The sequence below is a fragment of the Sminthopsis crassicaudata genome, chromosome 6, assembly GCF_048593235.1.
Source record: "Sminthopsis crassicaudata isolate SCR6 chromosome 6, ASM4859323v1, whole genome shotgun sequence".
Taxonomy (NCBI): Eukaryota; Metazoa; Chordata; class Mammalia; order Dasyuromorphia; family Dasyuridae; genus Sminthopsis; species Sminthopsis crassicaudata.
Genome location: NC_133622.1, coordinates 53,607,368 through 53,828,843, shown reverse-complemented (window position 1 = coordinate 53,828,843; position 221,476 = coordinate 53,607,368). Strand labels below are relative to the sequence as shown.

General features: G+C 34.0%; 3 protein-coding genes, 1 long non-coding RNA gene and 1 pseudogene across 4 annotated transcripts; 4 read left to right on the top strand and 1 right to left on the bottom strand.

Moving 5' to 3' along the window:
- Window positions 1–25,313: 25,313 nt before the first annotated feature.
- On the top strand, window positions 25,314–39,376 carry LOC141547263 (transmembrane protease serine 11B-like). The gene is made up of 9 exons (XM_074275745.1): window positions 25,314–25,377; window positions 26,021–26,136; window positions 26,235–26,302; window positions 30,091–30,251; window positions 31,247–31,285; window positions 33,527–33,716; window positions 37,081–37,340; window positions 38,499–38,641; window positions 39,139–39,376. Exons 1-9 carry the CDS (start codon window positions 25,314–25,316, stop codon window positions 39,298–39,300), a joined length of 1,203 nt encoding a protein of 400 aa, XP_074131846.1. The 3' UTR covers window positions 39,301–39,376.
- A 27,105-nt stretch (window positions 39,377–66,481) lies between these two features.
- Window positions 66,482–106,191, top strand: LOC141545569 (transmembrane protease serine 11B-like protein). Its single transcript, XM_074272685.1, has 10 exons — window positions 66,482–66,751; window positions 82,155–82,273; window positions 94,436–94,554; window positions 94,656–94,723; window positions 96,833–96,993; window positions 98,452–98,490; window positions 98,713–98,887; window positions 101,213–101,472; window positions 102,578–102,720; window positions 103,964–106,191. Exons 1-10 carry the CDS (start codon window positions 66,741–66,743, stop codon window positions 104,123–104,125), a joined length of 1,257 nt encoding a protein of 418 aa, XP_074128786.1. The 5' UTR covers window positions 66,482–66,740; the 3' UTR covers window positions 104,126–106,191.
- On the bottom strand, window positions 85,838–203,518 carry LOC141545570 (uncharacterized). Its single transcript, XR_012483069.1, has 3 exons — window positions 203,341–203,518; window positions 148,711–148,797; window positions 85,838–87,426 (listed from the first exon to the last, which is right to left on the bottom strand). It is a non-coding gene; the product is annotated as an uncharacterized LOC141545570 (long non-coding RNA).
- LOC141545568 (transmembrane protease serine 11F-like) lies at window positions 148,293–219,039 on the top strand. The gene is made up of 10 exons (XM_074272683.1): window positions 148,293–148,433; window positions 189,750–189,904; window positions 198,182–198,300; window positions 205,131–205,198; window positions 206,315–206,478; window positions 208,684–208,722; window positions 210,400–210,601; window positions 213,888–214,147; window positions 214,671–214,813; window positions 215,315–219,039. The coding sequence occupies exons 1-10, from the start codon at window positions 148,423–148,425 to the stop codon at window positions 215,474–215,476; spliced, it is 1,323 nt and encodes a 440-aa protein (XP_074128784.1). The 5' UTR covers window positions 148,293–148,422; the 3' UTR covers window positions 215,477–219,039.
- On the top strand, window positions 160,822–160,939 carry LOC141548112 (U6atac minor spliceosomal RNA; annotated as a pseudogene).
- Window positions 219,040–221,476: the final 2,437 nt, after the last annotated feature.

Here is a 221,476-nt window from a genome sequence, read left to right as displayed (position 1 = left end):
TCTTAACTTATAATTGGATCTAGAGGATAAAAACATGAGGGATTTTGCTAGAAACAATTTTAAAAGTTGGCAGTAGCAAATGGAGGAGCATGAGCTGCATAAAAATGAAAACAAGTGGATGAAGTCAACAATAAAGAATGAAGAGGCCTGTATATAAATTACACTTGTTTTTGTGAGATATCACCTTAGACTGAGGCAGATTAGTCATTCTGTGGCTTTCAAGAGGGTAATTTGAGGGACAAAGAAGACCATTTAAAAAATCTCCAACTCTGAGTTTTGGTGGAAATCTGGAATTCCCTAACTTATTTGTATTTAAGTTCTCTCTGTTTTGGGGGACACTTTTAAAAATAAGAAGATAATTACCATGACTTTAATGAAACAAGTAGATTGTGAATCTCAATTTAGAAAGATCTGGGTCCAATCATCACTCTGTTAAGATATTAGGGGACACACTGTTTTCCAGAGCTAAAACCCAGCAATTAGTCTGTGCCCTGGACTTGGCATAATAGTACTTTTCACTCATCTTCTGGATGATCTCTCCCTCTGGCAAAATAGTATAATTATTGTATGATTAAAAATTTTGTATTTATTAAAATTTTAATTTATGGGGAAAATCTAAACATTTCTACAAAGTATAATAATAAAAATTGCAAATGAAACTGCAAATCTATTGTGTACAACTTGCTTTTCTTTTTAATCATATAATAAAGTTATGTATTTTTTCTTCCCTCACCTCTTCCTATCCTAGAGATAGTGACAATTAGACACAAATATGTGTGTATGTATATATATATGTTAGACTATTCTAGACATACTTCTATTTGTCTCTGGATGCAGATAAAGAACAACTTAAATAATTGGATGATTATCCAGTACTCATAACTTAGGCAAAATAATATTAAAATATAATAAAATAAATATAATAATAAATATAATAAAATAAAAACATAACTATAATAAAAATTACAATATACCAAAATTAATTATGTATCAAATTATACTAATAAAATGACTGATCAAATGATAGAACTTGATAAATTAATAACAAAATATTTTTTTTTAGAAATGAAAGAAATAGAATATCAAGGGAAATAATGGAAAGAAGTAAGATCAAAAGGAGAATAGCATTTCCAGACTTTGTATTATAAAGCAGTAATCATCAAAACCATTTGCTACAAATTAAGGAATAGATATATTAATGCAACATATTGGAAAAGGAGATTCAGAAACAACAGAACTCAACAACCCCGTGTATGATACATTTAATAGAGAAAAATTTCTATTTGATTTTTTAAAAACTGCTAGAAAGCCTGGAAAACAGCACAGCAGTAATTAGGTATAAACCAACATTTTACACCATTCTTCATAACACATTCTAAATGCAGAAACTTTTTAATTTTTAATTTCAAGTAATCAGAATTATCCATGTTATCTTTTGTAATTGTCCTTTCTTCACTTCAGTATTTATTGGGAAAAGTTCTAATGTATCTCATAGTATAGCATACTTGCTTTTTGATTTTCCATAGATGTTTTTATGATATAAAAAATCCCCTCTATACCTATACTTTGTATGGTTTTTAACATAGTGTTGTACTTTGTCAAAGAATTTTCTGCATCTATTGTGATGATCATGTGGTTTCGATTGTTTTAATTTTTAATATTAATAATTACGCTGACTGTTTCCCTAACATTGAACCATCCATATTGAATGTTTTCTTATGTAAATCTGTTGTCTAAAAAACTTTTCCTTATAATTTTTGAATCAATGTTCATTAATAAAATTGGCCTATAGTTTTCTTTCTGTGTCTGATATTTTCTTTGTTTAGATATTAATCTATTCTTTCTCCTAAAATATTCTGTTGGGTGCTTCCATTGTATCTTAATATTTAGACTATATCTTATTACTTTATGCAGTCTTTTGATTTATATGTTTATTTGACATCACAATTCAAAGAGGGGAAGACATTCACTTTTCTACTGGTCTAAAAATTTCTATGTGGGTAAATATAGATTAAACTAATATGGAGTTAGGAAGAAGGCAAGCAGCCCAGTATTGGAGACTGACAAATCACTACTATAGCAAATCATCTATACTAACTGGAGATGCCCTTAAAGACATTTGTTGCTCCATTAAGAGTGCAATTTGTACAAACAAAACAAATGTAGCCAAGATCAGAAGGAAAGCAGAAAATTATGGGAAATTTTTTATAGACAGTTTCTCACATAAAATTTGCATGGAATAATGAAAAGCAAATAAGCAGAAGCAAGGGAATGTGTACAGTTATACAATATTGTTTTAAGAACAACTTTGAGTGAATAATTCATTTTGACAATAATATGTACATTAACCATGAAGGACATATGAAGAAAGACATTACCAGCATCCAGAGAAAGAACTGACAAGCAGAATTATGTACAGAATAATTTTATACATACACACATACACCTATTTGGGACTTACTGTAGTAATCTCTCAGATGGGAGAGAGGAAGGGCAAGGAAAAAAGGAAAAAAAATTACACGATAATGTCAGTATATATTTAAGAGAAACAGCAAGTTGTACATCATAGATTTCTTGTTTTAAGTATTCTCATGGTTTTTATTAATTATTCTATGTTATAGAAATGCTTGTTTCATTACATAAATTAAAAATAAAATAAATTAACAAAAAGACTATAAAGACATAGGATACTTGATTGGCCCAGTGTAGGGCAGGAATCTGCAACTTACTGCACATCCTTGATGTCAGATGGAGTTCACAACTTATCTCATAATGTAGGAAGCTGAGACTGGGAAGTAAATTATGTTGAATGTTGGGATTACTTCAAGGTAAGGGAATGAGGCTTTGGAGCTGCCAATTTTATGTTCTTTATTATATCTCTCTAAATCTTTTTCATGTAGCCATTTCCATCACTTTGTAATTAAAACTGAGTACTGAACACAATTCATTAATCTAAAAGAATCTGAGGAGGGCAGGTTGCTATTGCATGTACTTGTCAAGTTAATTATCTTTTTAAAGGAAAAAAGAGAAATAGGGCTATAGAAGAATGATTTCAGTCCTTGGAAAAACCCAGAGAGGCTAATTAATATAAAGATATGACAAAAAAGGAGATTAGGTTGAAAAAATGAATTTTTAAGAAGGAAATAAAAAGACTGAAGACTATTAGGAATTAGAGTATAAGTCTGATCTGTATATGAGAAATGCAGTCTCAACATATAAAAGGAAATTACTTGTATTTTAAAGTTAGATACTATATATGTGGCCATTTGCAAAACCTTTTTTTTTATTATGCCATTATTTTCCAATAGACTTCTCCTCTGATACCCCTTGCATTGACTTTGGTTTTATAACAAAGGAAAATAATCAGAACCAATGGACAAAATGTATCTGTCTCTGTTTTATACACATTTTCCACGCAGAAGAATAAGATGTATTTCATCATTTCATTTTTAAGGCTAAGAATACTCATTGAAATTAATAATTTGGCTACTTTTTACAGTTGTTTTCATTCACATACATTATGAATTGCATGCTGCCAGGGATGTATTACTTTCCTAATTCTGTTTACAATATGGGATCTAATTTCAGCTTTTAAAAATTTTATTTATTCTAAAACAATGACTCTCTAATCATGATTTGGTGATAACCCAGATTATCTCAAGGAGTATTTCTAACTTAAAAATTAGGATAATAGGTAGAGGATTGAATGGGAACCCAGAGGCCATCTATTCCAATTATTTAATTTTACATATTCAAAATAAAATTAATTTTAATTATTTTGGTAAGTTACATATGTACAGGATGCTAAGAACAAAACAGAGTAAAAGGCTGTATTTCTGCAATACACACTATCTAGGCAAAAACACGATTCAATGAATTGCTCAGTTGTTTTTTATAGTATTTGCCATCATGGAGATACAGATTGAATAAATAATTTCTTTTCCCCATGTTTAGTATTTAAAGACAATCTCTGAAGTAAAATGAAAATGTAATTTCTAAAATTTAATTGAAGAGTCTAGAATATAGAATCAGATTTCTCTTTCTAATATAGCATCACCTACATTGTCAAGAAAACCTACCCTATTTTAAGTTCAGTCCATTTATTTTTTCAATTTTTAAAAAAATTCTCTTCCATGGAGATAAAGAACAACTGCTTAGTAGTCCCCTTAGCTTTTTTTTTTTTTTTCTTTATAAACTTGGACATAGAAATTGAGTAATCACTTAGCCTTCTTTTTTAGACTAAGCAGACAGTTGCCAAAAGTACAACATATTCTGCTCCCTTCTCTGATTCTTCTCTAGATCTTTTCTAGTTGCTCTAACACTCTTTTAAAAATATTCCAATTAAACACCAAGCTCTAGTAATGGACCAGATGAAGTGGGAGGCTAGTGGAAGATTGCTTTCTGCTCTCTTCATCTTAAACTAAATTTTTTTTTTTAAAGGTTGGACTAGATTTGTGAATTCAATGATAGCATGTAATGTCAATAAGAAAAATCTCTCTACCAATATAACTCTCCTTTAACTGATATTCTAATCACGTTTGGGGAAATTTGCTGACTTGTTCAGAGTAATGCAGCTAACGTATATTAGATGAAGGCCTGAACTTTCTTCTGGACTTTTCAGGTTCCCTACCCACTATAGCACATTGCTACTCTTTAAGAGCAGTCCGATATTTTATTATTGTTGTTTTATTCACAAGACAATTTAGGTTGTGATTAACTGTAAGTTGTGAGTTTTTCTGTTATATTCAAGTAGAATTTTCCCACATTTTATTTATTTATTTATTTTATTTATTTTATTGACTTTTGTCCCCAAGTCTATTATCTTGTATGTCTTTCATGCTTTTAGCAGATATTTATTGTTCTTTTTATCTGCCAGGCACTTTTATATAATTCCTCAGACATGACTTTAGACAAACAAACCTCCCTAAGCCTCATTTTCCCCATCTGAGGATAATAAAAACACCTGTCTTCCAGAATATTTGTGAGGATAAAATGAAATGACATTTTTAAAGCACTTTGTATACCTTAAAGTGCTACATAAATCCTACTAATCATTATTATATAACTATTCTGCCAATTTACCAAGATTATTTTGAATTTTTATTCCTATTTGCAAGATGACAGTAGCTTCACTTAATTTAATTCTAGCAGGAAATTTAACAAGCATAGAGTCCCACTCATTTTGTTTAGATCCCCAGTAAAGATGGATAACACCTATCTTAGGACGGAATTCTTTATAACTGCATACCATATATCCTTTTAGATTTATCTCATACCATAAAATATTTCTTTTTCATGTGGCTTTTGGATCCCTAACAATATTAGAATCAATTGCATATCTAGTTTGTTGATGAGGATATCATGCTAGACAGTTTTAAAAGTGTTATTGAAATATTAAAATAAATTCTATCATTTTGTTTCCTTTTGTTGGAGCTAACTGACATTATAATTATGTTTCTGCAATCATGGACAAGTGTCTAGGTTATTATAATTCTGCTCAGGATGCTTCTTTCTTGGGGGTTTGCTTCACTGAAGAAACCAAATTACAAATCAGTGATTTGCTTAGTGAATTTAGAATCAGATTCAAAGGTATTGGGTATCATCCAGGGGTTTTTCTATCAATCAATAACTTGGTAAATTACCTTCTTTTTCTCCATGAACCTTCTTCAAGGATTCTAGCCCACACTGATTCTCTTTTATTCAAATTTATATAATATTCATGATCTGGACTTCTGTTAGAATTTTTATGTGGGATCAGGGGCTAAGAATGAGCATTTGGAGTTCCATTCCCATTTTTATAGTATCCTTATAATTAAGCCTAATGGGACCAAGTAGATTCTATCCAAAATAAAGTAACCTAATTTTTTGGTTTCTGGATGAGATTTAGAAGGGTTGTAACTTTAAAGGACATAATAGCATATATCACCAAACAATCAACTAAGCCTTTTTTAAATAACTGAGAAAATACAACATCCATTGCAGTCCTAATCCAATTCCTTATCATAATACAGAAGTGATTTTCAATTATCCGATGTCATATAGATAGAACATGAGCTCTGGCAAATCCAGTGAGGCTGGAAAGGCTTCAAATTGTGCCCCTGGAGAAACTCTGTGTTTAACCCAGAATTATCCTAGAAGATGAGAAAAGCTATCTTGAGGTGATGAGGTCTTCTTGGCAACATCAACATATAAAGATTATGTACAATAAAGGAAGTTTACAATCTGTGTTGATAAATGAAACTAGATACAAGGGACAAAATTTGAGAAAGTTATTGATTTCTCTGTTGAGAAAAAAAGTGATACATATATATATGTATATGTATATTACATAAAATGAGCTAATTCTAATACAAATGTTGGAACATTTCTCTTTGCTTAATTTTATAAAATTAAAATTTTTGCTGTTTTATTTTATAACATTTTTAATTTCTTCATGTATTTCACTTCCTTCTGCCCACAAAGTTATCTATTATAACAAAGAATAATAAAAGAAGGAAAGAAAGTTCCTTCTGTTTAAATTTGAATGCTATCTAGAAACTACTAGTGTTTCTGGGGTTTTAGAAAAGTTCCAGACCAAAATAATTTTCAATAATAACCTGTTAGTTTATAACTATTTTATTTATATATAACAGGGATTTTTTTTTTATCTCTCAGGAGAGCATATTACTTAAAAGTTTTTCTTTTTTGTATTTTTAAATATGTACTTATAATCTTTTGTGCTTGATTTATTTTCTAAGATGGAAGAAACAAGCAATTTGCTTCCTATTCATGATTACAAATTATAAACTGAGTACCTTTCCTGGAGAGGATTCCTTTACCTGCTTTTGATAGATTCACTAGATATGTGCTTTGTTGTAAAGATTTTGAGAGAATCCAGCCCCCTCTTTCATGTCATGAGGAATCTGCTCTAGGAGGAACCCACTTTGGGTGAGCGGACAGCTAGATCCCTTTGTGGGAGAAGATACCCAGTAAGATGGATCATATATGTTATTATTGACTTTCCAATTAAGCTACACATTCCTTGAGAAAGAATTTTTTTCTTCCCTGGGCCTCATACAATATTGGCCACTTACTTGTTTGCTGCTTGACCTGAATTAAAGACTTAGAACTGGTCATCTCAAATTAAAGCACTCACTCACTCCCTACCTATGTGCTGGAGAACACTGACAAACTTCACTAATCTTTTTTTCTGTATATCTCCCATTGATTATCTTCATTGTATGTCTGTAATTTCTGCTATATCAATTTTCTTCATGTCAACAAATGAACTTTGATAAAAAGATAGTTTTTAGGTTTACAAGGCTCTTCTAGTGACCCAGTTCATCTCAGATCACTCCAGTAACGAAACTCTTTTTTATGTTGCTAACTGGCCTCTCTGTATGGTCCCGCTTTTTCTTCTTTTGTGTCTGCACATGTCTGCAAAATTGTAACTATCTGCCTTTTGTCCTTTTGCAGGCTCCATTGTTTTTAAACTGTACACCTTTGTAAATTAAAACTGCATGTCTTGGTAACCACATGCCTCTGTATGGATTGTAACTGTATACTTTGTTAAAACTATCTGGGTCCATTTTTATTTTTGTTATCATTTTGGTTTTTATCTTTGTAAATATATAAAATGTCTATGTTGTAAGCCAGATTCTGTTACCTTAAATGATTTAAAATGCAGCCATCCAGGAAAAAAAAAAGCTTTTAAAAATTTTGAAAAAAACAGAGAAAAAAGAATATAAAACAAAATAAAGCATCATTGTCATGTGCCCAGAAGAGCATCAGGGAGGATTCAAAATATATAACAGTAAATTACCAAATCAAGAAAGTATATATATTAGTAGAAGAAATTATATTATTTTTTCTTTACTTCCTTGTAAATTGTTTGGTTCTCTGCTGGGCACCTTATTTACTTTCATCCCTTCTATCCCTCAAGCAAGCTACAGTTAAGAAAAGATATATTTATATATACATATGTAGATGTATACATATATATAGGTTTTCAAAACTACTAGTTCCTCTCCCTCCTCTAATGCCTGTCTTTTTTTCCTCGGTACCTAATTTGTATAACATGACTACAATTTTTACCTTAACTATACAAATCTTTCCTTTGAGCTATTGCATTTTTTTTTTTTTTTTTGGCCGAGGAAATTGTGGTTAAGTGACTTGCCCAGGGTCACACAGCTAGGAAGTATTAGGTGTCTGAGACCAGATTTGAACTCAGGTCCTCAGAGCAGGATTGATGCTCTATCCACTGTGCCACTTAGCTGCCCCTGAGCTACTCCATTGTTGATGTGAATCTTAAAGATAAAGTATATATTTCCCATGTAAAAAAAAAAAACATAAACAATTTGTCCAAGTTTAAACAGTTTGCTCATGCTGAGTTCTTTAAAATTAATCTTTGATATTAGCTTTTATGTGTTGAATTTTCTTTTAAGTTTGGGTTTGATTGATAGAAAGTTGGGAAAATCTGCAAGTTCATTGAAGGTCCATTTTTTGTCATTCAAAATTATAGATAATTTTTCTGGATATAATATTTTTGGCCACAGGCCTAATTCTTTTGATTGTTGATAGATACATTCCAGTTAGGTCTTTTATTGTAGCTACTGCTAAGTCTTTTATAATTCTAATTGTAGCTCCAGTATATTTGAGTTGTTTTTTTCTTGTTTCTTGTAAAACTTTCGCTTTGATCTGGCAGTTTCAAAATTTGGTAATAATATTCCTGTGTGTTTTCCACAAAGGATTTCTTTGAATGGTGATTAGTGATTTTTTTCTATTTGTATTTTCTTCTTTTGTTCTATTATTCCAAGACAATTTTCTGGGATTATTTCCTGCATTATGGTATCAAGGTTCTCTTTTTGGTCACAACTTTCTAGCAGTCCAATTATTCTTATATTTTCTTTTGATCTGTTCTCCAGATTTGTCATTTTTATGTATGTTTCACATTCTGTTCTATTTTCTCATTCTTTATAGTCTGTTTTGTTATTTCTTGATCTCTCATAGCTTCATTGGCTTCCCCTTGCCCAATTCTATATTCAAAGAATTATTTTCATCTTTGAGACTTTGTACCTACTTTTTCTATTTTTTTTTTTCATAATCTTGTTTTTCTTGGATAGTTTTTATTTTTATTTTAGTTTTTCCTCAATGTCTTTCATTTGATTTTCAAATTCTTTTTTGAATTCTTGTATAAATTTTCTCTGGGTAGAGAGCCATTTCGTGATACTCTTTGGGGTAGGAACTTTTTTTCCTTTAGTGTCCTCCCTTAAAGATGAATCTCAGTCTTCCCTGTTCCTATAATATGGTTTAATGATGGAGTTCTTTCTTCTTTGCTGATTCATTTTTTAAATAAGAGGTATTAGTGTAAATACCTCTAATTATGGAATGGGGGGATGATACCTCAAGCTTCCCTTCAGCTCTCCATTCTATCTCGGAATCCCAAACAAAGAGCTCCATCCTCCTGCAAATGCCCACAGCCAGCAGTGTCCCTACCCTGCTGCTTCTGCACTCACTGGATAGCTGGTTCCTTCTAGCCCAGGGCCACATCTCAGCAGCACAGCTGATCCTGTTGTTCCTAATCAGTCAAGGCTCATATCCTCTTCCCAGACTCAAACTCCAATTCAACAAGCAGCCTGGGGAGGTGAAAGTCTCTGTGATTCCTGTAGGGGCTCCAACCACACCTAGCTAGCCCTAGGCATTTGCTTGATGTTTCTGCAGAGCTAGCCTGGAGGTGTTTAGAGTTCAGAAAGCTTAACTTCCAGTCCCAGGGTCTTTCTTCAGATCTTATTGGGTTCTATCAGGAGGACCCCAGTACTGCCCCAAGTCTTCTTGAATTTTCTCTGATCTGTAGTGATTTGGAACACTCTTTCATATGAGTGGATATAGTTTCAATTTCATTATCTGAGAATTGTCTGTTCATATCCTTTGACCATTTATCAATTAGAGAATGATTTGATTTCTTATAAATTAGGATCAATTCTCTATATATTTTGGAAATGAGACCTTTATCAGAAACTTTAACTATAAAAATATTTTCCCAATTTGTTACTTCCCTTCTAATCTTGTTTGAATTAGTATTGTTTGTACAGAAACTTTTTAGTTTGATGTAATCAAAATCTTCTATTTTGTGATCAATAATGATCTCTAGTTCTTCTCTAGTCATAAATTCCTTCCTCCTGCACAGGTCTGAGAGGTAGACTATCCTCTGTTCCTCTAATCTATTTATGATCTCATTCTTTATGCCTAAATCATGGACCCATTTTGATCTTATCTTGGTATATGGTGTTAAGTGTGGGTCCATATCTAATTTCTGGCATACTAATTTCCAGTTTTCCCAACAGTTTTTTTCAAATAATGAATTTTTATCCCTAATGTTGGTATCTTTGGGTTTATCAAACACTAGATTGCTATAGTTGTACCCTTTTTTGTCCTTTGTACCTAATCTGTTCCATTGATCCGCCGGTCTATTTCTTAGCCAATACCAAATGGTTTTGGTGACTGCTGCTATATAATATAGTCTTAGATCAGGTATACCTAGACCACCTTCATCTGACTTTTTTTTTTCATTAATTCCCTTGAAATTCTCGACCTTTTATTTTTCCATATGAACTTTGTTGTTATTTTTTCTAGGTCACTAAAATAGTTTCTTGGGAGTCTGATTGGTATAGCACTAAATAAATAGATTAATTTGGGGAGTATTGTCATCTTTATTATATTCGCTCAGCCTATCCACAAGCACTGGATGTCTTTCCAATTATTTAAATCTGACTTTATTTTTGTGGCAAGTGTTTCATAATTTTGCTCATATAATTCCTGACTTTTCTTTGGTAGATGGATTCCCAAATATTTTATATTCTCAACATTTGTTTGGAATGGAATTTCTCTTTGTATCTCTTGTTGTTGCATTTTGTTGGTGATGTATAAAAATGCTGAGGATTTATGTGGATTTATTTTGTATCCAGCAACTTTGCTAAAGTTGTGAATTATTTCTAATAATTTTTTATTAGAATCTCTGGGGTTTTCCAAGTATACCATCATATCATCTGCAAAGAGTGACAGTTTGATTTCCTCATTATCTACTCTTATTCCTTTAATCTCTTTCTTGACTCTTATTGCCGAGGCTAACATTTCTAATACAATATTGAACAGTAATGGTGATAGTGGGCCTTGTTTTACTCCTGATCTTACTGGGAAAGGTTCCAATTTATCTCCATTGCATATTATGCTTACTGACGATTGTAAATATATACTCCTGATTATTCTAAGGAATAGTCAATTTATTCCTATACTCTCAAGCGTTTTTGGTAGGAATGGATGTTGGATTTTATCAAATGCTTTTTCTGCATCTATTGAGATGATCATATGGTTTTTATTAATTTGATTATTAATATGGTCAATTATACTAATAGTTTTCCTAACATTAAACCAGCCCTGCGTTCCTGGTATAAATCCTACTTGATCATAGTGTATTATCCTGGGGATGATTTTCTGAAGTCTTTTTGCTAATATCTTATTTAAGATTTTAGCATCAATATTCATTAAGGAAATTGGTCTATAGTTTTCTTTCTCAATTTTCGATCGACCTGGTTTAGGTATCAGTACCATGTCTGTGTCATAAAAGGAGTTTGGCAGGACTCCTTCATCCCCTATTTTTTCAAATAGTTTATATAACATTGGGGTTAATTGTTCTTTAAATGTTTGGTAGAATTCACATGTAAATCCATCTGGTCTTGGGGATTTTTTCCTGGGGAGTTGATTAATAACTTGTTCTATTTCTTTTTCTGAAATGGGACTATTTAAGCAATTTATCTCCTCCTCTGTTAATCTAGGAAGCCTATATTTTTGGAGGAAGTCATCCATTTCACTTAAGTTATCAAATTTATTGGCATAAAGTTGGGCAAAATAACTCCTTATTATTTCTCTAATTTCCTCTTCATTGGTGGAAAGATCCCCCTTTTCATTTGTGAAAGTCCAGCAGAAGGACTGAAACTATGAAAAGGTGTACTTGAATCAAACAATCAAGCACTTAAGGCTAATTACCTATTTGCTATGAGACAATGACTCTATAAGGATATGTTTGGAAAAATGGCTCTTCTCCCTGTTTGGTGCTGGCTCAATGTTTGGGGTTCAAATAATTGTAGGCAAGGATTAGAGGGTGAGACAGGTCAGTCACTTGGCAGCAAGATGAAGAGGGGAAAAAGTGGATATTCTGGACACCAGAATTGAGAAGAGATCTTTGGCAAAACTCCTGGCAGTTTGCCTTCTTCTTTCACTCCTCTCTCTAAAGACCAAGGACTTTACTTATCCTGACTCTGACTGATCCTGAGGCCTCCAGGGAGCTAGTTTGGACTTCACATTTTGGCACCCAACATGGACTAATGACCCTAATTTCACTGAAGAAGTCCCTGTGACCAGGAAATAGGGTGAGTATTTTAATAAACAAACAGGGAATTTACTTTGTTGAGAGCTAAACTAGTAATTCTCATTTTCTAGCTGAAATGGGGCAGATATTAGGAAAAGTTTCTCCCCACCCCCATCCCAACTTCACCCCCAAACCCTCCCTGAGGGAGATGTACAGGAAGCATACTAAGACTGATAGACAGGGTTTAATTGTGACTTGGGAGCAGATTGATGGACTTGTGGATACATTAGAATGTATGTCTCCTTGGTTCTTCAAGGAAGAAGAAATAGAGGCAAGTAATTGGAAACTAGTAGGAGATCTACTATGTGAATGTTACAATGATAATGATCCTGATTTAATTTCTAAGGAAAAATTCTATATATACAACATAATGCAATTGGCCTTAAAGAATCCTGTAAGTTATAGGAAAAAAAAGAAAAGTTTTAAGAACAGCCAGATGAGGAAGTGTGAGGAAAAAGAAGAGACTGGAGAGAGTGATGGAAATATTGCCAGAGGGCTAGGGGAACTTAAAGAATGTGATTCTCACTCTCACAGCCCAGTTTCAACTCCACCTACACCAGAGCAGGTCCTTGACTCTCTCTCATCAACTTCACCTTTGTGGGTGGAGGGAGGAGGAGGAGTGGAAGGGGCAGTGATACCACTAGCACCTCCCCCCCCCCCAGCAATCACCCCCTCCTATGACTAGATTGCAAAAGGCAATACTTTAAGCCACAGAAGAAGGGCAGGATTTAGCTGATTTGAGAATAGAAATATATCCTGTGATTCAACAATTTAACTCTTCAGGTCAAGAAAGTAGAAGATACATTCCTTTTGAACTAGAAATACTCAAAGACCTAAAAAAGGCTTGCACTGTTTATGGGGCTACATCAGCTTAAGATGTTATTACATAATTTGGCTTATGAAATCTTAACCCGTAGGGACTGGAAATCTATAGCAAGGACATGCTTAGAACCTGGACAAAACTTGTTGTGGCTTTCTGAATATAGTGAGCACTGTAGGATACAAGCCCAATGAAATAGTCAAAGTGGAATTAATTCTCCAATCACCTATGACCAACTAACAGGTGTAGGTTCTTATGCAGACATTTCAGTACAGATTAATTACCCCATAGCAGCATATGAGCAAATTGCTCCTGCAGCTGCTATCAAAGCATGGAGTTTTATTCCAGGTAAACAGGATAATGGAGAGGCCTTCACAAAAATAGCACAAGGGCCAAATAAACCCTTTGCTGATTTTGTGGGATATTTGCAGACAGCTGTCATATGAACTATTAGTGCAATGCAACAACAGAAATTATGATAAGGCAACTTGCTAAAGAAAATGCTAATGAGGTTTGTAGAAGGATTATATTAGGACTACGCAAGGATGCTCCTTTAGAGGAGATCATAAGATGCTGTGTCACAATGGGCACAAATACATTTTATAGCCAGGCTATGGTGCAGACTTCCCAAGATCCCAATATGGCTTCCCAACAGGGTCCCTTTTGGCAAGAGACTTCCAGAGAGACTCTCAATGCTTTCAATGTGGTAAATCTGAAAGCTCAATGTTGGCACAGAGACAGAGTGAGAAAACAGGGTGGGAGAACAAGACCCAAAACCCCATGTCTAAAATGCAACAGAGACTTCCATTGGGTATCAGAATGTTGACTGATTCAGGGAGACGGGATGAGGGGCCCAGCCCCAGAGGCAAAAAATACTCCAGAGAGCCTTTAGAAGTTCAATATCCAGACATGACCAATCATCCAGGAAGCAATCTGATAGGAGAAAGGGACTACAATTAGGGAGGATAGAGTTGTATGCAGTTGGGACAACTGTACCCCTGGAGAGGTGAAATCTGTTCCTCTCCAGCCTATGGATCCCTTGCCTCCAGGCACAGTAGGCTTGACCATTTCACCTCCTGAGAGTACTTCAAAACAGTGTCCATCCATATACTGATGTGGGAAACTGGGGAATGTGTAGCTAATATCCCAGTCACTAATACAGGTAGACAATGTATGACTTATCAACCAGGAGAAGTAGTAGCATCAGGTTTACTGATACAGACTCCTAATAGTCAATCTGGTAATAGTCGCCCAGATTTTGACTCCAAGCAACAAAATCCAGGAATATATTGGACAGCAGCTGTGACAGTTGACCCACCTATGCTCACTATCTATATAAATGGCATACCATTAGAAGGATTAATAGATCCAGGTGCATATAGAGCAGTCATTAGAGGTGCCAGCTGGCCCAGTCACTGGCCAAAGATTAAGGCAGACACCTGCATATCTGGCATAGGAGGATCAATAGCAGCTGAAGTTAGTGCTACCCCTTTGAGATGAACTTTTGAAGGTGAAACAGGAGTTTTTACTCCTTTTATAGATGAAAAAATCCCCATCAATCTGTGGGGAAGAGACATCTACAACAATTAGAATTACAAATGAGTTGGACTTCAAAACCCTCAGGAATCATTGGATTCCCTAACACATAATAAGACTGTTGCAGGACTTCAAAAACTTGTGTGTGTCCCTGACATGTGAAGCAATGGTCAATCTCTTGGCTGCTGAAGGAGGTGTATGTGTGACTGATGTTTATATACCCTTCTTCTAGGACTTCTGGAAATCTTTTACAATACTATGTTGATTCATATTGTTTGTTATATCACTACTTGCATGTACAATTCATGTTTGTTACATTATATCGAGCCTGCACCGACTGTGAGGAGAGTCATCATTGCTAGCCTGTGCTTTATTGCTATGTGCTTGTGTAATACTCCCATGCTGATGGGTTTGTGCATACCTGTTTCTAGTAAGACCCTTCAGCCCAGAAAACTGCTAACAATATCTAGCTTGACTCCCTTCTCTTTGGTATTTTTCACCTCCCTTTCTGAGAAGTCAGGGGGTGTGTGATAATCTTCTTTTTAGTGTTTTCACCTCCTTTCCTGAAAGTCAGGGAGGGTGTGATCATCTCCTTTTCAGTGTTTTCACCTCCTTTCCTGAAAAGTGGATGTGTGTGTGTGAACATCTCATCTCCTTTTCGGTGTTTTCACCTCTCTTCCTGAAAGTCAGGGAGAGTGTGATTATTTCCTTTTCAGTATTTTCACCTCCTTTCCTGAAAAGTGGGGGTGTGTGTGATCATCTCCTTTTCAGTGTTTTCACCTCCCTTACTGAAAGTCGGGGTGTGTGTGTGATCATCTTCTTTTTAGTGTTTTCACCTCCCTTCCTGAGAAGTCGGGGGGGGGGGATGTGATCATCTCCTTTTCAGTGTTTTCACCTCCTTTCCTGAGAAGTCAGGGAGGGTGTGTTCATCTCCTTTTCGGTGTTTTCACCTCCTTTCCTGTGATGTCAGGGAGGGTGTGATCATCTCCTTTTCAGTGTTTTCACCTCTTTTCCTGAGAAGTCAGGGAGAGCATGATAACCTCCTTTTTGGTGTTTTCACCTCCCTTAGAAGTCAGGGAGGGCATAACCACCATGTTCTAAAACAAAAGAAAGGGGGAGATGTCTAGGGCTGAAACTATGAAAAGATGTACCTGAATCAGACAGCAGAGCTCTTAAGGCTAATTACCTATTCGATATGAGACAACTATTAGCACATGTTTGGATAAATGGCCCTTCTCACCATAGGTGCTGGCTCAATGTTTGGGATTAAGATCATTGTACACAAGGATTAGAGGGTGGGGTGAGAGAGGTGAGACTTCACTAGGCAGCAGGATGAGAAAGAGAAAGGTGGAGATTCTGGACTCCAGAATCAGGAAGAGATCTTTGGCAAAACTCCTGGCTGTTTGCCTGCTTCTCCCCCTAAAGACCAAGGACTTTTATTTATCCTGACTCTGGCTGATCTTGAGGCCTCCAGGGAGCTAGCTAGGCTTCACACACATACACACATAAACATAAACACTCATACTTTTGAACAGTGCAGATGGCTTGATATAATATATTAGGCTACTTATTCTTGAAGTTGGAAAAATATGGATTTGAACTGCAACTCATTAGCTAAGTGATACCAAGCAAGTGGCTTCATTTCTTTGTGCCTCAGTTTCATCATTTGTAAAATGAAAAGTTAGACTCAGTGATTTTTAAGGTCCTTTTTCGTTCTATACCTATGATCCTATTACCATTTTGTACTAATTATCTGCTGTCCTTAGCTTTTGGGATTCAAAATGCTTTTGGTTCCCCAACATTGATCTATTTCATATAAAAGGAAATTAAGTTGACCTGAAACAATGCTTTTTTTCTTTTAATGAGGAGAATACTAATCATAGTTTTAAAAAAAGACACTGTTCAGGTCACCAACTCAAGCTCTTCTAACTGGTTAAGGTTGGCTTTAGTCAAGAAGGTGTCATGATAGGACTGGTTAAAAACTGACTCAGAATCCTGATTCATTGATCTACAGTGATGTATTTAGGGTGTACCTCCGTGGTAAAGAATTCAAGTTAGGGCTATTGTTTCTATTGTATTTTCCTAAATAACCAACTTAAGGACAATTATTCATTTCAAGTTAACGCCTTTAAAAAAAACCCAACAAAAAACTATAGTAAAACTGTTGTCATTAACACTTGCTAGACAAGTTTTATCTTGAGTGTCCTAAGTATTTTCACCCTGCCTACAAAACCTCAGGTATCATAATTGGTAGTATATTAAACTGCAAACCTCTCATCAGGACAAAGGTGGTACAGAGAAGTCCCCTTTATTTCAATCATCACCATCATCTTGGCCATCAATACATGATGTATAAGTAAGTGGAGATGTGCTTGTTGATATTGGAAAATGACTTTCAGACAAAAAACAGAATATGTGACTAGGGGAGAGTGCCTTATTCATTTTCTGTTTGGGAGAATTAGGTATCTGTAGTGTGTTTTTTATGAGAGATTTAGAAATATTTCAGAAAAAAATAGAATTAAGTACCATCTAATATATTGGGAAAGGAAAAACATTATAAATTGGCTCTCTTAGAGGGGGAATGAGTGAAATGGAGAAAACTTTTTTTTTGTTGTTTTAGAATTATGAAATGTATAGATTACTGTTATTATATAGGGGTGATCTTTATCTGTAAAATGAGGGGATGGATTAGATGGTCCCTTTTAACCCTAATCTATGATGTTATAATGATTATTGAAATCTCTTTTCTTTTATATTTTCTTTGGAAAATGTAAAAAAAGAATGAATCTGAAATCAGAATAATCTTACCAGATTTTTTAATGTGTTTGACTATATTCTAAAATAATAGCCCTTCACCAGTAGGATGGTATAGTCTCATTCTCTCTGTCTCTCTCTCCCTTTCTCTTCCCTTATTAATTTCTTCCTTCCTTCCCTCTTTCCCTTTCTTCTTTTCCCTCCCTCCCTCTGTCTCTCCCTTCCTTCCTTCCCTCTATGCCTTCCTTCCTTCCTTCCCTCTTTCCCTCCCTTCCTTCTTTCTCTCCCTTCCTTTCTTCCTTCCCTCTTTCCCTCCCTTCCTTCCTTCCTTCCTTCCTTCCTTCCTTCCTTCCTTCCTTCCTTCCTTCCTTCCTTCCTTCCTTCCTTCCTTCCTTCCTTCCTTCCTTCCTTCCTTCCTTCCTTCCTTCCTTCCTTCCTTCCTTCCTTCCTTCCTTCCTTCCTTCCTTCCTTCCTTCCTTCCTTCCTTCCTTCCTTCCTTCCTTCCTTCCTTCCTTCCTTCCTTCCTTCCTTCCTTCCTTCCTTCCTTCCTCCTTCCTTCCTTCCTTCCTTCCTTCCTTCCTTCCTTCCTTCCTTCCTTCCTTCCTTCCTTCCTTCCTTCCTTCCTTCCTTCCTTCCTTCCTTCCTTCCTTCCTTCCCTCCTTCTCTTCCTTTCTTTCTCCTCTCCTTCTACTCTATTCTCTTGAAGAGAGGTAAGTGATAGTTATACTCAACTCTGCTTAGAAGACATCTGTAGTATGATGTTCTGGGTACCTTTTTAGGAAAGATACTAAGATAAAGAGTATACAACAAGGAGGGAAGCAGAATATTAAAAGACTCAGGGACTATACTATATGAGAATCACTTAAGGAACTTGGGAATTTTCTACTTGGAGAAGTTCTAGGGGTGTACCGTGAAAGCTATATTTAGTTTCTTGTAAAGCTATAATATAGGCATGGCATTAGACCTGCTTGTTTGATTCCAGAGGGCAGAAGAGCAAAAATGCCATGAAAATAGTCACTGGTTATATTGGATTGAGAAGTGTCAGTGTCTCCTGGAAATGCTAACTCCCTTCAAGACTCAGATCAAATGTTACCTCCAAGAAACCTCTTCTTATTTCCTTAGTTCTAATGGCTATCTTACTCTTGAAATTACTTTCTATTTATTTTGCATTTACTTACATAAGTATGTATTTTCCCTCTTGTAAGTTCCTACAAGTTTTTTGAGGTCAAAGACTGTTCTACTATTGTCATTATAATTTCAGTGTCTAGCATATTTTCTAATATGTCTTAGATGCTAAGAAATGCTTGTTGATTGAATGCTACAATTGATTAAAATGACCAACTGCTGAAGTGGTAAAAAGAAAGTGTCATTTATAAATTAGTTTCAGGCATGGAATCTGAAGATGACATAATGAGTCTCTGGTCTAAAAAGCATAGGGTGGGGAGTGGGGGGAGAACAAGGGGGAAGAGGATAGGAATAGGGGTTAAAGAGGTAGGGGGGAGGAGATCATCAATATTATACCATTATTTTATTAAGCTATGGTTAATGTTATTCACAACAACAAAGAATCCCTATTCTTAAAGTCTCTTAGATTCTGAATTGAAATTAATTATATTTTATTTAAATACCTACTACATATTTAAATTAAAGAATTAATTATTAACTAGTCACTTTAAAATGACTTTTCCTATTGAACTGATTGATTTTTTTTGTCCACAAATCTTTGCTGAATTAAATTCACTTTAATTCTGAAATATTAATTTATATCTTTTGAAATATCTGACCCAAGGTTAACCTAATGAATAAAAGAGTGAACTGTCTCTTTTGAGGTGATGCTATCACTGGTAATCTATGAATATTACCATCATTATTCTTGGTTTTTCAAAATTAGCCAGTATGTTAACACATAAAAATGATTTGGAACATAGCATCAACTAATTCTCTCCTGATTAAATGTTGTAAATCAATCCATAGAAACTAGAGGTCCTGTTCATTACAAAAAGGATTTATTAGGACATTTTTAAAAAGTACAAAAGCCAAATCGAGATTTTCTTTTAAAAGATGTATAATTATTACTCTGTGAGTCATGGCAATTATCCTAGTCTATCTTTAGGAAGAGGGGATCCTCTTGATTGTTTCTGACAGAGAGAGAGAGGAATGGAAATTCTTTGGGGTAATCATGGTTTCAGTTGGCTTTCAGGGCATAAGTATGGTATAAGCTGTCAAGCTACATGGACTTACAGTTGTGTGATCTGTACTAGAAATAGTTCATTTGAACCATTATTTATTCACCCATCAGCATTTATAATGTCATTGGAATCAATCTCAAGTGACTCCTGAAGGTTATCTGAGCCTCCATACATAAAAGAATCATGACTGACCACAGAGGGAGGGTAAGAAATGAAGTAAAGAAATGTCTTTGTATAACCCCTGAATCCCTATTTTAACTATCTGGTGCTTTCATGATGGAAGATAGCTGGGGGCTTTTTCTTCCTTTCTACAATACATATTAAGTAACCAGGGTATACTAGAGAAGGAAATGGTGTCTTTGGTAATATCTTTGCCAAGAAGACTCCATGGGAAATATTGATGTGGTCCACAGGGTCATGAAGAATTGGGCACAATTGAGCAACAACCAGTACATAAGGATTTCTAATGATTAATTACTTGGAAAATCAGTAACTAATTTGAACTGCCACCCACACAGGATACTGTCTCCAAGCAAAGAAGCATTACACTTAACAAGTATTAATAGGGCCATTAGTCCTTATTACTTAAATTGATCATTTTGTTTTACTAGATCCATTATCTTATCTGTATGAGTAGATGTTCCACTGGTGGAGATCATCCCTATTCCATACTTTCCTATCCAGTACAGTTACCATGCCTTTCTACAAATCTATCATAGAGAATCTGTTAGAAACCTTTGACAGACTCTTTTGCTATTTCATGGACATCAGTACTTAGATTATCCTTCTATATTTTCTTCACTCTCACTAAATGACTAGTCCTGTTCTTTTTATGGGTATGGATATCCTTAGGGTCTTTCAAGCTGCTTCTCACACATGAAATTATAAAATGCCACAGATTTTTGCATCCACCATGCCTCTTTCCCTTGCTCTTTTTTTGGGTAAAATCCTGGTGTTCCATAATTCTCTATCATCTAGTCATTTAATAAATGTTTGTTGAGTTGGTCTGAATAGTACTGATTTCATTAAGTAGATTTAGTTCTGGGTCATGATGCAATTAAGAGGTAGTGTGCTATAGAGGGGAGATAACTTTGAAGTTAGGAAGGGCTAGGGTCAAATCTATCTCTAATACATTGTGGTTGTGTGACATTGGGCAAATCACTGATTTTCAGTTCTCAAGGAAACTCTGTAAGACCAAATTGAATTGATGGAGAGAGGTTTCTCATAAAAAGTTCCTCATACCAGTCAAATCCCAGTGATTCCATTAGTCACTCTGTGGGGACTTATTAAGTGCTTAGCACAATAACATTTGCAAATGTACTTTGACATCCCTTTTCTAGTTGGACTCTGTTAGCAAAACTTTCCTGACAATGGTGAACACTGAGCCACTTCTAAAATATGTCATCAACTCACCAAAGAAAAAAAAAAAAAAAAACAAAACATTGCACCAATATAAGTAAGACTTTCTGCTCTGCTGCTGATTTCCAAATAAAACCAGATGAATTATCAAATGAAACCTATTCTTGGAATATCATGTCTCTTTGAGAATCAAGAAGGCTTTGAGGAAATGTTAATTACCAAATGGTCAGAGGAGAGAAAATCAAAGCTTTTTTAAGAACAGAGACTAAAGACTTCCATAAAGATATGGAGAAAAACACTATTGTGGGTCATGGTAAAGACTGAGAGCCAAAAAAAGAATATATTTATTATAGTTGGATGATTCCTAAAGGCATAGAAAGACCATTAGTGAAGTACTCCTTTTTTTAATAGTAAAATCAAAGTTGGCAAACCCCTTTGTAGAATGTAGGCTTTCTATTGTTTCATGTTTTCTTTGTGATAATGGAGATGAATTTACAAGTAATATTACTACTACTCCAGTATTTTTGCCAAGAAAACCCCAAATCAGGAGTTTGGACATGAGTTGGAGTGGACATGATCAAAATGACTGAACATATTTTGTTGGATGATGTAAAGGATCATGAAACCATAAATCTAGAATTGGAAAGGACTTTGAAGGGGGAGTCCAATCCCCTCACTTCACAGATGAGAATACTGAGGCACATAATGGCTAAATGATTTGATCACAGTCACACAGCTAATAAACATTGAAACAGGATGTAAATTCACATATTACTGACTCCAAGTCCAGTACTCTAGTTACCCAGCTAGGGAAATAAAATGGGAATAGGTTTACTATTCCTCTGATTTGTTTTCTTTCTCCTTCACAGTGCAGGCAGAGCTTCCCCAAGAATATCCCTACCATTATGGATGATTGCCCTTATCACATTTGGAATTCTGGTGATTTTGACATTAACCATTGGTCTCCTTGTTCATTTTTTTGGAACTGGTCAGTGTTGTTTATGTTTTGACTTTTTCAGTTTATGACAATTTCATTTTCTCTTAATTGTTATATATTTATGAACAGTTAGTTATGTTTTGGAAAAACTTTTATTGTGTACAATATTTATTTTATAACATTATGTTCACCATTGAAATAACAATAGCCAGGGTTGGAAATATTAATTGACACAGTTTTCTGCCTTATGTTATAAAACACTATCCTTAACATAGTTGCATACCTATGTGGTTGTATGTGGGTGTGGAAAAATAAGAGTGTTTGGGATGAATAGAATGATCAAGATTATAATGAGAACATTAAATAGTCACTAGTGGTCCTGCATAGCTGGCTGTAGTCAAACTGCTTTGTATACCCTTTATTTAATATGATAGGAAACCAGCCTATTTTCTGCACCCTTATATCTCAGACTTATTATTCCTAACTGTGGAATTGCTGAGTTGAAGGTCCCAATAGCAATGCATCATCCAGAAAATGGTTTTTCTAATAACAGATAACCAAAATGAGCACATGACAACATTCTTGCTTCTTAACTACTACTTCTTAACCTAAAGAGAGGACTCCAAAGATGAGAATTTCAGTTGCTGTGACGATATGCATAGACGGAGATGAGGAAGAGGATATTTTGGTGGGGGAGCAGACCTTTCAATATGACCTCGTATAGCTTAGTGCCTACGTTGCTCATATATAGGATCAACTTTGTACAGCTTAAATCAGTTGAATTGAGTTAGTTATAAAGGGAAAATAGTCCCAAGGCTTTCTTATTCTGCTAATTATCTTCATTATCTGTTTAAAAAAAGAAATTTGTTTCATGATATTTCTGCCTGTGAACCAATATAGTAGGGCACTTGGACCTGGGAATGTGTTGGGATGATCACTTCGAAGTACCCAGGAATTAGCCCCAGTGGTCAAATAAACCTACTTTCAATTCTTTACTTCATTCTTGAATTTGTTCCTCAGGTCTGATAAAATGACTAGTTACCCATGATTATTAAATAGATTTTTGTTGGGTCTTAAAAGTTAGTATTTTATTTTCCCCAGTTAAATAGAAAAACAATTTTTAACATTCATTTTTAAAACTTTGAGTTACAGATTCTTTGCATCTTCCTTCTCATCCCACCTCACTGAGATTGCAAACAATTTAATATAGATTATGCATGTATAGTTATGAAAAACTTTTCCATGATAGTCATGTGTATTCTTAAAGCGTCACCTGAGGCATTGTGAGATGAAGTGAGGTGTCTGTGGCCACATTACCAATGATTGCCAGTAAGGACTTGAACCTGGGTATCCAAAGTGGTGACTTTCTGTCTTCTCTCTCTCTCTTTCTCTTTCTTTCTCTCTCTTTCTCTCTCTCTCTCTCTCTCTCTCTCTCTCTCTCTTTCTCTCTCATTAAAGAATATGTTGATATATGTTTAATAACCAGCTCTCTGAAAATACACAGCATTTTTTGTTAAACCTGCATTATCAAATTTTACCATTACTTTCTTAAGTTTAGACAATAAACAAAGCAAGAAATCAAGATTTGTAGCTTTTTCCAATGTGTGTGGTGTAAATGCTCATGCCAAAAATTTCACATTTGGCTCTTTGGAACCAATATGAGTTGACTCCAGAGCACAACTCTGAATAGGATCATAGTTTTAGAACTGTAGTACCTTCAAGGTCATCCACCCAACTCCTTTATTTTAAAGATTATGAAACTAAGGTTCAGAGAAGTTATATGACTTTTCCAAGGTCACCCAGGTCTCTGACTTCAACTTCACCATTCTTTCTACTGCACTAGATATAGGGATATATGTATTATGCAGTGTAACTGGAGGGTTACTAAAAGACATATCACCTCTATTAAGTGAATTCCAAGAATTTAATCACAATTATCACAATTTGAAAATCTTAGGATTAATAAATAGGCAAAAAGTCAAGCCATAATTTCCTGAAGGCCACCTTTAAAATGCCCCACACTTAGATCCATGGCTTATGTGAACAAATATAATTTTTGCAGATGAGGAAACATACCTAGAATACTTAAGTAACTTAAAATTCTTGAAAATAGCAAATAGTGGAGCCAAGATTCAAATTAAGGTGCCTCAATTCCCAATCCAGTACTCTTTTTTGTAATATTAGGCTGCCTCATTATGCCAAGGGAACACTACATCTGTTTTGCATTATTACAATAATCTTTCCCCAAAACTATCACCTTATTTCATTCATATAATTTCCCTCTTCACACTGCTTAATAGATGTTCTCTGATCTTGTCCCACACCCTCTGTCTTGAGATATTCATACTTAGAATGTATTTTTTTCTTCATGTCTATCTATAGAAAACCCCCACCTCCCCATTCAAAGGCCAATTCAGGTACTATCATGAAGCTCAGACTAATCCTTTTCCCTGCAGAAAATAATTTTATTTTTCTCAAAATTTCTTTGAGTATTTGGCCTACTTCTCTCCTATGTCCCATCACATTCTCCCTTGTCCTAGTCTTCAGGCTTTCAGCTTTGAAAGAGAAGATCTACCTTTCCTAGTTTTTCAGATTCTTGAAGGGAGAGAAAGACTTTAGAAAGAAGTTGACATGCAGAAAAACTGGCAGTCCTTGTCATATTCCTATTCCCACCTTGCTACACTAGAGACTTGGGGAATTTCACCTTGGTAAGATCTGAGACACTTTCTCAGTTGAACTGAATTATTTCATTCCCAAAGTGAGAGCTTATTTACTTTGTGTATTGTCTGGTACATAGTCATATACATATATGTGTATATATGTTTATGTATGTTTATATTTCTTTGATTTCTGTTTGCTATCAGTTTGGATAAAGAGTTTTTTTTAATTATTATTATTTACTATGTGCATTCATTGTGGAAGTGGAATCTGGTAGAAAGGTCAAGCCTTGGATATACATCCAAGCATGAGATCCTCCTTTCCTATTAATGGATAATAATGAGAAATATAACTTGAACATAAAAAAATCTCCCCTGGTTTAGCAATAGCTAAGGAAACAGAGGGATTTAATTCTATATGTATACCTCCTCTCTCTGAAGAGGTCAGAATGTCCACTTTCTGGATCAGATGTCCTGCTTCCTTTACTGGCAGGAATCCGTCTCACTTAAAATCAGGATAGGAAAAGGATACTCTAGAAATACGTGTTCTTCCCCCACTGTGAACCATACTGAGATAGACCCATAAAAACACATATAAACTAGATGGACAAAGCAAAAACAGCACTCACAGCATCCTCCTTACATGAATATGAATAAAATGGTTGAACTAGATAGTGTACTTCAGTACTATGGCCGTGAGAATCAATTTACAGTAGAGCTTGGTAACAGTCTGTCAACAGTCTGTTGAAGGTAATAAAGCATAGTATAAAGCTTCTGAACAAAGAGGAGCAGGAAAAATGCTTCTGGGGCATTGAACACTATACATAGGGGTGCTGGTGTTGTATCACACTAGAAAAATAAGGACTCTACCCCAAAGAAGAGAAGGATGCAAGAAAAGAATTACTCATATGTCCTTGCTTACACAATAGTATCAAGTCAGAAGATCACTAGGCTAGGAGAATTTGCATAAGTAAGTAACCTTAATGAAGTGGCCCACATAAATTAATTTCCATTTTGTTCTTTCCTCAAAAATTACTCTAGGGGAAAATGACTAAAATCAGCTTTCTATTTTACTTGTCTAAAAAAAAAAAAGATTTCTAAGTGGGGACATTTTTATCTGGAGTCAGAAGATCTAGTTTAAAATATGGACTTTGCCATTTATTATCTGTGAGATTTTGTTTATCTAGTTCTCTGGGTCTCAATTTTCTAATATGAAAAGTGAGGGACTTGAACAAGATGACCCCAAAGTTTCCTTCTAAGTGCTAAATTTATGATTCTAGGGATTATTGTTTGAAGCAATGGGTCTGGATTTTCAGGATATCCTTTTCAGCTGTATGTTTCTCTAAAAAATTCTTTTTCTCTCAGAAAGGACCCACTATTATCAAGGTACCTTTTTTGTCTCTGGTATTTCTGAGAGTTATGACTGTAGCAAAAGAACTTCACAGGACGGCAAAGCTCTGAGTGAAAAAATACAGAATCTGGTAAGTCAGAACTGGTGTATTCTTATTTCAATCTACATTCCTGGACATTTGAGCATATTAAAACAATTTGCTTATTATCTTGTTTTTTCTTTTAACAGATGGTGGATACATTTTATAATTCTAGGATATCCAAACAGTATCTTAACTTAGAAGTCATCAGTCTATCGTAAGTTATTTCTTTCAATAACTAGAAACATGAATTCTTTGAGTTAAAAGAGACCATTTCCAGTAAGTGGTCATGTAGTTTGAAATGGTGGTAGACTCACTACGTACAAAACAAGAAGCTAACACTTTACAATAATCCCTATACTTCAAGTTCCTTTAGGAAAAAAATCAAGCAATTCTCTTCAGAAATATTGTGTAACCAGGCCTTTTTTAATATAGGAAAGCATTAAATAAGTAAATGGTAGAGGTTTACAAATAAATTAAACAATTAATGTCTTCTCTTAAAAAGATGCTAGAGTTGGAACAGAATAGTAAATAGAGACGGGATTGAAATTGGGAAGATATGATATTAATATTTAGCTATATGAACCTGAGCAAGTCATTTCACTGCTCTGTGCCTTAACCAACTCCCTAGCCTAATAATGACTTGGAGCATCTTTTCATATGGCTAGAAATAGTTTCAATTTCTTCGTCTGAGAATTGTCTGTTCTTATCCTTTGACCATTTATCAATTGGATAATGGCTTGATTTCTTATAAATATATATTTTGGAAATGAGGCCTTTATCATAACCTTTGACTGTAAAAATGTTTTCCCAATTTATTGCTTCCCTTCTAATCTTATTTGCATTAGTTTTGTTTGTACAAAATCTTTTCAATTTGATATAATAATAAAAGTTTTCTATTTTGTGATCAATAATGATCTCTAGTTCTTCTTTGGTCATAAATTCTTTCCTTCTGAGAGGTAAACTATCCTATGTTCTTCTATTTTTTTATAATCTCATTCTTTATGCCTAGGTCATGAACCCATTTTGACCTTATCTTGGTACATAATTTGTGTGTAAAGTGTTTTGTAGTTTTGCTCATATAGTTTCTGATTTTCACTTGGCAGATAGATTCCTATTATTTTATACTATCAGTAGTTACTTTAAATGGAATTTCTCTTTGTATCTCTAACTGTTGGATTTTGTTAGTGATATATAAGAATGCTGATGGTTTATGTAGATTTATTTTGTATCCTGCAACTTTGCTAAAGGCGTGGATTATTTCTAATAGCTTTTTAGTAGAATCTCTGGGGTCCTCTAAGTATAGCATCATATCATCAGCAAAGAGTGATAATTTGGTTTCCTCATTACCTACTCTAATTCTTTTAATCTCTTTCTCAACTCTCATTGTCAAAGCTAGCATTTCTAATACAATATTGAATAGTAATGGTGAGTGTGGGCAACCTTGTTTCACTCCTGATCTTATTGGGAATGGTTCCAGTTTATTCCCATTGCATATGATGCTTACTGATGATTTTAAATAGATGCTACTGATTATTTTAAAGGAAAAGTCCATTTATTCTTATACTCTCAAGTGTTTTTAATAGGAATGGATATTGGATTTTATCAAATGCTTTTTCTGCATCTATTTAGATGATCATATGGTTTTTGTTAATTTGGTTATTAATATGATCAATTATACTGATAGTTTTCCTAATATTGAACCAGCCCTGCATTCCTGGTATAAATTCTACTTGATCATGGTATATTATCCTGGGGATGATTTTCTGGTTTTTTGCTAATATATTATTTAAGATTTTAGCATCAATATTCATTAGGGAGATTGGTCTATAGTTTTCTTTCTCAGTTTTCAACCCAGCGGGTTGAGGTATCAGTACCATGTCTGTGTCATAAAAGGAGTTTGGTAGGACTCCTTCATTCCCTATTTTTTCAAATCGTTTATATAACATTGGGGCTAATTGTTCTTTAAATGTTTGATAGAATTCACATGTAAATCCATCTGGTCCTGGGGATTTTTTCTTAGGGAGTTGATTAATAGCTTGTTCTATTTCTTTTTCTGAAATGGGACTATTTAAGCAATTTACTTCCTCCTCTGTTAATCTGGGAAGACTATATATCCATTTCACTTAGGTTATCAAATTTATTGGCATAAAGTTGGGCAAAGTAACTTCTTATTTCTCTAATTTCCTCTTCATTGGTGGAAAGTTCTCCCTTTTCATTTTTAAGACTAATAATTTGATTTTCCTCTTTCCTTTTTAAAATCAGATTTACCAAAGGTTTATCTATTTTTATTGTTTTTTTTCATAAAACCAACTCTTAGTTTTATTTATTAGTTCAATTGTTTTTTACTTTCAATATTATTAATTTCTCTTTTTAATTTTAGAATTTCAAGTTTAGTATTTGATTGGGGGTTTTTAATTTGGTCTTTTCCTAGCTTTTTAAGTTGCAAGCCCAATTCATTGATCTTCTCTTTCTCTATTTTATTCAAGTAAGCCTCTAAAAATATAAAATTTCCCCTTATTACTACTTTGGCTGCATCTCACAAATTTTGGTATGATGTCTCATCATTGTCATTATCTTGAGTAAAATTATTAATTGTGTCTATAATTTGCTGTTTTACCCAATCATTCTTTAAATTTAGTTTCCAATTACTTTTTAGTCTATTTACCCTTAACTTTTTGTTGAATGTAGTTTTATTGCATTGTGATCTGAAAAGAAAGCATTTACTATTTCTGTCTTTCTGCATTTAATTTTGAGGTCTTTATGTCCTAATATATGGTCAATTTTTGTATAGGTTCCATGAAATGCTGAGAAGAAAGTATACTCCTTTTTGTTACCATTCAGTTTTCTCCAAGATCTATCATACCTAATTTTTCTAATATTTTATTTACCTCTTTAATTTCTTTCTTATTTGTTTTGTGGTTTGATTTATCTAATTCTGAGAATGCAAGGTTAAGAGACCTCCCACTATTATAGTTTTGCTGTCTATTTCTTTTTGCAACTCTCTTAACTTCTCCTTTAGGAAGTTAGATGCTATACCACTTGGTGTACATATGTTTAGTATTGATATTGCTTCATTGTCTATGCTACCCTTTAGCAAGATATAGTTTCCTTCCTTATCTCTTTTAGTTAGATCAATTTTTGCTTTTGCTTGATCTTGAGGTTTTTAAAAAAATAATAAACCAGAGTTGTCACTGTTAAAAATTATTTTAATCAATGCCATAAATGGACATGTGGATTAGGCAGGATAGCTACTGACCTCTTTTGCATATCCTTGATATTGTTGTTTGGTTGTTTTTCACTCTTTGTGACCCCATTTGAGATATTTTTGGCAAAGATACTGGAACGGTTTGCCATTTCCTTCTCCAGTTCATTTTACAGATGAGAACACTGAGACAAATATAGGTAAGTGACTTGCCCAGGATCATATTGGTAAGTATATGAGATTAAATTTCAATTCACAAAGATGTCTTCCTGATTTCAGGACCAGTTCTCTATCTACTGGCTTCATCTTTGATGGTTACTTGGAATACAGCAACAAAATTAGCTTTTATTATTAGACATTTCAACCTTTCTGACATGTTTAAAGTCAGGAGAAAAACCATCGTTAAGACTGTTCACTTGTATTCTGCTCACTTGAGGTTTTAATGCTAATCCTAGCATCACTGTTCATTGATTTTGCAGCCCGTTGTCTGGCCTGCTAATGTTAATGTTCATCTATTTGTGATATTAATTTTTGACTCTAGCTCTAGACCTTATATCTTTCTACATACCAGATTCCTCAGGTCCTTAGAGACTTGGCAAAACCAACTGTACATGGATAAAACTAACAAGCATGGACAGAGTAAACTTTTTTTTGGTTATGAATCTAGGCTCGACAAAAGATTTAATGATTTAAATAAGGAAAATTGTATAAATGCATAGAGCTAAGAGATCCTGAGGTATCTGAACAAAGAATGAGAAGGTGGTATTAACAACATATTGACCTATTCCTATTGTTTTTAGTGCTGATACCAATGGTGTGGTGGCTAAAATTTGGCTGGCATTTAAGTTTATTCTTGCTAAGAGGGCTGACATGAAGAGAAAAATTGAAAGTATCTTACATCAGATGCTAAAGGACAACAAAAAATCCTTGGCTACAGACCCTTCTTCTCTTAAGATTATTGGTATTTTCATTTATTTAATAATAATGATAGTGATGATGATGATAATTATAGTAATAGTAATACTAACTAGCACTTATGTAAAACATTTAGAATTGCAAAACACTTCATGTGACATTTAATTTACCATAATTTCCTAAAGCTTAATTTTCCAAGGTCATTGGAAGCAATGATAATTTAAGAAAAAGTGAAATAAAACAAAACCTTTGCTACAAGTGAAATCCTTTCCTAATTCTCAAATTATCTGCAATAAGGGATTAAAAAAGAAATAAAATCTGCATCTCACTTTTCAGTCACACTCATAAGATTGTAACTATAGAGGTGGGAGGGATCTCAGAGGCTTTGACTTTGAACATTTCATCAAATCAGCTCACATATTATAAAACTGATTAGTTTGATTTGTCTTATCTTATTGGTAGCATGGTGGAATGACTAATTAATGGACATTTTATTTATTCATCATTATATAATAGAATAGAACACTATTATGAAATCAAATAGAAGAGACCCCAGCTAATACATTCAATTGAATAATTAGAGTGAATAATGTCTACATATAATTGATCTCCAAAAATAAGTTAAAATCTTTATCAGAGACATAAATAGGGATTCTGTCATCTGGGGAAAATCCAATTGAGTAAAGAATTTAAGGAGATAATGGGATAAGGAGCGGAGAGTTCACATAGTCCTAGGACAGAAAGACTGACCATGAGTACCATCATACTGAGAGATAGACTAGTCTATTTTTTTCTTCCTTAGTTTTGGTGTGGCCTTAAATTGTCCTGGCCCATATTTTCCTCAACTCCCTAAAAATGAAAGGCTAACAGAAGATTTGCAAGGTTTGAGGACCCTGGTCTCCAGACCTTTGTGGGAAAAATATATTCTATCGGAGGAAGTCAAAGCTTACTACATCATCCTACTTATGGCTCTGTTCCTTATCAAACTTTCAACTCTTGGGAAATAACTAATTTTGTGTTTTATCTTTTCTCTTATTTCAGAAATCAGTAAAGAAGATGCTGATGAACTTTTTTTCAGCTGTAAGTTTAAAAACATTACAATGGAAAAATATTTTATGTTTAAAAATATATACCCAGAGATATATTCAACTCAACATCTACCATCCCTTTAAAATCTTAAATTATATCACATGTTAAAATATGTAGTAATGTTTTCCGTAGTAGATGCACCAAAAGCATTTGTATAAAGGATGAAAGGGGGACTTTTCCCCTTAAAACACTCCATTAACAGACAAACCATTGGTTGAGTGGGAAGAGATTGATAATAGAGTTGGGAAGTTGTGAAATTGTGGGGACTGTATCAGGGAGTCAGTCATCAAGTAGTGAGATTTGTAAGATTAACAAGAGCCCAAGTTTGATAAATGACAATAATTTCTACTGGAACTAGTCAATAAACTTCCATAATTTTTTCTAGCAATGCCCAGTACCCTGAGAATGGAGAGCAAGGTGGAGGAAATAGATGTTCATAAATAATAATCATGAAATTATAGTTGAAAAGTCATGTTATAAAGGCAAAATTTTTGCCCAACCTATTACTGGATTTAAAAAGAATTAGGAATTTATGGCTAGATATCATGGGTTTGGGTTTTTAATACATAATATTTTTAGAAGACTCATAGCTTTTTATAGCTCATTCACATAAACCGTTGATTCTGAGGTTAAAAATCCCAGAGGGGAAATCAGTTAAAAATCCTAATATTTTATATTTTTAGCATTTCTGTTAACAAATACTTAACAGTATTTGCTAAGAGAACAGCACTTTTCTTATATCAGAGTGTACTATTGTTTGAAGAAATTAAATATTTTCTACTTGAATGGGTTAGTATTTATGTTTCTCTAGGCCCAAAACACCTTTCTTTTTCACTAAAGTTTCTCAGACATCCTTAAGAGCAGTCCAGCAATTATATCACCAAATTTATCCAAAAGCTCCCTCAGTGTCCTGATTGTAGTCCACCCAGGTCAGGAATTTCCTAACCTCACTGAGAGGAGATACAGATTTTCCTTACAACCTTCTCATATACTTCGGTTTTCATTTTTGCTAGCCAGCTTGTTTTATTATTTCCTGTCTAAAGATAATTTTTGGTAGAAAAAATGGAGCAAATTAGCCATTAGATTGTCTTTCCTTCTCTCTGTCATCTGTTTTCATTTAGCCATTTACTTTTAAGCCAAGGCTCTAGGTTTAACTCGATCTTCCTCTTGCCCTCAATATATGGTTTTAAAAGTTAGTTTTATCCTCATTAATATTTATCTCAAGACAGTAAATATTGGGCTTTAGCCTTCCTTATGATATTCTTTGGATGAGTCTTCAGCTACCTTCCCTTACTTCCACTTCTCATATGTGTCCTTTGTAAGTCTGAAGTGGTTGATGAGTTAGTTTACTGTGCAGACACACTGGTGTCTTTATCCAACTCTATGCAATGCACTTTGCAAACCTTAACATGAGATACACACGTTTTATATACATAGATACATATGTTAGTATTATTATTAATCAGAATGAATGACAATTGCATACTGGGGTTATATAATAGATAGAAGCAATGTGAAACGTGCTAGTCAAAAGAGCTAATAGAATCCCAGACTACATTAATAGAAATATATTGTCCTTGTTTAAACAAAGATTCCATTGTCTCATTGTACTCTTTCCTGGTCATATGACTTCTAAAATATTGTGTTCAGTTCTGAGTGCCACTTTAATGGATGCCATTATAAATAACTGGAGTGTCTCAGTTTTTATCATGAGAATTTCATTCTTGAGAGTCTTTCATATCTGATGATCCAAGCTTCTTTTTAGAATCTCAGGCTATGGGAGTGTACTTTTTGAAATCTCTTCTCCTCAAGTTTATGTTACATTTCAAAATATGCCTGACTTTCATTTCCTTATTTATCATAAACTCTCAGATGACACATTATTACTTCCCAAGGTTTCCATCCACATGGAGTGTTCCCACCAATTACAGTTGTGAGTCTGGTCAAACCTCGATGAATTCCCTGTTAGCTGATTCTGATAAAGGAAGAGGAAAAAAAGAGTTTGGGAGGTTAATGGTCACCAAACAGAATATGAAAATTCTCTTAAATAGGAAAACAAAATAGAATGGAAGACAGGAATCTCTGAAGAAAATACTACTTTCTGTACAATTTTGACAGCCCTGTTCACATTTACATTTAGTATACTCTTCTAATCATTAAAAACAGTGTTTTATTGCCATAATCGAACATTCTTATTCTCAGTATTCATAAACTAACAGCTCTTTCTGACAGGTTGTGGGAGACGACTAAAACTGTTTTTAGAGGACCCAATCATGGAAAATAACAGAATTGTAGGAGGAAAACCTTCCAAGGAAGGAGAATGGCCATGGCAAGCCAGTCTAAAACTGAATGGTGTGCACTACTGTGGGGCTTCTCTGATCAGCAAAAGATGGCTGGTATCTGCAGCTCATTGTTTTATAAGGTAAGTCCATCAGTTGAAGTAAAGAGCAAGGAGCGAGGTAGTCTGGTACAAGTTAAAGAGTATTGGACGTCAAGTCATGACACTTGGTTTCAAGTTGTGACTCATCATTTACTAGCTTTTTGAAGCAAATTATTTACTATCTCAGTCCCAATTTATCTAGCTATAAAATGAAGATATAAGGACTTGCCTAGCACCCCACAGAATTATTAGACAAAAATACTTTTTAAAATGTTACATAAATGTGACCTTTTAGCATTATTGCTACAAAGTTATGAATAGCTAGCTGGTACAGTGGATCAGCTCTGCAGTTGGGGGACTCGAATTCAAATCTGGCCTCAGATACTTATTAGGTATGTGACCCTGGGCAAGCCACTTAACTCTATTTATCTCAGTTCCTCTTCTGTAAAAGAAGTTGGAGAAGAAAAAGTCAGACCACTCCAGTATCTTTGCTAAGAAAACTCCAAATAGTGTCACAAAAAGTCAGACAGAACTAAAAAAAATGATAATGAAAGCAAGGTGCATATCTGAACAATGCTTACTTCTGTCAATCAACAAATACTTATTAAGACATTACTACATGCCATACACTTGGTTATGCTCTGAGGGTGCCAAAAAACCCCCAAAAACTAGAAACAGTCTATGTCTTCAAAAAGCTTACATTCTGATGGGGTAGACAACTTTCTTGAAATGAGAACAGCTAAGGATATATACAGAATGGCCTTTGGAACTTAAAGCAGATGTTGGAAGGTCTGCAGAATCAGATGAAATTCAGGGTTATACCTCCAGGTATAGCCTTGTTATTAGGAAGAACTGAGTTCAAGCCACTCCTTCGGAATACAATGATATATGACTCTGGAAAAATTACTTAATATCTCATTGACCCAATCAACATTTTAAAACTACATGGCAGAATGGCCAGTAATCTTCATGGATAGGGGAAGTTTCCTCATTGGAAACTCTATATAGAAATGAAATCTCATGTCTAGTCCCCCAAAATGAGGGAAATAATAGATTTAGAACTGGAAGATCATTATAGCTCAACCTCCTGATTTTACAAATGAGTTGAGAATCCAAGAGATGGTTTGAATTGTCCAAGGCTTGTATGGCTAATTGGTGGTAAATAGAATTTGATTACAGGACCCCTTGATTTTTAAGTGAAGTTCTGTATCTTTAGAACAAAGGAGACAGTTGAGTCTCTCAAGTAAATGGCAAAGAAAAACCTAATTCAAGCCCTATCAATTAGTTTTTTTCTAGGGACAACATAGCCAATGTAGGTAATTATTATAATTAGTATTTCCTATATGATATTATATTTCTTGGTTTCACCTTTATAAGTGCCACTAATATAATGACTGCCACAACCACTAGGATGGAGGTAGAGTCTGTTACATCTAGAAATCTCTCAGTCCCTTTTATACTACAATGTTCTTGTTTCTATCTACTCTCTTCTACTCTTCTAGTGCAGATGACCCTATTAAATGGGGCCACTACTTCCTCAATGCAGCAATTTGTGTACACAGAATTCATTTCTGAAAATGTATGTTAGCTTGTAGCCTCAATGATCCACTTCCCTTGACTGCCAGTGAGACATGGCTCATAATGATACATAAACTATTAAGGGTGAGTCCTTCTCTGGTTCAGTCTAGCTCAGTTCTAAACTCAGATCAGCAGAAGAACAACATTCATAACTTCAGATATAACATAGTTCCTTTAGGAATGATGAACTTTTTAACATGGCTTCTGAATTTCTTATAAAACTGAGGCAAATCTAGGAGGCTCTTTATTCTTATGTATTCCACTGTAAAGCTAAGACTACCATGTTCTAGAGCAGTGGTGTCAAATTCAAATAGAAATGGGGTGAGGGTACTAATTCATAATCCAATGAGCTTTTCAGGCTGCACATTACTTAGTTTTAAAATGTATAATTATCTAAGATTTACTATATATTGTTTTATCTTTCCCATTTACATTTTAATCTGTTTTAGACCATTCTTGATAGTGTTGCTGGCTATAGGGGCCCCATGTTTGACACCTCTGTTCTAGAGTATGAAAACCAAATTCAGTTCTATAGGGGAAATATGAAAAGATAGGATTGTAGCAAATAAGCAAGAAATACCTATTATGTGTAAAATATTTTGCTTGATGCTGTAGAAGATACAGAGCCATATAAAACAAAAATCACATTTTAGGAAGAACACTGATAAGCAAGTAATAGATGCCTTAAAGTATTTTTCTAAAGCTCATTAATTATAAGAAAGATTAGACTTGTTCTCCTTGAATCTAAAGCAAAACTAGGAGCAATGGCTTAATTTTTAAAAATCAATAGACTTAGTCCTATAGAGGGAGAAAGTTCCTAACAATAAAAACTATTATAGGATCTTAGTTTCAGCATGGAAATAATCTTTGAGATTTTCTAGTCTGATGCCCAGAGAAGCTATGTGGTCATGCAGTCAGCAAGTGTTATGGCCAGTATTTGAACAGAAAAATGAAATGGGATGCTTCAGAAGGTAGTAAATTCTCTATCATTGATGGTCTTTAACAAAGGCTAGAGGACTTCTAGTTTTAAAGTACAGAGCAATATGAAATAGTGGATTTTAAATGCTGGATACATGTACTTAAATCCTGCCTCAGACGTTAGAGTTGTGATCATAAGCAAATCATAGCTCATCAGAGCTTCTTTCTGCTTCTCTAAGGTAGGAAAACAAACTACTTTCCCTAATTAACTAAAATAATTATTGTATAGAAAGTATTAAATAAATTTAATTGGTACTTTTAATCTAGTCAATTCAAGTTCAGGTTTCTTTGAGGTTTCTTCTAACTGAGATTTTATGATATTGCATATGATCCTGCCTTCCAAGGATTTGTTGTCCTACTTAAAGATCTTATATTAAGAGAACAAAGGTAATAAAATAATAGGACTTGTATAAAATTAATGGCATGAACAATAAATATTGTAGTAGTTCAGAAGAAAAAAAGATCACTTCCACTTGGGAAAGCCAAAATTTTTTTCACTAAAGAGATGAGATTTCAAGAGGAGATAGGGAAAAACATTGGAAATGAAGGAAATTCTAAAAAGATAAAACATACTTTGGAAAGGCAAATCTCTTTGGGAAGTTGGACTATAAGGGGGAAGATGTAAAATAATTGGGATAATGAACACACCAGTTTGGTAGGGGTTGTCATTGGAATGAAGTTTTTGCATGGCATTGGAAGATAGACCTGGAAAGGCAGACTTAGGTAAACTGTTGTGAAAAGAGGACATGATAAAAAAATCTAAAAAATCTTAATGTTATTAAATAATAAACCCTGGGTATAACATTTTGACATGGATGCTGAAGATATCCAAATTAAATTTTGTCCTTAGATCTAAAGACCCTAAAACATGGACTGTCACTTTTGGAAATGTAGTAAATCAGCCCTATATGAAACAAAATGTTAAAACCATCATTATTCATGAAGATTATCGATCTGCTTCTTTGTGGAATGATATTGCTTTAGTGCAGCTTGTTAAAGAAGTCAAATTCACAAGCAGTGTTCATTCCATTTGTCTTCCTGAAGCCACACAGGATTTTTCAGCAGGTGACATGGCGGTTGTTACAGGATGGGGAAGACTTTCCATGCAAGGTAAGTTCTTCAGTAAAAACTAAATAGCTTAATGGAAGGTGCACAAGTTACAAAGAAGACTCTATTGAATGTTGTGCAAGATGAGTCAAAAACATCTCCTATCTTCCAATTCCTGGTGCTGGACAGTTCCAAATACTACTCAGTGAGTCAGTACAGAGGGGTTAGTACTTAAGGAACCTAACTGTTGGCACAATCTGGAAATCTGAGCAGATGCTCTGTGAGTGTGGGAAGTAACTCTGGTTGAAGTATAACCTGTCTCTACTGAAGTTACCATCAGTCAACATATTTAAACAAAAAATGGAATTTCAATAGTAGTATTTGGAAATTGGCCCTTCTAACATTGTGAGATCAGATAGCGCTGGAAGAAAAGAAATCAGCCAGTCAATAAGCTTTTATTAGATATCTAACAATGTGCCAAGAATAGTTTAAGTTATGGGGATACCAAAAAGGATAAAAATATAGTTCTTGCTTTCAAGGATTTACAGCGTAATCTAAAGAAGTAAAATTTTTGTCCAATAAAGAAGCACAACTGAAGGAAAGAGAATGGTATCTGATATTACTAGATATTTTCCACTTATATTTGTTTCCCTTATCTTGGGAATGTACCTTTCTCTTAGTCTTATGAGTTGTACTATTTAACTATATTAACTTTAAGCATGTAGTTTACTACTGGAGAGGAGTCAGAGAAAATATGCCTTCAGTTCAACAAAAACTTTGTGAAAATCACTCATTTGCCCTAAATATTATATCTACACCCCCATCCTCAACTCCCAGATCCTTCTCTACCAAATTTTATTTCTTTAAAAAACCCATAAGAAAACTCATAAGTTTGTTAGTTGGATAGTAAGGTAAGTGCCCTTGACACAAACTGAGCCTGAAACATCTGTAAGGTCTAGAGACATTGATAGACATTTGGAATATAGTTAATTTCTGACCCCAAAATACAAGCAGTGAGACAAAAGCCTAGCAGGGAAGTGTTGTAAAGATAATTCATTATTCCATTTCTTGATGTTTCTTCTTAAGGGATATTGGTGACCATTCAATATTTAAATCATCCCAGAAGTAGGGAAATAAAATTATAAGTAAGGAAATAAAACTGTATATCCTCCTGGGTCTCATTTAGAATAGCTTATTAATAACATATTTTGTTATTTCTAGGACCACTTCCAGTGATACTTCAACAAGCCAAAGTGGAAATCATTGATTCAGATACTTGCAATCGTCCACAGATATATGCTGGTCTGATTAAAGATTTCATGTTATGTGCAGGATATTTGAGTGGAAAAGCTGATGCCTGTAAGGTAAGTCAGAAATGCAAAAGCAACCAAAAAAGACAACCTTTATCCCCAAGAAAATTATATTCTAATGCTTGAAGATAACATGTGAAGGGAAAGCTGAAACTAAGGATGGGGGAAAGCAGAGAGACAAGGGGAGGGTGCTTACAGGTAAACATGAAAGCTCTCAAGGAGATAGAAAAGTCTGAAGAGTAAATTGATGTATGAATGCTGTCATATTGCTTGAACATCCAGCCAAATGGCAATTCCGTGGAAATGAAGTATAAAAAGAAATTCCTTGGCATCTATTCATCTATTAATAAGTATTTATCAAATTCTTACAGTGTATCAATGGTTATGGATACACAAAGGGCAGGACTACAAAAACTGTCCCTATCTTCAAGGAGCTAACATTCTAATGGGTAAAATTATGTGTAAATATGGACGCATATAAGAATCAGAGTAAAAGAAAAGCATAATAACAATAAGAATGACATGATAAACATTTTCTTTTCTTTCTTTAGAATGATTCTGGTGGACCATTAGTTTCACTTAGTTCTAGTGGTGTCTGGTACCTCATTGGAATAGTGAGCTGGGGAGATGGATGTGGTAAAGTGAACAAACCAGGTGTCTATACCAAAGTGACTTTCTATCGTGACTGGATTGCTAAAAAAACTGGAATCTAAAGAAGCAATTTATGACATGTAACAAATATTGATCAAGAATTAATGTTTAAAATGTATTGCTTTTCACATTCTGAATAATGACCAAAATATTATCTAAAAAGCATGCTTAGAAAATTGCTTATTCATATATTATATTTTTCTTTGAATAAAAACAATCCCTTTATTTTACTCCAAAATGAAACTGAAGCAAAGAAAAAATGGCAAATATTGGTGAATATTTTGTCTATATTTTGTGAATTTTTCTGATGTTATGTATTCTGATTCAAAGCGAATGTTCCTCACAATTGTATTTCTTTTTTTTTTTTTTATTTTACACAGATCAAACACTTACAACTGGCTCAAATCGATTATTTTATTATCAATATAGAAAAAAAGCAAAACATTATTTGAATGTGTCTGAAGCTCTGTGATTCCTAGTATCACAAAGTAGATACTTTTAATGAGTCAACAAATAGTTTTAAAGTACCTACTAAGTACTAGGCACTGAAGAGGAATCAGAAAATATACCTTCAGTTCAACTAACTAGACACTGCTAAGCACTGAAGATATAAAGAAATTTTAAAAAATTCCCTATTCTCAAGGATCTCACTATTTTATGGGAGAGATGCCCATTACAAATAAAACATAGGATAAATTGAAGATAAATTTAGAGGGAAGGTATTAATATTAAGGGAGATTGGGTCAATCTTTTTGAAGAGGTAGAAGTTTAGATGGCATTTGAAGAAAATCCAGGTAGAGCAGGAGATGGAGGTGAGGAAGTAGAGAATTCCAAGCATGGGAGATGGCCAATGAAAATGAAAGTTTTGAAAATGAAAGAAATCTAGATGCAATGTCTTGAAGGAATAGATGAAACTTTTATTAATTCTTTACTATACACAAAGCATTGAACTAAGTTCTGGGAATCGAAACAGAAAAATAAGACAATTTATACTTTTAAGGAACTTACATTACAATGCGTGAGACAATAAATATGAAACGTTTCACCTCTAAGTCAGATACAAAGTGATCCTTAGGGTGCAGTAGCACTGTCAGAAATTAATATGACTTTATCAGAGAAAATAACATGAAAGAAAAGGCATTACAATCTGCTTTGCTATTGCAACCTAATGTGTTATTTCTGGGGCCAATATTAGTATATAAATTCTTTATATTCTCCTAATTATGTGATCTTTTCTAAAGTTCCATATGGTTTTAAAATTCTATCATTACCTAATTAAGATAATGATGGCTATTGGGAAATATGGAATGATAAAATTCGAAGGAATCTTAGAAATTATCAACTTAAATTTTCATATTGAGGAATCTAAGTCACAAAAATTATTAAATCTTCCTTATCTCCTGGCCAGTTAAAAAGAGAGATGAGATTAAAATTTATGTCTTCTAGCTTTCAGATTGACGTTCTTCTCCATCCCACTAACAACTAGAGTGATTGTTTTTCTTGAAAATAATTTTTTATATTTATTTCTATGCTCCATTCATGTATTAATAACTCTCCTCATAAAACTATTTTAAAAAACAAAGCAAAATTAATCAGTTAAGCAAACAATCATTTAAGCAAAATTAATCAGCACAGCAATCACATGTGATGACATGTATAATATTATTCATCTATAATTCCCTACCCTTCCATTGAAAGGTAGGAAATCTATTTTGTCATTCATCCTTTGGCACTAAGATTGGTCATTGCATTTAATATAACTTGGTATGACTGGTATATAATCCTATATTATTATTATCATTATTTTGTATCAATTTCCTTTAATTCCTCATATTTTTTTTTAAATAGCACAATTGAATTTTTAAACATTTGTATACCATGATCTGTTCAGGATTTAGGATTCAGATATTTTTCAGTTGTGTCCAATTCTTTGTGATTCCATTTGTTATTTTTGGGGTTTTGTTTTTGTTTTTTCAAGGATGCTGCAGTGGTTTGCCATTTCTTTCTCCAGTATATTTCAAAGATTAAGAAAATAATACAAATGGATTAAGTGATTTGTCCAAGGTCACACAGCTAATATGTGTCTGAAGTGAGATTTGAATTCAAGAAAGTAAGTCTTTCTGATTCACTGTCCCACCTAACTATCCCAATTTGTTCAACTATTCCCTAATTGATTGGCACTATTTTGTTTCCAGTTCAATGTCAATTTCCCTTAGTGGTATAGATCTCATCCCACCTATGTCTGCTCATCCTATATTTTGTTCCTATCCTCCCATAAATCTTTTACCTAATAGGCCAAGGGCTTTTCTCTGAGACTCTGAATATTGAATGAATATTAGTGGAGTATGACTCAGTGTTTGAATTTATCCCTCACTCTTGCCACATGATGACCAGGCTGCTTTGTTCTCTAGCTATAAGTGTCCCTGAAGGTATCCTTTATGTCTCCTCTTCTGTAAATTGTGCAATATGCTACATCCCATACTTCTCCATACACTTCTCCATTGCTTTTTGACTCTTTTTGCTACCCAGCAACATTAAGAGAATAAATGATGTTTAAAAAGTAAGCCTATATATAAAAAATAAAGTATTGTGATTCCAAGATCATCTCTAACACAAAAGCCTGTGACTTTAAAGTCATATTCTTTCAGTGATGCTATGTGTGATTCTAAATCATATAACACCATTTTGACTTCAGAAGAATTAAAAAAATTCAGGCAACTTGAGTTCTGTTACTTTCTAGTGCTATCATTGGTTACATTATTGTAGTTTTGTACAGGTTGTAAATTGTTGCATTTCTTCTTTTGAAAAATTTTCAGAAGTGATTTCAAAAAATTTGTCTACTTACAAAAGCAAAATTTGTAGAGAAATTTTTCCAGTATGAACTTGGGCCAGGATTTTGGCTTTATCACAATCATGATCAGCCTATAGTTTCCTCCACAGTAATACAAAATACAGTCCATTTAGAGATCACTTATCCAGTTAACAGTAATTGTAAAAGTCATAAGGTTTATCAGTTTACAATGAAAGTTTCCTAGTTCAATATCCATTTCATTAACATTAATAGCAACACCAACACTAACCCCAGATATTTGTTGTGTACATCAAATTTCCAAAACACATTCACAATTTTATCGCAATTGATTCTCTAAACAAGCCTTTGAAGTAAATAGGGATAATATCCGGATCATACAAATGAAGAAACGATGACTTATTTGACTTACCAAAATTTGCAAATGTGGGAAGTAAGTAGAGAACCATTCTGTATGATGCTCTTGACATGGGTTCAAATCTTCCTCTGACACATACTAGTTGTGTGATCATGGCCAAATTATTTAAACTCTCAGTGTCTCTAACAACTCTCTAAAACTATAGATTATATTACAAATAAGTTGCATCAACGAGGAGAGATGCCACACTGGTTTGAAATCACAGTTGGAACAATATACAAATTATAATGAAACACAACATTATTATATTATATAATATTATGTTGTTATATCATATCATAATATCATATTAAATAATATAATGTATTATATTATATTGCATTGTGTTATAATATTTTAAACTTTAATGACACTTTCATAGCTTTATCCTTTCACATTGGATACTCAAGAATGATTTTCTATTTAAAAACTACCTTGATCAAGGTTTCTATTTTCTTTTTCTGTGCTTCCCTTCCATACTTCTCATATTTTACTCTTCCGGATTCTATGCACCTCCTATGTCATGTATTTCTGGTGTTGGGGATTCAAGTTAATAACATAAAATGATTTTTAAAAGGAAAAGATGCAAAAGACTAAGAAGTGACAATTTACGAGGGAGAAATAGCCAGACAAATTTGGACCCTGACAAGGACTTTTCATAGTCCTAAACATATAATGCACACTCAACAAAGATGTGATTGATTAAAGAAAAAAATTCAGAAAGGCAATATAAAAAGGAATATATTAAAACATATAAAAATAATGTTCAGTCAGATATTAATAAAACTTGTAAAGGATAAGGAAAAAATTTAATATCAAAGTCCAAAAATTATCACGAATTAATGCCATTCATGAAATTGTTGGTTCATACAATTATAGGAGCTGATAAAGAACATTGGGTGACACATGTGCAAAAATGTTTGTAGCAGCCCTTTTTGTAGTGTGAGGAACTAGAAACTGAGTGGATCCCCTTCAGATGGGGAATGTCTGAATAAGTTGTAGTTATATAAATGTTATGGAATATTACTGTTCTGTAAGAAATGATCAGCAGGATGATTTCTGAGAGGCCTGGAGAGAATTACAGGAATTGATGCCGAATGAAGTAAGCAAAACCAGGAGATCATTGTACACAGCAACAAGATTATGAGATGATCAGCTCTGATGGATGTGCCTCTTTTCAACAATGAGGTGATTCAGGCTAATTTAAATAGACTTGTGATGGAGAGAGCCATCTGCACCAGAGAGGATTACAGGGACTGAATGTGGACCACAATATGGATTTTCATCTTTTTGTTGTTATTTGCTTGATTTATTTTCTTTCTAATTGTTCATCTTTTTTATCTGATTTTTCTTGTTCAGCATGATAAATGTGGAAACAAGTATAGAAGAATTGCAAATGCTTAACCTATATTGGATTACTTGCTATCCAGGGAAAAAGGTGGGGGAATATAGGGAGAAAAAATTGGAATACAAGGTTTTGCAAGAGCAAATGTTGAAAACTATCTTTGCATATATTTTGAAAATAAAAGTTATTATTAAAAAATTACTGAGTGAGTATAAGATCAAAGGAATAAAAAAGACTAGCTGTTACTTTTCCTCAAATCTCACTCCTCAAAACAGTATTCTTTCCTTCATCCTTACACGTTTTGTTGTTATTCAATCCTTTTCATTCTGTCTGATTCTTCATGTCCCCATTTAAAGTTTACTTGGCAGAGATATTGGAATGGTTTACCACTTCCTTCCCCACCTCATTTTACAGATGAGGAAATTGAGGAAAACAGCAAGTAAGTATCTGAGGCCATATTTGAACTCATAAAGGATGAATCCTCCTGACTTCAGTCTTCATACTCCATCTGCTGTACCACCTAGCTTTCATAGTTCATATGCCCTTTCATAGTTTCATAGCCCTTATTTAAGACTATAGTTCTTGAACTGATAATCTTAAATAAAGGCTAAAGAGTTAAATGTTTGATTACTCTTTTTAAAAGTTGTCTCTATATTAGCAGTTGATGATCAGGTAATATATCAGCAGATATGAACAGAGTCACTTCCTTAGTTTATGATAGACAGGAAAAAAATAATATTTTCTTCAAGAAGATTTTAAATAACATTTGTAGGACTCATCAATAAAGAAAAGATATCTCAAATATAATCTCAGTTAACATTGCTCACATAAACAAACATAACACTAACTCCTTCCTTCTGGATCACTTGCCAAAGTCCTACAAAAAGATACAGGCAGATACTGAGTATAGGAAGAAATTGGATCAGAGTACTCTGATGTAGCCTTGTCAAAGAGAAGGACTATTTTTTCTTCCAAGACTGGAGCAAAGGGCAGAGAATGGTGGAGGAGGATTATATTGGGTTATAGAAGTAGAGTGAAAAGAGAGTACTTGAAGAATGGCCTCAAATTTCTCAGTAAAATATGATCCAATTTTTTTTTTCTGTTAACAAAGATGTAGGAGTTAGATAAGAAGATTAAAGGAAGGGAAGGCTTAGAACAAAGCCTCTGGGGATGTGGAATAGTGAGTTGATCAAGAAATAGTAAAAGGATTAACCTGCACCAGTGAATGAATGCTTATGTTGCTTAGAGTGGTAGGGAAGATGTATTCAAGGAGGAGGAGAGAGGGACAGAATCTTGGGTTACAATTTGGGAAGGAATGGAAGGACAGAGGAGCAAAGGTAAATGAAACATAAAGTTGAACCAATTAGCTTCTTTAAAATTATTTATTTATTTGACTCAAATAAAAACAGAAAAAAAATCCATGTATACAGCAATATAAAAGATTCAAAATAAGAAACAATAAACTTCCATTTAAAAAAACCTATATAATAAATACTATAGATTGTATTCAGAGTTGTCCATCTTTGCTTTCTTATAGATTTCCTTTTGTCCTCTGCTGTTCACTTTTTACTTTGTTTTCCTCCCTTCCTCCTCCCTCCACTTCTTTCAAGAAAGCTACAGATATACCTACACATTTGTACATGTATATACATATATTTACATATATACATGTATATACATACAGCACATACATATACATAAATATCTGTAATCATGCACATTTATACACATATACATTTATGTAAAGCTGTACTATGTTTTTTTTGGCCTGTGTTTGAAGATAGATAACATATTTCATAAGTCCAAGTCTTTACATATTTTTTCTAAATCCATCAATTCATCATTTCCTATAGCATAGCAATATTCCAACCTTATAATATCTAGTTTAAATAGATATAAAATTGCTTTTATTTTAAAATAATATTGATTAATATGGTTGATATATAGCATAGTTTCCTTGTTTTTTCTCTTTTGATTAAATCTCTTAGCTCTAACTTTGTCCAACATATTACTGTTCCTGCTTTTTTTCAAATAAATTCTGTTTGATCATTAATATTATGTTTATTTCCTATCCCTACTCCTCTACTTTATTTGTTCTACCTTCCCAACCTACTCTCCTTCCAAGATTCCTCTTTATCCTCTCCCCCTATCTTTTTCCTCCCTCTTTATCCCATTCCTAGTAATCTACACACCTTTCTATCTCCTTACCTTGTCATATTCCATCCCCCTCTTATTTATTTTAAAAATTTAGAAGACCTGCAATCTTTCAATGCAATGGCTATTAGGTGTTGTGTCATTCTATTTGTGGCTCCACCTTATAGGAATTGTTTTTTTCCCCTTGTTCCTCATAATATTGTCTCCTTGATGTGGGGATTTCAGAATTTGGCTGTGATATCTTTGTAGGTTTTCTTCATGTGAGCTCTTTCAGATGGTGATCAGTGGATTTCTTCTCTTATCCCTACACTTCAGGACAACTTGCTTTAATTATTTCATGAATAGTTGTATCAAGATTTTTTTTTATTGCACCTTTCAGATAGTCCAGGTATTGTGATGTTCTCTCTTCTTGATCTACCCTCCAGATTTGTTGTTTTCTTATGAGATGCCTCATATTATCTTTTATTTTTTCATTCTTTATATTTTATTATTTCTTGATATCTTATAACTTTGCTGGTTTCTTTTGGCCCAATTCTGCTTTTCAAAGAATCATTTTCTTCCTTAAGATTCTGTATCTCATAATCTTGTTTTCCCCAGATTTTCCTCCTCCTCCTCTTCCTTCTTTTTCCCTTCTTTCTTGTTCTTGTTTTTATTGTTGTTCTTGATCTTGTTCTTGTGGTTGTTCTTGCTCTTGTTCTTGTTCTCATTCTTATTCTTGTTCTTGTTCTTCTTGTTCCTGTTCTTGTTGTTGTTCTTCTTCTGTTTTTGCTCAATTTCTCTAATTTAATTTTTAAAGTCTTTTTTTGCATTCTTTTATGAATTCTTTTTGCCCAGATGACCATTTAACATTATTCTTTGAGGTAGGAGAGATGTTTTTAACTTCAGTATCTTCCCCTAAAGATGTATACCTAGTTCCCCTATTTTCATAATAACTTTCTATGGTTGGGTTCTTTTCCTTTGCTTCTTTTTAAAAATTGTAGCAGATTGTTGAAGTAATCACCTCTAATCCTGGAGGATGGGGAATGATGCATCTTGCCTCAGATGCTCCTTTTGTTCTCCCTTCTATGCTAGAACTCCAACCAAAGAATTATAAGTGTAAGTGCCCATAGTCAACGAGCATTCCTTCCCCTCTGTTTCTACACTTAGCCAGTGTACTGATTCCTTCTGACTTACAGCAGTGTCTCAGTAGCACAGCTGGACCTGGCTTCCCTTTTCAGCAGAGGTTCCCTCAAACTTTTCCGGCTCAGATACCTGACTCTCCATGCTGTCTTGGAAGTAAAAATTCCTTTAGCCAGGGCAAAGGCTTTCCCAATTTAGTCAGTCAGCCACAGGTTCTTTTACTGTTTATAGAATTATCCTTATCACTTCACAGGGGTCAAATCTCAGTCCTGACATTTTTCTTCAGATGTCTGGTTTTCCCAGGCAGATCCCTGTGCTGGCTCAATTCTTGTTTGTTTTTACCACTCTAAATTTCCCCTGAGGTGCAATTTTGTCTTGTTTGTGGGGGAGATCTGGAGAGCCTGGGATTTTCTGACCTATTCCACCATCTTTCCAAAATTCTCTTGAACTGATTAATTTTAAGCTCAAGATTACAAAAACAGTCAATACAGATTTATTAAAAACCTACTATTTTCCAAGTGCTGTGTTAACTGTTGGGGATACAAAGAAATCAAACTAGAGTAAGCTGATGGATCATGAAACAGGGAGAGATAATGACTGAAAGTTGCAATAGGAATGGTAAGTAGGCTTTCAGGACTAAGGCAAGCCCAGCCCAAATGAACCAACTCAAAGCCTTAACCTACAAGCCAGCAGGGTTTAGTTTATTCAACTGGACAAAGTGGGGCTGGGATTATTCAGAATGAGGCACCATATCTCAAAAGTAAAGTTCTGAAGTTCTGGGAAGTGGCTTGTTCTGACAAAGTATTATGTCTTTATATCCCCTTCATCTTGCGTTATTAATGAGAATTAATAATTAATTCTTCATGAGAATTCCTAAATTTTTGATGGGTTCATCTGTACATCTTAAATCATTGGACATCAGATCTCACAGAGTTGACAATTTCAGGGCTTAGTGGAGTGAGCTGCTCTTAAAGAGCAGGCATCTACTGTTTATAAACACCAGGCAAGGATTTCTAGTGGTTGGGTTTATATCTTCAAGCCCCAACAGACTCACTTAAAGGAAGATTGGAGAGTAACTAAGTGCAGTGGATAAACTTCTGAAGGCAGGAAGACTCATTTTTCCGAGTTCAAATTGGTCTCAGACACTATGTGACATTAGACAAATCACTCAACCTTGTTTGCTTCAGTTTCTTCATCTATAAAAGGAGATGGAGAAAGAAATGGCAAAGAACTCTATTATCTTTGCCAAGAAACTCGCAAATAAGATCAGGAGTAGTCTGACATGACTGAAAACGACTAAACAACAATCAATGTAACTTGGAATACTTTTCCTGGCAATAGGAAGACCTGCATTCATATCCTCAGATTCTTAACTAACTGTGTGTCCTGAAGTAAGAGGAAGGGGATAAGTTTTCTTTAACTATATGACAGATACTGGACAGATACTTTTTATATTACAAATATTATATTATCTTCATAACAACCTTGAAAAGTGGGTGCTATTATTATTGACATTTTAGAGTTGAGGAAACTAGGGCAGCATTTAACTGACTAGTCCAGGGTCAAACATAATAATAATTGCTAGCATTTATATAATATCTACTCTATGTTCAGCTCTTTTTGAATATTTCTTTGGATCCTTATTAAAAAACTCTAAGAGTAAGGTGATATTATTATCCTCATCGTACAGTTGAGGAAATTGAAACAAGTTAAATTACTTGTCCAAGTTCACATCTGAGATCAGGTTTGAACTTAGTTCTTTCTGATTCTAGGACCAGTGTTCTATCTATTGTATCATCTAATTGACTTCTAATTGCCCTGGGCAAGATAATTAACCATTTTCTGCCTCAGTTTCCTCAACTTTACAATGGGAATAATAATAACACTTACTTCCCAGTGTGATTGTGAAGTTAATATGAGATATTTGTTAATTATTATACAAATCTTAAAATGTTATATAGATAGTATTATTATTACTCATGAAGCAGAACCTATAGAAAGGTACATTCACTAAATGTAGTAAGGTTATTATGAATCTTTCTGTCTGATATTCCATGACTGACTGAAGGTAGGGAACACTTATACTATTGACCTGTTAGCTTTGCTTCTGCCGAGGAACACGAGAAATTCCAAGCTAGTATGATGCATTCTAGACAAAGAATTCATTTCTTTAAAGTTCTAGTTAAGGGGGAAAATAGAAGCTGAAGAAAAAAAATCTCTCTTGGATTATACGCAAATATCCCTATATAACTTTTAGAGTATCATCAAAGTTTAATTCTGAGAATGAGTCAGTAGATATTATCATTAAGAGGAGACTCATCAATATTTTTTGCATTATGGATAAATAAATATTCATTTGAGTTCTCTATTCCTACCATTTTTATTACTCCAGATTCCAAATCCTACAAATTGGGGATCAAGTTTTCTTTGTACAATCCTCTTTTTGAATGCTTTCCCAAAACAATCCTGAGAAGTAGGTACTATTATTATCTTAGTTTTATAGTTTAGTAAATTGAGGCAGACAAATTAAGTGATTTACTCAGAGTTATACAACTAGTCAGTCTCTAAGACTGGATTTGAATACAGGTCTAGTAGTTTATCTACTGTACCACCTAGCTTCTACTGATACTGTAAGTATATTGTACTGCATTATATTATGTTGTTATATTGTATTGTACTGTATTGTATCGTATAGAGAAACTATATAACATTTTGGTTGCCCAGTCAAATTATTGGATGAGAAGTGAAGAAAGCTCACCCAGAACTTTTCAGTTTCACTTCTGAATTGACTTATGGGAACATGGAGCTTTTTGGTGATTGAAATAAACTCCTTATCTTATTGCCATCTACTCCTTTGCAGATTTTGTTATGTGGGATCTCTTAGAGTATTTGAAAGCAATTCAATTCAGGATAGCATCCTGGGGTGTGAGTGATAGGAGTTTAAAAATTGTAGACAATAACTCACATAGTTATTTGCACCGAGACAAACTGAATGGCACCAAGGAAAGCAGAATTAAAAAATATAGAGCTTTATAAGAAACAATTAGCAGAATGATATCAGAGAGGCCTGAAGAGACTTATATGAACTGATGCTAAATGAAATGAGCAGAACCAGGAGGTCACTGTACATGACAACGGCAAGATTATATGACGATCAATTCTGATGGACGTGGCTCTTTCCAACAATGAGGTGATTCAGATTAGTTCCAATGATCTTGTGATAAAGAGAATCATTTACACCCAGAGAGAGAAGTGTGGTTCACAACATAACATTTTCACTCTTTTTGTTGTTGTTCACTTAGATTTTGTTTTCTTACTCATTTTCTTTCCTTTTTGATCTGATTTTTCTTATGCAGCAAGATTATTGTATAAATATGTTTACATACATTGTTAACATATATTTTAACATGTATAACATAAATTGCAAAGGTCAATGTTGAAAAATTATCCATCTATATCTTTTGAAAATAAAAAGCTTTAATAAAAATTGATTCTCCCATTTAAAAAAAAATAAAGAGTTTAAAGTACTTAAGACTTAATTGACTATGGTTGTCTGGGCAAGGTTGGCTGTGGTTGCCACATAAAATAAATTAAGACAATCTTGCGACTATAAGAAAGATCTGATAAACCCTCCCCTGCCACAGCATAGCTACAGAACAAAAATTGGTAATAGTGAAGAAAAATAATAGAAGGGAAATGTGTTCCAACAGAGAGCACCAGAGAGCAGCATCAAACTGGTCAGCAAAGAAAACCAGCCAAGAGCAATATGATAACATCATCAGAAGCTAGAAGTGGCAATATTAGGGTATAGGTTGTCTTGGACAAGAATGTTCTTTTACTACACATGTATATACTATCATGTGTTTTCCTGGGTAGGTCACAAGTGTCTCTTCTATCAGAAAACTATCTTGAATGGAAATTTTCAATTTATAAAGATCAGTCAGGGAATATATTATTATGTTAATTTTTAGATTAAGAAATTAGGATTTGTTATTTTTCTGAGTTCATCTAATTTGTTAGTAAAAGGCCTGGGACAAAAATCTACACATCAAACTCCTTTTCTGGTGTATTTTCCACAATTTCATCTAGAAAGTACAAAGTTAGGAGTGGAATCTGGGGAGTAGTGAATACATATATAGCTTAGATAGTTCTAGTAAAACGAAGCTCTTAGGAGGAACTAATCAATTAGAAATAGGTGCAGTATTAAATCAAATAAATTAATAAATAATTTAATTAATTAATAAAATTATTAAATTAAATAAAAAACTATTTATTATACACCTACCACATGCCAGGGATGTGCTAATTGTTGGGAAAACAAAGAAAAGCAAAATAATTCTTACTCCCAAAGACTAATTCTAGACAATGAAACCATATTTACACATGTAATTAGATACAAAATATGTTCAAAGCAAATGCAAAGTGATTTTTAGGGAGAGATATGAGGCTCCAGAAACTGGGACAATCAGTAAAAACATCATAAAGAGGTGCCTTTGAGCAGAATTTTGAAGGAAGCTAAGGATTTTAATAGGTGGTATCTCCTATGTCTAAAATGTATTCCCTTCTCACCTCAACCCATTAGTGCAGGAGATGAAATGTGGAATGAGGGAATGGCAAAGAGTCAGTTTGGCTGGGCTATAGAGTGCATGAAAGAGATAAAGAAATATGAGACACTTGAGGGAAGGTTTAAGTGAGATATTATAATGGAACCTTTGTAACATACAGAGGGTAGTGCAAGGACCCAGAATACTTGAAGCAATTGGAAAAGAGTAAGAGAGGGGAAAATAAAATAAAATATACTGCTACTACTAATAATAACAATAAAGAAAGAAACAAAGATAAACTTTGTCTCCTTTGAAATTTTTTTCTGGAGCTCTAATGGTTTCAGAAAATTCTGTTCCCTGCTACTTTTGTCATATATGTCCATTAGATTTCAATACCTGCTTTAAAAGTATTTAGGACATATTTAGTTCTGGCATATGGTATGTCATACAACTGTTTGGATTAATTAAATGTGGGAGCATGGTATTAATGCAATAAGGCTATTGTTGTGAAATCTTTGAATTTAGATTCAAGAAAAACCAATTCCATGTTTATCAATTTCATTTATAGCTCTTAGCCACTTCCAAAATTTATGCTTTCACATGGGAGAGTAGGTGAGAGGATGTAGATGACTCAGGAAAAAAAAACCTATGATTGGAAGAACAACATCTTTCTGAGAATAGGTCAAAATGTCCATGGATGATTATATTTTTAGATATATCATATGATACTTTCCAGGTAGTTAGACAATAACTGCCCAGGTTATCTACAATAGCTTTCAGAAATCCAAGATACTTCCATGTTTCACTGTTAAAATGTCAGCATTTTTATCAGCAGAATTTTAGACTATATAATGATTGGCTACTATGGAATTCCCTTCTGAATGAAAGTCATTTTGTCTCTATAAACAGTTATATGAGTTAAGAGCTAGCTTAGCATCTTTAGAATGCCTGAGAGATTCCTTAAATTGCTCAAATGTGAGATGGTCACCTCAGATAACTAACTGCATCTTCTAATCTATCAAGTTGGCTTCTGTCTCTTTGATCTTATATGTTCTTCTGCTACTACTCTTATGCTTATACTTATTTATATTTATATTTATACTATTCTTATTTATGGAACTATTTCCAAATAATCCCATAAGTAACTATTTCTACAATTATCAATAATCTCTTAATGTTAAATTTGATAATTTATCCTGAGTTTCTATCCTGTAACATCTTTGTAGCTTTCCCAGTTCACCTTCCATTCACCAAAATGATTTTCCTAAAATTAGAGATGATCATAAAACACCAGTCAATAAACGCAAGTAGCCCTCTGTTAGCCTCTGAATAAAACAGAAAATCCTGTTTGGAATTTAATGGCTTTCACAACTTGGTCCCTTCTTCACTTTTCAGTCGTCTTACATCTTCTCCAAGCATTTGGTAGAATCTAGCTACCTTGGTCTACTACTTATTCCTCATACAATACATTCTGTCCACTGACCAGACCTTGTCTATCCCCCATGATCTGGAATTATTTTTCTTCTCTTATCTGACTCCAACCTTATTCTGACTTCCTTTAAGACTCAATTCAAATCCCAATTTCCACATGAAGCCTTTAATGATTCCCTTTTTTCAGCTAGTTCTTCCCTCTGAGAATATCTTCCATTTATATTGACTATAATTTGTATGCACACAATGATGTTTGTATTTTCTCTTCCAAGAGAGTGCGATATCTTTGAGAAGAGGGGGCTTTCTTTCTAACTGAAAGATTAAAATAGTACCTGGCACATGGTAAGAGCTTAACAAATGTTTGCTGATTGCCTGATGGACCACATATTGATCATGCCCTCCATTGGGGTACTTTCTCTTTTCTTGGCTTCCATGACAATCCTCTTTCTTTGTTCTCTTCCTAGTTGCCTTCTCATTGTTCTCCTTTGTTGGATCATCATTATTCTCCAGTTTGATTTTTGCAGATGTTCTCCAAAACCCTACATTCTCTACTTTGATGTTTTTGGTTTTCATGGATTGCAGTATTATTCAGATGATTCCCAAATCTCTATTTAACTTGAAACTCTCTTCTGAATTCTTCTCTCACATTGGAAATTGTCTATTGGATATTTCCTGGCTGTTATATTAGCATTTCAAAAAGAACGTGATTAAAGCAAAAATTGCTAACTTTTCCTCTAATTTCATTCCTTCTCAAACTTTTCTATTTTTTGTGGATAGTTCAACATTTATTCAGTTAGTCTTTACTTTAAGTCATCTTTGTCTCTCCCTTCTTTATTGCTTAGCCCAAATAAAATCAGTTGCCAAATCTTATTGTTTTTACCATCACGTTTCTCATACATAATCCCATATCACTACTTATATAATTCTCACCTAGTTAATTTCTTTAATCATTTCTCACCTGAACCTTTACAATAGCTTTCAAATTGATCTCCCCACATTCAAGGCTTTTCATTTTTGTCCTCTACAATTGCCATCTTTCTAAGCTGATCATGTCATCTGCTTGCTCAAAAACCTTCCAGGGTTTCCCATTTCCTGTAGAATAGAACACAAACTCCTCTGTTTTAATTCTTTCCACAATCATATTACTATTCACCTTTCTCATCCTATATAATTTTACTCTTTCATAATCTTAATGTCAGGCAAATGGGACGATTGCAGATTTAAAGAACTATAAAATTTCAGAATTGAAAAGGATCTCATTGGCCTTAAAATATAGTTGAAAAAGACTTCCTACCACAACATATATAACAAGGGGTCATCTGTTTTAAAGCCTTAACCTACATAAATGGATTGAGCCCTGTTCAGACTATTAGGCTCTTCTTAGACAGAATACAATACTGTAGGTCAGTAATCCATTGGCTCAACCCTGTGTCAATTTTTTTAGTTTTGCTTTGATCTTGAACTCAGGACCTAACAACTGAATCCTTTCATTATTCCTTGTGATCAAGCACTTTAAACTCTGTCTCCAGTAATTGTTTCTGTTAAATGATTCACATGTTTGAGTTCTGAGAAAGATTGTTTAGCTCTTCTAGTAGTGGTGTTCTAACTTGCTTTCTTCCAGGAATCAGAATGCTATCCCTGAATTCTAGTCCCTGATCAACTACACAGCTGACTCTCTTCTGCATATCCCCTAATACCAGATCTCCCTGATGCCATGTTTCTCTATTTGCATTCACCCCCACCTCCCCCTTATCTGATGCTTGGATTTCTCATGATCATTTGTTCTTTCACTGGCTAATCTTTGACATATGCCTTCCACTCCTGGACTGAATCTGAACTATATTATTTGTTATTCTTTTCTCTACAATTAATTTTTCTCTCTTAAACATCCATCTGGTTAATTTTAATAAATCAACAGATTGAGAATTGGAAAAGAATTAATCCCCCCTTTTAAATAAGCCTATAACAAACTCAAATGTCCACATAATCATAATTTAATTATGTATTTTATGAACTTATTCCTAATATTTGAGTTAACTTGTTACTTTCTGATTCAGAGTGGGTCCACCTTTCCTGAAGTATTCAAACTATTCAAGCAAATCAATGTGTGTGTGTGTGTGTGTGTGTGTGTGTTTAGTATGGGCACTATGTTTTTTGATGCTTAGCACTTGGGGATTTCTTTTGCAGAAGGCATAAATATCTCCAGACCTTGTTTTTTCATTTCACATTTGGAATTTTACATTACTTAATCCACGTTTTTCAAACATCTTTATAATGTCTCTTTGCTAAACATTGATCCTATATCAAGTATTTATTAGGTGTACAATGAGGTTCCTACTTTTGTAGGGCTTTTGTTCCCTATGTACCAGAAAAAGAACACCAAGTCTAATCCCTTTGCATGCAATATATTCAGTCTGGTTTCTTTTCTGAAAATTATACCTAGTTCTTGTCTCAGAGCCCACTAGTTTGCATCTTTAATACAGGCCATTTGCCTTTCTTATTCATTTTCCTGCTTTGTGCGGTGCCTAATTTTGTGGGGTTTTAATGCACTTTTCTTCAGACTCCCTTTGCTGAGTGAAGTGGAAACACTGATTTATTTACCAGCCATGTAATGTTGAAGAAGTTACTTCAGCTCTTTGTCCCTCAGTTTCCTCATCTTATTGGACCATATAGTTTCTAAATTCTCTCTGAAAACCTGAAGTTTTAGGACCGGACTTCATTGGTAGTCTGATTGAAAGAAAAAAAAAAGTTCAGTAAATTTTCAAATGAAATTGGATAAAATGAAGATTTCTTATGTTCTGGAATACAAGACTTAATAAATAAGTCATTGTCAGAGGATTTATGGTTCTCATATTAATTAATATGAAAGATATGTAATGATTATACTAGATATATTTGTTGGAACTCCCATATTTTGTAAGAGATTCCAGCTTCTGAGTGAAAACTATTGCATTAGAAAGTGATAAATCAATATCTCTTGACATACTAACAATGAACCAAGTGGAAGCTACTGAACTTTTGTTACCATCATACTAACTCTGGTTTTATATCCCATTGAATATTCACAAGGCTCAATAACCTTTAAGATTTAAGAAGCATTCTCACAGGATTCAAGGGCATCTCGATTGTCCCTAAAATACCTGCTCTAGTACGCCTGCTGTGGGAACTCTTTCAATACCTTAGAATGTTTGTATTATGATCCATCCCACTTGTGGCTTTTTCTTAATGTATGTAAGTTCTACTCTTTATCCAAGAGAAGCCTTCCCTAGGGATATTTTGGAAATTGTAAACCTGCCTTCCTCACTCTGAAATTAATTAAACTGCTATTTGATTTCCGACACAGCTATCTCTAGCCTGCTTTATTTGTTTGGCTCCAGCCATTTCCAGGTTAGAGACTAGGCCAGTCGTGGTTATATTTAAAATTCTTTTGACCTTAACTGGTGGTAGGGGGAGTGGTTAGGGGTAAAGTTGGGGGATATAGAGGTGAGGCTTTGAGCTCTCCAAAACTGGTGGAAATGGACTAAAGTATCATTGGAATTTTCTCTGGATTCTGACCCCAGCTTATCTAGTGATTTCATTGCCCCCATTCCTGCTCAATCCCCAAACTCATCCTTTGATTGAGCTCACCTTTCTTTGTAGGGAAGGCTTGATCACATCTATGGTTTCAAATGCTGGCAGCATGAACAACTCTAGGCTATTGCTAACGAGTATCCCAATTCCAGATAGGATCCCATGGACTTATTGGGATTCATACAGTAGCTGTATCTGTATCAACTCATGGTTGCCTTAGGAGGGAAAGAGGAGATTAAAAATTGATGTAAAAAAATTGGCTGGAAAGAATGGGAGGATTTCATGATAGTTTAGGACAAGGAAAGCTGAGGTGAGGATCCTTTAAGATCTTTAAGTTTACATTTCCTGAGGAAAAGTATAAGGAGAAAAAAGATTTTATTGAGGTAGATAGCAATTAAGAAGAAGGATGGAATAGCCAGTAGGCAAGTTTCATTAGATAGGATAGCGCATGTAGTAAACCAGGGTGTGATGGATTGAAAAGCCAAACAGAAATTTATATTTGATTGCAGAGAAAATAGAAACTACTAGAATTTTTTAAATAGGGAAATGACATGGTAGACATACACTTTAGGAACATTATTTTGGCATCTGAGTGGATGATGAATGGGAATAGGTGAAAACTTGAGACAGGAAACAGATGTGAGGCAATAAGGGTCTGCACTAAGGTAGAGTGTGTGTGAATAGAAAGAAGGGGGGATGTAAGAGATGCAAAAGAAAAAATGATAAGACTTGGCAACAATTTGGATATGTAGGGTGAGTGAGAGTGAGAAGTTGGGGATGATACCCATATTTTTATCTTGGGTGACTGGGATGATGATGATGCCTTTAATGGTAATAAGAAAGTTTGGAAGAGGAAAGGATTAAATTGAGAAATAAAAATGAAGTCGCTCTAGTTCCCTGAGCAGGAGGATGACTGAAAGGATCTATTTCGAAAGAACTGCTTAGAACATACACTCCTTTGAACAAACAATTCATTGAGATGAGGAAATGTTTCATTTTCTCTTTACATACTTAAGGCTTAGGACAGTATCTTCAATATCATAAGCATTTGGTACATACCTAATGATTGAGTTGATAGGGAGTGAAAGTGGGTGAAGAGTAGTTTTAAACAGATGAATGGACTAGAAAGCTATCAACCACTTTTATTTTTTGTTCTTGTGGCTATGGTATTCCAGTAGCAGCCATAGCTAATAATAATAATAATTAGCAGCTTACAGTTTAAATGTATTTTCAATATATTATTCTAGGATTTTAACAATAACTCTTTGAGAAAAATCATGAATATTATTATTCCAATTTTGTAGATGAGGAATTTTAGACTCTTGATAGTTTTAACTTGCCTATGGCTACTCTGATTAATAAATATCTGAACTTGGATTTGAATCCAACTCCAGTGTCAATAAAATCCATTTTTGGTACAGTGACAAGAGTGTTGGACTTGAAGTCAAGAGAAATCTTTGTTCATATAATATATTTATTAGTTGTGTGACCCGACTAAATTATTTAAGACCTCTGAGTCTCAGTTTCTTCCTCTATAAAAATAAGATAAATAATATAATACCAACTTTATTTGACTTATAAGTTAAATCCTTCACAGGATTTAAAGTACTATATAAATTTAAGTTTTTTATATATATACATATATATATATGTATATATATATATATATCACAACTGATTTTTATTACTTCAACGAAATTATAGGATGGTAAAAACTGCATCGAGTAAGGCAATTAAAGGCACATGCAATAAAAACAATAAGCTAATTTTGTTCAAATGAAAGGCTAAAGAAAGTCTCTGTCTAGCTACTAAAAGCATTCCAAAATTAATCTCATTTCTTCCTTTCCTCAGTCCTCAGTAAATTATCATTCTTTCTAATTCCATTTGATACAAATTTAGCTTTCAATTTAGTTAGAAAAGTTCATTTTTACACAATGTTGGAGCCAAAAGGAACCTTAGATACCATCTAGACCAATTCCTAAATTTTGCAGATAAGGAAATTAAGGTCCAGAGACTGGAAGTGACTCACTAATGGTTGCATAGGCAATGAGCAGCAGAATCAAAATTCAAACCCAGGTCTCTTGACCTCAGGTCCAGAGTTCTTCCACTAAACTGTACATTTATCATACCCTTGCTATATGATTAGTATTCTTGGGAATATAGAACAGTATAAGTCAGAAACCTGAGTTCTCTGGGAATTTACAATATCACTGGGGAGGAGGGAATAACTAAAAAGTACTTAAAAGCTGAGTATAATTAAATGCAATAGGATCAGTGAAGAAGAGCAAGCAATTGAAATGGATAGAATTCTGGGAAGATTTGTGAAGGAACTGGCCATTCAGTTGACCCCTGAAGAATAGGCTAGCATTTAGATGAATGAATAAATCAAGACACATATACTGAGCATCTACTACATGTTAAGCACTCTGCTAAGTTCCTGTCTTCATGGAGGGCCCAAGCTTACATTGTCTTCTGGGTAAAATGAGGAATAGTGGTCAGGGAGGTGGAAGAAACAAACATATTCAGGTTGGGAGTTTTAAACTGAGTTTCAGGGTTTGATCTCTTTAGTTTGAAGAAGCAACAGCAAGGTGAAAGTTGGCTGAAATGAAGAAGGATGGTCTCAAAATAGAAGTTTTAGTAATCAATGGTTTAGTAATGGGAACAAAGATATAAAGGTAGGGAACAGCTCACTCTGTGTATAGGTGAAAAAAAAATCTAAAACTGACCAGGCTAAAATAGAGATATAATATTGTGAAATAGACTAAGTAGTCAGAGTGACCAGATTGGGAAGAGTCTTTGATATCAGGCAAAGGAGTCTGGCCTTTTTTTTCATAAGCATTGGGGAACTATTTTTAAACAGGAGATTTATAGGATAAAATGTATATGTCCAGGAAGATGAATCTGATGGCAGTGTGTGCAGGGAACAGAAACCAATTAAAGACCAATTTTCATAATCCAGATATAAACTGAAGAAGTCCTGGAGTAGCAGTGATAATGAGGAAATGACAGATACAAGAAACATTTTAAAGGCAACAACAGAATATATGAGTAATTGGGTATATGTTGCTAAGGAGGAGGAAGGGTCAAATTGACTCAGAGTTTGAACTTTTCTGGTCATCAGAGCAAACAACAGATCACTTGTCTCTGAATTAATTCCTCCTGCCAATGTGGGCTTCTCTGCTCCACTTCACCTTCCTAGTTCTTTAAATAGCAAGTCTATTCTATTCTCCAGCCATTATGAACCTCAATAAATTGGCTCCATTAGTCAAAAATCTCAACTTTAAATATGATTTTATGAGCTTGTAATGTGTTCTCTCTCACTTGATGATACCTTGATCTACCTCTTTCTTCTGACCACCATCTCCCTTAACCTGCCCTCCCTTTTTCAGCCCCTCCCCTTTCTTATTCCTTTCTCCTTCTCCTTCTGCCCTTCCTTCTATTAACCTCCCCCTTTCCTTTCTCCTTTTCCTTCCTACTAAACTATATATAGGGTGAGATACATTTCTATGTATGTTATTCCCTCTTCAAAACAACTTCAATGAAATAAGGTTCAAACAATGCTTATTCCCTCAACTATAATAGGTCTTTAGTGCATCTTTATGTGACATTATTTACCCCCATTTTACCTCCCTTTTCCTCTTCTCCTGGGACAATACCTTTTTTACCTCTAAATTTCTTTTTTATATCATCACATTAAAGTCAACTTATATCCTCAGGTCCTTCTGGCTTCAGGGTCAGTACTCTAACTACTTTGCCATTTAGCTGTCCCTAAAGACACAGTTCTCAAGAGTTACCTGTATCATTTTCTCATGTAGGGATCCATACATTTTAACCTTTAAAAGAGTTTTTTTTCCTTCCAATTACCTTTTTATGCTTCTCCTGAATCTTGTATTTGAAGACTAAATTTTCAATTCAGCTCTGATCTTTTCATCAGAAAAGATTGAAAATTCCTCATTTCATCAAATGTCCATCTTTTTCCTTGAAAAATAATGCTTAATTTTGCTTGGTAATTGATTCTTGGTTGTAGTCCAAGCTCCTTTACCTTCTGGAATATTATATTCCAGGCCCTTCAGTCCTTTAATATGAAAGCTGGTAGGTCTTGGATAATCCTAATTATGACTTCTTGATATTTGATTTTTTTCACTTTCTGGCTGCTTATAGTATTTTTCTTCTTTATCTGATAATTCTGGAATTTAGCTACAATATTCTTTGGAGTTTTCATTTTGGTGTTTCTTTCAGGAAGTGATTGATGTATTATTTCAATGAATATTTTACCCTCTGTTTCTAGGATATCAGGGCAGTTTTCCTTGATGATTTTTTCAAAGATGTTATCCAAGCTCTTTTTTCATAATAATTTTCAGGTAGTTCAATAATTATTAGATTGTTTCTCTTGGATCTATTTTCCAGGTCTATTGTTTTTTCAATCATGTATTTTACATTTTCTTCTATTTTTTATTTTTTTAAATTTTGTTTGATTGATTCTTAATACCTTGAGTCATTCACTTCCATTTGTCCAGTTCTAATTTTTAGTGTATTATTTTCTTCAGTTAGCTTTTCTACCTCCTTTGCATTTGGCTAATTGTACTTTTAGAGGAGTTGTTTCATTCAGTAGATGTTTTCCATTTTTCCAATTCTGTTTTTCAAGGAGTTGTTTTCTTTTTCATAAGAAATTGACATATCAATTTCTGTGCTTCCGTTTCTAAGGTGTTGGCTTTCCCCCTCCAAAATTTTCATAACTCTCCTGCATAAATCTCATTACTTTCCCCCATTTTTTCTACTTCTCTTTCAAGATCTTATCCAAGAGAGTTTTCTGAACTGAAGATAAGTTTATATCCCCCTTTGAGGCTTTTCCTGAACAAATTTTGCATTTGTTATCCTCTTCTTGGTTTGATTCTGATCTTCCCTGTCTCCATAGTAGATTTCTATAGTCAGAGCTCTTTTTGCTTTCTTGTTCATTTTTAAAAGTTGAGCTCTACTCCTAGAGCATGAGGAAAATTGTCCTAAGCTTCCTCTGCAGGGTGACAGAGACTTGTCACTGACTGCCCCGGGGCTGGTGGTACTGCAGGCTTTCCCACTGCTCTGGGTGGGCCCAGTTTATTATGATGGGGTCGGGGGCTCACAATTTACTTTCTATAATTGCATTGGAGGTCTCCCAGATGGTCTGCTAATCTACTGGCCTTCTGAACCAGGAAAGTGTAGCCAATGCCGTTATATTTTGGCTAAGAGCCTTTCACTAGATTCCCTGTGTTGGGCCTCCCCATGGTAGGTCTCCTTGCACCTCACTTGAGCTGGAACACATTTTCCTTGTCTAATTGAGAAGTCCTTCCAAGATATCTTAAATTGAAAAATTATTATAGTTTGAATATTTATGAATTCTGTCATTACAAAATCCATTCAGAGGCTTGATCTAGCATTGATTCTGAGGCATATAGGAGAGCTCAAGCAATGGTCTATCTGCTCTCTGCCATTTTAGCTCTGCTCTGCCTCCAGCTATTTCTTTTCTTTCTTTTTTTAATTTTATAATTATAACATTTTTTGACAGTACATATGCATGCGTAATTTTTTACATTACCCCTTGCACTCCCTTCTGTTCCGAATTTTATCCTCTTTCCCTCCACCCCCTCCCCTAGATGGCAAGCATTCCCATACATATTAAATATTTATAGTATATCCTAGATACAATATATGTGTGCAGAACTGAATTTTTTGTTGTTGTTGTGGTTGCAAAGGAAGAATTGGATTCAGAAGGTAAAAATAACCCTTCTAGCTATTTCTTAAAGAAATTTCTACTGTTCAATCTAGGTTGTTGAGGCATTTTGTCTTTATGCATGATTGTTGTTGCTCTTGTTTATCTGTTATAATCTAATTCAACCACTACCTGATGATTAACACAGACACACAGGATCACAAATGCTGCCATAGTCACATATCCTTATCACAAACAATGAAAAGTAATCTCACAAATAGAAGATTTTATGGGAAGTGTTTTTTTATGTTTATCTTTGAGGCTAATACAATAGGAATAATTTAGAAATGGCTTGGACTAGATGGGTATCTATAGCTTGGAGACGAAGATTCAAACTTACAAGAAAAAACAATGAACAGTCAATTAGATATAATGATATGGAGGATCAAAGGGAAGTAATTTTTGAAATCATTTCAAGTTTTTAAGTCTGAAAACAAATGAAATTGTAGTTCCTGATGGTAATGAAGAATGTTTTTTTTAAATTTTTTTTTTTTGAGGCAGCCCTTGAGTTCCTTAATTTCAAATGGTGTTACATTCAAATACAGACATTCCATATTTGTCTGGAAAGTTGAGGTGTGGCTTTGGAAGTCATCCATCAACAGCTGGGGGTTGTAACAATGTAGAAAGAGTCTTGGTTTTGGTATCAGAGGATCTGTCTTTGAATCCTGGTTTTGTTAATTTGACTCTTGAAATCCTGATCACCTGAGTAATAAGACAAGTTGTTCTCCTTCTCTTGTTTTCAATTCCAGATAAGATGGTCTCGAAGATCCCTTCTAATTTTGAATCTGTTCTCACAAAATTGGCTATTTTCATGTAATGGATACAGAGGGTGAGAAAACAAAGTCTGAAGCCTGAGTCAAAAAGTGGGGAAGAAAAGAGAAGTTGGTGAGAGAAATCATTTGGATTAATGGAAGAAAATATGGTATCTTAACATCATAAAACCAGGAAGGAATAATATAAAATCATGAAAGAATAACAGAGAAAATGGGAGAGAGTTCCAAATGCATTTGAATAGCCAGGAAGAATAAGATTTGAGAAAAGAAAATTCGACCTGGTAAGAGGAAAATGACTATTGAACTTGAAGTTCAGTGCCAGTAGGAGGAAAAAGAAGGAAGTCAAATTAAAGGGAGTAAAGAATTGTGTAATATGGTGCTAATTTAATGGTAATTTACAGATTTCTGACCCTGCCTAAATTAGGGTAAACTTCAAGTTGCTGTCTTTCCTACAAATTCTATCTCTGCCTAATCCCAGTGCCCCAGTATTGTAAAGTGAAATGTCATTGGTTAAGAAAGGGTGTTTTATATTCATCACTTAAGTGCCATTGAACAGCATTATAAGCAATCATAAAATCATGGTGACTGGGTCCATGACAGATAGATCCTAATTCCTAATGGGTCCTCACTGCTTTTCTTAAAATTATTTTCTAACCTCTTCTCCATAGGTGTTTTCATATCTTCTCATCCTAAGCCACCTCTTGGGCAGCTAGGTGACACAGTGAATAGAGTGCTGGGTCTGGAGTCAGAAAGACTCATTTCCCAGAGTTCAAATATGGTTTTAGAATATATCTAAAGCTGTGTGATTGTGGGCAAGCCATTTGACCTTGTTTGCCTCAGTTTGCTCATTTGTAAAAGGAGATAGAGAAGGAAATGGCAAACCATATCTCAGCCAAGAAAACTTCAAATAGGGTCATGAAGACTCAGAAATGCCTGAAATGACTCAACAATAGCAAATTCTATCTCTTCCCCCATCTTCTCACTTGAGTATCATGCCTCACACTTCACAGGAAAAAAAATGGAGGATTTTCACAACAAACTCCATTTTCTCATCATTTCACATTCCTCTGATGGCAGCCATTTCTTTTTTCCAATCTATGATTATAAGATAGCCTTTCTGCTCATCAATGACAACTTCTTTCTTCTTTGATGTCCAATTTCTCCCTTCTTTTTTGCTCTTGTGAGCAATCAGGACAGTTATTTCTGTTTTTTGTTTCTTGAGGCAATTGGGAGTAAGTGACTTGCCAGGGACCCACAGCTAGAAAGTGTATAAGGTCAGATTTGAACTCAGGTCCTCTTAACATCAGGGCTGGTACTCTATATACTACACCAACTAGCTGCCCCAAGACAGTTATTTCCATTGGGATAACCCTCTATTTTATAATTTCCATGTTTTCTGCCTTCTTATGATATCTGTTCTATTATTCTTTTTCCTTCCTTCATATTACCATTGAAAAATTTCCTCATGTTCTTGGAATTCTGATCTCTTCTCTCATTCCCATTCTTTCACTATTCTTTGTTGTTTTTTCCCTAATTTCTGGCAACCTAATATGGCTAGATTTGGAACAGGTTTTTTTAAATTATGGAATTATTTATTTATCTATCATTCTAATGACAACAGATGGATTCTAGTACATATAACTGGGGAAGCAGGAGGAAGAAATATCCTCTTATACATATTCATGACTCAGTAGTAGAGGTTTGGAAATAGGGAAGACCCTTCTATCTGAAGTGATCTGATATAGTTTCCCAAGTTATTTTACACCTCCTACATATGTTTTTTCTCCTCCCATTAGCATGTGAGCTCCTGGAGACTCTCTTGATTCTATATGAGATAACAAGGTAGAAAGAACACTGGACCTACAATCAAGAAGAAATGAGTTTAAACCTTAAATCAGACATTTACTAGCTATGTGACCTCAAACAAGTCACTTAATTCTATTTATGTCAGTTTTCTCAACTATAAAATTTAGATAACAATAGCACCAGCCTCCCAGTATTGTTATAATGATATAATGAGAAATTTGTAAAGCACTTGGCACAATACCTGAAGCATAGTAGGCTCTTAATAAATACTTGCTTATATGTATATAACTATCTTCCTTTTTTCTTCTTTCTTCATTTTCTCATCTTTCCCTCTCTCATTTCTTTCTTCTATCCTTCCATCCTTCCTTCTTCTTTCTGCTCTTCTTACCTTTTTTCACCCTTCCCTCTCTTTGTTTCCTCCCCCATTTCTTCCCTTCCTTTCTTCCTTATTTCTTCCCTCCCTCCCTCTTCCTTCCTTCCTTCCTTCCTTCCTTCCTTCCTTCCTTCCTTCCTTCCTTCCTTCCTTCCTTCTTTCCTTCCTTCCTTCCTTCCTTCCTTCCTTCCTTCCTTCCTTCCTTCCTTCCTTCCTTCCTTCCTTCCTTCCTTCCTTCCTTCCTTCCTTCCTTCCTTCCTTCTTTCTTTCCTTTCTTCCTTCCTTCCTTCCTTTTCTCCCCTCTTATTTCCCCACTTTCAATTTCTTTGAACCTAAAAAAGTAAAAGAATAGTTAGTTGGAATGGGCAGCAGAGCAAAATTATCTGACTCCTTAAGGTGCCATAAGGTGTCATAAGGTGAACAATAGTTCACAAAGTACTTTCCTTATAAATGATCTTGTAAGGTCAGTGTTGTAAATATAGTAATCCTCATTTTTTATAAAGAAAAAAATCTGAGTCATGACTATTTTATATTCACAGTACTAGGACATGTCAGAAGTAAAAATGAAATCCCACCCATTCCAGGAGGAACACTGGATTCTCAATCTTCAACTTTGTCATCATTCTTACATCAAACCTTCCTTGTTTCCCCAACTCCCAGTAGGGAAGATGTGAACATTGTCAAAGACGTAAAAAGAGGAACTATGTAAACTGAGAATTCCAGACATCAGAGAGAATAGATATGCTTGCTAATTATCCAGATCTCTGTTGTCAGTAAGACTAAACACCCCCGTAAGCAATTGTTTTTCAATGTCCCACATCACATAGAAAAATTTCATTTGCTCTACTCTGTAGCAATACTTGAAGTCACCACCCATTTTTCCAACTAACTTAAAAAAGCTCCAGTTTTGGTTAACTTGTATTACTGGATAGACCTGAGATTTCTTGTGCTCTAATCTATGAAACTCAGTTCTAAATACAACTACTGAGAGAATCTTAGAGCTTTTTATTTTCAGATTAATGTGGAAATCATCTGTCAAAGAGTTCTAGAATTGGTTACAATTTGTTTCAGCTAAGGAGGAGTTGTACCTTATAAGAGAATGGGTTAAAACCTGAGTCAGAATTCTGATTCACCAATCTGTGGTGGTTCATTTTGGGTGTACCTCTAAGGTGCCCAATCCAAGTTTGGGCTTTTGTTTTTTCCTAAATAAACAACTCAAGGAAATTTTTTCATTCCTTCCTTGATACCAGAGAGAATAACTGCTGTCATCCACACCTGTCAGACAAGTTCCATCTTAATTGCTCTTTGCATTTTCTCACAACCCATAAAACCCTAACTCTCCCTCTAGTTAATACATTAGCCTGTGAACCACTGATCAAGGGAACATCGACACAGAAGGTCCTCTTATCTCTATTATCACCAGCATCATCAGTACATGATGTATAGGTAAGTGATTTGCCTCCCTTCTATATGACACAAGTAGGATTAAGATGAATATCTCCCTTCCCCACTTCCCAGACTGGTACAATAAACCAATTTAGTATCAATTAGTAGCTTTCTCACACTATTTAGGATTTTCCATCTTGATAATATCATGTATCATCTGGTTCCCCTAGAACCTGTAGCTTTTGATATGGTGATCTGCAGGCTATCACAGAAAATGAAAATTACTTAGTCAGGGAAATGGGAGCAAACTGATATATCATGAATGTAAATGTCATTAATTTGTGACTGTTGGTGGAAACAGAGAAAACTTTCTTTTCTTGCAATTTAACTTATATAATACTTACAATTTCCTACCATTTAAAAATGTTCTACTGGCAGAATATTTTCATTTTCATACTTTGAGTTTCCCATTTCTGTTTGCCACTGTTTCTATTATCCTTGTCTTTTCCTATAGGTTAACAAAGTGTACAAATGAGAGTAGCATTTAGGACTATAATCTTTTGTGAAAGAGGGGAGTGGAGGGAAAGGAAAAAAATTGAGGTTGTCCCTCCTTGGAAATTTGCAAGCAGAGCCTGGACTACCATTTTTCCAGTGTATTATAGGGGTCTTCCTTCCTCTGTATAAATTGAATTAGGCAGCTTCTAGAGTCCCTTCTAACTCCCAAATCCTGTGATGCTGTGGAAGAAACCTATAATTTCACTAACAATAAAGAACTCTTGGTATGTAAATCAGTAATTCTCTTGTTATTAATAGCCTTTGGAAGTTTCCTAGAAGCAATTAGAAGTCAGTGACATGCCCAGGATGACAGGTTTAATATATCAGAGGCAGGGATTAAACCCAAGCCTTCCTGACTCCAAAACAGGCTCTCTCTCCCTCTCTCCCCTTTCCTCCACCCCTCTTTCTCTCTGTATATATAAATATAAGTTTATATATATATAATGCAACATTGCCTTTCTTAGCATCACTGATTTATGAGTTTTTTATGTTATCTTAAATATAACAATAGTTTCCTCTCTCAATAAGTTTCCAGCATTACACAGAACGAATTATAACTGAATTAACTATAGTGAAACAAATTTAAGATTTGTTTACAAGTGAGTTGATTTTGTAATGCTATGCTTTATTTTAGGTTTTTTTTGGGGGGGAGGACTTTAGACCCATGATTTCACTGGTACAGCAAGCTCTTGGTGAGAAAACTACCTCTATCAAAGGAATTAGGCAACGATTTTGAAACTTGTAGGAACATCAGGAAAAGATTCATGGAGTAGGTGGGTCTTGAGCTTCATCTTGAAGGAAGAAAAGGAGTCCAAGAGGTAGATGTGAGGAGAAAGTGCATTTTAGGCAGGACAGAGAGCCAGCTGCAAAGGAATGAAGAAGGAAGAGTGCAATTATAAGGATTAGAGGGAGGTTGGTTTGGTTGAATTATAATTTGGTAGCGGGGGAATGTATTAAAGCTAGAAAGATAGTTTGGGAATAGGTTAAAAGGCTTAAAAGTCCAAACACAGAAGTTATGTTTTTTTTTATCCTAAATACAATAGGGAGCTACTAGAATTTATTGAAAGGGAAACTAGATAGCACAGTGGGTAGACTGCAGAGACTGGAGTCAGGAAGATATGTCTTCTTGAGTTCAAATCTGATTTCAGACACTTACTGGGTATATGACTCTGGACAAGCAATTTAATTCTGCTTCAATTTCCTCAACTACAAAATGAGTTGGAGAAGGAAATAGCAAACCCTTCTTGTAACTCTGCCAAGAAAACCAGAAATGGAGTTATGAAGAGGTAGGTTTGACTGGAAATGACTCAAGAACAACAATGGTATTCATTGAATAGAGAAATAACACAATAAGATCTTTGCTTAAGTAATATCACCTTTTTAGCTACATAGGAGATGGACTCAAGGTGGGAGAGGCTTCAGTGAGGGGAACTTCTTAGAAAACAATTGAAATTATCTTGGAAAGAGTTAATGAGAAGCTGGATGATAATATTGCCTGTGTGAAGAGGTGAGAAACTAAAAATAAATGGAAAGATATGTCATTGGATATGACTCCTGGAGACTCAGAAAAAGTAATACCCTAAATAGGGAAATTTTGAGGAGATTTAGGATTTTTTTGGGAAAGATAAAGACTTCCATTTGCGATATGTCTAATTTAAGATGCCTCTAGAATATTCCAAAGTGGAAATAAAATCAGAATTAGAAAAAAAAGATTTGAGATTTGAGAGTTAGTATTAGGATTAGAATTGGAATTAGGGATAGAAACCAAATTAGGTTTGAAATTGGAATTAGAGTTAGAACTGACCAATAGGTAGTTGTTAATGTAGGACTGAAATGAAGGGAGAAACAAACTTAGATGTATACAACTAAGAGATATCTCTGGAAACTAAAAATCAGATCCACAAGGACTGCTAAGATCCCTGAGAGAGAAAACAGCAAAAGAAGACAAAAGATTCTAGGAGAGAGATTTGGAAAATACTCATCATTAGGAGAGAGACAAATGTGGTGAGCTGGTAAAGGAGACTGGGAAGTAAATTTTGGACAGATAGAAAAACAATCAAAATTGATATGAAATCCAGAAAAGAGAGCATTGAGGAGGAAAATGCACATGTCAAATACAGCAAGTAGATTGAGAAGTATTATGGCAGACATGGAGAATAGGACAACGTACAAGGAATGGATTTGTGACTTCATTGACATAGGGAACTCCTAAATATAGAAACTCCCTCCATAACTGCAGGTTGACACTTTCTTTGTAAGAACTGCTACCAATGAAAATTGTCATTTTCTCTGCAACTCAGAACTTTAGAGAGTTGTCAGACCACTGAGAGGACAAATGCTTTGTACAAAGTCATATAATCAATATATGTAAAAAGTATGACTTGAATCCAGATGTTTCTTATCTAGCATATCTATGCCTTTATCTAGCCACTCCTCCACAACTGGGGGTGGTGGTGGTGGTGTAAATGAAACAATAGCAACAACAAAAACAAAAACAAAGGCAGTTTCTGCCAGTCAGTACATTTGGGAATAGTATATAGGTGGCTAGAGAATGGAATTATGTCCTGTGAAGTCACAAAGATAGTGAGTGAAAAAATGGAGCAAATTCATAGCACATCCTTTCTAGCAGCTATAGTAGTGTTGATAGTAGTATGGTATACTATTCTATTGTATAGTAGTTCTCAGAGTAATAGGTAGAAGGGGGAGGGAAGAGCATGCACAGGGTGACAGAATAGAACATGGCCAAAATGAAGAAGAAAACATAAGGTCCAGGGAGTACTTGGTTGAGTGACTTGTTTCTTTCAAATGTACACATTTTAGAAGTTGAAGCAATATCAACAGCAGTAGAAGCAGGGCAGAAAATGGTCGTGGTAATAAGGACATGTGGTGCAGGGAATGCAAAGCAGAGGAGGAATCAGTAGATAAGGAAAGGCAGAAGATTAGAGAGAGATAGAAGGAAGGTATGCTGAAGAGTGTTTGACGTTCATTTAAAGACGAGTCCTTTAATTTAATTGGAACATTATTGTAGACTAGAGATTGCATATGTAGAAGTTATGTTTAGCCTAGGCTCATTCTCACACTGTGCTTACTGAGGGAGAGATGGATATGTTCTTCCTTTGGCTGAACCAAATCCACAAAAATTTGTTGTAAAGGGAGAGACAGACAGAGACTCAGATTGAGACAGAGAGGCAGACATACACACACAGACAGAGAGAGACAGAGAGTGACACACACAGAGATAGAAACAGACAAAGAGACAAAGAAACAGAGAGAGACACACACACATACACACAGAAAGAGAAACTGTGACAGACACACAGAGACAGAAAGAAACATGAGACAGTCAGAGAGATGTAGACATAGAGACACACAGAGAGAAATAGATACACTAAAACACAGAAAGACCGAGATTTTCTTTGGTTTTTGGAGGCCAGACTTCTTTGTAGGTAGAGAACATTATAAGATATCCTTTCAAAAAATCTCCCTCTCCTCAGAATGTAATAGCACCTGAGCTTCCCCTAACAGTGATTCATTCCTTTGGATTATGGTATTTTTCTAGGTGTTTCTTATTAAAATGCACAGCACCCCTGGGAGAATGTTAATAATTATTAGTACTTAACATTTTCAAGAAGAATGGAAATGCCAGATTATCTAGCAGGGACACATGAGAAATACTTTTTGATTAGGGAACATAGACACAGCCATAATTGGGAATTCTATTCATAAGTGGAATTGCATTTAAGGCAAATTCAGTTTAGTTGTTGGAGAAAATAAGAAACCCAGACAGAGATGTCTGGTGGCTGGTGATTAGATGCATTATTATTGAGCATTCTGTGTGGCACAAATCTCTAAGCTAGGTGAGGTACTCTAGGTCTTTCCATTTTGAGTACAGTAATAGCACTGTAGCCAGGTGGGCTTGGAAACGGGCACAATAGTGATGTGATCCTCAAAGTGTGGCATGTTGGAGGGAGTATATTTCTTCTCTCATTGTCTGTTGATACTCCTGTCCTTCCCAGGGGTGATTTCTAAGAAAGAAAGGTATACCCCAGATTTCCATTTCTGAAAGGATGGAAACACAGACTATTCCCCCTTTTTGGTGCTCTGGGTCATATCCCCAGTGGATCCTTGCTAGTTTCAGCTCTGGGACCCAGAACAAAGAAGAAAGGTTCCCTATGGTCCCATAGGTATGGCCAAGGGTCATATGAGGGTTCTAGGTGACTGAAGAGACTGATGACTGAAAGAAGAGAGAGGAACATGGAAATTAAGAGGAGAAATACACTCAAGATCCACTGTATGCTTCACAATTTTGTCTCAGCTGGCCCTTTATGTTGGGATGGGTGTTAAGGGACAGGCCAATTCTCCGAGAGCCTCCACAACTGTGGATCATAACATCTGAAGGAGCTGCAAAGCAGCCTTTGCTGACACAGGTGTTGTGGACTGGGAATGAAATAAATTGGAGGCAGAGGGAAGAGGAGAGAGGTCAGACAATGCAAGGACCTCTCAGTCAGAGAGGTCAGAGAAAAGCAACTGCCTCTCAGGCTCCTTGTATCATCCTCTCACAAGAGGAGATCCATTCTAGGTTGGATCTCCAGCAGCCACTGTGTATTCCAACAGCTTTCCTGTGTATTCCAACAGCTCTCCCACGTATTCCAACAGATGGAGAAAATCTGTTGAGAAGCTATAATTGAAAATATTTTGTTAGGAAGTTCATTCCCTTCTGATGCTCTTTGGGATAGGGTGCTGCTGGGTTTTTTGGATGTTGTTCTACTCAAGTAGTTTTGGAAGTGGATTTCAAATTGACTTGTGTTATGAATTTCCAAACACAGGTTCCTAGCTATGTGATTCTCAACAAATGGAATCTATTTTACATTTATGACAATATACAGAGAGTCTGGTGTGGTAGATACACAGATGAAGTTAGAATCAAGAATTTAATTAAAGAGACATTCATTAAGTTCCTTCTATGTACAAGGTCTGCCTTAGATACTTTAGACAATAAAGAAAATAGTCTATGACCTTGTATAGTATAATACAGGAACGATACAATATTTATACAGATGAAGCAGAATGATACAATGTAAAGAATAAGAGTTAAATAATGAGTTATTATCCTATCTACCAAGATAAAATCAAATTGGATAAATGATTTAGAAATAAAGTGTTATTAGGAGTAAATCAGAGAAACATAAAAATTGTATCTGTCAAATTTATGACTGAGAAAGAGAAGAAATTACACGAAAAAATAGCTAGTTTTGATTAAATAAAGTTAAAATGCTTTCACACAAGAAATGCTAATATAGTTACAACAACCTTATGAGAGTCAGGGGAATATGTTTATTCATCAACCGTTGTAGGATTTATATGAAATATATACAAAATGTAGGGGGTAAGGAGAGAGGAAAACCATAACTACTGGAGGAATTTTAAAAAGCTTCTCCAGGCCAGTAACATAATTTCCAGAATAAGGAAGATTAAGGTTCTTCCATAATTTCCCCTATTCAGAATAAATCTGGAGTATTATTTTAGTTGTGGGCACCATATTTTAGGAAGGAAATTGATATGATGGAGAATGTACAGAGAAGGATAATTAGGATAGTGAAGATCTTTGAATTGATTCCATATGAGGGTAGGTTAAAGTAGGGCTTCTTAAACTTTTCCTACTTCTAACCCCTTTCTACCCAAGAAATTTTTCTGTGACCCTGGGAATATAGGTATGTAAAATAAGTATATAAATCAAACATTTCTGATAATAAATCATGATTTTGTGAGCCACGCATTCATTTATGAAACCCTATATGGGGTCACAATCCACAGATTCTCAGGTTTAAAAAAGTGGGGGTGGTTATCCTAGGGAAGAAAAAACTTTAACTGTGTTAAAGTGTAGTTTGTTATGTAGAAAGAAGGATTTAAATTGTTCTGCTTGGTTGCATGGGGTAGAACTAGGAACAATAGATAGAAATTACCTAAAGGAAAAGTTCAATGTGAGAAAAAATTTTCTTATCAATTAGAAGTATTCATGAGTGGAATGGACTGCCTTGGAAGACATTGAGTAGATCCCACCACATAACAAGTCATCATACATGATGAAAGACTGAAATAGTTCATATCAGTGTTCTTATGCAAAGATGGGCATTCTAATAATGCATTATTGGTGGAGCTATAAATCGATACAATTTTTGTGAAAAGCAATTTTAATTATGAAAACAAAGTGACTAAAAGTCTTCAACAGAGAAAACCTACTACTAGTTATGTACTCCAAGGAGGTATTTATATTCATAGCAGAGTTTTTTCAGGAAACAAAGTGCTTCCCAATGGATAGAGAATGGCTAAAGAAATTATCATAAGTAAATAAGCCAGTATTGTAAGAAATGACAAACATGATTAAAGGGAAGCATGGGAAAACTTACATGAATTGATTCAAAAAGTGAAGTAAGCAGAGCTGAGAAAACAATATAGACAATGATGTAAATTAAATTTATGTAAATTAAAAACAAACAAACAGAAAACAATGGAAAGTGATTCCTGTGAAATGAGAAAGTTTGATCCCCAAAAAGCACTATCCTTTGCAGAGGTGACCAGTGAGGTTGGCACAATTGTGAAACATAGTGTTTGGGTTTTTTTCCCCCAAGAAGATTAGATTTACTGAACATATTTCTCTTTTTAAAAAATTGTCACAAGAAATGACTCTTTGGAAGAATGAAAGGAGAAAAATATAGGGTAAAACCTAAGTGAAGTGAAAATAAACTCTATCAATGAAAATGTCAAAGGAGAGGTAATTAGGCAAATATTTAATGGCCAGTTGTCAGATCTATGGTTGATGAGATTCTTATTCAGGTTTAAGCTAAACTCCATGCTTTTATAGTTCCTCCCAACTTTGTATCTGTGAACATTTTGCTTCTTACTGTCACTCCTACCTCCTAATTTAAGAATAAAGCAAGTTAAATTTTAAAATACATATCAGATAAAGTTATGTGAATAAATTCCCCCAAAAAAGGATGTCTGAAGAGATGTAGAGAATAAAATAAGATGGAAATGTGAGTACTTACTAATTGGCCACTGAAAGCAGACAAGTGAATCCAGGAAAGAAGTTTAAGATTAAGTTAAAAAGCCAATGGCTAGGAGAATTTAGGTACTCATCCCTGTGAATGTGAACAATACTTTGAACTTGAGAGGGAATAAAGGAGTGATGATACTAATAAGCCGGATGATGGTGACAGTAATAAGAGGGAGAAAAAGCAATGATAAAATAACATTCAGGAGAAAGGATGAAATCTAATAAATAAATTGCAATTAAATAGAAAAAATATTTCAATTAAAAACAAGCTGAAATCTCCAAAGAACTAAAAACTAGTATAGACATGATGTCTAACTCAGTAAGTACATGACAACACATCAGATTTCAGCCACTTAATATCTATCTGGAGGCTCATTTTACTCACCTAAAATGCGAGGACTAGAAAATATAATCTTTTAAGTCTCATATTCTGCCATTCTAGGGTTATAAAAAGAGAAAATACAGCTTCAGTGAAGTTATCTGGATTCATAATGAACCTGATTCATAAATAATGGAACTGGAAGGATACATTCAAAGACCAACTATTTCAAATCCCTTATTTTACAGATAGAGAAAACTAAAAAAGCCCAAGAAGCTGAGATTAGTTCTGTGTCTTCAGCTGCCTCCTTGACATTTCCATTTGCAGATCACCTTGAGTTCAATATGTCCAAACTGATTACTGAGTCCAAAATAGACTCATGCTCTTAATTTGCTTAATTCCGCTGAGCACCATCATTCTCAGTCATGAAAAAGCAAAACATAAATATGCCCAACATTAAGCAACAATAGCAATTTATTGCTATTTGTTATATACAATCACATTATATATTATATATAATTGCTAATTATTATTATCATTATTTTTTTTTCCTGAGCTGGGGTTAAGTGACTTGCCCAGGGTCACACAGCTAGGAAGTGTTAAGTGTCTGAGACCAGATTTGAACTCAGGTCCTCCTGAATTCAAGGCTGGTGTTCTATCCACTGCGCCACCTAGCTGCTCCCTATAATTGCTAATTATTAAACTTAGTCTTGTTGATTCTATTGTTATTCCGGTCTCTTTCAATTCTGATACCAATATTTTAGGTTAGGCTCTTCTGATGTGATTCCTATCATTCATTGGTTTCCTCTTTGGATTGCTACTCAAGGGGGTCTGCCATTCTAATATGTCATTAAAGTCACATTCATCTTTTCTCTTTCCTTGCATTTCTCTCCTACTTGCATACCTTCAAAGATTCCCCTTGAAGTATAAAGACAAACTTTATCTTCTTGCCATTGAAAGCTCTGCAGAAATTCTATTCATTTTGCCCTTCTCCCAGTTCTCTACATGACTTTTCCCTCCACTTCAGTTAAACTAATCTTCTTATCCCCACTCTCTCCTCTACCCATACTCCATACATATTCATTCCTACTTCCATTCTTTCTCTCTAGCTTTTCTCCGGATTTTTGTCTCATTCCCTCTCCACCTATCTAAAATCCTACTGTTATATTGGGGGCCAACTCAAGTCATATCACTCCCCTTGAAGCCTTCCTTGACTTCTCTAGCCTATACAAAGTCATTAGAAATCCAAATATTATTTGTAGAATGTAATCAGTTTAATATAATTTAATATAATATATTACATTATGTATAAATGCTATATTTATTATTTAAATAAATTATTTAACATAAAAGCAAAATTAAATAAATAATTAAAAATTATTTTTGGTAATAGAAATCTATATTTATATCTCTCTGACCTATAATTTCCTATCACATTTATTGTCTGCAGAATAGTCCTGATTTTGTACTTATTCACATATTATTTTGAAATTTCAGGTTTTTAAATATTTTTTCTGCTTCTTTCATATCTTTGGCAGTAGTAATAGAGTGTTGGGCATGGAGCAGATATTGGAAAAATATTTGCCAAATTGAGAAAGATTCCTCAGAGATGTTCATTGCATTCCTTTCATACATTTAGGGGACCTGCATCATAAGCTTGAGAGATAAGATGAATATTACTGAAGTCACTAGGGGCTAAAAGAAAATGCTGTCAAAAAAAGTTTTGTTTAGATTTTCCCAGTTAAAGAGACAGACAGGAGTGGCTGAGCAGTGATCATCTAAGTCATCTCTGTACCATACAAAATTCATTCTCTGTTAGAGTATAATATATATTAGGCTTAAAGTATAGAATTCACACTTCAGATAGGATGTTTTGTATTTTTATCATCAGGGACTCACACAGTATATATTAAACATTTAATAAATGCTTGTTCATTCATTATTTAACTGAATGCTCCCATGGGTAGTCAAGGAATAGCTGGTCCTTACCCTTGTCTTTATCCATTAATTTGCTATTGGAGTATTCTGTCTAAAAAGTGAAATTTATATTTCATTCATTCAAAGATCTGGGATTTTGTCAATATGCATATTGCTCACTGCAGATCATAGATGATCTTTAAGAACTGTTATGATCAAAATATTTATTATCCTCTGGTCAAGCGGATGATTGCCACTTGTTGGGTCTCCCCTAAATTATTTAGGCTGATCTTGGGATCAACATTAGTCATTCAACTGATAAATATTAAGTACTTACTATGTATAGAGCACAATTAAAAGATGAGGACATGAAGAAAAACAAAAATGATTCTTGCCCTCAAGAAGATAATATTCTAATAGACAAGACAATGTGCTAATAGCTATGTATATACAAGATAAAGATTGCAAATGGGAAGAAATACAAAAGAGGAAATCTTTGGAAAGGAGAGTGAGTGACACTGGGAAAGACCTCCTGAATTTGAGTTTAGTGGAATTTGAGTTTAGCCTGGACATAATCCAGATTAGCTATGAGGTATAGTAGCAAGGCCTTCTGAAACTGAGTCATCACTATGCCATGGGGAAGGATTAAAGGGGGATATCAACAGATTTAAATGAAGTTTTCAATATCATGGAAAAACCCAACTAAAATGCTCTATAGAGATTGGTGAAGTTCTTAATTTTATACATGTGGAAACTGAAGGCTAGAGAGATTAGTGGTATAATTAGAAGTAGATTATAGAACTTCCAAATCCCAGTCATTAATAATCTGCCTACCACATAATGACTAAACAATCATAGACATAGAACGGGAAAGGACCTGAGGTTTCATCTAACCAAGCCCAAATGTCACACATATAATAAGCATTCTATTTGAATTCAGATCCTATGACTTTATAGCCAGTGTTTTTGTTTCTTTTCTTTTCTTTTCTTTTTTCTCTTGTACCATGATCATTGTACCTTTTAAAAAAATCTTTTGAAGCATCGGCATAGAGGAATACTGGAATCTTAGACTCTCCTTCTCTGATTCTGTTAAATGTACTTAACCATATTTCTAACATGCCTGATGGAAATCTGTCCCATTGGTTAAAAGGATCTCTAATGAAAGGACATCACCCACCCACCATTTTATGCAGTTTATGGATGTAGAAAATTAAGGACCACAGGGTTGTAAGATACAAAACACCAGTGTTTACTATTGCCACTATTACTAGCAGTGTGACAGTGAGCATGTCATTCAATCTCACAGGCCCCAAATATTTCTCCTTTGTAAAATGAGAAGATTGGATTAGAAAAATCTTGAAGGTAACCTCCAAACAAGGGCTAAATTAACTTTCATTTGGTATGTTATGATAGGGATTTCTTTCAGATATGAATTAAACTAGATGATCTCTGAAGTCAACTTCTGTGATCTTGCTATTCTGCTGCTTTCCTTTCTATAATTTGCATATCTCCCTTTTCATCTCAAAACTTGTATAATTCACAACTAAAAGACTTAATGTCTCCTGAGGTGGGGGAGAAATAATGAGCTTATTCATTCAATGTTTGTTTATTCTTAAAGTTAATTATTTCTTTGCCATTTGCCTTGATCAGAAGATTGCATTACCATATTAAACTATTTGATGACTTTATTGTATTCTTGAGAAATATAAACTATGAAATTCAAAAATGCTAATGATACAAAGATGGCTGCCATTTTCATTCCAGAAAATCTGCATTTTTACTTGAATTTTACTTGAATCCACAATTAACTTTATATCTATATAAGTTTTGCTCCTATAAAGATGGGGTTTTCCCCAAAGTCTTAATGCTATTTTAGATATAAAAGATTAAAAGTGCACTGAGACTTTTGAGACATTATGTGTTGTATGCCTCTATATAAACACATATGGTTGGATACATGTGTACATGTATATACCTTGAATTATTACAATGAAAATATGATACATACTCTTTATCACTATGGGTTTAATTCTCTTTCTGGTGTGAGGAGTTCAGGCTTGTTTAAAGCTGTTTCAAGACTTATGCTGTTTATTTCCAGAAGGAAATAATTGAGCAGAAGTCATAGGGAAATGGACTTTAATTTAATATAAGAAAGAACTTAATAAGTACAGATTTAAAACCTTTTAACATAGGTTGTATCCAATTCAATCCACTCCAACAACTATTGATTAATCACTCTCTATGTGCCAGACACTTTTAGAGAGACAAAAACAAAATGGCCTGTGCCTTTAAAGAGTTTATATTGTTTATGATGATAACTTGTCAAAAAATTTTATTTGCAATTGATTTTATAACCCATGTACTAAAAAGCATAAGTTACAACACTTCTAAGTAATAAAAGAAATGCTAAATTTCTGTATGGGGTTAAATTGGACTACATTTTGGGGGGTAATAATGTTATCTCCAGCAACTACAAACAGAGGTATTCTGAAAGTAAAAGCAGAATGTTCAGCTTTGTGCAGGAAGAAATTCATTAGAGTGATTATAAAAGGCAATTCTTTCTTCATCTTCAATCCTGAGAGAGTCTGTATTGGAGGAGGGAGGAGACAATATTTGGATTGGAATTCAGTAACTATTCATTACATGTTTGATGCTGATTACAGTGACAAAGTCAGGTTATCAAGAATCAAGGGTTGTAAAAATAAGACAATAACAACCTTTGTGGTCCAAAAAAGCCTGAATAGCATTCTTATCCTTGACCGGTTTATAATGATTTTGATTCTTAATTACATTAAACAAAATTAGACAACACACAAATAAAAAGGCAAGTGACACTTCCTTGTAGCTGAAAGAAGAAATACATTTTAATTTACTATACTTCGGTATGGAAATTTGTCAGCTTCCTTTTCACTATGTATCAAACTTGTCTACTTGTATTATAAAGAAATATAGTATGCAGATAAGATCCTAGGGCTTGTTAGAACAGGAAGTGCAGGAAAAGGATTAAGTTTATTTCTTCTTCTTCTTCTTCTTCTTCTTCTTCTTCTTCTTTCTTCTTCTTTCTTCTTCTTTCTTCTTCTTCTTCTTCTTTCTTCTTCTTTCTTCTTCTTCTTCTTCTTCTTCTTCTTCTTCTTCTTTCTTCTTCTTCTTCTTCTTCTTTCTTCTTCTTCTTCTTCTTCTTTTAAAAATAAGCATGTCTTAAACAATATAACCTATTTAATATTTTTAAGATATAAAAAGTTTCAGAGAGTTATTAGATATTCAGAGATATTAAAAAAAAGATTTAGTCTAGATGACCCCTTTCATTCATCAATCTCCTTCTACTATCTCCACTTTCTCTTCCGTACACTCCACAAATTAATCTTCCTCTAAAATTTATTGCAAAATACTGGGTGGGGGAAAAGAGTCAGAATGCCTCTCCCAGGCACATCCTCCTGCTGGCAGCACATAGAGTTAAATAAAAAGAATCTTGTCACTTTTACCTTGGCTGAGCTCCATTCACTCAATAATTATGTTAATCCTGACAGCGTTTAGTTCTTGAACAATGAATTTTTGAAAAATCTGACTTTAATAACAGATGTGGGTTTCTGCTTGAGCAACTCCCCTTTCCAGGTGCTAATGAAGTTGTATTTTCTTGCTTATGAAAAGCAGATCAAGCAAAACAATGAAAAACAGAATGTAAGGAACAGTTCTCATTGATATCATTTAAATGTTTCAGGTGAGATTTTCTTCCGTTACTGTTGTTCGGTTGTTTTTAAGACATGTCAAGCTCTCTGTGATCCCATTTGGGGTCTTCTTGGCAAGATACTGGAATGGTTTGCTATTTCCTTCTCCAGCAGACCGAAGGCAAACAAGTTGAATGATGTGCCCAGGGTCCCAGAGCTGGAAGTGTTTGAGGATGGACTTGAACTTAAGGATATGAATCTCCCTGAATCCAGGCTTGGCATTCTATTTAGCATATGATCTAGCTACCCATTATTGTTTTTTTACCCCCTATATATCTTCATAGAGCATTTAAGTGGTACAATGGTAGACTGACAGGCTTTGAGTTGCAAAACTCTTTTTTGTGAGGGGAATCAATCAGAGTAATGGTTTTCATCTTGACCTTGTGTGTAGGTGGGGGGAGGGACTATTTGAGTCCATGCTTGATTATATCACTAAGGCATTATTTTGGTGGAAAAATGGATAGGCTCTCTCTCTATTATCATTTTGAAAAGCTATTTTCATTTAATGAAAAAAGCTATTTCATATATAGCTCAACTCAATTTTAATCCTCATCATAAATACAACAGTAATATATATTTACATAGTGTTTTAGGATTTATACGGTGTTTTTTCCCACATCTATATAAGTTCTATATATTATCATCACCACTTTATACATGGAAAAACTAAGTGTTAGAGATATAGAGCTAATATATGGTAGAATTAAGACTCAAATTCAGATATTTTGACGTAAAGAGCAGTGATCTTTTCACTTTGCTACTGATGTTTTCAGGTACATGCATAAAATTTTCAGTGTTAACAGTTATACTTCAGAAATTGGCAAATGTTAGAAATAATATAGATTAGTCTTAAAATTTGTTGTGCATACTTTTTTTTTTTCTTGTGCCACTTGTTAAACAGGTATTAGCAGCATACTCTTGGTCTTCCTGCAGCACGGTCTGGAATAAGCAGTTGTACGACATTAGAATTTCACTGCTTTGACTGTGTGTTAATAATGTTACTAGATAATACTTTTTATCCTTAGAGGGGTACACTGATCAGGAACTTCCATGTATAATTTTTCAAAGACTTAGAGAAACATTAAAGATAAGTTGGTAACAAGAGATGGCTACAGGATAAAGTAGAATAAGAAAGATAACAGAACAAAGATCCAACAAGAAACATCGAAGCTGTTCCACTCCATATCTTATAGTGTCTTGCTACAGAATAATGCAAATTCAGTTAAAGAGTAGGAAACTCATAATGGCTGATGGCCCACTAAAATGTTGTAGCAGTGCTTCAGGTTAGGAGAATCAACAAAGTATAGCATGTTAATATACTGAATAACTTCACAAAGTTATCAGTCTGATAGTTAAGACTAAGAAATCTGTATGATAAAAGGCAGAATAATCTAATCATAATACTGACATGAATATTGGAAGATCTGGATTTAAGCCCCAGCATTGATACTTATTAGCTTTGTGATCTTGGACAAGTCATTATTTTCAATTCTAAGATGAGGACAACCATTCTTTGATCATTAGTTTAAATCTGGCCTCAGATACTTACCAGATTTGTGAACTGAACCTGGACAAGCCACTTAATCCTCTGGGTGCCTCAGTTTTCTCAACTATAAAAGCAAAATAATAATAGTACCTATCTTCCAGGGCCGTTGTGAAGATCAAATGTGGTTATATTTATAAATGCATTCAGCACAGGGCCTGGCACACAGAAGACATTTGCTAAATGCTTATTCATTGTCCTTTTCTCTACTTTGGGGAACATACCATGTAATTTCTCCAAGACTTCACTGATGTTAAAAATTTTAGATCTTCTGGGCTGAAGAAAACAGAAGTAAGGTTGGACTGGAATTACTATTATTTTCTAATATATTTCTTTTTTTTCCTTTCCAGACCAGTTGCAGCTTTCCAGAGAGCATCTCTGCCATTATGGATGATTGCCCTTATTGCGTTTGGCGTGGTGGCAGTCTTGGGAGTTACAATTGGTCTCCTTGTTCATTTTCTAGCAGTTGGTCAGTGTTGACAAAATTATTATTTTTTTCTTTGCCATAAACTTGAAAACTAAATGTAAATGCTTATGGGTGGTTTATCTACATTCAAAATAATTTCTTTAAGGTTGTTAATTTCCTTTAAATTTGTTTTTAAAAACCTGCTGTGCCGGCAAGCAACAGGCAAGAAGCATTTATTTATGTATTTACCATGTCCCAAGCATTATGCTAAGCTAAATACAAGAAAGAAGACAGTCTCTTTCCTCAACAAGCTTACATTCTAATAGGAGAAGACAATACACAAAAGAGAGCAAAAAAGGGATGGAAGGAAGACAGTGGAGAAGTATTTTAATAGAAAAATAATATCTTGGTATCATTATTATATGTTATATATACTATTACACACATATGTATATATGCATATGCTAGATGCAGGGGTTCTAAAACTATGGCCTATGGGCCAGATGCTGTCCACTGAGGACATTTATGCAGCCCGCTGGGTTATGGCAAATGGGCTGAGGGGCAAAGACAGAGTATGAACTTTTGTTTTTACTATAGTCCGGCCCTCCAACAGTCTGAGGGACAGTGAACTGGCCCGCTATTTAAAAAGTTTGAGGACCACTGTGCTAGAGTATATATAATATATATTATAGTAGAAATATATAGTGTATAGCATATTTTATGGTATATATATATATATATATATATATATATATATATATATATATATATATATATATATATATATATATATAATTATTGTATAGTATACATTATAAAAATAGTTTCAACATCAAGGAATCCATGAAAAAAGTGTCTGGGAACCCAAGAGGTCACAGATTACACAGACTGAGATCCATTAATGTAATTTAATTTCACATTTGACAGTCAAGGAAACTAAAGGCCAGAGTGAAGAAGCCATTTATATAAGATTACAGATGCAATAAATAGCTGAGCCATGAATTGAACCCAACTCTCTTGGTGGAGTTGTTTATATTTGACTGATTTTTGGTTGTTATAATGGCTTAGTAGATGAGTAGGTAGTTTAAAAGTCACACAATTTAAAAGAGATATACAACTCAGTAGGAGCACATTTTGTGATATAGACTTTATATTTATTATTGTTGTTGTTATTCAGTTGTTTTTCAGTTGTATCCAATTCTTTATGACTTCAACTGGGGTTTTCTTGGGAAAGAAACTGGAGTGATTTGCCATTTCATTCTCTGTCATTTTTACAGATGAGTAACTGAGGCAAACAGAATTAAGTGACTAGGATAGGATCAGATACCTAGAAAGTATCTGAGGCCAGATTTGAATTTAAGAAGATGAATTTTCCTGACTCTGTACTGCTACTCTATCTACTGTACCACCTGGCTACTCATATTTATTATTATATCATGTTAATTATAGATATGCAAATAATAATATTATTTAGCAAACAAAAATAGAAAGTTAAAATGTTTGGTATGCTATGCAACATGTAAAACTCAAATTAAACAATGGAATTTCCCAAAAACAAATGTCTATACTAGATAGCCTGTGGTAGGACTGGGGAAGTAGTCTTTCACTATACTCCTAAATTAATACATTAGTCTGAAAACAGAATGGCAATTATTCATATAAAAGTAGACTAGAGAGAGGAACTAGGAAAACAGTGCATTAAAAAAAAACTTATAGTATTTATTTTTCTTTGGGAGGTAGATGAAGATACATAGTCATTTGGAGTATGTTTGTAAGTATAACTTCCTCACACAGACTCTAAAAGTAAGAGACTCAGACTTCCAAGACCAGCTAGTTTATCTCATAACTGACCAAGAATCACCTCTACAACATACTGGAGACATTGTCATCTGGTCTTTGAAGACATACTCCTAATAGGAAGATGCTAATGACAGAAACATCCCATTCAACTTTTGCACAGCTTGAACCATTAGAAAGTTTTTCCTTACATCATACATAAATCTATTTCTTTGGAATTTCCCCCATTTGTTTCTGTCTGCCAGGGCCAAACAATATAAATCCATACATTCTACAGCCTTTCAAATGCTTAAGAAATCTATCGCATTTCTCCCTAGAACTTCTTTTCTTCAGGCTAAACATTATCGTCTCCTTCAACTTATATGACATCATCATGTAATACTCCTTCAACCTCTCAGGATCCTTCATCCAGTTTATTCTTTGCTTTGTGTGCTCTCTTTATATTATCAATGTCCTTTCTAAAAAATGTCTCCTAGGTCACACAAAACATACAGGTCACACAATACAGAAGTAACCCGAGAGAGATTAGTACAACAGAACTAGCAACTCATTAATCCCAGACAATATGTGTTTTTCAATAGAGGATAAGAACATATTATCTTTTTTTGGCTTCCATGTCATACCGTTGACTCATATTGAACAGTAAACTAAAACAGATGAACTGATATCTATATATATCTTCACATTTGGATTTGAACCTGATATTTTGAATCTAAATTTAAGAACTTAACTTTATCCTTATTCAATTTAATTTTTATAGAAATTTTATAGTCTAACATTTCTGCCAATACCTTTTTATATCCTGATAGTTATCTGAACTGATGTCTCCACCTAGTTTTGCATCTTATGCTATCAATTTCTTTATCCAAGTCAATAATTAAAATGTCTAATGCCAAAAATTCCTGGACTATTCCACTTGAGCTCTCTATCCATGCTGAAAACAAATCATTAATGACTATCCTTTGAGTCCAGAAATTCAATCACATTTTAATCTACCTAAGAATACAACCTTCTATCATCTGATTATCTATCTTTTCTGCAAGATATGAGAAGCTGTTTTGCTAAAATCTAGACAAATTTATATATAACATTTCCTTGTATTAACAGGGAAGTCTATTAAGACAGTTGAAAAATGTAAATAAGACTAGTCTAGCATTGTCTGATATTGATGAAGTCATATTGACTCTCTTTGATCATCATTTAATTTTCTTTTTCTTGAATTTTAATTGTGAATATATTTTGTTTTTACACCACTTATTTCTGAATATATGTCTGATGCCCTTGCATAATCAATGAACCGATCCTTATAATACAGAATTTTTCTAAAAAAGAAAAAATGTTTTTCATCATAATTAATCATCACATCATCTGACAGCAATTTAATCTGACTATATGCAGTGTGGAGCAGTCTCCTCACCTCTTTCAATTTCTTCTTTCTTCTTTGTGACTAATATTGGTCACTATATAACATTCAGCTTCATTTTTTTCTTCTTACACTTGAGTTATTGTGATCACTGTGTACATTGTTTTAGTGGTTTTGCTTACTTGACAAGGCATCAATTTATATGTTTTTCCATGATTCCCTAAATACTTTTTATCATTTGGTTTTATGTTATAGTAATATTCTATTACATGAATGTACCACAACTTGTTTAAACATTCTCTAATAAGCATTCATTTTGTTTCTGGTTCTTTGCTACCTCAAAGTATACATTTAACATTTTTTTAAAACAGAGTTTTAAATTTTATTTTAATTTTTTGTAAAGCTTTTTATTTTAAAAATGTATGCAGAGTTTTCAACATTTACCCTTGCAAAACCTTGTGCTCCAAATGTTTTTTTTTCTCTCTCTCTTCCCCCCTCATTCTCTCCCCTAGACAGCAAATAATCCAATGTTAAATATGTACAATCCTTCTATACAAATTTCCATAATTATCATGCTATACAAGAAAAATCAAATCAAAAAGGAAAAAAATGGGAAAGAGAACAAAATGTAGAAGACAACAAAGAAGTGAAAACATTATGTTGTGATCCATACTTATTCTCCATAGTCATCTGTCTGGGTGCAGATGGGCTCTCTCCATCACAAGACCATTGGAATTGGCCAGAATGACCTCACTGTTGAAAAGAGTCACTTCCATCAGAATTGATCACTGTATAATCTTCTTGTGTTTGCGTACAGTTTTCTCCTGATTCTATTTATTTCACTTAGCATGAGTTCATGTAAGTCTCTCGAGACCTTTCTGAAATCATCCTGCTGATCATTTCTTATAGAACAATAATATCCCATTATACTCACCATAAATTATTTAGCCATTTTCCAATTGATTGGCATCCACTCAGTTTCTAGTTTCTTGCCACTAGAAAAGGGCTGCTCAAATATTTTTGCACACATGGGTCCTTTTCCATTTTTTTATGATCTCTTTTTTATTTTTGTTTTTTTTCCTCTGATGCTGGGGTTAAGTGACTTGCCCAGCATCATACAACTAGGAAGTGTTAAGTGTCTGAGACCACATTTGAACTGGGTCTTCCTGAACTCAAGGCTGGTGCTCTATCCACTATGCCACCTAGCTGTCCTTAGTTGTTTTTCCAATGTGGTATTTTACATTTTATTCTATTTAAAATTTGTTTTCCTTTGTTTTGTTTGACTAATTCTTGATGCCTTATTGAGTCATTCACTTTCTTTTGTCCAATTCTAATTTTTAGTGAATTATTTTCTTTTTTTTAAATTTTATATATATATATATATGCATCATTTCCATTTTGATAAATTTATTTTTGGTCTTTGGTGTTTCTTTTTTCCAAGTTTTTGGCTCTTTCTCCCAACCTTTCATACTTTCTTGCATAGAACTCATTTCTTTTTTTTCCCATTTTTCTTCTTTTTCTCCTTTAAAATCCTTTTATACTCTTTCAAGAGAGTCTTTTGAGCTGGAGATCAGTTTATATGCCCATTTTAAGATTCACCTGAAGGCACTTTGCCTTTGTTGTTCTCTTTTGAGTTTATGTTCTGATCTTTACTATCTCTGCAGTAGCCTTCTATAGTCAGAGCTCTTTTTGCTTTTTTGCTCATTTAAAAAAATTAAGCTCTGCTCTTAGGGCACAAGAAAAACTGGCTTTTTTTTCAAAGAGCTTCTCATTGACTGTTCTGGTCTAGGGTTGGGGATGGAACTGGTGGTGCTGCAGGCTTTCCCAATGAGCTGGGTGAGCCTGGCTAAGTCTTGCTTGTTATGATAGGGCTCAGGGGCTCACAATTAGTTTTCTGTAGTTGCATTGATGGTCTCACAGTATGCTGATTCATTGCTCTTCTGAACCAGGTCAGAGTAACCAACACTGCTGTATTTTGGCTAAGAGCCTTCTGCTAGATTCCCTGTGCCAGGCCTTCACATTCTCATAATCAGGTCCTTGGGTAGCACCTGCAGAGCTAAGCAAGAGAAACAAAGATGTATAAGGAAAGACAGATAAAGATCCAACATGGAAGAAGGTGGAAAGTATTTGGGCCTAAATGGAGTGAATAAATATGCCTATATTTTTCGCCTAGCCAAATATCAGAGTAGCTCTAGATACAAAGAATACACAGAAAAATCACAGAAGATAAGATTTGAGAGAGGTGTCAGCAGTAGAAGATTATATAAAAGTAACTTGAAAATTCTAAAACAAGGAGGCAAATTTGCCCTCACAGGTATCACAGAGGTTTAGTGGGAAGTGACTTAAGACTTAAATTTAGTTTTAGATCACTATGAAGAGGAAGGCGGAAGAGAAGCAGGAAAAGGAGGAGAATGAGGAGGAAGAAAAAGGGGAGGAAAAGGAGGAGAAGGAGAAGGAAATAAAAGGAGGAGGGGAGGAGGAAAAGGAGAAGGATGAGAAGAAGGAGGAGGGCAAGAAGGAGCTAACTAAATTATAGAATGTTAGAATACATGGGAGAGCTGTTGGAATACATGGGAGCCACCTGACAGTGGCTGCTGGAGTTCCAACCCAGAATGGATCTCCTCTTATGAGAGGATGATACAAGGAGACTGAGAGGCAGTTGCTGTTCTCTGAATTCCCTACTGAAAGGCTGTTGCATTTTCTGACCTCTCTCCTCTTCCCTCTGCCTCCAATTTACCTCATTTCAAGTCTGCAACACCTATGTTAGCAAAGGCTGCCTTGCAGCTCCTTCAGATGTTATGATTCACCGCTATGGAGGCTCTTGGAGAACTGACCTGTGCCTTAACAATAGAAGACCCTTGTAATTGTTGATTTCTGCAGCCCAGGGAGAGTGGAAACTATTATGGGTAGAACTGGAGGGCAGGGTTGTTTTTGTTTGTTTGTTTGTTTGTTTTTTTTTTTAAGCGATCTAGCTTTTTAAAAAATATAAATTATCTTGTATGTGCTATATAAATGTAATTAACTATTTGGAAGTGAGAGTGCTGTAATGAAAAATGTTGTAGACGTAGATTCAGAAGAGACATGGGTTTGAATACCATTTCTGACACTAGCCATGTGAACAAGGGATTTAACCGTTCTGAGTTTTTGTTGCCTCATCTGTAAAATGAGGCTAAGAATACTCAGTCCTATTTACATGACAAGGGGAGAAAAGTATTGATAAATATTAAATAGCTCTATAAACCTGAGTTATGGTGTGTTAATTGGCTTGAAATAATTTATGCTGCCTCAAGTGAGTTCCATTAGTTAAATGAGTTGTAGTTAAGTAATGCCACACCTCTATTTAATGTTGGAATTATTCATCTGAAGTCAGTTTGAAAGAATTACTGGCTCTAGGAGGTTACTGAGCAGGAGTCATTGGATGGTTGCTGTTTGACTCTAGCTTGAGTGAATGCTGTGATGATGCTTGGCAGAAATGAGATGTAATAATTCTACTGGCTATAGCCACACCCAGGGCATTGTTCCCAAACCTTTTTTCTGAACTTGCTCTTCCAGGTTTGGCATAGAGATTAATCCTATACAAAGACCAGTTATTTACTCACACCTGATCCTTGAAATAGTTTTGGTACAACCCCTTCTGAGTTGTGATTCATTCTACAAAGAATCCCACAGAAAAAAAAAAATGTAATGAATACACCAACAAACTTCTGAAAGCACATTGAAAAATGTAATTAAGAGTAAGGAATCAAAACCTTGCTCTCAGATATAGAAAAATATAGCATATATTTCACAAAACTGAATAATTAATTAAATGTTTCCTGAGTCCACTGTTCCAATATATATCTATGAATGAAGAGAGGGAAATACATGTAATAGATATGGAATGTAGAGTTTAAAAGACTGGGTGACTGATTGGATATGAGGTGGTGAGAGAGAAAAATTGAGGATTACTTAATAAGTTGAGATCACAAACTTGAGTGACTGGAAGAATGATGATTCCCTTAAATGAAACAATGGAATTTAGAGGAGGGGTGGATTTAGAGATAAAATATAAAGAATCTGCTTGGAATATGGCTGCCCAAGTGACATGTCAAAGAAGCAATTGGTGAAGCTGATCTAGGAGAAAAATAAGAGGTAGATATGTAGGTTTGGGAGTCATCTGCATAGAGCTGATCAATTCTCCAAGAGAATGCAGAGAGAAGAGAAAATATAGAACATGTGAGCGAATAATTATAAGAGAGTATACACACATGCACACATAATAGAAATAATTATAAATATAGATATATAATTATAGATACATAAAATATAGATACAAATATGTACATATAGAAGTATTTAATAGCGACATAATTTTTGTATAACCTAGGTAATCAAATCCTGTGGGAGTTGGAAAAGTAGTGTGGTTATTTGGGGCTAGGACTAATATAGCTGTCCAAAGATTCAGGTTCAGCAGTTAACGTATTCATGTATCATAAAATATAACAAAAATGTAAGGATAAGGGAATAAAAGAATCAACTAAAAAGATATTAACAATAAAAATCAGCTACTCCTTGATCACCATAGTCATTATGACAGGTAATAAATATACTGCATAAAAAAGATAATTCATTCCTTCGAGGGCAATAGGAACTGAGATAAAACTTCTGAATTCCCATTTGGTTAACTTTTTTATTTTCAGGAAGCAAGGAAGCCAATGCCATTCTTGCTCCTTTCAAGGACTAGCTTATCCTACATACTGCCAGAACTGTAACCTGCCATTATTATGGACACTGAGTAGAATCTCTTAAGTATTGTAGCCAGGAGAAGTCTGCATGAAAATACTACTTCTTTCATTGAGTAAGCTTCTGACCAAGAGTAACTCAGTAATTTACTCAGAGCATTTTAAAAGAGATACTATAAGATAATGCACATAAAGCATTTTATAAATATAAGGTTCTGTATAAGTGTTAGCCATTATTATTCACATTCATAAAATATCATCATTGATTAGGGTCCTCAGAGATCATTGTATTCATCTTCTTCCTGACCAAAACCCTGTCTTCGAGATATTCAACAAATGACCTAAGGCAGCATATTTTTGGATATCTCTAATTGTTAGAAAACTTTCCTTACCATCAAGTCTAAATTTGTCTCCATACATCTTCTAACTCTTGCTCCTATTTTTGCTCCTTGAGGCCATGTGGAACAAGTCTAAACTACCATCCACATGATAGTCCCTCAATATAATGTCTCTACCTCTTCCCCCAAGGACTTCTATTTAACATTTTAAATATCCTTCACTTTCATCAACCTATTTTCATGCAGTATGATCTCAAGGCAATTTGCCATCTTAATTGTCCTGCTCTGGACACTTTTCAGCTTATCAATATTTTTCCTAAATGTGATGTTAAGAACTGAATACAATACACATGATTTATCTCGAGAAGATTGCAGTAGGACTATAACTTCACTAGTTTTACTAAGTGTACCTCATCAAATTCAGTCTAAGGTCATGAAAATATGTATTTTATCAATATGTCACAATAAAAACACTATCATGTATTAGCTCTCATGTATTTGGAATCAGAAAAACCTGGGTTCAAATTTGGTTTCTAATTTTTTTTTTATTATTTCTATGATCACAGAGAAGTCATTTAGTTATCTCAGAACCTTCAGCGATTCTCTCATACTTATCTACAGAATTATAATAATATGGGAGCACATTGATTTTCACATTGTTAACATATTAAATGGGTAGTTCACTAAACTTTGAGATCCTTTTTGCCTTGTTATACTTGAGAAGACTCATTTTCTGAACTCAATTGTAAGATTATATTTATTCATATTACATTTCTCTAACTTCCCAAATCTTCATTTCTTTTCTTAATCCCCAGACTTCTCTTTGGGAGCAGTGATGTAAACACCACTTGTTCCCCTAAATTCTCCAAATTATTACTCAGGAAGTCATAATCTTTAGCAATCCTTCTTAGATTTTTTTTTCTGCTAGTATCATTTTTGTACATATAAATCACCCGAAGTGCTTACTAATCATTCAATTTGACAAGTCTCAGGAGGATCTTTGTCACATCTTAAACATACCCCCTGAAGATTGTTATCTCTTTTTTGTTGCTATCAAGTTGACAAATAGCTATTTTGATATCATTAAGGAGGAAGTCACTAATGACTGCTACTTGTGTTTTATTTTCTATGATATTTCCTGAATAATCTTTTACTTGTCATTCACCTGTGAACCTAATGTCATCATTTTCTGAAAGACAAACAGCTGCTTCTCCTTAGAGAGTCCAACTCCTTCCTCTTTGAGAATCATAACTCTTCCTTAGAAAGATTTTCCCTGATAACCTGAATAGTGGAGAAATCAAGTCCCTTAATTTTTCTTTTGAAGGTAGTATATATAACTATATAAGCTATATGGTATATGCTATATACTTTATGCTGTATATATAACTGTGTGTATTTAAAAAGTACATGCTATATATTGTGTATATATAACTGTATACTGTATCTGTATATAATTATATAACATATACAGTATATACACTGAATATATAGACAGAAAGCATTTGTCATAACAAAATTACAAGTGTCACATACTTTATGGTGATCATTGAAAACTTTTCCCTGCTAAAAATAAGATCTGGCTTTTGTCATTCTTATTAGTAATAACTTTGGAAAAGTACCATTTCAAGTTCTTTGGGAGGATCTTTAATTCTGGAATCAACACTCTCACCTCATTAGCACCTTCATCTCTGGAACTACTGTTCTGGAGACCCCTGTTCTCATTACTGACTGCCCCCACCTGACCCACTATTTCAGGCAGAGTTTTCATAATTCATTCACTCTCTATTCTTCTCACCTAAAGTCTTTTTTTCACTCACTATCTTCTCAGTAGAATTTTATCCTTTCACCCTCTAATTCTGGAACCACATTGGAACCTAGTATCATTGTTTATCCATTTAGTACCTTATGGCTTTACTTACCAGTTCTGCAGCTTTGTTTTCCCCTATCTTAAATTGTTAGTTTTGCAATCAGAAGATCAAGGTCTTCCTTCCAACAGTCACTAGCTCTGCAACTTCTCTGAGTTTCAGTTACCTCATTTGTAAAATTAAATGATTGTACAAAATTACCTCTAAAACCTTTTCTATCTTGAGGTGTGTGGTCCTAAATTAATATTTCTCTTTATGTGCAAGAATGGCTTCATTTTTGTCTTTTTATCCCCAAATACAATGCCTCACATGAAGCAGGTTCTTTTTGAATTTATAGTCTGTCCTAAAAATTTGATTCTTCAAACTCTCAGTTTTCAACACTCTATGTAAATCCTCTGCCATTGTTTATGTAACCTGTTGTTTATTATAATGCACATTCATAGCATCATTACACTATCTCATATTCAAATCGATGTCACAATAATCTCTGAAACAGCTCTTCCTTCTCTTAATTCTTTTATTCTTTAATTACTTTATTAAAGTCCCATACTGAATTTTGCCCCTAGTTATACTTAAACTGCCTTCTAATTGTTTTTACCTTTGTTATCCTCATTTCCTAAATCAGCTTTCTTAAGGCAAAAACTATGTCTAACAATTCTCATGTATTTCTTCAGTGTTTTAAGATAACAATAATTGAAATTTATAAAATGCTTTAAAATTTTCAAAACATTTTTATTTCATCATATTTTGGGTTCCCCCAATAATCTTATCTTTATAATATAATAATTATCACAGATATTACAAATTATAATTTACAAACAAAAAAACAAAAATAATTGCTCAATATTACACAAAAATGAGATGGAATTCAAACCCAAGCTTTTCTTACTTCTTTACTCCACTAGGAAAGGTGATTTCTTTTGGAATAAAAATAATTTTAGTTGCCCCACAGGTACTCAATATTGCTTGATTCTAGTAGAAAGTTTATCTAAGGTATATATCACTTCTGTAAAATATAGATAACAACAAAACCTTCATGGGTTGTTATGAGAATCAGCTGAGCTAATACACATAAACATTTTGAAAGTATAAAAGTATTATATAAAGGTGAGTTATTAATATGTAGACAACACATAGGTAATATGTAGATAACAATGAACATTTAGGGAGGTAGTGCAATGGATAGCCTCCTGGACTTGGAATCAGGAAGACCTGAGTTCAAATCCAGCCTCAAACACTTAAAGATGTATGATCCTGGGCAAGTCATTTAACTCTGTTTATCTCAGGTTTCTGAAATGTAATATGAATTGGAGGCAGAAATGCCAAACCCTCCAGTAAAAACCCGAAACAGGGTCTTGAAGCATTGGACCCAATTGCGAGGACTAAATAACAATAAATTTCTTTTAATCTTTATTCTTTAAATTTTTATCCAATTTACCCATATTGGATTCCTCGTTCTACTTCACTTGGGGCCAAGGAAAATATTCCATCCTGCTTGTTTGGTGTTATGACTTAGTCTATAGTCATATGTGTTTATTTGTTCACCTTTAATTTCAGTCAGTCAACATGTACTTTTTAAGCACTTACTACTTGCCTGCTGGGTGCTGGGCTAAGTTCTTGGAATATAATTAAAAAGAAAAAGGCAGTCCCCACTCAAAAGAAAGTTATATTTTCACGGGGAAGATGATACATGAAAAGAAATTGAAAAGGAATTAGCTGAGGGAGAGGGAATGGGGGAAGAGCATAGTAAAAAAAAAAAAGTCTTATAAGCAGTCTGAAGAGGAATGAAGGTCATGTTGTTCTGGGGATTCTAAGAGGAACCACCCAATCAGAGGGAGAGGACAGAGAGATGGAAGGTACTTCTAAGATATTCATCACAAGGACTGAATGAGGTCCAGGATGAAGAGATTTCTAGAGCATAGTAGAGCCATTAACTAAATTGAATATCTTGGAGACACACACATTATATACATATGTACTTAAATACACACACACACACATATATATACACATACATTTATATTACATATATATAATATACACGTTTTTTGTTTTTTTTGTTGTTTTTTTTTTCTTGGTGGGTTCTGGACCTGGGCTTCCTTCCTGTTAAACAGTCCCATTATCATTTCTTTCTCTTATAGAAAATAAAACCTACTACTATCAAGGGAATTTTAAAGTAAAAGGTATTCCATATAATAGTAATTATGAAAAAGAGACTTCTGAAGAAACTGAAGCTCTGAGCAAAATGATTGAGACTCGGGTAAGTGAGGGCTTGCTTTTACTCACCTCATTATAAATTCTCCTGAAATATGAACATGAAATTGGAGTTGACTTATTAATTTGTCTTTTTCTTTTTAATAGATGATTGATGCATTTCAAGCTTCTAGCATACACAATCATTATATCAACTCGCAAGTCACCAAACTGTCGTAAGTAAAGTTTTATTCAGGAACAAATAGCCTGAAAAGTGATTAGCTCATCATACAAGTCCTTGTATTGCAAGATCATTCTGTAGGAAAATGTTATCTACATTTTACAGTTAATATTCAATAAGAGGCTAATAATGTCTGGCATTAGCCTAAGTGGCTGTCTAATGTCTAGTGTCATTACTTGAAATAAGAATACCCTTCTTGGGAAATGTGAATAATTGAATGCTCAATTGTCAAATGATAAATTGGGAAATACATATCATAAATGGGTGTTCACAGCATAAATGACTCACATAATCACAAATACTTATTTTTTGATCTCTGGCTTTGATATAATATATAGAGCAACTAGATTGCTAGTGGACAGAGTTCTATACTTGGAATCAGAACACCTGGGCAAAAAAATCTTTCCTCTGACACTAGCTGGGTGGTCCTAGGCAAGTCATTGAACCTCTTAGCCTCAGTATCCTTATGTTGTAAAATTAGGATGACGGCATCGATCTTATAAAGTTGGTGAGGGGATTAAATGAAATGTTATTTGTAAAACTCTTTGGAAACCTTAAAATGCCTTAAATGTGTTAGTTATTTTGATTTTTTAGTTTGATATAAGTTGATTTTTAATTATCCATATTTTATTTTATCCTTTGAATGTTTAAGATTTCTATTAAGCACCTTGGAGAAGATTACTACTTCCTCTCACTAGGATTGTTTCAGAATAGAGGAGAAACACTTGCATTTTCAAGATGCTGTGTATCTTTTACAACAAAGTAAAAAAAAAATGCAATTCTGGCCTACATGACCATGCTGATTGCATGATCCTTAGCAAGTCACTAACTTTTGTATGCTATGGGGATATGTTGTGACATTGTGTCCCCCCATCCTTTCTCTGCCCAACATTTCAGGCAGCTACTAGAACAGCATTAGAATGAACACTGCTCTGTTACATGGAAGTCTCACCTGAGTCTCTGGCCCCTCTTTCAGCTTTGTAACTGAAGTAAAACGGACCAGCTTTAAACAAACGCTAGTCCAAAAGGTCTGGTTTTCCTTGATTTGATTTGTTACCTATAGGCAATCTTAGAATTGTGGAGAGTCTAATGATCTCAGTAATTTTATTGGCAATAGAGATCATCTTCATTTCCTTTCCCTTTCTTTCTCTCTTCCCTCCTCCCCCCCAGTAAATCCACAATACTGCGTCCAGGCTTATTTGCTAAATCCTCTGCTAAAAGGGATCTTTCCTACTTTTGAATTCCCAGAGAACTTTACTCACAAATCTCATCCATTCATCCATCAAATCACTGTTGAATTCTTGTCATGTGTAAGGTACTACACTTAGCTTTTTGGGTGATGTAAAGATGAATACTAATATATCATATCCTCCCTTGTATTATAATTATTTGCAGACATGTTTGATTTCTCCTGATTGACTGAGGGTAGGCTGTATTTATTTATTCTATGCCTTCCATGACACCTAGTCCAATGTTTTTTTTTTTTTCCTTGGGTGTCTAATAAATCTTTGTTGAATGAATAGATGTATAGTTGATCTCAGTTTGTACCTAGATCACATCTTTTCTTATATTCCTCTAATCTATATCCATCAACCTTAGAATATTAATAAATCTAAGTGGTTTTTTGCCATTGACTAATGGATATAAATATAAATACATATGTGTGCATATATATACACATATATACATATGTATGTACATATATATCCATAATATCTCTGTATGAACATCTCATAGATTTGAGGGATTGAATCATCTACTCATATAATTTTAGCATGAGAATGGATCTCAAGGTCATTTGATTTAGTCCTTATCAAAATCTCACATTCTATTTGCATTATTACAGATATTATATCCATAAGAGTCAGTCTACAGACTCAGCTTATAAGCATCTTCAGTGATGGGAAATTCATTGTATTGCTTCCTGAGGCATCCTATTTCATTTTCAGATAGTGCTAATTATCAGAACTTTGTCTTTATTTTGAGCTAAAATTGCTTACCTCCAGAAACATTTTCTGCATCAATTAAGGAGCATCAGAGAAGAGATCATGCAGTGGAAACTGCCTCTGTCAACCTATTGAATAATTTGTATTTTTTTCCCCAGCCCAAGCTCTGATGGTGTGACAGTAGATATTTGGCTCATGTTTAAGTTTCCCCTGGGAAAGAAAGCTAATATAAGAAGAAAAATTGGAAGTATCTTATATCACATGCTAAAGAATAACACTGCATCCTTAACTTCAGATTCCTCTTCCCTTAGGCTTACAGGCAAGTGTCTTATCTGTCATTCATTTATATAAATCATTGTCTCTGTGCTTCATTTTACTGATAGGATTCCAACCACCATTATTTTGACCCTAAACTTGGCAATACAAATAAGGTCACTGCTCTATCATTGTACAGCAAAAATTAGGATGAATCACTAACACCCCCCCCCCCTTATACTCATTACCTGGATCACCCTCCCCTCTGCTATCTCTCCTCCAGCTCATGACATTGCTCCAAAGAGGGTATTAACCTCATTACTATGTGAGATAATACCTGAAATCTCCCACATCACCTCTTAGCATAATACATATATATATATATATAATTAGCATTATAGATGCCCAATGAATATTGCCTAAATAAATAAATGCATGAATAATCTTGATGTATTTCTTGCACTTGACTAATGTGCCTTTTATATACTATATTCTCAGTCAATTTAGAACAGATAGAGGAATCTTTTAGCCCCTCTTTTTTTCTGCAATTTTGGCAGGGGTCTCAGGAAGTCTCAGGTATACATTATCACAGCTCACTTCAGTAAGAAGGTAGAATAGTGTCACCTAATTAGCTGGAGCACTAGACTTGGAGTCAGAAAGACACAAATCCAAATTCTCCATCAGGCAAGTCACCTGGGCAAGTCACTTAATCTCTTTTAGCTTCAAATTTTTTTTAATCTGCAAAATGGGGCTAATAATAGCATCTACCTCACATGACAGTTGTGAGGATCAAATGTGATCATTAATTTACAGGGCTTTGTACATTCTAAAGCAACAAACAAATGTTAACTTTTATAGTGATAGTAGTACCATGTAGGAAACTTAGGAACAAGGTTCCATTCTTGATAATTTATACAAGAAATATAAATGAAAATATGAATTTAAGATATATTCATATTGCCCATTAACTTTGGGAGGCAGTGCTATGCTTAATCTGATTCAGTTCAATTCAACAATTTTATGCTATAATTTTATACTATACTATATCTTGTGATGCAAACCCAAATCAAAGAAGCAAAATTTTACTTTTTCTCAAATAACTTACAATCTGCTTGAGGTTATATAATTTGTACAGTTAAGGAAAAAATAATTTGAAAAGAGAAAGTCCATTAACATCTAAGGGATCAGGAAAGCTTTTGGTAGGAGGTGACACTGAGATGAAACTTGAAGGAAACTAAAGATTCTATGAGATGGGCCTAAGGAGGAAGTGTTTTCCAATCATTGGGGACAGCCTATGAAAAGACACAAAATATATATACTAACTCAAATCCCTGTCATTTTAAAGAATTCTCATTCTCCTGAACTGATGCTCTCTTCTGATATGCCTTAGAATTCGGTGCCACTTAAGTGATCCTTGACCCTGATATACCCCATGTCATGGACACAATGATTTTAGAGAAACTGAAGTCAGCAGAAGTATTTACCTTGTATTAAACTTACCCTATATTTGTTTCTATTTCAGAAATCAGTAAAGTCCATGCTGAAAATACAATCAATAAATGTAAGTTGAGAAAATTTAAAATAATAATAATAATAATAATACATACTAGTGCTTTGGAATTACAGAGCAAAGAAGAAAGTTCCTATTGAAAAGAGTATAATCATTTCCTAAAACCTCCTGAGAGAATATGAATTATTTCACTAGTGGCTCTGTAGCATAATTAAAAAAGCTTTTATATTGCTGCTTTTAAGCAATTTTAAACCAGTTGATTCTTTCTGACAGGCTGTGGCAGGAGAGCAAAAATGTCCTCTGCATATGACAGAATTAAAGGAGGATCTGCAGCTCAGGAAGGGGAATGGCCATGGCAAGCTAGCCTCAAGTACAATGATAAACACTATTGCGGGGCAACTTTGATTAGCAACAGATGGCTGGTGACTGCAGCTCATTGCTTTAAAGTGTAAGTAATATATACCAAGCTAAAGTCAAAATAGGTACATGGCTTTGACATAAAAGCTGTTACCATAAACATATTAAGAGAGGATGGACTAGATGACCTTTCAAACTTATGATAAGGGAAGAATTTAGGACCAAATAAGATATGGAGAGCATTAGAAAATATAAAATGGATAATTTTGATTGTGCAAAATCTAAAAAGTTTTTGCACAAACAAAACCAATGTTGATTGGAAGGAAATTGGGAAAATGAGTTAAAATTTTTTTCAGCAAGTATCTGATACCAGTCTCATTTTAAAAATATATACACAACTAAGACAAATTTATAAGAATTTAAGTCATTTCCTAATTGACAAATGGTCAAAGTATATGAATAGGCAGTTTTCAGGCATCAAAACTATTCATAGCCATAGGAAAAAATGCTCTAAATCATTGAAACCCAAAGACTTCTCTTACATCACATAGCACATTAAAACAACTCTGCAGTAATATCTCATACCCATCAGATTGGCTATTCTGACGAAAAAGAAAAAATGACACATGTTGGAAGAGATGTGAGAAAACTGGGATAGGTGGAGTGATGACATTCTGGATAACAATTTGAAACTATGCCCAAAGGACTATAAAACTGCATACTTTTTGATCCAGCAATACCACTAGTATGTCTTTATTCCAGAGATAAAAGTAGAAAGCAAAAAGAATTATTTGTACAAAAATATTTATAGTAGCTCTTTTTGTGGTGGCTAAGAATTAGAAATTGAGGGGATGTACATCATCGGGGAATGGTAGAACAAGTAATAGTATATGGCTATAATGGAATATTATTTTTCTATAAAAATTACAAGCAGGATGATTTCTGGAAAAACTTGGGAAAATTTTCATGAATTGATACAAAGTGAAAATGATATGAACCAGGAGAACATTGTATACACTAACAGCAATGTTGTATGATGAACAACTCTGAATGACTTTGGTATTCTCAGCAATACAATAATTCAAGGCAATCCAAAGAACTCATGTTGAAAAATGTTATCTACAGCCAGAGAAAGAATTGATATCATCTAAATACAGACCGAAAAATACGATTTCCCTCTTCCTTCCTTCCTTCCTTCCTTCCTTCCTTCCTTCCTTCCTTCCTTCCTTCCTTCCTTCCTTCTTTCCTTCCTTCCTTCCTTCCTTCCTTCCTTCCTTCCTTCCTTCCTTCCTTCCTTCCTTCCTTCCTTCCTTCCTCTCTGTCTCCTCTCCCTCTGCCTCCCTCCCTCTCACTCACAAAATGAGATATGGAAATGTTTTACATTATTACACAAGTATCATAAAATTGCTTACTGTAGGGGGAGGGAAGGAAGGCAGAATTTGGAATTCACAACTTAAAAAAAATCCAATGAATGTTAAAAATTACTTTTACATGTAATTAGGGGAAAATAAAATAATATTAAAAAGAACCAAGAGTAAAGTGTGATAGGTTAGAAATCCTGGCTGTGGAGTAACTCAATGCCCCCTGAGGCACGAGTGGTTATAAACATGCACTAGCTATGTGATCCTGGGGAAATCACTTACCCCTATCTGCCTGAGTTTCCTTAATTGTAAAATGTGGATAATAACAGCCCCTATTTCACAATGTTTTGTGAAGCTCAAATGACATAATATTTACAAAGTATAAGGGACACTGCCTGGCACATATAAGGCATTATATAAATACTTACAGCTTTCCTCCCTCCCTCCAACCCAACTCTGGTGATGACTAAAGTTAAATGTATGAGGATGGCTTGGGGACAAGTGAAATTCATTGTAACTAGACAAGAGTGTTAAGCAATAGAGACATTTCAATTTTTTAATTTGTGACCATAAAACATGAAGGAAAAGTCCAATAAAACTCTCCTTTGTGGTAAGAATAGATGTGATCCTACAGAAAAATCTTCATTATAGTTAACCTTAGAAGAGCTGTAAAACAAAGAAAAAGTCATTTGTGATACTAGTCAGGATTTATGGATTCTAAACTGGTTTTGCTATGTGATCTAAGAGAAGTCTTTGGGTCTCAATTCATATGTATACTGAAGGAGTTGGATTTAACAATCTTTATGATTTCCCTAAGCTACCAAAAGCTACAATTCTTCTTAGTGCTTGGGGCTAATTTATAAGGATGATGATAAATTTGTGATGCAGTTTATACAAGGTTCTCTCTCCTACCATGAGATATCTGAGAGACAAAAACCTTTGAAAATCGGTAGTGTGTTCTGTCCCAAGCCAATCTATTGTTGTTGTGTATCATTACTTAAGGCCATTGCATCCTATGAATCAAAGACTAAAGATAACCAGTTTTGTTTCTTTAGGCACAAAAATATATCAGACTGGACTGTCAGCTTTGGAACTGTGGTAAAACCTCCCTACATGAAGAACAGAATAAAAGATTTTATTGTTCATGAAAACTACAACCCACGTGCCCATCATGATGACATTGCTGTTGTGCTCCTTGCTGAACCAGTCCATTTCACAAACAATGTGCACAGGGTTTGTCTTCCAGAAGCTACCCAGAGCTTTCCACCAGGTTCTGATGTTGTTGTGACAGGATGGGGAGCTCTTTCAAAAGATGGTATATGTTCCAATAATAATTTGTGTTTTCATATCTGGGATAAAATTCAATTTAATTGAATTTAACAAACATTTATATTGTTCATATAGTCAACATACTTTCCTTTTAGGGATACACAGATAAATAGCAACACAGCCCCTATTTTCAAGACACTTAGGAACTGACAGGGGAAAACCTCTGGGCCCAGCACCATGTGAGAAAACCAAAGTTCTTTACTATGCTCCAATCCCCAGGGAAGGACAATCTCAGAGCATCTCTAGTTGACTGATGTAGATAATGTTGTTCCTAAGAAATCCAAATGGTCCTGAAATCTTCCAGGTCAACAATCTAGAAACTGAATCACTATTCTGCAGTCTGATTAAGGTGGGCTCGAGTCTAGTTAAATTTCCTTCTCTATCTCCCTCCCTAATAATTAATCATGATTTCTCTCTGTGTGTCTGTCTCTTCCTCCTCTCCTTCCCCTTCCGTACCGCTCTCCTTCTCTCTCTCTCTCTCTCTCTCTCTCTCTCTCTCTCTCTCTCTCTCTCTCTCTCTCTCTCTCTCTCTCTCGCTTATATACATATCCTTACAAGAATGTATTCTACATATACACACACACCCCTCCTCACTCCCATGGTTGAAGGGACCATGACACCTTTGTCTTTTTATCTATATCTTATCATAATGTCTTATATACTAGACACTATATATCTATAAAATTCAGACTCTATTCCTGGAAGTTTTTTCCTAGATCTGAAGTTCTAAATGACTAGATTGTTAGGACTGGAAGCGATATTAAAGATTATCTGTTTTAATTTTTTTCATTTTATAGATAAGGAAACTGAGACTCAGAGAAGTAAAAAAGGATTTTCAGATCTGGTTAATGAGAAAGCTAGGGCTTGAACCCAGGCTTCCTCACAGCTAGTTTATAATTCATTCCACAGTACTCAAAGTTCCTGAATGGTGACCTCTGAAAGTGAAGAGACTTATGCCTTCCCAATAATAATCAGTGATTTTGTGTTGTTTTTATTTTTATTTTTTCCCTTCTCTCAGCTAACAGGGATCTCTCTTCTCAATTATGATTATTATTTAAGAAATCTCATTTCCTAATTATTATTTCTTTTAGGTGAATTTCCAAAATTACTTCAAAAAGCACCAGTGAAAATTATTGACACAGGGATTTGCAATAGTAAGGATTCCTATGATGGTCTTATATCTGACACAATGTTATGTGCAGGTTACATAGAAGGACATATTGATGCTTGTCAGGTAAGTCAATACCAAGAAGAGAAATATTTTTGCAAAGGCAGTTTCTATAAAGAATTTCACTTAGATGCTTATGGGAAGCATTGACAAAAATATCATTTTAATCCATATGAATTTGCATTTCCATATATAAATATTTATATTTATTGAGAGTAATCTATGTTATAGTAGATAGCTCTTATAGTCAGGAAGACCTGCATTCAGTTACTGTCTGCATAATCTTGGGAAATCACTTAATTCCTTAATCTTAATCTACACATGAAGAAATTTGGTTTTCTCACCTATAAAATGAGTGGGGAAAATAGTATGTTCCTCCCATAATTGCTGTGAGCATCAAAATGAGTTAGTATTTATGAAGTGTTTTATAAAACTTAAAAGTGTTATATAAAAGCTAGTTATTTCTACTATTATGACTGACATATATGTATATATACACACATATTTATGTATGAATATATGCATATCATATATATATATCTACACATATACACACTTTATGTAGATATAAATATCTATATATCTATATGAAACTGGTGATGTGGAAACTCTCTTTATCACATCAATAAATTGATAAATCATAATTTTAGAAAATTGCCAGTAGTCGCAAGAGATTAAGTGATTTTATGGGCAGGACTTGAAACAAGTTTTTTATGACTCCAAAGCTGGTCTTCTATTCTTTATGCCATCATCATTTTTCTTATGTTTAAATTATGTTTCATCGTTCAGTCACATCCAACTCTTTGTGCTTCCATGGATTTGTCCATGAAATTTTCTTGGCAAAGATAAAGGAGTGGTTTGCCATTTCCTTCTCTGGGGCAATCCCATTTGACGAGGAGCCAGGCAAATAGGAGTTATGTGACTTGCTCCAGAGGTAAAATTTGAATTCAGACCTTCATGACTTCAGGTCAAGTATTCTTTCCACTATGGCAACCTAGGTATCCCCATTGTATTTAAATAGCAATCTCTAAATCAGCAAAGAACCAAATAAGTAAATAAAATTTTACTTCTTATCTTCCCATTTCAATCTCCCCATTGCTTGATCCAATTATTTCAGTCAGCAACAGATAAGGTGGAGAGTGAGGAGGAAGGAGACTGGCCTTGCCATCAAATATCACAAGTCCTAAGGGGTTCCTAATATCACAAGGGATTCCAGAAGCTTGGGAGTTCAGGGACCCTTGGGAGGTTTTATTTAAGGGAAGTTTTAAAAGTAAATGTTATGATGACAAATATATCTTCCTGTCTTTAGGGTGATTCTGGTGGGCCACTGGTTCATCCTAATTCTCGAAAAATCTGGTTCCTTGTTGGAATAGTGAGCTGGGGAGATGACTGTGGCAAAAAGAATAAACCAGGTGTCTACACTCGGGTGACCTCCTATCGTTCATGGATTGCTTCCAAGACTGGTATTTGAGAAAAGCATTTTGTAAAGATAGTTTCAGATCATACACGTATTTTAAAGTGTCTTCGGCTAATGAATATTCAAACAAAAAGTTTACATGAAGATCTGTCTACAGTACTGCTTCCTCAAACAAAGTACTTTATCTGGATTTCTCCTTTGCTCCCATCACTCCGTATAGTTTGTACTATATTTACCTGGGAACTTGTTTTATACCTCCAGCAGAATGAAAACTCAGAAGAGGAGGGACTATGCTATACTTTAAAAAAAATCTTTTTATTCTCGGTGTCTACCATGTGATAGACACTTAAATTGTTAGTTTAATCATGTCATACTTAAATATTCTAACTGCCCATTCATTAAAGTGTCATATAGGATTTAATTCTGGAAGAGAGCTCAGAAACAATTTAATACAATCCTTTTATTTTAATGAGGAGGGAACTCAACCCAGGAAGGCTAATTGACTTGCCAAAGTTACATAGGTAATAAATATATATTTTTAAAAAATCACTAGAAATCTGAGTGAGGAAAAGGGGAATATTTAATGTCAACACTTAAAATTTTATTTTAAATGCCAGGAAAAAGTCTTTATGTTTCTCTCTCTCATGATCCCACCAACATGGAACATTAGAATATTTGTCCATTATAATAAGGTATTTTTTTTTTAATCATACATGATCAACATGGTCCTTAGGACTATAACAGGACTTCAAACAGATCTCTGATGTTTTCTTAAATCCTTTGCACTTGAATAGACATCAGGATTTGGCGATGCATTTGATATTAACCAATCAGCTCTTAGAAATTTATTTAAGTTTGTTATTGTCCATTAAAACTTAATCGTTTTAGCTTACACTACTGTAAAAGATTGCCACCAAAGCCTTAATGAGGTTGGACTGCATATACAGTATTTGCTTTCCTGTTATTGCCTTAATTTGTGAGAAAGCATGTGCTTTCAGCACTATGAGGGCTGGCTTCTAATTTGTACTTTTATTTATACTGGAGCAGAGAACAATGATTTTTATCATTGTATAATCAACAGCTGCCTATTATGCAGTACTTTATGCTTTACAAAATATAGACATGACTTCACAAGCACCATGTGGGTGAGGTAAGCTGGACAGGTTTTGTGTCTATTGTATTAGGTGAGGAACTCAGACCAAGAGAATAAATAATTTTCTCCCAATCACATAGCTGGTTAGTGGCAGACCCAGGGCTTGAACTGGGTTTTGATTTCAGATTTATTAGTTTTTTTTCCTTATAATACATTATGACTTTCTACTTCTACAAATCAAGAGTAAAGAAAGTCATGTAGATTAAGTATAGAAAAAAATCATCAGTGAAGCTATAGATTTTGGAGAAAAATGTAAATAGTATTAACTTTCTTTAAGAAGAAAATGTATACCTGGGCTCAGGAGAACTTGATTTCAAATCTATCCTCAGACACTTAAAGACTATGTGAAACTAAACAAATAATTTAACCCCAATTGCCTCAAAAGAAGGAGAAGACAGTGACGATGATGACGATGATGATGATGATAAAGAAAGGAGAAGAAGGAGGAGAAGGAAGAGGAGGAGGAGGAAGAAAAAAAAGAAGAAATATGTTTAGATATACAATGATCTAAGATAATTCTAAAGGACCTATGAGGGAAATGCTATCCACCTCTAGAGAAAGTAGTGGAATCTGAATACAGATTACAAACATTTAAAAAACTTTATTGTTTTTGGGTTTGCATTTTTTATAAACATGGCTAATATGGAAATGTTCTACATGACTACACATATTTTATCTATATCAAAAGTACTTTTTTTCTCAAGGAGGGGGAAAGGAAGGAAGAGGATTCATAATTCAAAATTTAAAAAAAAGAATATTTTTTTTTGTTTCAATGTAATTGAGAAAGAAAATAAAATTAAATGCAAATGTAAAAAAAATAAAAATCACAAACTATCTAGGCATGTGCTCTTGCAAGAGAAAGACAGGAAGGTGGGAACGAGAAAAATAAATATATAAACTAGAAGCCTTATAGCATATGGTTCAAATTATGTCTAATATTCTGTGATTAAAATGTATTCAAAAGCAACCTGCTTGCTTTTTGGTCAAGGTCACTATTTTGTGCTGGTGGTGGTTGTTCTATGATAACCTTTCTTTTAAATTAAGCGGCACTATTTAAAATACATTTGCTAACTTATTTTATTCAATCTCAGATGTGTTCCTCTCTCTCATGGAAGCAGACATTAAGTCCTTGGTTGTGATCTGCAGTTTGCAAAACTCTAAGTGATTTGATATACTAATGTTCATTATTGTTATAAGTTACTTGTGAAAATTTCTTTAGTATTCACACATGGAATTTCATAGGATCATAGATTGAGAGCTAGACAAATCCTTAGAGCATATTCATTTTAAGCTTCCTGGTTTGCTACTTGAGTTTCAGAGAAGTGACTTGCTCAAGTCACACAGCATAGTCACACAAATGCGTAGAAGGCAAGATTTGAATCAGGGTCTTCTAACTCTAAGGTGAATGTCCTACTATTACACCATTCCAAATGTAAGTTCTTCCTTAAAGTCTTTAAGCTGTTTTTGATGTTCTGTAGTACTGATTAATGGGTGATCAGGCTTCAGAGCACACACAGGGGACACTTTCAGCTAATTCCACTGGTACACTGGGTCCCTAGAGCTACTACTACTACGGGAGCTTTTCAATGTTCCAGAGATGCTGCTAAAGGTCTGTGCATTTTTTTCTGAGTAGCAGCTCTAGTGTCCATTCTGAGATCCTCATCCCTAATACAAATTGCCAGCAATTTCAACTTCAATATAAACTTCCATTTAAAAAACTGGATGGATATCTCTGATAAGCAATGAAGATCAATTAACTTTGAGAAAGGATATTTACTTAGAAGACATAGCAAGAACAGAGGTTAAAAATGCACCCGCCAGAACTGGGGCAACATTCTCTCTACTTACCACTTTAAGAACATATAAATTCATACATGATAAAATTCAAAGGAAACACAAAGTGTTTTATGGATGTGTAAATTTTTAGCAGCTTTCCCACATCCCATTGTTCCAAAAATAATAAGAATCAGAAGATTAAAGATAATAATACCTCTGTCTTCATAGATTAAGTGAATTGGTTGCAATTGCTAAGTCCAGGCTTAGCCAGCTATGCCTTGAAACTCACAAACATAAAATCAGTCCATGAATGAATAAAAGAGTATTTATTAGGCATCAACTATGTATCATGCATAGGTGCTGGAAATACAAAAAGAAGGAAGATAGCTTACTTTGTAAAATGAGAGGGAATTTATATAGATGAATTCTGGCCAGGAAGGGATATTCTGGTTGGAGATTTACAAAAATGCTAAATAGAATCAAAGGAAAGGAGCTATGGCAGTATTAATTTAATTATGAATCAAGAACTAGAAACAGGCAGGGTGGGCAGAGGATACCTGCCCAAAGTTGTCTGGGGATCAAAGAGAAGCATGGATGGCCCAAGACTTAAATGTAATAAATGAGGCAAAATAACTATTAATGGGGAGAGTGGAGACAGGCAGGGAATAATAGGGATGTGGGATAAAAAGATGAAGTCCTTCAGACTGTCCTCCTGATTCTTTAGAACTTTCTCTACAATGACCAATGATCTTCAACTTGAAAGCACTCCCTTCTCCCCTTGAAAACTCATGATCAGCTGATTCCTCCCAGAACCTTTTTTTAAGGAGGAGGCCCAAGTCAGCCATGTCTCCATTTCTTTCCAGGCTGCATTCTTGACTTCCCCAGATTTTATCTATAATGTTCCCATAGACTTCCAAGACAAAGAAAAGCAGCATTTCCTAGATTACCTCCTCTTTCTCTTCGCCTTGACTGATTCTAGTTTTGTGATTTATTTTCTTTTTCAAGAATATATCAAGTGCTTATTTTAAACTAATTTTATTAGAGAAGAAACATGGAGCAGTGGCTAGAGAAAAAGATTTATAGCTAAAAAAATCTAAGTTCCAGTCCCACCTCTGACACATCTTAGCTGTGTGACCCTGGACAAGTCACAATCTCTCAGGAATATAAAAATACTCTTTAAAAGTTGAAGAGAAGGGGCTGACTTGCATTGGTAGTGGAAGTTTCCTCATCTGGGAGTTTATATACCCATTAAATTACAGGTTCTGTACCCATCTTTGTCTCTTTCATTTTTGTTAACATGATTGATGGTGGACATTGCTATACACTGTGATTTCCATAAGCTCCATATCCTTGAAGAGATCCTTGAAGTGATCACCCTGGCTGGTATTCAGTATGAATTGTATTTTCCATGTGCATTAACATTCTTAATTACCTGCTGACTTTTTTTCTTTAGGACTAAGTCTATTTTTTTTCAAGTCCTTTTTCAAGTCAGAGAATTCCAAATCTTTCAGTAAAATAGACTTTTTAACATTAACTTATAGATCTATAAGTCTTCATGTTTTCTAACAACTTGTCTTCCAATCTATATTTTATTATCATAAAGCATGAGTCCTTAACCTTTTTATAAATTTTAGGGGATCTCTGAACTTGAATGAGAATAAAATCTTTATTTTCACTAACCTTTGGTTTCCTTTGTTATCACATACATTGTACTTTAAACAAGTGAAAACATCATTTTGAGAAAGGGTCCATTAGACACCCACACACAAAAATAAGAAACTTTGTAATAGAGGGTTACTTAAGTCTCAGAGACATCAAATTACTTCTCCAAGATATTAGAGCTACAAAGTTGATACTTTCTAGTCTCCAAATTCCTTTCTCTATCCAACATGACACATTGTTTTATCAACCAAATAAGCAAATTTTGCTACATAGTTCTCCCCTAACCCTCTTTCAGGGTATTCTGGGATCTGCAGAATTTCTAGGATTAAAAGCCAAAGAGAAGAGACTTTAATTCATTAAGTACTTTATTATGTCAGATATTCTCCTCTGTGGACACTTAGACTTGTGGATGCTATTCATTAAACTGACCAAGTAAATTGTTGTTAGCTGTTCCCACTTCTAAGCTTTCTGGACAACACTTTCTGCCCAGCCTCTGAGCAACTTCCTGGATTAAAGCAAATAATTATGTTAATGAATACACCCCCCCCCCACACACACACACACACACACACATTTATTTATTTATTTTTTCTAAATAGATTTTGGCTCCCTGTTTTTGTTTTGTCTTTGTTGCTCTGGCATTGTTTCCTATTTTTTCATAAGCTCATCCTGAAATTTGGCTCATTTTTAGCCCAGCAGAGGGCGTAGCAACCTAAACAAATGACAATCTTTCAATAACTTTGTGTCTGCTTTTAACTACTCATTTTGAAATTTGTTCAATTGTTTTGCTAGTAATAAATGGGGCAAACCAAGGAAAAGAGAGAAAAAATTAAAATGGCAAAATTTAGTTCGAATTGTCTCTCAGACAAGATCATATACTGTTATACAGCCATTATTTAAATACATGTAACTATCAACTAGAGTCAGTTTTCAACTACTGGATATAATTTCCTAATAGGACCTTTTGGAGATCTTTTGGAAAATAGTAAAAGCAAATGATCATAGATAATAACTAAGTCTTTCACACAAATTGTTTTGAAAAATTATTAGTCCTGTAATAATTCTCTGGAGGTCATAAAACTGGCATTGACTGTCCATATAGTTTGCTGCTTTTTTTTTTTTTTTTTTTTTGGTAGAGACTGATAACATTTATGTTCCACAAACGCTGGTATTTAGGGATGGACTAGGAATAACATGTTTCTGCTGTTTCAAAGTTGCAGCTACCTCAGTATGATGTCCTAGTTTTTTTCTAAAATGAAAATATTTTACTTATTATGAAAATATTATTTGATATAACTGTTTAAAAACAGCTTTGTTTTGGTTATTACATTTAAAACTTTCTCTAATTAAAAGATTAAAAAAACATGAGGCAAACTGTTTAAGAGATCTTTCCTAATTTGAGAGGCAGTGGAGTAGAGATCTTACTCTTAGGCGACTGACTTTAGTCATGAAGTATCAGCAGGGATAAATCTTTTTGTGATTTACTACCTGAGTGGATCCAGTTGAATAGGATGGATAGCATAAGATAGAAAATAGATCTGTAACATTTTTTTATTTTTTTATTTTTTATTCATTTTTCCAAATTATCCTCTCCCTCCCTCCACTCCCTCCCCCCCCCCCCCCATGGCAGGTAATCCCATACATTTTACATGTGTTACAATATAACCTAGATACAATATATGTGTGTAAATACCATTTTCTTGTTGCACATTAAGTATTAGCTTCCGAAGGTATAAGTAACCTGGGTAGCTAGACAGTAGTGCTAACAATTTACATTCGCTTCCCAGTGTTCCTTCTCTGGGTATAGTTATTTCTGTCCATCATTTAGATCTGTAACATTACTGGTGTAGATAGGACTTCTTAAACTTTTTCCTCACATGATTCGTTTTTGTCCAGGAAATTTTTATGTGGTCCTGGGTAGGTAATAGTTATACAAATTAAATATTTATTGATAATAAATCATAAAGGAATTTATTTTAAAACAATTCTTTGGTATGCTCATCACTTTACCACTTATGAAAAATGAAAGCAAATTTGCAAAATAATGAGATGGATATGGTTATTTCTATATAAAGAATTAAATCTTGATGGAATATTTGATACCTTTTCCTGTTGCCAAATTTTTTGTGACCCCTTTATTCAGGTGTGCAACCCATTTGGGGTTGTGACCCACAGTTTAAGAAGCTTTGGTGTAAGAAATTGTCTTGTTGAAGAATTTTGTGTACTAGTACAGGTACCTTTTCTGCAAATAACATTTTTATGGAGTTATCTAGAATAATGACTGGACAAGTGACTTGGCCAGGGCCATACAACCAGAATATATTAGAGATGGAACTGGAATCCAGATTTTCCTGGATCCAAGGTTTGAGTTACATTCTACTTTACTCTGCTGCCTCTTCCTTTCCTATTACTAATTCTCAATGTCTACATCTAAAATAGGTTTGAACTAGAAAGCATTTGGAGTCTTTGGTAGCTCAAAATTGATGGTTTTATTATGTACTAATTAAGCATTTACTAAAAAGAGGACAAGTATACAAAATGACTAGCTTTATGGTATAGTAAGATGTTGAAAGAGAAATTCCCTTCAAAATAACTATGGAATGTATAAAATATGTGAGAATTCACTTATCAACACACATATAAATGAAAATTAGAAAACCCTTTACAGAAACAAAACACTTACAGATTTAAGACAGTCAAATAATTGGAGAGCTATTCATTGCTTATAGTTAGGCTATAAACATACAGAAATACAAAAGTGACAATATCATCTTAATTCACTTATAAAATCATGTCATACCAAACTTTAGAATGATGAAATTCATCTGGAGGATTTAAAAAGTCAAGAATCCTAAAGGAATTTAAAAAAATAGTACCTCTTCTCATCCACTTAATTGAAACATTTGCTTCATATAATACATTGAAAAAAATTAGGGCACTTGCTAGGAGTTCACTTTTTTCTCCTCCTTATTTTGTACCATTTATGTGCCAACCCTGACTATCTCTCTCCTCACTACCTGTTTCACATAGAAATGACTTTTTGCTCCTTCCCAAGGAAAATCCCTCTACATACCCAAGGGATCCCAATTTATTTTATCACTTGCAGCTCTATCATCCTTATTTTCTCAATCTCTCATCAACTATAGATTTCTTTCTTGCTGCCTACAAACATGCCCATGATTCCTTTATACTCAAAAAACTTTCACTTTATCCATCCATCCCTGCTAGGTAGCTCTCAACCCACATCTCTTCTCTTTAAAAGCTAAATGCTTTAAGAAAGATGTTAATCAGTGATTCCACTTCCTTTTCTCTCCTGGAATCTGATCTTCAGATTTTTTTTCTCAATTCCCTCAAAATTAAATAAAGTTTTCTAACAAGATAAAAATTGAATTCAACCCAAATTGAATTGCCTTCCCTCTGATGATCATCTCCAGTTTACTCTGTATATAGCTCGTTTGTAGTGCATAGTTGTTAGTGTGTCTCCCTTCTTAGACTATAAACTTTGAAAATAGAGATTGTTTATTTTGACCTTTCTTTGTATTCCTAGCACTTAGCTAAGGCTAGGGCTGGATAAATAGTAAAACAAGGCAGAGCAAGTAGGAGACAAAGAAAGAATGAATAGATATAGTTAACATGACAGCAAGAGTTTCAATCGGAGATGATAAAACAGGGGTTAGGTTATCAACAACAGCAAGTCATACACAATAAATAGATTTTTAGTTTCATGTGTAATCATTTTTTAAAAATTCTACTCTGTTATGGAAATGTTTATTTCACAAATTAAAAATAAGATAAATAAAATATTTTAAAACAATCAAACAAGAGCCATCAATTAAAATGGAAACAATACAACATTAGGTAATATGATTTCTAATTGGATGAAAGTTTAGGCACTTTCCAAGTTGGGAGAGGAGAGCCAATAGATGAAATTCCCTGAATTTAGAAAAAAAAGATTCCCCACTCTCTCTAGGGGTCTCTAAACAAACAAAGGATCAGACAAACAATAATTGATCAATATGAATCTGGTTTTCAGATAAGACATATGTATTGCTTGAAATGTTTAATTGTGAGAAAAATTATTGCATCAATCTTTAGGTCTGACTGAAACTTTATCCAGCATAACTTATCTAAGTCCTTAGTTAAGAATTTCTAAACAGCAGATAGAGATGGTCCAATTTCCCAGCCATACAGATCTGGGTTCAAACAATTCAGTAAGTTTTTCTCTCAATTCCCCCCAAATTAAATAAAGTTTTCTCACAAGAGAGAAACTGGATTCAACCCAAAATTGAATAGAAAGGGAAATGAGCTAGTGCCAGAACTGAATCACAAATTGGTCAGTGTGATCACTGAATTCCCACAATTAACCATTTCTGTTCTAGTCCACTCAATTTCCTCATTTGTTAGAATGTTAGAATGTCCAGGACATCATTTTTTTTTTTTTTGGCCTTTATTCTCAAAAGGGAGCATAATATCAGGGAGGTGATACCATGACATTCAAGTGAATTGGATTTAAGTGAGGGAGGGTTGTGCAAGGTCATCTTCCTCACTTTCTCCTCTAGAGCCATCTCTGTCCAGTGGCCAAATGTAGATCAGAATGGCTGGAGATGTTCCTGGATGCATGCATTGGGAAACCTTGGCTTTTTTAAGCTAAAATCTTTAACAAGTCTCAGTTTAACTGAAGGAATGTCCAATCAATGATTAAGGTTAGGTAAGAAGTGAGGGTAGCAAATGGCCTCTTTTACCTAGTTAAAAAAAATCAGTGTAGGAGAGATAGATCCTTAGGGTTTCTGGTCCAAACAGAAATAGTCAAATAATAACAAGTAGGGCTAGGCCTGGAACCTATTGTTGGTCAGTCAATGAGAGGCATGATATAGGATCACTTCCCTGATGTCATGATCCTCTTCAAGAACAAAGGACAAACAACAACAACAAAACCAGAGTGATTTGAGTTTAAGACATGATTATTAAAATAATAATAAATAAATATTTTAAAAATTAATAATCAGTAAGAACTACATGGAATAATGTGAATATAATTTTATGAGCCAAGATAAAAAAATTCATTAGGGTTTGAATTATAGAGTAATGGAAAGAAAGTTGGTCTTGGGCAAGTCAAAGTTTCAGATAAATAATAACTGATCAGTATGAAGCTGGTTTTCAGATAAGACATATGTATTGCTTGAAATGTATAATTGTGAGGAAATCAAGTTTCAGAGAGGGTGCCAAGCTGAATAGATGGGAGTTTCTCAGCTACCTTTTATCAATCAATAAAATCCAGGGCCAGTAGCTATCTCTATCCTGTATGCTTACTCCAAATAAGTTAAACCTCTAACCAATTATATATTTATTTTAAAATTTTTATTATGAACTGACTAAATATCAGATAAAATGGGCATTTCCATATATTTGATAGAATAGAAAAAGATGATTATACGTGAAACTATATTTCCACTTTGTATATTTTGCTTTTATTTTAAAGTATATAATAGTTCCAACCTATTAGTTTCAAAGCTATCTTGTCTGTGTTTCTTTTTGGCCTTCCTTCCATTTTCTCCTCTGCATTAAAACAATGATTCAATGACCTTCCCTTCTTCCCTTTTTCTTTTCCTCCCTCTGTTCCCCCTTTCCCTTTCCCTACCTTTCCTCCTTTCTCTCTTCATTCTTTCCTTCCTTTCCCTCTTTCCTTATTTTTTTGGGGATACCCTATCACTCTCCCCTTTAACCCCATTCTTCTCCATCCCCTAACTGAAAAAAAAAAAAAGAAAAACAAAGACTTTATGTTAAATATTCATAGTTAAGCAAAGTAAATTCCCACACTGGCTATATCTGAAAATGTCTGTCACATTCTCCATATTGAGTCTCTCTTTTCTCTATCAAGAGATAGATGTCATGTACATTTTTAGGCTTTTGGAATTATACTTGTTCATTGCATTAATTAGACTTCTGAAGTCATTGATGGCTGTTTTTAAATAAAAAAATAACATCCTTACCTATTATTTAAAGCTAAGCCATCTTCTTTGCTTCTTGAGCACTATCAATTTCTTTGGAACTATTGCCTGCAGCATTTAGATCTTGTTTTATGTCCCAATAAGTGTTAGAACATACACTGGCCATCAAACTCTGGACAATTTATTTAGCTTCTTATTGCTCCAGGGCAATGTTTTCAACCTTTTAGTCAGCTTCCTTTTAAACCCTTAACAATTATTGAGCATCATTGGGCTTATATCCCAAGGATAAAGAGCGGAAAGGGACCTGTATGTGCCAAAATGTTTGTGGCAGCTCTTTTCGTAATGGCTAGAAACTGGAAGATGAATGGATGCCCATCAATTGGAGAATGGTTGGGTAAATTATGGTATATGAAGGTTATGGAATATTATTGTTCTGTAAGAAATGACCAGCAGGAGGAATACAGAGAGGCTTGGAGAGACTTACATCAACTGATGCTGAGTGAAATGAGCAGAACCAGAAGATCACTGTACACTTCAATGCTGTATGAAGATGTATTCTGATGGAAGTGGAAATCTTCAACATAAAGAAGATCCAACTCACTTCCAGTTGATCAATGATGGACAGAAATAACTACACCCAGAGAAGGAACACTGGGAAGTGAATGTAAATTGTTAGCACTACTGTCTATCTACCCAGGTTACTTATACCTTCGGAATCTAATACTTAATGTGCAACAAGAAAATGGGATTTACACACATATATTGTATCTAGGTTATATTGTAACACATGTAAAATATATGGGATTGCCTGTCATCAAGGGGAGGGAGTAGAGGGAGGGAGGGGATAATTTGGAAAAATGAATACAAGGGATAATGCTATAAAAAAATTACTCGTGCATATATACTGTCAAAAATTTATAAATAAAAATTAAAAAAAATTATTGAGCATCTCCAAAGAGCTTTTGTTTATGGGAGTTATCTCTTGTTATTTGCTACATTATACATTAAAACATCTAGTATTATAATGAAAATAGTTCTGACATCATAAAAGTCTGTCAGAAATCCCCATGAGTCTTCAATTGTATTTTGTAAATTATTGTTCTAGGGAGCTTTCAAAACTTTAAGTTCCAAATTAGGTGCCAACCTGCATTGGTAGAATTTTCTTACCTGAGAGTTCTCTATGCCAAGGAAATCACAGGTCGAGGCTCTGTCTCTCTCCTTTGACCTTACCCCAAACAAGTTACACCTCCAACCTGTTATTTAACATTTAACAATGTTCATGACTCCTCAAACTCCTACTCACTCACCATCAATATATTTTGAACTCCCACTATTCTCAGCCATAGTAAGATAAAGACAATGTATTATGTAACTCCTTGGAAGCCTCAAAATAGGAGGCCTTCATGTACATTAAGCAACTAGATTGCTGAAGGGCATACTAAACACTAGGTGACTCATCTTATCTACCCCCTGTACAACTTAAGATCAGGAGACATCTCAACATGCTTGATTATCAAAATCACAATATTTGACTCTTGATTGTGTGTTGTAGGTAAACCACATTCTTCATCCTGCTATCATAGGATCATAAGATCCTGTGTGTTAGTCAGGCTTTTGACACGCAGGACTGATACTAAGAAGAAAAACTCAGATGAGTTCAAAAGACAAATGTAAATTAATAGATTTCACCCTATTGTGTTTTACTCAGACAGGTCTAAGAAAATATGGATTTTCCCTGTTGTCAGATGGATGATATGGATCCAGATAATTCTCTTTGATCAAAACTGAGTGATCAGAATCACTTACTCCAGATCCTCATTAGAAAAGGTTCACCTGTTAATATAATATTCATTCTCACATTGTTAACCAATCAGAGTTGACTTCCACTCTTGGGAACACCCATTCTTCCCAGGGTATATAAGCGCTAAGTGGGTTCTACGAGAGGTCTTTGGTCTAAGAGAGGTGAGTAAAGGATCATCCTTTTAATAACCCTATGCTAGCATTATTAATAAAATGATTAATTACCTAAGAACTATGTCCCCTGAACTTTTTATATGTCATACGCATATGGAACTAAAGCCTAGAGATGTTATATAACTTGAATAAAGTCACACATATAGTAATAGAAACAGAATTCAACCCATTTCTGCTGATTCCAAATCCCTTATTCCTTCCATTGCACTGCCCTGCCACCTCACCTTTAGAATGACTGTCTTTAATTGTGCTACATAAATGTCCATCGTAGAATTTTCCAGATTAGAAATGGCTTCTCCTCAGACTATACATGGACATCCCCCTCAGTTTATTGGTAGGGCTGTAAGAGGGTGGGAAATATTCTAGATCCCCTCTCTTTACCTGCATCTGGCTGGTGTCCTTAACTAATGTTATCAATTATGCTCTATTTACCTTATTGGGAAAGCACATCATTATAAACCCAAATAACAATAAATAAATACACATTTACACGTGGGATAACCTGTTCATCCATCTTTTCACCTGTTGCCAAATCAGAATTATTTCTGTATCTCCACCCCTAAAAACATATGACTTCACCTCTAGCCATTCAGGTAAGATCTTTCTGTACTTGAATAAGAACTCTCTCCGCTGTTTTCCCCAAAGTGTTAAAGTGAGAGGCAGGATGCCTGCTGCAAACTACTTCCCACCAGCAGTAACACCTTTCCTACCCTGTTAAAGTCATTTCTCTGTGTTTGCTGACTCTGACAAGTGAATCTCAGGGTTTCCCTTCATACAACCTAAGGCAGCTTCCACAAAGATGAAAACTCTCTAAAATTATAGGAAGGGGAATCATGTCACTACCCCCTTATGGAAACAGGAAAGGGGAAACACAAGATTCTTTTCCCTTCCTTTTCCTTCCCTTCCTTTCCTTTTCTCTTCCCCCTTCCCTTTTCTTCCCCTTTCCCTCTTTTGTTCCCTTCCTTTTCTTTCCCTCCCTCTTCCTTGTCCTTCCCTTCTCCCTTTCCTCCTCCCTTCCCTCCCTTCCCTTCTTCCTTCTTCTCTTCCCTCTCCCTTTATTCCTTCCCTTCCTTCCCATTCCCTCCTCTCCTCTCCCCATTCCTTTCCTTCCTTTCTCTTCCCTTTGTTCCCTCCTTCCCTTTTCCCCTTCTTTTACTTCTTCCTCCCCTTCCTTTCTCTTTCTCTCCTCTCCTCTCCTCTCCTCTTCCTTTCTTTCTTCCCTCTAATCAAAGCCTCCTCCTCATTTATTCAGAAAGAAACAGAATCAGGAAAGAATTGGCCCAGTCAAAGGTATCATTGGATATTAACATAACCAGAGGAAACAAAAGCATTCCTGAATCCCTGCCATTTAGTTATCCTCTCATCCAACATATATTTACTTTAAAGAAGAATTTATTATTCCCAAGAAAACATTAAGCTACTGGATGCCCAGAGCTATTCCTACCCCAAATTTATATCCTTAATACTTAGCACAGTATTGTATAATGGAAAGAATTACCAATTTAGAATTAGTATTCCTAGTTTTAGATCCTGGCTCAGTCACTTAGCAAGGAAGAAGGAAATAAGCATTTATTAAATGCTTACTATGTGCCAGATGCTTTACAAAAAAATCTATCATTTGATCCTCACAATATCCTTGCAAAATAGGTGCTAATTGTTGTATTAAGGAAATGGAGGCAGGTAGAGTTAAAATCACTTGCTTAGGGTCACACTGTTATGACATATCTTAGACTGGATTAGAACTTAGGTTTTCCTGATCCCAGGCCCTATGCTCAAACACCTGCATCACCTGCAACTTTTGGCACTTCTGGCTCTTATATTTACTAACCTGTGTACCTTCTCTGGTGGTTTCCACCACCTATAAAATTTCTAAAATGATGGGACGATGACTTTGAAGAACCTTTCATACTACGCATGGGTAATTCTTCAGCACTGATTATTGCAAAACCTTTTGTTCCAATTTTTCCCCTCCTTCCCCCCACCCCTCCTCCCGATGGCAGTGTGTGGAGTAAGATATGGTGAAGAATTTACAGATTAAGCACATATTGATCAGAGACTGTCAGCTAATGTAAATCAGGCCTATAGGCCCCAGTCATGTGAAGGCCTAGGCTGCATTCCATTGTCCAAATAGGGCATTAAGTGACCAGAGGTTGTATATCACCTTGTCTGCTGCATTCCACTGACAAAATAGGGGAGTGCAGACTTGTATGACCAATCACAACATGTGGAAGGTGGGATTTTGGAGGTTCTTTATCTGAAATATATAAAAGTTGTGAACATTTTCAAGGGAGTGGCTCTCTCCTGTTGTGAATTTGGCTCACAGACCAGGATGGGGTCCGCTTCTCGAGATTCTAATAAATAATTCTGCTTTTCTATGAGTGATCTCTGAGCAGTCATTTTTGGATAGGATTTTCTAACCCTCACAGCAGGTTGACCAATACATGTTAAATATGTTAAAGAACATATTAAATACAATATATGTATATGTATACATAGTTATTTTGCTGCACAAGAAGAATCGGACTTTGAAATAATGTACAATTAACCTGTGAAGGAAATCAAAAATGCAGGTGGACAAAAATACAGGGATTGGGAATGCTATGTAGTGATTCACACTCATTTCCCAGAATTCTTTTGCTGGGTGTATCTGGTTCTCTTCATTATTGAACAGATAGAACTAATTTGGTTCATCTCATTCTTGAAGAGAGGCACGTCTATCAGAATTGATCATCATGTTGTTGTTGAAGTGTATAATGATCTGGCCCTGCTCATTTCACTCAGCATCAGTTCATGTAAGTCTCTTCAGGCCTTTCTGAAATCATCCTGTTGGTCATTTCTTACAGAACAATAATACTCCATAACATTCATATACCACTATTTATTCAGTCATTCTCCAATTAATGGGTATCCACTCAGTTTCCAGTTTCTGGCCACTATAAAGAGGGCTGCCACAAACATTCTTAGTGCAAGGCTTTTTAAACTTTTTCCATCCATGACTCCTTTTCACCGAAGAAATTTTTATGTGACTCCAGCTATGTAAATATATAAAATAGGTATACATATTAAACATTTACTGATAAATAATAATTTCATGATCACATATTCTATTTTGGGACATCCCATATGGGATCATATGCCACAGTTTAAGAAGTTGGGCTATAGAAGTTGCTGAAAAATGTTTGTTAAATTTACAAATTTGAAAGTTTTTTAAACTTTTTTTTCTGTAAATACGTGTGCAGTGACAAATGCTGTTGACTCCTGATATAGAATCTAAGATTTAGAGCTTGAAGAGAACTCTGAGGTCCTTCATTATCCATTCTATAATCCAATTTCCCTATTTACATATTAAGAAACTGAGGCACAAAGAAGTGAAATAATTTGATTAATTTCTTACAGATAGTCTATTGCAGAACCAGGTCTCATTAGAACCTGACTAAAACTTGATAGAACCTGAACCCTCACTCCAAATTTAGTGTTCTTTGTACTGTATCACAATGCCTCCCATTAAAAATTGTCACCATTTTATATGTTAAGCTTCTTCCAAAGAAAGCAATGAAAGTACCATGAGTTTTCCATTTGGAGAAGTTTAAAAGAAATTGGAAGAGAGGAAACTGATATGTACACGGTCAAATATTGAAACATGTATGCTCCCACAAACTTCCTTCTCTATTTTGTTTACTAACTTCATGAGATTCTTCTTAGCTTCTTTTATTAGCATGGCTAATTAAGGATCACAAGGTAACTGCAAGATAAATGTCCAATCATGAAAGGTTTAATAGTTCACCTTTAACTATGGTAAATACCTTGTTCAGGGGGGAAAAAAAAGCAAACAAACAAAAAAACCCTTTAAGATTGCTGTAAACACTTTGATAATATAGTTAAAAGGTATCTAGTTCCCAAGCCTGGGAGTCAAAAATTTCATGTCCTGCTCCAAATCTAACCCTCTTTTGACTATATTACCTGAAATAATCTGTCATAGCTTGCAATTTAATCTTTGGAGAGGCAAAAATATCTTAATTTGGGAAAGCTCCACCCTTGTATTGTTAATGCAAAAACGTGTGTTTTTACAGAACAAGGTTCATACATCCCAAACAACTATCCCCTCTAGCTAGTTCATGGTCAATTAGAAGACAGAACAATCTCAAAGGGAAGATTTAAAACAAAAAAGAGATATATCATTATAACTTTTATCAACAAAAACTTTGAAAATCTCAACTCAGAAATTAAAAACCAAGGAACAGAAATAGCATCCCAAAAAGATAGTATGAAAGTGAGGAAACCTAATCTTTCTCATCTTTCTCAAAATTAGCTGTTCTTGCTCTAAAATGGTTTCTTCTTATCTTGGAACTTCTTTCCTTTTATGAAACTACTGTGAGTGATAACTCCAGTGCTAGAAACTACCATTTCCCATCCAAATCAACATATACTTCCTTGTCCATTATGTGATAACTCCAGGGCTAAAAACTTCATTTCCCATCCAAATCAACATATACTTTCTTGTCCATTATACCAAAAGTAGAAAACAAATCAGATGTACTTGAATGAGACCCAACCTGACTCCCAGTCTGCATTTCTGATCATCAATCCTGTTATTCTTAGTGTAGCATAGGCATACTATCTGTAGGGTTTTCTTGGTAAAGATACTGGGATGAAAATACATAGAGAATTGACTCAAATTTATAAGAAATTAAGCTATTCTCCAATTGTCCAAATTCTCCAATGATAAATTGATAAAATCAAATTGATAAATATGAACAATTTTTGGATGAAGAAATTGAAACCATTTCTAGTCATATGAAAAGGTGTTCCAAATCACTATTGATCAGAGAATGAAGATACCGAGTGGCTTGGCATTTCTTTCTCTAATAGATTAAGGCAAATAAATAGAGGATGATTTATTTAGAGTCGCATATCTAGTAAATGTGAGGCTGGATTTGAACTCAAGGCTCAGTGGCATTGAGCCCCCTAACTGCTTCCAGTTGTAAATATAATAAATTTAGGAGGAGTGATAAGAATCCACATAAATCCTCAGCATTTTTATACATTACTAACACAATCCAACAGCAAGAGATACAAAGAGACATTCCATTCAAAATAACTGTCGATAGTATAAAATATTTGGGAATCTATCTACCAAAGGAAAGTCAGGAATTATATGAGCAAAATTACAAAACACTTGCCACAAAAATAAAGTCAGATTTAAATAATTGTAAAAACATTGAGTGCTCTTGGATATAGCGAATATAATAAAGATGACAATACTCCCTAAACTAATCTATTTATTTAGTGCTATACCAATCAAACTCCCAAGAAACTATTTTAATGACCTAGAAAAAATAACAACAAAATTCATATGGAAGAACAAAAGGTCGAAAATTTCAAGGAAATTAATGAAAAAAAAAATCAAATGAAGGTGGCCTAGCTATACCTGATCTAAAACTATATTATAAAGCAGCAGTCACCAAAACTATTTGGTATTGGCTAAGAAACAGATTAGTTGATCAGTGGAATAGGTTAGGTTCACAAGACAAAATAGTCAATAACTATAGCAATCTAGTGTTTGACAAACTCAAAGATCCCAACTTTTGGGATAAGGATTCATTATTTGACAAAAACTGCTGGAAAACTGGAAATTAGTATGGCAGAAATTAGGCATGGACCCATATTTAACATCATATACCAACGTAAGATCAAAATGGGACCATGACTTAGGCATAAAGAACGAGATTATAAATAAATTATAGGAACATAGGATAGTTTGCCTTTCAGACTTGTGGAGGAGGAAGGAATTTGTGACCAAAGAAGAATTGGAGATCATTATTGATCACAAAATAGAAAATTTTGATTGCATTAAATTAAAAAGCTTTTGTACAAACAAAACTAATGCAAACAAGATTAGAAGGGAAGTAATAAATTGGGAAAACATTTTTACAGTTAAAGGTTCTGATAAAGGCCTCATTTCCAAAATATACAGAGAATTAACTTTAATTTATAAGAAATCAAGCCATTCTCCAATTGATAAATGGTCAAAGGATATGAACAGACAATTTTCAGATGATGAAATTGAAACTATTTCCACTCATATGAAAGTGTTCCAAATCACTATTGATCAGAGAAATGCAAATAAAGACAACTCTGAGATACCACCATACACCTGTCATATTGGCTAAAATGACAGGAAAAAATAATGATGAATTTTGTAGGGGATGTGGGAAAACTGGGACACTGATGCATTGTTGGTGGAGTTGTGAACAAATCCAACCATTCTGGAGAGCAATTTGGAACTATGCCCCAAAAGTTATGAAACTGCGCCACACCTTTTAATCCAGCAGTGCTACTACTGAGCTTATATCCCAAAGAAATACTAAAGAAGGGAAAGGGACCTGTATGTGCCAAAATGTTTGTGCTAGCCCTTTTTGCAGTGGCTAGAAACTGGAAAATGAATGGATGCCCATCAGTTGGAGAATGGTTGGGTAAATTGTGGTATATGAATGTTATGGAATATTATTGTTCTGTAAGAAATGACCAAAGGATGAATACAGAGAAGCTTGGAAAGACTTATATGAACTAATGCTGAATAAAATGAGCAGAACCAGAAGATCATTATACACTTCAACAACAATACTGTATGAGGATGTATTCTGATGGAAGTGGATATCTTCAACAAAGAGAAGATTTAACTCAGATCCAATTGACCAATGATGAACAGAATCAGCTACACCCAGAGAAGGAACACTGGGAAATGAGTATAAACTGTTTGCATTTTTGTTTTTCTTCCCAGATTATTTTTAACCTTCTGAATCCAATTCTTCCTGTGCAACAAGAAATTCAGTTCTGCACATATATATTGTATCTAGATTATACTATAACATACCTAACATATATAAGACTGCTTGCCATCCAGGGGAAGGGGTGAAAGGAAGGAAGGGAAAAATCAGAACAGAAGTGAGTGCAAGGGATAATATTGTAAAAAATTACCCATGTATATGTACTGTCAAAAAAGTTATAATTATAAAATAAAAAAAATTAATAAAAAGTTCTAACAATCATTTGAAAGAAAAAAGAGAAAGATATATAAAATTAAATTGTGTTGTTTTTAACTATGGATATTTTGTGTTTTCAATTGTCATAAATGGATTTATTTATTTAGAAAATATCTCTAGGAAAGCTAAATAAGAAGAATAAAGGGGCTACAGAGAGTTGTATATTCTCATGCATATTAAGATGGGTCAGTTTATAATATTGAATACAATTAAAACCAAGGACAAGTTGGTAATTTCCTAGACTTATTTCTATGCTAACTGGAAATTTGCAAAAAGGGAGGAAGAGATCACTCACTCACCTTGAATAGCTTAACATAATGCTTGTGTGTTGTTCAATTGCATTGCACTTTTAAATAGCTGGAAGTTAAATACACACACACACACATATATATACATATACATATATATATATATGTATATATATACATATATACATATATATATGTAGATTCATAGATACATAGAAATAAAGTATTTATTGCATGCTTATGATGTACCAGGCAATAAGATAGTTCTTACCTTTAATTCTAATTAAAAAATCCATTAAGAATAATGGCGAGACTTCCTGGAGCATCCCTATATTGAAGTTTTAATGGGATTGGAACCTATACCAAGGGGAAACCTTCTTTTACTTAGTATAAGGAATACTTTTTTTTAAATAATTTTTTTAACAAGTTCTATAGGGTTTGGTGAAAAGGAAATGATTTTAAAATCGTAATAGCATTATAAGTTATGGGTAGATTATATCTATGTGTGTATTTATAAATAGTTTATTATAACAGTTAACATTTTTGTCAGTCATCTTTAGGGTTAATCCTCATTAAAAATCTTGATAAAAACAACACAAATAGGTAAAATATAAAGGAGAGATGAAAGGAGAGATGAGGAGGTAGGTACCTGCATGGGAACAAGGCTACTAATGAATGTCAGGATGTCCAGAGAGGAAGTTGAACTAGGAGTGAAGTAAGCATGATTGGATCCCTCATAAATTGGTGATCTTGGTTAGAGACTCATTATTCAGAATTCTAGCATTTAGAGTAAGCTTTGGGAGGAGAGGATAACAGGAGAAGAAAAGAGCTCTCATCTCTGGATGTTAGACCAAGCTGAAGCAAGTGAAAAGAGAAATATGGGACTTCTGACTTCTTTTGGAGAGATTTCAGTGGAGGGAGTAAGACATAGAGAGTCAGCCTTCTTTTGTCCAGATGCAGGCCTATGGAAAGGCAACCTGTGCCCAATAAACTCTGGCTTGTATCCCTATGATGATGCTATAACCCTCTCTTTCCCCTAGAATGAGGTGAGGGAATTGAAGTGGAAGGCTAGGAACTGGATAGGCAGGGGAAGGCACAGCCGTATTCTTAAAATGAGTGTACCTATGGTATAAAATGTGGCTAGTTAGGTGAGGTGGGTTGTCCAAGAGTGCCAAGGGACCTGGGTAATCACATTATGTATGGAGCAGCCTCATCATAAAATGGTAAAATACCCTGAAGCTTGAGATATCAGCCAAAACATCTTTAATGCAAACTTTGTTACACCTGGAACTGTGAGTCAGTGGTACAGTTTATATATCAGGAGTGAATTACTCACATCAAATTACAACTCACTCCTGATATAAAAGCAATTCTCTTTATTTCCTACATAAAATCCTCAGATATTTGAGGGCTCTCCTCTAAATCTTTTTCTATCCCATTTCTTTTTTGAAATGTACTTTTTCAAGTCAGGTGGCTAATTCAACATTTTCTAATCCATAAGTTACATAGTGGTTGAATTTTCCTATGGTCAATCCAAGGTCAAGCCAACTTTTAATTTTAAATTTTGGAGATTTTGGAGATTTTTATATCATCTTTATTTCCAACTAGAGCCCCTAATGCGGATAGTTACTGCTTATAAGTCTAAAAGAGTGGGGGCAAAGCAGTTTCATAAAACCATGGAATACATCAATTGAATATTACAATATATGCAATATTCCATATTCATAAACTTCCATCTGTTTTAACCACAAGGATTCTCCTATGGAAAGGTATCAAGAAGATCCTTATGTTCATTGTCTGAGATACAACACATTTAGTTACTTGAAAGCAAGAGACAAATTGAAGGCAAGTCCTCAGTGCCATTAGATTCAAATCTCTTTATTACTTCTATTTGACCTTGTGGAGATCAGAAATATACTTCCTTATTACCATTGATACCCTTCCCTTATTTTGATTACCATATCTTCCTAGTTGGAAATTCAAGGATGAATGTTTTTTATTACCTAATTTCTCTTTTATGCATAGCATTTGTTGCTCTGTGGTTCACCTTAGAGATTTGGGGTGTGTCATGTATGACCTATGTTAAATTTCTTGCCTTCTTAGTAGGGGTGAGTTAGGTGAGAAGGAGGAAGAAGAGAATTTGAAACTGAAAAGTTTTAAAAACAAATGTTAAAAACTGTTTTTCCATGTAAATTGGGGGAAAACAAAATACTAAATAAATAAAAAAAAAGATTTGGGGTGTGTCTGAAATAGTTATCTAGTGAATCAACATGAGAATTGCTTATGTATTCTATAGTCATTCTGACTAGGTAATGAAGTATATATCTAATTTCACCATGAAATGCCCATTTAGAAGAGACAATTATAAGTCAGCTAATCCTAGCTAAAATCCTAACCAGGGAAAAAAAGGGTATCATCAGCACTAATTATTTTTGGGTCATTTCTAGGCCAATTTATACAAGGATTGAATCAAATATAACAGCTCATCACTGTCTCTTGTCGCCTGAAGTCAAAGTTTAAAGATACACCCAATGTATGAGATGAACTGGAATTGAGTCGAACTTAGTTGATTATCCTTTTTTTTTTCTTTCTTTCTTTCTTTCTTTCTTTCTTTCTTTCTTTCTTTCTTTCTTTCTTTCTTTCTTTCTTTCTTTCTTTCTTTCTTTCTTTCTTTCTTTCTTTCTTTCTTTCTTTCTTTCTTTCTTTCTTTCTTTCTTTCTTTTCTTTCTTTCTTTCTTTTCTTTCTTTCTTTTCTTTCTTTCTTTCTTTTCTTTCTTTCTTTTCTTTCTTTCTTTCTTTCTTTCTTTCTTTCTTTTCTTTCTTTCTTTCTTTCTTTCTTTCTTTCTTTCTTTCTTTCTTTCTTTTCTTTCTTTCTTTCTTTTCTTTCTTTCTTTCTTTTCTTTCTTTCTTTTCTTTCTTTCTTTCTTTCTTTCTTTCTTTCTTTCTTTTCTTTCTTTCTTTCTTTTCTTTCTTTCTTTCCTTTCTTTCTTTCTTTCTTTCTTTCTTTCTTTCTTTCTTTCTTTCTTTCTTTCTTTCTTTCTTTCTTTCTTTCTTTCTTTCTTTCTTTCTTTCTTTCTTTCTTTCTTTCTTTCTTTCTTTCTTTCTTTCTTTCTTTCTTTCTTTCTTTCTTTCTTTCTTTCTTCTTTTTTTTTTTTTCTGAGGCTGGGGTTAAGTGACTTGCCCAGAGTCACACAGCTAGGAAGTGTTAAGTGTCTGAGACCAGATTTGAACTCGGGTCCTCCTGAATTCAGGGCTGGTGCTCTATCCACTGTGCCACTATTAAAAGAATGGCACTGACTTAGGGGAAAAATCTGAAAATTTTAGGAGCTGATAATGTTATTTTATGATTGCTAACTTTCCAATAAAATCCTCAAGCTAATATTCCTGTCTGTGATATCACAGAATAAGTTATATTTGAACATGGGAGTCAAATTAAAAGAAGAGGAAATGAAATATCTCAATGATTCTCACTGTTAGAAGTAGGAAAGAGGAACCACATATTATTTTTATTCAATAAAGAAGAGAACCAAGTTTAAGGGACATAAGTATAAACAATATCATTTTGCAAAGTATTCAGTTTAATTCTGCCAGTGTTTATTAAGGTTCTTCTATACATATCTTTCATTGTGTTGTGTACTCTGGGGTGAATTAAGAGATTTTTAAGTTAGTATACAAAGAGCTGAAGGAATTTCTAATTTAATTGATTATGTTTCAACTTCTCTCAAGGCAGAAAAACATAATTGCAGAAATCCAGAATTGTCTAGGATTCCAGAATTAATTTCTGAGCCAAAATAAATAAGAAAGCATCTTCTTATCATTGAATTATGCACTACTACAAAATAAAGGCTGAGGAATTAATAATATGTTTTTAAAAGTATAGTCCTTTCCTGAAGGATGTAGGTTCAAGTTTCTTTTCTATCTGAAGTGGTTTCTGGATTCTTTTGACCTCTTCTTTCTTTTGCTTATGACTTTACATGACGTCATTTTAAAGAAGTTTTTAGAAGAGTGATAAACAGAATCAAAGTCTTTCATTATGCAGTTTTTTTCAGTGTCATAACTTATGTGTAAGGTCAGGTCAGAGCTATTATAATTGCACACAGTGTGTTTTTGTAATCTTTATTTTTCTTCTGTTGTGGAGTTGATTTTAACCTTTGGTGTAACTAGTTAATGGTATAACTATACTTAGCTCATATGAAAGAACTCCTACAACAGTAACCAGTTATTTTCTGTCTGGAGAGACTCCATTTGATTTGTAGGGATATTGCTTGGTGTTTGTCATATAAAGGGTTTTTGACCCTTTTGTAAAGTAAAAATTCTAAATATATTTTATACACTACTACAAAATAAAGGCTGAGGAATTAATAATATGTTTTAAAAAATATAGTCTTTCCCCGAAGGATGTAGATTCTAGTTTCTTTTCTATCTGAAGTGGTTTTTGGATTCTCCTCTGTAATTTATTGCAATTGAATTTATAGTCTAAAATCATAAAATAAGGACAAACATTACACCTATATATTAAGTTGATATTGTATTGGTTGAATTAAGTTTTAGAATAAGGGTAGGAGTTTTGTTATTTAGATCAATCTACTCAAAAGAGATCAGCTTAACAATTCACACATGAAATAACAAATGGATAAGATGGCTATTTCCTATCTTTATGGCACCCAATTGGTTCAGCAGTCCAATAAATTAATTCATTAGTACAGATTCAGTTGCTTTGTTCAAATATGTGTTGAGAGGAGCTGAATCTCTCCTCCCCTTAGCAAGATTTGAATTGTCTTGGGTATTTTTAATGAGGCTCTTCAGATGAACATTGATGCTCACTTGATTATGAAGTTTATATGCTTGATGTGTCCCATGGTCTTGGCTTTTAAAAGAGAGGTTAGCTGTATGTGCAAGAATGTTTGTGGCAACCCTCTTTGTGGTGGCCAGAAACTGGAAACTACGTGGATGCCCATCAATTGGAGATTGGCTGAATAAATTGTGGTATATGAATAATATGGAATATTATTGTTCTCTATGAAATGACCAACAGGATGATTTCAGAAAGGTCTGAACACATGAACTAATGCTCAGTGAAATGAGCAGGACCAGGAGATCATTATACACTTCAACAACAATACTGTATGATGATCAATTCTGATGAACGTGGCCCTCTTCAACAATGAGATGAACCAAATCAATTCCAATAGAGCAGTAATGAACTGAACCAGATACACTCAGTGAAAGAACTCTGGGAGATGACTATGAACCACTGCATGGAATTCCCACTCCCTCTATTTTTGTCCGCCTGCATTTTGGATTTCCTTCACAGGCTAAATGTACACTATTTCAAAGTCCGATTCTTTTTGTTCAACAAAACATATATTGTATTTAATTTATACTCTAACATATTTAACATGTATTGGTCAACCTGCCATCTGGGGGGGGGGAGGAAGGAGGGGAAAAATTGGAACAAATGGTTTGGCAATTGTCAATGTTGTCAAATTACCCATGCATATATCTGGTAAATAAAAACTATTAGATATGAAAAAAAAGAGAGGTCAGGCAGAGTAAGAGCTGTCCAATATTCAGATATTATTTTGATTGCCTGGAGAGAAAGTTTCATATAACCATAGGTTATTCCTTTTTTCTCTCTAACCATGTGCATCAAAGAAATGATGCCATACCTAAACAAAGAGCAATGGAGAATTGGAGACACACAATAAAACTTTGAACAAAACTGGCCTGGTTATACAGCCATGTAGGTGAGCAAGAGTCATTGCTAAATGGATGTGTCTCCTGGCACTCTATCCATTGTTAATCCAGCTAGCATAAGATGGGGGATAAATCAGAACAAAAGGGGAAAAAAAGATCTTTCATTAGGAGGTGACTGCATAAAAGTGATAAACAAATTTCCTACCCAAAGAAACTGGGATTAGTACTTGTTCTTTTCCCAGAAGCAGTGGGAAGAAGGAAGTAACTTTCTTTAACCTTAGAAATATGAGGAATGATTCAGAAGAAATGGGATATTGATTTGGTTACTCGATTCTGGAATGTTAACTTGTTTAATTTTTCAAGTGTCTTATTCTTCATGACCCCTTCTGGTGTTTTCAGGAAAATGTACTGGAGTGGTGTGTCATTTTCTTCTCTAGCTCATTTTACATCAGAGGAAATGAGGCAAATAAGGTTAAATGACTGGTCTAGGGTCACACAACTAATAAGTGTCAGAAATTGATTTGAATTCATGAAGATGAATGAGTCTTTCTGAATCCAAATCCAATTCTCCATCCACTGTGCATGCTATTTTAACCTATATTTTTCCTGATTCAAGAATCTTGTAAATATTACCTGAAATTTTCTTGGGGCAAAGTAATGATGTCAGAGGGCAGTTTCTTAGCAAAATTAAGGGCTTGGATCCAATCAGGGATTCTCAAAAGGTGTGTGTCCTAGCAATGTGCTGGTCTTGTCTAGGTGCATTTATTAATCACAAGCTATATCTTGAGTGATTTACAAACATTTATTTACTTGATAATGTGGTGAATCAATAATTGTATGGAACTTAAAACTTCCAATTTGCATGCAACTCTCCTAAAGTATGCTGTTATTCCTCATGAAACTCTAACACAATATCTTGTCAGGAGCATAAAACTCTTTGATAACCTTTGCATTAGATGGCTTTTGAGGTCCTTTCCAACTCTCCTTTCCAGGTCCTCTACAGTTTTGTCTAACTATAGTTAGTCTTATACCTCCATCAGATGGCTGGAAGAAATTCTACTTTATTGAGGAAGTGAGTTAATAATATTGTAATCCTTAGATTTTTTTTTTTTTTGCCTTCAAGTTGTTTTCACAAGAATTTAATAGAAAACTGAATTTGATTGTCTCCTTTCTTGTTCCTTAATGTAAAAATAGAACAGTGTACAGAAAACATGTCTATATTGTAGCCAGATTTCTGATTGACTGAAAGTAAGCACATATTGAATTGAAAGCTGGGTTAGCAAAAATAAAAGGCTCAGTTTGAATATATTGTAATGCAGCATGCAACTAAAGATATAAGTTAGTCAAAGGAGCAGCTAATTTCTCCTAGATAGGCAAGATGTATAAATTTACTGAGTTTTATTGAAGGGTGTTCTGAGTGTTGTTAAGACTTGCTTCAGATAGATGTAGATGGACTAGCTACTCATTGACTGACTCAGAGTGAAGACTGTGATGAGGAGAATCATCAATGGAGTGAGGAAGGTTTGGGGATAGGGACTGGATATGTAATTTCACTGGTATAGGGAACACTAAGATGAGGAAACTTCATCTACCAATGCACATTCTCTACAATTTATAGTCTGAAGAATCAGTTAAAAACATTAAGAAATCATGTGACTTCCTTAGGATCACAAAGGCAGTATGTCCAAGATGAGACTTTAGCCTAAATGTTTAGCTTCAAGGCACACTGTCTAACCATTTTGCTTCCCCTCTGGAGACAGTAAGTCTGGATAAAAAGTCAAATCCTACTTCTGGCATGTACCAACTGAGTGTCATTGGGCAAATCAGTAATCTCCATAACCTCCCCTTCCTTACAGTAACAGGGTGATAATAACAGGAGTTACTCCATTATTTCTGTGAGGATCAAATGTGATAATAAGTATGTAGCACTTTGTGAACCTTAAAATACTACATAAACATAAGCTATTATTGTTATTAAAATATCTTGAAAGCTATAAAATACTACACTCACATAAGCTGGTGTTACGAATACAAAGGTTGTAAGGGCAGGAATGCATGGTGAATATCTCCATGTCTGTCCTTCCCCAGATATGTTCTTAAAGCTTAGCTAAACTAAATTAATATAGCCCAGGATTTTAGTAGGCGAGGGAATGATGAGAACTGAAAGAATAAATAAAAAGTGGTACCAATATTTATCTTCAATGACAGAAATATTCAATTGTGCAACATGTAAGAGACATGCAGTCTGTTTCCTAGAGTGGGAAATAAATAAAAAGATATTACAAACTGTCCCCCAGTTAGTGGTAGAAATGTAGGACTTTTGAGGTGAGAATGGGAGAAATTTCATGCTTAGAGGATGGTCTGTCCAAAGGGACGGAGGTGGGAAGTAGAATGGAAGTAGGATCATTTGTCTGACATTAGAGAGTACTAAGGAAAATGATAAATAATCTACATGGAAAAAGAATGTTGGAACTAGTTTGTGAAGGATTTAAAATGTCAAATAAAAATGTTTGCATTTTATCCTCAAGGCAATTGTTGTTGAGTCATCTTCTACTCTTTGTGACCCCAATGGGGGTTTTCTTGGCAAAGATACTGGAGTGATTTGCCATTTCCTTGTCTAGTAATTTTACAGATAAGGAAACCAAGGCAATCAAAGTTAAGTGATTTGCTGAGAGTCACAGCTAGTGTCTGAGACCAAATGTGATAAGGGGCTTCCTGACTTCAGGTGAGCACTCTATCTGCTCCTTCCATCTAGCTACCTCCTAGATGCTATAGGGAATCACTGAAGATTCTGGAGAAAGGGAATGACATGATCAACCCTGCCCTTTAGAAACATCAGTCTGACAACTGTGGGGAGAACAACTTGGAAAGAGTAACAGGAAATCAATTAGGAGACTCACATAGTCTAGGCAAAGATATCTAAGATAATGACCACAGAATCTAAGATATGTGATGGAAGTAGAACTAACAATACTTAGCCACTGATTAGATTGAGGAGAAAAGGAGTAAAAGTGAAGAGTTGAAAATGTCTCCCAGATTGCAAATCTGTGTGTTTAGAAAAATGTTGGGGTAGCTAGTTGGTGTAGTGGATAGAGCACCAGCCCTGAAGTCAGGAGGACCTGAATTCAAATCTGACCTCAGACGCTTAACATTTTCTGGTTGTGTGACCCTGGGCAAGATATTTAATCCCAATACCTCAGAAAAAAAAAAGTTGGGGCTCTCAAGGAAATAGGGAAATTTAAAAGTGGGATGGACTTAGGAGGAAGGAGAATGAATTACTTTGAACATGTTTAGTTTTCAACCCCATGGAATGTTTATTTGAATACATAATAGGTAATTGTTGAGGATGAATTGGTAATCAGTGGAGAAATGAATACTGGGTAAGTAAATTTGAGTTATCTGCTTAGAGATAATTCAGCACCTCAGTGAAAAGAGGAGAGGCATGTGGTTGGAGTCCTGGGATGTAACTATACTAAATGGGTGGGACACGGATGATGAACTGACAAAGAAGCCTGAGAAAGAAGGGTCAGACAGTATCACGAAGACCCAGAAAAAAATTATATAGAAGAAATTAACAGTAGAAGGTTAACAGCATAAAATATTGTCAAGAGCTCAAGAAGAATGAGGATTACTAAGAAAGGACCCTCTTTAGTAATAAAGAGATCACAGAGGAAGATGAAAGCAAAAAAGTTTAAATTAAGTAATGAAATCACAAGCAGATTATTAGAAGTTAAGAAGTGAGAAGTGAGAATGCGAAAGGAAACTTTCAATCACCTTTCCTAGACTTTTGCCTCATATAATTGACTTAAGTTTTTTTTTTTAAAGGATCTTTTAGTTTATAAAGATGAAGAAAAAAGATAGAATATTACCAAAGTATACAAAACAATGGCCATGTTTCAGGCGAAGATCAGTTGATTTTGCATGACTATAGCAAGACTCTTGCCTGCAACGATTAAGAGAGAAATCTCCTTCTGTGGTTGTCATAGGACAACATACTTCAAGATGGACAATGGAGACATCTTTGATGTCCTGGAAGAAAATCTACTGCCATGTCAGTATCATGTCATGGTAAATTCAACAATTTCAGATTCCTTTAACAAGGATGAAAACAGCATCAATGTCAGCTATGATACAAGATGGCAAACTTTTTCACTTGAATAGATTATAATCCAAGACAAAAATGAAGAAAGTATTGATGGGTAACTTTTTGCTCATGGGCAACTGTGCACTCAGTTCAGCCTTGGAGGCTGAGATGCTATAGAATATGGAGGAATACTCTGCTGTTTCTATTAATTTTGGCCCAATAATTAACACCTCTTAAAATAGAGGTTCTCTATTAGCTAGCACCACATTATCCATACAACTAATGGCTTCAATAAATGGAGAAATTTTGAATGTTATGGATGAGTTCATTTACCGTTTGCAGTATATTTTCCAGGGATGTCAACACATTGCCAGAGTTAGGTCAGTATTTAGGAGACTACAAAAGAAAGTGTGGAAGAAAAGTATTATGCTGCAATCCAACTAAAGGTCTACAAAGTCATTATGCTAACTTCATTATTGCATGCCTATGACATTTGGACAATATATTAGAGCCATTCCAGGACTGAAGCACTTTCATTTGAATTGTCTTTAGGAAATTTCTGAAGTTCACTTCACAAGATAAGATCCCAAACATTGAAATCCTTTCATGAGCTGAACTGCTAAGCATTTAAACCCCATTACAAAGAGTACAATTCTGATGGGCTGGCTATATTGTTTGATGTCTAAATGTACATTTGTTTAAGAGAATAAAAGACATTTTCAAGATGTCTCTGAAGAACTTTAGTATCAATTGTGAGACATGAGAGGCATTGATACAGGACTCTGTCCTGCCTGGTGTGCCTAAAATCAAAGAAGGAGTTGGGAGCAAAGCAGAATTACAGTAGCATAAAGGCAACTCAACATTGGTAAATGTAGAAACATCTCCATCCCAAATGTTCAAATGGATTGTTTATGCCCGACCTGTGGTAGAGCCTTCTGAACTTGTATTGGACTGATGATCAGCCACAGTTGAACACATCATATCCTGACTCCAACATTGTGATGTCATTGGTCTTCTTGGAGTACAAAAGATAAACAACATACAAAATTAGAGCATTGGCTAAATATCATTTGCTTTTGTTGTCTCCATTTTCTTATCACCATTTCACTGGACTATTTCAGAAGTTTTAGAAAAACTAAGTGCAAAAGGTTGTCACTAAAAGATTATCAGCTTGGAGAGAAGTTCTTAGTGAAGTGCCTCAGGGATTTATCTTGTCCCTATGTTGTTCAATATTTTTACTGATGACTTAAAGGCAGAAGTTAAATACTTAACAAATTGGAAGATGACACAAAGGTGGGAGTTATAATTAATAAGTTAGAAGCAGAATCAGTATCCCAAAACCTTTGACAGATTAGAATAATGGTTTGAATCTACTCTGAACTAATACAATAAGATTTTATCAAAGTGAATGTACTTGGATCAAAGAACAAATTGTACAGAACAAAGGAGGTATAACTAGACAACTATAAAAAATAACATTTAGGGTTTTTAGTAGACAGCAAGATCAATACAAATACATAGTGCGACATGATAACCAAAAAGTAATTTGACTCACTTTACATCAAAGGAGTTGTTTTTCCAAGTTTCATTCATCAGTGAGCCAATATAGGAAGCTCTTCATTGAAATTGATATACCAGGTTTTGTCCTAATTTTCACTCTTGGTTTACTGAATTCCCTTTTGTAATTGTTTTTACCTTCCTTTTGAAATCGCTCCTTCACTTACCTCTCAAAGTTATAGAATTCAGAATGATAAGTGAAATTAAATAGGTCATCTAGCCCCATCTCTTCACTTTTCAAATGAAGAAAATGAGCTAAAGAGATTCACTGGTAGCGGAAGACTATGCACATGGCTAGAAAGCATTTAAATGAGAAGTTGACTTCAGGTACCTAGACTTCAAAACTAGTTTTGTTATTATTGTGTAGTGGTTTTCAGTCATGTCTGACTCTTCATGACTCCATCTGGGGTTTTCTTGGCTAGGACACTTGGAGTGCTTTGCTATTTCCTTCTCCAGCTCATTTTACAGATGAGGAAACAGGTAAACAAGGTTAAGTAACTTGTTCAGGTCACAAAACTGATAAAGATCTGAGAACAGATTTGAATTCATATCTTCTTTACTCTAGGTCAAGTTCTTTATCTATTGCACTGCATGGCTGCCTCAAATCTAGAGCTCTAACACTGTTTTTCACTGAAGTTGTTAGGTTCAAGGTTATACTTGGAGCTCTCTATAGTAGAGACAGAGAAAGAAGAGAGAAAGAGAGATGGGGAGAAAGACAGACAGAGAGACAAAGAGAGAGACACAGAGACACAGAGAGACAGACACACACAGACAGAGAGGGAGACAGAGAGACAGAGAGAGAGACACAGAGACACAGAGAGACAGACACACACAGACAGAGAGGGAGACAGAGAGACAGAGAAAGAGACAGAGACAGAGGCACACACACACACACACACAGAGAAACAGACAGAGACAGAGAAAGAGACAGAGACAGACAGACAAAGAAAGAAAGAAACACACAGAGACAGAGAGGGACAGAGAAACAGAGAAGACAGAGAGAGAGAGAGAGAGACAGAGAGAGAGAGAGAGAGAGAGAGAGAGAGAGAGAGAGAGAGAGAGAGAGAGAGACAGAGAGAGAGAGAGAGAGAGAGAGAGAGAGAGAGAGAGAGAGAGAGAGAGAGAGAGAGAGACAAACACAGAGAAACAAAAAGACAGAGACAGAGATAGAAAGATAGAAGCAAGGACACAGAGAGAGATAGTCAGAGAATGAGAAAGAGAAAACAGAAATGAAAACTGTAGTAATAATCAGTGAATTCAGGTAAATTAAAATCAAAATCATGTTTTTTGGTCATATTTAATTAAATGAAAACTTTTTCAGTGTGAACCTTTTTCTTGAACTTGATTTTGTTGTTATTCAGTCATGTCTGATTCTTTCTGACCTTGTGGATCAATTGTCCATGGTGTTTTCTTGACAAAGATATTGAAGTGCTTTTCTTCTCTAGTTAAATGCAGTGAGGGGTTAACAACTAGTAAATATCTGAGGTTAAATTTGAACTCTGCTTTTTCTGACTCTAGGCCCAATGTTCTAATCTACCTCTCTTCTCTTTTCTTGCTTTATGGATATGACCATTTCCATCTCTTTTTCTGATCCTAGGAAACTAATTGTATATTCTTCACCTCTGTGACAAGATAGATTTTAGGGGCAACTGATTCAATTCTTTATTTTAAAAACATTTAATCAAGATATATGTGCATTTTGATATGCTGGTCAGAATTTTGCAATAAAATTAACTATAAAAACTATAAATTTTTATTGAATTGAACTGAATTTCTTTTGACTCAAGAAGTAACTGGTAGGATAGAGATGTTCTTTTGGTCTCTGTCCTAAAAAAAGTAATAGATAAGTAAGCATAATTTGTAATATTTGACATGTCATTAAAATGCAAACCTCTCATCTGACTATCAATTAAACTCTAACTATAGCCCTTGTGAGGAAATCCTGACCAGCCCACATTGCATCAAGATGGGTTTCATTCATGTGTGCCTGGCACACTTCAAATACTGTGCTCATATGTTGAAAAGGTAGTTCCTCCAGTGATAAGCACTATAGTTATGCATAGATAGTATGAAGATAGCAGTGATGCTATAAGGGACTCCCTGGCAAAGAATGAAGCTCAGACAACTTACAAATATTAATTTTAACACAAAAGATGACAATTTATAGACTATAGGATTATAGAATGCTAGTCTAGAGAGTATTCTATAGATGCTCTAGATCTAGAGAAAAATGCCAATGAAAACAAAAATAGCGATTGAAAAAATAGGGGAAAACCCAGGATAGCAAAATGTTAGGGAAGCTTAAGAAAAAGTTAAGAAGGAGATGAAGGTCATGGATAGTAAAAAAAAAAAGTAGAATAAGAATGCATAAAAAATAGGTAATGGAGAAACATTTTTTTAGTAGAATAAGGGGAATATAAGTTATATTGCAGACTATTAAGAGGCAGAATTGATAAACCGGAAAAGGAAGCAATGAATACAGATTTTCCATTTTGGAAATTTAGCAATGAAAATAATAGAAATAGGATAGCAACCAGAAGAGACAACAGACTTAAGGAAATCTTTATATTTTGTCTGATTTTTAAGATGGGGAGACCTAAAGCAAAGGGATAATTCATTTAGAGAGGGGGAAATTGGTAGAAAATTGGTAAAAAGAAAGAAAGAAAGAAAGAGAGAAAGAGACAAAGAAAGAAAAGAGAAAGAAAGAAAGAAAGAGAGAGAGAAAGAAAGAGAAAAAAGAAAGAAAGAAAGAAAGAAAGGAAGGAAGGAAGGAAGGAAGGAAGGAAGGAAGAAAGAAAGAAAGAAAGAAAGTTAGGTCTGACTTGATTGAAAGGGTTATTGAACACAGATTAAAACCCAATTGTTTCTCTCTAGTTTAAAGGACTATTCTCATAGAGAGAAAAGTACTTTCATTTCTTGTGTTGTATAGAATATTTTTGTTACATTAAATTACATTATAAATGGCATACATAGGATGCTGGATTCAAAAGGAAGGGTAGGGTCTTGAAGAGTTATTTGCTTTCACAAATGAGCATCTGAAAAAAAAATCATTAGGCAAGTCAGGTTCATCAAATGATATGAGGAAGAAAGCAAAATAGGGTTATCACATTATCACATTCTTGCTACATTCAGGAAGCCCTGTTGCCTTGAATAATGTCAAAATATATCAGTAAGATAGACCCTGAGTCACTCATGCTAGACAGAAACAGATTAAGATTCCTGTGACTCAGATGATGTACAGGTGAGAGCGGCCTTGGGCCCAGGATGCACTGCACTGGGAGTGGTTCTTTTTTGAACAATCAACAGAATTGGAGGAAACATTTGTTGGTGGAGAATTCTTCTGTGGGTAACTTGACTCACACTGTGGGTAGTCCATCAAGAATTAATACTTTTGTTCTGGCAGTAATACATTTTCAGCTGCAGTTCTACTGAATCACCTGAGATATGCAAATTCTTCTTTTGAATACTAATGAAGGGAAAATTACACCTCATACTCTATTGTCCTTGACATTTTAAAATTTTCTAAAGTGTTCCTTTTCTCAACAACAGAGGCTTGTTCTGAAGGAACAATGGGAAATGGCACCTGATATAGAATTAGCATTGTAACTAGGAATCTTTGAGCAGCCAAAACTAGATCAAATGAAGATTTCTAAATGAAAATTCCAATCGTTCCTGTTAAGTAATAAGCTACACTAGCTAATTAAAAAGTAGAAAATGCAGAAAAAATTTATAGCAAGTTTCTCTGATAAAGTCCTCATTTCTCAAACATAAAGGAAATGAACTATTTTTTTAAAAGATATTTCCAAAATTGATAAATGATTAAAATATATGAACAGGTAGCTTTCAGAAGATTAAGTCAAAGCTATATATAGTCATATTAAAAAACTCTAAATTACTACTGATCAGAGAAATGTAAATTAAATTCTGAGGCCTCACTTCATCAGAAATGATAATACTGGAGGAGATGTGGGAAAATAGGGACATCAGTACACTGCTGGTGAAATTTTGAATTGGTCCAACCATTCTGGAGAAAAAATTATTACACTCAAAGAGCTCTAAAACTGTGCTTACTCTTTTACCCAGAAATACCATTACTAGTTCTGTATTCCAAAGAGATCAAGAGAAAAGGAAAAAGGAATCATGCATACAAAAATATTTTCAGCAGCTTTTTTTTTATGGTGGCAAAGAATTGGCAATTGAGAGGATGCCCATCAATGGCTAAACAAGTTGTACATACATGATTATGTTTAGCTGCTAAGTGGCATACTGGATAGGGTGTCAGACCTGGAAGACTTCACATCTGGCCTCAGACACTTATTAACTGGATGATTTTGATCACGACTCTTAACCCTGCTTGTCCAAGTTGAGCTGGAGAAGAAAATGACAAATCAGTCCAGTATCTGCCAAGAAAATCCCAGATGGGTTGTGAAGAGTCTGACACAACTGAAAAAAATCACTGAACAACAAGAAAATATGGTTATGATGGAACAGTGTTGTATTGTACAAAATGACAAATGGATATTCAGAAAACTTGGGGAGGCTTTATGGAGTGATGCAGAATGAAGTGAGGAGAATATTGCACATAATGATAACAATATTATAATGATCAATTGTGAAAGACAGAGTTACTCTTATTAAGGCAATGATCAAGAGAACTCCAAAGAACTTAGGAAAACGCTTTCTACCTTCAGAGAGAGAGAGAGAACTGACAAAATCTGAATGCAAATTGAAGTATAATTTTTTCACTTTACTTTTGTTTTTTAAAAACATGTCTACTATGGAAATGTTTTGCATGATCTCACATGTATAAATGAGATTATATTGCTTGCCTTCACAATGGATGGGAGAGAGGCTGGAGGGAGAGGATTTGGAAATCAAAATTCAATAAATGTTAAAGAACAAATATATTCATGGTGTTCAATAATTAAAATAATAATATTAAACATTTTTTTTTAAAAAAAGAATATACATCAGGTGGAGCCACATTCTTAGCAGGGAATATAATTGATGGAATATTCAGAGAGAACAGGATAGACTTATTTAGAGTCATTGAATCACCATGTGGAATTTGCATTGGATTCGAGGAATAGTTACATGAAGCACTTACAGAGCAGAGAATAATATTGAAGGGACAAGTGAAGATAATTATTGGGGGACTGGAAGAGATTCTGAAAGAAAATGTCTAGTAGTCAAAATAAAATAGGGGGATTAGAATAAATTGGAGGACTATACATAAATTAATTAATTAAAATAAATGGGACGCTTCCATTTATTCACTCATACCCATTCATTTCAGTATTTGTTGAATAATTAATCTGTGCAAAAGCCTCATGATAGGTATTGTAGAGAAAGAAGGCCCGATGCTTATCTGCATGCATTGTATATTCTAGTTACATATACAAGATATGAGAATATGGGATATGGAAATTAATATTATGTAATATTGACAGATGAGGGAATTGAGGGGATTAGGATATTAAGTAGCAGTGAGAATTGAATGAACCACACTGACTCCATTTTGTGACTCAATTCCAGAACTAGTTCTGTATCTTTTCTATTCAATTCTGTTTTGTTGTTGTTGTTGGTTTTTTTTTTTGTTTGTTTGTTTGTTTTGAGAAAACTTTATTCGGTTGTAAGAACTGGGAGAAAATCTTATTGCATTGCTTTAACATATAGCCCGATATGGCCAGGGAAGTCCCTTTTCTCCTCTGGCTTAGAAATCCTTATGTTGACCCAAAACCTAATCAGATCAGAAAATTGATTTAAGAAGTTTTCTCACAACTGTCCATCTCAGGCAATTCACACATCTCATGTCAAAACTGACATAATGATCAATAAGTTAATGTTTCCATGCTCCCTTGGTTTGATTGTTGACAGATACTTGGGGAATAGTATATCTCCTTTTCTGAATTCAGACAATTGAACTTATTCACTTTCCCCTCCCAACTTCCAGGTTTCCTAATCTTTTATCCAATTAGAGATCAGATTACCTAATATATTGGTTCCTTTTAATTACTGACCTTATTTGATTGATTGTTTTTAATATATAAAAATCTGTCTCTCCTATATTGGGGTTTTAGGCCTAAGCTGAGAAGAACTGGTTTGTTGGTCAACTGGCATGCATTACTTAATAAATCAATATGCTCAGAAGATGAAATGTTTGTTTTTCTCAATCATTTAATCTTTTACTTATCATACAGACATGCATTTTTTTCTTACAGGACTTTATCTTTTAATTTGAAAAACAAACAAACAAACAAACAAATATCCAAAGCTTTAAAAAAAGAGAGAAAGAAAAGGGAAAAAGTGAGATTGGGAAAATAGATCAGTTGTTCAATTATTCTTTGCAATTTATTTACTAGGTTGCTTAGAAAAACTTTGAAAAGAAAAGTCTGCCACATAACTACATTTTAAATTATGTAAGTTTCTCTATATCCAACACTTTTGTTATTTTTGTGGTTTTGGTGTGTTAGAAGGGTGAACACAATTTCCATAACTTTACATTTATAAGTACTTGAAGAAAAGGATTTCATGCAGGATGCTATTATTGGAGACCATATAGAATACTGAAAGGAAAACATTTTTTGTTGTTGTTGTTGTTTTTACTAAGAAGAACTATATCCATCTATTCAGTTCTTAACATCCAATGAGCAATTGGTATTGCATGACAGGAATTCAGGAGAGAGAGTAGTTCAGGATAGATAGCTCTTGTAGTCATATGTGTTAACGATGATCTTTGAATTCATGGGGACTGATGAAGTCATCCGGAAAAAGGATAAGGACAGAATGGATAGGAACATGAGAAAGACTAAAGGTAAACTGACAGTTAAGAGGAAGGGCCATAGATAATGGTTCATATAAGGAGGACTGAGACGTTATTAGATAGGACAAGCGGGAGAAGACAGAGTAATGTTTAGAAAATCATAGGGGAAATTATTCAGAGGAAGAGGGTGGTAAACAAAGAAATCAAGAAAGAATCCAAAAAGACCTAAGATATTATTATATTTGTCAATTGTTAAATTATTAGTGAGAGTAGAGTTTCAGTTGAGTGATGAGGTTAGAAAACAAAAGGCAAGAAATGAGAGAAGAGGAAATAGGAAAGCATTAACTTTTTTTTTTTTTTTTTTTAAGAGGTTTAAGTGTGGAAGGGAGGAGAGGTGAAGCATAATAGCATGAGGGAGTGGTTGGGTCAAGTGAGGACTTTTTAAACTGAGATACCTGGAGTGTGTGTGTAGACTGAAGGGAAAGAACTAATAGATTATTTCCTTCTTCATTTTTAATTGAGAATCTCATTTTATTTCTTAAATGAGTGGATTTCCTAGAAGATGAAATAGATGATATTGTGCTCAAATACCTAAGTTCCATTCAGGTCTTCTTGGCTAGAGTTGAATGGAAAAAAGAGGAAAAAGCCTTGTGGCACTTTATTTCTATGCCAAATGGTCACATAATAAACCATTGGCAAAGGCAGAATAGACCTGTTTTTTATCTGGTCATATCTTTTGGAAAGGTACTGTAGTATTTTTTTTATCCTATTTTCTATATTTTTCTTTTTGACAAATGACTTTTCCTAGTCACAGAAAAATAGCTTCTACAATCAACACTATAAGGACTGTGTTGGGAGTTATAGCATGTATTCCTAACAGGTTTTTTTTCCTCTAAAAACCTTTACACCCATTCAGCCCAGGCAGGCTGAAATCCATGTCTTGAAGAGGCAATACCCATATTTTTGAAATCACAAAACATTGGAGTCCAGTAGCTGATATACATAATTTTATGCTTCTTCACAATATTTCTCCATTTGAAATTCATCTAAAACTGCTCTTGTCTAAAGCCTGCATCTTTTGGTAGACAGGAGAATCTTTAGAAGAGCCTTCTAACTTTTTTTAAAAGTTATCTTTTTTTATTCAGGTATATCTCTCAGTCATATATTCTATTCATTCCCATCCTCCCCCATAATGAACTTAAAATAAAATGTATTCAGACCACTTTTTTTTTAATTTAGGAGATATTTTAATCTTTCAAACTTCAGGGATAATTGACACTTTCTAGCTAAGCATTGTGAGCAGGTAAACTGTTCCTCTTTCACAGTCATATTTTATTAATTAGGTAATTAGCTCTTGCCTCAGTGAGTTAATTAAGATCTTATTTTCTATTTATAAATAAATGTTTGTAGTCCTTTAATAGAGTATATTCTAGGAGCTCTCTAGACTATTCTTTTTCTTTATCCCCCTTTAAGCAATAACGCAGAGGTTTAGTAATTGTCCATGACAGTGACATAGCCAGTAATTACTAAAGGCAAACCATCTAAATTAGAGTACAGTTTTCTTTCATAACAATGCCTTTTATAGTAATGGCTGTAAAATATTGGTTTATGATCCTGAGAGATGTTGCAAAATCTTTCTTTATGGCAATCTCTAAAAATAAGATTGCTTCAAATCTGTCATCTATGGTTTACTTGTAATGGAAGGATGCATCATATGACCTTTGAAGATCCTAATACAAACTACTTTTCAAAGTGCAAAAGGAATATGTACACATCAGATGAGTCACTAAAGCGTTCACAACTTTATGGTCCTTGTATCAGGGGCTTCCTCATTAGAAAGTTTTATTATGTTTTGTTTTCACTTGGTTTAAGAGATATACTTATTGTTATTACTAGAATTTTATTTGTAATGATGAAGAACTGAAGATAATTTCATGAATATCAATATCCTATCTTAATTGTAAGTGAGAATGGAAAATCTAAAATTGAAATTCCATCTTTATACTATCAGTATTCCAATTTTTAAGTTTCAAAATTGTTAGAAGATGAAGGGACTGCTAAAATTCACATGAACTCTTTAAAAGAAATGTTCTACATAAAGAAACAATATATATGTATGTATGCAATTTACATATGCATAGTAATTTCATTGTTATAGATTCAGTTTCTACCATTGATTATGGCTATCCTTATTATAATAGATGGTTTCACAAGTTGCTGTGGTTACATTTAAAAAAAAAATCTACCTGACAGCCAAACTTTTGGCAATGAATCTCTTTGAACGTAGGGCAGTCATTGACTAAAATAAAATATAGCCCACTATAAGGCTTTGCTGCTTAATAGGACCTACTAAAACTTGTGCTCTGTTGTCATGGTCTTAAAGTCTCACCAAAAGAAATAGTTCTACAATTATTATGTAATCACAACATATTTCTTTTATGAAAATTCTAAACTTCCTCTAATTTGCTAACTTCTGGAAGTAAAATTCTGGAACTTGTACTAAATTGAAGATTATTTTTTTTTTAATTTTTAATTTTATTATTATAGCTTTTAATTTACAAAACATCTGCATCCTTGCAAAACCCCTGTTCCAACTTTTCCCTTCCTTCTTCCCCCCTCCCCTAGATGGCAGGTAGTCCAATATATATTAGATATGTTAAAGTATATGTTAAATACAATATGTGTATATATATTTATACAGTTATCTTGCTATATAGGAAAAATTGAATCTAGAAAGAAGGAAAAAATAACTGAGAAGGAAAACAAAAATGTAAGCAAACAACAGAAAGAGTAGAAATGCTATGTTGTGGTCCACACTCATTTCCCATAGTTCTCTCTCTGGGTGTAGCTGACTCTCTTCTTTACTAAACAATTGGAACCGGTTCGAATCATCTCATTGTTGAAGAGAGCCCCATCCATCAGAATTGATCATCATATAACCTTGTTACTGTGTATAATGATCTCCTGGTTCTGCTTATTTCACTTAGCATCAATTCATGTAAGTCTCTCCAGGCCTTTCTGAAATCATTCTGCTGATTGTTTCTTACAGAACAATAATATTCAACAACATTCATATATACCACAATTTATTGAACCATTCTCCACATGATGGGTATCCATTTGATTTCCAGCTTCTAGCCACTACACAAAGAGTCTGCCATAATCATTTTTGCACATATGGAATCCTTTCCCTTCTTTAAGATTTCTTTGAGATATAAGCCCAGTAGAAACACTGTGGGTGATGATAAATTTTTGAGCATAGTTCCAAATTGCTCTCCAGAATGGTTGGATTCATTCACAACTCCACTAACAATGTATCAGTGTCCCAGTTTTCCCACATCTCCTCCAACATTTGTCATTATCTTTTCCTGTCATCTTAGCCTATCTGAGAGGTGTATAGTGGTATCTCAGAGTTGTCTTAATTTGCCTTTCTCTGATCAATAATGATTTTGGAGCACCTTTTCATATTATAGAAATAGTTTCAATTTCTTCATCTGAAAATTATCTGTTCATGTCCTTTGACCATTTATCAATTGGAGAATGGCTTGATTGAAGATTATTTTGACTGTAAAGTGGTTAATATAGATTATAAAGCATTTAACACAACATTTCATCCTTAGAACCAAGAATCAAGATTCTGTATTCATTCTCATGCAACTTGTTCACAAGGCTTTCAGAAAATTCTGTTAGGTACTTGTTGTTTAGTTTCTATATTTCTAAATGTTTGAAATGTGCATTGCAAAAAATAATAATAGAAATAATCTGCTTATCCTGTTGCTACATTTATAAAGAACATACTATGTGACAGGCAATGTCCTGGGAATTGGGAATACAAATAAAAGAAGGAATAAGTGTCTAACCTCAAGAAGCTTACATTCTAATGGGCTAAGACTATACACCCAGGAAGCAGGAAGGAGAAAAGATCCCTTTGTGGTGCCAACAGCAAGACAGAAAAGAAAAAGTTAAAAATTTTTACAAAGTCAAGAGGAAGCAGAGGTGAAATTTGGCTGAGGATCCTTTCTAAAATATAAGCTCCCTGAGAATGGGGATTGCTTTATTTTTTTCATTTTGTATTCCCAGAACCTAACAAAGGCACATTGAAGATGATTAATAAATGTTCATCAGTTCAAATGATGCTTTGATTATTTCTGAGAAAGATGCTATGTAAATATGACATATCTACAGTTAATTCATTTTTCATGTGTTTCCATTATCTTAAAATTGGCAATTAAAGTTATAACATATCAATTTTGAATCTTTGATTTTTTACTTTAATCTTTTAGAGTTCTCTATGTGGATGGTCAAAGATGATCAAACTCTAGCTACATTTAAAGAGATCATGTGCACATGTGAACACAGTGAAAAATTACTTCCCATCAGCGTGAAAAGGCACATGTATACATACAAAAAATTTTCAAAAGTAGCATTAACTGTAATTTTTTAAAATCTAAAAATAAAGTATTTACCCCCAAATTGGTAGAATGCTTTAACGAATTGCAAGATTTGAATGTGACAAAATATTGTTATTCATCAATTATGATACATATGAAGAATTCAAACACAAGATACATAAAGTCATGTTGAATGAAGCTCTAAGAGAGGACAATAGTCAAGTCTCTATTAAAAATAAGTAAATAGCAAAAGTAGAAAATAGTATAAGTGTCAATCACTTTATAAAAATTTTAATTTTTTTTAAACTAGAATTCGTAAGGATAATTCTGAGCATTTGTTGGGTAGTATCTCCTTTATCAAAATAAAATAGTCAAAATATTAAAAAAGAGGGAAAAAAAATCACTGGTTAGAGTATTGAAAGACTGCAGTCTTGCCCTGCACATACCCCAAACTAGCTATGTAGGGAGCATTTGAGAAAATGACTGGTTCTCTCCTTATCTCTAAATAAGTGATTTGCTTTAGATTTCTGAAACTTTTTTTCCTGGCCAGATGTTTTCACAAAAATAGGCTACTTAAGTAAATGAACTAAAAGCAATAAGGGAACTGTGAAAAATAGATTCATTTCTCCCTTATTCACTAATTGGAATAAATTCAGTATACCCTGCTAAGTCTGCAAAATCTCCAGTAGTACTAAGTAGAAGAGTAAAACAGAAGGGGACTCTAGAGATTATCAGATCATGTTCATTTTGTATACAGATATGGAAACTGAGGACAAAGAGAACCACATAGCTATTTAGAGATGTAAGGTAAAAAACATCGTCTTCCAACAGCTTAAGGAGTCTTTTGTTTTTCTTTTGTGAGGCAGGTTCTCATTCTTTCCCTGGGGCATTTCTTTCTTTCAGTAAAGATAGTCAGAAAATGCAATATAGGAGAATCCCTCTACACATATCCCCCACATATCTGTGCATGAATGCCTCTGAATGTATATATAATCACTTTAGCCTAAAACCAACAAAGGTTTAAAGAAGAATGATTACAATGGAATTAGAACACAAATATAAAGGTGAAGAACAATCTGGAAGCAAAGAAACAAAAGGCAAAAATGTCTTTAAAATGTTCTTCACACAAACATCCACTGGTCTTGAAAATAGGAAATTCAGAGGGACAACTTAAGGATTAAAGGATTCTGAGAAGAATGTAAGAAATTAAAAAAAAAACTTTTTCAGGAAAAAAATCAAGAAAACTGCTCAGAATTTCTGAATTCAGATTTAAGGAAACAACTTGAGAAGCAAAGTAGCTTTTCCAAGGCTTTATTTCTATTTATTTGTTTATTTTTGCAAAGCAGTCCAGGTTAAATGATTTGCCCAGGTTTGCACAGCTAATAAGTATCTGAAGTCAAATTTGAACTCAGGTCCTCCTGACTGACACACTATCCACTGTGCCAGCAAGCTGCCCCTCCATAATGCTTATCAAGTAGAGGCAAGACAAAAAAATTAAATACTTTGACCCAGTTTGAGTGCTTTTGCTACTTCATCAGAATCCTTGAGTTCACTCAAAGTTCTCTTACTTTAAATGCTTGCTGAATACAACTAATAAAAAAGTATTTAAATATTTGTTATGGATGAACTCAAATCTTTAAATTACAAAAGTTCCAATGGACAAAATACAAACACCCCTCAAATAAAAATCTTTAAGTATCTTACTTTTATTTTAAGAGGTCTTGAACAAAATGAGGTTAAAAACTTGAACCCTGAAAAGGAAAAATTACAACCTACCCATAAGCGCTGCTTAGAAATTGCCTTTTCAAGTATGTCATTGTTTACATATTTGTTTGTGGTTGGCCAGCACATTGGAATTCTTCCTCCCTTGCGAAAATGTTCATGTATCTTAGCCTGAATCAAGGCTGCAGTCACTGAAACGAGCCAGACCGGTTTTTGTCTTTATTGCGAGTGACTTCATTGTTCATCTTCATCCAGTCTTCAAAGCCTGGACTGCATCCTGAGATGATACAGTTCCGATGGTGACAGAAGGGGAGCTGCCTGGGTCCTGGGTACATGATGTACGCGTAAGTACTTTGTCATCTTTGTTAAGATGTAGCAGTGATGGTAGAGTTGTAGCATGTAGGTACCAAAGGCAAAGATGGGGCGGGAAGTCTTTTCTTGTTGGAAATTGATACAGGAAACAGGTTTCTCTTTTATGTTACAATATTTAAGAGATTCTTTGGATTGAAGCCTCACTAAATGACTTATATTTCTATTTTTTTTAATAGAAAAAGGGAAGTGATATAATGATACGAGTTCTACTTTATATTTTAGCACCCAGGAAGGAATTTTTTTACTTACTTTTAATCTTGTTTTTAATCTTGGTACTTCGCAGTTAATATGAAGTTTTACACTTTCAATAGAGTCTGTTTATTAATTGATTTTTCCCTAAGAAAAAGAAATATAAAATAAGGAAAAGATGATTCATGTTAGTATGATGAAATAAAAAAAAGGAGAGTCACTATAATTTTTGTAAGTTAAATGATTTAAAAATAAAAATCTTTGAATGTAAGCATTTGATAAATGGTAAAATGATACAATCTAAATATAAGTTTTCATTGCAAAGACGAATTTCCAAATAAGAAAAATACTCGATAAATTTGGCAAGAAAACATTATGATTCATGTTAGTATGATAAAATAAAAAGGGACAGTTACTTTAATTCTTTGTAAGTTAAATGATTTAGAAATAAAAACCTTCTTTGAATGTATTTGATAAATGATAAAAATGTTACAATCTGAATACAAATTTTCATTGTAAAGATAATTTTCAAATAAGAAAAATATTTGATAAATTTGACATGGTACTACATTTCTCCTTGTAGTCACTTTTCACTGATTTCCTTCTTTCCTAAATATCCTAATTTTACTATATTGGCTTGATTTTCTTTATATTTAGAACTGTATATATTTAGATAGGGGCTTCTCATCTCTCCATCAAAATCTAAGTTTCATTTCATTCTTTTTATTCATTTTTTCAGCAGCTAGCAAAGTGTTTGGCAATCGCTAGGTACTTAACACTACTTACTAATTGACTGATTGATTACTATTATTTTACAAACTAAGAAACAAGTTCTAATCTTGGATCCTTACTATCAATGTGAGCTTAAAAAGTTACTTTACCACTATGAACTTCATTTTCTAAAATGAGAAAGGCAGACTTCCAGGTTTCTCTCAGCTCTACATACAACTATCAATATTATATGAGACTGATTTTTCTTTTGACACCAAGTACATAATTTTGGAGGTCTATTAACTCTTTTCTCCTCATTTAATAGTATTTTTTCCCCTAATTCCATGTAAAGATAGTTTTCTACATTCATTTTTGTAAGACTTTGAGTTCCAAATTTTTTTCCTTCCCTCTATTACCCACCCCCCCAGACAAGAAAGCAATCCAATATAGGTTATACATGTACAATCATGTTAAATATTTCCATATTAGTCAGGTACATGAACTCTTAAGGATACCAGGGCTGCATTGTTTGCCATAGGGTTCAGCTTTTGTCAGGAAGAAAAGTAAAATAATTCCAGCTCACTAAATTTCTTAGTTATTTATGTCAGCATGTGTATTCATTTAAATTATTAACTTCTCAAATGGGGCACTTGGAAAGAGGAGAAAAAAACATATTCTTTGACTAAATTTTCTTCCATTTACTTATTTTATAATTAAGATATAGTTAATTGACTCTATATAATAGGATGTTTAATATATGAGAAAATGCATTTCTTACTCTCCAAAAAAGTTCTAGAGCTCATATAATTAGCTTCAAACAAAACAGATAGAAATTAAATAGAAATACAAACAAAGGGAACATTGTGACAACCACCAATTCAGTTCAAAGAATCACACTAACCATCTATGGAGGAACAGGTACAAGGAGATTCCTGTTTATTGATTTCAAAAAAGAGAAACTCTTTTCTAATATACTTTGTGTCTGCTTATGTTATCTTTATCTCTGAAGGTCTTATTTGTAGATAGAGCCTGTAGGTTCAAACAACCTCTCTCTTGAATGTTTGTTAATTTTTAGTGCCAAAATTCTCAAAGCATCTCTGGTCCACTGCTATTGCCCTTATGTAAGTCCTTATCACTCACCTGGATTATAATGTAATAGACTGACTTATAGGTTTTCTTGCTTTGATCTTAGTGTAATTCACCCTTCATATAGATACCAGTGTAATCTCTCATACATAATTGACCAAATTGTTCTTTTGCTCAGAAATATTTCACGGCTGACTTAAAGCAACTAGGCGTGGGGTTGTGGGGAAGAAAATGCTAGATGTGGTCTCAGTCAGATTCTAGTTTAAATTCTGCCTTTGCTATGTAATAGCAGCATAATCATAGACAGTTTTCTCATCTCTAAAATGGAGATGTAACTATATTAACACCTAGCAGGGTTGTCTTTAGAGTCAAATGAGTTAATCTATATAACACTAAACAGAAAACCTTAAAATGCTATGTAAATGTCAGCTAGTATTACTGAGTAGAGTTTGAAGTCTTGTTTGTTATTCAGGGCCTTTAGTAATTTTAACCCTCTCTACCAACCTTATCTCATATTACTTTTCTGTACAAATTTTTCCTTCCTGTAACAATGTACTTACTATCCCCTGCCCTACACTTCTCCCAAAATACAATGTTTTTAATCTGTGTCTTTGGTCATATCATTTCCTTGCCAAGGATAGCAGATTTCCTTTTTTCTTGCTAAAATCCTGTCCAAAATCTATACCAAATACTACCATCTCCAGAAAGCTTTTTCTGACAGCTCAGTCATTAATGTTTTTCCACATAAAACTTCATATATCACTTTGTTTTCTGTCTCTAATGCATTTACCATGGAAATTGTATATATTTGTAGATATCTAGGCAGTAATAATAACTTTAACCTGACTTTAAGGTTTTGAAGGTAAAGGTATTATTATCTGAACATCATATCTCCCCCAGAGTTTATTAGATGCACACAAAATAGATCTGTAGCAATATCTGCCATATTGCATTCACAATTGTATTTTGTTATTATCTGGATCTTCGTAGGTTGGTAAAAGCAAATGAGTTCTATTGAAGAATTAGAAGGGTAGTGATTAGTAGGCTGAACTTGAGTAGATGTTCTTCACAGAAGGAAATCTTTGTTCCAAGGTAAAAAAAAGTGAGATGTCATTCACTTCCATATAATTATGTTGTTTTCAAACTTCAATGTTAATCATTAATCCCTGTTCTATACTCTTTTTCAACACTTAATAGATATAGAAGGTATCTTTCAGAACAATGAGGGCCTGTACTACACTACATAACTTCATCATCACTCTCATTACACAAGTAATAGATTAAATGGCATCCTAATGACTAGAAAGGAACAATTCACTACTTTCCAACTTATTGCTCAGAAAGCCTATTCAAGGTCTTTTAAAATCTATTCATAAATGATCCCAAATAGTGTAAGCACAATAATATCAATTATACATGTCAGATGAAAGAGTCAAGAATTCAACATTCCAAAAATAAAGATAGAATTGATATAATTATTAAGGGATAATAAATGATTGCAAATAGTGTAAGTACAAAAATATCAATTGTACTTGTCAAAGGAAAGAGTCAAGAACTCAATATGCCACAAATAAAGACAAAATTTATATATACATATATATATATATATATATATATATTTTTTTTTTTTTTTTTTTTTTTTTTTTTTTTTTTTTTTTGCTGAGGCAATTGGAGTTAAGTGACTTGCCCAGGGTCACATAGCTAGGAAGTGGTAAGTGTCTGAGACCAGATTTGAACTCAGGTCGTCTGGACTTCAGGGCTGGTGCTCTATCCACTGTGTTACCTAGCTTTCCCTAGAACTTATATAATTATTAAAGGATAAATCACAAAATCATGGACTCATCTAGTCCTATTCCTCATTTTCCACAATGCAAATTATTAGGATATTTCCCTACTTATACAGTTTAGTCAACAGATAAGAAAAGACCTTATTCTGAAAGGATTTAATGAGGTGAATGAATGAATGAAGATCTATTAAACAATTGAACACAAGGACATTATTTATCCAACAGTCATGCTAATTTTTTTTTTTACAAATTAAATTATATTTAGATGATTGAGTATTCTATTTTTCCCTGATTTTAAAAACATTTTCAAATCATTTCCATTTCTTTCTCTTTCTTGTAGAGGTTTGCTTTCATTCTGAACTTCTGTTTCTAGTATTCTTTTAAGATGAATAATCATAATATTTAGTCAAATCTTGTCTTCAATCATATTACCTAAATTCTCCTTGGCAAATCTTGCTTTTAAATATGTGTACATGTAGTTTCCCATTTTCTTTCATAAGGCTTTTTTGTTGATGGCAACAAATCTTTGCTGACTCTTTGAAGCAGAAGTTGGGAAAGAGCACTGAAATCAACAAACAATCCTACTCAAAGAATAATAGGATCTCAGAGCCTTAAGAGATTCCAGAGACTATCTAGTTCAAACTACAGGATGATAGAATAGAGTAATATATAATTTGAAGCTTTCCATTTCTTTGAATATGACTAAGTAGAGGTAGGAGCTTTGGTGGATATGTAATCTATAATTGTAACCAACAAAAATTATTAACAGAGTGAAAACCCTCCACAAATCAAGTAAACACTGATTGTTTTAGCCTGTTTCCTTGGATGTGTAAATATAGAGGATAACAAAGACCCCAGGTAGGGATGATAGGAACAAATGATAGTGGGAGCTATATAAAAACAAAATTTCTAATTTGAGTCAAATTTTTATGTCATTTCAAATATATTTAGTTCGAAGAGCTGGGGATTCCTCAAACATCAGAGTTCAATTTTTAAGTGAAAAAATTTAAGGCATTTATTTTGATTTTTAGTGTTTGGGCTAATCATATAGATTATAATACCTTAGTCTATGAATTTTCAGTATTTGTATTTTGTATTTGTACAAACTGTACAGCATTTGTACAGTGTTTGGTATTTAAAGTATGTGTTTGAACTCTATTTAGATTCTCAACATTTAAAAAATAGTGAATGCCTTTTTCTTTTAAATTTTAGAAACAGATTAACTTTCATTGCATATTTTGAAAGGTCTACTGGTTTGATTTTTAGGCATTCATAGCTCTTTTTCAATTTTTTTAAAGTTCATGTGTTGCTTATTTTTTCTTAATTACATATAATCAAAGATTTTTAGCATTCATGTTTTAAAAGTTTGAGCTCCAAGTCTTTCTCTTCCTCTTTCCATTTTCCCTTCATTGAGAAGGCAAGCAGTTTGATATAGATTATGCATGTTAAGTCATGCAAAATATCTTCACATTATCCATGTTGAAAAAAAGAAAATCCAGACCAAAAAAAAAGAAATCAAGAATGATAAAGTTTAAAAGTGTACTTCAATCTGTTTTTAGCTTCTAATCTTTCTGTGGAGATGGATAATATTTTTCATTATAACTCTTTTGGGTCATTATATAATTGAGAATAGCTAAGTCATTCACTTTTAATCTTCTTACAATATTGCTGTTAAAGGTATACAATATTCTCCTGGTTCTGCTCATTAAATTTTGCATTAGTTCATACAAGTCTTCCCAGATTTTCCTGACAGGCTCCTGCTTGTCATTTCTTATGTTGTGCCATATCATTTTCCAGTCATGTTTAACTCTTTGTGACCCCTTTTGGGGCTTTCTTGGCAAAGATGATGGAGTAGTTTGCCACTTCCTTTTTCAGCTAATTTTATAGATGAGGAAAGCAAGGCAAACAGGACTGAGTGACTTGTTCAAGGTTAAGGAGCTAGTGTCTAAAGTCAGATTTGAATTCAGGAAGATCAGTTTGACTCCAGTTTGACTCTATCCACCGTGCCACCTGGCACAATAGAAATGTTGTAATATATTACAAATTGTTCAGACATTCATCAATTGGTGAGCATCCTCTTAATTTCTAATTCTTGGTTAACAATAAAAGAGCGGCCATAAACATTTTTGTATAAATAAGCTTTTTTTTTTCTTTTTCTTTAATCTCTTTGACCTAGTAATGATATTGCTGGATCAAAGGGTATGCACAGTTTTATAACCCTTTGGGCATAGTTCCAAATTATTTTCTAGATTGGTTGGATCAGTACACAACTCCATCAATCGTGCATCTGTGTCTCTATTTTTCCACCTCCTCTTTAAAATTTATTTTCCTTTTTGGTCACATTAGCCAATCTGAGAGTTGTTTTATATCTCTCTAATCAATAGTAATTTAGGACTTTTTTCATACAAATCTTCAAATAACTTTCATTTCTTCTTTTGAAAATTGTCCATTTATCAACTAAGGAATGATATTTATTCTTATAAATTTGATTCAATTGTGTGTATATTTGAGAAATAAGACCTTTATCAGAGAAATTCACTATAAAGTTTCTTCCCACTTTTTCCCACTTTTCAATTTTTCTTTTAATTTTGGCTCCATTGGCTTTGTTTGTACAAAACCTTTTAAATTTGAATTAATAAAAATTATTCATTTTACATCTCACAATGCTCTCTATCATCTATTGTTTGGTAATAAATTCTATCTACATCCATATTTCTGAGAAGTAAAATATTCTATACTCCTCTAATTTATTTATGATATCTTATTTTAAATCATTTACTCATTTTGACTTTATCTCAGTATATGGTGTGAGCTATTGATTTATATCTAATTTCTACCAAAGCACTTTTCAATCTTCCTAGGATTTTTTTTGGTCATATAATGAGTTTTCATCACAAACCTTGTGTTAAGTTATTAAATAGTAGATCTCTGTGGCCATTTATTACTGTATATCATGTACCTAATATAGTCCACTAATCCTTCAATCTATTTTTTAGCCAATTCCATATTGTTTGATGATTACCTCTACGTAATATAGCTTGAGATCTGATATTGCTACCAGATTGTTTTTTAGTGCACCCTCTCTGCCCTAGATATAGACAACTTTTAAATTTTAACCATATAAACACAAAGAAAATCTAATATCTTACACTATACCATGCACCTGCAGAAAATATAGATGACTATTTGAATCCTTTCTACACCTAATCTTTTATGCCTCAAAAATAAATAGGTTGTGTGGTAATAAAAAAGGCAGTAAATTTAGAATCAGAACACATTGGGATCATGCCCTGCTATGCAGTTGTCATGTAACTTGAGCAACTTCTCTGGGATTCAATTTTCCTTATTTATATACTATTTATATACTCCCTTCCATATAGTGCTATTGTGAGAATCAAATTATAGAATGACTATAAAATATTCTGTAAACCTCCAAGGAATACATAAAAAATTCATACTAATTACCACTATCACCACTTAACTACTCCTTCCACTGCCACTACCACCACTACCACCACTATTACTTCTTCTACTAGTATAACTAGTAGTATCACTATCATCATCAGTACTACTATTATAACTACTATTACTATTACAAGTACTACTACACTTACTACTTATAACTACTACTACTACTACTACTGTTACTACAACTACTGCTATTACTACTATTACTATTACTACTACTACAACTACTTACTACTACTACTGTTGCTGCTGCTGCTACTGCTACCACCACCACCACCAATATCACCACCACTACTCCTATTTCTACTCCATTATTATCAATATTTTTTTTTGAAGGACAGAAATGGTCCTGGGATAAGTAACTATCCTGCTATTATTCTTTTATATTTAATATTCTGTGGATTATTTCATAGGTGGTTTTAAAACTGATTTTTGCAGCTGACTAAACATTAAGAAATAAGTTCATTTTTCCCCTTTTTATATTTTATTTTTTTATTTTGGAAAGCAATTGGAGTTAAGTGATGTGCCCAGGATCAGACAGTTGTGAGTGTTAAGTCTCTGAGGCTGGATTTGAACTCAGGTTTTCCTGACTTCAGGGCCAGTGCTCTCTCCACTGTATCATCTAGCTCTCCCTAATAAGTTCATTTTTTATGAGTTCACTGAAAGAATTTTTGATTCAAATTTGGTAGCCTAGGCGATAAATGGATCAATGAAGGAAAAACATTTATTACATATTTTTGATGTAGAAAATTCCTGGGATCCAAATAGAAAAATGAGCTACTTCTTGAGCAGCTCACATTCTGATAGAGAAGTTTTTAGGAAGTTTCAGCTGAAAGTCAGATCAAAGTCCCCATTGGATGTTAGGTTTAGTGGCAAAGCAGATGGTAATACATATTCATTAATGTATTTTTCATTGATAAAACCAAATCCATTTCTGGTGCTGAACCAATAGACATTACTAAGGATATATGCCTCTTCCTAGTTCCGAATGATTCTTATTTTTCTATATTTTGAAATCTTTTCATTCCATATAACTTGAAGATTCTGAGTATTTGACATAGTAACATCTCTTTTTAAAAGTTGTTCACAAGTTTTTATAGCTCATTGCTATGTCTGGGTGATTGAGGACAACAGTTCAGTCTATAATGATGCTCTAATTTAGTTTATTGATTGAGTTCCCCCCCACCCCCCACCCCAGGCTGGGGTTAAGTGACTTGCCCAGGGTCACACAGCTAGAATGTTAAGTGTCTGAGACCACATTTGAACTCAGGTCCTCCTGAATTCAGGGCTGGTGCTCTATCCACTGCGCCACCTAGCTGCCCCTATTGATTGAGTTTTTAAAGATATTGGTGTTAGAGGGATTTGTTCAATAATCTGTAAAAGATAATGAGCTTCTAATATAAATTTCCTGCTACCAGATCATAGCTTATTAAGTATTTGATTAGGCTAATTTTTGCAGCCTTCAGTGAGTGATGTTTTGTACATTTTCTACTATCTCCTTGTACAATCAGTACTGATCATTAAGTTTCAATTGTTTAAAGTTATTAGCCCTTCTGTCATTTCTGGTAGTAATTACTTATAACTGAATTGTAATCATAAATCCTTCCATGACCGTAAACTAATCTATGTGATCCAGTCATTTGTTACTGCCTTCTTTAGCAACTTTGTCAATAGTGCTGGTTGAGTCAGTCAATCCATAAGGATATTAAGTATCTCCTGTGTGTAGGGCACTATGCTAAACAATGGGAATACAAAGAAAGATGAAAGACACTGCTCTAGAGGAGTTTGGCCTAAGGGGGGAGAAAATATGTTAATACATATGTTCAAATAAGCTATATATTCTGGCATGTGGTTACAGTTTGATATTTCTGCTGGAGTAGGGGAGAAAGGAATCTTTTTGGATAAACTGGATAGAAATTGGATATAATTGGATAAATAGGAAAAATGATAAAGGAAAAGAACTAACATTAAGATGGATCCCCCAAAGACTTCATGGAGAAGGTGTGATTGTAGTTGGAACTTAAAAGAAACTATGAGTTAAGAGAGGAGAAAGGAGAACATTTCAAGTATGGGGGATATCCAAAAATCTGGTTATCATGTGTTCTATGAAAGTCTTCCAATATTAATGAAACACAACTACCAGATCACCTGACATATCAAATGAAAACAATTTTAAAAAAACCTTTAGAAATTCCTAAAATTATTGATGCAGATTTTACATAGCATGTAGATTTTGTCTCATAAACCATTTTAATTATATCATCATTATAAGGCTACTTACACAAGAAGTACTTGTAGAAAAATGCAACCACTCATTTGCTCTATAAGTTATTAAGCAACTACTTTGAACTCATTTCATTTACTCTACATCTACTATAACTAGATTAAAGAATCAGTGTGAAATTAGTGTAAAAGTGTGCGAGATGAACACATATAAGGGATATATGTTTGCTACAATATTATGTACTGTTTTAAGAGTACAAGTATTTTTAGGTCAATCTACTTGTATGTACTTTTCATACAATATCACTATGAATCAGTTTAGATCTTCAGACTTTTAGGGGAGCTATAGAGATTAAAGTTGACTGAATTATTGAATAAATCAGAAGCTGCCTACTCCAGGGTACCATTGTATTAGCTCAGTGCTTCTTGATTACTTTCTGTTAGCTCTGTGTGCAGAAGGCCTTGGGTGCTTTGGAAATGACAAAGCAAAATTGGGGGGGGGGTTGGGTACTGAGCAAGAAGGACTGATACCTCAGAGGACTTTTGGATAAAGGGAATGATTCTTCCCTTGCCTTTCTTCTTCTTTTGACTGACATGTGACATGAAATGCATCTAGGAAAGGATGATGTGAGAAGGATGCCTTTCTTCCCCATTCCCCTGAAATATCAAACTGTGACTACATGTCAGCTAAAGTACAAGCCCTGAACTTGGGTTTAGAACTGTGTCTGCCGTTTTGGTTCTCTTTTGAAGAAAGAATCCAATCAATCAATCAATATTTATTAGGTACCTACCACCAGCCAGGCATTTGTTAAGCACTGTGGATATAAAAACAGGCAAAGGCTCTTTGCATACTAGAATCCATTAGATTGTAAACTGCTTTCAAGGAGCCTACAAATTAATGGAAGGAGTTTATCATTCAGAGCATAGAGGCACTTCAGTGAAAAAAAGAAAGCTCAGGCTCTCTGGGCTTCAGCACTAATTTCAATTAATACACAGTATTTGTCACGTTAATATATCTTCTTCCCTGCAACTTTACCAAGAATTATTTTTTCCCCTAGGTTAAAGCATTCTATAAATTCTCCAGTATTATCCCTCTATAATCACTTGCTCAGTCGACTATCCCTTCCTGTTAGAATATCTCCTCCTTTCTCTTCATCTAAAGCTCCTAACTCTTTCTAACTATTTTAAAATTTAGCAAGATAAAGGAAATATGTTACTATCTTTTGTGAGATCCCGCTATTCATACTGTTGACTCTTTTTCTGATACCATCATTTCAGGAAGGATGTCAGCAATGTCTCTTCACTCAAAGCTGGATTCTCTTTAAGGACATTTTTTGCTTATCTTTGAAATATACTTTTCTTCTTATTTCTTATGCTTTATTTTCCCCTACATTTTTCCTCACTCCCTTTTTATCTTACCTATTTTTATTATCTTTCCTCAATAGAATGCAAGATTCTTCAGGGGAGGGACTATTCTGTTTACTTGTATTTGTATTTCTAGTGCTTAGCACAGTTCCTGGTATATAGTAACTATCTAATAAATGATATACATATGAATGTCTCTATATGTGTATTCTCTCTATACTATACTATATTTTACTGTACTATACTCCCTATAATATATATTCTCTTTCTTCCAACTCCTCTTTCTCTCTTTATATGTATTCTTTATTCAAGTATTTTTCCTTTGTTTTTGCTTTCTTAGTTATTATCCTTGTCTTTGTCTTCTTTCATGTTCTTTATTCTCTTTTTCTTGCCTCTACTGACATATTTTTCTCTAGCTCTTCTATTTTCTATATTTTCTTCTTCATAATATTTTGTCTTCATACTTTTCTTGTTGCTTTCTTATTATTTGATTTATTTTTCTTATTTTTCCCCTGATCCTCTTTCATTATTTTTTCTTCTTTTCCTCTTTTTCTCCCTCCTCTTTTTTAGAGGAGAAACTTGAAACATGGGGCCAAAGATGTACTAGCAAATGTTTAAAAACTCATTTTCTGGGAAAAAGTAAGTTAGACAAATATTTAAATTTAATCTGCATTATTAATATTTCTCCACTACTTTCTTAAGTCTAGATGAACAAAAATGATAAATCCAGCCTTGATTTATAATCTTTGCTGATTTTTAAGATGTAAATTTTGATGCAGACAATTTAATAACATGAATGGGCCCTTTTGTTTGAACTGGCTCCAGCACATTCATGCTTATGTTGCTCTGGAATTTAAAGGCTTAAGAATCACATCATTTGACATTTTCAGTAATATCATTACAGCCATAGTTTCAAATAAAATTAATTTACTAAATAACTAGAGGTTTAATTTCTTTATATTGCTCATTTTAAGGCTCTTCTTGGATAAATAATAACTTTGTTTCCAAGTCTTTTCTTATGGCCTTCATTCTTTGTCTTAGAAGGGTCATCAAGTCACTAATTAATCAAGATCAGCAAGAATCTTTATTTTTTTCTTTAAGTCAATTCACTTATGGTTAATTCTTGAGATGGCTTTAAGAATCATGAATATCAAAATTATCTTAACAAAATGTGAGGAAGTTGAGAATACCATTCTCTAGGTATAATTATTACACATTTTATTAGTATTATAATTAGGTTTATTATAGCTGAAAGTTATAAAACCTTATAGCTCAAAACTTGAATGATAACTGGAGAGAAACTATTCATTTTATTCTGCCTCTTTTTTTGAGCTTATAAACCCAATACATTGGACTAGTCTTCACTTACAAAAATTCTTTGTTTACTAATCATTAATAGGGCATACATTTAATTTGTATTCTTTTTTCTTTCTATTAGCAGTGAGTTTTTATTTTCTATTATTATTTTCTCAGTTCTCTCATGATTTTTTTTTTGTCAAGAGACTAACTAGGTATACAACTTCAATCTAGAGTGTTGTATGAAAAAAAAAGAATGCTAGTATTTTTCTTGATAAGAATGGAAGTCCTAGTGATTTTTACAACAGATATGTGGTTGCTGCCTATTCTTTGGCACTTAATTATTATTATTAGCTATAAATTCCTTGAGAGAAGGAATACATTTTTTTTTTTTTTTTTGCATGCTCAGGACCTAGCACAATGACTGAAATGTAGTAGGTGCTTAATAAGTATTTGTTGATTGATTAGTTGGTTAAACTGAGCAAAAGAAAGATCTATTTATGTCTGTACATAGAATATGCAATCCTGGGATCTTGGTCATTATTAATATTGAATTCTAAGTGACTTAATCGGACACTCAGATAAACTATGAACTTCACATTGTGCTTACATAAGATTTGCTTATCTCTATAATAGAATATCACTCGTCATCTAGCTTAACTATTGGGTTTAAGATGACTATACTCATTGTATTTATTCAACACTTTATTCAACACTTACAATCTAATTGCCACCTTGGGTGGCATCTATTATCTATATAGCAGAAGAAATAAATTGTGTTAAAAATGAAGATCCAATTTTTTCCTATTTCATTCTTTTGTACACACTCTCTTTTTGCTTAGAACATGCTTCTTTCCACATATATGATCCTAACTCATATTTGAAGTCCAATTCAAATATTGCTTACTATAGGAAATTTTTCCATGATACAACTCCCCACCTTGTATAGCAGTGACTTTTATTCTCACACTTTATGAAGCATTTTGCAAGTCTGTAATGCACTTGTTATATCAGAAAGTATTTAATTTAGTTTATTGTTACTTCAATTCATATATTTCCATATACTATTTCTGTATACTTTTGGGCAAATTACTTAATCTCTAAGATTCTTAGTTTGTTATTTTAAAAAAATAAATAAATTAGATTAGAAGCTTTAGTATAAGATCCTCTCTAATTCCAAACCTATGTTTCCATGATCCTATGAAATATTAGGAAGAAAAACTCAAATTGAGAAGCTGTTCAATCTTCAATATTTGCCTGCTGAGCTACTTACTTCCCATGCTATGTTAAGTGACCGTTTAGAAATGTAGCATATTAAGATTCTGGGACATGCTAATTTTGTTTATTTAACATGCAAATCAAATTAGTTTTAAATGAGAACTTTGTTGATCATTTTTATCTGGAGCACTTGAAATGCCTTAATCACAGCTCCTCCCTCTGAACTAGATTGTGCAATATCTGGCTTCAAATAGTCACCTTAGCCAATCACTGAGTCAGCTGAGAGAAGAGAGCATCAGCATTTAACCTGGAGATTCCATCCTTCAATAAGAGCAGTTTGTGACAGCAGCATGTTAGTAAGTGCTGACTCAGTGTCAGCTAGTGCAATGCACACCCAGTGACTGACTCGGTTGGGAATTTTGCCAAAGTCTTTCTCCTTCTGGCATTGGTTTCTAAAACTGGAGCCAGTGGTGTGTTTTTATGTATACATATATTGTAGTTTATCAACAGGATATCAATAATTCTACAAATGTTCTTGTGGTATAGGAGACAGAACCAGCCCTCAGAGGCAGGAAAACAAGGATTCAAGTACATACAACCTCAGATACATTTGGGTTATGTGAGACTGGGCAAGACACTTGACTTATCCACGTTCTAGGCAGTACTCACAAACTAGATAGTCTAGAAAACCTGTTTATTTGTTTTGAAAGAAGGCTTAGTAAATAAGCAATCATAGGAAACTGGAGAAAAGAATTTTAGTTGAGTGATGATGTAGAAATCTTGATTGCAATATTTAAAAAATGAGTGAGTTAGGAGAAAATATAGATAATAGAAATAAGCAATTTTTTATTTTTATATTTTAGTATTAATGTATTAGTCCATAGATTATTGGATACACATCTATTTAAAGTTCAACTCTAAAGCCTTGTCTACCACAATTTCAAAATGAATAACTCATGTTGGGCATATAGGTATAATAGAAGGGGCATTGGAATTGGAACACTCTCAAATCTCTTCAAATCATCCCATCTGGGCTAAATATTTAGTATTTGTTTTGTCCATATTTGGGTTTTTCTTAGCAAAGATACTGGAGTAGTTTACCAGTTCCTTCTCTAGCTTATTTTACAGATGAGGGAACTGAGACAAATAGGGTTAAATGGGGTGACAGGTAATAAGTGTCTGAGGCCAGATTTAAATTCAGGAAGACAGGTCTTTCTGACTTAAGGACAGCGCTTTATCCACTACCTACCTACCTACCTTCCCCAACTACTTGGCAAATATATGGTTAGTATTACACAAATAGAACCATCAAACTCAAGTGAGAACAGAATGGTAATGAAATAATTATTTACAAGCAATGTCTATGAAGACTTATCTAATGATCATTCCCATTCCTGTATCCCTCTAAATGTTAAGAAGGATGTTAGATCCTTGAAAATAAGGACTACTTTTCTTTTTTTTTTCCCATTTCCTAGTGCTTAGCACATAGTACATGTTTAATTAATACATGCTTATTAGTTTGGACTGGATCAATTCACAATGAGAGGCAGTTCAGCATGGTAGATGGAGAACTAGCTTCAAAATCAGGATGAACTGGGTTCAAGTAAGACCTCTCGAGAAAGTAGTTTTTTAAGGATGAGATGACATTTTCTGTTTTGTTTTCTCTTCCAATTTATGAACAAAATTCTATTATCATTTTATTCTACTTCCTTTCTTTTTGAATTGAACTTAAAATGAGGTTTTGCAAAAAAAAATGTTTATGGATAATGTGATCAATAAATAGCAGTTGGACTCCACAAGCAAATCCTTATTAAGTACCTGCCTTGTGCAAATCATTCTCTAACACTAGATATTGGTCAGAGATAAAGCTCCAATCTACATTGACAAAAGGAATTTCCATTATTGATAAAATCATAGGTACAGTCTATTCCCCATCCCTTTCCTCACCACACAATGGTAGTAGAAATAATTCTTATGCTTTTGAACAACCTTGAACAGAATAGCCTTTACTGAAGAAATCTTCTGAGCTAGACTACAGATAAATTAATGAATAAAAGCTATTTTATTAGTACTTAATATGTTCCAAGTATTGGGGATACAAATAAAAAAATGAGAACAGTTCTATTCTCAAGGAGCTCACACAAATTGAAGGAGACAAAATATTTTTTAAAAATCAGCTATAGAATGGATGAAAAGGCACAGAAATCCTAAAGCTGAAGTAGCAGGCCATTGATAGACTCTAGGGATCTTTAAATTAAGTTAGTAAGTCAACTGATATTGCTTGTGGTGTGAAGGATATAGAAACAGGGCAGATGATAAAGTCAGGAGTACCATGGGGCATGTAATAAATAAAGATTGGTGGTTTCCATCTCACCAGAAGGAACAGAATTCTATCTCATCCAAATCAGGGTGAGCCAAAAAATTGGCCTGATGGATTCAGGGTAGTTCTTGCCAGGGAAGGAAGGAAAGAGAAAAGATAAGAAGGAAGTTGTCTTTGGTATTGGTTGATTATCCCAGATAAACTGTAGGTTACCTCAGCACCAAGAACAGAATTGGGGAAGTAAAAGGCCAAACTACTCTCTAGTTAGTAGGCTTTGTGCATTGGCAGTATAGAGACATTTGTGATGCTCATGACTTCTTTCAAGCAGTGAGTAAGGTCTGACCTATACTTAAGGGGCTTCAAATGTGAGAATCATAATTAGAAACATTCTCTCTCCATATTTCTGTGGAAGTACAAAGTGATTGGTACAATGTTATTCATGTTGCCTTTTGTTTTAGTTAACAATACATAATGTACAATCAAATTAGGATTAATATAGACCGGAGCCTTAGAAAATGAGTTTCCATTGTATTCAAGGGCATGGATGCCTTGGAGAAAGTAGTTTTATAAAGATAGATGATGTTTTTCTGTTTTGTTTTCCAATTTATGAACAAAATTCTATTATCATTTTTTAAAAATTGAACTTAAAATGTCATTTGCAAAAAAATATACTCATGGATAATAAGTGCTCAATAAATAGCAGTTGGACTCCACAAATGCAAATCCTTATTAAGCACCTGCTATGTGCAAAGCACTTGGGCACCAAAGACAACAAAGACCAAAAAAAAAAAAAAAAGAAAAATTGTCATAAAATTTGAGATTTAGAAGGAATCTCAGCAGCTATCAAGACTAAACCACAGCCAAACCTAAAAGGAAGCCCTACTATAAGACCCAATGTATGATCTGTGCCCTCAACGAATTAACATTCTAGTGGATGAGTGAAAGAATCTTGGTGTTCTAGTTCTTTCATCTTCTATACTGGCTTCATTTCTTTTCAATGCTAACTCAACAAACATTTATTAACTATTTACTTTGTGCCATGTACTGTATTAAGTGCTGGAATATAAATTCAAAAATGAGTCAGGTTCCACCTTCTAAAAGCATTCATTACTTAGACATATTTGCACATTTTTTTGTTGATTTTCTTATAAAATTATATTAGTACTTTTCGTTGAAGTCATTCTTTTGGGGTTATACTCTATCTTTAAAAATTTAATTACCTTCCTATTTCAGAGATGATTATGTATTAGCATTTTCTAGCATTATTCGTTGAAGTCATTCTTTTGGGATTATATTCTATCTTTAAAAAATTCTTAATTACTTTCCTTATTTCAGAGATGATTGTGTGTTAGCAATTTTCTTTCTAGCATTATTTGATTTCTTTCTCACATTATTTGATTTCCACAAATGACAATATATATCCCAAGTAGTTGTAAACAGGCATTATATTTTAAAGGTAACATACTAGTGGGAAACATTCCATTCTTGAAGTAAAGAGAGCAATGTTCAAATCCTAACACTTGTAGTTGTCCACCCATGACACTTAGACATTTTCCACCTCAGTATTCTCATCTTTAAAATAGGAATAAGTACTCTTACACAATTTGCCTCTCAGGATTATTTTGATAAAAAGCACTTCATAAGTTAAAAAAGCATGATGCTATTATTGTTATTATGTGTTCTACATTTCAAAGGATCATTGCTAACATTAAAATAGAGATTAATAAAAAATACCCAGCAGAACAACTTGAAAGATAATAAAAGATGTGTGAGTAAAATATGGTCCTCTTGTGAATTATCTTTTTCCATAACATTTTCTAGACTCAGGAATCAAATCATACAGGATTAGAGCAGGATCTCACAGGTCATCTGGTCTAAACTTCTTTTTACAGATATGGAAACTGAGGGCCAAGGAGGTTAATTCCCATAGACAGTAAGACTAGTTGATTTAACCCTGTCACTCTTAAAATCCACTATTTAGGGGATAGAATAGATATATGAGTTGTCCATGAAGAGTCATAGATCTCTCTTGTGCTGACATGGAACAGCCTAGACTAATCTGGCTCCTTTGTTGATCTCCTGGCCCTGTGGGTGTGGTAGGCTAACCAGATGACTACAGTTGTTAGAATTAAATGCCATTGAAGCAGAACTGCTGGTAAAGTAGCTCTACTTAAAAACAGAGGTCAATGTGGCAATATCTACCACATGATGGCAGGCCCTATAAGAATCAGTTAGTAGAATATTATTTTATTATTAGTTATTGGATTTACATATGCCTGACCAGCACAGTGCCTGATACATGACACATAGATAGAATGATTGGAGAGATCTTTAAAAAATTTTTTCGAAGTACTTTATTATTTCATTTGAGTCCCACAAAAATCTTGAGTTAGAGAAGACAAGTGCTATTAGTTTCACTTTATAGATAAGAAGACTTAAATTTAAGTAGTCCCACATGGTCTCATAATTCTTAAAACGACAGCAAAAGCACTAATTAAGCAAGGCAAGCCAAAAATATACTTCTAGGTTAGTCTTAAATAACTATTATATAGTCAATACATATTACAGACTTTGTTGCTTAAATCATTACTTGTTACTTCCAAATACTAGCTAGAATTTAAAAATAAGATTTATATCTTTTCTTTATGACACAGATATTGACAGCTGAGCTTTTTTGCTTTCAGTTCAACTTAGACAAGAGATATAAATGGAAACTGAATTATAGACAGACTTGCTTCCAAGAACCATTAGAAATAATAGATAGTGAAGGCTCTTCCTATAGCTTGCTATAGGGCCCCAGGCACACCTCCAGTATGGTCCAGGAAGATAGATCCTGAGGAGTTTTTTTTTTTTTAATAAATTTATTTAGTTTTCTTTCATATTGCTTTATGAATCATATTGAGAGATAAAAATCCGAACAAAAGGGAAAAACCATGGAAAAGATGAAAAAAAAATCAAAAAAAAAAGAAGTGACTGTAACATATGTTTATTTATATTCAACCTCCATAGGTTTTTTTTTTCGTTTGTTTTTTTTTTTTGTTTTTTGTTTTTTCTGGATGCAGATGACATTTCCTGTCCAAAGTCTATCGGGATTGCTTTGGATCCCTGAATACTGAGAAGAACCAAACCTTTCATAGTCTATCATCTCACATTCTTGCTGTTATTGTGTACAATGTATTCCAGGTTCTGCTTATTTCTTTCAGCATCAGCTCATGTAAATCTTTCCAGAATTTTCTAAAATCAGGTTGTTCATCATTTTTTTATAGAACAATAATATTCCATTACCTTCATATAGCACAGCTTATTCAGCCATTCCCCAACTGATGGACATCTATTCATTTTCCAATTCTTTGCTTCCACAGAAAGAGCTGCTACAAACATTTATGCACATGTGGCTTTTTCCCTCCTTTATGATTTCCTTGGGACACAGATCCAGTAAAGGCACTTCTGAGTCAAAGAGTATGTATAGTTTCAGATTGCTCTCCAGAAAGGTTGGATCATTTTACAATTCCATCAATGCATTAGTGTCCCAGTTTTCCTACATCCTCTCCAATATTTATCATTATTTTTTCCTGTCATCTTAGCCAATCTGAGAGGTGTGAGGTGCCTCAGAGTTGTTTTAATTTGTGTTTCAATAACCAATAGTGATTTAGAGCATTTTTTAATATGACTACAGATGGCTTAATTTCATTATCTGAAAATTATCTGTTCATATCCTTTGACCATTTATCAGTTGGGAAATGACTAGTTTTCTTATACATTTGACACAGTTCCTTATATATTTTAGAAATAAAACTTTTATCAGAACCACTGGCTATAAGATTTTCCCCCCAACTTTGTACTTCCCTTTTAATCTTGTTTTCATTGATTTTGTTTGTGCAAAACCTTTTTAATCTAATGTGAAGTTGTCCATTTTGCATTTCATAATGTTTTCTAGGTTCTTCTTTGGTCATAAATTCCTCCCTTCTCCAAAGATCTGATAGTTAAATTATCCCTTGCTCTCCTAATTTGTTTGTGTATGACCAAATCATGTATCCATTTTGACCTTATTTTGGTATGGAGTGAAAGGTTTTTTTTTAAGTATTTAGTACATACCAAAAACAAAGCTAAACACTGGGAATACAAGCACAGGCAAAATAATATAGTCCTTTTATTCTAGAAGTTTATCCCCTAACGAGGGGAAGACAATATATAGAAGTCAAGTGTAAAAGAAGTAGGTAGAAAGATGAGAACCTCTGTAAGATCAAGGCTGCTAGTGAGGAGTGAAAAAATCAGAAATTGAAAAGAAGAACCTGGGGTGAAATCAATATGGACAACCCAGACACCTCATTAAATGATGGTCTGAACCAGGAAGGAGAAGGCTTCTGGGATGGAGGCAAACTGAGTTGTTTCTGGTTACTAGGATTATACAGTTTACTAGCATTGAGAACAAACCATACTTGAAGTGTTGCCATCTTTTAAAACTATAAGATTCTATTGGCCCCACCTTTGGAGGTGAGAGTGACTGTTTTTCCTTCTTTGAGCCTTGCTCAAGACAGTCTTGTCTCTTCAGTGTCTCTTAAAGACCGGAGTCCTATTACTAAAATTGTATGCACTGAGTTCACTGGTTCTTTGGAGATAGTATGTTGTTAGTGGATCCACTACAAATGTAGTTTGATGAGTTTCCTGAAGCAGGTAGATTGGAAACTATACTTTTATTTGTGGACTACTAGTAATCAGATGGTGAAAACAGTAAAATATGGCAGCTTTATTTTTTTTTAAATTCTATTCATTCATTTATTTATCAATTTATTGATTTTTTTTGTTTATTTAAACTGATTCAATACAGATCTAGATTGGGTACTGAAATTTTTTTGAACTATACTAAAAACTGTTTATGGATTATTATAGAAATTAGAATAATTTAAGTAAGCTAAATTATTTATTTACTGGTCAAGCTTCAAGAGAAAAAGAGAAACTAAGAAGGAGGAGACAGATAAAGAGATAAACATAGAGAGAGACAGCAATATGGAGACAGAGACGGGAGAGGGATAGAGACAGAAAAACTGACAGAGTCAGAGACAGACACAGAAAGAGACAGAGAGAGAATTATATCAACATATCCTCATCTGTTTCCTGGGATCTTAGAATTCAAATCTGAAAGAAATTTTTAAAAGCCATCAAGTCTAACCTCAATTTATTGATAAAGAAACTAAAGCCCAGAATTGAAGTGACTTAATAAAAAACACAATGTATTAAGTAGTGAAGTCAGCTTTTGAATTCAAGACTTTGATTACCAATCCAATGTTTCATTAAGAGCGAGAACTCACAAAACTTCTATTCCAATTGTTTTGCTAAAATTTCTTAACCCAATAATTTTGTCATTGTATCATGGATCTCATCCATTAAATTATTCTACCTGTCCAAATGTACCTATCATTAGCCAAAGAAGCTATTCAGAGAGCTGTATGTAAATTGAAGGTCCACCTGCTCTCTTTCTGGTAGTTAATATATTTGTTACTACTATATTACTGCAGATTTCAATAATATGGGATCTTAGAATCTCAGATTTAAAACTGGAAGGGACTCTCCAAGTTATTTTCATTGAATATTTGAGTTCCATAAATGATCTGGATAGTGAGATTAAAAAGTATGGGGTTAGCCATGTTTTCACCTTAGTTTCCACTGTAAAAGCAAGCTAGTTGAATGTGTTCTCACCAAGAGGTATGGTGATTCTTCTATATATTCATGCTTGGGAACATTAAGAAAAATACAATTAACTTTAAAATTTATGAAGGTGTCCTATCACCTTCTTACAATGGTCTTTTCTCAATTTCAATACTCTGACTTTTGGTAGCATTTGACACTGCTTTCCTTCTCTTGCTCTGACCACTTTTCAGCTTCTTCTTGATTTTTAATTCTTTATTTATACATTTCCAATCATGGTTGTCTCCCAAGTTCCATTCTAGGTATCCTTCTCTTTTCACATTATATTATACTACTTGGTGAACTCACTAATTTTTTTTTTTTTTAGGTTCAGTTATATGGTTCTAAAATCTAAGTTGTAAAATATTTAATCCTATCATTTCTCCTAAGATACATAATCAACTGTCTTTTGAACAGCCTAGATAGTTCACAGGTATATCAAACTCAACATGTCCAAAATAGAACTTAATCTCTTTCCCTCCAAATCTTCAACTCTTCTGAAATTCCTTAAGGTCACCTCTATCCTCCTAATCACCAGACCTGCAATCTTGATGTCATCCACTCTTATTCACCCCTCATATCCATGCTTAATCTTTATTATTATTATTATTATTATTTAGATTGATAAAGGAGGTTTATTTTGGGGCTTGGAAGTAAAGTTAAAGTCTAGTTAGTAAAAGGTGAAGGTAGAGATAAAAGAGCCCCAGAAATAAGATTCTAGTGGACAGAGATCTCTGGCATGCCAGGCTTAAGTCTGCCATGTTAGGAATCTCTGTAAAGAGAGAGGTCCAGTTTGGCTCTTTTATAACGAGAGATTTAGCTAAAGGGGCCTGTAGGTAGTGTCCCACGTTGGCTCAGATCTGGGTGGGGGTTGTGAGAGCCAGGATCTCCTATTGGAATTCAAAAGAGTTGTGCTTAATCTTATCATTTCTACCTTCATTATAAGTTTTGTATCTCTCTTTTTTCTCTTTCAACATCCTTAGTTCAGACCCTCAATAACTCCTTCCTGGATTATGGTAATTTTCTAACTAATCTCTCTGCATCATGCTTTCCCCCATTTCAATCCATCCTCCACTCAGTTGTCAGTGTCATTTTTTTCTAAAGCACAGGTATGGCCATGTGATTCCACTGCTTAATGGGATCCAGTGGCTCACCTTTGCCAAATAACCAAATATAGGCTCCTCTTTTTGGAATCCACAGGTCTTTATAACCTGACTCCTTTTCACCTTATTCTACTTTTTACACTCTATGACTCAAATACACTGGCTGACTTATAGTTCCATGAATATGATATTCTATATCCTCTCTCTATGACTTTTTATGGATTCTTTCCCATTCTTGGAAAGTTGTCTTCCTTACCTTCCACCTCTAGTTTCTCTGACTTCTTTTTAAGATTTATCAAAAAATCCACCTTCATAAGGCCTTCTGGATCTTTTCCAACTCCTCCCCTTCCCTTTTCAAATAACTTTCATTTAGTTGACATATATTCTATATGGACACAGCTTTCCCACTAGAATGTATATTAAGAGCAGGTACTTTGGGTTTGCTTTGTTTTGTTTTTCTTTCCCGTTTTTTTGTATCCCTGGGGCTTTGCCCTATTCTGAAATATCTTCTATGGAGCTAGATATTTATATGCTATCTCCTTCATTAAGATCTTTGCTCTTGAGGGCATGGGCAGAGTCCCTCCCTTGTTTTTTGTATCCTCATTACTTTGAACAATGCCTGGTAGATAGCAAATGCTAAATAAATGCTTGCTAATTAATTGACTGGTCATCACATTATTTTTAAGAAGCAGGTTTGACTTAGAACCCATTTAAATGCATTTACTTATTAAAATATAAGATCCTCTAATTTCTAGGAAATGTTTTCTGCAAGATACCTCTATGTTCTTGAAGACACCATTATAGTAACAGTGTTTAAAGATTAATATATAATTTGTGATCATATAGATTAATGAACTTACGGCTTATACTTCCAAAGAAATGACTATGTCATGGTATTTCAGTATAACAGGTCATTTTTCAGAAGCAGAGGGTTTCACATTGTATGAAAATTCCTCATATGAGAAAATCCCAAGGCCAACTCTTATCCCAATTCTATTTTTTTGGTTAATCTATTCATTTCATGTATCAATAGAAAAGAGTTTTAAAATGTAATTATTAGACATTTATAGCTTTATAGCTATAACTTTATAGCTTTCCTATCCACTACAAATAAAAAATAATAATAGCTAAATATTTTGGAGTTATTGTTGAGTGGATGGATCCACTTTCTACATTATCTTCCTATATTTAGAGCCCACTTCATACCAGACTGAGAATAGCAGAGCCAAATTACAAAGTGATCAGGGTTGGAAAGAGAGCGGTAAATATGAGGATGCTGAGTCTGTACAAGTTTACTGGATAAATAAGAGGGCCAGACTTAGGGTCAGGAAGATTTGAGTGTGAATCCTGCCATAGATACTTATAGCTGGATAACCCTGAACAAACCATTTAACCTTGCTCAGCCTCAGATTCTCAGATAATGCTAGAAACCTCACAGCTGTGCAATTCTCTTAACCTATCTCAGCTCCTTCATCTCTAAAATGTGGATAATGGCAGGACCTATTCACAGCATTGTTGTGAAGATTAAATGAAATGGGCATTTGTAGCATTCTGAAAACTTTAAATTGCTATATAAATACTAACAATTAGTACTATTATCATAGTTATTATATTTTCTCTGTTTCTTCTCTTTTCCCTTTGCTTGGAAAACATTATATTCTATTTGGCTAATACCTCTTCTAAAGCTGCTTTCCCAATTCCCAATTATATTGATGGGCTGGGGCTTCACAAGACAGCTAGCTATTTCCCTCACATTTCTAAGGGAAATCTAGTACTATTGATTTATGAACTCCCATCTAACATATTGGGGGACTCTAATATTGAGACTGATGAGTCTCCAAATTTTCCAGTCTTCTGAAGTTCACAAAGTATCATTTGAATAATTCCATCTGTGCTAGTCCTGTGCTCTCACCTCTTTTTAAAACATAATTTGTTTAATTTTAATATATATATAATATTTACTTTTAAATTTGTTTCATATTCTCATTCTCCATCTAGCCCCTCTCCCACTCATTAAGAAGACAATATGATATCAATTATGCATATGAAATCACGCAAAACAAACTTCAATATTAATCATGTTAAAAAAGAGCAATCAAAGAAAATGAAAAAATATACTTTTATTTATACTAAAGTTTATTAGTTCTCTCTGTGGAGGCAAACAACATTTTTTTTGGTCACAAGTCCTTCAGAATTGTCTTGGATGATTGTATTGATTGGAGTAATTATTAAATCTTTCACAGCTGATCACATTGTAACAATATTGCTGTTACTATATGCAATGATCTTCTGGTTTTGTCCACTACATTTTGCATCAGTTCACATAGGTCTTCCCAGATTTTTCTGAAACCATCCCCCTCATCATTTCTTATAGCACAATATCATTCCATCACATTCACACACCACTTGTTCAGCCATTCCCCAGTGGAGGAGCTTCCCCTCAATTTCTAATTCTTTGCTACCACAAAAAGGACTGTTATAAATACTTCTGTACAAATAGGTCATTTCCCCCTTTCTTTGTTCTCTTTGAAACTCTCTCAGTAATGGCATTGCCAGATGGAACCACTAGCAATTATCTTTTTACTTTTCTGTCATGTTAGTTAATCTGATAGGTGCAAAGTAGTATCCCAGAGTTGTTTCAATTTGTATTTCTCTAATCAATAGACAGAACATTTTCCTTTATGATTACAAATAGCTTTGGTTTCTTCTGAAAACTGTTCATATCCTTTGACCATTTATCAATTGGGAAATGGCTCCTATTTTTTATAAATTTGACTCAGTTTCTTGTAATCTGAACAATGCTTTTCTTCCCTCTTGCTTCTATACAGAACAAAAGTTTGTCCCCTCAAGATTCTCCTGAGGTTAGAAACTCCTGAATCTTGACTCTGCCATTGTTAGTCACCAGCTTCTAAATTATTTTGCTCTATTATACATAGTCCCACAGACTACCAATCACAAAATATTTTTATTATCCATTTTAATCCAACATTTTAATGCAAATCCTATTAAGAACTTGCTTGTTCTTATTTTGTACTTTTGATTGATTGATTCAGTTGTGTAGTCTAAATTCTCCCTGTTTAATTGTGGTGGGAGTAAAAATCTTTTTGGAATATCCAAATATATTTTCAAAATAGGCTGTTAACCAGATTATTATACTAAAGATCTACTTCCTTGTTATGCATAAGTGACCATGGGTTCTTGGGCTTTTGTCAATATAACATAGGTCTATGATAAATCTTAGCCAAATTGGAAAAGTCTGAATGTAGCTCTGGAAAAGGACTTTCTTCCATTTGAGGATAATAAAGACTCATCATCAAAAGATTGTTCATAGCGTGATGATTATATGTTGTAATTTTTGGCCACAACAATTTATTAGACCATCTCCTAAACTCAAGCTTTCTCTACTGGTAAAGAGAATATCCACAAGAATGCAATTGCGAAGCCTTGAAGTACTGAAAAAATGCTAATGAGAATGAACTTATACTGTTAATAACTGTCAGTAACCATGGACATTCTCATAAATGACAGCTGAATTGCACTTGTATCTAGGAGTGCTCTTAAATACAACTTCAAATAGGGATGAGACCAGCAGACAGAGGGCCAAAGTTCTTCAGAACCTGCTACTAAACTGTGCCTTTTGGCTAAAAATTCCCCTTGGGGCTTTTACTACTAGGATACCTGATTAGCAGAGTCATTAATGTGCCTAGGGACTTTTATAATAGCAGTTGTCTAAAGGGTTTACTTTTAAATTGACTATGAACTGCTGTTTATTTCCTATGTGTCAATGGGAAAGTCACTTATGCTTTCTGGACTTTGGTTTCCTCCTATGTCAAAGAGATGATTGAACTAGACATTCTCTATGGTCTGTTCCAATACCAGGTCATAAGAACATGCAGAATAAGGAGAAAAATATATGAAATGGGCCTGTGCTAAGATTGCAAGGATTGGACATGACCCATAATCAGGCCCTTTTATTTTTAGGATGTTCCTGTGTCAGCCTTTTTGTAAATCTTATACTAGGCTGTGAGCTCCCTTCAATTATCAGTGGGTATTTCTGATTTAATGTTTCCCGACCTTGAATGTTTTTCATTCCTGAGGGCCCAGGCCCTCATGATAATAATAATAATTTCAAATTTCTGATTTGGGGAGACATTTTTTTCTTACTGAGAAGGATAGATTACAAATACCATTGTTTCATGTTTAAAATCCTTGCCATTCTATCATTAGCTTATTTTTTCAGGCAATTACAAATGACTCTCCCTCTCAATTGTGATTCCTAATACTTATTTTTTCCTGTACTTGGTATTCCAAGTTCCTTTTTTATATTTCCACATATTTACAAAGGCTGTCTCATGCAATGAAAGCTCTTACTTCTCACCTGCACTTTAAAAAAAAAACACCCAGCTCCTTTCAAGGCTCTTCTCAAATGACCTTCCTATAAAAGGCCTTTTTTGATTATCCCGGCTTTTAGTATCTCCACCATGAATTACTTGGTATTTATTTTGCATGAATTTTGCATTTATGTACAATGTATATGTTGTACCCCCTCAATTGAATGTAAGTTCTTTTGAGAGTAGGAACTGCTTCATTCTTGAATATTCAGCACCTATTACTAAGTAAGGACTTATTATTAAATGTTTGTTGAATTGAATTGTTCTTATGAAAAACAAAATCAAGACCTTAAATTACTTTCATTAAAAATGAGATCTTTTTTTCCAGCAGCGGTCCTACATAGGTACATTGAGAGACAGAAGAAATAGTGGGGAAAAGACTACACTTGAATGAATAATAATAGCTGATAGTGCTGGCTTTAAGCACTTTGCAAAGCACTTTTTATATATTATGTTTTTGAATCAATGATAGTAAATTTTTAGTCAAAAGATTGTACTTTTCATTAGTCGTATGATCTCTGACAAATGGCTGAATCTTTAGGAACCTCAGTTTCCTCTTTGATAAAATGAATAAATTGGACTAGATCAATGGATCTCAAATTTTTTGGTTTCAGACCCTCTTTATTCTCAAAAATTATTGAGGACCCTTTAAAGAACTTTTGTTTCTGTGTTATATTTATTAATATTTATCATAGTCACAATTAAGTTGTCATGATATTATTATGAAAATAACTTTGATCTCTTGGATGCCCTGAAAGTGTCTAAGGGACCTTCAGGAGACCTTGGATCATAATTTGAGAACCACTGGACTAGATAATCTCAGAGATCCCTTGCAGTTCTATATCTATGAGTTGATAATCTATTCGGTATATGGCAACTCTATTTGGTCAATGGATTGATCAATTTTTTATATTTGTAACATTTTACAATTTCTAAAGTCCTTTTATACCAAACACATCATTTAATCATATCATTATATTTTGTATAGTAGACAGGATATCTATGTTATTAACAGATGAGGAAACTGAGAATCAAGAAGTGGTTTCCAGGTCATAGAAGTTTGAGTTTTTAGGTTTTTGTTGTTTGTCCTATGTTGAGTTGAAAGTAATGTCAGTATAGTTGAGTGAAATGAGTGTTGGCGCTGGAAATCAAGAAAACTAGACCTGTCTCAAAAAAAAAAGATTACCTAAGGGAACTATTTCTGGACCTCAATTTACTAATTTGTAGGGAAGTGACTCTCTCCCACAACACTTGACACATTGCTTTTTTTTTTTTTTTTTTTTTTTTTTTTTTTTTTTCTTATTTGTGTCTCTGGTCCTAGGTGGCTTAGAGGATCTGAGGCTAGAATTAAGAAAACCTGAGTTCAAATCTGGCCTTAGACATTACTAGTTATGTGATCCAGGGCAAATCACTTAATCCTGTTTGCCTCAGTTTCCTCATATATAAAATGAGATGGATAAAGATAAAAGTACTGGAAAGAAAATCCCCAAATGAGTGATAAGAGTCATGAAAATAACTGAACAATAATAGATTTTGTTGACTAGTTTATTGACTAATTGCCTAGGAGCAAGAGGGAGTAATTTGTTAATGATTTTCTGAATTTCAGCAGATCACTGAAATAAAGAAAATGGGTATGAGGGAACTGGAGCAAGGGAGGTATATTGATTAGAACTTGCATAGCAATTCCTTCTCGTGTTGTCAACTAGCTCATTTGCTTCTTTATAACTTTTTGTTGAGGGTCTATTGTGTACAATTCACAATATCATGAAGAATACAAGGAAGTATTTTGAATGGAAACTTGAAGGATGAGTAGAAATTGGACAGGAAGATCTGATGGAATAGAGGACATCCAGGCAAAGGGAACAAAGGAGGGGGGTAGGCAAAGGCACAGGGGAAAGTATGTGGACCAATTTGTCTGGACATTAGAATGTATAAAAGAATATAGTGAAATGAGTCTGGAAAGACATTTGAGTACACATTATAAGACATCTTGAAGGTAAGGTATTATTTTATGGGAAGTCACTGAAGGACTTTGAGCAAGGGGATGCCATGATCAAAGTAATGTTAGGAGATGGCTCTGGTGGCAGTGAATTATTAATTAGAGTGAAGAGAGCTTAAAAATAGAGGATCCTAGTAGAAGATTATTTTTCTACTATAAAAAGAAACAACAAGAAAATTAATGTGGAGTGGAAATAATCGGAATGGAGAGAAGGGGATAAAAATGAAGAGATTTTTTTTAATAGGCTTAAAATTTCTTTTTAGATTTTTTAATATAGAGAATTTTTAAATTTGACTTGATCATTTGACTAGATGGTGTGAATAGCAAGAAGAAAGGCAATGTAAAAGATAATTTCAATCTTTTAAGCCAAAATCTAAAGATGCTAAAGTCAAAGAAGCATCAGAAGTAGAAACATATCTACTGAGGAGAATAATAATTTCTGTTTTGGACGTGTCAAGCTTGAGGTATCAGGATGACAATAAAGCAGAGACATTGAGGGGATGCTGGGAAATGCCAATCTAAAGTACTGGAATGAATTGCTAGAGTGTAGATTTTAAAATCCTAGACATAAGAAATGCAGTCATCCAAACCTTGGAAATAAATGAGTTGACCAAAAAGAAGAATATAGAAAGTGTGAGGAGAGATAAGCTAAGGGATAGAATTCTGGGGTATGTTAACATCAAGAAGAACTTCTTTTATTGCTAATAGTCATTTTTATTTTATTTGTCTTCTATATATTCAAGTTCATAATGTGTATTTGTTAATGAATATTATGAGTTATGTTATTTTACAGATTTATTTACCTTTTTTTTTTTTTTTTTTTTTTTTTGCCGAGGCAATTGGGATTAAGTGACTTGCCCAGGGTCACACAGCTAGAAAGTGTTAAGTGTCTGAAGCCAGATTTGAACTCAGGTCCTCCTGATTTCAGGGCTGGTGCTCTAACCACTACACCATCTAGCTGCCCCTATAGATATTTTTAGTAGAGCTAAGCAAAGATCACCAGAGCCACTTAAATTCATTTACTATTACACTCTATGAACTTGCCAATGTTTAATGCCAATTTACCCTAAATAAATTTAAATTCTCTGCTCTCTGTACCTAAATTATTTCCTGACAATGAGTTAAATCTTTTTTTGTTCCTAAGTGAAAATGGAAAATAAATAATTCCAGATAAAGAAATATATAGTAACCTGGGACTGAAAAAAAAATGAATGTATCTTCCTAAACCTAGTGACAAAGGATGATATAGCCATTGTGAGAAACAGCCCTATGTATCCAATCATGTGATCTGTTTCTATTTCCAATTTAAGAAAAATTATTCAAAGTCTAATGAACCTCACAAAACAGTAGTTTTGATTTGTATAGTTCTGCATAATTTTCAAAGTCATTTTTTTATTATTCATTTCACTTTATCTTATAGCCCTTCAAGGAAGGTAAAGTAGACTTTACCTGTTCCATATTATAGAACACAATTGAATTTTAGCTAAATTAATTGACTGACCCAAGATCATATGGTGGCTAAGCAATGGCAGCTTTGACACTTCTCATCCCATCAAGCTACCTTATATTTTCTTTATTGTCAATAATATACAAGCCACAGTGTGGAGACCCCAGTGGATATCTAATTTGGGTTTTGGTTTAGGTTGTTCCTGGCTGAGATCTATGGAATCTTGTGATACTTCAAAATAAAATTCTGAAGCACACAATATATTCAGGATTCATAGAAAATGAATATAACTCATGGGAATTCAAGAGAACATGTGTTATTGCTGATGGAACACCTCATAAAACTAGACTATGTGTCTGATGGTTTCACAAAGGAGATAACTGCTTCTGGCTGTGTTCAAACAGATATCTATAGCAATATTAATTGTAAAGATAAATGATAGTCAAAATGAGAATGCTGGAAAAGGCCACTGTTAAAGCTAGAAACACCACTATTAAAGAAGCTTTAAAAAATAACTTTTGGGAAGTTACAATAAATTCCTAGCACTTAAATGCTGCAAACACCTAAAAAACTGCAAAATAGGCTCTGGCCCATGTGTTTTCCTATTGCCTTCATGCAAACAAAATTGTATTTGCAACCCTCCTCCCCTTAAATAGCTATTAGAAATTTCAATAACAGGTTAGATGCTGTGCAATTTCTGCCCACAGTCTCCTACTTTGCTCTCCTCTATCACCTGCCACACCAGCCAGTTCCAGCTGATAAAAGGCATTGGCAGGTGACTCATTCATACTTAAGATTCTCTTATTTTCCAAGAGAAAGAACTTTAGTTGTTTCCTAGACTTTTGAAAGTGGTAATTATCACACCACCTTTAGGCTATGTCTGTAAATCCAATCTAGATGAAATAAAAAAACCTTTCTCATTTCACAGCATCTATCTTAGAATCCCTTATCAAACTCACATCCAATTTGGCAATATCATGAGAGTTTATGCCCTGATGCAGATGACACTGCTGCTCCTGAATGCAAGACTGATGATATCGGTCCCTCCCCATCACCACCCACCTTGGTCAAGGCTTCCTTCTTTCCTATTTGATGTTGTCAACTACCAACCATCTCCCTGGAGAGAGTCCAGGTTAAAATTATACTCTTAATAACTAAGCTTTTGAAGGTTGAATAAGCCTTCACAGAAAAATATATATATTTTTTTCCTTTTAATGCATTCTAAGATTAATAGTTATGATTTGGAACAAAAACTATTCTTTGGCTTCCCAGAGAAAATACTTGAACTAATGTAAGGTAGTATTAAATAAATGGCCATATGGTGTAGTATGGGTCAAGAAAAGAATAAATGAAAAAGACTTTAATGAAACACTACGTGTCAAGTATTGAGGTGAACAATAGAGATAATAGCTAAAGAAACAAAAATAAACCTCGCTGTCAGGGAGTTTACATTTCTAATCAGGGTGACAATGAATTAGAGTTGTAGCCAGGAAGAAAAAATACTTTACCTGTAAAGTTATAGGAATGATCAGTGGAGAGACTTGTGATTGAAATACATTTCCCGACCATTTCCACATGTTGGAGTCCTTCTCTTCCCTCAAGACCCAGATCAGGGGGCAACTTCTCCATAAAACCTTTTTCTGCTAGAAGTGATCTCTTCCTTGCATTATGTGACATATTCATGTGACCTCACCTATGTATTTATCATACTTTAACCTGTATTAGACATTTTAGACATCTCTTCTACTCCCCCTGCCTCACACCCTCACAATATTGTAAGCCTGAGGATAAGAATTGGGCCATTTGTTTTCCTAAAGTTTAGAACAACCCTAAGTCATATAAGAAGAAGTTAATAAATGTCTTGCACTGATGGGAAGGCAGTGAGTTCATATACAGGTAAGGTTATTGCTGCTTTGGCCAAAAGGTACAGACAAATTCTCAGTGATGCTATTTTACAATAACATCATTATTACATTACCACCAAACTCATTAAAAAGGTGACACTCTGCTTTAACATCTTTTGAGTGATCGTTCATTTACAATATTGTTCTTATACAGCTGACTGCTTCCAGTAGCATCATCTCACCTAATATTCCATTTTCACAGAATCAATTAACAGTGTTAAGCAAGAAATGATTGCTTTAAAATTTCAAAATCAGGGATTTCCTTCACAAAGTAGATACCAATGAAGAAACAGCTCTTTTGTGGATATGATTTTTTTTCTATAAAATATATTTGGAAAGCTTTTAGCATTGAAACAAATGCTGCATTGGAAAATAAGCAGGAATATACCAGTCAGAGAATCGAGGAATTAAAGAATCAAAGGCCAATCAAACAAATCCTTCTGTTTCTAGGAACTGTGATATAGCCTTTACCTCAAACGATGTCTTATTTCTGCTATTCAGAATAGAAGCACTACTAAACAATAAATAGATCAACAAGCATAAAATGCTTACTCTGTGCTAACCAGTGTGCTAAGTAATATAGATATGAAGATAAAAATCAAATATTCCTCACTTTCAAGGAGCTTATTTTCTATCATTCAATGAAAGTTAAAGGGTGAAGAAGTGAGGAGACAAAATTTCAAAAATATGGATAGGGACTGGACTTGTGATTTCATTGATATAGGGAACTCTCGAGTGAGGAAACTGTTGCTGTCAGTATAACCTTCCACTTTGTATGCAACTTTCAGTCTTTAAAAATTGCTCAGAAATATTGAAAGGTCAAGTGAATTTGCTTAAGGGCATGTGAGACAGGTATGTGTCATAGGAAAGACTTAAGCTCAGGTCTTCTGCCTTCGAGGCCAGAGCTTTCTCCACAATGTCACATATACAATATTGACAGAAGGTAATACATGTGAGTTGTGGGGTGGATCAACAACACTTTCCAATAGAAGCTGGCATTTCAGCTGAATTTTGAAGGAAACTGAAATTCTAAGAGTTAACGGTAAGGAAGGAGTATATTCTATGCAGGGGATAAAGTGGGGTAGGGCCATCATTACATAAACATGAATATGGGACATAAGTGTGAGCAACAACAAACAATGTAAGCTAGTGTAGTCAATAGAAAAGAATTAGCAGAGGACAACAAAAAGGGAAGTGATATATAAAAAGGTTAAAATAATATGTAACCAAGTTACCAAGAACCAATTTGGGAAGGGCTTCAAAACCAAACAAAAAGGGGGTTATATTTGATATTAAAGGGAGTAGGGCATTATTGACCTCATTAGAAATATCACTTTAACAGTTATGTAGAGTGTGGAGTGGAGTGGAACAAGATCAAAAACAAGGAGATTGATTAAAATTCTATCACAAAATCCAAACAAAGGTGATGAAGGGCTGAACTGGGGTATAACAAAAGAAGGAAATGGATTTGGGTAATTTTACCCAAGTGAACTCAACAAGGCTTAACACTGGTTATGAAGGCTGGGAAAAAAGGAGTAGTCAAGGTTGAAAATCTGTCATTATAAGGATAAGAGTACTCTCAACAGTTACAGAGAAATTCAGAAGAGGCAGGGCTTTAGGGGAAAATTCTGTTTTGGTGAGGTTGAATTTGATGTGTCTATGGGAAATTCAAACTGAAATGTCTAATAGTAACTTAGAGAAAAGAGTCTGGAGAGCAGGAGTCATTAAGATGGATATATATATCATTATATATCAGATAAAAAGACTGAAAAATAGCCACATAGCTTAATGATAGAGTTCACCGAGGGGTTTTTTCTTTCCTTCAGGAGTAAAATGTAGACAACCATAAGAGAGCTTATACTTCTTAATTCTATTAGACAAGATAATATTAATCCATACCAGACATTGTGCTAAGCACTAGAGAGACAAAGTAATACAACAACAAATTCCTGCTCTCAGGGAGCTCACAGTCTTCATGTTATCTTTGAGGACAGGTTCTAGTCTTTGTATTTATAACAAAACTTAGTAGAGTGTATTGCACTTATGAGTAATGAGGTGACAATAGCCAATATGCTGCAGTACAAAGATCAAGAAATCAGAAGATATAGGTCCTGTTGGTTGGTCTGCCATTAACTAAATCTACATCCTTTATAGAAATCATTATACCTCTCTGGCTTTATGTTCCTTATTTATGAAATAAAGGGGCTAGAGTAGGTGACTTCTAAGGTTGCTCAGTTTCTTGACTTCTAAACAGAAGTCCTTCCTTTTCCACTTGTAATTTTCTCTCTGGAAGAAATTGGTTAGAAACCCAACTACTCTGCTGTTGATATGTTTGTTGGAGAGTCTGCCAAGTAGCAAAGTTACAGTTACAGTTTTGGACTTGAGGAAGACCAGAGTTCAAATCTTCCTTCTGGCACTAAGCTATGTGATTAAAGGCAAATCACTTAACATCTATTTGCCCCAGTTTCTTCATCTGTAAAACGGAGGTTATATGTTGCCTCAAAAGATTGTTGTGAAAATAAAATGAGGTAACATGCAAAGACCTTTTCAAAATTTAAAGTGCTACAGAAAGACTAGCAATTATTGTTTTTGGGAAAGTTAAGCAGACTATAAAAAGCATACTTAATTCTATCATTTGACAATTATTTCTATTTAGCTTAAAATTTTTGAATGAGATAGGATTAATGAGAGAGCAGTAAGTGATAGTCCAGTGTCTCTGTGTGAGCCACCTTTGAAATCACAAACCATAGAGCTTATTAAAAATAATTAATGGGAGGGGGTGGGCTTTCACACCTATCTATTTAAGCATGATTGCAGGCCCTCTCATGAAAGCACCTGCCTCTTAAAGAAGACATAGCTCATACTCTTAATTGCTCATCCACCCAGATGGGCTATTTATGGAGGTTACTGTTGACATGATTTGGTCTCTCTTTCATAATTGAGGAGGTTTAAGGATATAAAAAGAGATTTTAGGTCACACTATTTTAGGACATGCTTCCTAATCTGACAGACAATGACATGTGTTGGGTTCTCTCTAGTGTGGTACTTGACTGGGTTGGAAAATAGCAGCTGTTTAGTTTCAATTAGGTAAAAGTGTTCCTATCAATTAGCAATAAATATCAAAGAAGAATATAGCAGGAATAATATTTGTAAAACACAAAAAAAATTAAGATATGCTTTTCTTTGTCACTGATAAATTAAAGATTCAGGAAAAAATCCTTAATTTGTAGTTGTTTTTCCAGTAGCAATGATTTCAATGGCAGCTAGAGTATCCCAGAGATCTTATTCCTTAAGATGTCAGAAACTTCACAGGAAGGGCGGCATCTCATACAATCATATTCTATCAGTATTTACTGAGTTGCCTAAGCGTACAGCATGTACACAGATGCTGCCATTCTTATTCAGAAACTGATGCTATATTTGTAGTGACTAGTTGTGTTATCTGTAAATATGCAAGAATGCATTTATCATCTTTCCCATAAAACCTGCTCCTCTCTGTAACATCACCTTTCAATGTGGGCAGCACCATATTCTCAGTCAGCTAAGTCTATAATCTTCAAAGTGTGTTTTAATTCTTCACTGACTTGGATCCTCTTCATCCAATTATTCAATTCCTTTCTATTTTGCATCTGACCTTTCCCCTTCTATTCCTACTCCAACCAGCCCAGTTCAGACACTCTCCTTTCTTTTTGGCAATAGTCTCCTAACTGTTCTGCCTGTCTCAACTCCAACACACACACTCTGTCTCTGTCTCTGTCTCTGTCTCTGTCTCTGTCTCTCTCCCTCTCCTTTTATCTTCCTCTCTCCTCTTCTCCTCTCCTTTCCTTTCCTTTCCTCCCCCTTTCTTCTCTTTTCTTTTTTCTCTTTTCCATTTAATCACTCACATAGGTTTAAATGTATTCTTTCAAATGCACATCTCTGGTCTTATCACTCATTTAATAAAGATTTTCAGAGACATTTTGCCACCTACTGAATAAAGTATAAACGGTGTATCCTGGCATTCAGTTCCCTTTACAGTCGAATTCCAATTTAGCTTTCAGATCTTATCTCATACAATATCCACTCATGAACAACACCTTCCAACCAAACTGTATTATTCTGTGTCCCATTCTAATTGAATACTTTCCTATCTCCATGACTTGCTCAACAACTTATATTGGCTTTTCTCCTAATGCCATTTGTTGAAATCTGTTTCTTCCTGAAAATCTAATGTCTTCTATGGTGGGTTTTTCCTCAAGAGATTGTAATGACATCAGCAGGTCTTTGTTTCTTTAAATTAAAAAAATACTTTTCTATTACATTAATTTCCTAATATAACCCCACATAATTGCATATCTAGTGAGTTAACTTTATAACTAAAAAATAAAAATAAATAAAAAAGCAAGAGGTTTAGCAAAATGAGTCAATACATCAATAATGTAACAGTATGTGTAACATTCCACATTCATTACCCCACCTTGCAGAAAAATAATATAGGTATATTTTTCATCTCTCCTTTGGGATAAGATTGGGCAATAATTATAGGGCATGTGGTTTCTTTTGGTTGTCCATTTTATTTATGTTGTTATAGTGATTCTACATATTGTTTTCTGGGCCCTATTACTTTATTACAAATCAGTGGATTCAATTTCCTCCTATGCTTCAATGAAATTTTAGAATCATTGTTTCTTATGGAATAGTAGTTTTCTACTAAATTCATGTATCACAATTTATGGGCATCTATATTGTTTCTAGTATTTTGCTACTATCAAGGAATGTTTGTAGAAACATTTTGAAGCATGTAAGAAACAAATTACTGTATTTGTTTTACTTGAATAATATGAATAAAGTGCAATCTTTGTGTCTAAGGGTATGGATATTATAATCATTTTCTAAGCAATGTTCAAAATTATTTTCCAGAGTATTTGAACAACTTATATGTCTAAAACATTTTAAAATGAATAATGCATAAAGGATAATGGAAAGGCATAGGAGTATGATTACACAGTAGCATATAACTAATGATGCTCCAAAGAACAGTGTAAAAAATAATTGTAGGATTAGAAGGAAGGATAGGCTGACCATGAGGCAAGGACAAGGTAATTAGATGTAGATACCAGAATGCTCCCTTGCTGTCATTTTGATGTCAGGAGAAAACAAGAACTCCAGTATATTGGGAAATTATGAACACGAGTCACATAGACTAGACAGATATGGATAGATTCCAATCTATATTGTTAGAGAGAAGATCTGAATAGATGGGCTTATGTGGACATTTGTGTTTTTGTCAAACTATTCTGCCTTACCCATGATGTGTTCCATCTAGACTGGACTGTGTGCTATTTATTATCCAATGCATGTGTGTGTGTGTATATATATATATACACACACACACACATATATATCCAAACACATATATTATATATGTGAGTGTATATGTCTAAATGTGTATATATATAAATATATGTATATAAATAATATTGTCCAGCATTTTCCTGTCTCCATGAACTTTATAGGACCTAACCCACAACTGATATGCTTGTCTTCCATTATTCTACTTGTTAAAACTCTTCTTCAAGATTCAGTGTATATGTTCTCCTACATCAGAGATGGGGAACCATTTTTCTGCTAAGAGCCATTTAGATATTTACAACATCATTTGCAGATCATACAAACTTATCAACTTAGAGAACTCAAGCAGTGGGAGGTTATGGTATCTAACTTAAAGCTCTTCATTGCCTGTGGAATTGCTTTAGCAAATGATTCTATAATCCACAGGCTGGATGTACCCGACCCGTCCTATGTGAAACTCTCTGAGACACCCTCTGCTGATCTCATCCTATTCAAATTTCTCATAAAGCTTTGATCAGACCACTATTGTATACTATTCCTATCTTGGAACACATTTTGTCATACATTCTTATTAATTTGTAAATTCCTTGAGGGAAGAGATCTTTAAAAAGACATATTGTTGTACATATTAGTGCTTAGTAAATTTTAAATGATTTGACGTAATATTAACAGAAATGAGTTGAACTGACATTTAGAATTAATATGAAAAGAGCAGTGTATTCAGAGGTAGAAGAACTATCAGGTACTATTCCTAGGTCTTCTTATAAATGCAATCTTGTACAAATCCCTTAACTTTCTGGGTCTCCCTTTTTGCCCCTATGGTGAGTGGAATGAGCTACAATATTTCTAAGATCTATCTTTAGTTCTAAATTTGATCCTGCATTCTTATGTTGATTCAAACAGAAAACAAAAACAAAAACAAAAACAAAAAAAAAATTCAATATCATCCATTACTTTTAAGATCACTGATAACTAAATTTAGTTAATTTAGTTAAACAAGATAAATACATCTTGGATCAAGTGGAATACGTTCTACACTTTTCCTCAGTCAGTCTGACTTAGCTGAAGCCAAAGTGAGTTCTTTTGTCTATAGTGGCAGGAACACTGGTATATTATAGATCAGAGGCCTGGATTCACATTTTCATCTAAAATACTTCAATTTATCAACTTATTTCCTCATAAAGCATTACCTATCTTACAGGATTGTTTGGAGGAGATTACTGCTACAATAAAAAGCGATAAATAGTTGTATTATTGCTATACTTAAGCAATTTTAAAAAATTATTCAAGCTGTGTGTTTAAGTTCTCTAAGTCACAAATAATTGGCAGAATATAGATTCTAATGTAGTAGCCACAATTCTGTAGAAAAGATCAAACTTTACATCCAAAAATTAATCTGGATTAATTATAGGTCCATATATGGCAAGCACCTGCAAATGGATCAATTAGCCTCAACCTAGCTGGAAGAAACTTTCAAGGTCATTCAACCCTCCTGAGATAATTTATTCTACCTTCAGATGAACAGAGTAAACTAATATTGGGCCAAGTGAGAACTGGTTTAGCATCCTTCCTCTGCCTATCTAATGCAGTCTAATTGAGTCTCTAAACTGAATTTCTCAGAAGTTGCTGGCTTGCCCTATATTGTTTACTCTGTTTACCAGAAGTAACTTTGCATTTGGATCACTAACTCATCTAGCTCAAAATGTGCTGACATTTTAAAAATGACCTTTTTTTTTTTTAATGACCTTTAATGTTTTACCTAAGTAGGGCAAAGTTTACCTCTTGGTAAACTCACATCATGTTTCCACATACTTCATAGTCATAGGCATAAATAACTCTGGAAACCAATATCCAGTGCACATCCATTATAAAACATAAAGAGGCATCCGGATTGTTTGGTGGAAAGAGTACTGGGCCTGGAGTCGGAAATCTTCTGAGTTCAAATCTGGCCACAGATAGTCACTAGTTGTGACCCATTTACGTCTCTTAGCCTCAGTTTCCTCATCTGTAAGATGAGCTGGAGAAGGAAATGACTTACTACTCCAGTATCTGTCAAGAAAATCCCCAGAGGGGACTGGACTGAAAAATAAAGCAAAAACAACAGTACATTCAACTTAGAATGTAATATATGTCTTTTGTTTTTTGCTTCAGAGTTTCAGATTCAAACTCAAGCTGAGATAATACAGAGACAGTGGGGAGGATGGTGTCTCAAAGATGTTTTGCTTTTGATTCATACCTAATGATAAAATCAAACAGCAAATTTGAAATTAAGAAAAATGACCAGGGGTCAATATCATCTGGCAGCACATCAACTCAATTTATTTTTACAAAAATTTCTTGTGTCTACCTACTATTGATAGACACTATATAAACAAGGGAAAAATAATCCTTGACTTCAATTAGCTTACATTCTTCTGGTAAAGACTAGAAATGTAAGTAGACAAGTAAATTAAAACAATATGAAATGACACCTTTAATGGACCATTCTATGTCCTCAAGAAACTTGATATCTAACAAAGCCTTTGGGTAATATTGACCTTAAAATATATTAAATAAGGAAGCACTACCCAAAATGAGAAAAATAAGAGAGAAGCAATAAAATGGGTTGAGAAACTTTAGATTTAGAAGTGGAGAAATCTCATGAAGATTTGGTTTCCATATTGGTGAGACCATTTGCTCAATGGAAAACCAGACTGTCTCCTTTTGATATGACCAATCAGACCTTCATGAGAATAGAAAATTCTTCATTCTGAGTATCAAAATTTATCTGAAAAACAAATAAAAAGAAATATTTCTCTCATCTTCAAAAATAAGGCAATAAAAGAAATGGACAATTAAGAGTGTTTTATTAACTTTATTGATAGAATTGTTTAATATAATGGAAATGTTTGTTCTAAGGTCATATTTTGAGAGGCAGCATGGTAAGTGGATGGAAAATTGGCTTTTGGATCAGGAAAACATGGGTTCAAATCCCGCTTCTGATAACATACTACCAGCCTAATCACTGAAGTCACTTAACCTCCCATGTCTCTATTGCAACTCTAGTAATGCTGTAAATTACAGATGAGGTACCAATCTGAACCAGGAGAGGGAGTAACTACATTAAGAGTTCCTTTCTCAGTAACAGAAATCAGAAATCCAAACTCCCTCCTAACATATATAATCTTAATATTTTTTAATTTCCTTTAATATTTTTCCTAATGCTATTTGGTGGGTTGAATCTGCCAAAAATGATAATATGCTAGAATTTTAGTGGAAAACTATTCTAACTTGCTTATGTTGATAATTTAACAATAAAAAATTATTCTTCCTGTCTTCCCCATCCCATGTCCACTATCCCAAATGAAAAAGCATTTATGATTCACCCCAGTACAGAAAATCTTCCTAAGGCAGTATGATGCATAGTTCAATAATATTTTTTTATTTTTTTATATATGTAAACTAGAAAATAGCTCTGAAAATATGAAACATATTTGTCATGAGCTCAAATATGAGTTCTTTGTTAAATTGACTCCATGAAAAGAAAACAAGATAAATCTAGTTATCAGTAGTCTATTTTTTGAGGGGGAAGTTCATCTCAATAAATCAATAAATAAGGCAATAAATGTCTATGAATGAAAATGTAGTGGCTTATTCAAGGTCTAGGAATTCAGATGATGTTGAACATATGTGAGGTTTTACCCGATAGAGATGGTTTTTAAAAATATAGATAGGATTACAACCCCTGCTTAGTACTAAATTTTATATTTTTTTCTGCCACCACAGACCAGTTGCATGCCAACAAGAGAAGTATCCACACGTTAACTATCCAAGAAGACAAAACCAATTTTGGAACCCTCTCAGGCTAGCTATTTTCACAGTGGTTATTGTGATAATCATAGTGATTGCCATTGGTATTGTTGCTCGTGTTGTTATTGCAGGTAAGTATTAATCTATTCCCTGTTTTCTGGTCAAAATTAATTATGAATCAATACTTTGATACTTTTTTATGTTTAAGAATAATATTTGAATGATTTTAAAAATTCTATTTGTTAACTTTTGAAAATAATTTGTAATTTAGGCTTGAAAACAGAGATAGCTATGATTCTAGACCAGTAGAGTATGATTTAAACTGGACAGATAAATACTTCCTTTAGTAGTATGTTTACTCATTGATCAATGGTTAAGAATCCAGTTAAGGTACCAATAACTATGTCAAAGTTTATTAATGCTATAAAATACCTATGATTCTTTGGATTTTTTGTCCCCTTTTCTTCTACTTTATACAAGCATCTAGGCGCCACTCATGGTGAGAGCATTTTATATAATTCTTTATTTTATTTGTTGCCTTGGCCAAATACTTCATCATCAAGTATCTCCCCTACATGATGAGATTCTCTCTACCTAGCTAAGTTGGACCTTAGAAAGACAGCTCAATTTGTTGCCAAAACTATGTTCAATGTCTTGGAAACTTTCAGAATTTTTACCTACTGGAATAAACTTCAGGAAACCAGGAGAACCTCCATACAAGGTTGAGATATTGGAGAAGGACCTTGGGAAGGAGATAAACAGCCATATGCAAAAGACTATCAAAAGAAGCAATAGTAATAAAAAGAGACGGATGGAATAGAAAAAGCACTGCATTTAGAATCACAGGCTGAAGTTTGAATCCTGGCTATGCTACTTGCCAACTATGTAATCTTGGACAAATCACTTAAACTGCTTGAGCCTTTATTTCCGCTGTTATTATAAATTCCCAATGAGGATTAAGTTAGAAAAGGTCTAAAATTCTATTCACATCTAATTCCATGATTATATCACAATAAAGATATTAATAACAGATACAAAATTAATGAAATATCATCAAATCAGTATTGTGTAGTACTATCTTGTGGTAAACTTAAAATGATATAGGAAAGACTCCTGATTCAGTACTCAATCCACTGCCTAGTTCTTTCTTTCTTGCTTTTGCATTTGGAAATATTTGTATCTGCTGATTTTTAATTCATAGCAAAAATGTATTAATTATGGAATTAGGGAAATAGATGCTCCATGATCAAAGAATAAATGAATAAATAGAAAATCAATTCTTAGCTATATCCAGTAGTGTAGGGGAGAAACACCATCCAAGATGAGAGACAACTTGAAGTCCTTCATTTTTTGTCTTTGGAACATGTTTTTGTACTGACATCTAAATATGGGTGTGACTGATGCTTGGGGAAATCATGTCAAACAAGATTAAAATGTTGTCTTGTGGAGACCTAACTAGGGAGGAGCTGAAAATGTATTCATTGTCTCCAGCTTACCTCACTGCTTGACTCCCTCCTCCCTACTGCCCACTACATTCTGGACAGAGGAAGAGGCAGTCAGCTCTGAGATACCACAAAGCACTCATCTAAACCAAGTTGGCACCTCCCTGGATTTTTTAAACCTTTCTTGTTCATACCTTTCTTAGGTTGGGGGAAGTAATTAAGGATTTCAGATTTGTTTTCTGGATTATCGTCTTCAAGAAGGGATAGTAAAGCAAAGTAAATGGCAACTTTAAGAATTAGAAAGATATTATAGATAATGGAAAACTGGAAAGATTAAACTTTATTTTAAAATGTTGATTTCATGAATTCTGGACTTTGGTGGGCTAAACTAACCAGGTGTCTGCACTAAGTGCAGCATTAATTAGTGATGAGTCCCTGAGAATGGGGGCCAGGGTAGGTGGGAAAATATCAAGTTGCCTAAGAAAGGGTGAACTGATTCAGGACAGAAAATGGAGCATGCAAAAGGTCCCAGATCTGAAAGAATAATTCTAAGCAGTGAGTAACCAAGTAATCAAGATTGAGATCTACTCTCAAAAATGGGGAAGAAAAAAGAAAAGGGAGGAAAGGAAAAGAAAGAATAAAAACAAAGTGAATCACGTAAGACACTTTCAACAGCTGTCATTGTTATCAGTAGTATAGAAATAATATTATATACAAATAATATTATGTCAGCAGCATTATTCTGAAGAAAACTGAGTAGGAAGGAAATAATTATTAAAACATTAAAAAAATTACTTGTGAGTTTTCCTATTGAAAAAAACAGTTCCTAAAGGTCAAAAGTTTGTCAGTTGACTCATGTCTGAGCTTTATGACCCCATTTGAAGTTTTCTTGGCAAAGATAAGGGAATGGTTTGCCATTTCCTTCTTCAGCCAATTTTATAGATGAGGAAACTGAGGCAAACAGGGTCAAGTGACTTCCCCAGGGTCATGCAAGTACTAAGTGTCTAAGGCTGGACTTGAACTGGGAAAGATGAGTCTTCAAATCTGGCACTCTATTGTGCCACCTGGATGCCCTCTGTCAAAATAGATTTACACTATTTCTGTATTTTGAGGAAGAGGGATGGGGGGAGGCAATAGGAGACTGATATTTTAATCTCAAGAATTAGTGTTCATTATTAGACTTTATTCTTTCATGCCTTTATATTCTAAGCCATTCTTTCTCTGCATCTTCCTCAACATTTTGCTAACCTGTAGAAATATTTGAAAGTTTGGTTTAGTTGATAGAGAGGTGACTTTGTGGTAGGAAGACCTGAGTTCAAGTCCTGCTTTTGAAGAATATTAGTTGTATGATACTACATCAGTCACTTAACCCTTCTGTGTCCTTGGCAATTCTCTAAGACTATGATTTATAATGAAGGCGCTCGCCTGCATAGGTGGAGGGAATTTCTTAATCGGGGAATTCTCAACAATAGTGAAATCACAGGTCTAGTTTCTATCAACAAACATTTGTAAATGACTTGCTATTTGTTCTTATTATAGAACTACAGTTTTCCTTTAATTCATTCTCATTTCTAGATTAGTCATATTGGAACATCCAAATAGTCCAAACTTTATTGTCTCTTACTTTACACTCTGACGGCATACTGGATCTAGTTTATTTCCTGAAGTTTCTCATCTAGACTAATAACTAATACAGATAGATGGCTCAAAGGATAGAGAGCCTTACCTCGAGTCAGGAAATGCGACCTCAGACATTTAGTAACCCAGTAGCCTGGGAAAGTCACTTAACCATGTTTACCTCAGTTTCCTCACCTGCAACATGAACTGGAGAAGGAAATGGCAAACTACTCTGGTATCTTTGGCAAGAAAACTCTAAATAGGGTTACAAAGAATTGAACATGAATAAAATGACTGAATAACCCCTCATAGTATCATTTATAGCAGATAGCCACTAAAACCATTGCAAGATTCTATCCAAATCAGGAAGAAATTTGCTTTTTTCCTTAAGGGCCTCTGAAAAGTCAAAGGATATCCCATCTTGGATAAAATAGATCTTGAATAATGTGTGGAAATTTACCATTGAGTGACGGGAATTATCAGACTTGTTTGGAATGTCATTGTTTCCCACATTGAAGAAAAAGAGTTAGCTATAACATGTAGGTGTTTTCCCTTTGCTAGCACATGAAAATGTGATTATGAAAGTGTTACGATAAGACTTTGGCAAATACACTGTTTCTGAAACTCCTCCTCTCTCCTGTATCTGGATGGCTCCTTCAATTTATTCAATTCAAATCAATATAATAAATATTTATTTAATAGCAATTAGAGACTCACTGTTGAAATGTAGCTTCTATCAGTGAACAGAAGACGGGCCCCAGTGATAGGAAGCCCTGGTTGGAAGTTCTATCTGTGACACATACCAGCTGTGTGACTCTGGGGAAGTCACTCAACCTCACAGGGCTGTGGGCAAAACCATAAATTGCTGAGAAGGTATTACATGTGCGATGGTGGAGGGAGTTTCTTCACTATAAATAGGCAATTAGGAGGCTCGTGTATAGGTTGCTCGGACATGGAGTCAAACAGGTCTAAATTAAAATTCTGTCTCAGATATTACTGTGATTCTGGATAAATCAATTGACCCCTGTCTCAGTTTTCTCATCTGTAAAATAGGGATTATAATATGACTTTTTTAAAGCAGGTTTGTTGTGAGGATAAATGAAATTTTTGCTTGGCACATAGTAAATGCTATATAATGTTAGTTATTGTTATCAGTATAGTTATTGTTATTAGGTAACTCTCTAAGACTGTAAGTAGAGAAGGTATTGGATGGGCAATGGGAGAGGGAGGAGACCAGTCAGGCAGCAGGAGGTGCAGGAAGAGCTGAATCCTGCCTCAGACACTGGCTGATGATCTTGGATAAGTCGTTCAGCCTCTCCCGGGCTGGAAAATGAAGAGAATAAATAGCACTTAGCTCACAAGGTTGTTGTGGACATCAAATAAAATGATGCCTGGAAAGTGGATTACAAAAAGCCCTTAAAATGTTTCTTCTCTTTTCCTTTTTCTGTGCCAGTTAAATCAGAGATCCAGTCCCTGTCCATACCTCTGTGTATATGCTCAAAGCTGATAGAAAAACATTGCTAGAACAGATCCTGTTCTAAAGGTGTCTATAAGGTAGTGGTGGTGAAAGGAACTAGAGACTTATCATCTTCCTGATCTTGAATATGGATAATCCCTAAATTTCTATTCTCAGGTTGTTCCTTTTCCCAAGTGTTGGTAATCTCATTTGTTTACAGGGATTGAATTCTCTCTCTCTCTCTCTCTCTCTCTCTCTCTCTCTCTCTCTCTCTCTCTCTCTCTCTCTCTCTCTCTCTCTCTCTCTCTTTCTCTCTCTCTGCCTGTCTTTGTCTCTCTTTCTCTAACTCTGCCTCTGTCTCTCTGTGTCTCTCTTCTCCTTCTCCCTCTCTCTGTCTCTGTCTGTCTGTGTCTCTAATTCTCTCTGTGTCTTTCTGTCTTTGTCTATGTCTCACTGTCTGTCTCTGTCTCTCTGTCTGTCTGTCTCTCTCTTTATCTCTCTGTCTTTGTCTCTTTCTGTTTCTCTCTGTCTCTATCTGTTTGTCTGTCTCACTCTGTGTCTCTACCTCTGTCTGTCTCTGTCTTTCTTTATCTTTCTCTCTGATGAGACAATTGGGGTTAAACAGCTAGTAAGTGTTAAGTGTCTGAGGCTGGATTTAAACTCAAGTCTTCCTGACTCTCATGCTGGGGTTCCATCCGCTGATCCCCAGATTAGGCTTTTCAAACTATCACTTCTGTTTAGGTGACTCAAGCATCTCTTCACCCACATCTCCATTTCTGCCTCTCTCCCTCTCCCCCTTTCCGTCTGGGTGACTCACTGCCATCTCAAACACAACCTGTACCTCATTCTGACTTTCCTGTTTTTGCCTTTGGTATCATCTTTCAGCCACTGTTGAGCTATCTGGTTTTTCCTTCACTTCTCCTATCCAATTTCTTATTATGTCTGGTCAAATGACCTTCACGGTATCTCCCTTTGTCTCTTATTTCTTTTCCCTTTTCTGTTGTCCCAGTGTTATGATCTTATAATCCCCAAAGAAGTCTTCCCACCCCTACTTATTTTATCTTTAATTCAATTCTAATTCTGTTCTGTTTCTGTAAACCTGAAGATGTAATGTCTACAAAGAGTGACAACATGTACATTCTCCTTTTAAAAAGTAGCAGATATACTTCATTGCCACTTTGAATAATATGACTGGATTATAACTAATGTACTATTAATAACAGGCCATGAATTCATAAACTTGTTAAAGCACAAATCACATTTTCATATATTATTTCATTTTCACCTCTCCATGACTCCAGGGAATACATTGTTTCTCCATGGGAAATCAGGATGAGAAATTGGAATGCATATTTATTACATGGTGATTAGCAGTGGTTCTTTTACATTTAGGAAATGTTCATTTTAATTTATGCAAAATTATTTGTATTATGAAATCTCATTACCGCAATGCAACTATCAAAGTTTATTTGTACTATTAGAAAAGCACGATTTAAAATAGATGGAACAGATTAAAGCAATGATTTGGAAAATCCAAATAGTTATTTTTTAATCTTTAAAGATAATTGCTGAAAAAAGATACTGTTTTGTACAAGGACTAGGATTTTGCTCGTGCAACATATCCAACTAGCAATATTCTTCCTTCTCTTCTCAAAGAGGACCATTTTAATTTTCTAACATTTTAAAAAACGTATTTCTTCTATTCTATTCTATATAATTTTATATTTAATTGCACATTGTGTTCTATTGATATTTAACTTTATGTTTATTAGTTTTCTCTCTCCAAAACAGAATATAAGCTTTTTAAGAACAGGGATCAGGTTTTGTCAGCTTTATCCTCATAACTGCTAGCATAGCTGTGTATAAAGGTACCCACTTGCTTACCGAAGGCTGACAATGGCAATCATCAACTAAATTGTCTCAGTAATTAAATTTTAATTAAAATTTAACTAAATAATTTAATTTTAATATTTTAATTTGTTGATAACAATAATGTTTTGTTGAATTATAAAACATTAACTTGGCCAAAAGTCTACAAAAATAATAGCAGAAAAGTAACTTGTCCTCATTAGTTTTTATCTGGATCCCATCAGAAAAAATTAAGAAAAGAATAAGATAAGATCATATCCATGTAGTCCCTACTATGTAGTACTTTGAGGTAGAGAATAAATGGAAATGTTATTAAATATAAATGTTTACAGAGAAGAAAACTGAAAGTTTTAGGAGTGACTCAGACTAGTCACATAGCTAGTAAATAACAGAACTTGAATTTGAACCCAGTCTCCTGTTAACAAATCTAGTGCTTTTTCTGTTGTAGACACACCTACTGATGCTCTAGGCTCTCTTCCTCTTCCCTGACTCTTCACTTCATCTTTAATTCTAGATACTGATTTTTTCCACTTGGAAATACTGGATGCTCAGATATTCCATATATGACAGGGATATTGCACCACTCTTGCTGCATTTGGAATGACTCCATGGGGAGAACACTAGGATGCAATATGCACACCCTCTTTCCAGCTAACTCAAAGGCTGAGGATCTTCTCAATAAAGATTCAAACTAGGACAAACCCAGTTCTCCAAGAGTCAATATTTACATTTGTGTGCAAACTTCTTGAAATCTATACCCAACATACCTCATTTGTATTCAGTGACAATTTATTTCTCCCTCTCTCTTAGTAATATTCAAGTAATTTCTCAAAGTAGTCTCTCTCTAATATGCTTGTCCTCTCTGATGAAGGTGTGACTCACACACTTACTAGTCTCTCTCTCTCTCTCTCTCTCTCTCTCTCTCTCTCTCTCTCTCTCTCTCTCTCTCTGTCTTCTCTCTCTGTCTCTCTCTGTCTCTCTCTGTCTCTCTTTCTCTCTCTCTCTTCTAGAAATATTCTATTTTTATGCTTTTTATACACTCCCTATCTCTCACTAGCTTTGATTTATTGATCACCAGCACTGGGAGAGTTACAGCTAAGTGATATGGTGGACTGAGCACTGGGATGAGAGATAGGAAGTTGTTGGTCAGTCATGTCTTATTCTTCTTGACCCCATTAGGGCTTTTCTTAGTCAGAGTTTAAATCCAATTTCACATACTTACTAGCTATAAATGTACTCTGAACAAGTCACTTAACACTGTTTGCCTCAGTTTTCTCATTTACAAAATAAGCTGGAGGAGGAAATGACAAACTATTGTATAAAACTTTGCCAAGAAAACCTCAAATGGGGTGACAAAGAGTTGGATATGACTAAAATGACTGAACAAAGTATCAGTAGATTATGCTGAGTGATCCTTTAGGATCATAACTAATAATTATGGGATGCTCTGAACCCTTTTCTACTTAAGTACATAGCTGTTTGCTCTTAGTCTCTGCCACTTACCACTATATCATGCTGCTTCAAGATACTTGACAACAAATCAAGTTTAGGAAATGAAAAATGACTCTGTCATTGTGTAAACAACTTAGACTATTAAATTCATCCTCAAAAAATATTAGTTATGATGTGGCAGAGTTAGCATTCAATAAGGGTGGTAACAATTTCACAATATGACTATAAAAATTTACATAAGTCAAAATTTTTATACCCACTTATATATGTACCAATAAATATGTGCCTATGACCACAACTATACTAAATGAGATGTCAGATTGTCAGTTTTCTAATTAATTTGATAAATGGATTCAGTCAGAAAATGGGAAATCTGCAAAGTAGGTATTTGGGGGGATGGTGGTTGGAGGGCTTTCTACAGTGATTAACTTAAAAATAATTTTCAAATATGTTTCACTTTGGTGTATCACACACATTCATTATATTCCATATATGTTAACATGTAGAAATTTACACATCTCATATATGTCCATGTGTGCATACATCATATATATGTTTCATTTGTTTTACAGATGAAAGGACCTTCTATTACCTTGTCACCTTTAAGATCACTAATATCAAATATAAAGAGAAATATGGGAGAAAAACTTCAAGAGAATTTGTAGAACGGAGTCGTCAGATTGAAAGAATGGTAAGATTAATTGCCTTTATGAGTTATATTAGCCTTGGGACAGTGTCCGCTGTTTGCTTCCCTCTCAGTGAAACTTAGCATAATACCACACACAACAAAGTACTTATAAATGCCTCATATGTGAGGTGCTGATAGAATGTCTTTACATTGAGTAATCTGTAGTATTGCCATTTTTTCCACTGAAGAAGGGCATAATAAATTATCTTTGTCAAGAAAATGTTATGGGCAGTATTAAAATGTTAAAAAGACATGACATCAGAAGATGAGCCCTCAGATCAGAAAGGCCTCTGCTCCACAGAGTCACAGAGTTAGACGTGACTGAATGACTGAAAAGCAGAACTATTACCATTTAATGACCCTTAAGGTAGTTGTTATAAAAGCCGAGCAATTCTTTTTCATTATATTTCTTTTCTCTTTATTTTTCTTTATTGTCATTTTTGAAAATAAGAAAACATTTTTTTCTCCTTGGGATGTTCCAATCTCCATATCCTATTACAGATTCTTGAAATATCAAAGAAATATTTATTTGTCCCAGTATGCCTTCTTTCATACATATTAGAATTTTCTTCTGACATATTGTGTTTTGGTGACAAATTTATGATCAATTTATCTAGAGATTTCAATTGTATTCCTTATCAAATATTGTCTTTTCAAATTGATATATCCTAATCTTTTAAAATCAGATTTCATTCAATAGCAATCTTATCTGGACTTGATTGAGTTTCTTATTTTTTTTCTTAATCATTACCAGAAAACTTTTTAAAAATATCATTCTCCCTTCATCCTTATTATTATTTTTTTTTTACATTAAGCCTCTCTTTCCCCAGATGAAATTTGGCATTCCTTTGACTAGCTCTTAAAAAACTCCTTGGCACTTTTAATGGCATCACACTTTGGTTTGGGGCCAGACTTATGATATCATCAGTATAAGAAATTCTTCTTAAGGAAACTCCCTATGCAAATGCAGATCTGCCAATATTCAGCAACTTCAAATGATTTGCCCCGGATCACTCCACTAGTTTCTGTGAGAGGTAGGACCTTACTCTAAAGCTAGTTCTTTATCCAATATATCTTGTTGCTTCTTGGTAGAACACTGAAAGTATATTTTAGACATCACTTCTTTTTTTTTTTATATATTGCTGTGGCCCAACTGCAATCAATATATTTTCAATTATTTGTATTATTAAGATTTTCAGGTGTGATAGGCATAACTTTCTCCCTTCCCATTCTTTAAAATATAAATTCAGGCTTTTCTCCAGGCTGCCCAATCTGAAGCGACTCAGCCCAGAAATTAATAGCAGCTTTTTTATGCCATTAAAAGAGAGTTAATAACTAAATCAAGTATTGCTTCATATTTTAATTCAAGTAAGCTTGAAACTACATTTACTGCACATCTGACTATGAGAAGTATTAAAGTAATAGGTATGGTATCACTTCAGAAAGAACCCAGAAGGTATCTCTGCTTAGAAGACATCAGACAGTGGTTAACACTAAATTCCATCCTGAGAAATCCACACTTAGGTCATTGAAGAATTTCCTCCTAGTAAAAAGCAAATGCCCAGGTGAAGACTAACAATTAATACTTTATTATGAATCAATTCATCAGGATCTTCTCCTACCTGACATTCAGCTGCTAATAGATATGTGCACAATGAAATATATAACAGATTTTTTTTTAATTTGAGAGGGGTGGATGGAGAGTTCTAAAGTCTGGGACTTTCCATAAAAAGAAGCCACATACAAGAAACTATAGTGAGGGTATCTGGAAAAAGGGAATGTGGGATACCAAGATTAAGAAAATGGCAATTAGACTAAAAGGGATAAAAAGAGAAATGAAATGAAATTTTATCTATTTCGTAAAGTTCCTGACTTTCAATAATTGCAGTCTTTCATTAGATGTTCTCATTTGACACAAAGGAATTTGGTATACTTTGGGAATTTTTTCCTGATGAACCCATTTTCCTGAACCAGAAAATCTAGCAACTTTCTGTACAATGACATTAATGGTACTTTCATCAATTTTCCTTGAAGGTGTACAATTCACAAAATTAAATGGAGAAAAAGCTTATTTTCCAGTGGAAAAAATACAGAACTACCATCAGAGCTAATAGAATATATCAATACCAGATAATGAACAGTGTTTCCTCAGGGACCTATATTAGTTCAAACATTTATAATAAGCTACCTAAGTAATATAGTGGATAGTATACTGGACTTGGAGTAAAGAAGACCTAAGTTCAAACCGAAGTTTAAATATTTATTAGCTCTGTGAAGTTGGGCAAGATGCTCAATCTCTGCTTGATTTCCTCATCTGTAAAATGGGAATAACAATAGCAATTACCTTCCAGTGATCTTCTGAAAAACAAATAAAAGGATATTTCTAAAATACTTTGTAAGCCTCAAAGCATCATAAATATTATAGTTATAGCTATCTTACATATAAGATAGGATTTCCAGTAGGAAAGTAATAATGTAAGTATTTTACAGAGGAGGGAACTGAGAAATGAAGTGATTTTCTCCAAACTGTTAAGAAATAGGATTCAAAAGAATCAGAGTCATTGTGGATCTCCCAAGTACCAAGGATATATGAAAATATAATACAAAAAAGGAACTTTGGTGAAGCTACTAAAGAAACATGAGGCTAATTCCATAGAAGGCAATTACAAATCTTCTTTTAAAAATAGCAGAATTCATTGGAAGAAGGACAATCAGTGGGTATCAGCAGGCCAAAGAAATCTGTTAATGGATCTCAGAAGAGATTAGTTGTGATGGCTACTGGCTCCTTTTAGGTGGTGACAGAAACTAAGGGACATATCTACCTGATATGGTTAGTTGGGAAATGTGCTATCTTCATAGAGATTTGAAACAGGTTTGATAATCTGATAGTATCTGTGATGTTTCAGATTTCTTCTTTTTCTAGTGAATCATGTGATAGCCAATGATAAAGCTATGATACATCAGGTACCATTTTAGGGATTATCAAATTCTGGGAAGAAAGGGTGTGGAACTGTAGGTAGTTGATTAAAAATAGCACAGAGCCTGTAAAAAAGGCTTATATAAGAAGTGAATAGCTAGCTGAAAAAATATAATAAGGATGAGCTCTTGACTAGGAATGAATGAACACTGTTTCCACAGATTTATCCTGGAGACTTCCTAATGTGGCCAAAAAATGCTTTGACCAAAAATTGTTAATTCAGACATTGTCGAGAATAAATAGAAATGGAATTAACCAGTAATTTAGGATAAAAACATCTGACCTCAGAGTCAGAAAAGATACTCATGATTTCAAGGACCTAAGCATTAATGTGAACAGCAAGAGTTTTTAACAAATTCAACTTGATTTTTTAAAGAAAAGGTAAATATCTTATTCAAAATACTTTGCTTAGTTAGAAGAGTTATGGAATAAAAAAGTGCATTAGGAAGCAGACAGTTGTGTGGAAATTCAAGAGTATGGTGATATAGACAAGAGAAACTGAAGTAATGTAAGATAATAGGGACAAAAGTCCCTGGTTGAGGAAAAATAATGTGATGAGCTTAATAGCAGACATTTATAAAGTACTTTGAGATGTGTAAAGCATTATATATGCATTATTTCATGTAAGCCTACCAACAATGCTATGAGAAGTATTATTGATATTATTATTCCAATTTGCAAGAGAGGAAACAGGCTCAGAGAGGATAAATGACTCCCCTACTTTCATATCAGTCTGAAGTGGACTCAGGTCTAACTGGCTGACAATCTAACCTTTCCTTTCATAGGCTGACTCTAGACATCACAATCAAGAATATTTAACAAATCTTTCTATTTTCTCCACAAGCTGTAGCAATTCCTTGCTGTACCCCTGATAGGGATATCTTGGTTAAGAAGCCCATTATTCCTTCTCTCCTCTTACCACCCCCTTAAAATTCATCAATTATTCACCCTTTAAGATTAGCATTTATAGTTCCTGTCAAAATATAAAGGAAAACACGCCGAATCATTATTATCCATTAGGACCCCAGAGTAAATCAGTACATAAATTAGCTAAGAGAATATCTGGCAGGCCCTGAGAGGATGAAATTCAAGGTAAAGTATGTTTTGATTAAAAGAAAGGGGTCAGGGAAGATTGAGAGCACTGGGCATTGTCCCTAGATGAAACCTCGACAGGTAATGAGTATGGATATAGCAGAAAGGACTAAAAGGATAAGAGAATTTGCTATACTTAGGAAATTTTTTTTATCATCATGCTAGATGAAAGGATCAGGAAGTGCTGAAAGGCAGGTGAAAAGCAAAAAAAGACGCTTATTTCAAGATTTTGATTTAGGCTGGTTCTGTTGGTAAGAATCTAAAATAAAATCAGGGCTCATCTTGTGGCTGCATGGAAAGAACCCTTGATCAGAGGACCTGAGTTCTAATTCCTGTTGTGCCCCAAACTACCTGCACGAGTGATTTAATTTCTTTGGGCTTGACTTTTTTAACCTGTAAAATGAGAGGAATGAACTGGAATCTGCTCACAGGTATCAATCACACTGTAAGCTACACCCAACAGGCTTGAGCATGGCCTGAACCAGATTAAAATTTAATTGGGGAATGTTGTAAAAATAAGTGAAAATACAGTAGAACACAGGTAATATTACTATGTGATTTTCTAAATCAATTTGAGGCCTGCAGAGATTTTCATATATGGTTTAGTGGTCCCTCTTTCTGTCTGAGTGATATCACTGGATTGGATGACTCTCAAGTTCTTTGAGGTTCTCAAAATGATCTGATAATCTTTTCCCACCTAGACCTATCTAGAATTGTGGTTGGTGATATCAGGGTATAAAGCATTTGCACAGAAAAATGACAAGCCCAAAATGAATTTACCATCTAATTGGGAAAGGGAAATGAGTAATACAAAATAATATATAGTAGTTCATTATAACAATTCAAGAAAAACCATAAATCAATAAGTCAGGCAGCATGATTCTGAGAAGGGAAAGGTCACGGGGGCCTGGAACAACTCTGAAAGAAGAGATTTTGACTTTAAGGACTTTTTTTGCCCTCTGGTATGTACTTACCACTGGTTGTCTTGCACTGAAGAAAGGAGGACCTCAGGGCTTAGAAAGCTGCTTTTCATGGGTGTACCTTGAAGACTTCCTCAGTTGTTAACTTGAGACTAATGATCTTCCTAGAATACTTAATCCTGAAGCAATCACAAACTAGGGGAGAGCTTCAAGCTCAAACTTGCAACAGGCAGTAACTGGGTGTGTACAACTATGCAACAAGAAATATTGCTTTTACAATGTCACTTGGTTTGTTACTATCCTAGTTCAAACCAGGGCTAGATTTTTGTAAGAACTGATTTTGATGGGAATGATTGTTCTTATGGCCATGAGCCCAGAGTTTGAGATATTATAACTGCTTTAGTGTAAAATGACCTAATTTATGACTTGGACCTGAAACCATTGAAGGAGACAATTGATTTATATGGATGGAGTCAAGATTTGAGCCAGGACAGAACAGTATGTAAGGAACTCTTGACTTGCCTGGAGGAAGAATGCAATAAATATTATGTTCAGTCACAAATTGGTTGCAGTATGTGAATGAAGAACATGAACTCCTGCCTCATGATAGCTTTTATGAAGCCAGATGGAGCAGTCTTGGAACAGATCGTCCTCTTCATGATTTCAGGCTTCAGGCTCTCAACAAATAGTCTCTTTTCCCCAAATTTATGCTATTTACCTTCACTGTTGTGCAAAGGAGGAGCTGGATATTGTAAAAAATATCTGTGTTCTAATCTCAAACATCACATAGTCATATTTAGACTCTACCCACTCTTTACTGAGGTAGTTAATGTAAGTGGCCAATAACAAATGTGATAAATTATTTGATTTTAATATTTTTTGAGAATTTTCTGAATTGAAAGGAAAGCTTGCCTTTCCTTAGCCAAGAGCCCAACCTATGGATCCTTTTGACAACTGCATGACACTGATGAGTTGTAACACTACTCTAGTGGGTTGACTATATTCATCAAAGAAAATGCTAAATATCATTCAGAATTGAGTGAAAATAAAGATGTAATTTTTCCCATCAAATTCACAGATTTTCTGAAATTATTCACAGAGTTTAGACTATAGGCTCTTAAACATTTTTCCTTGGTATCCTTTACATCTAACACTGTGCTTTATAAGTGCTTTTTCATTCATTCATTGAAAGGGCTCAATGACCATCTCCTCATTCCCCTCAAGAATCCATTCTACTTTCTCTCACACATCTACACTATCAGGAACCTTTGGTAGCTGTCAGAAATAACTGTAGGAGCTCAGGTTCCTTCAGGGAACTGTGGAAAATTTGCAATCCCATCAATGATTCTGCTTCAAAGGGTCAGATAAAAAGATATTTACCTTACTACACTGAAATCAATTTTTAAGTATAATCTCAATTGTGAGTATAATCTGGGTGTGGGCCAGAGAAGTAAACAACATGCATGACAGATATTCATGTGTCATATACTTTCCTAAGACTACATGAATGAGAAATAAATGTATATGTAGCAATATATTCTAGATTTTAGTAAGCTACTTTATTGTATAAACCCCTCATAACAATGTTTGTTGAATGAAGTATGTTTTTATGTTGTTGAAATTATATTCTCATGGATGCTTATTTTTACTTATTACTGCTGTAAATTCACTAGAAGTCATCCAATTTCACTATTACCATTTTACAAATTTTGCTATTTGTGACTAAATAATCCCATTTGCTTAGTTCTCGAGTTGAAATGATTTACAAACTATGTTACAACTATGTATTTTGCATTATTCTGATCTCTAACATTATCTGATCTTTATTTTTCTTAACAAAATAGATGTCTAAGATATTTCGACAATCATCTCATAAAGGAAGATACATCAAATGCCATGTTATCAAACTGAGGTATGTGACGCTGTTTTTCTATCCCTGAATATTTACATTTAAGATGAAATTGATTCAATCATAAGGTTTTGTATTGAAATCACTCTATCCTATTCTATGGCTTTCATGGAAGGTAGAATACTAATTTAAATATACATCAGGTCTCAAACTCAGCTATTGCTACTTACTCTTAGATTGGATCAAAAGTAATTAAAATATTCTCTTTCTTTTGCACTAGAAATCTAACATGAATTAGGGGGAAAAAACTATCCAGAAGGAATTTTGGTCATAGGTCTATACCTTTGGGTACAAATTCTTTTATGTAGAGACTCATAATGTATTTAACAATTAAGAACCTTTCCACATTATATGTCACTTTTAAAATAACTTAACATAATTCATACAAAGAGCAAATTTTATAACATACTTATAATGATTTAAATAAATACTATTAACATCTGATTTTTCAAAGCCACAGAAATTACACAAAACATAGTGTGTTTTTATTGTTTAATTCATTCTTTTACTTTTATGAGATTTTTCTTTTTATATTTATGGCACACATTGCTAGAGTCAATTAAAGATGGATTGCTAACATTTATATAATAGCTAGAAACTTTATAAATAGGGCAATTAGATAGCTGATAGATCCCCAGACCTGAAATAAGCAAAATCTGAGTTCTTATCTGGGCTCAAATGCTTACTAACCATTGTTCAAGCCTTTAACCTCATTTATCTCTTAGTTTGCCTCAGTTTCTTCATCTGTAAAATCATAATTATAGTAGGACCATTCTCCCAGGGTTATTGTAAAAATCTAATTAGATAATAATTTAAAAGTTAGTGCTATATGAATGTTTGCTGATATGATTATTATTATTATTATTATTATTATTATTATTATTATTATTATTAGTAGTAGTAGTAGTAGTAGTAGTAGTAGTAGTAGTAGTAATAGTAGTAGTAGTATACTATATTTTATATTCAAGGTCAGATTTGAACTGAGATCTTTTTTACTTCAGGTCCAATACTTTATCTGCTGTGACACTGGGATGGTAAATGTAACTCCTGGGATAGACAGAATTAATGATGATGAAAATATCAATATTAACTCTTTTATTTTGTTCATGATTTATATAGCCCTGATAAAGATGGTGTGAAAGTCTTTATGCTGTTCCTTTTTCGCTACCCTTCCTCCATTGGTGAAGCAAGAATTAAGAAAAAAATTGGAAATGCACTTTATCAGGCCCTGAAAAACAAACATTTTTCTTTGGCCATAAATAATCCTTCAATTAAAATCACACGTAAGTGGCTCCTCTCTCTCAACCTCCAGTCTTTATCATTGTTTTTGTTTTTCCATGTAATTTTTTAATGTGTCATAAAAATTGGTGTCATTATCTGCCTTTCATCAAAAGTCTGACATTAGAATGCATTTATGTATATATTACCCCTGGAACCAAAATAGAGCCCTAAGTCAGGCTAGTCTTAAGGGTGAGTTATTCAAATACTAAAATTACTCAAATACTAAATAAAATTCTTTAAAAAGTTTTAACTTTAGGAAACACAATAGCATGGTACAATAACATAGAGGGGGCTTCCATAGAGAGAGAAATAGAGTTACTTCCTAATTTAGCACTGCTTTTCAATTATTTTGTCATTTATTACTCACAACTCAAAGATGAAAATGATTTTGCCATTCCATAGAAGAAAATAATATTCAGAGACTTGATTTTTCTTGATGTCATACCACTGGTTGGTAGAAAAGCCCAGATTTATATATAGATCTATCTATCTATCTATACACACACACACATATATATATGCATATATATATATATATATATATATATATATATATATATATATATATATATATACATAGCTATTAATCTGGGCTTTTTATGTATGTCTGTATATATGTATATATACATATGTATATATACACACACATATATATATGCATATATATATATGTATATATATCTCCATGCTTTTAGAAGCTCATTGATGGTATCATCACACAACTAACAAAAGTGAAAGAAGACCAAGTCTATCAGATTGGAAATTCCCTGAGGGAAGATATAACATTTTGTCTTATTTTATATTCTTATAATTTCTTGAACACAACAGACATTTAACAATTATGTTTTGTTAATTTATCTTTATTTTGTGTCTCTACAGTCAGATTAGAAGAGCATATTCAACATTAGCAACACTAGCTCTGTTCTTTAATCACTTTCCCAAACAGAAGATGGAACTTTGTAAAGGGGAAAGGTTTCTGTTTCAATTCTTGTGCTTCCATCAACGATTTCAGATTCCTACTGGAATTAGGGGCAAATGACCAAGACCCTTAATGTAGGAATCTATAGCCATCCATCATGTTTCATTGACCTAATCCAAAAGATTCCAGGAGTTCTTTAGGAAAAACCCCTGGGCTCCCCACAAAGGGTATAACTCTAGAAGAGTCTACAATGATAAATGACCTTCATAACAGAGAACCTAGGTAATGCAAGACTCTGATGGCTTCTTCAGTCATCAAAGAAACATGAAATTAGTTTTATGTCTTAAAGAACTATATACTTGTGAGTGCTGATATTAACCAAATACAGTTTTAAGGCATTTTATTTTACTTCAATTCTTTAAAAATTGCTTAAAATAGGTATTGTATCAATGCTAATTATTTATTGATCAGAATACCTGAATCACTAAATTACCATACTCCATGCCTAGGTATAATGAAAAAGATTATGCAGATAGATAGTTATAATATACAGTGTGATTGCATTATATTTATACTTACCAAACACACGTGGTATATCCTTATGGAACTAACATCTAGTCTATCCTTAGCAGGGATCTGAGATATGGAGACAATAACACTATGTTTTCCTATTCTCTATTATTAACTCATACAAATATAGGTATACAAGAAAAGTATATAGTATATGTAAAATAGGAAAAAGATTATAAAAGTTCAAGAATCAGACTAAGGGATCTGTAGGGAAGAAAGAAGGAATGTTCTTTCTCCTCTGTCTTGACAACGGAGGACAAAGCTGTGCTTTGATTTTATACAAAAATGCTCATGTTCTTTTTAATGGGAGCTGGGAAAGTAACCTCATTCCAAGTGGCTGCCTCTTTCCCTCTATAGCTGTCTTAGGAACAAGGAGACCTTTAAGATCTGGGCCAGAGACTAGTATCCCAGTTTGCCCTACATAAGGGAAACCTCTGGCCATATCTTTTTCGGAATTCTAGTGCTCAGTCAAGAAGCAAAACAAAACAAAATGTCAGTTTGATCATTATCTAAAATGAGAAGATACTTCCCTTTGTAGCAGACAGCACTTTTATTTTTTTCTTGTCTCTGATAAATATTTCATATCTTTGACTCTTTAGAGTAGTGATTTTTTTCTTCTTCTGATAACAAATAGTCTTATTGCTAAGCACTAAAAACAAATACCACAGGATTGTAGCCTTAATCTGATCTGACTCAATTCATATTTCTTTTGTTCTAGCCATTGATAACACGAAGACAAGGGACCTTCTCAACAGCCGTAAGTTGAAAAGCTTATTTAATTTTTTCATGACATGATCCACAATTGATAATCAGGATGGTAAATAGGGTGACATATGAAACAAAAGATAACATTGGAGGCAGGAGAACATGGGTCAAATGCTGCGTTTGGGACATAACCTTGAAAAGCCACTTTTTTGTGTTTCAAGTAGTTCTCTGCAACTTTCACATAAAAATAAACTGCCACCCATGCAGATCAATTCATTAGTGTGAAGCAGCCATGTGGTACAGTAGATAGAACTCTAGATTCAGAATCAGGAATAGAATAAATCAAATCCAGCTTCAGACATTTAGTCTCTGTGTGACCTCAGGGAAGTCACTTTCTGTCTGCCTCAGTCTTCACATATGTACATGGGGGATGATAATAATAGCAGCTACCTCCCGGGTTTGTCATAAGGATAAAATGAGATAGCATTTACAAAGTACCTTAATGAGCTCTATAAATGCTAGTTATTATCAATGAAGGGAGCTTCCACACTAGAAGTTCTCCACATTGAGAAAAATACAAGTCCAGAGTCCTCTTCTCTGAAAGAAATAGATAATAATCTCTAACCACAGCTAATGAGCAAAAACCTTTAGATAGACTCCATCTCCTGGGGATTCGGGGCATATTTCTTATGGTGAGAAAAAGGGCAATTATGCATATCATGCTTATTCACTAGGAGAAAAAAAAAAGGAAAGGATAAGGCTTCTTTCAAAGCATATTTTCTTAACTAGAACTTTTCTACTTTTCTGTCTTTGAATTTGAAACTTTTTTTGTTTTGTTTTGGAGAAGAAATAGGGTGACATGTGGATCAAAAGCTGACATTTCCCATCTCTGAATCTTTACTTTATACCTCCCTTCAACTTATTCTTCAATATAATTTTCTCCAATGAAGCCCCTATTTACTCCTGGAAGACATTACAGATTCATTACAAATTTATATACCTATACTTGGGGAAGATGTTACCAGCTGTTTTCCTATCAGAGTAATCTCTCCCTAAGTTACAATAATAGAGATAGCTCAAAAGGATATTTTCTAAAGACTTCATTGATTCACTTTAAAGTTGGGTCTTAACTAGAGCTAGTTCAATATCCTATCACAGGCAGTGTGAAATGAATTCTTAAAAATGTTAGATATTGAACTAGAGTCTTATTTTTAAATTTAATGATTTCAAAGTGTAATAGGTTTTAATGTTTAAAAGTAATCATGTAGGATGATAGAACGAACACTCAGATTCATGTTAGAGGCTTTGAGTCCAAATCCTGGCTCTGCTTTTTACTACCCTCATGAACTTGGAAATGTTGGTTTCTTCATCTGTATAAATGAAAAGGATAGACTAGATGATCCCCAATGTCTCTTCTAGCTCTAACAATCCCATTATATTCAATATAAGAAAGGATTCTTTCTAAATTTTCTATTGATCAATAAAATATACTATAAGGTGCTTTCCAAGAATGAATAGAAAAATAGGGCCAAGGTTAAATTCTTATGCCTCCATTTCTTATTTCTTAATTTTATTCCTAATTTATAAAATTAATTAAGTCCCTACTCTCTCCAAATCCATTTTAAGGAAAAGAGCCCAGGACTGACTAGATAGGATGTAAATAACTGTAAATCAAATGAATACTGATTTTTTTTTTATGAAAACAAACTAATCAGTCTTATTGTTCCAGGCTGTGGGATACGTACAACTGCATCATCCTTGCCATTGACATCAGCTTCAACAACTGATAGGATAGTCATGGGAACTTCAACTGCATTAGCAGGAGAGTGGCCATGGCAAGCCAGCCTCCAGCTAAAGGATTCTGGTCATCAATGTGGTGGCAGCTTGATCAGTAATACCTGGATCGTGACTGCAGCACACTGCTTTCAGAAGTAAGTTCACAAGGACTAAGAGATAGAACTATTCTGTGACTCTGGGTAAGTTATTTTCTCTTCAGTTTTCCCATCTTTGAAATGAGGAGCTCGGATCAGGTTGTCTCATTTTGCTAAAAGTTCTAACAATCTATGATTCTGTTACTTGTCTTTTATCACCATCATCTGACATATATTGGATGGGGTAAAGAATAGAAAATCCTATCATATGTATCTTCCAATTCAGTCAGATTAGTCTCATTTTCCTTTGCATATAATATGGTCACTCTTATAGTTCTAATCTTCCTCCTCTGTTCTATTTTCCTCCCTTTCTGAAAAGTCTTTTCCCTTCCCTTTCTACTTATCTTTTAAAAAATTTGCTTAGTTTTTAAAGATTTTTCCCCATTTACATGTAAAAACAATTTTAATATTCATTTTTAAAACTTTGAATTATAAATTCTCTCCCTTTCTCCCAAACCACACCCTCACTGAAAAGGCAAACAATTTGATATATGTTAGACATGCGCATTCATGCAAAACATTTCCATATTAGTCATACCACGAAAGAAAACACAGGACAAAAAACCCTTAAGGCAAAAAAGTAAAAACTGTATGGGTTAATGTATATGTAGACAATATCGATTCTGGGGGATAGATAGCACTTTTCATCATAGAATTGTCTTGGATCATTGTATGGCTGAGAATTGCTGTTATTCACAGAAGATCATCTTATAATATTGCTGTTACTTTGTACACAGTACATTTCACTTTTCATCACCTCAAGTAAGTATTTCTATGTTTTTTTTTTCCTGAGAGTATCCTGCTCATCACTTTTTGTAGCAGAATATTTCAGAATAATCACACACCACAATTTGTCCAACCATTTCCAATTGATGGGCATTCCTTCAATTTCCAATTCTTTGACACCAGAAAAGAGCCAGTATAATTATTTTGTATATATTTGTTCTTTTCCTTTTTGTTTTTTATCTCTTTTGGGATACAGACCTCGAGTGGTATTGGTAGTTCTCAAAAGGTATGTATGGTTTTATACCCCTTCAGGCATAGGATTCAGATTGTTAGGGCAATGGAGAGAGCTAAAATGGGGGCGAGAATAAATATTAAAATAGAAGAAGTTAGAGGTCGTAGAGGTTCTTTAGTAAATAGTTTTACGGCATCTGCAAATAGTTGTAAAATGTCGTAAGGTCCTACAATGTTTGGTCCTTTTTGAAATTGCATGTAGCCTAGCACTTTACTAGTGCTAGTAAACAATTGTCCCAATTGTTCTCTAGAATGGTTGAATCAGTTCACAACTTCACCAACAGTGCATTCGTGTTTTATTTTTCCCATATCCTCACCAACATTTGTTATTTTCTTTTGCTGTCTTATTGGACAATCTAATAGATATGAAGTAGTACCTCATAATTGTTTTAATTTGCATCTCCCCAATGAAGAGTGAGTTACAACACTTTTTTTCAATCATGGGTTTCAGGTAGTCTTATAATTTTAAAATGATCTCTCCTGGATCTATTTTCTAGTTCTGTTGTTTTTCCAGTGATATATTTTATATTTCCTTCTATTTTTCATTCATTTGGTTTTATTTTAGTGTTTCTTGCTTTCTCATAAAGTTTTTAGTTTCCATTTGCTCAATTCTAATTTTTAAGGAATTATTTTTTCATTGAACTTTTTTTAAACATATTTTTCCATTTGTCCAATTCTACTTTTTAAGGAGTCTTTATTTATTTAGTGAATTTTTGTGTTTCTTTTTCCACTTGGTCATTTCTGCTTTTTAAGGCATTCTTCTCCTCATTAATTTTCTGTACCTCTTTTACCATTTGGCCTAGTCTGTTTTTAAAGATGTTATTTTCTTCAGTATTTGTGTGTGTGTGTGTGCATGTGTGTGTGTGTATGCATGTGTATGTGTCTTTTTTTGCCAAGCTGTTGACTCATTTTTTGGTAACTTTTTTGCATTACCCTTATTTTTCTTCATAATTTTTCCTTTATCTTTTTATTTGGTTTTTCAATATCTTTTTTGAATTCTTCTATGATCTGAGACTAACCCCTATTTTCTTGGAGTTTTTAGACATAGGATCTTTTTCTGAATGTGTGTTTTGATCTTCCTTGTCTCAGAGTAACTTTGTATGGTCAATATTTTTTTCTGTTCTTTATTCATTTTCCCAGCCTATTTCTTGATTTTTAAGTCTTTGTTAGAGTAGGGCCCTGCTTCCAGGGTGGAAAGTATACTGTTCAAAGCTTCAGGCTTTTTTTTTTTTTTTTCAAAGATATTTCCAGGGAGCTCTAAGTTTTCACTTCTTCCAAAGTAGTTTGATATAAGGAGTGATGTATTTACTGCTTTCCTGCCTTATACTCTGGTCTTTGAGCAACTACAAGACCTCTTTACTGCCCTGAAAGTATTTTCCTTCATAGGTTCTTTGCTATTACTTTGAGTATTTATAATAGTCAAAATGACTTAGTCACTCAAAGATGTTCTTAAAATGATATTGCTATTACTGTATACAACATTCTCTTGGTTCTGCTCATTTTGTTCTTCATTGTTTCATGTAAGTCTATCCATATTTTGCTATGATAATTGAGTCAATCATTTCTTATGACACAGAACTATCCCACAACATGTTCAGCCATTCCCCAATTGATGAGCATCCCTGCAATTTACAATTCTTTGCCACCACAAAGAGAGTTGCTATTCATATTTTAGAACATATAGATTCTTTTTCTTTTTCCTAATTAGCTTTGGCAATGGACCAGTAGTGATATTGCTTGGTCAAAGGGTATAGGCAATTCAATAACTCATTGAGTATAATTCTAAATTTCTCTCCAAAACAGCTAAATCAATTTATAGTTCCATCAACAAGGAATTAGTGTCCCAATTTTTCCACATTCCCTCCAATATTTTTTGATTTTCCCATCAATCATTTAGACAATCTTGATATCTCAAGGTTATTTTAATTTGCATTATTCTAATCAGTAATGATTTAGATCACTTTCATATGATTATAAATTGTTTTGATTTCTTCATCAGAAAATTGCTTGTTCATATCCTTTGGCCATTTCTCAATTGGGGAATGACTCACATTCTTATGGATTTGACAGATATATATTTGATATATATTTGAGATATGGGACCTTCATTTGAGAAACTGTCTATAAATTCTCTCTTCCCCAATATTCTGTTTTTCCTTCTGATGTTGACTCTCCTTTTATAAAAATAAAATTTAAACCTAGAACATTATATGAAGGTTAAATCTTGCATCTTAGCCAAAATATGATTTGTTCATTTAAATTTTTACAGAACAAAGAATCCAACACAATGGATTGTGACTTTTGGAACAACCATCATTCCACCTTTAACAAGACAAAATGTTGACACAATTATCGTTCATGAAAAGTATAACAACATTACACATGAAAATGATATTGCCTTGATGCAACTAGCTGAAAATGTTGAATATTCTAATGAGATCCAACGAGTTTGCCTCCCAGAATCTTATATAAAATTGCCACCTCACACAAGTGTGTTTGTCACTGGATTTGGATCTGTAGTTGATGATGGTGAGTATTTTTTAAATTGCCAAGTTTAATTGGACAGAGACCTAATGACTTGTCATAGGGAAAACACATTTAGTTTTATCTTTTAAAGAGATGCACTTGGGGGCAGCTAGGTGGCACAGTAGATAGAGCACCAAAGTTATATGTAAAAGTGAATTGGAAACCCGAGTTCAAATCTACTCTCAGACACTTAACACTTCCTAGCTGTGTGACCCTGGGCAAGTCACTTAACCCCAGCCTCAGGAAAATAAAAAATAAAAAAAAATAAAGAGATGCACTCTATTGTAATAGAAGCCATGCTGGACTTAAAGTCAAGACGATATAAGTTAATTGTCAGTCTTAGTTTCCTTATTTATAAGTTTTATTTATTCATACATGTGCATAACTCCATCTATCCATATTTTTATGGCATGAAAAAGGAACATTGAACAATATTTAACGATCCTACTAAATTTATTGAGACATTTAAACATATCTTAGATACATATACAATGATTTTCCAGCTAAAGACTTTTTGTGTTTGTAGGACCAACCCAAAATGTTCTTCACCAAGCCAGAGTGGAAATCATTAGCACCGATGTGTGTAACAGAACAGATGTGTATAACGGTCTTATAAAAAAAGGAATGTTATGTGCTGGATTCATGGAAGGAAAAGTTGATGCTTGTAAGGTAGGTTTGATGCTAACATCAAGTACTTTTAGAAAAAGATATTCAATATTCCACAGTTCTCAAACACCACAGAACTATGAACTATGGTCACTTGTCTGAGAATAAATATTCTCCAAGTTAAACAAAGATCATCCTTAAAATCTTAAATAATGAAGTCGATTTTTGAAAAAAAAATTTGAGGGACAATTTACCATATGTCCTCACAAACTAGGATTAGTTATATATTAATGAACAAACATTGTTCATTTTTTAAAAAATTAGAGATAATAACCAATTGCTCTAAATACCAAATAGAGCAGTTGATTCATACAACTGAATAATAAAGCATTTCATTGCAAGATCTACTTGCAAGTTATGGAAGCATTTTATAATATTAAGTTTAGCTTTAGTTTAATTTCTGTATAATATCCTTTTGGTAGGAAAGAATTCTTGAAATTCTTGTGATTTTATTAAAAGGCACTTCTCTACTGGGTATTGATGTACTTATTTATTTTTTCACAGGGTGATTCTGGTGGACCCCTTGTTTATCCTGATCACCATGATATCTGGTATCTTATTGGAATAGTGAGTTGGGGAGAATCATGCGCTCTTCCCAAAAGGCCTGGAGTGTACACTCAAGTGACTCAGTATCGGAACTGGATTAACTCAAAAATTGGTTTATAATGCAAAGTCTTTGGTTGAGTAAAATGAATGAATTGTATATAAATAGTGTTCATCTGAAACTCCTACATCATATGTATTTTTCATCTGCATGTAGTTTCTGTCAATGGCCTGAAGACATCATATTTCACAAAAACTCATATTGATTTATTACTCTCTACCTTGCTGCACATATCACTTATATTCTTCCTCCCATGAAAAAAGTGGAAGCTATAATAACAGATAAAACAAAGTCAATAACAAAGGAAAATACTTTATAATATGATATTTTAAAAATGTTTTCCTAATGATTTTTGTTTTAAGATTGGAGTCATTCTCAAATATATCATTACTGCCTCCATATTGGACCCACCCTTACATCAATGAAAACCAATTCAGAAAATCAGTACATATATAAATATATATATATATATATATATATATATATATATATATATACACACATATTTATATATGTATGTGTAATTTCTCTGATTCAACATTTTGCATCCATGGTGTATATACCTCTCTGCTAAGAAGACCTCTTTGACATTTTGGTTCCTAACTATAGTTATAAATTGTTTTTTCCTATGGTGAAGAAGGAGGTATTTTTCTCTAGGATACTAGGGAGTCTCCAACATATAGCAATTCTTCCCACTTACTGATTCTTATAAATAAATATAGCTGCTTGATTTAGGGCTGGGGATGCTATAGGTAGAACCATTTCTTTGAGGAACACAGTAACTGAATTATATTGCTTATTTACAGTATCTTCTAGTGGCAGAGCATGGAAGTTAACATATAAAAATGGGAAATCTTATCCAAGTCTAATACCTAAAGGACAGGACATCAACCATTATACTATGGAACTTGCCATTTATCTATCTGAAGCTAAAATATATAACTTGCATTTTAATATAATGCACAGAGCATTTATTTACTATACTGGTACTCATTCTGCATATTGCAATAAAAAACTTATCATTTGTTTGATGCTAAATGCACCTAAGGAATCTTGGGGATAAATATGTAGATGAACAAAAGGGAGATATTGAAGAAAGGATTGCCTCAGGCTAAATCATAGCTGATTTCTAAATCTCCTTTTGAGTGTGTGTTTTAAAGTATGTTTGAAGACAGGAAAGTTGATCTTTCCAGATCACTAGTGGAATAATGTATTTAATTCCTTATTTATAATGAACTGTGCTAAAGTATAATGATCAGTGTCCTATTATGTCTGTTATTGATGGCTTTCCCACTTTTCTTCAATATAGAGTCATCTTATATCTACAGGAAAAATTCAGTGATTCTTAGACAGGAGAGCCAGGATTCATTAAGATGAATAGGCTGATATTTGAGGATCATATGTAATACAAATTCTTCATGGGCTTCACTTAATGTAATTTGAAATAAGTCTATATGTTCCTTTCTAAAACCATATAATTCTATTTTTTCATAATATTTGCAAAAAAGGCAGGATTCATATTTTTAAAATGATTGGTATGTCTTATAAAATATGCTTCAAGAAATTTTTGCCCATAAACAAGATTTCATGGGATACTAAGATCTACTGCTTTCAACAGCAGCAGGGGACTCCAGATATATTTGTGCTCAACTCAGGGACTAATGTGCAAAGCACATCTCTCGTAGCTGTGAATTACCAATGAAGTGTCCAATTTCTGTTTTTCATTTTTTTTTGTCTTGATCTCCCTCCACTATTTTCCCCACATTATCTTGTATTTATTTCTTAGCTGTGTACACTTATATCCTCCTACCCCACCCATCCAGTAGTAAGCAAGTTTTTTGAGAGCAGGTAATCCTTTTTTTTTTTTTTTTTTTGGTCTCAGAAACAAACACATAGCCTGGTGCCATAGTAAAGACTTTAAAATGTTTGTTGAATCCAATTGAAATATCCAAAAATATTAAAAAAGTCTGTCAGGAACTCCCACAGATCCTACCAATTATTACTATTTTTTGTTTGTTTTTTAGAGGCCATATGTGAGGACAGAAAATTGAACAAAATCCCATAATTATTATTTACCTGAAAGTCTTGACTAGATTTAAGAGGAAATATTTCTATTATATTTTCATTTGACAGAGATGTTATTTCCTGAATTTTAAGTAAAAAGCTAGTAACAGTAAAAAGAGAGATATGATATATAGTGCATTAATCTTGACACCAACAGACCTATATTCAACTCCAGCCCCTGAAACACACCTGGCTCCTGGCTAACTGTGTGAATGTTGGCCAGTCACTTAATTTCTCAGTTCCAGAAACAATTCTTTAAGACTATGTATTTTTTTCTTTCTTCTTTTTTTTTTTCTTTCTTCTTCTTCTTCTTCTTCTTTTTTTTTTTCCCCTGAGGCTGGGGTTAAGTGACTTGCCCAGGGTCACACAGCTAGGAAGTGCTAAGTGTCTGAGACCAGATTTGAACTCTGGTCCTCCTGAATTCAGGGCTGGTGCTCTATCCACTGCGCCACCTAGCTGCCCAAGACTATATATTTTTAAAAAAATCTATCAGTGATCTTCACTTGTGGAGAGAGTGTCTATACCAGGAGATCCATACAAAAAAAAAAAAAATGATATTAGATTAAAACAAAGAGAACAGCTGAATATCACTAGGGGAAACAAGATGAATACAAAATACAATTCTCTTTCTTTTGTAGACAAAAACTTCCTAAATTTTCTGTACAATCTTTATCATATGTGACATATATTTGATTAATGATGAAATCTGCTAATGCTATCTTCGAGCCTCTTGGATATTAAGAAAAAAAGATCAGAGAGTACTTTTGAAAATTTTCAGTTTGCTCAGTTTCTTTATCAGACTTATGGCTACGTGCCATTATATCATTCTGATTCTCACTCGGGATTTTCATTTCAGTAAGATTGATATTTTATCGGTCTCTGTGATATGACTTTATTCCCTCCCCTAATGGTATTATAGTTATTTACATATGACCATTCCTTTAATTTAATTATATTGTAATATATTATATTTTGAAAATGACCATAAAAGTTGAAGTTGTAAGTCTTAGCATTGCCAAGGTGATCCAGCATTATAGTGCACTACAGGCTTCTTATGCTCTAGCACTAGCTTGGTCCCAGTTTGTTGAATGGTTTTTTACAGCCCATTATATAAGATATCAATCTTTTAACCTCAATTCCTCCGTTGAATGACATACTGGCCTACCTCACAGGGCTGTTGTGAGGTTTAACTTACATGAATTAATATCTACTTGTCTTTGAATGTTTGGATAAAAGCTGTTATAAAAATGCAAAGTCTATTATTGTGAACTGCTAGCAATGCAAAGCGTGACTTTCTGTCACCATATGTATTGATATTTTAATGTAGTTTTTATACAGTTGTCAGTATTTTTATTTATGTAGGGTGTTACTTTGTATATTTTACAAATATATTTATGGTAACAAAGAGCCTGGTCTTTGTTTCTTCTATGATGAATCATATTCACTTTCTGCAATTTTAGAAAACCATTGTATACTTTTTCTGGTTCGTTGTTTCTAGAAATGAAGGTGAGTAACTAATCGTATAATTCCTTTTTTTTTCCTGAGGCAATTGGGGTTAAGTGACTTGCCCAAGGTCACATAGCCAGGAAGTGTTAAGAGTCTGAAATCAGATTTCAACTCAGGTCTTCCTGACTTCAGAGCTGGTGCTCTATCCACTGCACCAACTACCTGCCCCTATAATTCCAATGGAATTACAATTACATTTTGCACCAAGCTAAAAATAAGACCAGTTCAAATGATTCTGTAACTTCCTACCAGTATGACTCTAGACAAGTCTTTTTCACTTCTCTGAGCCTCCGTTTCCCCATCTGTAAAATGAGAAAGTTGGATCAGAAAGCCTCTGTGATCTTTTCAAGACCTAAATCTGTAATGCTAACACCATTCTATTCATTGCAAAACCCCAATATTTTGCTATTTTCTTCTTTTTTATGTGTAAAGGTAATGTGGGACAACAGTCTGATGATAGGCAAAATAGGTAGCTGCCAAAGACATGATAGGAAGGGAGGCAGAGAAGGCAATTTTAAACATTATTTTCAATAAGCATCTTAAAGAGCAGAAAATAACAATCTCTAAGACATGTAGGTATTTATTTTCTGGTCAATTAGTTAGAAGAATTACGAATTCAAAGAAAACAATAAAAATCCTGCTGTAAATTATAATTTGTTGTGAAGTATTTTCTTTGTAGAAACCTTCCCACACACAAAGCATAATGGTTTAATGTGTATAGATAGAGAAGACTGTCATTCAATCCAATGTAGTCCCTTCCTTTAGGATCCAGACACAATTTTAACTTATGTGCCCACTGAGATGCATTTGTTTCTTTTATCTTCATGTGATATTTCCAGATAATTGGAAAGGTAAACATCATTTTAAAGTATAGATAACTCTAGATTTTAAAATATGTTCTTTAATGACTTCACTTAGAGGATCTGACTCCCTAGGACAAAGCTCCAATCTCAAAGCAAGCAAGGGAAATGAGTATTGTTATTAGTTATTGGTTCAGCCATGGATACTGCATGCATCCCTACAAATAAAATAAAGCTTTGTTTTTTTCTTACATCTTCCACAAAGAAAGAAAAAAGGACGGAAGGGAAAAATTTTTTAAGTTTTTACTATATGCTGAAAGAGGCAATTAAGTATGTAGGACCTGAAGTTAGAAGAATCTGAGTTTGAATCTTGCCTCAGATACTTCCTATACTAAATAAGTCCTTTAATTTCTCTGAGCTTCAGTTTCCTCATTTGTAAAATGGGAATAATAATAGCACCTAACTCACAGGGTTACTGAGGAAATCTCACTAGAACTCACTAGAGCCATAACTAAAAAAATGTTGGAGCCAGGGGAAGATAGCCATTGCCTTGGGCAAGTAACTGCACAAAGTTAGGATGGCACAAAAATTCTCTCTCCAATCTTATCCTTTGATAAGAAGAAAAGAATATAGATAATCTATCATCCAAATTTATCAAACTGAACATTTATTCTAACATATCATATTAATCTAGGGTCTCTAGTTTACAGTGCTCTCCTGGGAACATTAGTCAATGACCCCTGCCTATGCCCTGTGCCCCTCATACTCCCTTACCTGCTATGCCATAGTTTAATATCCTCTGATCCTCAGAGAGAAATTGTAGAAATTTGTAAAAATCAATTTTGATCATTTGAAATATTTCTGATTTATAATTAGCGCATTCATTAATGCTTATATTTGCTACTCTCTGACATAAATTAGTTCAGCTTTTCAAGTATTATATAAGGAAAAATCACTAAAAAGAGTAGGTACACCCGTAGCATTGAAAGAATAATACTCTGTTCTATACATTATAGCCAATATTTGGAACTATTGGATTTCCAGGGCTACTATAGTCCTGGCCCAAATTTTAGTGATCATGGAGACTTTAAAATTAAAATGTTTAACTGGATCTCCAAGGGGTTAAGGTGGGAAGAGTATATACAATAGAAGTTTAATCTATATTACTTACTAACATTTTCTCTACTATTTTCATAAGTTTTAAAAAATCAACAGAGCAACAAATCAAGCCATAATTTGTAACATTCACCAGTTTCAGTCATACACGCTCATATTGAAAATGTAATTAATCATCTCCTGAAAGGGAAACTCAAGGTGGTTCCAACACATCCCTGTTCTATAAATCTACACAACTCCTAGATTAAATTAATCATTCTTCTAGAAAGTAGCTGTTGGTTCTCTTAATTATGACTGAGTTGTTAGGTAGCTCTCAAAGCCCAGTCCAAATTGCCAGAAAAGTCATACCGCAAATTCTCCTTCATTATTTCTCAGCTACTAATAATTGGATTTAATCTTCTGCTTATGAGGGTAAAATTCAAATAGAATTGTGTTTGGAAACTTTATAATAGTAGGAAGTTTTATTTTTGCACTGACTGATTCCAGACTAACATGGGTTGCAGAAGGCCATACTTCTGACTCTTAGGCAAGATGAAATATCTTATTCCATGCTCTTTTCTGCTTCCGAAACTAATT

What these genes read in the sequence shown, in the direction of transcription:
- LOC141547263 (XM_074275745.1), top strand. Translation starts at nt 25,314, where the DNA reads ATGGTTGAACTAGATAGTGTACTTCAGTACTATGGCCGTGAGAATCAA. An exon ending in TTAGAAGTCATCAGTCTATC is followed by an intron (nt 26,303 to 30,090) that starts GTAAGTTATTTC and finishes TATTGTTTTTAG; the next exon opens with TGCTGATACCAATGGTGTGG. An exon ending in GCAGCTCATTGTTTTATAAG is followed by an intron (nt 33,717 to 37,080) that starts GTAAGTCCATCA and finishes TTTTGTCCTTAG; the next exon opens with ATCTAAAGACCCTAAAACAT.
- LOC141545568 (XM_074272683.1), top strand. An exon ending in AAGGGACCTTCTCAACAGCC is followed by an intron (nt 208,723 to 210,399) that starts GTAAGTTGAAAA and finishes TTATTGTTCCAG; the next exon opens with GCTGTGGGATACGTACAACT. An exon ending in GCAGCACACTGCTTTCAGAA is followed by an intron (nt 210,602 to 213,887) that starts GTAAGTTCACAA and finishes AAATTTTTACAG; the next exon opens with AACAAAGAATCCAACACAAT.
- LOC141545569 (XM_074272685.1), top strand. An exon ending in TGAAAATACAATCAATAAAT is followed by an intron (nt 98,491 to 98,712) that starts GTAAGTTGAGAA and finishes TCTTTCTGACAG; the next exon opens with GCTGTGGCAGGAGAGCAAAA. An exon ending in GGGAGCTCTTTCAAAAGATG is followed by an intron (nt 101,473 to 102,577) that starts GTATATGTTCCA and finishes TATTTCTTTTAG; the next exon opens with GTGAATTTCCAAAATTACTT.